At 39.1% G+C, this 222,377-nt stretch overlaps 2 protein-coding genes, 2 long non-coding RNA genes and 2 other non-coding genes across 6 annotated transcripts; 1 reads left to right on the top strand and 5 right to left on the bottom strand.

Moving 5' to 3' along the window:
* Positions 1-2,708: 2,708 nt before the first annotated feature.
* On the top strand, positions 2,709-179,967 carry LOC127456454 (ventricular zone-expressed PH domain-containing protein). The gene is made up of 13 exons (XM_051724969.1): positions 2,709-2,867; positions 10,136-10,351; positions 14,250-14,424; positions 60,883-61,046; positions 83,617-83,826; positions 112,560-112,777; positions 117,206-117,427; positions 118,117-118,466; positions 127,131-127,270; positions 127,397-127,531; positions 151,080-151,197; positions 163,718-163,854; positions 179,329-179,967. Exons 1-13 carry the CDS (start codon positions 2,730-2,732, stop codon positions 179,563-179,565), a joined length of 2,460 nt encoding a protein of 819 aa, XP_051580929.1. The 5' UTR covers positions 2,709-2,729; the 3' UTR covers positions 179,566-179,967.
* On the bottom strand, positions 10,305-20,790 carry LOC127456470 (uncharacterized). Its single transcript, XR_007899844.1, has 3 exons — positions 20,739-20,790; positions 12,090-12,165; positions 10,305-10,345 (listed from the first exon to the last, which is right to left on the bottom strand). It is a non-coding gene; the product is annotated as an uncharacterized LOC127456470 (long non-coding RNA).
* On the bottom strand, positions 37,041-43,303 carry LOC127456457 (pentraxin-related protein PTX3-like). Its single transcript, XM_051724973.1, has 3 exons — positions 43,014-43,303; positions 40,343-40,921; positions 37,041-38,389 (listed from the first exon to the last, which is right to left on the bottom strand). The coding sequence occupies exons 1-3, from the start codon at positions 43,162-43,164 to the stop codon at positions 37,758-37,760; spliced, it is 1,362 nt and encodes a 453-aa protein (XP_051580933.1). The 5' UTR covers positions 43,165-43,303; the 3' UTR covers positions 37,041-37,757.
* Positions 62,586-78,290, bottom strand: LOC127456469 (uncharacterized). The gene is made up of 4 exons (XR_007899843.1): positions 78,133-78,290; positions 64,151-64,246; positions 63,167-63,275; positions 62,586-62,892 (listed from the first exon to the last, which is right to left on the bottom strand). It is a non-coding gene; the product is annotated as an uncharacterized LOC127456469 (long non-coding RNA).
* On the bottom strand, positions 132,434-132,506 carry trnaq-uug (transfer RNA glutamine (anticodon UUG)). Its single transcript has one exon. It is a non-coding gene; the product is annotated as a tRNA-Gln (tRNA).
* On the bottom strand, positions 135,010-135,082 carry trnar-ucg (transfer RNA arginine (anticodon UCG)). Its single transcript has one exon. It is a non-coding gene; the product is annotated as a tRNA-Arg (tRNA).
* Positions 179,968-222,377: the final 42,410 nt, after the last annotated feature.

Below are 222,377 nucleotides of genomic sequence, written 5' to 3'. Positions count from 1 at the left end.
GACAATACCCCATAGATTCTCTATGGGGTTCAGGTCTGGTGAGTTTGCTGGCCAGTCAAGCACACCAACACCATGGTCATTTAACCAACTTTTGGTGCTTTTGGCAGTGTGGGCAGGTGCCAAATCCTGCTGGAAAATGAAATCAGCATCTTTAAAAAGCTGGTCAGCAGAAGGAAGCATGAAGTGCTCCAAAATTTCTTGGTAAACGGGTGCAGTGACTTTGGTTTTCAAAAAACACAATGGACCAACACCAGCAGATGACATTGCACCCCAAATCATCACAGACTGTGGAAACTTAACACTGGACTTCAAGCAACTTGGGCTATGAGCTTCTCCACCCTTCCTCCAGACTCTAGGACCTTGGTTTCCAAATGAAATACAAAACTTGCTCTCATCTGAAAAGAGGACTTTGGACCACTGGGCAACAGTCCAGTTCTTCTTCTCCTTAGCCCAGGTAAGATGCCTCTGACGTTGTCTGTGGTTCATGAGTGGCTTAACAAGAGGAATACGACAACTGTAGCCAAATTCCTTGACATGTCTGTGTGTGGTGGCTCTTGATGCCTTGACCCCAGCCTCAGTCCATTCCGTGTGAAGTTCACCCAAATTCTTGAATCGATTTTGCTTGACAATCATAAGGCTGCGGTTCTCTCGGTTGGTTGTGCATCTTTTTCTTCCACACTTTTTCGTTCCACTCAACTTTCTGTTAACATGCTTGGATACAGCACTCTGTGAACAGCCAGCTTCTTTGGCAATGAATGTTTGTGGCTTACCCTCCTTGTGAAGGGTGTCAATGATTGTCTTCTGGACAACTGTCAGATCAGCAGTCTTCCCCATGATTGTGTAGCCTAGTGAACCAAACTGAGAGACCATTTTGAAAGCTCAGGAAACCTTTGCAGGTGTTTTGAGTTGATTAGCTGATTGGCATGTCACCATATTCTAATTTGTTGAGATAGTGAATTGGTGGGTTTTTGTTAAATGTGAGCCAAAATCATCACAATTAAAAGAACCAAAGACTTAAACTACTTCAGTCTGTGTGCATTGAATTTATTTAATACACGAGTTTCACAATTTGAGTTGAATTACTGAAATAAATGAACTTTTCCATGACATTCTAATTTATTGAGATGCACCTGTGTGTGTATATATATATATATATATATATATATATATATATATATTATGAATCTTTTCTTTGGCCATATCGCACAGCCCTAGCCCCCAGTGTCTGAAGTGGGAACGTAAGGGTGCGTGTGAGCTCAAGTTTGCTGCTGAAATGCCCACAGAGAGGTGCCAAAAGCGAGTTGTAAATCGAGATGCTTTTAGCTATAAAGATTTAGCCAAGTAGCCATAGTAATTGGCCTCTGCTTATAATCTAAAAAAGTGGCCAATATGTCAGTCTATCACTACCACCAATGCCAATGTCATACTTGTTTTTGTTGCATGCGTATTACAGTAATGAAGCATGAACAGGTGGGATATAAGCAGTTTTCATGCCTATACTTGGTAGTATTCAGGAGATAGCTGTATAATCTGTATTATGATGTATTTTCTCTCCCTGGTTTTCTTGAGTGGAAAGCTTTAAACTGAGACTGACAGAGAGCCTGTTGTGCTTGCCCAGATTAAGTCATTAGGATTTTTCTCTATGGGCCAGTCGTTCGGTAAGACTTAGAAGGGCCTTTGGTATCCCAGCGATGCTCAGTTCTGGAATGTGAGGCCAGGGTTTGAAGTGCAGCTGTGCTGTTTGCCTCTTTAACAACCGTGACAATGCCATTGGCTGTCTGTCCTATGGTGCCTTCTGATTGGCAGGCTTTATGATCCATTTTGATCACTGACTGATGGTAAAACAAACAAGAGGCCTGAGACAAGGATGTTTAGCTTCTCTTTGGAAAGTTTGATTTCCATGCCAGATCGTTATTGCTCTACCTTCAGTATGCTCCTTGTGAAGCTTGAAAGCTTTTTTTTTTACGTGATGAGGACACTGAACTGTTCCACTGCTGTCCATGAAATACATTTGTTACATTTCAGATGAGCTTTGTCAGTATTCAGTGCAATCACAAAAACATAATCTTTGGCAACAGAATTATCTTAATGACATTCTCTGCAGGATATTTTTGTTACTGGGGACAAGTGAAGGAAAATACCTCTCTTTGTCTGACCCAAGAATGGATGTTATTTGACATGTCAGGTGAAGATGCTGCAGCCCATGTGAAATGGATTATTTAACCCTTCCTCGTGCATCTGCTCTCAAGCCAATCCATGTTTGTATGTCTGAAAGTTAGTGACTGAAAGTGACATTCTGCACTCTTTAATAGATGACGGATTCCTGTGGCTGTGGATTTAACTCATCACAGATTAACAGAGGTTTAGCATGAATTCTGAGGGGAACACTGGCAGGATTGTTTTCTGAAAAGTGTTCACTAACGTGAAGGAAGTGTGAGAGCCTGGAATGTTCATTTTGGAGCCATAAGCTGTTTTATGTTAAAATCAGTAGGGGTGGGCGGTATGACCAAAATCATATATCACGGTATGAGTAATTTTATGCAGTTTGATGGAAATGGTATATTATATATCACATATACTGTATCCCTTTTTCTTTACCCCATCTCCTGTCTCTCTCTTTGCTCTCTTTCTCAGTTTCTAGATGTTCTGCCACTTTCAAGAGCATGTCAAGTCGACCTGGTAACACAGGGCAGCAGGGGCAGCCTGCTTAAGCTTGAGCCTGTCCCAGAATGCACCAGCTCTTCCGCCTAGTGCTGGGTCAGAGAGACTTGTCCCGTGCAGGAGACCTCTTCTCTCTGGATGACAGCGAGATTGAAGACTGTCTGTCCCAAGCCCTGGAGGAAATCAAAATCATATCCTGCTCTCCAGTGAGTATACACAACACTTACCTGAAAGTAGCAAAAGCATGACGCAACCTTCTTAAATGAGTTTAAAGTGGTCATATCATAATTTTTTTTCGTCACCATTAACTCGTAGAATGTTTTTCAAGGTTTCTTGAAACAGAAAGAGTTATTTTATTCTGACATGACCATGACAAGGAGGCCTGTCACGATGATTACGTTATCGACTTATCGTACAATATATGGACATTACCTCGATAATTTTTGCTGACCTTGATATTGCCCATTGTGTTTACATGCATGTTTGTTTACATAAGAATGAATGTCACCAACATTTCGGCCAGTCGCACTGCGTCTGTGCTCTCGTCCGCTCTGTGTCGGAGGCAGGGCTCAGGCAGCTCCACACACACACACACAGACAGCAGACAACGACAGGTGAAAATTATATGTTTCTTGAGGCTAATAGGTGTTTTAATAGGTGTTTTTCCTGATGACTGCATAATTCCAGCCAGAAAGTTTGGAAGAATAAGTACAAACGGACTTGGTTTCAAAGCCGCATTCCAGAGCTCCAGTGTGGGAACATTTTGGCTTTAAACCGAATGAGAGAGGAGAGCCCATTGACGTGAACAAATCAACGTGAACAGTGGCAATGAAAAGTGGCAATACAACTAACTAGGGCTGGGCAACACATCGAATACCCACGATATCATCGTGATGATTTTGCTGAAGATATAAAATTCAACAATATCGTGTATATCGCAATGATTTTAATGAGACTTTTATTTGGCCATTACGTTTCATAGAGTGCATCAGTAGACTAATTTCACAATCCTTCAGGGCTGTATAATTTATATATTTATTTAAAAATATATATTTTTACCAATTTGGAATGCCTAATTCCCACTACTTAGTAGGTCCTCATGGTGGTGCGGTTACTCACCTCAATCTGGGTGGCGGAGGACAAGTCTCAGTTGCCTCGGCTTCTGAGACCGTCAATCCACGCCTCTTATCATGTGGCTCGTTGTGCATGACACTGCGGTCCTGACCTTAATGGGGTTAAGGTCAGGAGTCTGTGGTGGCCAATTCATGTGTGAAAATGATTCCTCATTCTCCCTGAACAATTCTTTCACAATTTGAGCCTGATGAATCTTGGCATTGTTGTCCTAGAATATGCCCATGCTGTCAGGGAAGAAAAAATCCTTTGATGGGATAACCTGGTTGATTCAGTACATTCAGGTAGTCAGCTGACTTCATTTTATTGCCACATAACGTTGCTGAGCCTAGACCTGACCAATTGAAGCAACCCCAGATCATAACACTGCCTCCAGAGGCTTGTACAGTGGGCACTATATATGACGGGTGCATCGATTCATGCGCTTACCTTCTTCCCCAGATGTGCCCATCGCTTTGGAATAGGGTAAATCTGGACTCATCAGACCACATGACCTTTTTCCATTGCTCCACAGTCCAATCTTTATGCTCCCTAGTAAATTGAAGTCGTTTTTTATTGATTAGCCTTACTAACAATTATCTTTCTTGTGCACACACAGCTGTTTAGTCCCAATCCTGTAAGTTCTCATCGCATTGTGCTTGTGGAAATGCTCTTATTTTCATTATTAAACATAGCTGCTCTACTGTCGATTTTTTACGTTGTGACTTCCCCAAGCATTTAGTGATCTCCGATCACAATCATTCAAGATTTTTTCCCGACCACATTTCTTCTGTGAAGCTGACGGTTCACCACCATTCTTCCAGGTTTTAATAATGCATTGGACAGAGGGCCTGGGTAGCTCAGCAAGTAAAGACGCTGACTACCACACCTGGAGTTGCGAGTTCGAATCCGAATTGTGCTGAGTGACTCAAGCCAGGTCTCCTAAGCAACTAAATTGGCCCGGTTGCTAGGGAGGGTAGAGTCACGTGGGGTAACCTCCTCGTGGTCGCCATAATGTGGTTCTCGCTCTCGGTGGTGCGTGTTGTGAGTTGTGCGTGGATGCCGCGGAGAATAGCGTGAAGCCTCCACACATGCTACGTCTCCGCGGTAACGCGCTCAACAAGCCACGTGATAAGATGCGCGGATTGATGGTCTCAGACACGGAGGCAACTGAGATTCGTCCTTCGACACCCGGATTGAGGTGAGTCACTACGCCACCCCGAGGACTTAGAGCGCATTGGGGATTGGGCATTTCAGATTGGGGAGAAAAGAGGAGAAACAAAATGTATGTGTTGGACAGTTCTTAACCCAATTGCAGTGATTTCAGCAATCTCCTTAGTTGTGTTCTGTGCTTGATGCAGGCCAATAATTTGCCCCTTCTGAAACACAGTAACATCTTTTCCACGACCACGGGATACGTCTTCCGACATGGTTGTTTAAGAAATGAGAAGCTACACACTGCATTAGTTAGGGTTAAAAGAATTGTTGCCAGCTGAAACATATTAATCACTGCAATAATTGTCCAATCATAGGCTCTTAAGTATCTGCTTATTTAAATCCAAACACTTTTTTTTTTTGGCCAGGCAGTGTATGAAGTAAATCAATCGCATGTGCAAATCTCAAGCTATTCGACTAAAATGTCTATGATTAGCCACTGACTAGTGTAGGGCTTTACTGGTTGTTTAGATCAGTGTTACTATCAGAAATAATTAATAATTATTTCTGTAGTTATTAATCAGTATTTAAATTAATTAATTGTATCTAACTCATTAAAACCTCATATGGGACTCCAGTAAATGTAGTGTGCTACGTTTAGGAGCAAGTTTGGTTATTAGCAACAATTAATAATTATCAAAGATAATTATTAATTATTAAAATCAATAGAACATTGATGAGAATCAATGTTAGCTTTTTTTAATCCTTTAAATCAACAGTTATCAAAGATAATCGTTAATTGTTAACGTCGATGAAACATTAAGTAAAATTAACACTAGCTTATTGATCATTCAAATTCAATCAAAGATAATTATCAATTATCAAAAATCAATAGAATATTAATAAGGATTAACATTGACGGGGCACCACCCTGAAATCAGGGACTAATAACCGAATATTAAAACAGTCTCAATATTAGATTGTTTTCTTAGGAAAATCGACATCCGAAGAATATCGATTTTCGGGAAAAAAAACAATGAATGAAGGTTTGAATCCGAGCACTGACATCCCGTCAGCATGACACAGGCGTATGCAAAACAAACCAAAACACTTCTCTTTGTAATATAAACAAAGTTTATTTATGCAGTAATATCAATTAATAATTAATACAATGCAGTCAATAAACTTCCGACTTACAACTACAAACTAAACAGTGATATGATTAGATATGGAAATAAAAATAATTCTATAACACAAGGTGTGTGTGTGTGACAGTGTGTGTGTGTGTGTCAGTGTGGTTAGTGAGAGAGAGAGAGATGATTAAGTGTCAGCCCGAAAGCTGATTTCGCGATAGCTGGAGATAAAGCAGCCGTGTTCATCACTCAGAGACGCGGTTTTACGAGCGGGGCTCGTAAAAGTCCCTTGTTATTTGACTTTTTAATGGATGAACTCAGTTTCTGTCTCACCCGCGATGGCGAAAATGCACAACAGTCCAATTTGGTTGGACCACAATACAGCAAAACAAATGGCGGTCCGTAAACTGTACAAGCAAAATCCTTGAAACACAAGAATAACACACTATAATATTCTATCTCTGCCCAGACGTAAACCTCTTACTTGAATCGCATGAGGACACAGGTAGAATGTGTTTTCCTCCGTCCTTTAACTCTGACCCGGTTTCTTGAGGCTCGTGTGATGACGAGAGGCCGTTTCCACGAGCTGTCGGCAGGCGGTACGGCTGTTGATTCTCAGAGGGCGGTACGGCTGTTGATTCTCGACGGGCTGGCGGAGAACTCAGAAATGTCGACTTGATTGAAGATGGAAGAGAAATCTTTAATCTCTTCACTTCTGTAGGCCAACGGATGAAGATGCGAATTGCTCGGCGGTCTCCTTCGGATCTGTTAGAGTGTTCGGTTGAACACAGAGTAATCTCAGCTCATCCAGCGAGATGGAGATTGTATGGCTACAGTTTCAAGTCGGACATTACTTCCTTATGCCACGAGGCTGCACCGGAGAGCAGCAAAAAGCTACGTCCGTATTCGGTGAACTAAGTCGCTGGAAGCAACTCTGGAAGCATTTCAGAATTATTTGAAGTCCTGATGATGTCATGTTTGAGGGACGTTCTGTGGTGTGCCTCATCCAATAGGAGTTGAGAGCTCGATCCTTTAGAGGGCAAGGCTTCATGGATCTGTAGTCTGTTTTGGACTCCCTTTGTTTGATTTTGGCGCGATTTTTATCAGTAAAATTTACGACTTAGAAGGAGGGGGCTTAAGGAATGTTTTTATGACTGTTAGGCCTGCCTTTGTCTTCTATCTGAATACATGAGGCCCAACACTAGTAAATGTTCAGATTTCATTCATCAGTGATTGAGTAGTATAGTGGAGAAGTTATTAGCACAGCGGTTCTTTCACTGCATGTTGAAAATAAAAGTTTGGTTTAGCTCGTTCTGTTTCCAAAGGCGAAATTCACGGATCCATATGTCTTTGAATTTGTCTCTTTTAATACCCTTTCTGTTTTTTTAAAATCAGTAGTTGATAAAAAACAAACAACACTTTTAATTTTAATCACACATGTATGTAATAAAGAAACCACGCACGTTTTCCCTCGTTATATACGCTAACTGGCTGATGCCGCTAATCTTAAAGAGACAGTACCTATTAAGCGCGTGTTCTACATATCAATGTAAATACTTGTAAATATTACAAATTATGCAAGTAAACATAAACAATTTAACAAACATATATATGCAACATAATTTATGCAAATCAAGACATTAACTGATGGAATAGACTGAATTTAAACATTTTTCAAAAGCTAAAATGTGACCAATTTGATGAAAAACTAGTGAGAAAATATTATTTGAAAATTAATATTTTCGAATTGTACCTAGAAGGCTTGCCTATAAGGTTCCTTTATAATTAAGAGCATTAGCTGAGAGATAATTATTTTAATATGTAAGAAAAATGGACATTGTAACAGAAATGTACCCAAATGAATCAATATAGAAATTGAATCGAGATCAGAATTGAATCAAGAGCTTGTGAACCGAATTCCAATCGTGAAATCTGTATCAATACTCAGCACTAATGATGTATACAAATAATTCTGCTTGTACAATTTAAATAATGTACCATCATAGTTTCAATAAATAGTCTTTTTGGACCGGAGAAGAAGTTTTGAGTTCTGAAAATTAGAATATGCTTTCATAGATCATCAAAACCATTTATTTAAAATTATTTGACAAATTTGATTTCTTAAGATGATATGCTGTTAAATGAAGTTAGCAGGTGGCATGTTATGGTAGAATATTAGCCCAGTCAGCAATGGTAATCTAAATAAGGTGACCCCACATTTATATACTCAGTGTATTAAAAATATTAATAAGTGAACTTATAAAGAAACCTTGGTGTCATTCAGCATGCTAAAGCCAGTTCCTCTTGCCTCGTTGGGCTTATGTTTTTGTGGCTTTCGTAAACAGATTTTGGCACATCCAGCTTCTCTGGGGTTGCCATCTTTCTTCCTCTCCTTCTCTCTTGTCTTTCACTTCTTTCTCCAGGGCCTACAGTGTCCTCCTTTTCACAGTCACTTGCATTCTATTATCATTCCAAACATGCTTCATAACCAGGCCTGCAATCGACAGACATTTTTGCATTTTCTTTGCTGATTTTGAACTAGTGGAATGGATTTGGTCCACAATGAAAAAAAATGTTTTAAAGGGGTCATATGATAAGGAATACAATTTTGTTTGATCTTTTAAGATAAAAGGACTTGATGTTATTTCAGAAATCATGACATCCTCCCCTGTCCAAAAATAAAATTTATTTAAGCTAAGTTGCCAAAACAGTTTGTTATGAACTGACTTTACAGAGATAGGGCCTATGATTTTCACAATGCGGAAAACCTGGATGGAATCGCGGAATCCAGTCATAAAAACGAAATTAACTATAAAATGTGGAATGTCATGGAATTTGACAAATTAAGGATAAAATGAATGTATGAATGCACAAATAATCAAATTAAAATGGTATCATGTTTAACGTGAAACTCAAAGCATCAAATAACCCAAAATAATTAAAAAAACAAACAAACAAGGGGCAGTGGATGTGTAGAACTTTGTGAATGATGGGCATGTGAATTTTGCAGAAATCTGTGGAGCTTATTGTGGAGATTCCATGTGGGCCTATCACAAAGATGAATAGAATTACAACCACAATTTCTAACATTATTATTGTTCATGTTTTCAGAAATCCAAATGGTTTGCCTGTAAAGATGGCATTTTTTGAGGAAACAAAATTTGTTTAATAATCAATGCATGGTTCTTTAATAAGTTGTTTATAACCATATGTAATAGAAGCTCCACCTAAAATAGTTTCTGACTTATCCTACCTTAGCAATTGTTGCCGTTTGCAATTTCTCTGACAAGTGTCTGCTTTTTTCCAATGAGAGTCTATGGAAGTAATGTGTGTTTGAGCTGTTCTATGTTAATTTTATAGAAATTTATAGACCCCAAAAAATATAAAAAGCGTTGCTGGGTCACTTGTAATAATGACATGAGGAACCAAGAGAGGATACATGCATGTTTTTTTCTTTCTTTTTAAATAATCTTTAAATATATCTTGAGAAGAGCATGCTATGGATTGAACTGTGTCAGCCATCATTCCCAAATGATGTATAACATCAGCAAGGACACCTACATTTGCTACAAAGAGAATTAAAGCTAATAACTTAATGTTAATTCATTCATGTATTGATTCAGGTCTTAAAAAGGCGATAGTAAATAAAGAGTTCACAGCATTATAGTGAGTGTGTTATGAGACGTAATAAGCAGTTCTGTTCACTTACGCTAATGTTATCAGGTGTGTAACTGCCTTCAAATGACGTTTTCCTCTTTTCAAGTGACTGTGATAATCGTTTACCTCAATTCTGATTCACAGTCTCCACAGTTTTTAATCAAATTATTGTGTAATTTAACAATTTCTTTCACAAAAAACATCAGATAAAATATGCTTTACAATGTCACTCTTCTTTCCAGCCAACGTAAGTATTTTATCAATTCCATTTATTAGAATGTTTAACCAAAATCTCCCATTCATTCCTGTGGGAAGTTCTGCAGAGCTCGTCAGAGCGAGCAGCAGTAACCAAGAGGTGTGGAGCTTAGCAAAGGGTCAATTACTTATGACCTCACTGATATGTGATTGGTTGTCTGCAGGACTACCTGACCAATGATAATGACCAGGCGGTGGTGGAGATCTGCATCACGCGCATCACTACCGCAATCAGAGAGACGGGCTCGATCGAGAGACATGGAGCAGCTCTTGTGTCATTGTGGGAATCGTGTCTCGAGCACAACCTTCAGCCGCAGGGTAAAGATGAGGACACGCCGCATGCCAAGATCGCCTCTGACATCACCAGCTGCATCCTGCAGGTGAGAGCAGATGTCACACATCTGAATCAGTGTACTGATGGCACTTCAGGGTGAATGCAGATAAATTCCTCTGATTTTCTGTACATTTATAAATGGAAGAGAGTTTTTGGGTCAGCTGACAGAACTGTCACTTGTCACTACCTGGGTAGCTCAGCGAGCAAAGACGCTGACTACCACTCCTGGAGTCGCCAGGTCTCCTAAGCAACCAAATTGGCCCGGTTGCTAAGGAGGGTAGAGTCACATGGGGTAACTTCCTCGTGGTTGCTATAATGTGGTTCTCGCTCTTGGTGGGGCGCATGGTGAGTTGTGCATGGATGCCGCAGAGAATAGCATGAAGCCTCCACGCGCGCTACGTCTCTGCGGTAACGCGCTCAACAAGCCATGTGATAAGATGCGTGGATTAACGGTCTCAGATGGCAACTGAGATTCGTCCTCCACCACCCAGATTGAGGCAAGTCACTACGCCACCACGAGGACTTAGAGGCATTGGGAATTGGGCATTCCAGATTGGGAGAAAAAGGGGAGAAAAAAAAACAATGCTATCAACGTGGATATCAGGCACAACAACACCGCTACAACATGGGCCGCCATCTTGATTGTTTTTTGGTTGAATGGATCACATGACTGCGTCATATGACAACAAATACACCTGTACACCTACTTGTTATGCGATTATCTACTCAGCCAATCATGTGGCAGCAGTGCAATGCATAAAGTCATGCAGATACGGGTTAGGAGCTTCAGTTAATGTTCACATCGACCATCAGAATGGGGAAAAAAGTGATTTAGACCATGGCACGATTGTTGGTGCCAGATGGGCTGGTTTGAGTATTTCTGTAACTGCTAATCTCCTGGGATTTTCACGCACAACAGTCTCTAGAGTTTACTCAGAATGGTGCCAAAAACAAAAAACATCCAGTGAGTGGCAGTTCTGCGGATGGAAACACCTTGTTGATGAGAGAGGTCAACAGAGAATGGCCAGACTGGTTCGAGCTGACAGAAAGTCTATGGTAACTCAGATAACCACTCTGTACAATTGTAGTGAGCAAAATAGCATCTCAGAATGCACAACATGTTGAACCTTGAGGCTGATCTACAACAGCAGGTTACAACAGCAGAAGACCACGTCATCGTTTTCAGATATCTCTGTTTTCCCAATCCACACTACAACACTAAGTCAGCATTTTCAATTTATCTACTTGGGAGAGTGATTTCGAAAAGCTCAGTTTTGGCTGTCAAAAACTGTAGGCCAAAACGTACAAAAAAGATGCGTTTTCAAACAAAAAGCATTAGTGTGGACGTGGCCTTGAAAATGTATAAATGTCATTATATTAGATTACATAACATCAAACGATGTGCCATTTATTTTCAAGAAAGATAGCACAGAAGCGCCACAGAGACACAGTGTTTACACCTTTTGGGGAAATCAGCCTAATGGTTTACTTTAGTTGTCTCTGCTTATTAAGATGGGATATGAGAAGGTATTTTAACATCGAAAAAATTACAGAAAGTATTAGAAAGTATTTGGACACTTTCTGGTTGTCAGATGTTAGTGGAACATGTCCATAGTTAATGTGATGAACTACACGTGTGGTTACTTTGCTAGGACACCTGTGAAATTTAGGGGAGCTGACTTCATACATCAACTAAAAATAACCTTTGATATGTTGTTATCTCATGCAATGACATTCATACATTTTTAAATGTATTTGTAATACTCTTTGGGCCCACTGTATACCTGCCACCTCCATGAGAGTAGAATGAAGCTCCCAGTCAGTGGTTCAAGCTGGTTGTGGTCACAACATTTAAGCCAGCTGTGGAAAAAATTAAGCAATAATTACAGACATTCACAGGGAGTCAAGTGTGCAAGACTCAAAGTGGAACTGACACTTCTGACAACAGCTATTAGCTGTAATCACTTCCCTTACTAAATCTTTCTCTTTTAAGAGCTTTTTTCGCAGGCATGTACATAATTAATTTCTCCTTCTCCTCTTGTTTTTCCCCACATACATCCACTTAACGAATTCTCTCTCTCCCTAAACACTTTCGCTCTCTGTCTTTCTCACACACATATTCATTGACTTATATAATGAGCCTCATATGAATCTTAGAGCAGGGCTTAGAGAGGCTGAGCTACAGTGATGCATTCTGGGTAGTGTGGAGATCAGTATTCATTAGAGAACGGCTGTTTGAGCGCTCTTATGCCTGAGTTCTTCAGAACTATTGGTCGAAAGACTCTTTGATCTGAGCAGCAGTCACATATTGCAATGGGTGTCTTTATAATTAGCTTGAGTCCTTTGTCAGTCATTTGCCCTACGTCACGCCTTTTAAAGTTTTAGCTCGGATGTTTGAGGACTTTCCTCCTTCAGGCGAGAGAATGAATGGCTGCTCTTTTTTAGAGAAAAGAAGTCTTTGTTAATTTGCTGCTTAAATTCCAATTCATACACAGAGATGATTGTTTTTCTTGTGGATGTTAAAGTGAGTGTGTCTGTTGTATATAGTAATTAGGTTTTTGTATTGTATAACAAAAGTGCAAAAGGTTGCTTTCCTGTGAACGCTCGTCATCACGATGCTAGGCATTGCTATGTGGTTGCTAAGGTGTTCTGAAAGGTTTAGTAGGTGTTGCTACTTGGTTGCTTACTGGCCCAAGTCATAAGAGCCAGCCCCCAAGCCTTTATGATAGTCTGTCTGGTCTCAAAGAAAGTGAGTAGCTTAGGGTCATCACATGTTTTTGTTGTCATCGGAGGTTCTTTCACGAATTGAACATTTCAAGAGGTCAATAAAAATGGTTTGACATGAAGCTTGAGAGTAAAAAATGTCCAGTTCACTGCAGCAGGAGGAGGTCCACCACCATTAACTTTATTTGGCTCAGTTGAGCGCATTGCCAGCATCATTGGTGAAACTTAACAGGTAAATCTTGGTGGGAACAGTGATATACATCCCTTACAAATGGAAGAATCTTCAGAGAAATTAATAGAATGCCTGGAAAAGGTACTGTACACTGTGATTGAATAAAGATTTCAAAGCTACAACAGTGTGCAAGGCTTTTTCTTTTCCCCCCATTGTATTGTGTACACAACTGCTTACGAAAAATTGACAATCGCCTGCTTTATCATCTGGCAAGCAAAGAATATAAGTCCAAATGCTTAGAAAAGTAATAGCCCCTTTCCTCAATAAGCCACATGATTTGAGGCATTATTCATGCAGCACAACGGGCAAATTGCAGGGCAAATTGTGAAGTTTAATACTGAGGGCTAGGGGTTTGTACAAATCCCTAACCATAGTAATGCCTTGCCAAAAATCAGTGAGATTTACTGTTAACAATGTAAACATTTATTTAGACCTATATAATAAAAAAGCTTCCCATTTCTTATTAATTTCCTATAGATCTTTGGCTATATTTGATAGCTCAATACAATCCACTGACTGTTTTCATCTGCTCCGATTTAACATCTGCACATAATGTACCCTAGGGGGCAGCAGAACATTTAACATCCTTCCTACATGCGTCAGACTTCAGTTAGGTCTTTTAAAATGTTTACTGCTGCTTTCCATGCCTTTTATAGTAATTATTCTTTATTAAATTAATTAAGCAGACACCAAAGCCAGCTCACTCTTACGTGATCACTCTCTGGATGTAATAACTTATAAAAAAGGCCTTTTTTTTTTTTTTTTTAACTAATCTTGGCGTATGACATTTAACATTAGCACATGCTGATCCAATGATTGTGGCTTATTTAAATTAAACTTCCAATTGAACTTTTCAGTTCAGCCTGGAGTGTGGAAATTTCCTCATTTAAAAGTTTTACCGGTTGTATCTAGCAAACAGTAAACAGTTGGCCAGAAGAATCTGTGACCTCTAAAGTTGGGTTGATATTCATATCTGTCTTTTTTACAGAATTACAACAGGCCTCCAGTGATGGCGTTAGCGGTCCCAGTGGCAGTGCGGTTCTTGCAGCAAGGAAACCAAGAGTTAAGTAGGAACATGTCCAGCTACTTGTCCCTGGCTGCCATCGCTAAAGCTGAACTCCTGGCCCAACACACAGAGGCCATCACCTGCAGCGTGCTGGGAGGTAGGAGTTTAAGATGGGGTTAAAGGGAGGGGTCATGGTAGGTCAGAGGCGTTTGCATTAAGACTGCATACGCTTCCCTTAAAATTTAATAAGAAATGCAGCGTATATATATGTATATTCGTATATTCATAAGAGTTTATAAATGTACATATAATCAAAATAATTTACTAATTATATTCTGCAGTTTAATATTTTAGTGAATGACAGGGTAAAATATCACACATCACTATTGTGTTTTTTTGTTAAAGTAACAAAATCTGCATTTTTCAACATGAATATGATAATAGAACAAAGTGGACGCATGGCCCATAGAGCACTATTGAAGACATGCTTCAGTGGGAGCCTATGGCAGATACTGGTACCATTCAAATTATGATGCAAAAGATTGAAGTTGATTGGACAGGTGGCTCTAAACACATAATTGTGATTCCTGTCCATACGCTTTGATATCTATTATAAATCCATGTAAATGTCAGTCTTATGTGAACTGCCTTTTGCTTGGCCAATTACGTGCTGGACTACAGATTAAATCACAGATTTTGAAAGTGCTTCAAAATCCACTTATTTCCTTCTTAGGAAAGAAAACTAAACAATATGTAGGCTTAACAATAATGCTTTATTAACATTTTCCAAACAAAGCCTTCCACATTATAAAGATAGAAATGCACTAAAATATCACTAATTCAAGTAACATTAAACATTTCCCAAAGTCTTAGTGGGAAGAACTAGTCCCCCCATAGGTTGCATATTCATTGCAATGTGCATTAAATCTCTTTAACTCTCTTCCTTCACAATATTAATCTGCCGGTAGACTGTGGCTATCCGCTTTGCTACAGCAATCGTGAAGCTGTGTTCACTATTTGCGTCAGGGCGTCAACGCCTACCCCAATCGCCGCTTTGAACTCCACATGAAAAGCGTTTGCAATCAACATCACTTTCTGTATTTTCTTGATAGTTAAGACTTGATGTGCTTCTGAGGGAGTTAAATTGCACCTTACAGAGGTTTTTTTTATGCTTTTTTTTTTTTTATTGATTCATAAATTAACACAAAAAAAACCAGCAACATATGTATATATATATATATATATATATATATATATATATATATTGAATCATCACTCATGACCCTTCCCAAAAGCAGCAATCACCACTCCCAGAGTATCTGCCACTCTAGGGGGGTGCGTGCTACTCCCACACTGCACGTGGCGCAGCTGTAAATACTTATAAAATTGAAATCTGGGAATCCCAAAATGTTGAATCAAATTTTCAAAAGATCTCAATACTCCACTCTCATATAGGTCACCAAGTGTATTAACCCCCCTCACAATCCAATCTGACCAACAGAAAGGGGACTTATTAATACATAGTTTAGGGTTCAGCCATATGCTCGAGGCTACGTTTAAATAAATATCTGATTTAAACACTCTGGACACCTTTGTCCATATCGAGTGTAAATGTGAGATAACGGGGTGTGACTTAACTTCTCCAAATAGTTTGATAGAAGGGTTTTGCAGTGACGAGATAGGGTCAAGAACTTCCTTTTCAATACAAAACCAGGGAGGGGCTCTCTTGGGTGGAAGTGACCAATGAGCCAAATGTCTGAGACCGAATGCATAATAATAAAACAAAATCTTAGGTAGACCTAGCCCACCTTTGTCAATTGGCCTATGTAACTTGTTGAAATGTAACTTGGGATGCTTTCCATTCCAAATGAAGGACTTCACTATGCTATCAAATTGCTTGAAATAAGAGAGGTGGACATCTACAGGGAGAGATTGTAGTAGGTTGTTGAATTTTGGAATACAATTAATTTTAATAACATCAACCTTCGATGGATAAATGTAATGAAGCCCACCTACCCACATCGCTCAAAATTATTTTTATTAAAGGATCAAAATTAACTCTAACTAAATCACAAAAATTTGCTGGGAATCAAATACCCAAATACTTAATGCCCTGTTTGGGCCATTGAAAGGCGCCCGGTTGAAAAGCCGTTACTGGGCAGTACGCAGTCAGAGCTAAAGCTTCGGATTTAGACCAATTAACTCTGTATCCCGAAAATTTTGAAAAGGAATTGATAATTCTGTGGAGGCTAGGCATAGATCTAGTGGGGTCGGAAACAAATAACAAAATATAATCTGCGTAAAGCAGAAGCTTATGCGCCACACCTCCCGCCATCACCCCTGGAAAATCATCCTCCTATCTTATCTCGGCTGCTAAAGGTTGCAGGGCAAGGCAGAACAATAATGGGGAAAGAGGGCAACCCTGCCGAGTGCCCCTATTCAGAGTAAAATAATCTGAAATTAATCCATTTGTTTGTACTGCCGCTACAGGGTGTCTATAAAGTAACTTAATCCATCCAATAAAAGTATTTCCGAACCCATATATTTCCAAAATCTTAAAAAGATAATCCCATTCTACCATATCAAACGCCTTTTCACGTCAAGTGAGATGGCAGCGACCGGAGTCTGATCATTTGCCACTGAACACATGATATTAATGAAATGCCTAATGTTGTCAGAAGAGCTACAGCCCCTAATAAACCCCACCTGATCTATATGTATAAGAGATGTCATAACTTTACTTAATCGATTAGCCCGAATTTTTGCCAACATTTTTACATCTAGCTGGATCAGGGAAATTGGACGGTAACTTTTAAACTCGCTTGGATCTTTCTCCTTTTTAAGAATCAGACTGATCCGGGCTTGCGTCATGGTTGGCAGAAGCTTTCCATTCTTTAATGATTCCGTATAAACTTCTAATAAAAGTGGAGCCAGTTCTGTAGCATAAGATCTAAAAAATTCAGCGGCAAAGCCATCTGGCCCCGGAGCCTTGCTTGTAGGCAGGAACTTAATTACCTCGTCAAGCTCCTCCAAAGTTATCTCAGAATCAAGAGAGTTTTTTTTTGCTCAGTCATCAATTTAGGGAGTTCTAATGGTTCCACAAAATTTCTAATATCTTCATCAGTAGATATTGGAATAGACGTGGAACTATAAAGATCAAGATAGAATTCTTTAAAAGCATTATTAATATCAATGGCCTGGGTAAATATTTCACCACCAGCAGATTTCACTGAGGGAGTGTTAGAAAAAGAGCTTCAGCTCTGCCTCTGCACTTTTAATATTCCCTTCCAACTCCACAAGTTCTCGTGCTTTGGATGAGGCATAGTGTATGGTCTGACCCCTAAGAACTGCCTTAATTGCCTCCCAAGCCACGCCCACAGAGGATACTGAGGACCAGTTGATCTCCGTATAAACACTGATTTCAGTCTTTAACATTTGTTGGAAATCAGGATTTTGCAAAAGGGATACATTAAGGCACCAACTATATGATTTATTTTTCTCCGTGTGTGGCAACATCTCTAAACTCACCAGGGCATGATCTGAGACCAAGATATTTCCAATTGAGCAATCAACAACAGATGAAATGAGGGACTTAGATATAAAAAAAATCTATTCTAGAATAAATCTTATGGACTGATGAAAAAATGTATAGTCCCTACCAGATGGGTTCAAAAGTCTCCAAATTTCTTGCAAGACCAAGATTTTAACACATCATGTGAAGCGTCAGTGTTGCTCTAGGGGGCTTACACACTTTTGCTTCACTATGATCAAGGACTGAGTCCATCAAAAGATTAAAGTCTCCTCCCAATATTATATCATGAGGGGTGCCAGCGGCTTGCAACATCCCTTCAAGATCTATAAAAAAGCCTTGATCATCAGCGTAGGTGTGTAAATATTAGCCAAAATCAACCTTTGCCCCTGAATTTTTCCTAAAACAATCATGATTCTTCCTAATTTATCTTTAATCTGTTTGAGACATTTGAATTGTAGATGCTTACTTATCAGTGTAATGACTCCCCTGCTCTTACTTGAGCCAGCACTAAAGAAAACATGTCCACCCCATATCTTCCCAAATATTTCTGCTTCCTGCGGGGAAAGATGTGTTTCTTGAAGAAACACTATATCATATTTTTTACGTTTAAGAAAAGAAATAACCTTCCTTCTTTTTATGGGGTGCCCCAACCCATTCACATTCCATGTGGAGAGAGATAATCCACTCATATTAACAACTGACATATTGATATAATAGAAAAAATAAATTGTGTGTCAAAAACAAGATTATAAAGACCACATTCCCCATTAGAGCAACAATAAAACCCTGAACTTCCCCCCGAACAAAACAAACAGAAAAAAAAAAACATGCGCATTAACCCCACGCATGACAGCGCCAACCATCGTCAATCCCTCTAAACTCAAAGAGTCCATGTACGCATGCGAGAACCCCCGCGACAACTTTGCCATCGGATTGCTCAAGTCCGGTGCTTCTGCACAAATTTTGTGAGGCAAAATTACATAACAGAAAATACTTTGTAAAACAGACCCCAGCCAACAGGCAGAATAAACACAAAGAACTGTAGATTCATTCACAAAACTGTCTTGAAGGTGTGTTCCTCCACAAAACAACTTCCAACTGATATAAAGCCGTTGTCCTCGGACAGACAAACAATTGTTCAGTGATCCGGCTGTTATGAGTGCAGCAGATGACGTAATCATTCTAATGTCCCTTAAAAATACTCCACAAAAACAAACTCCAGCCGCTAGGCAGAACCAGCACGAAAAGAAACAAAACAGGCATCCCAGTTCCTCGGATGATCAAGAGCCAAACTCACTCGGAGGCCACATAAAAAAAGTACATCATGACTTACTCAGCCCGTCAACTTTATAAAAGACATCCATTATGTGAGCATGTAGATATTTTGTGGTTATCCATATTCTCAATCTGGCCGGGAACTTCAGTGTAAAAGCGATCTTCCGTCAATGCAAACGTTTCTTGAAGGAGTCATGCCACAAAACAAACTCCAGCCGCTAGACGGAGCCAACGCAAAAATAAATAAAAAATGCCACCCAGCTTCCTCAAACAGTCGAGTCACTGAACAGCAAGTCAGTCCACTAATATAAGAAACATAAAATGGCTTACTCACTCCAATGTATTTATAAAGGAGAGTGCCTGTTTGGGACATGTAAATACTTTGCTGCCATCCCTGGTGTCTATTCTCAGTTTGGCCAGAAACATCAGTGCAAAAGCGATCTTCCGTTGATGTAAGAGATTCTTAGATTCCTTGAACTGATCGTGTTTCTCTCTTGTCGAACTCGCAAAATCCGGGAACAAGAAAATATTGTGACTCTTCCAAGAAAGCTTTCCTTTGCTCCTCGCCTTGCTCAACACGAGATCTTTATCAGATAATCTCCGAAATTTGGCCAGAATTGAACGGGGCCTGTCTCCCTCAGCAGATCTCCAAGCCGGGACTCTGTGAGCTAGCTCAATTTCCAGTTTATGGCCTGTTATGTCGAGCAGACTCGGGAAGAGCTCGTCTAGGAATTTCACCATATCTCTGCCCTCTTCATGCTCAGGAATTCCAACAATTCATATGTTATTCCTTTGGCTCATATTTTTGAAATATTCAGGTTTTTCCAAAATGTGTTCCAAGTCTGTTTTGAATTTTGTTTCCATCGCTGTAATTGAACGACGTATTACATCGAGATCCTCCAAGTCAGCAACATCCTTTGTCAGCATCACTGAGATGTTGGACAGTTGACACTGAATATCTTCTCCCGACGCGCCATCCAAATCGAGTCCCCGGCTCGCAGGGCCATCTGAGTTTTCAGCTTGAAGACGTAAGTGTCTTTTAATGTCTCCAGAGTCTGAGGATTTTTACTTCTTTGCCATGTTTACCTCAAAGAGCAAATATGTAACTTGGTGTATTGAATCTCACCAGATTATAACATGAAAATAATAAAAAAACTAGCAAAGTGCGCAGAGCTAGTCGCTCACACGTCTGCTTCTTGCATGGCGTCACGTGTCCCCCATGAAATGCTTTTTTTTTTTTTTAATAGTTTTATTTTCTTCCCTGAGGTCCACTGATAATGTTATTAATGTTTTTTTTTTTGCACCAAAACAGTCATACTTTAATAATATATGATACTTTTCCACCCTGTCTCTTGCCCTCTGACTGAAACACTCGGTTTTGGCCCTAACCTCCTTAAAACTTCAATGTAAACACCCGCTGTTATGATTGCTAACATCATGCAGCCCCTCAAATACTGCCATATTTGAAACTCAATCGGAAGAGAATAACAAGCTCCACAATATTATAAAACTACATTTCAGGGTTTACACATAACACACATCCAACACATTGCATCTGATTATATTAAACTGCTCATCTCAAGCACAGTTGTTAACATTCAGCACCATAAACTATCAAACAGTCATGACATATGAAATATTCATTACTGAAACGGTTTACTTACTGTTTTGCATCGTCCAAGTGTTTTTCTTTTTCTTCCCCATCCTTAATAACAGTTGCTTTGCAAAACTTGAATCGTATTATGACTGGTTCACAAGCAATCCACTCTGATGAGCCAAAAAAAAAAAAAAAATTACAATCCATGATGAAATATGATGAAGACACTTCCACATGACACACACACACAAAGTCCAAAGCATGGTGTGAACTAGATGCACACACATAGAGCAAAACATCGCCGGAAACACATCTTAACGGTCAAAGACTTCTATCTAGAGCATGTTTCATAAAGGGCTGCAACTAACGATTATTTTGATAATTGATTAATCTAACAATTATTAGAACGATTATTCGGCTATTCTGCGATTATTGCAACAGCTTGTGCCCCAGCTTAAACGGTTGTATTAAACGTGCTTACTAACAATAAAGAGGACAAAATCATCGTATAAAAATACCTCTAAATGACATTCACTGAATTAAAGGGAAAAAAAAGTTTTATTAAATTTAATTCACTGCAAAGAATCCTATTGTTATCAAGTGTTTTTGTCTTGTTTTCCATTTAAAATTGTATAAAAATCCTTAAAACAAGATACATTTACTTGAGAAGCAACATATAAGATATTTAGACTTGCTTTAAGAGAATGTATCTTAAATATAAGTATATTTTATATATAAGTGTATTTTTTCACTTGGTTATACTTCTGCAAGTGCAGTAAAGACAAAATGTACTTATATTCAAGATCTATTCTCTAAAAGCAAGTGTAAATATCTTATATGCTGCTTTTCAGGTGAATGCATCTTTTTTTAAAAGATTTTTAGATATTTTATATATTTATATATATATATTTTTTTATATTATATTCAACATTCTCAGATAATATTTTTTTCTTCTGCAGTATAGCTGCTAAAGTAAATGTACATTGATTTAAAGGAGTTTTAGATATTTATATTGGAAAATAAGCCAAAACAAAAACAAATCAAAAACTTATTTTGTTGCAGTGTATAATTGGGCAAAGACTACCCTCTCTCACCTTTTTGTTCACTTCAATCCATCTTTAACTCACAATAAAACAAACTCTCTCTTATTAATAAAGTTGTGTATTGCCAATTTTCTTCACAATAAGAAATGCACATGCATTATGATTCATTTACATTTACATTTACATTTCTTCATTTGGCAGACACTTTTATCCAAAGCGACTTACAAAAGAGGAAAACATAAGTGAATCATCTTAAGGAGACAGTGGTATGAAAAGTGCTGCATTACAAAGTTTCACTAGCATCAGAATAGCATTCAGAACAGATTAAAGTGCAACAAGAAATTATTATTATTTTTTTTTTTATTATTGTTTTTTTAGTGACTGGTTAAGTGCTCATGGAAAAGATGTTTTTAACCATTTTTTGAAGACAGAAAGTGAGTCAGCTTCACAGATGGAGTTGAGAAGGTCATTCCACCAACGTGGTACGATGAAGCCAAAAGTCCGGGAAAGTGCTTTGGTGCCTCTTTGTGTTGGTACAACAAGGCACTGCTCATTAGTCGACCGCAGGCTAATGGTGGGAACGTAGCTCTGTATAAATGATTTTAGTTATACTGGAGCAGACCCAGTGACTGTTCTGTATGCCAGCATCAGAGCCTTGAATTTGATACGTGCATCAACCGGCAGCAAGTGAAGAGAGACAAGGAGTGGTGTAACATGCGCTCTCTTTGGTTCATTAAAGACCAGACGTGCTGGATCATTTGCAGGGGTCTAATTGCACATGCTGGGAGGCCTGCAATGAGAGCGTTACAGTAGTCCAGTCTAGTTATGACTAGTGACTGAACAAGAAGTTGTGTGGCATGTTCAGAGAGGAAGGGTCTTATCTTCCTGATATTGTAGAGTGTAAATCTACATGATCTTGCGGTCTGACTGCAAAGAGAAATGCCAGTTTCAAAGTTTGTAGTTATTTACATGACCTGCTTCTGTATTATTTGAACTTTAATAAAGCTATAACTGCATTTAAGATGTAATGCTGGGGTGTTTCCATTAAAGAGCTCCGGCTCCGCTTATTCCACAACGAGAGTGCTTCTGTATTTACTTATTTTGTATTTTTGCATTATAATTCTCTTATACTTTGCAATCTACATCACCTGAAGCTGTTTAGAAAGTTTAGAGTGCATCTGGACTGTGAGCTGTGTAATTCTTCCTCTCCTCAGTCAGGCGTGAACTGTAGTGCTGGTCTCGTGCGTCATCATTAGAGTTTAATGTGATCTCATGTCACGTTAAATGAGCTCAAACGACTATTCGAAAACTAAAATTTTTGTCAAAATGTTTTATTGTCAGCATTGTCGATAACATCGACTAATCGTTTCAGCCCTAGTTTCATACACCAACAATTAAAAATAGCACAGATGGGCGAAAGGACGCATCCTTGATGTTTTTGTGCTCAAAACAACAAGAGGTAGAGCAGCTAAATGAAACCGAATGGAGTCTCCTCTTCAGAGTTATAACTTAACACAGCGTCTTTTAAAAGTGGTGCGAGATATGTATCAATTGGTCAAAGATAACTGTCTAGTGCATGAATACATACAAAAATAATCCAAAATAGTCCAGATGTGTCCCCTTTGGTGTTCAGAATAGTGAGGCCACAGTAGTCCTATGTCCTACTGTCTCTCTCTCTGAGTACGAACTGAGCACCAGTGGGCAGGGCCAAGGGTGCAATGATTTTATGTAGGCGTTGATGTTTTTGAGCTGTAGAGGCGGTCATGAATTAATGTACCCCTAGTGACGTAGGGTAGTCGCGGAAGTAGAGAACGAGGCATTTTTGCAGCTTGGTTTCAATAAATTCTTTTATTGCATTGGGGATTAAGATCTGAAATTTACAGTATGTTTTTATAGTAGAAAGACCTCTTATATGTCAAAATATCAAGGAAAATTTGATTCTTCATGACATGACCCTTTTAATAACGGTAAATGCGTTAATCGATGAATAAGAAAAAATAACACATTAAACTTTTCAAATTAATCGCATGCTTAAACACGTTAACTTTGACAGCTCTAGTTTACATTCATTTCTTACTGTGTAAGCGACAAAATTACTGCAATGTTTTCCAAACTTTTCTTCTGTCTATATGAAAAGTCTGACCAAATCAAGGAGAACACAGTTATGTAACTAGTGTCATGCAGTAGTAGTAATATTATTATTTGCATTGGGCATGGGGGGCCTCTCAATTCTTAATCCGTCCTTGAGTAGTTGTGGGAGTAGAGGGACGGCGATGTCAATTCCAAAGTAAGTTTTATTCTTTTCACACTCAAAGTAAATCTTCACACTCAAACACAATCTTCACAAACATCAGTGATCAAGTCAGCTCTCTCTTCCTGTCTGCTGCTGACGCCGCACCTTTATCCCCGCCACTGCTCACTGCAATGCAAATCAACTGTTAGTCAATTCCCGCACAGGTGTAAATCCTTTCCACTCACCTCTCCTGGCCTCGCTCGCCAGAGATCAGTGCTCGACCACGCCCCCACTCCTACAGTAGTTTAATCAGCTTTTGGGAGCCACTTTTTAGACACCAAAAACAAGTCTTTGCTTCCCCACTTTTAAAAAAGCACTGGCCACTACTGCGGTAGGCCAGGAACAGACAGGAAAACCTGGAAATATCAGAGAATCTGTAAATGTTTTTCAGGCCTGGAAAAGTCATGAAAATAATAAAAATCTCAAAAGTCATTAAAAAGTCATGGAAATTTCTATAGAGAATACTGTATTTTTCTAGATTTTCTCTGTTCCAAAATATATCCTGAGCTAGATATTGCTCTTGTTTAGAGTAAGAGTATTTTATTGATTTTGTGGTTTCCATTTCTGCGGCATTGCGTGGGGTAGCCCCGCCCATCGTGAAATCGAATTTGTCCAAAAACCCACTCCTCATAACTGTACATTGAACATCAAGTATCTTCTGATTGGCTGTGATTGTGCCACGTCATGTGGCAGTTTCACGTTCAGTGTGGATAGAACAACTGCTTGTTACAATTTGTGCAATTCCCATGCTGGTCTAGGCTGGTTTATGCTGGTGATGGTTAGTGCTGGTTTGGTGCTGGTCTAGCTGGTTGACCAGCAGAGCCATGCTTTTCACCAGCTAAACTTTGCTAGCTTGTTGAACAGCATGGTCTTTCTGATGAAGCTGGTTAAGCTAGTTTAAAAGCCTGGTGGGGACACCAGCACACCAGCATCCCATGCTAGGGGACCAGCACCCAAAACACAACATAAGCTGGTGACCACAATGCTGGTCTATTTAGCAGGGAAGAGCACAGTGAACAACACTCTTTCCATAATTCTCCTCAGATTTTAGAGATAGTTAATGGTTAGGGTTGGGTTTAGAGATGTGTTTGTTTGACAGGAGTGTTGTTACAGGACTGACAAAAGTTGTTGATCCAGGAACACGTCCACCTTGGCAAAGTCACGATCACCCTGTGCTGTATTTTATGAGGTCATAGAGTAGAATGGTGAGTCATGGAAGGTATAAAACAATCATATTCCCCATGATTCAGTGCTTTCCAGGCCCTGCACCTCACTGCCTTAATGGTAATGGGAGAAGCAGTCCCTCTGTGCCTTTACAAGAATATTCAAACACACAGACCAGTAACTGCTTTGTTTCCATCCCACTAGTGTGCCACCCACATCATTGACATATAGAGTGTAAAAGTTGTGCAGTCTTCCTGGCCCACTGTGTGTGGTTCTGGTTTCTGGTCCCAAACCACACAGTTAAATGGGTCATTTGATACATCCACGCAATGAAGAAATTGTATTACGTCCATTGTTCTTCTACTTCAATTGAAATGGTTTTTAAATAAAACGTTTGTATTTTTCTAACTGTTGGTCCATTAAATGAGGAGTGGATGGTATATTTGACCTGGTGTGCATGCCAAAATACACTCTCATCTCAGCTGTTTAAACACTCCACTTACACAAATTGTTGCCCTTCACAGATAAAGACCAGATTGCTGTGGGTCTACTTTTTGTGTTGAAACAGTCTCTTCATTAAGGAAATGTCAGTGTGAGAGATTGCTGGCCAGGGTCATCAGAGGCAAAGAACAAATGTGGCTTCATTGGGGAATAGGATGGTGAAATTAACATTGACCTCAACTAATTGTCTTATTATGGTTTGGGTCAGCCAAAGGACAACAATATTGAGAAGACCTAATTGAGCCACAGAATAAAAGGTACTTACACATGAAAAGTTGTATATTTTTTTTATATAATCTAATCATGTTAAAGATGAGGATATACATTGGATACCTCTGTATTTTGCAGCATTTGCATATTTTCCCCCCATTTTTACTGTTACACCGCTACAGTGGACATCCCCCTGAAGAGGTCACCTGAGAAACCTCATTATAGGGCCTAATTTTTGGTCATGTGTGACGCTCATAAGTGTGCTATGCCACACGACATGTAGACCATCTGATCTGGAAGTGTTCCACTAGGGCTGAGGCGATAAATCAAATATTCCTGATATTATAGTAATGAAATTTAATTGTGATTTAACTGCTTGTTGTGAGTGGGTTTTCAGCAGTCTCAGAGCAGTTTACGTGCATTGTGAAAGCAAAGTACTGCAGGTTCTTACATTTATGCAGTTCAAAATTAAGCTAATATACAAATGCAACACAGTGTCAGAAAAGGAGGAGATGACAGTGTTTCACTAGAATTGTAATGAGGAAAGTTATGAACTGTCAATTGCACTTTCAGTTTTCCAGATGAAAGTAAATACAAAAGATTTACATTACTCTTGTGCTAAACAAATATAATACTCAAAATTATAAATATAATTCTGTAGTATAGCAATATTCAACTGGGTTCCAAAAAATAAGTTAGTGTAGTAGTTTTTGCAAACCCTGTTAATTCATAAAAAATGGTTTAGTAAAGATATATATACAGTAGGAAAATAGTGCTTTTTTATTTCTGTATTTGTGCATATAAAATACAAATAATTATTAACATTGTTCCTTTTGCTCATGTAGTGAAAAACTTGAAAAGATGCCTTCATTATTTATAACTACATTTTAGTTTGAATCTACTTTGCTACAATGACTGGTTGAAATGATGTTTCCTCTGATTAAAAAAAAATAACTTTCTTCCTATTTCAGAGCTAACACATAATTATCGAGAGATATATCCAATATTTTCAATAGGCTCAACATTTCAACAAATTAAGTGAATCTGGGCCGGAAAAATTGGCTACGCATGGGCCACATTCACACAGCAACAGAAGTGCTTACTTATATATATATATTTTTATTATTTGTTTGGAAAAGCCAAGTCAAATAGCAACATATAAATAAAAATCTTAAATTTCATCATTGCATTTCCATGAATTTTTTCTCAAACAGACAAAAAAAACAAAGCTTACGAGTTCTTACGTTCACACACAGGTCAGTTATTCATGAGAGTGACAACAGCATTCTATTTTATATATATATATATATATATATATATATATATATATATATATATATATATATATATCATTTTTTTTAATTGTTTTTTTATTTTATTTTATTTTATCCCTTTTTCTCCCGATTTGGAATGCCCAATTCCCACTACTTAGTAGGTCACTAGGTGACACGGTTACTCACCTCAATCCGGGTGGTGGAGGACAAGTCTCAGTTGCCTCCGCTTCTGAGACTGTCAATCCGTGCATCTTATCACGTGGCTTGTTGTGCATGACACCGCGGAGACTTGCAGCACGGGAGGCTCATGCTGTTTTCCGCAATCGACGCATAACTTACCACACACCCCATTGAGAGCGAGAACCCCTAATCATGACCACGAGGAGGTTACCCCATGTGACTCTACCCTCCCTAGCAGCCGGACCAGTTTGGCTGCTTAGGAGACCTGGCTGGAGTCACTCAGCACACCCTGGATTCGAACTCACGACTCCAGGGGTGGTAGTCAGCATCAATACTCACTGAGCTGCCCAGGCCCGACAACAGCATTCTATAACCGAACTGACACCCGCAAATTTTCATGACTCACAACTGCATTTTCGGCAAACCCACGCTGTGTTAAAGGAACCGCACTGGACAACTAGATGTCTGTCATGGCATATAATGTGAGAGCCACGTTGCACTGTACACGCGGGTGTCTAGTGTGTCTCTTGTGTTTCATAAACTCACAGAGATGGAGATATGAGCTGCGTGTCATCTGAAGATCCAGCCACTGTTTTCCCCCGGAGCTTCTCGTGAGCACGAGCCACACAACACAAATGTCGCACTCTGCGCTTGGTTAAAAAGCATTCAAAGCCGCTGTCAGTTAATTATGATCTGATGGATGAACTCGCACATTGATTGGACTCGTTTATTTAATAACACAGCATCAATTGTGACAAGACATGGCGTTGTTATGGACGTCGCCATCTTTGATATTTACTTTAGTCACTTTCACTATGGTTACAGCTGCTAGAATACAGGCTTGACTTCAGTTGTTCATTCATACAGACAGTATTCAAGCCGCTACTGTAAACTGTTGTATTAACAGGACATTTCAAGACACCTGTAAGTAAATGTGGTTGTCAATCCCAGATACTGACTGTGTGAATGTAGCCTAGGTGATCTTGAAACAGGAACCACTAATGTCAGAGGCACTTTAATTTCCCTGTCTGAAATAGACAAATATCATGTGCGAATTGATTGATATGAATATTATTTGTTATAATTTTTGAAAAACAAGCAGGTTGTAAAATCATAAAGACACCGAATTAATGTAAACTAACAAGATACGGAAACAAAGACTGTGATATGATATGTTTTTTTTTTTTGGCAGGTTATTTAGTAGTGTAATGAGTTACACTACCGGTCAAAAGTTTTGAAACACTTACTCATTCTTTATTATATTTTTTTTCTTCACATTTTAGAATAATAGTAAAGTCATCAAAACTATGGAATAACGTAAACGGAACTATGGGAATTATGTTGTGACTAAACAAAATCCAAAATAAATCAAAACGGTGTTATATTTTAGCATCTTCAAAGTAGTCACCCTTTGCCTAGAATTTTCAGAAATGTACTCTTGACATTTTCTCAACCAACTTCTTGAGGTATTTATTGGCTGCTTTTCTTTATTATTTGGCCCAAGTCATCAATTTCAAAAACGTTTTTTTTATTTTTTTTTTTATTAAATTTTAGTTTTATAATGAAATAAATTAATATAGTGGCACAATTATATTTTTGTCTACAAAACTAATTTCAAACATTTAAGCATACGCCTTCAGATCAAAAGATTTTTAAGATCATGAGAAACATTTCAGTCAAGTGTTTCAAAACTTTTGACCGTTAGTGTATGTCATAGTTCTTTTCTCAGTTTAGTTAAAAAGTTCCTCAGCTAAGCACCAGCTCAGGTGTTGTGCCAAAATTTGACTCCCTGCCAGATTCTGACTCCCTGCTACCTGATTGGTCCTTATCCCTAAAGCCCACCCCTGCACCCACCGCTAACCCTAACCATCATTGGTACCTACCTCTAAAGCCCTTCCTTACAACTACTCCTAAACATAAGGATATAGGGAGTCAAAATTCAGCAAGAAGCCAGCACAAAAACAAACAGCATTTTTTTGGTGGAAAAGTGTTAAAATCGCGGATGCAAACTCCTCACCTTTCTGTGAAATTTGCAATTTTGAAACTTTTGAAAATTGGTCACTTTTGGGATTTGTGCAGATCCGAAGAGTTTTTTTTTTTTTTTTTTAGAGGGGGGGTCAGACTCTCAACGCATGGTGATTGATTACAGCTGGGACAAATCTCGTGCTTGGCTTCCGGAGTCCTACCGAGGCAGATTGCTTGATTGATTACAGCTAGATCAATCGCGTGTTAGCTACAGCAGCATGTGCACAGTGATTTAGTAACTGAGCGTGAAGGGTTCTGACAGAGTGGCACTCGTGAAACTTCTCATTCGTTAACAAACTGAATGACCTGGTGCATGTAATGACCGACTGAATGAGAGGTGCATGTTGTTCGTTCACTTTGGCATTGGCATATGAATCTACCTTGTGAAGAGCTATTAATGCATAAATGTGACTGATGTTTATACACATTAAGGGAGTTTCACATGACTTGTGTCAGTGCTGCCAGTACATTGAAGTCTATGGACGGTCGTGTCAGCACAACCCCAGCTCAAACTTTCCACCAAAGAGTTTTTCACACGTTTTTGCTTCACAAATGATGTCTTTGAGAGTACAAATCAACAAGAAATATTTAAAAACTCTCCAAATGTATGAACAGATATTGAATGTCTCACAATTTATTTCAATTATATATATTAGCATTTCCAAGCATCCAGAGGCCCCAGTTATTGAACTAATTAAAATTCACCAAGAAAATGCTAAGACCTTAAAGTAAACAAGTCCTCTTATTACTTTATGCAATCAAAGCATTTGCCAGTTTTTTTTCTCTTCCAAATACATGTTTTCAATGTCTAATGTGCACTTCTCCCGTTTTCTTGCATGGCAAACTTGTAAAATCGCCCCTCCGTGACGCTTTTTGTAACGCTTGTCATGTGGAGGGCAAAGCAACTTGATGCTGGTGTTGTGTGCAGTGTTGACACCCCGACGCAACGCAAGTCATGTGGAAGCCACTTTACAATGACGAAAGGACATTATTGAAACTCATTATTATTATTAGGGTATTGTTGTCATCTTTTCTGCTAAAAGTCATGCTTGGCAGTTTAAATACTGTAGAAAAAATGATATTCTTTGTTTTTCTACTGAAGTATATAGATTTGTTGACATGCAAATTTTAATAAAGGAGAATGTAAGGACATAATTGAAACTCATTATTATAAGAATATTATCGTTGTCTTTTTGGATGAAAGGTTGTGCTCAGCAGTTCACAAACTGAAGGAAAATTATAGGTCTGCTTTATTCTTAAAATTGTCAGAGAGCAAGAGCGAGACAAAGAGACCCAAGAGCACAGGAACAGTTCAAAGGATTTATTAACAATAAATATTCACTTCAACTGTGCTGGTGAAGACTGAAGATCCCGGCACCGGCTGCAGTAGTGGGGAGAAGTTTGTGGATGCGTACGCTCCATGGCCGCCAATGGGCAAATCCGTGAATAGTGTGTTCGTAGGCAAGTGTGTGCGTTGTGGAAGTCAGGAGCAGATTCGTAGGAATCCTCCATTGAATCATAGTGAGGTGTAGAGAACAGCACCCAGCAGACTGGAAGGCAATCACTCTCCCGACACGCGGGCAGAGATGAGGAATCCTCTGTTGAAGACTCTTGAGCACAGAGTACAAGCGTACAGCAAACTAGAAGGTAACCACACTCCCGACAAACAGGCAGAGACAGGCAACCAAACAGATACAGATCAAATAGGCAGAGAAAGTTAGGTAAATACTTAACATCAAACAACAATCTAGCAAAGATACTGAGAACACGAAGGGCTGAAGTAGGGAGTGAATCAGTGGAGAACCAGGTGCTGCTAGTATGCTAATTAGTGGTATGATCAGCGTTCCTCTGGGAACAATCAATATTCCCATGGAAACACTGATCATGCATGCTGGCAGCACTTGCGAGACATGAGGGAGAGAGAATAACAAAACACACAGAGCAAACCGACAAACTCACCGGAGCCGTGACAATAATGCTTAAACAACACTATAAAGTTTCTTGGTAGATTTCCGTCGTAAACGACTCAAAATAATTCAATGACTCACTAATAGCACATAAAATATTCATCTCCAGAAGTTGTCACTGAACTAAGGTTGCTTTTACACTTGGTTCGATTGCTTGGACCGAACCCGAGTTTGTTTCCTCCCCCTCCTGCTACGCCTGCTTGTCTCTTGTTCACATCATATTGTTTGGGTCAGAACCATGGTTTGAATATGTCATCAACGTAACAAGTAACATGGTAACAACTCGAGATGATGTCACTGTAAAGTGAATTATTAAGTAGGGATAGGCATGAGTATTCGAGTACTCGGGTACTCGGACGTGGCAGCAATGATCGATCATGAAAACGATGATCGATGGTGATCATGCATGATGTGAATTTTCACTTAATTCAAAATTCAATGACAATTACCTGACAACTAAACAGCAACGTGTCAAATAGGGAGCTTATTTTTATTTGTGAGATTGATTACGTTGTGATTTTGAGGGGTACATTGATTGTCAGAGACGTCTCATAGCAACCATACTGATATACGATGCTGCAATGCTATCATTATGATAATCAAAAGAGAGTGTAATTAACTGTGTTTTGAACACCTGTCTCTGCAAAACACTTGCATAACATGTTTTATCATTTAATGTAAGAACTTTGACTCATTAATGGATATTATTTAATAAAAGTGAATATTTGTCACTGAATCTAAACCTCCCTGCCCTGGGTGCCAAAATGTTTGCATGACTTAACACATACCTGCATCTCGACAAAATGGGAGTTGAAGATTTCCGCACGAGTTTCCAAGTTAGAAATCCAACATAAAGTGTCATTCCGTTGCACTTTCCCCAGTTGCAAGGTGGAAATTCAGACTCTCCGAGTGGAATGGAACGCTTCATGAATCATCACAGCTACAACAATACGGAGCATCGCGGCTTTCCCCACAAGAGCGAACACTTGGGGAGACACACACACACACACCAGGCCTGTGGCAGTGGACTCAACGTGCTGAAGCAGCGCATATACAGCAGGCGAGTGTTTCAAACAGCTAGACAGAGCATAGCTGAATGGTACAGAACGCAGTGTCTTCAAAACTTAACTTCAATTTAACGTGCATGTTAAAAATGCAATGGTTATGGCGTCTCCTGTAAAAATGTTTTAAAATGGATGGACCAGACAGTCACTAATAAAACTGGTGCGTACTTACTAAGATTACTACGGTACCTGAAGGAAGAACAGACAGACATGTGTTGTGCACATTCTTTCATTGAGTTGGGCAGCGAATCTTCACATAATGACAAAATATGATGCATTATATTTTGATTATGCAATCTTTTGTACATTTTGTAACAGATTATTTTATAACAGCCTATAATAATGAATAGACGATACACTGGAACAACAACATGCAGTTCAGCAGCCGAAGACGTTTGTCAGACATGTTATTATATATACAGTTATGAACATGTCTTTGCCCTTCGAGTATTCGACAAGTACTCGAGTAGACAAAATTATCAAAATGCCCATCCCTAGTATTAAGGTTTTTCTCTTTGGATTTACCACGAAAACTTGCCATGCACAGAACAACACTTGTGTTTGTCTGCTGCGTATGCAGTGAATGTGCAATGATGTGATAAATGTTAGCGTTTGTCTGCCGGGTCCCCGTGGATGCATTGCAAGAGATGTGAAGAATGTGAGCTATTTGGAGACAAACCGGTATGTGAAATGCATTACACTATAATAATTGCAATCGAGAGCCTGCAAAGACACAAATTAAACGTCATCACAAGCGGTTCACTTCCGTGATTTGGTATGATTGGGTTCATACCAGCAGCGAACTGTACTCGAGTTCACATGAACCGCCTTTTCAATTGCTACGCACCGAGTTCGGAAAACAGCGTTCACATTATCCAAACAAACCGAACTTTGATGTCATTCAACCCCGGGTGCGCACCAAAAGTGCTAGTGTGAAAGGACCCTAAATTGAACAAAATTAATTTGTGAAACAGAAGCAAGCCACAACAAAATACCTTTTATTTTTGCAGCTAATTCTGTACAATTGTGCATTTAATTTGCTATACTTGAATGATTAATATTGCTGGAATTGGTGTTTTTAGCGAATTCTTTGAAGAATATCCCCAGAAAACATGTTTGTGGACCAGTGATTGACACCTTTTTCATGCCTCATAAATTTGCATCCCAGTAAGATACTAATCTCAAGTAAATAGCTGCCTTCTCAACCCTTTTCCTCACTTCCTGTTTTTATCTCTTCACCCTACATTATGAAAACAGCCACCACAGTCCTCAGACATTTGTTTGTTCAGCAAATGAACCTTTATCCATCCAGTGGATATTCATCCAGTCATGCCACAGTGGTTTGGAAATGTTTTTTAAACATAAGTGTTTTTGCAGAGTTTTGATGCAGCTCCTCAACAGAGGAAAGTGCCTCTTGGGCTTTGAGTTGTATTATCCAACAGTCGATGGGGATTCGAGATCTAAATAAAGTGTATTGTCTTAAAACTGGGCTTGCTGCTTGATCACCATGTCCGTCCAAGAACTGGTTATGTAACTCTCAATTGTGAAACTGTCATGACAACTTCCACTCAACAGTTGCCCAGATTTTTGAACCGAGGTACAGTCAACAATTGGCTGGCCTCTACAGTGAAAAAGCTTGCATTCATATGTTTACATTTCCATGCCTTGTATATTCTCTCAGACTTCCATTAATTATGTCTTGAATCATCGTACCACTCTTTAGAGGATTGAGTGGGAAGAGAATGTCAATACGTGAGTAAGCAGAACTTCTGGCCTGAATCCAAGCTGCACTAGAGATAGAAAACAGAGGCACGCCATTGTTTCAGACCATAACAGCACTTGTCCAACTCTCCCTCTTTCAAAAACATGCATGACACAAAACAGGAAAAAAAGACAGCACTAGAATCATTAGCTCTGGTGCATTTAGAGGCCTACTGTTAAAAAATTTACCCTAACCCCTAACCTACCTGATATAAGTAATGTAAGCATAAGCATAGTTCTAGCATGAACATCTATCAGGCATCTCATCCAATCACAATACAGCCTCCGTTTTAAAAGCCTGCAAGCTGTCTTTCATTGTTCGCATACTTCTGGGTTTTTTACCCCCATTCCACCCCATCTCCACCAGTTTAGGTCCTGTCCTGGGCAGGGGTAAGCTCCGCTCCCCTGCCGGGATCTGACGGTTCAAGCAGCATCTGAGCTCTGAACCATAAGACGGGGCTTACGCCAAATGATGTAAGTATCTTTTCATTTGTATTAATTCCAACAATCTCGAGTCTTTCTGATAGAAAGACATTTCCTTTCCAAAATTTGACATGACTTAGTGACACATTACGGTACTTCATTTAACTTACAGTAATAGTCAGCGGTGGGTCTTCATTTCCAGTATAAGCATTTTAGATTTTGTGGTTACCGCATATGTCATGCATTATAGCAGAACAACTACAGAGGCCCAGCTAATAAGATTATTAGATCTTAATATTTCAGCCTCGTCCTACCTTTTCCTCAGGCTTTATGTTGGGTCTGTCTTCTAATCAGTCTTCTTTCCCCTCTGTCTTCCCCTACCCTTATTAACACCACACTGGCCCAGCTTCCCTCGGGTCTGCAGAGAACCAATAACGTGTGACCTCTTCATACTCTATGGAGCAGGAACTGGGGTGAGGTAATGGGGTTCCGGTTAGGTCATGTGGGGTACCATTATGGGTGTTGTAAGCTGAAACATTGCAATAAGAAGGGTAGAGAAATTATTCATACAAATGACTAGTTCATTGGTATGACATGCGACTTGTAAATCAAACATTTACAAAGGTAAGTAAGAAAATTGATGGTAGGTACAGAAAATAAAAACAATGACCAACTTGGTCAACTTCTTTTTCTGAATTTCCATGCTGCTTTGGTGCTGGTCTAGCTGGTGGTGAAGCTGGTCGACCAAGGTAATCTTGGTAGTTAAGCAGCCCAGTAAGGACACCAGAATCCCATGCTGATGAGCAGCATCCAAAACACAACATATGCAGATCTTTTCAGCAGGGCAGGCTACTAGTTTGTAAAAGTAGTTGAGTCTCTTCTAAATGTTTTGAGATTCAAATGTCATGTCATAAGCTCACATGTTTCCGAAGTATATACGTGCCTCCAGCTGACTTGACACAGGGGTCTCATGTTAAAGTCATGTCGGAGGAACTATGTGAATGTTTGTAGTGGTCTGGAGTGTGTTAGAGACACAGCCCTCCTGGTACGTACACTCTTAACAGGAGCGGGAAAGGTAGAGGTGGTAAAGAGTGTCTTTGAAACATTAAAGCCCTTAACTGGCTCCCAAAGTCCCTCTAGCTATGCTCATTATAAGTAATATCCTTCAAGAATACAGTCTCCCTACCGCCATCTGGATCCACTAATCAGTCTGAGGCCTGAGCACTTTTGCGAAACCAAAAATTTTTACTTTTTGTACACTGACCCACGTATGAGGTGTGTCATCCAGATCTGGATATGCTGCGTGTTATACATGTAAAATGTCTCGCATAACAGACACTACATAGTGTGGCCCATGTTGTTTTGTCTTGTTCTCAATAAGTTTAGTTCTTAAGTCTGATACATTCATAAAAGTTTTGCAGTCCTTACACCCTGTGTTCACCAGATGCAAGCGGCATGTTGTGTTGCATCAAAAGCAAATTGCTCCAATTTGTGACAGTGACCCTACAATTTCCCCACTGGACACACATTTGACACTGTAGAACTACCCACTCCTCCCACTCAGTATACCAATGAATTTCCCTGGAAAATAAAGTAGGTTACAGGTTGTTCACCAATTTAACCATTGCTCAAGTCTAGCCTCACAGCTGATTGTTTTAGCTGTATGCCATTTAGAATGTTCTCTTCAATGCATTCAGTGTTGACAGCCTCAAGCCATTGTGGCACATTGCTTCACATAATTCGTCATGTCGTGACCACTGATAAATGAAACAGAACTGGATTGCTGATGCAATGGTAAACTGCCAGCAGGAGGTAAAGCCACCTGAAGTGTTCGAGTGGCCATATTTGAATGCCCCAACTGCCATAGGGCCTCAATGACTGACAGGCTATACTGCTGCCATTTCATTGTCTCTGACCTCCGGATACGACAGTCACATGGTGTTGCAGTGGCTTCAATGTCATCAGCAATTCAGTTCTATATTAAAGATCAGAGGTCATGATGCTTCATCGGTCGCATCCGGAGTAGACAAGGTGTGATGTTAAAAGCCAAAAAAACTTTCAATCAAAATGAACCCTATTCAGTGCACATTATCCAAAGAAAAAGTGTGTGTTATCTTTTATCAAAATGTAGTAACTTGCAACATCGGTGCTGGCAGTGGAGTACTCCTCCACAGATCACTGTAAACTCTGGTACAGAATGCCCACTTTTCTTGATGAAGTCAATTCCTGATGGGCAAAATCAAGTACCTCCATGCATTTTTTTTCTTGTTGAATGTTCAGTTTCACTTTGAAATAAATAGGTTATAAATTTCTTTTCATGTTCACTAATAGTGCCTTTTGCCTAATGAACTTTCATTATTAATCTCTTTAAATACTTTATATACTACTTTTTATATAATATATATACAGTACTGTATGTATTATGTTTCATGCATGTGGCTCATTCATAGGTTTGGGAGCTGGATAACTTTTGAAAATGAATTTTATTTGTTGTTTTAGTTTTAAATTTTATTAAGTTTTGTTTCTCATGTCCTTCAGTGAAAAACTGCTATGTACATTATACATTCATCTTAGCCTCTTGAATTTTTTTATACATTATAATACATTTAATCACATCAGCGAAAAACAAAAAGTCATAAATGATCTTGTAAACATTTTCCACAGTCCCATCATCAAAACAACGCCTTTGTTAAAATGAACCAAAGACAAAAAAAGTTATTCATTAGCAGTATTCATGTAGCAAAATATTTTAAAAATAGCACAATTGTTAAAAAAAATGCAGAAGAAAATGCATTGAAGTGCATTGAAAGATTACATTACAAATAGATTACAAATTAGGTCAAATCTGAATGTAAACATCAAACATGATAAATACTTTGACGATACACGTGTTTAGAAAATTCCATCCACTCTGAATTAAATGAAAATGAAAACAGAACATTGTAATTAAAAAGTTAAGAATGAGTGATATGATGTCCCTCAGATGGCAGCATTTTATTTTTAACTTGCTTGATGACAGGCAATCCACCCTAAATCACATTTTCCCTATAAGGGATTATTTTCCACACATCTTAAATGAAGGAGATTAATGTTGAGTGCAGATGTAGCATAGCGGATTCTTAATATGTGCTTGTAGAAGCTTAGTTGATACAGGGCTCAGGTGGTTAAGACATTAGGGAAATTAGTAGATTAACTTGACACTCCCTTTTGGATCAATGTCAGACACACCCCATGCCACCACATTACCACGAATACCACAACCACTCCCATCCACTCGTGCCTGCTGAGATATCTCTTTTGAATCCAATACCCGGTCCCACATGTTCACTCCAGTCATCTTGCCTGTGAAAGCCAGCTCCGCGTCAAATGTGTCTTGTACGCTGAGATGCCTGAAGTAGCGTCCGTACTCTTGCCCCAGTAGTATGCTTCCTTTGCTTTGTAGCTCATGACCCTCAGCCACTCCAGGAGAGTTTGCAGCTTGTTGACCGTTCACCCACAGAGAGGTAAGGCCCTGTTGTGAGCTCCAGACTGCACAAAGGTGCACCCACTGACCCTCTTGCACTGCCCCTGAGGCCTCCACCAAATGGGTTTCACCATCCACTGTAAATAGGACACTGTGGTCATTCAGCACCAGCTGTAGTTCGTATGGGTTGCCAGTCGTGCTGTAAGAGAAGAGGACGGTCTTGTTGATCACCTGAGTAGGTTTCACCCACAGGCAGATGGTAACAGCATTGGTCTGGAAGGGCCTCTTGGGTGAAACTTCAACATGATTTCTAGAAGAACGCATGGGGAAGATCAGCCCAGTGTCACAGCCTGGAGAGGAAGAAGATTTTATTTGGGAAAAGGTTAATTTCCCCAGTTAGAAGGAGCAGAATTAATATGTTGTGATGTCTGTTCCTGTATATGTCAGGGGGGAAACCACTGCACCACTCCACCCAACAATTGCATTTTAGATGGTTTATAATTTTCTATGGATAACCTTCACACTTTCAAAATCTTTCAAGGAGGGTTCACCACTTTGGGATTATTATATTTTATTTAATTTATATAACATTATGAAGCACCAAGATCAAAAAGTGAAAAGAATTCATTTATAAAAAAAATCAAAGGTCTTATGTAATCATTAATGCATCCTTTTTATTGTATGAGTAGTTTTCAGAGTAATGACTTTTGTTGTAAACATTTAGTCATTGTGTATTTCGTCCAGGTTTTGCACCTGCTGAGCCTTCTAAAAGAGCAACAGAGATTGAAGGACATGTTTTTCTGACTATAGGTATTTCTTTATAGCTGAACTTGTTCAGAATGGAACTGGTAGAACCCAACCCCTCTTCCCTGCACAGTTGTGTTTTTGTGAGTTCATGATTGCCTATCCTGCTGAAAAGAAAATTATTGCTGGACACCAGCTAATGTCATGTTTTGGGTGCTCGTCATCCTGCAAGGAATGCTGGTGTGATGGTTACCCTACCAGGCTTTTAAACTAGCTGAACCATCTTAATTCGAAAGACCATGCCGGTCATCCAGCTTAACCAGCTAGATTTTTCTGGTAAAAATCATGGCTATGCTGGTCCACCAGCTAGACCGGCACCAAATCAGCACTAATGAGCATAAACCAGCCTAGACCAGCATGGAAATAGCATGCTGGTTAAGAGGGTCTTTTTTCTCATTTTTTTCTAATCTACGCAACTAACACTGAGTTTTGTATCCAAGTATGTGAGAATAAGAAATAAACTTCAACCAGAAGGAATCGGGATTACAGTGGAAGGCTTGTACCACAGTCGGAGAGAGATTGAAGGGGGTTGGGTTAATGTGATTGCTTAGTTATGACAAGCCACGACTCTCCTTTCCTACCGTGGCTTACAATATTTTCATTACATTTGTCTTAGGTTTACTGCTCCTGGAGGCTAGAGGGAGGCTAACTCATTCTCTAAACAATCTCATCTGGTTCTGTTTTCCCCCCGGACGCTTTGGTGTGGTCACCCTGTGTAGCTGTTAATGATTATACCTCCCTCTGCCTTTCATTTACTCTACCTCTACAAAGCCATTTAACGCAAAATGCATGGGGCAGTTGGTGATTAAATCATTTTTAGCTTAGTTGACTGGAAACTGTATCCGGCTGACTGACAAGGTGAAGGCTCTCTTCATGCAGACAGAGCTTGTTTCTCAGCTCAGTAGTAGCTTTGGGAAAGTCTCTGGGACTTAAACATTATTTATCAGATTTTGGGGGGAATCCGTCTCCTAACTAGGGGTGATGGTGGTCTGTGCGGGGCTCCTGAGAGTTAACGTACTTTGATGTATTTGTGTTAGTCAGCTAAGTTGGCTAATGGTTTGATCATGACATTTGGATTTCATAAATCACAGATTTCCAGCTCAAAATGTACAGCACCAATGCAGAATCGTCACCTTGGCTGTCTTTTTTAGCTCAAAAGATTAACTCGCACAAAACAACACACTTTGAAAGGGTGTTGTAAATGAACTGTCATGTTTGTTGTTTAAAACCTATGACATAATCTACATGTGTATTTTACCCTTCCCATCCAAAACATTGCCTGTTTTTAGAGCCATGGCATAGTAGTTAGTACAAATGAAGCGGTTCGATACATTAAAGCATTTAGCCGACACATGGATGTTTCTGGCTTGTGACAACTCACGATCACATTCCCCCTCTTTTTACCCATCTATTCTAGTCCTTACTCTGCTCCTTTCTCAATAAAATGCCCAAAAAAAATCATGGACTACTTTTACTTGTTACAAGGTGGGTACTCTTACCTGATGGAAGCATGTTTGCAAAGGTTGATCTTGTGTAGAGGGTCAGCTGTTCCTGGATGGCTTGCAGGTCACTCGAAATGGTTGCCAGAGTCTTCTCAAACCTGCCTCTGTTTTCTGTCTCAGTCACTTCCTGCATGAGATGTCGGGCCTGGAAGCTTTTGGCTTCGGAGACCAGACCTCCTCCCCCCCATTTCAGACAGCTGTTCTCCAGTCGCTCCAGCTGTGCAGCCTGGTTTCCACTGGCTGCCAGTAGCTGCTGAAGGGCTGTATCATGCTGTGTGTACTGCTCAGCTGAAGCCTTTTGCAAACTCTCCAGTGCATTCTGTAGTCTCATCTCTGTTTGAGCCCCGGCCCTTCGAGCCATGCTCTCAACTGCAGATGCGCAAAAGCCACCGTACTGTGCCAAGAACTGTAGCATCTCACCTCTTAAAGTCTGCAGCTCTACCTTGATGATGTCATTGGCATACTGCAGCAGCATGTTCTCTTTCATTTGGGAATTTTCCAGCATGGTAAAGAGCTTATCCCAGTTTGTGAAGGCTGGAGCTTTGCATGGTTCTGGGGAAGCTGTGGGGGTCTCTCCTGAGAGATAAGCAGAGAGTAAAAGAAAGGAACACGGAGAGAAAAAGAGTGAGGTTAAATAACATTGTTTGTATATGTATGTAAGGTGACACCATGTGTTGATTTTGAAGGAATGCCAGTGCATACCATATGCATACTTCCCTACTATATTGTAAATCAAAAGCAGTATGGAAATGGAGAGGCGAGAAATACCCAGATGACCTACAACATTCAGTGAGTTTCTAGAGTGCGCATCCACTGGACACTGTACTATCCTATTATGCCACCGGAGCTGCAGAATTGTCTGATTCAAAACACTGCATTTAAAAAAATTGCGGAGAACCGTAAGTCTGGCTTCCAGTTCTTTTTAACTAAAAGTGCTATGTATTCGAAGAAGCTTGTTCATTGTGGTTAAATTGTACTTGTTTAATGAAACCAGAGTAGAATATTTTCGTAGTTGTTGTTACTATGTCATATATTTGGGAAACAGGACCACGTTCCTGAATGAAATATGTTCTGGAATGTATTCATTTTACTCACCTGCATACCAGTAGTCTAGCGCAGTGGTTCCCAAACTTTTTTACACCATGCACCCCTTTATAGTGTGTTTTTTTGTTTCCCGCGGCACCCCAAACACGGAAAAATTAAACACGGAAATGTTTTTTTCCTGTTTGCTTACACTCATGTAATACATTAACGGCTGTCAAGACGGCACCGATTTTTGTCCAGTCTGCTTACACTTTTATATTACATTAATGGCTGTGTTCACATTAATATCACATCAAGAGGGGCAATTTTATCAAGAAGTGCATTTGACTGTTCACATGTGCTCTATACAGCACGTGCAGAAATACAGTATGCATGAAAGTGTTTGAAAGCAGCCGGCTGCGGTCAAACAGAGTATTGCCAATACTTTTAACATTGGTGGCTATTAAAATATTGAACTAAGCAGAGATTCCCAGTCTTGGAACCACTGGTATAGCGCATACACCATATGCACACTTATTTTTCGAAGGATTTTGTGTATGCTCACCTAAAATAAGTAATGTTAGGTATCAAAAGCTGGCTTTTGACCCATAACCTTTCAAACTACATAGTCGATGCTGCAGCACCTTTGAGTGAATTGTGGATTTTTTTATTTCAAAAAGTGACCCACGGATCAATGCCTTTTTTTTTTTTTTTTTTGCAATGTTTCAGTTTTAGTTTTCTTACTTTTGAGCACATTCTTAACTATGAACATTGTAAATGAGTTAAAGTAACGAACAACTCTAGAAGTGAATCAGTCTTTTTTTATTTAAAATGAGTTATGACCATCAATAATACATTCAAATTTGATTACTTTTTTATCTTGCATCAATCTAATAATTGAAAACAAATAGGACAGCTTGTGGCTTTTTTCTCTCTTTCTCTCTCTATCTCTACATTGTCTCTCCATCACTTTCTTGAGAGAGAGAGAGAGAGCTAACACACCTTGTGTGGTTTGTTTGTGTGTGTGCTTAAGAGAGACAACAATAAATAAATCAATACACAATCACAGGATAACCTCTGCCGCTAGCCATACATTCCTCTATTTCAGCTTTCTTGTCATTACAGAGTTGAGTGCACAACTCACACACAACTATAAATATTCCCTCATTCACAAATTCCTACATTGTTAAAAGTAGAAATGTGCAGTTAAGGAGCTACCTTAAGGAGCTATATCTACTTGCTCTAACCCTTAAAAATAACTTCTGTTGGTGTAACCTAATATTGTCATGTTGATTCAGTCATAATAATATTTAATTATTAAATAATATTTTTGACCTGAATAAAACCAGTTAATTTGAATGTTACCACATAAAGCACATTTTAGGTTACCTGACAAAGCATTTTTTACAGTGTAATCTCATGATCCAGGTGGGTCACTCTCTATTTCTGTCTCCATATCTCTGGTTAAAGAGCTCCTTTCTCAAAGACGTGCAAACACACACACACACACACACACACACACACACTGATGGCGGAACTCTTCTAAACGTGTTTTTCTTGTCAGTTACATGTTTCCTTCACTCAGTAATCAAATTAAACAAACACAATCATACTGTTATCATTCTATAATGTCCATGTTACTCACCTTCCATCTGGTCCTCCTCCGTTATCTCATTAAAATAATTGTCTCCAAAGCCCACCTCGATATCATCCTCATAACTCTCAGGTACTGCAGTGGACAATGAACCCACCAGACACATGGCCTGGAGGAATGTCCACATAGATATGCTAGGCATGTTTGAATATGATCAGTCAGTGTGTGTGTAATTGTCTATTTTTCTCTTCTTGTAGGTCCTCCTTGTTAGATGCTGAACAGTCTGTTGGCAGCACTCCTGCTTGTGTGGTGAACTGTAGCTGAAAGGCAGCTGAACTGGATAGAGGAGCTCTATGGTTTATATAAACATTGCGCTTAGAGAGAGAGAGAGAAAATGAGAGTTAGTTCCAGTGAGCAATTCTTCGTTGGAGGTAGTATGGGTGGTGTTGTCAAATAGTTGTACTGCTTCTGCAATAGGCTGAGACATAGGCAGAGAGAGAGAGGGGGTGCCTTGTCTGAGAAGCTTGGGAAAGAGGTAAAAGAGAGAGAAGGAGCTAAGAAATGAAGCAAGGAAAAACTTAAAGGGTTTTCACTCTTCTGTTTGTGACTAGTGGTGCTTGAGATATGGTTAGGTTTAGAACAGAGGTTTATTATTCTTTTCTCTCTTTTTTTATATGTACCATTACATGACCCCTTGCACCCCATTCAGCTGCTGTTTCTGTTTTCTGTTCTGTCTTCCTTTTGCATTTTTCATTACTTCATTAAGGTCTATTATACATCTGAACATCAGGACATATCCCTGAATCAACATTGTTTGCTGTTACCAGAACTTCCCAGAACATTTAATGAAATTCGTACACCAAAGCCTACCACTAACTATAACCCTAACCAAAAGATCTTATGGGCCAAAAGCCCTATTCACACCAAATCTGAGACAAATTTGTGAGACTAAAATTATAATATATTTAGTTAAAAAATCATTGATTCTAATTTTTTTTTAGCAATTCCTTGCCATAATAAGACCACCTTCTCCGCTTTTTGTAGCCATTGTGGTATTTATCAAATTAATTCCTTCTGTGCTCAGATACCAATGAAAACCAACCATCAACCATCTTCAGTGTCGGTTCCTGGTTGTTCTTCTTTAAGTGTTTAATGTTAGTTTGCTAAGTAAATTTTGGTGCCACCAACATGCTGGATTTTGAAGCTGAAGTGGCTTGGGACACATGACTAAAATCACCTCATTGTTCAGTCAGTTTTCTTCCCAGTAAAAAAAATAAATTGGACTGCTTTCCGTAAAAACAACAACAACTTTGGATTGTCAGCTGACGATTCATCGGACCCGGTTTGAATAGCACCAAAGGAATCCACTTTTTATATTTGAAAGCTCGTTCACAATGAACATTTGCACCTAAAATTCTGGTGTGAATCTATGAATCTGTTATCTAGGAAAAAATTCCAAGATAAACTTCTCAAATTAACATTTCCACAGAGGAAAAAATCATTAGAAGATGTCACAACAGTGGTTTTCTTTATTAGATGGTCTATATGTCATATGATTTGCTTTCGTCTCTTACAAGCAAATATCAGACTATCATTCTTTCAATGTGAATTATACCATGTATTAAGTCTCAGTCTCATTTACTTTCGCATGTTGAAATTCCATGGATACATACAGTCATCTTAATGGGAATCTGCACAATTAGGAATTCGCTTGATTGACATCCCATGTCATAGTCAATTTTGTGTGGGGTTCAAGATTGGTGTACTTTGATGTGACAGAGCCTTACAGTTGCAGTCTGTAATAAAGTTACCAACCAAATGGTGAGTACTCAGTAACTCCGGTATTCTGGCATGCTTTGGTTTAACAACCACTGGCCTAAATTAACTATAACATACTAGCAACAAATTAATATGCCTCCCAGTCTAAAAATTTAACCTTGGCTCCCAGTTTTAACCTGTTTTTGTCCTCAACCCCAACCCCAGTCCTGACCCCAACCCCTAATCTCCATCCCTAAAGCCTAACTCCGACCTCCATTTTCAACCCTACTGTAATACTTACTCCAACCCACTGATTTACCATTCCCTCTCCTACTTGAGCAGCCATATCACCCTGCAGCTCTTTCCTGGTTGCTCACTGTAGCTAAGCAGGTTTGAGCCTGAACAGTACCTGGATGGGAGACCTCCTGGGGAAACTAAGGTTGCTGCTGGAAGAGGTATTAGGGAGGCCAACAGGGTGTGCTCACTCTGTGGTCTTTGTGGTCCTAATGCCCCAGTATAGTGACGGGACACTATGCTGTTACAAGGTGCCGTCTTTCAGATGAGATGTTAAACCGAGGTCTTAATTCGCTGTGGTCATTAAAAATCCCAGGAAACTTCTCGTAAAGAATAGGGGTGTAACCCTGGTGTCCCCCCATTGGCCCTTCTCAATTATGGCCTCCTAATAATCCCCATCCATTAATTGGCTCTATAACTCTACTCTCTCCTCTCCACCAATAGCTGGTGTGTGGTGAGTGTACTGGTGCACTATGGCTGCTGTCGCATCATCCAGGTGGATGCTGCACACTGGTGGTGGTTGAGGTGATTACCCCTATACTAGGTTAAGTGCTTTGAGTGCTTAGAAAAGTGCTGTATAAATGTAAGGAATTATTATTACTTTCTTTCCCTACCCTTTTTCTAGTCCAAACTCCCAATCCCCAATCCAGATCCTGATTTTTTATAGAGGGCCACACATGCTGACAGTGCTGGTCCTAATCTGTTGCATGTATATACCAATATATTCCATTTTGTACTGGGTGTTGTGATTGTTTTCAGGGGGATTCTAGGATTTGGGTCATGGAAATTTGCTGTAATTTTGGTGATGATTACAGACGGCAGTTGTCACGGTCAAAAACGTATCCACTCCACACATAACTGCACATAATTTGGTGCCCTCTAACCCTTTTTGTCTAACTGTATGAGGCTGGTGGAGGAGTGATATATATTTATCATTTGCAGGACACAAAATTGTATTTGGAAACTGAGGGTCACAGCCATGACATGTATCCTTTGGGAGGTTGACATTAATATGTCTGCAACATTACAGTAAATACCTTTAACCACAACAGATGGGGTTTTCTGCCTATGTCAGCTAGGTTTGGTCATCATCAGTCCATTAACAGTCAGAATTTAGCTTATCAACACATTCTCTGTTCAGACCCTGGTTAACAATAAATAGCTGCATGAACTTGCACTGGTTAAGCTCATGCCCAACATGTGTACCACTTCCCACATTAATGTGGCTCCTGTATAGTTCTCCTTGCCCGGTGCAAAAAGAACAGAGGCGTTTTTGAATGTGAAATCAGGCAGGGTTACAAGACAGCACAAATGTGGATGACTGGCCTCGTTGTCTCTGAAGGGAAAGCAATGGAAGGTCAGCTGTGGCTAAAGCTGTGAATCTGCCATCTTGGAATGAAAAGTGCTGGTGATATGAAATTCCAGCAGCACCTACATCATAATTGATGGCAAATCTCAGACAATGAGGTCCTCTAATCTGAATTTAAAGTGATGCAGAATATTCACATCACTCGTTTGCTAACACGTGTAGTGTGTTCGTGTTATGGTTACACTTTCTAAACAATGTGATTCACAGTGATGCCAGATTGCCTGCTAATAGGTCTGGGAGATAAAGTAAATCCAAACCCTTCTCATGACAAGTCGTTATAAAAGTATATGGTGAAAAACGTACAAATTTTAATCCCATAGAGAAAAATTAACAAACTAATGAACAATGTTATAATGATTTTTCCTAAGTTTAACCCCAAACCTTAAACCTAACTGAATTTAACAGGAAAATCACTGTTATGTACCACGGAAAAAAGAGAAACATTTTTAGGATTTTTCCTAAGTGTAACCCCTAACCCAAACCCCAAACCTAAACCCCTAAACCCCTGGGCATTCAAATTTCTCCAATTTTTAGTACTCTGTCTTGGGCAAAATCATTTCCGATCTTTCTCAACATCAACTCAGCTAGCTGCTCTTACACGTCTGTACTGTTCTTACACGTAATTTTTGAACACCATGATCACAAGTGGGGTGATAAACAGTGAAGCATCCTAGTGCTGATATGACTGCTTTATTTATATGACTACTTTGCAGCAATGGCTGTTTGATCAAAATGATAGTTTCTGTGATTGAAAAAAAAAAAAAACTTAGCTTAAAGCTGAAGTGTGTAACTTTTGCGTGTTGAAATAGTTTCTCGTACACACTCCTAATTACACACTTCTGCTCTACATTGTATTTTCCTGAAATACTCAAAGGGTCAGAGTTTTCGGATACTGAATTGAGTCGGTACTCTGTATTAACAATACTGTAGAAAGACTGATACAATTGACATTCCTATTCCCAACACTACTAATAAATACTCCACTTCCATTTACACATTATGCACGTGTGTTTTTCTCACTGGGGACGTGAAAGATCTACATCAGTCCTCTGTAATAACATGCTGTCTGAGATGAACTGTACTCTAGAGAAACAGATAGTATTTCTGCACAGCCTCGGATGTTATCACTACAAGAACAATGGTCACATGTGTGGAAAAACTCTATGGAAAAAGCCAATTCTTAGTTACTTGCCTTTTAGTTCTCATCAGAGACTGAAAAAGGCGCTATTGAAACTTTGACAGTTCTTAGTGAATCAGGTGTCCTGAAATATCACACCTGTTGCTGTAAATAGCCCTAGTAAACAGCAAACAAAAAGTTGAGATTCTCTTTTTAGTCAGAAGATTTTTAATCATAAGCTGCTTATTTCCTTTCAATCATTTTGCATGTTCACAGTGCAGCTCATGCATGGGATGTTGTAAGCTGAGAGCATGGTAGTTGCAGATCATTCAATCAAGTTAAAATACCTGCGTTTTTGCAAAATAGTTTTAAATGGCTCGTTGTACGTATCACAGCGGTTTCCTGATGAAATGAACACTAAAGGCACTACAACAAAAATAACTTTTCACACAAATCACAAGTAAAACTGTAAAACACAAGTCAAAAATGCAGATGTTAAATCTCAATACTATCGGCTAGGTTTCGGTGTAAGGTTAGGGTAGGTAGGTAGATTTAGTTGATTTTGTAGTAGGTTTTGTTAAAGAACACGATTGTGTGTAGTTTTGGGTGGAAAGACGCAGCCTGTGTGGCCTCTTGAGTGCAACGTGATGTGAGTGGTGTTGAAAGTTAAACTCATTGCTCTTTTTTTTTTTATTGTATCTGGACAATGCATTCAGATCTCTTTTTTGTTCAGTTTAGTTTTAATAGTTTTAATAAGTCCACTTTTAATACACAATTATTTTTTAGAACCCAGTCAAATCGTTTTGTAATTTGTAAACTAAAAATAATAATAAAAATAATAATAATAATAATTATTATTATTATTATTATTTACTATTATTTATTTACTTGTATAATTTTATCATAGTAATATACATTCAGTCGTGCTTTCTTAATTTTAAAACCCTCTGGCTTTTATTTTGGCGAAACACTCCAGGAAGTTATTTGAGTGTGTGTAAATAGCCTAATAAGATTCTTATTTAAAGTCTGATGAAATACTTCTCTGGTGCCGTTCCCAGTGCATGTTACAGTGTAAGCAAACCAAACTATCGAGCATCTACATCTAAGATGTTGTTTGTGTAATGTGCTTACATATTGTGCGCGACTATGAGATCACGAGCTGTGGCGTGTTTTGAGTGTGTGTCAACAGAGCAGCGCTCATTCACTGAAACGCGCTGCACATGCATACTATATATTTACATATTAAACACAGCCTTTTGTGATTCACAAAGCTATTGTTTGTCTTCAAGAGACTTTGAATAAAATGTCATATGGACTACTTTAAAGGTGCTTTTATTGTTCTTTTATTTCATTTTTGGAGCTTAACGGTTACGACCATGACTAACACACACAGTATCAGATTTGAACCGAGCTTGTCGGACCAATATCCGATCAAGCCATAAGAAAGGTTTATTTAGCCAAAGCAAAGATGTCAGATATGGTCTTTGAAAGTGAATGAAAGATTCCCAGCTGTACAATTACTGTTTCTGTGTAACACTAATCATTCATTAACATAACCCGCTTTGTTTGGAAACAGGTGGGCAGATCTTTCAGCTTGGCTGAATGTCCACACTGAGCCAGGAAAAACATCTTGCGTACAGAATTATGAATGCTAATTGTCAGCTGTGACTTAGATGACTTGCCAGAGCAGAGATTAGATATGTTGTTGATTTTGGGGAGTTGTAGTGTTTCAACCTTATTTAATTTTAGATTTTTTTTTTTTCAGCAGATAAGTAGATGATTGTTCTTGATAATAAATCAAAGTGTTAGTTACAGCAAGGTCAAAGAAATTGTTAGACCATTCCATCAATGTCGGTTCTCTCAAAGGCTCATTATATAACATATGCTGTCAGACAGGTTATTAGGGGTCCATAGTTTGCTTAAAGGGGCCATAATGTTCTCTTATATAGCAAAAGCTCATTACGTGTGACACATTTTTTTCTTTGAAGTTATTTTTTTATGCTAGTCACGGTTTCATGCACATAAACAGTTGTAATTTAGTTTTACGTGAACATTTTCCAAACTTTACAATTAAACAGGCTGTTTGAGCCACTGTACCTTTATGACATCAATTGGTGTTTCTTCAGCCTTGGTCCCAAGGGTTTGAACGAACAGATTAAAGTTTGTTATGTAATATGAAAGTCTCATTAAAACAGAATTGGAAACTTTTTACCGGGCCTTCATCGTTTATTCTTGGTCATTTTCAAATGCCTTTTATGTATAGATTTTTGTTTTGTTTTAGCCTTGTCCCAGACCCAGACTTTCAATATTAAATAATTACAATTCTAATTATTACATGTTCAAAACTACAATAATCTAAACACAAATCATTTAAATATTTCTTGTGCAAAAATTATTTCAACCACACCAAACAATTTTGCTCATATACCTGTATATATATATATATATATATATATATATATATACACACACACACACACACTTGAAGTCAGTTTACATACACCTTAGCCAAATACATTTAAACTTATACAATTCCTGACATTTAATCATAGAAAACATTCCCTGTCTTGGGTCAGTTAGTATCACTACTTTATTTTAAGAATGTGAAATGTCAGAATAGTAGTAGAGAGAATTATTTATTTCAGCTTTTATTTCTTTCATCACATTCCCAGTGTGTCAGAAGTTTACATACACTTTGTTAGTATTTGGTGTCATTGCCTTTAAATGGTTTAACTTGGGTCAAACATTTTGGGTAGCCTTCCACAAGCTTTTCACAATAAGTTGCTGGAATTTTGGCCAGTTCCTCCAGACAGAACTGGTGTAACTGAGTCAGGTTTGTAGGCCTCCTTGCTCGCACATGCTTTTTCAGTTCTGCCCACAAATTTTCTATTGGATTGAGGTCAGGGCTTTGTGATGGCCACTCCAATACCTTGACTTTTTGTCCTTAAGCCATTCTGCCACAACTTTGGAGGTATGCTTGGGGTCATTGTCCATTTGGAAGACCCATTTGCGACCAAGCTTTAACTTCCTGGCTGATGTCTTGAGATGTTGCTTCAATATATCCACATAATTTTCCTTCCTCATGATGCCATCTATTTTGTGAAGTGCACCAGTCCCTCCTGCAGCAAAGCACCCCCACAACATGATGCTGTAAACCCATACTTCATGGTTGGGATGGTGTACTTCGGCTTGCAAGCCTCACCCTTTTTCCTCCAAACATAACAATGGTCATTATGGCCAAACAGTTCCATTTTTGTTTCATCAGACCAGAGGACATTTCTCCAAAAAGTAAGATCTTTGTCTCCATGTGCACTTGCAAACTGTAGTCTGGCTTTTTAATGGCTGTTTTGAAGCAGTGGCTCCTTCCTTGCTGAGCAGCTTTTCAGGTTATGTAGATATAGGACTCATTTTACTGTGGATATAGATACTTGTCTACCTGTTTCCTCCAGCATCTTCACAAGGTCCTTTGCTGTTGTTCTGGGATTGATTTGCACTTTTCACACCTAAATACGTTCATCTCTTGGAGACAGAATGCGTCTCTTTCCTGAGCGGTATGATGGCTGCATGGTCCCATGGTGTTTATACTTGCGTACTATTATTTGTACTGATGAACATGGTACCTTCAGGCATTTTGAAATTGCTCCCAAGGATGAACCAGACTTGTGGAGGTCCACAGTTTTTTTTCTGAGGTCTAGGCTGATTTCTTTTGATTTTCCTATGATGTCAAGCAAAGAAGCACTGAGTTTGAAGGTAGGCCTTGAAATACATCCAGAGGTACACCTCCAATTAGCCAATTAACCTATCAGAAGCTAATTGGCTAATTGCCTAAGGGTTTGACATCATTTTATGGAATTTTCCAAGCTGCTTAAAGGCAAAGTAAACTTAGTGTATGTAAACTTCTGACCCACTGGAATTGTGATATAGTCAATTAAAAGTGAAACAGTCTGTCTGTAAACAACTGTTGGAAAAATTCCTCATCTCATGCACAAAGTAGATGTCCTAAACGACTTGCCAAAAATATTGTTTGCTAATATGAAATCTGTGGAGTGGTTAAAAAAAAGAATTTTAATGACTTCAACCTAATTGTATGTAAACTTCTGTGATGTTTGAAGAAAACAAAAGACATTTGACATCTTTACAATCAAGCTGTAATTTTACCTAATTATGCAAAAAGGGTGGAAATATTAATTATCTCATCAGGTATGTTTTGTACCGGTCATTTTGATCCAGGCGACTTTTTTTTTCTTATGATAAAAAAAATAATAAAAAAAATATATATATATATATATATATATATATATATATATATATATATATATATATAATTTCTATTGGAATAAAACTCCTTGACTTGGTTCACATATGGTATCTAAAAAAAATGGCTTTATTTCACTTTGTTACACTTGTGTTCCTGGTCAAAAATTACCGGCCATTGGAAATTAATGGATTAGACTACAAAAAAACAGAAATATTAAGTGTTCAGGAGGATCCCAGTCCTTTAGATGAGTACATATGTGGATGTGTGTTTGCATACACAAAGTTCTTTGACATGTGAACACACACAACACACACACAACACACTGCACACACTCACACATACACACACAAACAATGTGTGTTGAGCACCCTTTTTTACATCATCTTTCCATAGACACTCTTTGAGGAATATTTCAAGATCTACTTATCATATTATGTTGTGTTTAGCTTGTTTGAATCGGGATAGTCTGCCGTAATTTACGATAAGTGTTTGTCTATGTTATATGTATGTTTCAGGAAGTAATAAGGAAAAACATGACAAAAAATATATATATTTATGTGTGTCTTTGGGAATTTCATATACTAAAAATCACTGCAGTTTGGCCTCTAAGTAAATATTTTTTTGCAAATTTGAGACCTTTCCAACGATATACGTATAACACATGGCTATCTCATCTTTTTTATGGTTTTACCAACTCTGAATATAATTGTTGTGATAACAAATTTGCAAATGATGAGAATGAAAGATACATCATTTTTAATCGGGAACACAAAACGAACACAGCAAAAGGGTTAATTGTCTGTATTAAGGATACATACAATGTTTGCTATGAAATTAACCTGAGCTAGACAAAGGAGTTGGCCATTTAAATTCAAAAACATTAAAATTTCATTTCATACATACATTGTTGGACATTGATATTAGACAAATAAAAAAATGGTGAAAGTGTTAAAAGTGTTGTAACAAGACTTTAATTTCTAGAACAGGGGTCGGGAACCTTTTTTCACTAAGGAGCCAATTTTTGAATTTTTGGTTGATGCATTTTTTTTCGAAAGAGCCATACCACAAATGAATAATTTACTATTTTCAAAAACAACATTTTTCAATAAAATAAAATGTTTTATATTGCCCATAGACTACTCAAAAACAAACAAATATGCAACAATTAATAGGTAACATGTTGCAGTATGGAATTGAGTACACGCGTTTGTGCGGGTCTCCATAAAATTACTTAATTTTACAATTGTTCATGGCAAATTTTACTTCCCTTTTGGGCTGGGCGGTATGTAAAACATATTTGAATGATAATCGCATTTAAAATATCACAATATCCGATTAATATCCCCAAAGGTCGGTGAATATTTTTGCTTTATTGATTTTGCTTTAAAAATTAAATTAATTTATTGAAACACGAAAAACATAAAAAATTTCTACATTCAAATTGCACTTTAAATGAAACAATAAAAACAGTTAAAATAACGAAGTGATTAAAAGATCTTGTATATAACCACCTCACCAAATCCAAACATTTACTGTCTCCAATGGCCCCATTTGCCAAAAATTACTAGCATACAAATTAAGAACTAAAGACAATTATAAATGTAAAGATAATTATAATAATCATCATAATAAATAAGCCTAATAAATTCCCTTGTGTTCCCAAAAAATGCTGCCAAATGTGTGTTCCTATTGGATATGTTTGTATTGCGTTTTGGTAATACAGTTTATGCTGCCAAAAGAAAAGAAAATAGAACTCAGTTTTAGGTTCAAGGTGAACGTGTCTTGTATTCATTTATGATTTAATCACTTTTGTCTTTGTTTCTTTAATACAAAGATACCCGTATATATTACTGAACCTGCAGAGTTGCGTTCACAATGTGTAGAGCAAACTGCTCTGTGGAAATAAAGCGAAACTCACAGTACCTCACGAGATGATCGGAGATCATTTGCTGCATTCTCATAGACTACATTATTCTTCCAAACAGTTTTCAGTTGAATGAAACAGAGAAAAAGGAGTGATAACTCTTTACATGCGGTTGCACACCTCTGAACAAACAGCGAATCAGACATGAGCATTGACGGCTTTTATTTTGTCTATTCTTAAATATATAATCAAGTGTGTTTCTTCAAGCATGTCTTTTTGACTAACAGCATTTCTTGTCATGTGTCACTCCGAGACGTCTTACAGGTCACCCGCATGTTTTGGGTAGATGAGCAAAATTACTCGCGCTTGAAATACCTGCATTTGGACGAGGAGCTCGCGAGCTGGATTGAGTCTCGTCGCATTTTGCGGGTGGCTGGTGCTATATCATACCCTGGGTGCACATAAAAAATAACGAATGTTCATAAAATCACTCGTAGAAAATGCTCTTAACAGCTAAGATCAATAGTTATTGGGAAACGAGGCCCAGAACTCTATGCATGTGCGTGTCTAGAAGAAGCGCTTTCATTGCACTCATGAACAGCAGAGCTCACTGCACACATATCAAATCAGACATGCATTGGCGGCTTTTCTTTCATCTGTTATAATCACGTTTCGTCAAATGCGCGTCTTTGTGTCTAATTTCTTGTAATATATCACCCTGAGAAGTCTTACTGGTCGCCTTCCACAGTGGCTGGTACATCAGCAAAATACTCTGCATGAAAAATCAGCATTTGGCGGGTGTTCATTTCAAACCTTGTTCACCAGGAGTAGGGTGTACGACAAATTTGGAAGGAAATCAAAACAGTGTCATTGACTTCAAGCTTTGCAATCGCACCCACACTTTCTGTTGGAAAATTATCTCTGGAAAGTTTTAAACAATCATGTGATGGTGAATGGTGAGACACCCAGTGAGCCACTTGATTTTTAACAAAGAGCAACTTGTGGCTTGCGAGCCATAGGTTCCCGACCCCTGATCTAGAAGTTCACAGTACTAAAAGAAGTTGATCAAACACCCCTATATGTATGCAAATGGATTTAGTTATGATTAGCTAAATTTTAACACGTTAAGTTCACATCACATGGCATAGTTCACTGTCTTCAGTATGGGCCAAGATACTACATACTGAATATATGTTTATAGTTAAAGCTGCACTATGTCATATTTTTTTGGTTAAAAATGAACAAATTGCCGTTATTGATTATGTACATAAACAATCAGTGTTCAAAACAATGTCCTTACCCCGATTCATTTCGGTAAGTCTATAAAAATAATTTGTATTTTGAGCTGTCGGGTCGGATTTGGCACGAAATTGCCGGCTTATGTCGTTCCTCTTTGCGTCATGAGTTCATGTCCGTAAACACAGGAAAGAAGTGCCGGCTGTCACATGTTCCAGCTGAGGACGATGTTCAGTTCAGTCAGTCACAATCTCACAATTCAGGATTGCATCACAGCAGTCTGGATGGATGTTGATCTGTTATCTGTTGGCGAAATTGTTTATCTGCTATAATGCTTGGAATTGGATACAGTATGATGTCTGTTAGAGGTAGTGCTTTTATGAATGTGTTTACCGATCGTGATCCATTGTCAGGGGAATTACTGTGCAAGTTTACTAATACGTATGACTTCTGAAATTGACTTCTTGTACATATTATTTTCATGTTTAATAAAGAATATTTTATCCCCATTATTGCTCGTTTTATGTTTTTAGTTTACAGTTTTATTAGGCCTACAGTTTCACTTGCTTTATCAACTGCTGTGTTCATTTTTTCATTTTAGTCAGTTTTAGTCTTTTGACAAAAATTTCCTTTAAAAATAGTCAATATTTTGTTATGTTATATTCATTCATTTTAGTCAGTTTTACAAAAATGACATACAATTTTAGTCAACGAAAATATCTTTTACATGATGACGTGCAAAATGAACAAAAAAAGTGTCAAACTGTAACAGACCAGACTTTAATCAAATATTTAGAAAAAACATTTATAAACATTTTGTCATTTAAACATGTATCAAACATACAGTATAAATGTACAAAGTCCTGCTGTTCTCATTGTGAAAAACCTGAGCTCTGATATAATAATGTATATAGACGAAGTATTCGCTACTTTTAAAAGTTAGCCTACTGTACTCTGAAATCTTCATGCTTCAGAGGTGTATTCATTTTCTGTGAAAGGATTATTTTTATTGTCATATTTTCATCAACAGTATGCTTTATTAAAATAATTTAATAATCTTCTTGAAGCGCCTTTTTCATCTTGTCTTCGTTATCGTTGACGATATCAAAAAACTGTTCGTCAACAAACGTTTTCATCATTGATTACGTTGACAAGATTAATAATGTAAAAATAATTAAGTCTTACGTTAAACTCGAATCGGCAGTATCACAAGTGTTTACCTCTTAAATTTATACTACAATACAAACATTAATATTCAATAAAACACTTGAATAATCTTATTAAAATATACTTGTAACTGGTGATTATTCAGGAGATCCTCTGTTCTCTATGTAAAAGCACTTTGAGTGTAGTGTCAGAAAAGTGTACAAAACATTCATTCAAAATATATAAATAAGAGTGTTGTTTATCTTCATCAAAGCAAGAAATATTTCATATTTAAATGTTTAATCGTATAACATAATAAAATCAACATGAAAATAGCACGTTATGACTCCGGCTCTGAACATCTTCCAGTCATGATCACACACAGGCGATGTCCAGGTGACCTCAAATCATGAGATTCATCCGCCAGAGCAGTAGTGTCGAAACACGACTGACGTAAAGTGTTCATCCAAATTGCTTGCAATTTAAATTTCAACCACAGATGTCGCTAGAGAGCACAAAGTTAGAAGTGCAGCTTTAAATGTGGACTGTTGTATGTTAATTCAATCACGATTGTGATGTCACATGCAATAAAATCCCTAAACGAGCTGTTTTCATTTATTCACTGATAAGTAGTGTGGAAAACATGACTTGATTTTGAAAACTAGGTTTTTACTGCATTTTTCTTGCATGTGCATTAAATATTTTGAATGTAATTGGTTACAGTGGTTTGTCTGAAGTGATGATTCTTCTGACTGATAATAAATCTCCCTTTTAAGCCATTTCAGAACAGACCATACAGTAAATAGTGAGATATAGATCAAGCATCATAGAAAAAAAAAATATATATATTTCTTTTAGCTATTTCACCCAACCCTAAAATGTCTACAGAAATCCTGTTTTTCCATAATATAATCCCTGTATATGAATAATATGAAGACACAGAGGAATATACACATGGAAACATCATAATTGTCACACCTGAGAGGTTACTGATTGGAGCTGAAACTCTCTGCTCTCTGTTTTTTTAATGGTCCTGGTCCCATCCATTCGTTCTTCCACAAATGAATTGACATCTGCAGCTAAAGGTCTCCTTCCACTTCCTGTTCTCACGCATGCTTATTATTTCATGGAGCGCCAGTGTAACTTTGTTTTATTTCAGACTACAAACAGAGATCTTTCTTGTGTTTTTCACAGTCACCTTTAGGAAGTTCTTGATTACTTCCAGATGAAGAGTGACTATTAGCTGACATGAGTGACTGTCTACAATGTTTCAGTTTAGTCCTTCATTTCTTCTTTTTTTCTAAATTACTTTAATTTCTTAAATTGTTTTGTGAAGAAATTAATACATAGGCACAATTTATATTTGCCTACAAAAGTAATTGCAAGTATTTAAGCATACACCTTTAGATCACAATTTTTAAGATCATGAGAGAGATATATATATATTTTTTTTTTTATTCTTTATTATGTTAATTGTCTCTCTTCATGTTTTATTTCTATTTTCTCTGTGAGATCATTTTTGCCATATGCGTCTCAGCTGAAAAGCTGCTGCCTGACATTTCCGACAAATAAATGAGCAAACAAAGGACAATAAAATGTAAACAACAACAAAAACAAAACACTGCATTTATTATCCAGGAAAGGGCTGTTGTTTTGTTATGAAGTCTTCATACAATGTGTGTGCCATTTCCTTTCTGTTGTTGCAGGGAAATAGCACAAACATTTTCACCAGAGTCTAAATCATCCGCTGTGCTGGAGGTTCAATTCATCATTTAAGGTGTTTCTTTTTTAAAAGGGTTGATCATAACCTATACTAATCAAAGGACTGCTAATAACAAGTGGAATACCATAACAAAAGTCATGGACACAAGAATAATTCCATTTTTGGAAACTATTATTGGTTTTACAGTGATGATTGTTGTGAGTGCTCATTCATTTCAGCCTTGAAATAAAAAAGACCCTGTTGAATGAAAAGTAAATAAGTTGATAGCAATAAGATAATATGTGTCAGTCAAATCCCTTAAAAATTCACAGTTTTAAATACAGTTTCTGGCAAAATACTATAGTTAGGCCTACAACAGGCCTACAACTGTTGCTACAGTAAAACAATGCCTACAAATAAATAATTATACAAAATAACAATGTTTCAGAAACCTTTTTACACTATTGGAAGGAGATCATGTTAATTTATTATAGTTTACATAATAAATTAGTTATGAATTATTATCATTATTATCATTTATTACTATAATAAATAATAGTTCAGGGTTCCCACGCGTCTTGGGAAACCTGGAATTTTGCAATGCAGTTTTCCAGTCATGGAAAAGTCATGGAAAATGAGAGAAATACCTAAATGTCCCTGAAAATAATTATTTGTCCTGGAAAATATTTTAGTGTAATAAAACTGCTTGACTGTGTCACTAAAAATGTTGTTACATGTACAAAAACATGGTAACGATTGTGATTCGGGATAGGTGTCTAACACACAAATATGTATCATTTTGTCACTGTCAGTGGCTGCGCATTGTGAAACAACATCATTGGTTTACTGTCATAAACAAAGCCCTGTCATGTACACTCTCTGCTCATCTGCTGTCATCTATGCTTTGCTCTGACAAAATAGTTTTAAGTATCGATACAGTGCAAAATATGATTTGTTTTTTTATTTGATGGCTGTAGTGTTAACTACAAAAACATTTGAGTTGTACCTTTTAAATATTGACAATGTTGGAACTAGGGATGCACCAGTCCGATACCTGGATCGGTATCGGCTCTGATACTGAAGCTTTTAGACGTATCGGGTATTGGTCTGACGAGCCCGATCCAAATCTGCTCCAAAAATGACATAAAAGAACCATTAAAACACAATTAAACTAGTTCATATGACTCAGCATTTTATTCCAAGCCACTTGAAGACGTGCGACAGCTCTGTGAATCACAAAAGGCTGTGTTTAATAAGTAAATATATAATATGCATGTGCAGCGCCAGCGCATTATTGAATGATGTTGCTCTGTTGACACAAACTCACACACAGGCTGGTGATGCACTTGCGGCTATTTTTAGCCTTCACAGCGGTGCGCAATATTTGAGCGCTACTCAAGAACAACATCTCAGATGTAAATGCTAAAAAGTTCGATTCACGTATAATATGCATTTTGAACGGCACCGGAGGAGCATTTTATCAGAATTTGAATAAGAAGCGAATTAAACTACTGTGAACTTCCCTACAGACAGACACATACAGGACTTCCTGGAGAGTTCAGAATGTCAAAATAAAAGCATGAGGGTTTAAAAAGTGCACAATTTAAATATATTACTGTTGTATTTAAAAGTCAATAATAATAATATTAATAACAATTTATATTATTATTGTCATCATTAGTATTTGTTTACAATATATAACAATATTTAAGTTGAAAGTTTGGGTTCCAAAAAATAACTGTGTGAATGAAAAGTGGACTGATGTCTTACAACTAAATTGAACAAAAAAGAGATCTGAATCCTTTAAAGTCCAGATGCAAGTTGAAACATTTTTGGCAAAAATAAAACACTGGATTCTTTTCTACTGAAGACTTGAAGACTGGAATTACTGTTAATTTTGCTGCTATATTATCCAGTATACTAGTTAATAATAAAGATTTTCTTAATAAGCTATACATTTATATTGAAATAATGTGTAGTTAGAAGTTTGTGTTTCTTTACATATTAAAGAGTACTCCCAATTAGTTCCGCACAATAATGTAAAAATATTCTAAACTGATTATGCAAAAAAACAACAATGGTATCGGCTTGGGATCGGAATCGGCCGATACTGAGATTTCCGATATCGGAATCGGATCGGAATAGAAAAAGTGGTATCGGTGCATTCCTAGTTGGAACGCAGCTAAATAACCTCATCACAGTCTATGAAAAGAGTCCATTAAACCAAGAAAGGCTACAATTTAATTAAATATATATATATATATATATATATATATATATATATATATATATATATATATATATATATATAATCTGTGTGTGCTACACACTTAAAAATGAATGTGTGAAGCCGGTCGCTCACACACTGAAAACACTGCAACGTGATCATCACGTTGGCTCTATGTGTGTAGTAGATGACAGAGAGCAGAGCGCTCTGAAGCATGTAGCACATACAGACTATATTTATTTAATTAAATCTCAACTTTTGGGGTTTAATAATCACACTGTGCCTTGTAGCGAACTGCTTATCTGGAGGCGAGAAACTACCATCAAAAACAAACAGAAAATCCAAAATAAAAGCTTGATTTAAATGGACCGCAAAATATTTAACTACTGTATAGTAATGTAATGTTTACTGTATTTAAATAATATTAATAATAACAGTGTATTAAAGAAATATCTCACATCTGTGATGTTCTGTTGTGCAGCACTTCATTTGACAAAAATATCTCCAATGCTGTTTACAATCTTGTTGTGAGTATTATGTAAAAGCACTTTATAAAAATAATGCAATGCTATGTTAAAAATACATTTAAATAATTCTGTTTTATTTCAGTAAAGTTTTTATGAATTAATTTGATTACACATGATTTTGATTTTAAAATGTAATTAAGCTGACAAAAACAGAAATTCAGAAAAGATAACCATCCAATAACCACAATACACATCAATGCCTCTTGTGTGTTGTTGCTTAACCCGTTGGGCACATAAAATGTCCTGGAAATGTCCTGGAAAACTGTGCCTTGAAAAGAGTGGGAACACTGTAGTTATTTACTATAATTAATTTCTTTTTTTATCTAAAGGAAATACCAGAGCATCTAAGGCAGTTCAGTACAAGAATAGTGATTGGTTGTTGGTTAGATCATGTACAATAGATTGATTATTGGTTTTGATAGGTAATGCCATGCTGTTGAGAGTGCTGCCATCCGTATATCCACGACAACCAGAGCCCATTCACCAGCACATCCGTGAACTGATGGCGATGATGACACAGCTGGACCAGGCCGGCAGACAGCACCTGCTCAGATTGCTGCAGATGATCTCTGAACTTCATCCACTGGTGAGTGAGAGTAGATGAGTGAGTGAAAGAATGAAGTACAATATGATTCTCTATACTGTTTAAGAGTGCTAAAAATGGTCCTGTTCACTATGGTTGGAAACTGAGAAAAATATAGGTTCTATTTAAAAAACAAAAAAAACAAATACCGGAACCGAATGATTTTCATGACTTTCGGTTCCATTAACGGTTCTCAAACGTGCTTTCTTCCGCCGATGCGGACACAAAAACTGTCCCAAAATACTGTCAGTGTTTCCTGCACTACCATTCAGTGGTACTACACCACCACTAGTGAATCAGCAGTGCAAAACTTTCAGTGCGACCAGTGTAGTCTGACTGCCGAACGATTAATGAACTGGTTCTTTTAAATCTACTGTGCAAAACATGCAGCCCAACCAGTGTATACCGATTCCTGAATAAATGACTAATGAGCCGGTTCTTTTGAGTATAGAGTGTGAAACATACAGCACTACCAGTGGAGTCTGATTCCTCAACGAATTACTCTTTCAGCCAGTCTTTTTATTGAACCAAAAACTTACAGTACTAGTGATTCATTTCGTCATGTCCAACTCTAAATGAACCAAGAATTGTTACTGTGTTACGTGTACTTAAGGCTTGTGAGACTTTAAATAAGAGGAATAACTGGAAGGTTGTTGATATGACAATGTGTAGTTAACAGTGATGGGCAGTAGCTTCCCTATTGTTTAGCTCTACTATCGTACATTTCTCAGTAGCGAGGTAGTTTCTTGGCTAGTGTTTTAAATCAAGTAGCTTTTGAGTAGCGAAGCAATTTTATTGATAGGTTGAGAGGTAGTGTCACTGATCTATATATATAACTGGATTGCTCATAGAATTCTAAACTGCCAGCAGTAGTAAGATGCTCTGGCGGCCATCTTACTATTCCCTACCAACAGAGGGCATCGACCGCCAACGGATGAAACTCTCAAGATGACCCGATGTGCTACGTTTAACTGCGAAACAACATTCACTAAAGGATGTGGCAAAAGTGCCCACAGGTTGTAATTTATACAGACTATGTACATATTAAGCACAAATGAGTCATTATCCCCATGTAGAGTGGGCATAATGATCATAATCTTTAATCAACAGTAAAAATACAACATCAAAGTGTATAAATTACCCCTATTTTAAAGCAAAAGGATACATAGTGACATCTGCAGATTGTTACAGGATGCAACGTTTCTCTGCCTTCGAGTTTAAAAAAAGTTATAATCACTGAGATCAGTGATTGTTAATAAAAACGACTAGCTTTGTGTTGCTATTGTAACTAGACAGTACCTTTTTAGAATAAATCCAGAAGAACCAAATATAAAAATGTAGTATATTATATATACACACAAGTTCATATGCAGTATGTAGTATATACATGAATTTACCTTTTCTTAATGGAATTATCCCATGCATTTGCATTCATTTCTGGAATATGTACATACCAGCTTGTGAGCATTTAATAATTGGCCAATCAATAAATCAGTATTTCAACAATCCCCATATCTGTTCATTCATAATCAGAAAGAGGTTTATTGACATTTATGCACACTCAAGAAAATCATACATATATATTTGTTCAATAACAGAAGCTTCCATGTATACACAAAAATTGACTATTAAACTGAACAATACAATAACAATTTGAAGATTTATGGGGACAGATCTGCTAATGGATTTAACAACAATCCCACAGCAAGGCAATTTAAGTCAGCTTTCAAAAGAATGGTAGCAAGACATGCCATCAGAGCTAGTGGCAACTGTTCTCCACTGGTTAACACAGTGGTACTGGAGGCAACACCTTCTGATATGCTGGCATTTCGGCAAAGTGACGTTCAGCCTGAAACAGAAGACACAGAGAAAAACATCACTGTAAGTCTTCCCAGCTTGTCCATGTTCAAAGAGGCAGTGGTGGGGTACATAGCAGGCTTTGTAGTTAAAACAACTTTGAAGAAGACCTGTTTATCAGCACTCAGTGTCGAGAGCTCTTCCCAAGATGAACTTGGACACACACTGATCGACATGAAGTCCCGAGGTGGACTTATCAGACTGTCAGACAGCGTCCTGAAAGTCTGCAAGACAGCTGAGAGATTTATTCAACAAAGCACACTCACAAGGCCCATCTCTGAATTTGACACCAAATTTAAATCCAGGGTCTCCACAAAGGTTCTGGAACTCCATGGTGGTTCTGCATTCAAGGAACTTGAGGCACACATGTTCAACCTAGAACCATACAACAATCACATCTTCATACTCATAAAGTGCATTGCAGGAAGCTACACTAACATCAGGCTCCACTTCATTGCCAAGAAAACATGTGCTGCATCACACTCCAAACAGCTTAGTAAAACTCTGGGCAAGCTTGTACTGCAAAAAAATCAGTAAGATATAAAGATCAGTTCCTACTGCCAGCAACCCTCTCTGCAAGAGCCAAGCCCATCCCTAGAGATTAAATTTAGAAAATAATCATCTTTTTTTATAACAATATGTAACAAAAATAACAAAAAAGAGATGAGAAGTTTATAATACATACATTAAAAGGATAGTTCATCTAAAATGTAAAGTCTGTCATTATTTACTCAACCTCATGTCCTTCCAGTAAACCTTTATTACTTTTTCTGTGGAACACAAGATGATATTTTAAAGAATGTTTTTGTCCATATAATGTAAGTCAATGGTGACCAAAACAAGCTGTTTTGCACACCATTTACTTTCGTTATATGGAATACAAAATATCTTCTTTTGTGTTCTGCAAAAGAAAGTCACATGGATTTGGAAGGACATAATGTTAAGTAACTGATGACAGAAATTACATTTTGGGTCAACTGTTCTATTAACATTAAAAGTTATAACTATCAGAAACACAGTAATTTTATAAGACTATTGTTATACTGCATGTTGCAAAAGTATCTACATTGCAAATAAAAACAGATAATATAATCTTTTTTACTCTATTATTTTACCTGTTAAAACAGCTCTTCAGTGAAGCCAGGCTGACAATTGTCTCCTCATACAGCGTTTTCCTCCTGTTGCAAACCAATTCCGGTTTTATCTAACATTCAATGGGATGATTATTGAAATCCAAACTGCAAACCTACCTTGTTTAACTTCTACAATGTCCATGTGCTCCTCGTCAATTCCAATTGACTACTTTAGAAATTATGCCCGCCAGTTGGGCCGTATTCAGGCCTGCACTGCAAAAAGTACAAATCAAACACGGAGAATTAATGCAAGCCCACATTATATTCATCAGTTTTATCACTGGTGTTGATCTGCAAGTAGATATCCAACTTGACCAAAAAAGCTAACTTGGTGAGCTACTGTTATTCACTGTGGTTCTTTTCCTAAGCTAACGTTAGCGACATAGCTAATATTAATTTATTCAAAAAAAATAACCACAATGAATGTTTAACGTAAACAAAAGTTACAAAGCATAATTAAGTATTCAGAATAAACACTTTAAAGCCTGCAAAACATAAGTTTGAAAATGTCTACTGATATCTTACCTCAGTTTCTAAAACTTGTTTCTATTGAGGTAAAACATGCACCGCTGAAAGTAATGCTGCTGCAATAAACACGCTTACACTTAGAATAAGCAGGGAGAAAAAAAATGAGAGTCCAAATAAATCCGACACCGCGGAGATCACACCCTGCCCGAAGGGGAGGCAATTGTGTGGAAATACATCACATGGTCTTACTGAGTCTTGTCAGCAGTGTCTCATGTGGAGAAGTCCCCGTGGTAGGTCCTACCCAGAGGGGACATAGCTCTACAAACACGGCGACCGGTGGCAGAGGGGACCCTACCCAAGGAAGACGCGGATTTACCAACGGGGAAACCGTATGGCGGAAGATACATCACACGGGGTTACTCACAGGCAACCAGCGCATGTGGAGCAATTACCCCAGTACAGGGCCTACTAGCACACATACTGGGCCGGCATCGAATTTCTCTGTGAATTTGCCTGCCACAGGGCTAAGGAGGAAGGACATCCAGGGTCCACGGCCTCGTGAACTCAGCTGGGGGGTAAAAAGTGCACGTCTCCCCCTCCAGGAGGGGAAAAGCGCTGTACACAAGCGGTACACCCGGCCAGTTGTCCTGCATACTTACCTGTTCATACCTGACAACACACGGGACGAAACCGGCTCAACCCGGAGATTGTAGAATCTCACAAAGGTATTGGGTGTTGCCCAGCCCACTGCTGTACCGATGTCTGCTAAAGAGGCGCCACTGGTCGGGGCCCAGGTGGCTGCCACATTCCTGGTGGAGTGTGCTCGAAGCCCCAAGGGGGGGTGGCACGTCCTGGGCGTGGTATGCCAAAGTGATGGTGTCAACAACCCAGTGGGCGATCCTCTGTTTGGAGACAGCGCTCCCTTTCTGCTGTCCTCTGAAGCAGAGAAAGAGCTGCTCAGAGCGTCTAAGGCTCTGTGTGCGATCCAAGTAGATGCGCAAAGCACGCACCGGACACAGCAATGACAAGGCTGGGTCTGCCCCCTCCTGGGGCAGCTTTGCTTGCAGGTTCACCACCTGATCCCTAAACGGGGTTGTGGGAACCTTGGACACATAGCCCGGTTGGGGTCTCAGGATCATGTGAGAGTACGCCGGACTGAACTTCAGGCAGGTGTCGCTGACAGAGAATGCCTGCAGGTCCCCAACCCTCTTGATGGACATGAGCGCAGTCAGGAGGGCAGTCTCCAATGGGAGCGCCTTTAGCACAACTGACTCTAGGGGCTCAAATGGGGCCCTCCGCAGGCCCCGCAGGACCACGGAGAGATCCCATGAGAGGATGAGGTGCGGTCTGGGAGGATTCAGCCTCCTCGCGCCTCTAAGGAACCTGATGATCAGGTCATGCTTCCCGAGAGACTTACTGTCAACTGCGTCGTGGTGCGCCGCTATAGCGGCCACGCACACCTTCAAGGTGGAGGGGGACAGCCGCCCCTGTGCCAAGGGGAGACTCGGTCAGGGCATACCAGAGCGGGCAGTGGGAGGATTCCCGGGAAGCGAACAGGTCTACCTGCGCTTGACCGAATCGACTCCAAATCAGCTGGACCACCTGGGGGTGGAGTCTCCACTCTCCCCTGAGCATAACCTGCCGTGACAGTGCATCTGCTATGCTGTTGAGGTCTCCCGGGATGTGAGTGGCTCGCAACAACTTGAGTCGCTGCTGAATCCAGAGGAGGAGACGGTGGGCGAGTTGTGACATGCGACACGAGCGTAAACCGCCTTGGTGGTTGATGTACACTACCATCGCTATGTTGTCCAGCCGAAGCCTCCGCAAGGCGAGGAGTACCGCCAGCAACTTGAGGCAGTTGATATGCCGAGGCAGTTGATATGCCAACGCAGTCGCAGCCCTGTCCAGCAGCCCGCGGCTGTTTTCCCGTTGCACACAGCGTCCCAGCCACGCTTGGAGGCGTCTGTCATAACCACAACACGACTGGACACTTGCACTAAGGGAACCCCTGCCTGCAGAAATGCAAGGTCCATCCAAGGGCTGAACAAGCGGCGGCAGATCGGCGTGATGACCACGCGATGTGTGCTGTGGCGCCATGCCCATCTCGGGACTCGAGTCTCAAGTCAGTGCTGGAGCGGTCTCATATGCATCAACCTGAGCAGCGTGACCGCTGGTGAGGACGCCATATGCCCCAGGAGCCTCTGAAATTGCTTCAGCGGGACCGCCGTTCTCCACCTGAACGACTTCAGGCAGTTCAGCACCGACTGCATGCGCTTCATAGAGACTGAGTCTAATGGCACTTTTCCACTGCACATTACGGTTCGACTCGACTCTGCTCGCTTTACTTTTCTGAGCTTGCTTTTCCACTGCAGTATAGTGCCGCCTCAACGTGGGTGGAATTATAGGCTGATCGTCTTAGTTGCGCCGCCTCTACTGCCGTGACATCATCTTAAATGCAACACAAACATTACTGACCATAAACAATAACACGACCGCTAGCTGTTAGCTACTAGCTCATTGTGCTGCATAAAGCAGTTGTTGCATGGTGATTTTACACAAGTGTAACAGTTAAATTGGCCTGGTTGTTTTAGAAGCAAGCATTCCAGTAGCTGGTCAACTAAATAAAGTGAAGCTTTCAAGCAGAATATAGAGTTAACCTAACAAAACGTACCATCCTCCATCGTGGACTCCAACAACGCAGGGTCTAGGGCACTCTCCCTCCCAATGCTCGCCGGTCTATTGCCATAGATAGCGTCCATTTGGTCGAACAACTTCCACTTTCTTCTGTTTGAACCACTCCAGCTGTTGTGGTCCTTGATGGTTCTGTAGTCACTTTTAAGTTTTTTTAACTTTTCCCTACACTGTTGGCAGGTCCGGTGATAGCCATGTGCGGCCAACAGCTGAGACACTTCCTGAAATACTTTTTCATTTCGCGTCGTTTCGTTCGTCGCTAACAAGAGGAATGTCTGCACCTCGTTTATTGACCACGGTGGGACCATTTCTTTTTACAATTCGAAAGTCACGTGAACAAATTATATTGCTGTCACTGTTGCTGACTTTAAAACTAGCGGGTTGATGTCCTGTGTCGCAAATCTAGTGACGCTGGTAGTGACAATTCTCTCTGACCAATCAGTGATCTTCAGGGTTTTGACGTCACATTTAGTATCGGCTCGGCTCGCTTGGAACCTCAACCGAGGTGGTACTAAAAAAAGTATCAGGTACCAGGTACTATCCACAGTGGAAAACCCCCAAAAAGCGAGCAGAGTCGAGTCGAGTTGAGTTGTACTGTGCAGTGGAAAAGCCCCATAACTCCATCCCGAGAAAAGAGATGCTCTGAACCGGGGAGAGCTTGCTCTTTTCCCAGTTGACCCGAAGCCCCAACCGGCTGGGGTGCCTGAGCTCCAGGTCCCTGTACGCACACAAGTCTCGAGAGTGAGTTAGAATCAGCCATTCGTCAAGATAATTGAGGATGTGGATGCCCACTTCCCTTAACGGGGCAAGGGCTGCTTCTGCAACTTTCGTGAAGACACGAGGCTACAGGGACAGACTGAAGGGGAGGACCTTGTACTGGTATGCCTGGCCCTCGAAGGTGAACCACAGAAAGGGCCTCTGCCGAGGTAAAACCGAGATGTGGAAGCATTCGTCCTTCAGGTCTACCGCCGCGAACCAATCTTGATTCTGGACGCTTGCCAAAATGCATTCCTGCGATCTCTGCATGCAGGGTGCGGCATTCTCACCCTTCACTGAGGCGAAACGGACGCAGCTGAACCCGGGCGGGTGCCTTGCGAACTGAATCGCATAGCTGAGTCGGATGGTCCTGGCCAGCCATTGCGGCAGGTTGGAGAGCACTAGCCACACCTCCAACCTCTGGATGAGGGGCCCAAGGGGACAATCGTGTCTGACGTACCTGCGGGTGGGGCCACATGGTGGTGCGGAGCAGGAGGCACAGGTGCACCACAACCACCTTGCCCACCTGGGGAATCGCCGAGTACCCCCTGGCAGCCCCACCATCGAGGGTAGTGAGAATGGAGGAGCTCAGAGATCGGGTTTGGGCAGTGAAAGGTGCCTGCCACGATTTTGTGAGCTCCTCATGCACCTCCGGGAAGAATGGGACCGGGGCGGGCAGCGGTGCGGCTGTAGCCCAGTAACCAATTGTCAAGCCACGAGGGTTCAGGGCAGGGTGGAGGGTCCCACTCCAGCCCGATGCTCGCAGCCACCCGGGCAAGCATGGCCGCCAGCTCCGCGTCGGCCTCAGACTGGGCAACCGTCCATTAAGACCCATAGGCAGTACAGAATGTTAGGGAATACAAAGATGGCGGCTCAGTAGCTTCACTGTTGTGATGTCTTGAGCAATCCAGTTATACTCTAACCCTGCTTAAGCATGCACTGAATCATTTTGAGCAGTTTCTCACTCACCAACATGCCAGCAGAACACTGAGAACAAAGATAACGTTGGTTGCAGTGGATCTACAATCAATGGAAACCAAACCTGGTCTTTATTAAGTTCAACACGTGCAGCTTGTGAACCACTACTGCAGACTGCAAAACACTTAGTACCCTACATGAAAACACATAAAAAAATACCATTGCATTACCATGTTTTTTGGACATGTACCACTACATGGGAGCACCATGTAAATACAGTGGTATATGAACTTTATAATCATACATTGATACTATACCATACCATACTATACTATCCTATACTGTACTGTACCATGGCTTTTATAAACGTAATGTAAATAAGTCTTTTAGATTCTTTGTGACAGTACAGTATGCTCTGGGCATCTTGTAGCTTAAAGGATTAGTTCACCCAAAAATGAAAATTCAGTCATTGTTTACCCACTCCTGTGTTGTTATAACCCCATATGACTTTCTTTCTTTTTCTTTTTTTTTCTTTAGTTGTTTTTTTGGGGGATTTTCTCCCCAATTTGGAATGCCCAATTCCCAATGTGCTCTAGGTCCTTGTGGTGGTGTAGTGACTTGCCTCAATCCAGGTGGTGGAGGATGAATCTCAGTTGCCTCTGAGTCTGAGACAGTCAATCCGCACATCTTATCACGTGGCTTGTTGAGTGTGTTACCGCGGAGACCTAGAGCGTGTGGAGGCTCACGCTATTCTCCACGGCATCCACGCACAACTCCACATTATGGTGACCACGAGGAGGTTAACCCAACGTGACTCTACCTACCCTAGCAACCGGGCCAATTGGTTGCTAAGGGAGCCTGACTGGAGTCACTCAGCATGCCCTGGATTTGAACTTGTGACTCCAGGTGTGGTAGTCAACGTCTTTACTTGCTGAGCTACCCAGGTCCCCCTTTCTTTCTTTTTCTTATCACAAAGGAGAAATTGTGAATTTTTGCTTAGTGATGTCATACTATGGCAGTTTATGGTGACCACCTCTGCAAGCTTCAAAAGAATGAAAAAGTATAATTCAGAATTTTTCCATGAGACTATTGATTGTTATGAAAGCATATGATACGTTTTGGTGAGAAACAAATCGAAATCTAATGTATTATTTAGTGAAAATCTTGACCGACTGTTGATCTCTTGTGTGAGTTCATGAGTCGGCACGCGAGCTTTAGAGCTCCTTGCATGAGAGCAACAGTAGATGTGCTGCCGCTCGCAAGTTGGGGCGTTCAAACAAAAACTCATTTTGTTTCACTTCAACAGGACCACCAGTGATATTAGCAACAGACCACACAACATAGCTGCATGCAAAAGAGAGAACAGAACTTACTAAACATGTCTGAAGAGTTTGTAGTCCAAGAATTTATGCATTTTTATGCCCAGCCTTAGAATCATTAAAACAGTGAGAGGGAGTATGTGGGAATGTCTGTCACCTCTTCTCCATTCTGAACCTGTGAGTATTTGTGACAGACCTGAAGAGAGTGAGACCACCGGCAAAAATATTTGGTAGGTGTTACATTCTCAGCCAAAATAAAGTCATTTTTAACCGGCTCATGAGATGCTGGCTTTAATAAACTGTTATGAGAAATTTTTTGGACCAGTGCCAGTTCACAGTTCCCCGTGCAATGCCAAAAAATAGAAAACAAGTGATTGATAGAATGTACTGTTGCTTGTCACGGCTGGTTAGGACAAAAACTCTGATTAACATAGAAAATATACCCTTTACCATGTGTCGTTTTCTGTCAGGTTAGGACAATGTGTGACTGTGGCTGCCTGTGTCCTACTCTGTTTCTGTTTGATTTCTGCATAAATGCATAAATTCTTCGACTACAAACTCTTCAGACATGTTAAGTGTCATGTGTATTTTGTTGATTCATGTCTTTTATTTTGAAAAGTTTAGTTCCTGTTCCCTTGTCATGTGATTTCATGTTTTCCCTCCATGTTCATGTGTCATGTTTTCATTGGTTTGTTGTTTAATTATCTTGTTAGAGTTCTGTTTGTTCATTGGTTTATGTTCTCCCATGTCTTGTATTTAAGCCCTAATGTTTTCCATTGTCCTTGGTCAAGTATTGAATGTATGTGGATGTGTTTTGTTCTAGCCAAGTCAAGTTATGTTTGTCAAGTCAAGTTTTAAGTCTAGTTAAGTTCATGTTTCACATTTATAGTTAGGATTTTGGTTTCACTTTTGTAAATAAACTGCGCTTGGGTACTCTCATCTTCACATCATCGTCTTCGTCTTCGTCTTCATCATTGCCAGTGCCAGCATTGTTACATTAAGTTCTGTTCTCTGTTTTGTGTGCAGCTGTGTTGTGTTCTGTTGTCATTATTGCTGTTGCGGACCTGTTTTTTAGATAAAAAACAAACAAGTTTTTGCTTGAACGCCCCAGTGTCGCGAGGGGGCTGCGTGAACTGTTGCTCTCGTATCCTGTGATGAACACGCACAGAAGTTCAAAGGTCAGTGAAGATTTTCACTGAATAATAAATTAGATTTAGGTTTTTTTCTCACCAAACCTTATCATATGCTTTCATAACAATCATGAGTCTCATGAAATAATATATTAGACTTCTGAATTATACTTTTGCGTTCTTTTGAAGCTTGAAGAGGTAGTCGCCATAAACTGCCATTTGTATGATATCACTGAGCACAATTTTTTTTCACAATTTCTCCCTTTGTGTAAAGAAAAAGAAAGTCATATGGGGTTATAACAACACAGGGGTGAGTAAACAATGACTGAATTTTCATTTTTGGGTGAACTATCCCTTTAAATGTAGCAAGCTACTTTTGGCATATAGCTTGTAGTGTAATTTGCTACTTTCTCTAAAGTGTAGCTTTCAGCTTAGCTTAACTTAATTTTTTTAGTAGGGCTGCACAATATGGAGAAGTTGTTGGAAGTTGCGATATGTGATACGATAATCCTATGGTGACACCATCAGAGCACTTGGAACATCAGTACCCCCACCGCCCAAATAAACTGAAGTTTATTGGAATAAAAAAACTATTTTTACCAAACATAGTTGTATATTTTTCAAAATTGAATATAGACTGCATATAATATGTAGCCTACAGTTTTACCATTAAATCAAATCAAATCAAATCAAATCACTTTTATTGTCACACAGCCATATACACAAGTGCAATGGTGTGTGAAATTCTTGGGTGCAGTTCCGATCAACATAGTAGTCATGACAGTGATGAGACATATATATTTACAATAACATCAAATTAACACAACACAATTTAAACATCTAATATACACATAATTACACTCAACAATATACAAATAATAACATACACTGTACAGTATACAATACGCACAATATAGATTATATATAATTTATGATCAATATATCATTATTCAATAAAAAAAAGTATATATAGAATGTACAGTAGGTTGTATTGTACTGTATTGACATTCAGGCTGTCGGTTGATAGTCAGTTGTTAAGAGAGAATATAATATAATAATAATATAATTTATGACAGTCCGGTGTGAGATATAAGAGTAAGAGTAATAAAGTGCAGTGCTGATGTATTTTGATCGTGGGAGATCAAGAGTTCAAAAGACTGATTGCTTGGGGGAAGAAGCTGTCATGGCTGGTGCGGGTCCTGATGCTGCGATACCGTCTGCCTGATGGTAGCAGTGAGAACAGCCCATGGCTCGGGTGGCTGGAGTCTCTGATGATCCTCCGAGCTTTTTTCACACACTGCCTGGTATATATGTCCTGGAGGGAGGGAAGCTCACCTCCGATGATGTGGCTGGCAGTTCGCACCACCCTTTGCAGGGCTTTGCGGTTGTGGGCTGTGCTATTGCCGTACCAGGCGGAGATGCAGCCAGTCAGGATGCTCTCTACAGTGCAGGTGTAGAACCGTGTGAGGATGTGGCAGTTCATTCCAAACTTCCTCAGCCATCTCAGGAAGAAGAGGCACTGATGAGCCTTCTTCACAACGACTTCAGTGTGGATGGACTATGTGAGTTCCTCAGTGATGTGGACACCCAGGAACTTGAAGCTGCTGACTCTCTCCACTGGTGCTCCATTGATGGTGATGGGACTGTGTTCTCTGTCTTTTCTTCTGAAGTCCACCACAAGCTACTTTGTCTTACTGACATTGAGGGAGAGGTTGTGCTCCTGACACCAGCATGTCAGATTGTGCACCTCCTCTCTGTAAGCTGTTTCATCATTGTCAGTGATCAGACCTACCACCGTCGTGTCATCAGCAAACTTAATGATGGCATTGGAGCTATGTGTTGCCACACAGTCATATGTGTACAAGGAATACAAGAGTGGGCTGAGAACACAGCCCTGCGGGGCTCCAGTGTTGAGGGTCAGTGATGAGATGTTGCTGCCTATTCTAACCACCTGGCGTCTTCTTGACAGGAAGTCCAGGATCCAGCTGCACAGCGAGCTGTTTAAGCCCAGAAAACAGAGCTGTTTTACCTCCAAGCTTTCTCATCTAGCTTGGAGGGCACTATGGTGTTGAATGCTGAGCTGTAGTCTACAAACAGCATTCTCACATAAGTGTTCTTTTTTTTCCAGGTGGGAGAGAGCAGTGTGTATTGTAGATGCAATGGCATCATCAGTGGAGTGGTTGTTGCGGTAAGCAAACTGCAGTAGGTCTAGAGAGAGAGGCAGCACAGAGCAGATGTAATCTCTGATTAGTCTCTCAAAGCATTTGCTGATGATGGGGGTCAGAGTAACAGGACACCAGTCATTTAAGCAAGTGATTTTTGATTGCTTTGGAACAGGCACAATGGTTGATGTTTTAAAGCATGTGGGGACTACAGACAAAGAGAGGGAAAGGTTGAAAATGTCCGTAAAAACACCAGCCAGCTGGTTCGCGCACGCTCTGATGACGCGGCCCGAAATGCTGTCTGGGCCCGCAGCTTTGCGGATATTCACCCGTCGGAAGGATCGGGTTACATCCGCTACAGAGACGGAGAGTGAACTAACCTCTGTAGCTTCGGCCGCGAGAGCTCTCTCCGCGAGGGTGGTGTTATTTCCCTCAAAACGAGCATAAAAAGTATTTAGCTCATCCGGGTGAGAGGCAGCGGTGTTCATGGCGGAGTTTTTATTCCCTTTAAAGTCCGTGATGATGTTAATTCCCTGCCACATGCTTCTAGAGTTGGTGGTGTTAAACTGTCCTTCAATCTTGTTCCTGTACTGGCGTTTTGCTGTTCTGATAGTTTTGTGGAGTGGATAACTGGCTTGTTTATGCTCCTCCGTGTTCCCGGAATTGAAAGCGGAGGTCCGCACATTAAGTGCCGCGCGAACATCGTTATTTATCCATGGCTTCTGGTTCGGATAGATCCGTGTTGTTCTGGTCGGAACGACGTCCTCCATGCACTTTTTGATGAAACACATTACGCTATCAGCGTAAACCTCGATGTCATCATCAGAGGCAGACCGGAACATCTCCCAGTCCGTGTGATCAAAACAGTCTTGTAGCATAGAGTCTGATTGGTCCGACCAGCACTGGATCGTTCTGAGAGTGGGTGCTTCCTGTTTCAGTTTCTGCCTGTAAGTGGGCAGAAGCAGAATGGAAGAGTGGTCCGATTTGCCAAATGGTGGGCGGGGGAGGGATTTGTAGCAATGGTCCAAAACCCGGTCCCCTCGTGTGTTGAAACTAATGTGCTGGTGGTATTTTGGTGCGACTGATTTGAAACTGGCTTTATTAAAGTCCCCGGTCACAATGAACGCGGCCTCAGGGTGCGCGGTTTCCTGCTCACTTATAATCCCATACAGTTCCTTGAGTGCCCGGTCTGTGTCGGCTTGTGGTGGGATGTACACAGCAGTGATAATGACCGCTGTGAATTCCCTTGGTAGCCAGAATGGTCGACACAGAAGCATGAGAAATTCCAGATCAGGAGAGCAGAAAGACTTGATAGAATGTACGTTCCTCTGATCACACCAGGATTTGTTGATCATAAAACATACACCACCACCTCTGCTTTTACCTGAGAGGTCTTTCGCTCTGTCCGCTCGGTGCACGGAGAACTCCGCGGGTTCAATGGCTGAGTCTGGAATCTCTGCAGACATCCAAGTTTCTGTTTGGCAGATAATGCAGCAGTCCCTCGTCTCTCGTTGGAAAGAGATCCGCGCTTTCAGCTCGCAGAGCTTGTTATCCAGAGACTGAACTTTTGCCAGTAGAATACTGGGTAGTGGGGGTCGATTTGCGTGGCGTCTTACTCTGATGAGAACGCCGGCTCTGTTTCCCCTTTTCCTCCTGCGTTTCCGCAGCCGTGCAGCCCAGACAAAGGGCTCCGCTTGCGTGTTTGTAAACAGCGGGTCGGCATTGAGGAATTTGAAGTGCGGTTTACGGTGTGACATTGCTGAACCAATGTCCAAAAGTGTTTGTCTGTCATAGACAATAAGGCAGACAACATCCAAGACAAAAAACATAAGAATTGTAAACAAAACAAACAAAACACTGCCATGTTGTGTTGGAGCTCGCAACGCAGCAGCCATACTCAGCGCCATCTTGAGTCACAAAACTTAGCATTAGCTATGTAGCAGATATTAAAATTAATTTATTTGTATTTATTTGTAAAAAGCATATGAAAATAAAGTTAATTTCACCATATTGTAGGATATCCTTAAATTATATGTGTTGTAAAATATATTATTTTTACACTTTCATGTTCGTATTTATTTCAAAATTAGTTAATTCAGTGTGGTACATTTATTTTGAATTTTTTTTATTTTTTTTTTATACTGCCTCATCTCATTATCTACTATATACACACACACACACACAGAATGCAAGCACAGGTTAGCGCCAGTTACAGCTACACATGCACACATTTTGACGCACTCCATAATTTGAGTTAGACGTCGTTTTTTTGGAGAAACACGATTTTAATCTCTGCTTTTAAATGATGTCATAATTAAAACAATAAATGTTGTTTTCATGCTCTTTAATGGTGCTTGTGACAGATTGCGGTAGTTGCCCATTCAAACAGAGGGACACAATGCTCTTGCTCTCCAACTTAAAGCACAAAAAAAGAAACCATGAATGAACATCTGAGTATGTTGAAAGATACAGTGAAATGTGTCTTCTTTCTTGTAAATGCCCAGTCCATTAATGTTGAAATGACAATGGAGAAAATGAATGGGGAATATCTTGAGCCCCGGCGCCTATGTATACTGAATGCACACACACCAAGTGAAAACCGTATGCCCCCTCTATTCTTTGCTATCTGCGTCATCTGCATCAGTTATTGTATTAAAATCATGGCATATCACAATATGTACATTTGCGACATTTTGATAAATTTGTTATATCGAGCAGCCCTAGTTGGTAGCTTTGCAAGATATGTGACGAGGAGGAGGGTGGGGCCGGGCAGTGAGTGCGCACACCCGGCCCCCAATTGGGCTAATCAGCCGAGGAGAGGGATAAAGACGAGCCGGATTGGACAGTCCGGGAGAGAGAGAGCCGTTCCCGTCCGGTTCCCGCCTCCTCCTTGCCCGACCTTTAACTGTTACATTGCCTCCCTGGGCAGACAGCAGTGAGTCCTCTGACCCCTGGTGGATGGAACACCCCTCCGTGTTTTGGCGGCCGGTAGCGGCTCCACCGCCCCTCAGTGGACGGCAGCGGCTGCTCCGTTGGGTGGACGGAGGAGTCACTGCCAGCCGCTTGGACGCAGAGGAACGGCCACCCTCCGCGAGGGAAGGAGGGGCTCGCTGCCGGCCGCCCTCCTCCTCGTCACAGTAAAAAAAAGTTTGTGTGGCTTGCCCAACACTGGTAGTTAAAGAGGTGATATTTTCTAAAAACTAATGAGTGAATAAAATATCTTAAAAAGACAGTGGTCCAAGGAGGGACAAACCACAAATCGGCAACAGGGTGTGGGGCGCCCAAGGAACTGCACCTTGGAGCAGTGGAAGAAGGTTGCCTGGTCCGATGAGTCCAGTTTTCATCAGGTGGACAGCTTTCTATGTGTGCGCCATTTACCTGGGGAAGTGATGGCACCAGGATGCACTGTGGGAAGACGACAAGCCGGTGGAGGGAGTGGCAATGTTCTGCTGGGAAACCCTGGTTCCGGCCATTCACGTGGACGTCAGTTTGACACATGCCACCTACCTAAACATCGTTGCAGACCAGGTACACCCCCTTCATGGCAATGGTATTCCCTTAAGGCAGTAGCCTCCATCAGCAAGATAATGCACCCTGCCACATTGCACACATTGTTAAGGAATAGTATGAGGAACTTGAGGAAGAGTTCAGGGTGTTGCTCTGGCCTCCAAATTCCCCAGATCTCAATCTGATTGAGCATCTGTGGGATGTGCTGGACCAACAAGTCCGATCCACGGCGGCTCCACCTCGCAACTTACAGAACTTGAAGGATCTGCTGCTAATGTCTTGGTGCCAGATACCACAGGACACCTTCAGGGGTCTTGTGGAGTCCATGCCTCAGCGGGTGTGCACTGTTTTGGCGGCACGTGGAGGACCAACAGCATATTTGGCAGGTGGTCATAATGTTTTGGCTCATCCGTGTATATAATATAAAAGCTTCAGACGTAATTTTAAAACACTGACTGCGTGAATGTAGCCAAGGTGAGTTATTCTGGGAAACAGAAAAATAATTTGAAGGTCACCATGGGAGTGGAGTGTTGGATACATAAATGAGCTAGAATGAGTGATTTAGCATTTGTTGTAATAAAAGCAGACATCTGCAGGACAAGGTCAAACATGGTCAGACAATTTGATGATTGACACCTTTGGCAATATCACAGCTGTACATCTGAGGAACGGATGGGGAATTATTACAAAACACATCCTAACCCATTGCAGTGAAGGGAAAGAAAATGGGAAACCACACTTCTAACAGGAACAGAAGCAGTCATCCGGGTTTTAAAATTGTATTTCTTCTGGGATGGTGGGAGGCAGTCTGCCAGACATACAGATGCAGAAGTAAAGAATGCAAACATCATCATAAGGAACTCCTTTGATTGCACTGAGTAACAAGTGCATGCACATCTCTCATTGAAAATACCAGCATTCATTGGTGGTTTTCTAAGATTAAAGGACAGGATATGAGACATGAGCTTATGAGTCATTCTGTTGATGACACAGAAAGGGGAATTCAGAAAGAGGGAAAGTGTGATAGAATTTGTGAGAGCGATAAAGGCTGATAATGAAGTATAGAAGGAAGAAAATAAAGTGTATGTGGGAGAAGTGTTTTAAAGGAATAGTTCACCCAAAAATTAAAATTCTCATAATTTACTTACTCTCATGCCATCCCAGATGTGTATGACTTTCTTTCTTCTGCTGTCAGCATAAGTCAGCATAAAAGAAATCCATAAGACGCCAGTGGTTTAATCAATGTCTTCTGAAGTGATCCAGTGAGAATAGACTAGAATGTAGCTCCTTTTTCACTGTACATATTGCTATTGCAGTCTCTAGACACGACTATGACTTCAAGCTTGATTACGCTTGACACATGCGAAGAGTGCAAGATGGTGCTACAGGAAGTGTAATCAAGCTTGAAATCATGATCCCCAAGAAGATTGCTGTCAAGAAGTACCGTGAAAAAGAAGTTACATTTTGGTCTGTTTTCATCCAAAACCAACTGAACTGCTTCAGAAGACAGATTAAACCACTGGAGTCTGATGGATTATGTTATGTTTATCTTCTTTTTGGAGCTTCGAGGGCCTGATCACCATTTACTTGTATTGTGTGGACCTACAGAACTGAGATATTCTTCTAAAGATTATCGTTTGTGTTTAGAAAAGGATGGTCATACACAGATGGCATGATGAGAGCGTTTTCATTTTTGGGTGAACTGTCCCTTTAAATATGAAAAGCTCAAACCATTATTTTAAATGGAGAAATGTCAATGCATAATGAAAAGCAATGGACAGATAAATTTAAAAAAGCATCTTAGAAAAAAAAAGCATTATTTTATTATATTTTAATTTTAAAACCAATTTCAAATATAGTTTATTATTATTATTAATAACCCATTAAAATGTAATGGTGATGAATGGAGACATACAGATTGGCTATTTCTTTGCAAAAAAAAAAACATTTAAAAATAAAGTTTGGTTTATTTCACTACTTATTTAAGAAAGAATGCATTTGATTATTGCCTCAGCTCGCTTATCTGTAAAGCTACGAGCTGTAGATTTTTTTTTTTTTTTTTTAAATGAGTGATTCAGAATACAGTCACGATACACTGCTATTCATTGTAAAAAAAAAAAAAAAAAGAGCTTGTTACTGGAAAAGCTCCCCAACACTGATGGATGGATGGACAGCCATTTATGTCTAAAGAGAATGTAAACAGCAGGACAAAAATCAGATTGGCTGGATAACTTAAGTAGCTTTGAAAAAGTATTAATGTATTATAACTAGAGCTGTCAGAATTTACATGTTAACGTATGCGATTAATTAAAGTTTAACGTGTTTGTTTTTCTTAATCGTGATTAACGCATTTACCGTTAATACAGCATTAACACAGGTGTGAAGGGCAGAACCTTTGTAATGTGTCAGCCTGGAGTCATAACACTGACACACACACCACAAACACACACAGGGTGTTTTCCAAATGGCATTTTTGCGCCCTAGAAGCACACTTCGGGAGGGGGACGCCACTCGAAGGGTTGTTTCAAACAATAGTAAAAAAGTATTTTTTTTTTTTTTTTCACAAATTGCCCTTTCACAAGACTTTTAGTGAAGGTTACATTCAAACTGTAATACCATGCTCCCTTCACAGTGCCCATATCAAGAGCTCTGTCCTTCGTAGTGAGAAGGGCATAGGGATGATCACGTTCAACTGGAATTCGCCCACACACACAACAGCGCCGGAGCCCTTCTACCAAGAGGAGCCTACAAGCTTAGCATAAAATAGTATAACGCTGCGGTCCCATTGACATTCTGTGGGTGGTACTGTCGTAACTTGCTAGTTGACCGTTATGCTGTCTCCTATGATAGAGCTAGGGAGGTTGTTATCACAGTAAATAAGATAACAGCGCTTCCCTGTCAGTGAAAAATTATGGAGAAAGGAGCTCTTAGTGCTATTTAATGTACAAAATAAGCCCAGATGGGACTTGTGATAGAAATCAAGTGTTTTTCAAGGCGTATTGTAATGACCACAGAAGCACACCAAATCTTCACCAAAACGCAGAATGAGACGTTTTTGTCTGCAAGTGCTTTTCAAGGTGAGTTCAAAGCGGCGCTCGACGCTGGCATTGACACTCTGACATGAATCATGAATGCAGCTTCACGATTGCTGTAACAAAGCGGAGAGCCACAATCTACTGGCAGATTAATATTGTGGAGGATGAGAGTTTAAGGGATTAATACCCATTGCAATGAATATGCAACCAATGGGGAAACTAGTTCTTTCAATTAGTCAAACTCCCAATTAGACTTTGGGAAACGTTTAATTTTACTTGAATTGGTGCTATTTTAGTACATTTCTATCTTTATATTGTGGAAGGCTTTGTCTGGAAAATGTTAATAAAGCATTGTATTACCACATATTGTTTTGCTTTTTTTTTTCTAAGATGGAAATAAATGTGTGTGGATGCATAGATGCATGCACACACTACCAGTCAAAAGTTTTGAAACACTTGACTGAAATGTTTCTCATGATCTTAAAAATCTTTTGATCTGAAGGCGTATTTTTAAATGTTTGAAATTAGTTTTGTAGACAAAAATATAATTGTGCCACCATATTAATTTATTATAAAACTAAAATTTAATAAAAAAATTAAAAAAAATGTTTTTGAAATTGATGACTTGGACCAAATAATAAAGAAAAGCAGCCAATAAGTGCCCAGCATATATGGGAACTCCTTCAATACTGTTTAAAAAGCATCCCAGGGTGACACCTCAAGAAGTTGGTTAAGAAAATGTCAAGAGTACATGTCTGCAAATTCTAGGCAAAGGGTGACTACTCTGAAGATACTAAAATACAACACAGTTTTGATTTATTTTTGATTTTGTTTAGTCACAATATAATTCCCATAGTTCCATTTATGTTATTCCATAGTTTTAATTACTTTATTCTAAAATGTGAAGGAAAAAAAAAAATTATAGAATGAGTAAATGTCTCAAAACTTTTGACCGGTTGTGTGTGTGTGTGTGTGTGTGTGTGTGTGTGTGTGTGTGTGTGTGTGTGTGTAATTATTTATTTATATATATATATATATATATATATATATATTAGTGTCAATATGCGATTAATCGCGATAAACTACAACACATTATGCGATTAATCACGATTAAAAAAATATATTGACTGACAGCACTAATTATAACCATAGAGTGAAGTAATTTTTTGTTAAATTTCATGACTTTTTTCCATTACAGAAAATGTACTTGAATACTTGATACTACTGTTAAAAACCTAAATCACAATTTTCTTAATTTGTATCTGTTCTATTGTTTTTATTTGTTCTTTTCTTGTAATTTGTTTCTTTGTTCTTACTTTATTACTGACTGTTTATTTGTCTTGAATAACTATTTGATAACTTAAAACACTGTAGACTCAAATTAGTTACATTATACAAATTGATATTGAAAATGGTATTGAGAATCAACAAATTGTTTTGATATGTAAGCGAAATGGACATTATAACTGAAATCAGAAATCTAATCAAATTTAATCAAAATCTGAATTGAATTGAATCGAGAGCTTGTGAATTGAATCGAATCTGGAAATCTGTATCGATATCCAGCCCTAATGGATGCATGGATGGATGGATTAAGGGATGGATGGTTTGATCAATTTCACAGACGACTGCTATGTCTTGAGCGCAGTGCGATGTGATACATCTTACCCACAACGTCAGTGGGCATGGCCATGAAGTTTTGGTATTTTCGTGCAAGCATGTGCTAAGTCTTAGGCGTTAAAGGGTTTGCAAAATAGGGCACAAAGCGGTTTGGTCAAGGGCAATTTAATTCTGAGTTTCTTCTCCGGTTATTGCACCATCTGCATCCTAATAAATATTCCATTCCCTGTGGAGCGACATCGATATAAATGAAGACAGCCCATTCATAAGAATTTCGAGTGTAAATGGGCTGTATGCAATGAATTAGAAAAATAGAAATACGGACCATTTGTGTCTTACAGTCTTTTACGCATTAACAATGTACTTGAAGCATTTGAAACATATTTCTATGACAGTGACATGCTCCTTATATACACATGGAAAATGTGGTGCTCGTCAGTACTAATTGGATATATTCCATGTTAAATTAGAAATAATGTAAGTATAATTAATCATATTGATCTACTGGCATACAAATCATGGTTAGTATTAAAAATGATCGATAACTCTTCGATATCATCTGCTGGTGGAATCCCCAAACTGCAAATGCAGGAACTGATTTAAGACTTTGCGCCAAGAATAGACGTGGTTCTCAAACGTCTTAGAGCAATGACCTAATTTTCTGGAAAATAGCAAATTGCGCTTTGTGCCATCCACAGACAGCGCAAACACTTCATTAAAAAATTGTGCTTAGAATTAGCGCTCGTAAAAATTGGATAAAACGCAGTGCACGGTCGTTGCACCTAGCGTGGTCACGAATATAGAGCCCTCTCTGTCTCTGCTCCAGTGCTGCTGGTTTATACAGTGATTGGGAAGCAAATGGGATTAATTGAGATTAGCTGGTGATTTTCACATCCTCCTGCAAAAGAGAGGCTGGGAATTGTCTACTGCTCTCCCAGTGCACGTCCCATCCCCACTGCCAGTTCAAAGGTTTTCAAAAGAAAAATGATAGGTTTATAGGATCCCCCTAAATGGGTGTTGTTAGATTCATTTTGTGCTGGAGAAAAACACTGAAGTGACTCATTTGTTTCTAGCTGTGCCATTTCATTGAAGTCACTACATTTTGTCAGGCCTGAATGTCAAGCAAGGCACAGATTTCACTGATCTACTTTTTTTTTTTTTTTGGAGTCATTGTTATATGAGGTCTTTTTTAAGGTCGTCACTGTTTTCTTGTAACAGATTTATAAATCTAACTAAACTGATTTTCCTTGTGTTCTCTCTCTCTCCCTTTCTCTGTTACTATCTCCCATAATTTTTCTGTGCAGGCCTTTAAAGGAACGAGAGAGAGAGAGATATTAGTCATTTTTATTAGATCCCCTCTGTGAAGAGTCCATATACCCGGTTACTGTGCTTCTGAGAACAGCAAGGAACAAATCAGTATTGCTTAAAGGGATAGTTAACCCAAAAATGAAAATTGTGATCACTATGTACACCGATTTACAAAAGGATTTGAAGAATATCCTGGACACTATTTTTCATATAATGAAATTGAATGGCATATCATTTTAGTCGACAAAAATGAAATTTTAGTTGATGATAATGTGCAAAATGACAAAAACAAAAGATAATATGCAAGATAAAACAACATGAGTCAGTAATTTGATTAATGAGATTAACACCGCCCTAGTCATATGGACTACATTTAAGATACTTTTAGAGTACTTTGTTTTGTCATTTTTGTCAGCCCAGTCATTGCACTACATTGTCCATTCACTTTCATTGTATGGATAAGAGCAGCCAGGATATTCTTCAAAAATTCACCTTTTTTATCGCACAGAAAAAAAGGTGGATTTGGAAGACATTAAGGTGAATAAATAATGCCAGAATTATCATTTTTGGGTAACTATTCTTTTAAACTTCAATGTGTTCTTCTCTCCTCTTTCTCATGCTTTAGCCCATGCCTTTCATTTTCTGAATAATGTTTTCTCTTTTCTTCAGGTGTTGCCTTCTTTGGTGCCATCCCTGATTGGCTATCTCAGTGACTGTGATTTGAGTGACACTGCACTGGGCGTGCTGGTGAATGTTGCTCAGGCTAGCCCTGCCTCTCTCACTCCCTACCTGTCCATGCTAAGGAATGTGGGTCAGAAGAACCCTGTGTTGCTGGGACACATCGCTAAGATCCATGGGGCAGTAGGTCTGACTAGTGAGGTGGGCATTTAGTAGCATAATTATGTGTATCATATATGTTCAATTACACATGACCCGCAGGACCACATGTAAGAAATTGTCAGGAAGAAATCTGCTTGTCTGCCATGTGCCATGTAGAGTTTCATTACTGAAATTAGAATAATTTAGATATGCGTAAATAAAGAAAACACAGTTTGCCAATAGGGTAAGAAAATAGTCTTAATTCAAGATATATTCTCTGACACAGCTTGTTTTATCTTACACAATTTTGCTTTTGAAGTAATTGTATCTTTTTAAGGATATTCAAATATTTTTGCTGGGGGGGAAAAAAATAATTGTTTTACTGTGTGTGTGTGCATGTTTGGGTCTCTTTGTGTTCATATTGGCAACCTGGACTGTTTTTTCCAGTGTTTTGCATCATCATCAGAGTGATTCCATCATTCTAGTGAAATCAGTAGAGCGTAAAATGAATTTAGCTCTTTTTGGACTTGTTTAGTAGACACTTGTTTTACACTTTATCTGTCTCTGTTTATCTGTTCCTGTCTGTCCGTCTAATGTCTTTTAATTTGCACAAGCCTCATATTCCCTCAGAGCGGCTGGCAACAACCGCTTGCTTTCACATTTGTTTAGAAAATGCCTCATTTATCACTCTTGTTCTCGCTCTCCCTTTCTTATTTCTCATGTTTAATCTTTTCCACTTTCCTTGTTTTCCTTCATTGTCTATTACTTTTTTTTTTAACCTTAATATTCTGCATTTTTTATTGTCAGTGTTGTTTGCCAAGACCAGTATCCCTATTACTTATTCATCATACATAGAGTTAGGTAGAGATTGACTGATATATCGGTTTTACCTGTTAATCGGTGCAGATAGTTGCTTTTTTGATTTATCGGTTAACGGGAAAAATGAACACATAGTTGCTGATAGTTATTTTTTTTATTCCACTGTGTTCCTCTGTGGCCGGCACTGGAGGATTTTGCAGTTCGAACAGCTTGGTTCTACAGTCTTACAGCGGCCTCTAGAGGTGAAATAAAAAACATTTCTGACACTTCATGGGGATTTGCTGTATCTCCAATCATCATTCAGCTGCAAACAGGTTTGCAGGGGCACACAATTTTTTTTCCCATTTTGTTCTGTTTGCAGCTATTGCTTGTAACTCGTCAGTCGTCGACGGTGTCTCGTAATTTATCATCTGCCCGATGTACTTGCCATATGACAGACCTCTTCTGCCAGGTATTCTCTTGCTGTGGCTTTGCGCTAGAGCACGTAGAGCAGGTACTGATGGATGAGTTCGGTTGATGGCTTCCTGATACAGTGACCGACATACCTCAATTGGCGCTGCTGTACGGTGTTTATTAAGGGCTTGATTTTCAATTTGGTGTAGATCTCAGCTTATTCCAAGCATAATTCTGTAGCAGCTGATGGTGTAGCTGTTCAGACTTGCTCCAAGCCATTTGGTGATGATCTAGCATTTGCAGCCATATAGCAGAATTTAGAGACAAGCTGCCTGGAATATGTCACGTTTCAAGTAGATTGAGATGAGATTGAAAAACATCCTTCATTTTCAAGAAGGTGGCCGATGCTTAGTCCTTTTGTACTTGGATTTGCTCGAACGACAACTAATCCTAGATACTTGATGTTGTTGACACAGACGATTTGTTTTCCATCTAGGTCACGATACTCATGCTGGTCTAACAGTTTGTTCAGGCTAACATGTTCATGGTTGGTGTAGGCTTCAGTCTTCTTGATGTTGATTATGAGCTGCCTGGGCTCTTTCAAGAATGCCTTATAAAAGAGCAATGTCATCGGCAAAATCAAGGTCGAAAATGACATGGCTTGATTCCTGGACGATTGTCTGCGCTTTGTGATAAAGCCGGAGCTGCCTTTCATCGTGTGCTGTTCTTCAGCTCTTTTGAGAATGTAGTCCATCACGATGATAAATAGGAAGGGAACAAGTGTGTCACCTTGTTGAACGCAATGTGTTACATCAAATTCCTCTGATTTCTTACCTTCAACTAAGACGGCACTCCTTGAGTTGTTGTTGAGGGTTTGTATTGCTCGTACGATCTTGCTAGGAATTCCATAATGTCTTAGTATGCCAAACAAGAGCAGACCTCTTGATTGTTTCAAATGTTTTCTTGTGAATACTGCGTATAGAGGGAGGTTCGATTAGGCGTCTTAATAAATGGACTTGGTTGATGCAACTGTGTCCTCTTCGGAAACTAGCTTGGTTCGCTCTTAGAACCTTGTTGATAGGTTGCCTAATTCTACTTAAGAGGACTTTTTGTACACTTTGGCTGAGATTGATACCCCGGTAGTTAGTCATTTGGGATAAGTCGCCTTTCTTTGGTAGCGGGACAATCAAGGCTCTTGTGAATTCTCGGGGCCATTTCCACACCGAAAACGAAATTACAAATCTCGGAAAGTCTTTAGATCACTGCTACTCCTCCGTCCTTGAGAGCTTCCGATGTTACTGCGTCGTCACATCCTGGTGATTTCCCATTTTTGAGTCGTTCCACTTGTTTGACTTCATCAATTGTGAAAGGACTGGTGTTGATACCGAGATCCTTTCCAGCGGGTTCAATTGTTTTGTCTAGTTCCTCGGATGGTTCTTCAATACCAATAACTAAAGTGGTGGAAAAGGCAGGTAACCTATTAATCTTAGTATAAAATATACACATATAACATATATGAAGCATAGACATTATTAAATGTTTATTTAAATAAACTTTATTGATTACTGAGTTCATGTAAATTTTGACTGACAGTGTCCTGAGAGAAAAGAAAACATGTCTATTTTTATATACTACCGGAATACTGGACAATTCTAATAAGTGATCACTGATGACAATATGACAATGTTTACTTTATAGTGTTACTATTGTAATACACTGTAGATGATTGTAGAGTGCACTTTTTGTTTCTCTTACGTGTTTGTATGAATTGGAAGAACAGACATTTTAAATAAGTCCCTGATGTATTTTGGGCATTTATAGTTAAAAGTCCTATATTTCTGGTTATTATTGTACATTTTAGTTGCACAGGAAACTGCATGTGTGTGTCCATCACAGCATGGAAAGACTAAGATTTGTTTTTAAAAATATTCAATACATTAATTTTAAAAATTATCGGCGGATTAATCGGTTATCTGCCTTTTTCCACCACCTTAGTTATCTGTATCAGCAAAATCCACTTTGGCTTTGATCGAACCATTTAATTTTGCCATGTAACTTGCACGTTTGTGCTATAGACATTAATAATACATAAGACTATGCATTGGACAAATTTTGCCTAGATTATAGAACAAGCTGAAAAATTCAATAGACTTACCTAGGGTATAATGGAGACTTCGTGGTGGGTTCTTTTGTTTTGGGTGAGTGGGCACTTTTGGACCAGTAAGCAACCACAGAGGAGTGCCCTGGCAAAAATAGGTCAGTTTTTACATATACCCCTTTTATAAGGTTTCAAAGCATGTCCCTACTTTTTGTCTTGGCCTTTTGGTCAATGTCGGCAGATATTTATTAAAACTAGTGCTGACTGTTGATTACAATTTTTATTCACGATTAAAGGCGTAATTGTTCTCTGCTTAATCGTGATTATTCGCAGGTTTTAGAAGTGTTGAAATTTGACACTATATATACTTATTTTCTTGTCAAAATGCATTTATTTCCATCTTAGGAAAGAAAACAAAACAATATGTAACAATATAATGCTTTATTAACATTTTCCAAACAAAGCCGTCCACAAGAAATGCACTAAAACAGCACCAATTCGAGCAACATTAAACTTTCCCAAAGTCTAAGTGGGAGTTTGACTAATTGAAAGAACTAGTTTACCCATAGGTTGCATATTCATTGCAATGGGCATTAAATCTCTTAAACTCTCATCCTCCATAATATTAATCTGCTGGTAGACTGTGACTTTCCGCTTTGTTACAGCTATCATGATTCACGTCAGAGCGTCAACGCCAGCATCAAGCTTTGAACTCCCCATGAAAAGCACTTCAAGACAAAACCTGTCATTCTGCGTTTTGGTGATTGTTAAGACTTGACTTGCCTCTGTGGTAATAAAAATGTGCCATCTGGTCTTGTTTTGTACATCAAATAGCGCTAAGAGCTCCTTTCTCCATAATTTTATCACTGACAGGGAAGTGCTGTCAGAGATTTTATTTATCGAGATAACAACCTCTGCAGCTCTATCATAGGAGAGTATTATGACAGTACTGCCCATAGAATGTCAATGGGACCGCCGCATTATGTTATTTTATGCTAAGCTTGTAGGCTTTTCTTGGTAGAAGGTCTCTGGCGCTGTTGTGTGTCTGTTTGTGAAGTGTGCGTCAGTGTAATGACTCCAGGCGACACATTACAAAGGTTCCACACTTCACACAAGTGTTATGCCGTATTAACGGTAAATGTGTTAATTGAGATTAAGAAAAATTAACGTGTTAAATATTTAATTCATTAATTTGCGTTATTTAACGCATTAATTCTGACAGCTCCAAGTAAAACATAAAAAACAAAAAATAATATTAAAGTCAGGCATTATTATTATTAATATGTTTTAGATAATTTTGTTTGACTGTGTTGACAGTTCAATAGATGAAGCTGACAGTCAGTTAGACCATACTGTATTCTAAATTCATACGTTCATTGAAGTGAATGCTAGATTTGTCAATATTTATAATAATTATTTGACACATTGTTTTTGTTTCTGATGGTGTTGACACATATTGAATGATAGGCAATGATAGGCAGACACATGTTGTGAGAAAATGGAAAAAGCAGTAGGTGAATTTCTCTGAACATGTTTAACTGATGAATCCAAAAAAACTCTGACTTTTTTTCCCCAGTACTTAAAAATGTGTGCACTAATGTTACTTTTCACTTTGTTTCGTATGTCCTCCTCTCCCTCAGTCTTTTCTTTCATGTTAATTAAGTAGCGCAAATGTGTTTACACAGTTCACAACTGTTTGCATTACTAAGCATTGCTCATCTCTGAAATTAAATTCCAAAAAACCAAGTTTGGCTGGGAAGAGGGATGACGAATCATGTTTTAACACTGTTGCAAGTCCAGAGAGAGTCCTCTCCTTTTCTCTGTCTGTTTGGTAAACTGATACCGACTGCATTCTTGGCTGTTTCTCAATGTTTCTTAATGTGTTTGCATTGGAGATGGCCCACACACTGACCAGCTGTGGTCAGGGACATGTGGAAATGAAATGGCACAAGCTGGATGAGGTTTGGTCCAGTTACTTTCTGAATGGACCTACTCAAAGCTCCCACAAGCCTAAGAAACAAAACAGTCAAGAAATTTGGCACAGCCTTAAGAACAAAAGAAGCATCCAGCACCAATAACAAACATATAGTCTCTAGGATCAGTTCTTAGACATGATAAACATGTATATAAGCACTTGAAGTTTTCTAGGTTCAATCTGCTCACTTGATGGCCAACATTTTACTGAAATTACTTCTAGTCCTGCGTTCAGAGATCTTTGCGAGACCATTTTGGCTTGTTAACAGTCATGGAGATGTTTGCCAAATTGCTGAATGCAGAAAATGTTTTGTTTTTTCCTTTCAAAATTTGTGGGCAGGCAATTAGGGGAGATGGAATGAAAACAATAAGCAGAAAAATAAAACAGTTTAAACGGTTTAACAATGCCTCACTGAGACATAAGACGTTGAACATTTCCACCAGTGTTGGGGAGTAAGTAACTAAAAGCAGCAACTTCCACATCCACACTAATACGTTTTATTTTATTTTTTTTACGTTATTTCCGCTACATTTACGCCTCTCATCCACACTAGAATGCCGTTTTCCTTCACTGAAAACAGAGCGTTTTGAAAAAGCTCTCCATTGCTGCATACTTTGGAAAAAGATGACATTAGGAAACTGAAAACAGAGTTCCTTATCTGTCACTCACTGGACGTTGTGTCGATGTAGTGACACTAGGGGTCGCCCTTGGGAGCCCCAAACACCTCTGATCTTTGAAAAAAGGCCAATGGGAATTGGCGAGTGGAATTTGCATGCCACTCCCCCAGACATACGGGTATAAAAGGAGCTGGCTTCGGAGCCGAAAGGTTGTGATCAGCGAGCTGAATCCTCTGCCGTTGCATTCACCTCTAAAAAACTTTTGGATTTATGGCGCATTACAGCGGCTTCTCCCCCTCGCGCACCGGTGGAGTGCAGAGAACGCCCCTGGGTGCTACGACAGTCTAAAAGAGTATATATTCTTGCGATAAAAGAGTGTATTTTCCCTACCAAAAGAGTGGCACTGATGGAGAGCATCTTTTTAAAGATGTCTTTCCGTCTGTGTTTATTTCCTGGTTGCGGTTTTTTACCTCTCCGCTTCCGATGGCCAAGATCGCTGTCTTACGTGCTTGGGCGCTGCCCACGCAGAGACAGTGTTCGTGGACGGGTCATGTTCTCGCAGTGAGAACATGACCATGGCAACGTTGCGGTCGCGGCTTTCCTTTGTTAGAGAGAAAGCCACCCAGCGGCTTCCCGCCTCGGTCCTTCTACCTACGGGTTTGAGGCTGTGTCGGTTAGCACTGGGGACGATTTGGGGACCCCAATGGGAGCCGCTCCGCCGGGTAACTCCCCACGGACCTCCCATTCCCCAGTATGATCGTTTGCCCTGGTCGATTTCTGGGATTAGGCCGCCGGCTCGTCTCAGGGCGAGTTCACAATCTCATTCGGCGCTAGCGAAGTGGATGAGCTCTCGATTGCAGCATTGGAGAGCGGGCAGGTCCATTCTGATGCTGAGGACTCGACTGGGCTCCCACCTTCGGGTGCGGTCGCCCAGTCGCAGGCCGACGCGGAGCTGGCGGCCATGCTTGCCCGGGCGGGGCTGTGAGCGTCGGGCTGGAGTGGAACCCTCCACTCCCCCCTGAACTCCCACTGCTTGACGATTGGTTCCTGGGCTCGGAGCGCCGCTCACGGCCGCGCCCCGCCCCAGTCCCTTTCTTCCCGGAGGTGCATGAGGAGCTCACCTCTCATTGCCCGGACCCGGTCTCTGAGCTTCTCCGCTCTCACTACCCTCGACGTTGGGGCTGCCAGGGGGTACCCGGCGATTCCCTATGTGGATAAGTTGGTTGTGGTGCACCTTTGCCCGCAAAACGCCTCCACCTGGCGGAACCGCCCGGGACTCCCGTCCAGCGCCTTTACGTTTACGTCGTCTCTGGTGACTAAGGCCTGCGGTGTCGCTGGACAGGTCGCCTCCACCCTGCACACCATGGCTCTCCTGCAGGTGCACCAAGCCAAGGCGCTAAGAGAACTGCATGAGGGTAGTTCTGGCCTGGGATTGATGCAGGAGCTGTGCTCGGCGACCGATCTCACCCTCCGGGCGACGAAGGTCACGGCGCGGACTCTCGGGCAGGCGAAGTCCACCCTGGTGGTCCAGGAGTGCCACCTATGGCTCAACTTGGTCAAGATGAGGGAGGCTGACAAGGTACGGTTCCTTGACACCCCCATCTCCCAGGTCGGCCTATTCGGCGACCCCTTCGGGCAGGATGTGTCCGCGGTGTGTCTTCCCCTTGGGAATAGACACCCCACAACACGGACGTTTATGGCCCCCAGCTGAACGATTTCCATTCTTTTTTCGGGGAGAAAAAAAAAGAGAAGAGGCCACGGCTGGGGCGGCCTGTCCCCATTTTGGGCAGTCGACTTGTCCCCGAGGTGCGGGGGACCGTACGGCGCTCATAGGAGCATTGGGGGAGGTTACGTGAAGGCCAGGTGCGCTGGCTACGAGGCACGCAATAGTTTGCCTGTCTCGCACTGTCAGTCCACGTTACACAGTTCAGCTAGTTGTGGCATTTCGTATAGGCACCCCTAGTGTTACTACATCGACACAACGTCGAGTGAGTGACAGATAGGGAACGTCCTGGTTACTTTCGTAACCTCCGTTCCCTGATGGAGAGAACGAGACGTTGTGTCCCTCCTGCCACAACTCTGAACTACCTGCCGAAATGGCCAGGACCCTGTCTCGGCTCCTCAGCACAAAACCTGAATGAGTGGTTGCGAGCCAGCTCCTTTTATACCCGTATGTCTGGGGGAGTGGCATACAAATTCCACTCCCCAGTTCCCATTGGCCTTTTCTCAATGATCAGAGGTGTTTGGGGCTCCCAAGGCGACCCCTAGTGTCACTACATCGACACAACGTCTCGTTCCCTCCATCAGGGAATGGAGGTTACGAAAGTAACCAGGATGTTTTCAAATGAAAATGGGTTAGTGTGAATGTGGCCTAACTCAACTGCAATTTTTCAGTAGTGTGACAGTAGCTCAACTGTTTTCAAAATAGAGTAACTTTTCAAAATAGAGTAACAAGTAGCGCAAAAGTGACATAGCGTTGCTGTCAATGTCACATTGTAATGCACAAACAGCTTTACAGCTGACAGTAAACTGTCCTATATATATATATATATATATATATATATATATATATATATATATATATATATATATATATATATAAAACTGATTAATTTAAGTGAATTGTTCCATTCAAATGGCTCATGTGATTCTTAAAAAAAAAAAATAAAAAAAATAATTCAGTCATTTAAGTCCCTGTGACTCGCGCAGCATTTTAGGTCTTCTTTTTTTTAGCGAAATAATTTGTCAAATGCTGCTGCTTATTAATATGTTTTCAACCATTAAATAGATTTTAAATATAATTTTTTTTAAATAAAGTGTTTCCTATTAATTTTAGATAACCCTAATAACCCCCTTTAAACCCTCATAGTTTTTGTGACAGAAAATTAAATTAAATAACCCCCTTTAAACCCTTGTTGCTTTTGTGCCAGAAAACTCCTTAAAATAAATTAATTCTATGTTTTTATGTAGTAAGCTACTTTTTGTTTGCTTGTAGTGTAGTTTACTACTTTTTTAAAACACTAGCTTGAGTGTAGTTTAACTACTTTAAATTATGAGTAGCTTGTGACTTGGCATGCTACAGTTTCAAAGTAGTTTCCCCAGCATTGATTTCCACACACACACACACACACACACACACACCAACACACATGTACAAACACCACAGAAGATAATCAGAATATTGTTGGATGGTAAATCTCGGAAGATTGGTTTAGACTGGCCAAACTTCTGTTTTTTCCCGTGTTTTGCAACATGCTGTGAAACTGCATTCCTCAGAGTGTTCTGCCCCTTTTTGGAAAAAGCTATAATAGTTAAAGAGAAAATGCACAATTTAATTGATTTATTGTGTGTAAGTGGTTGGATTTTTTTCGACACAAAGATTTGAATGACCAATTCCTTGAAATGACACAGCCAAAAACTCCTGCATCGTTTACAGACAAAAACGAAGATAAAGCGCTTGTGTAAGCGGTAATTTTCTCTCGAAGGATGCATCATAGCATGCCATTATAAACCACAGAGCCATTAATCAATCACACTGACATTTTGAGCCATATTTCATAATTATTTGAGTTTAGACAGAGAACTTTGTAAATATGGTAAACTACTGTTTTTTTTTTTTTTCTTGTTTTATGTCCATTACAAATTACAATGGTATGACTGATGCTGAATCCTGTGCTAGTCTTAAAATTCTCTCACATTCTCCACAAAAAAAATAAATAAAAAATACCATGGAACTACCATGTTTGTTTGTTTTTTGTTCCATGGAAATAAAGTTCTGTACCATGGGAATACCATGATTTTTTTACATGTACCATGGTACACTGTAAACAATGCTTTGTCAGATAACCTAAAATGTGCTTCATATGATATAAAACCTAAAAAAAAAACTTTAAACAAATACAGTACTAATCTTATAAATACTTACCATTGTACTTTACATATTCAAATGTAAAGGAATATATCACTCTTTTTTGCATTACAGTAATGACAATTTGGTGGAGAACACAAACATGTTGGCGTCTTTAACACAAAAGGTGATGTTAAGCAGAATGTCAGCCTCAGTCACCATTCACTTGCTGTTTCACATGCTTCCAATTAGCCTTGAAAAAAGAATCACTTTCTTTTTTTACGAGTGATTAATTTATTCAGATCTGTTCCAGGCCTTGACTCTCATTTCCTCTTGCAGATGTGTGAGGCTTAACTGAATTCAGTTGCATGCAGAGCTGAAACTATTCTATTAAATCCACATGAACAACATACTATCATGTAAGGATTGGTCCTGAGGCTGCATAGGACCACTACTCTACAAAATACTGTATATGTTTTGTTTTTTGATGCAACACATCATAATGAACACCAAAATAAACCTCAGTGACAGGCTTTTCTCCCTTCTGCTTGTTTATTTGCAGATGTCCTATTAAGCAGTGTTGGTAGGGGATTACATTGATTTTAGATCCTTTTTGATTTCAAGAGGAAAACGTGATTGATTCCTCTTTGTTTTCTGGATTGTGATTGGGTTACTTTGGAAAGACTTCATTCATTGCTTTAGAGGGATAGTTTGGCTATCAGTGTAGCAAACCGAACAGTTTAACTTTCAGAGTCAAACACTGATGTTGATTAAAGTTGTAAAGAACTACAGTAGACCTCTACAGTGTTAATATATGCAGAGGAGATCGGAAAACAATCAGAATATATTTAGAGGATTGTACGCGCTGGAGGTTAGGGAGACCGACTGTAATTTCATGAATGGGATGTAAATAAACCGGCAAATTCTGAGGAATGCGTGGGGAAAAACTGGTAACTTTGCTAAAATGCTGAACTTGTCTGTGTGTGTGCATGTTTCGTTCCCTTGGTATACAGTCCAACGTGCAGTCTTGGCTCTTGTTCACTCTCTCTGGCATTTCTTAGAACTGTGTGATGTTTACCCCAGTCTGAATTATGAAATTGGGCAGCTTGTGTGTGTGTGTGTGTGTGTGTGTGTGTGATGAAACAGCAGTAAGGGGCATCAGATGGACAGATCTGAACAGTGCCTGTTTTTACCATGACCAGTAAATGGCTTAATTGTCGACTTGATTTGTTTGTACAAGTATGCCTATCTGTGGTATTTGTAACATATCTCCTAAATGACTTAAGATCAAGTAGATTATTTGTAGTGATCGACCGATATTGTTTTTTTTAATGGCCGATGCCGATATCCAGAGATTAGGGTGGTCGATAGGCAGATACAATGCGATATATCACACAATTTAATATAGTAAATAACATAAACATAAAATTGCTCAAATATATTAGGAAGAAGGAAATTACAGTACACACAGTAGTCCAGCAACCATGGATGGCATGTCCACGTTAGAAATCGCATTTTCTCAAAAAATACCGAATCAAACCAATTGCACATGCAATACATAGTGAATAAGACATTTACTTATAGCACACGTGAAGTGCTTTTACTTTGAAGTTGCACTCATGTGCTCGTGGGGATCCAGTGCGAGCAGCAATCTGACATTTTAAACAGCCTGGATCGCCTGTTTGTATTGCCACGAACTGACCATCATGATTTGTGAATCAGAGGAACTTTTGATCCTGATCCTGAAGTTTTGATTCTGGCTGATGGAATACACGCTTCAGAGGAAGATATTAGATAAGTGCTCGATGGGAAGAAAACGCTGGATTTTTGTGAGGTTCGTGAATTACATCTTTTTAAACAAGATATCTGCATATTTGCAGATGGTATAATAGAAGTTTTATTGATATTTGACTTATTAGAAAAGAAAGTTAAAAGTTGCAAGGAACTGTTGAGGAGAGGCTGATAGAATACATGCTTTAGAGGTAAATAAATGAGCACTCCACTGGATGCTAGATCTGCTCAAGTAGTGTGAGGTTTGTTTATTACATCTGTTTAAATGAGATATGGGCATATTTGCAGATGGTATATAATATTAGTTTTATTGATATTTGCCTTTTTTATCATTAGACAAGACAGTTAAAAGTACAGGGAACTGTTGAGGAGAGAGAGGGAGAATGAAACAGGTGAGTACTTTAACATTATGAGCTCAAACGAATCTGCAGCGGCTCCGATATGCAGACCATTTTAATGATACTGTGTTGCACACCGGTCTATTAATGTAGTAACACGATGGCACGTAACAACAAAATGAACCGTGACTGGTTGTTTACGTGTCTCAGTCGCTTCACATGCAAACAGGTGATTCTCAGCACCCTCAAGAAACAAACTGGCCAAAGGGGAAAATGTATCGGTCGATGCAATAATTAAAATATTCAGAATATCGGCCGATTTATCGGCCTCGGCTATATATCGGTCAACCACTAGTTATAATGATACAGAACATCTTTTAAAGAAATTGTTCACTCAAAAATTACAATTTTCTCAAATGTACTCTCATATTGTTCCAACTTTGTTGTTTCACTGTTGTTTTCCAAATCCATGTTTTTTTACTTTCTTTCTTAGGCAGAATATTAGTCTCCATTAACTTTCATTGTTCGGAAAAAACTTGCAAAAGGTTTGTGCCGACCACAGTTTGATTTGTGCCTGTGCAAAGCATTATATAAAACTTACTCTGGGGGACATTCAGGGGAATGAAAACCCTACTTGTGATAAAGTAGTTTAAGCCTTATTTTCCCTAGATATAATAAAATAAAATAAAAAATCATTAAGGGTCAAGAGTCACCTTCACACAGTTTTGTAGAGTTTTTTTTTCTTCCATAAACATAGTTTCCTTTAGTGACAGCCTACCTTTAGTTCATCCATAGAGTTCACAAATCTAAAACATCAAGAGTTACAGTACACTAAATAAGCTAGAGCGAGACATTAGAAAGAAAGAGAAATTGTGTTTTGTTAGACATGTGAAAAAAAAATCTATAGAAGTTGCGAAAGTGTGGCCAAGAATTAGCCAAACATTTATTTTCTGACAGCACTAGCTGAAAGACTCTAGAAATCTAAACATTTAGAAAATGGCCGAAAAGCACCCAGCTGTGCTAAGTGTTATGGTTACCTGTAATCTCAGCCAGCTTTTCATGAAATATATACCCAACTAAGAATCCAAACTGCAGTTTGCATTTAAACAAGCAAAAGCTGTAATCGCTCTTAAATAGGTTAACTCAAATAAACAACTTAAATGGTTGTACTGCAGTCTCCAAATGTCCGTAAAACATGTCAAATGGCAGTCTGCTTTAAGAGATGCTTAATTTTTGTCCAGAAATTTGCAAGAGGTCAGCAAAGTTTCCTGAAATATTTAATTTAGGAGCTTAATTGCCACCTAGCAACTTCTAGTAACGGTTCAGTTCATTTGCTAATTAATCACAAACCTCGCTTGCCGGCAATGTTTATCAGGAAGTGAGAAGACGTGTTACCTCACATGTGCAGAGCTGCTAATTGGAGTTTTTTTTTTTTTTTTTGTATGTTGGAGGAAAAGATGAATGCTGTTCCTTCTATAGGGATTTCATATAATCCTTCATAAGAGAGTTCAAGGTTAAAAGGACAGGACTGTGTATTTAACGTCTTTAATGAGGGCATGAACTACATTCCCATGAAGCATTGTGAATGACGTAATAAAATTAAAAACGATGTAAAAACATGAAACTATTGAGTAAATTTGTTTCTTGTATGAACAGAAACAATATAATTAGTGTTGTCAGTTGATTAAAATATTTAACTGCGATTAATCACGTAATTATTCGTAGTTAAACAAGATTTAATGCTGATTTTAAAAGTGCTGAAATTTGACTATATATATTTATTTTCCTGTCAAAATGCATGTAGTTCCTTCTTAGAAAAGAAAAGATATGTAACAATGTTTTATTTACATTTTACAAACAATGCCTTCCACAGTATAAAGAAATGATCTAATATAGCATCAGTTCAAATAACATTAAACATTTCCCATAGTCTAAGTGGGAGGTAATAGAATATAAATAATTAGTCCCCATAGTTTATGTTTTTATTGCAGCGGACATTAAATCTCTTAAACCCTCATCCTCCACAGTATTGATAGTGGCTATCCACTTTGCTACAGCAGTCGTGAAGCCACATTAATATGATTTTCCGCTTTAAACTTCACATGAAAAGCGCTTGCAGAGAAGGTAATGATACCTTATCCGAATTGTCTGGAACACGAAGTTGGGGAAATACTGATGCTTTACTCCAGCAGGTCTTGTGATTGCGGCTTATCACAGGTCCCATCTGGGTTTGTTTTGCACAAAAATTACAGTTAATAGGTCCTTTCTCCATCACTTGATCATTGACACAGAATCACCGTTGTGTGTGTCTGAGGTGTGTGCATCATGCAATGACCCCAGACAAAGCACTAAGGTTCTGCCCTATTCCAACCAGTGTTCAGCACTCACACGGAGCTGAATAAAATGTCAGAATCGAATGTAAAAATTGTTAAATGCGTTAATCGCGATTAAGAAAAATGAATGCTTTAAATGTAAATTAATCGCATGCGTTAATGCGTTAATTTCAACAACTATAATTTGAATTTTATTGCAAAATGTTCAGATATTTGCAAATACAGTTGAAGTCAGAAGTTTACATACACCAAAGCCAAATACATTTAAACTCAGTTTTTCACAATTCCTGACATTTAATCATAGAAAACATTCCCCGTCTTGGGTCAGTTAGGATCACTACTTTATTTTAAGAATGTGAAATGTCAGATTAATAGTAGAGAGAATGATTTATTTCAGCTTTTATTTCTTTCATCACATTCCCAGTGGGTCAGAAGTTTACATACACTTTGTTAGTTTTTGGTAGCATTGCCTTTAAATTGTTTAACTTGGGTCAAACCCAAGCCTTCCACAAGCTTCTCACAATAAGTTGCTGGAATGTTGGCCCATTCCTCCAGACAGAACTGGTGTAACTGAGTCAGGTTTGGAGGCCTCCTTGCTCGCAAACACTTTTTCAGTTCTGCCCACAGAATTTCTATTGGATTGAGGTCAGGGCTTTGTGATGGCCACTGCAATGTCTTGACTTTGTTGTCCTTAAGCCATTTTGCCATGACTTTGGAGGTATGCTTGGGGTCATTGTCCATTTGGAAGACCCATTTGCGACTGAGCATTAACTTTCTGGCTGATGTCTTGAGATGTTGCTTCAATATATCCACATAATTTTCCTTCCTCATGATGCCATCTGTTTTGTGAAGTGCACCAGTCCCTCCTGCAGCTGCCACCCCCATGCTTCATAGTTGGGATGATGTTCAGCAGCTTGCAAGCCTCACCATTTTTCCTCCAAACATAACGATGGTCATTATGGCCAAACAGTTCAATTTTTGTTTCATTAGACCAGAGGATATTTCTCGAAAAAGTAAGATCTTTGTCCCCATGTGCACTTGCAAACTGTAGTCTGGCTTTTTGATGGTGGTTTTGGAGCAATGGCTTCTTCCTTGTTGAGCACCCTTTCAGGTTATGTCGATATAGGACTCGTTTTACTGTGGATATAGATACTTGTCTACCTGTTTCCTCCAGCATCTTCACAAGGTCCTTTGCTGTTGTTCTGGGATTGATTTGCACTTTTCGCACCAAACTACGCTCATCTGTAGAAGACAGAATGCATCTCCTTCCTGAGCGGTATGATGTCTGCGTGGTCCCGTGGTGTTTATACTTGCGTACTATTGTTTGTACAGATGAACGTGGTATCTTCAGGCATTTGGAAATTGCTCCCAAGGATGAACCAGACTTGTGGAGGTCCACAATTTTTTTTTTTTCTGAGGTCTTGACTGATTTCTTTTGATTTTCCAAAGATGTCAAGCAAAGAGGCACTGAGTTTGAAGGTAGGCCTTAAAATACATCCACAGGTACACCTCCAATTCAGTACACCTCCTATCAGAAGCTAATTGACTAATTGTCTGAAGGCTTGTCATAATTTTCTGGAATTTTCTAAGCTGCTTAAAGGCACATTTAACTTAGTGTATGTAAACTTCTGACCCACTGGAATTGTGATGGAGTCAATTAAAAGTGAAACAATCTGTCTGTAAACAATTGTTGGGAAAATTACTCGTGTCATGCACAAAGTAGATGTCTAAACGACTTGCCAAAACTATAGTTTGCTAATATTAAATCTGTTGAGTGGTTAAAAAATGAGTTTTAATGACTTAAACTGAATACAAGTAGTTTGAGAGGTAAGGGAGACTGACTCGATTGCATCATTCACAGTGCGTCATGGAAGTGGGTGATCGCTGCAAGGCTTGTTGGTTGCATTGGTCAATGACTTAAAACTCTTTATGAAGGATTTTATGAAAACCCTATTGAAGAAATGAATGGGAAACATACTTCTGGAACCAAAGCAGCTGAAAAAGTGGGAGGGAACTGTTGGACTCTATACTGAATGTAAATATCCAAAATAATGTCACCTTATTTGTCCCAGCTTCCTATTGTAATAACTATTACAACAAAACAAAACTTTGCAAGCTAGTTACGGATTTAAATAAAACATACTTGGAAAAGCACATACATGTACCTATATGCACAAGGTTTCATCACATGTGGTCAGCTGAGACAAATGAGACATGTTGATAAAGCAAAAAAAAAAAAATAAAAAAAAAACGTACACTAAAAGTCTGCATACTTGTTAAGGCTGAAATATGCTTCTGCATTGAACCTACAGTGTAGGCTCCACGTAGTGGCCAATGAGTTGGTTTGCATTTATGGTCCTGCGTTGGTGTCTGTGTCGTTCTGCAAGTACACAGCAATGCTAATTATACATAAATAAACAAAAGCAATGTAATTTGTGGATTCAAAAGTATTTATTAAATTATTGTAACATTTAAAACAAGTTCAAAGAATATGAACATGTTGAAATGTAGGTACATATTATTTATTATACATGTTTCCTGTATTGCAGGGAGCAAATAAATGAGAAAAATACTGTATGCTTGCTCTTGAGTCACTTAAATAATAATAAATACATATTTTGATGTTCCATGCTGAAAAAGATATCAAAGTAATTAATAACTATTTGCTTGGCAAACTCTAAATGGGTGTCATTTTAAAGACTTTTCAGTGCCTATAGGCAATATAACCAATTCTTATCAGGTGCTTTTTAATTTGCTGACAAATTAGAAGTGTTTGATTTCCATAACTTATGAAATATTATTATTTACACAATACTGTCAAAAATACAGACAAATCATCATGCAGATCGGAAAGTTCGCGAGTAGAATACAACACATATTATTTCACTCACATTTCAAATTTATATCAAAGAAAAACCCTGAATTATTTTTTTTTAGAGTTTATAAACTGTAAACAGATATCTTTTGACATGTTTTGCTTGTAACTAAAACAGCAGATGCTCCCAATTTAGACAATTGCTTTAATGGTCCCAAGTCCAAATACAGTGTGATATGATACATAGATATTAAAATAATTTAGGTAAAATATGACGCTACCTCAGATATTGTTGTTATCATCCTGGGGGCCGGTCTCTGGTACAAAGTGCACCAATCACAACTGTTGTGGTCTGTGTCGACGTAACACGCAGTTACATTTTGAAGAGGTGCAAGTCAGGCTACGGCATAGGCTAAGCCATAACCGCCGTAGCTACGCGTAGCCTACGGTGTAGGTTCAATGCAGAAGTATAAATCGGCCTTAACTCCCAAATATACAATAGAAATGTTAATTGTTTTAATTGAACTTCAGAAGTGCATGCTTCACATGATCTACAGTACATTTATTTATTTAGCAGATGCTTTTATCCAAAGCAAATTATCTGTTACTGCATGTAGATGCCCTGTGATTTTTTTTAATCGGATGGTCATTGTCTTAGGAGTTTAAAAAACTTGGTGGTGTGTAAAAAGGGTTTAAGATGCATGATGAAGTGTAAATGTCTGTCTGTCTATCTATCTATCTACAGTTGTGCTCAAAAGTTTGCATACCCTTGGAGAATTGGTAATATATGTACCATTTTTAAAGAAAACATGAGTGAGCAGGCCAAACACATTTCTTTTATTTCTTATGGGATTCATATTCAACTGTAGGTTATAACAGAGTGACACAATCATAAAACAAAACATGGCAACAAAGAAAAAAATGAAATGACCCCTGGTCAAAATTCTGCATACCCTTTGTTCTTAATACTGTGTATTGCCTTACATACCCTTTAGCATCAATGACAGCGTGCAGTCTTTTGTAATAGTTGTCTATGAGGCCCCAAATTCTTGCAGGTGGTATAGCTGCCCATTCGTCTTGGCAAAATGCCTCCAGGTCATGCAAAGTCTTTGGTCATCTTGCATGAACCACACGTTTGAGATCTCCCCAGAGTGGCTCGATGATATTAAGGTCAGGAGACTGTGATGGCCACTCCAGAACCTTCACCTTTTTCTGCTGTAACCACTGGATGGTCAACTTGGCCTTGTGCTTAGGGTCATTGTCGTGCTGGAAAGTCCAAGAGTGTCCCATGCGCAGCATTCATGCAGAAGAATGCAAATTGTCTGTCAGTGTTTTCTGATAACATGCTGCATTCATCTTGCCATCTATTTTCACAAGATTAACCGTGCCTTTAGAGCTCACACACCCCCAAAACATCAGTGAGGCACCACCATGCTTCACAGTGGGGATGGTATTCTCTTCACTATAGGCCTTGTTGACCCCTCTCCAAACATAATGCTTATGGTTGTGACCATAATGCTCTATTTTGGTCTCGTCACTCCAAATTACAGTGTGCCAGAAGCTGTGAGGCGTGTCAAGGTGTTGTCGGGCATATTGTTACCGGGCTTTTTTGTGGCATTGGCACAGTAAAGGCAGCTAATCTTTGAAGAAGTATCGTCATATTGTGCTCTTTTAAACAACCACACCGTCTTTTTCCAGAGCAGCCTGTATTTCTCCTGAGGTTACCTGTGGGTTTTTCTTTGTATCCCGAACAATTCTTCTGCCAGTAGTGGCTGAAATCTTTCTTGGTCTACCTGACCTTGGCTTGGTATCAAGAGATCCCTGAATTTTCCACTTCTTAATAAGTGATTGAACAGTACTGACTGGCATTTTCAAGGCTTTGAATATCTTTTTATATCCTTTTCCATCTTTATAAAGTTCCATTAGCTTGTTACGCAGGTCTTTTGACAGTTCTTTTCTGATCCCCATGGCTCAGTATCTAGCCTGCTCAGTGCATCCACGTGAGAGCTAACAAACTCATTGACTATTTATACACAGACACTAATTGCAATTTAAAAAGCCACAGGTGTAGGAAATTAACCTTTAATCGCCATATAAACCTCTGTGTGTCACCTTGTGTGTCTGTAACAAGGCCAAACATTCAAGGGTATGTAAACTTTTGATCAGGGCCATTTGGGTGATTTTTGTTATCATTATGATTTAAAAAGGAGCCAAACAACTATGTGATAATAAATGGCTACATATTATCACTATATGATCACGTGTCTGAGACCATCAACCTGTGCATCTGAACATGTGGCTTGTTGAGTGCGTTGCCACAGAGACATAGTGCGCCATCCACTGTGGCAACCACGCTCAACTCACCACGCGCCCCACTGAGAATGAAGCATATTATAGTGATCACGAGGAGGTTACCCCATGTGACTCTACCCTCCCTAGCAACAGGGCCAGTTTGGTTGCTTAGGAGACCTGGCTGGAGTCACTCAGCACACCCTGGGATTCGAACTAGCGAGCTAGCGAACTCCAGGGGTGGTAGCAAGCGTATTTTACCACTGAGCTACCCAGGCCCCTAGACATATAGTTCTGAGAATGTAAATTTTTTTTTTGTTCACAGAATTATAGGGAAAGGTTAATTAAAAGTAGTGCAATAATAGAAAATAATAGGCAATAATTAGGCAATAATACATAGGCCTAATTATTTTCATTTAATACATCTTCTGCATGGAGGGTTGTGATATGCCACAGAATGAGTGTAATATCTTATATAATGAGAGCTGAAATGGCTGCTGCATTCGCCGCCAGCCCTCATATATTTGGGAGCATCCACGTTTATAACTGTTCTGGTGAATTGTGAGGACCCACTTTATCTACCAGCTGTGGGTTAAACACTTCCGAAGGTCAAGGGCTATGTTCGAAGAATTGCTTTGTTGTCAAAAAGAGCGGAAACACATGCACACCCTTACAAAAAATCTAGAGTTCTGGCAAACTTGGCACAGAATGGTCACTCATTATTTTCACATGCAAATGAGCTTGTGATTCACTGCAAAAGTTTGCCAGAAGTTTGCAGCTCTTCACCGGTAGTGATGAACCTGCAGCAAACCTTTGGCAACAATGGACATTTGCATGTGAAAATAATCAGTGGCAAATTTGCAGCAAGTTTGCCATGAATTCTCAATTTTTGAAAGGGCAAATGGTCAAAATGCCATTGTTTTGCGAATAAACTTACCATCACCTTAATGTGCATTTTGACTAACTTGAAACTCAAGAAAATCCACCTTGGCCTAGCCCATAAACTTTTATGTTTATGCACACATCAATCATTTCCATTCAGGTTTTCTTAAGGCAAATTTACAATTCACATTCAAATTGTTGTATGTAAACCCAGCAATAGGTAGCAACTCTGTTTGTAATATAAATGGCGCTGCAAGCAAAGTGCATGGGAGACTCCACTTTAAATTGATTTCAGTAGAGTTTGGTGTTAGCATGTTGCTAAGCTAACAATACAGTCCTCAAATAAGCATAATTATACATTATGTATAATTACCTCACAATTATTAGGTAAGATAGTTCATTTTTAATTAGACGTAACTATTTTTAGCAATACTCCTTGGTTTTTAATTAATTATATTTATAAACAACATTTATCTCACTTTGGTATCATCCACCAACTTGAATGGATTTTTTTTTCACTGAGTGTGTTGCGGTGCATTATGGGATTGCATTCTCCATAAAGGACACAAGTTCTAAATGGCGAATACAATGTCATCCTTGTGGAACAGCCTTCATGATGGGATCACACCTGTGATGGCAAAAATCGCTGCCTAAGTTTTGGAACAGAGCCATTTTGTCCATTATCTCTTGAGTTTTTTTCAAATTTCAGTACTGTTAAAACTAAAAAGTGTAAGGGATTGTTGCATGGGATTTGGCTGATATATTTAGTGTAATAATTTTGATGAAAATGATCTCATTAGGCCAAAGTGATAGTGTTTAGATTTGTGGTGGTGGTAAGCAGAGATTATAGTAAGATGAAGTGTATTGGTTTATTGAGCCAGAGCTCAGACTTGCGTCTACGGAATGGAGTTGGCTGGCCAAGGCTTTTCTTGGCACTCTTGACTTGCAGTGCAGTTCTCTGGGCCAAATCTTGTATCTGATTTAAACACAACCAGATGTTTACATATTCACTCAACCTGTAAAATTCACATGTATATGCCAAAACTCGGAATCCCTTGTACTCTCATTCAGTTTGAATAGAATCTACACCTCAGTCTTTGCCTCTTTTTATTTTTATTTCTTTACAACAACAACTGAAATACATTTTAACATATTATTTAACATAATAATTAAAAAAACATATATGTGGTTTCTCCTAGCAATTTACGCAAATGTATAGAATTATAGACTCGTAATAATTAATTGTCTTCACTAACATACATTCTACATTTCCCCAGTAACTTTGAAATAAATCATTTTAAGCCTTGAATTATTTGTCAATTTCTCCATACAGTAAATTTCTTTGACAACTTCTGTCCATTGTCCCTGTAAAGGGGGTTCCAGCTTGTACCAATTTCTGGTAATGGACTTTTTCAAGCAATAAGTAATATCTTAACACATCCTCTTTCAGCACATTATTTGAAATAACCCCAAAGTACAGTATTGAATATTCCCTCGGGATCTTCTATCCCAAAATCCTGTTAATATCTAATTAAATAGTATCCCAGAAAACTTTTATTTTTTGGCAACTCCAAAAAATATGAAAATGGTCAACATCTACATAACACATCCTCCAGAATGGCTGTCACATAGATAATTGCTTACTCTTTATTTTGGGTTTAATTAAAAAGCGATTTATTTTTTAACCCAAACTCTTGCCATCTTCGTGAGGAAGTAGATATGTGCTGCGTTTTGCACACTGCAAACCATACATCCTCTGATATTTCATCTTTCAGCTCCCATTTCTGTTTTATATAAAGTGATGTTTTCTCTACTCTCCATAACTACTTCTATTCTAGAACTAAATACTAAGGGTAGAGTTGACTATCTCTCAATTAGTGGTCGACCGATAGTGGATTTTGCAGATACGATAAATAAAGTGGTGGAAAAGGCTGCTAACCGATTAATCAGTTTTTAAGTCAATTTTATAGAAGTTTTAAAAATCTGTAGTCTTTCCTTACTATTACTGTCACAAAGCCAAGAGTTCAAAATTAATAAAATCCAATATGCAGTTTATTGTTAAACCATAATCCCATTAATAACCAGGAAATAAAAATGAAGATTTGGTGCATAACATGGGACTTTTAACTATAAACAAGCCCAAAACTCACCAGGGACTCTCTCGAATATTTTCAGTAGTATGTAATGTTTTTCTAATATCATCCTGGGTTTGTAGATTTTAAATGAAGCCAGTCTGATCCTTGTCAATTAAGTCAGATCAGAAAGTTTCTAATCTTTACACATAATTAAGGGAAATAACTTCTTATCTACGTACATTAAGAACTGAAACTGGCATATATGAATCACAGCATTCTTTATTTTTACCTTCTTCAGGAATTATTGTTATGATGGCCTCCTTCCTTGATGGAGAGATTTTCCCCTCTTCAAGGATCCACTTAAAAGATCTTAACAATACAGGGTATAATTTTTCTCTGAACTTCTTAAGCCATTCAGCTAAGAAGTCATCACTACATGGGGATTTGTGGCACTCTCCGACTCTTCCATATTGATAGACAGTGGTGGAAGTGGCCGAGATTCACTGGAGGGACCCTAATGGGGTGGAGGGGGTGAAAGGTCACTGAACAACATTCATGAATTATATGTGCATAAAACACCTTTCATTCAACAGAATTTGTGCTTGGAGAGAATTACCTGTGTAATTCCGTCCAAATTAAAGATACAGTGTGCAGGAACCTACACATGGGGGGTGTAGTCACACAAACCTTTTAAATACATGTGCTAAAGGTTAAAGGAGTTTTAAAGAGAACTGCAGGATGTTTTAGACCTCTCAGTTCAGTGCATTGTTATACGCATGTAAAGTTGTAGGGAAGAGGGAGGATGCAGTTGACACTGACTAAAGAAAGAGGAGACGTGCTGTATTGACAGTAGCACAAATCATATGAAAGTGCATTGCAAGGAGCACTAGAGATTGCAAACAACACAAGATGAAAATGATGCAACCATGCATTTTCTTTATGGCTATGGAGAGCATTAGAACAAACACTTGACCCTAAAAAGAAACTGTTGGGAAGAACTGACTGAGGAAACTACCCAATATAAACATAACAATTTAAGTGTGTCAAAATTAATGTCCAGTGGGTAATAATACCAAATAATAAATAATGTAGTCAACAGTCCTAGTCCACTTTCTTCTAGGTAGGCTGTCATCACAGGCTAAAGCAACCAGGCTTTAAACACCAGTTGTCTGAGGAATAGTTTGTATTGTGTATTTTGTATTGTGACTCGTGAGTGAAGTATGTTTGTACATTTTCTGGTTTGTGGATTTGTCAATTGAGCATGTGAGGATTTGTTGCGTGCATTTTTTAAATCTGTAACGTGCTTGTGGATCCCCATGCTAATTATGAACCTGTTGAGTGCATATGTGGGAGGTTATGAGGTCTTGTTTTCACTCAGTATGTGTCTCATCAACTGTAAACGCGAGCTCTTCGGCAAGACACCTGGATCATTTCACGTATGATCACGCAGCTTTATCGACGGAACCACAGACACAATATATCCCACTACTTTTATGTGCTTAACTCACATAGCTTTCGTAGGCTATTCAGTGGATAAAAGAAAGAAAATAAATATCCTCTTCGTTCACTTAAAATGTAATCAGTTTGAACCGGAACGCCGTCCCCTCCTTCGAAATTCACTCCCCGGATGCAGTCCCCCTGCGTCCCCCCCCAAATTTCCAGCCCTGGTGATAGGTGAAGTAAGAATTGTATTCTTTAATGTGCCAATTGAAGGTAGATCTAAGGTGTTTAGAAAAGTTCTCATTGTTTCTTTATCAGCTACTTGGGGTTGTGTATATAGAGATTAATAATATTTAGAGAGAAAAAATAAATTCTGGTTCATATTCTAGTCATTTCGTTTTAGGATGTAGGATCTTATGGCCTGTATTCATAGCCTGTTGGTTATTCAGACGTCTTGCTAACATATTTGTGGCTTTAGGGCCAGATTCATTAAAAATCTGCTGCACATATGTCAACTTTTTCTCCAGTTAACTTTTTAAAATATTGTCTACCTTTCCCCTTATTTCTTTTACTTGTAGTTACTTGTACTTGTATGTTGTTGCACTGAATCGCTTAAATCTTTTTATGAAACTATCATATATTGCCAGTTAAGCTTTTTAAGGAAAGCAGTCTTAGAGATTAACTTCCCACATGTGACTGTCTTAGCAGCATCCCATAAAATTGTGCAGTCCACACCCCTTTTATCATTCTCTTCCATACATGTCTTTAAATCCATTTTAATTGTCTAACAGTTTCTTTATTATTTCATGTTCCTACTTTTAGCCTCCACAGTGTGCTCCTTTTTTGGGTATTTATATCCATTTTCAAATGTACTGCATTATGATCTGAAAGGTCCGCACTATGATTTTACATTCACTCTATATCTATCTCTTACGTTCATTAAAATATAATCAGTTCCTGAGAATACACTGAATAATGAGTGTAATCTTGCTCTAAAGGATGAAGATCCCACTTAACCTAATTCTTCCAATTAGTTCCTAATGAACTTTGATATTTGTCTTTTGCCACGACATCAAAAAAGGTTTTAAAAAAAGTTCTTGCCACTTTCAGGGGAGCATACACATTCACCATAGTAACCCATTTGTTCTCGATTTTACACCTGACAATAATATATCTTCCTTCATTGTCACTTTTTTCATTTACAGCTTTGAAAACAGACCGAGTTTAGGATAAGGATTGAATTTTACCTCATTTTACTAGGTTGCACAGTCCATGTATATTCTCTGAGTCAACCTTCATTTAATTTTAAAACATAAACAAAATAACCTAAGAAAGCTGTATTCCACTACCTTCAATGAACAATTTCCTGAACATGTAAAGAGAAACACTATAACCAAAGACAAAAATAAAACGGCTTTGTCATACCTCACCCTGCGGATCCCGTTGGAAGATCAAATGATTTGCCTCAAAGCAAAGAAGGTGCCCGCACAAGAAATGTGCAGTAGTGTGTTATCAATGTGCTACTCACCACCAGCTCTAGTCAAATGTCCAACGAAAATCAAAACACTTACATGGTTTTCCCTACTAGTCGCAATTACCTTTTGAAGCCTGAATCATTTTAAAGGGAACAGTTATGATCCAGTCTTTGTAATCATAATCGCATGTTGATTTCAGAGATAAGAACAATTATTTGTTAATCTCAGATACTTGGGAGACTTACACTGAAATTTCTGAAGCCTTTCTCTCGCTCGTTGAGTTCTCTCTGAGTCTTTGCTTCCGACGCGTTGCCAGGCCATACACAGTTGTAGGTGGTTTTCCATAGGTCGGCTCCTGAATCCTCTGCATCTCCATCTTCATTGTCCGATGTAGGTCTATTCCTGAGAATCCCACAATCATTCATCTCGCGTTCAGCTTGATGGGGTATTGTATGTCTCTATGCGTATTTTCAAGAATGGTGTCTGAAACCGAATATTCTTTTTTATCCCAAAGTAGGCTTTACATTTTTGGATCATTTCCAATGATTCCATAGTCATGATCAAATGACAGTACGGTGCCTTGTACTTATACTGTATCTGCTTTTGCCAGGCCTGTTTCCAAACCATCTCTTTCACCAAGTTCACAATCACTGATCTTTGTGACGAGTTTGGATTTCGTTTCTAGACTAAGGCTTTGTGTATACATTGAATTTGAAGATCAGTGTCAAGTCCGAGCTCAGTTTTGAGAAGCAACTTGTGACGAACTGCACAACGGAGTTGGTCTTGGTACCCCATAGATACTGATGTTGTTTCTTCTCAGATTTCTACTGATGTTGTATCTTGATAAGATTAAAATCTTTTATTTTTTCCTGAGTCATTTCAACAGAGCAGTGTTCACTAAAGCATCTCAGGTTTCCAGCTGTTCGATGCGTCATTAATAATCTCACCTACAATTGGGAACTAAAATTTATGCCGGCATCTACTACGGGACCTAAACTGAAAGCCTCAGTCTTTTCTCTTTTTTAGTCATAAGATATACGTACATCGTCAGACTGCTCTATCTTGTTATCCTCACTTTTGTATAACCTTTTTTTATTTAAATTCTTTTCAGGAAGATTTTGTCATTTGCACTTCTTTGGTACCCATTCATCTTTGTCAGTTTAGGAAATTGAATGCTGATGTGTGTCATTTTGTGTATCAATTTTTTTTTGTATACAAGCTTAATATGCAGTCAACTTTAAGAATGCCATTTGTAGGTTGATTTCACCTAAAAGTGTAACAGTGAAGCTCTGTGGTGCTATCAAAACATTAGCCTGTTTGTTTGAGCAACCCATACAGCCTGGTACAGTAACCTTGACTCAACCAATGGTTTAAGTTTGGGATGGAACTATCAGTTTGTACAACCAATGGGGACAGGAGGAGTTTTCTTGAATCTGTTTGAAAACCACAATTCTTTTTTGTTGAGCTAGTGACGCAGAAATTACACAGTTAAGTTTTAACTTTATCGAATTCAACATTTGAGCAACATTTGTTGCAAAGTTGCTTTTCTAGTAAGAGTGATCCAAAACGTTCTTGCAAGGTTCTTTTCAGGTAAGTATACTGCCTAAGTAAGTCACTGCCTATTTAGGCAGTAGAAAAGGGCAGTTTACTAGGTTTTGATTTGTCCAGAACTGTCTTGCTCAGGAGCACAATTGTGATCGAAAAATGTATGGATCGACTCGGTTTAAATCTTCAATTCCGCCCACATTTAACTATGGGCCTCCTTTCTCAGGTCTCCCGTGGTCTCTGTTCGCATTGTACAGTATTTATATGGACCTCTTATAAAGATAATTATACTCTAGGGGCTGTTTCTTCAGATCCTAAGTTCTGGCATTATGAGATGGAGAGAGATAAGTCAAAATACTTATATATATATATATATATATTTTATTTTATTTATTTTTTATTTTTTTTTTGTCTGTTTTTGAACTTTCATGTCAAGACTAGATCAGACACATTGGTAGTACATCAGCTTATACAAATCTTATGTTTTCAAAGGGGAATACAGTTGCTCATGCCAATATGATAATTTATTATCTACCCTTTTCAGTGTGATTTAGAGTTTCCTTTGAGTCACCACTCTGATTTGAGCAAAAACATGTTTTGAAACAGATCCACGTGTTGGGTTAAAATAGGAATGAAATATAGTGTTTAGATATGTAATCTATAGCTACAGCCAGACACACACCCATTGTGCAACATGTTACGTAGTCCCTCTTCAGCCCTCTACATTGTGAGTAAATCAATAAACAAAAAGTGCATTAGCTTATGATCTAATATGACAGCTGTTTGGTTAAGAATGTTAACCTAACAGTTACGATGGCTAGGATTGAAAAAGTATTATGTATAAATCTTATGCATTTTTCTAAACATGACGTGCACACAGAAGGGTTTAACCAGTTAAGCAGTTGGCACACCGTTGAAAATAGCCACCTTGATCAGCAAGGTAAAAAATTTTTTGCATACCTAGCCTAAAATATTCATTTTCTAGGCTACTTACTTAAAAGCATACATATTTGATGAATACAATTAACATTTTAACACGGTCTGGTTAAAGACTTGACCTGATTCACCTGAGGCGATTATCTTGTGCTTTAAAAAGCCAGCTCAGCGGGAAAATAACTTGCAAGCATGCAAAGTTTCAAAGACTCAAATGTGAAAACATCCATAGCGACTTGCAAGCCAATGTTTTGAAAATCCGCTTTTTGCACCACCACCAAAGTAATTTCTATAGCTACTTTGTTGGTCTTGCAAGAGGACATTTTTCTGCACTCGCCACAAGTGAGAGAGGGAAGAAACAGGCGTAACCTAAGGTGAAATGAAACTTAGTATACATCTGCTCCAGATATCCTCCTCTTTTATATTATTTGTATTATTAATTGTATTTAAAATGTGTAACATTAACATGACAGTAATTTAAGTGTAGTCTTTGGAATAATTTAAAGCCAGACGTAAATGTGTAAAAATGCAGAACAGTGAAATAATGGGGAAAAATGTTGACCAACTAGTAAAACCATTTAGTCGACTAGTCTCGCACATCCCTAGTTATAATAAGTTTCATAACTTTCAGTAAGTCATTAACATTATTGGTAACATTTTGTAACGATTAAGAGATCATTAGTTTTATGCATTCAAATAGTTATATAAATAAATCTAAATTATACTTGTATGAAACTTAGAGTCAAATATTTTCAAATACTTTCCTATTTGAAAAATACACAAACTATTGATCTGTTAAGCATTAAATAATGTTGACTAATCGAAAAATAAGCCAAGATGCGTTTCAGTGATTTTGCTGCAATTAAGGGAGTTCTCCACTTCATGTCATGCCGTGGAACTATAATGCGTAATAATAACAGTAGTAATGTGATAATAAACACCAATGTTTAGTGAATAGTAAAATGTATTTACTGTATAATAATAATAATAATAATAATCAGAATAAACAATTCTGAGAATTTATCAGCATTTAACAACAGCTTTGAACACCACTTGGAACTATCCATTTTATAATGATTATATTATGACTTTATAATGACACAATAGCTGTGTTTTTGTTGTGTGCAGGTCCAGGCTCGTGGGGCTCTGCAGTACCTGGTGTCTCTGTTAGCGAGTATGGAGCACAGCGTCCATCACACACTACTGCTGGAGATCCGCTGCCTGACCGATCACTACACATCCATCCTGGGCGGAGGAGGAAAAGAAATTTACCGCATGAGTAACAGTTTCACCGCCATCGCTCGGCTGCTGGGACGCAAGCTGAAAGCTGACAGTGCCATGGGCAGGTACACACACATACACTTTCCAAATTATATTACTTTCTTCGATTTTCTGAATAGCCTTGACATGTTCCAAAATTTGCTTTTGAAAACACATTGGTTTTATATCAGTAATTGAAATTTTATTATGATGGAAGTACTTTTATAAAAATCTTAATCTGCAGGCTTTTGTCTGCATTTCAACACTGATCATTGCAAATCAGTGTTTTGCAGTTTCTAGGCAGAACAGAGTTGCGAAAAATAGCTTTACTTCAGACAAATATTTTGTTCTTTTCTCTGTTTCTAAGGCTTAATTTTTGCTCTTTAGAGAAAAACTGTGGTAGGAAGGATGACAGAGAAAGGAAAAACTAGAAAAGGAATTAGATGTGGATTAGAGGATTTTTTTTTTTTTTTTTTTTTTATATAAAGGGATCATATTTTGAGAAATCAAAATCTCCTTGATCTTTTGAGATAAAAAGCTTGATGTGCTATGTAAACATGTTACTTTCAAAACTCAAAATGTCCCACCAAGTCCGAAAAGACTGTTCTGTGACTTTGTGACTTCACATCACAGATGAATACATCAGCACATGACGTCCAATCCTATTGGGTGTTCAGAACTTTGGCCCACCCAGTCACAATTAGATATTACCTTTAAGGAATAGTTCACCCAAAAATGAAAATCCTCTCATGATTTACTCACCTTTAAGCAATCCCAGATGTGTATGACTTTTCTTCTTCAGCAGAACTGAAATGAAGATTTTTATAAGCACATTTCAGCTCTGTTTGTCCGTACAATGAAAGTAAACCGATAGGTTTGTGTAAAAAATAAATTAATAATTGAAACTTTATTAACTTTTAAAAAACGCTTCCTGCTACCAGTCAACCCATCACGGAACTGTCGCGTGACGTAAACGTGATGCCGCGTTCACACGAGAAGACGGAAGCGCACACTTTACAACAGAGGAACAAATGTCAAGTGAGAGTTAGGTCATTTCAAAAAGGAAAACAGCACTGGAAGTAGTAGGAAGTAACAATTAAAAGTTAAAAACTTTTAATAATCGATTTGTTTCTTACACAAACTTATCAGTTTGCTTCAGTAGACATTAACTGATCGATTGGAGTCATGTGGATTACATTTATGCTTCCTAAATATGACTTTTGGACCATCAAACAGCCAGCAGCCTCACTGCACCCATTCACTTTAATTGTATGGACATTCAGAGCTGAAATGTGCTTATAAAAATCTTCATTTCAGTTCTGTTGAAGAAGGAAAGTCATACACATCTGGGAAGGCTTAAAATAAATCATGAGAGAATTTTCATTTTTGGGTGAACTAATCCTATAAGGAGCTAATTCTTCCTGATCTGTATAAATGTATTTATATATTTGTTGGCATAACTTGACAGGATAGAGAACAGTGTTTCACCACTTTTGCTTTTCTTTTCTTCACTTTTCACATACCTGCTCTTCATTAAACATGTGACACATTCTTGCACAGTGCCATATTTAAAAATTACATTATGTGTTCCATAACGAATCAATACGGGATGGGATTTGTCCCGTATCAAAGCCGACAGGATGGAGAAATCTTTCAAGGGGGACTGTTGCAGTTAATTTACTGTAAGTTCAGTTTGTTGGATATTCACCTATGATGTGTAAGGAACTGTCCGAAAAGTCCACACATTGTGCTAAAATGTCGCTGGGGTCCAAGCGTTCATTTAATTGACTTGCATTTCTATCATGCAAATACTGTCATTCAAATATACACCGACCACTTTATTAGGTACACCTGAACATCTACTTATTCATGCGACTATCTAATCAGCCAATCGTGTGGCAGCAGTGCAATGCATAAAATCATGCAGATAGGGATCAGGAGCTTCAGTTAATGCTTCAGAACATTACATCTTAATCACTTCATTACCTTGGGTGAATTCAAATCTTTGATAAAAAAAATTTTTTGACTTAAGAGTGCAATTGCTATGCATAAGCTGGATTCTATAATTGTAGATTCCAGTTTTTGTTGTTTTGATCATATACTTTTGTACCTTGTATGGTGTGCTTTCTTGGCCAGGTCTCCCTCGAAAAAGAGATTTAATCTTAAGGGACTTCTTGGTTAAATAAAGGTTAATAATAATAATAATAATGTTCACATCAACCATCAGAATGGAGAAGAAATGTGATCTCAGTGATTTCGACTGTGGCATGATTGTTGGTGCCAGATGGGCTGGTTTGAGTATTTCTGTAACTGCTGATCTCCTGGGATTTACATGCACAACAGTCTCTAGAATTTACTTAGAATGGGGCCAAAAACAAAAAACATCCAGTGAGCGGCAGTTCTGTGGATGGAAACATCTTGTTGATGAGAGAGTTCATCGGACAATGGCCAGACTGGTTTGAGCTGACATAAAGGCTATGGTAATTCAGATAACCACTCTGTACAATTGTAGTGAGCAGAATAACATCTCGGAATGCATAACATGTCGAACCTTGAGTCGAATGGGCTACAACATCAGAAGACCGCGTTGGGTTCCACTTCTGTTAGCCAAGATCAGAAAGCTGAGGCTGCAGTGGGCCTATGTACCTCAGCAGAAATCCAGATTCATCAGAACAGTTGATGTTTTTCCAGGCTTTAAGTGTCCAGTTTTGGTGAGCCTGTGCCCACTGCAGCCTCCACTTTCTTTTCTTGGCTGACAGAAGTGGAACCCGAGGTGGTCTTCTGCTGTTGTAGCCTATTCGCCTCACGGTTTGACTACTACACATTTTCCCGGAATATCCAATTACATGGATACAGTATTCAATTATTTAAATTCAGTGAATTTTTTAATAAAATAGTTGAATTCTGTATTTGTATAATTAGACATACTGGGGAAAATTGCTCACCTGTAGTAATTCATCCCACTGGGAGCCTAGTACCTTCAGAATGTGAAAATATATACTATATATTTACTTTTTTTATATAAATAACTTCTATATAATAGGCCTATAATCTATTATATGGATTAGATATTTTTCAACTTTGAAGGTGGCAAACATAAGTCAGAGACACAAATTCACTGTGAGCTCTGCTAATCACACTGAGCTCAAGTGTGCCACTGTTTGAACACAACACATATACACTAATTTGGACCTTCGTTAAACAGTAATCATGATTCCATTAACTAAATGATATGGTCGGATATGGTCGTCCTTGTGTAATTTTATTAACACTAGGAAAAGTATACTGACATTTTCCTGATTTCTATTTTTTTTTTACTTGTCAATTGAATAGTATTCTTCATATTTTCTGTATATTAATTTATTTCAATATGTATGGAGTTTTTATTGTTTGTTTGTTTTGAGGGGGAAGACTTAATTGTATTATAAGTTTTGTTTGTATTTAAAATATCAATAATGGAAAACTGTAATCCATTAACTGCCTGTGCTTGTGTATTATGTGTTCATGAGTTGTAAATGTACTGTTGGATATTTGTTCATATTTGTGGATTCGATTTATTTGTGAATATTAATAGGCTACCCCTGTACAAGAGTGTTTATATTGTTTATGGCTATGTTCGGGGTACTGGTACGTACCGGTCAGCCCACTTCAATCGAGCACTAGTGAGAACTAACACTTAAATATTTAGCAATATTTCAATATAGAAAAAAAATAAAACATTGAAATACAAACTAGTTTGTACATCAGTTGTTTGTAGGCTATTTGTTGTAAGAGAAATAAGTTAATATTACATTAATGCATGTCATCAATGGGTATTGTATGTATTCTCTATTCTCAAAGTGTCTGTTTTGCCCAAATGATGCACAGCGCGACTCAGATTATTACCTGCCTTTCATTTGTATTAATTTGCTGTGGCAGTTTCCGCTTCTGAAATGATTTCCGGCATGATAAATAACTTTGCGGGTGCAGTTTAATCAATTTAGAGGCACACCTCTAAATTAAATATGTTTATTTTGGGGAAATACGCAAAAATTGCCAAGATGTGTTATTTGCACATGTGAAAGTTGCAATCCTCAGAAAACGACGTTAGTAGAGCTCCAACCTTTTTAGCGCATCCTATCAAGTTTGCATGTGTTTTTATACGTGCAAACCTTATGTAAATCAGGGCCAAGGTGCATGGGCCACATTTCACCTGCATGCATTAAAAGAAGAATATCAGAACTCAAACACAAGTTTTGTGTTGTTTAAGAGATACATCTAAAGGGTTGAGGCACATTGAAGCTGATTCTACACAGTTTACTACTATACATATTTTTGCAGTATGTATACTGTATGTAGCATTGTAGCCCACTACTGTTGAAGATGTTTTTGTTGTATTGTACATACCCTTTCACATTCTATTTTTTTTTTAAAGTAGTATACAGTATATACATACTGTGCAGGTTGCAGTAAACAGTACACTCGTTTTTTGTTTTTTTTTATCCAAACAACCTATATCTCTGTATGTATGGCAGAGGTGAAGAGAATCTGGTTTTTTTGCGGCCGTGTGAAGCCGAGTCTAGTTCTGCCGTGTTTGCTGAGAGTCAGCATCTGCAGTTAAAGATCCAGGCCTTTGAGCAGAAGATTGGTGAGGAGGGGGCAGAGTCTGAGACACAGGGTGGGTCTCCAGGACCTCAGAGACGCCATAGCCTGAGCCAGGCAGCACGAGACGAGCGCAGAGAGATGAGATTCAACAGGTGGGCTTGATCTGTAGTCTTTCAATTTTACCTACTCAGCAAATGTAATGTCTTTAATATTAAAATATGTCACCATGCAGTAGTGAAAATTTAAATGTATATATAACTAAATGTGATTTAAAGGTTACGTGTAATGGAAAACTGTATTTTTCTTGTGTTTGAAATAAAGAGTTTGATGTACACAACACGAAGCATCCTCCACCATACACGGAGACCATTTATTGAAACGAAGCAGCAAAACAGCTTGTTCAGAAATAGCCATGATTACGGCAGTCATTAGCACATTCAAACTTCTGGGGAGTAGGTGGACAACACCTTCTAATTAATGATTTTGGCTACTCCATTAATTCCAGTGAAGACAAGTCATATTGATACACCATATAATGGCATTCTAGGGCATTGTGTGCTTCCAACTTTGTGGCAACAGTTTGGTCACATTACAGATATGCAGTGGGTTGCGAATAGCTCTTAATTCTAAGGGTTAGATAGAGGGTAGAAAATAGCTATGAAAAATTAAATTATGACCTTGATTGGGATTGTAAGTGGATAAAAAAAAATACAATGGTAAAAAAAATATTCTACGTATTCTAGAAGAATATTGCCCTTTTAAAGTAACTTGAAACAAATTGACTCTTGAGTGCTTTGGTATTTTGACTTTTTTTTTTTGGCCGTTCTTCTCTTACATTCAGGTCAAAGAGTCTGGCTCTTCATGCTGTACTCACACGTTCCATTAACTCTGACAGCAGTCCAGAGGGAGAGGGGGTGGAGCTGAGTCCAGAGCCCGATACCTGTGAGGCCATTCCCAGCCCTGAGACCGGCCCTGTCCCCTCCACCCTGGAGGAAAACCAAACACAAGCCACAGACAGTAAACTTCCCCAGGACACATCTCCAAACAGTGAGGGGCAAAAGGTGGAGGTGGGAGACCCTCGGGAGGGCGATCAACTCTGGACCCACCTGAGAGAAAACATGGAAGAAATCAAAACCTTCTGTGCAGAAATGATGAAACAGATCCCCATACCTGATCAATGTGTCATTGAAGGTAACATTACAAATAAATTTAAATAGCAATGTCTCTTGATATATTCCACCCCCCAACTCACACCATTGGTTGAGTAACTTTGTTGGGAGGGTCTTAACGGGGTACTCAAAACAAACACAGAAAATTGTATGGTGCCACAGAGACACAGTGTTTATAGTTTTTGTGGATTTATAGTTGTCTCAGCATATTGGACCTGAGAACCTGATGGGGTTTCGGAGCGGGTTCGGGTCAGTTTTTCAAATAGGACTTAGGGCTTGGTTCGGGTTTGTAATTAACGTAAAAATAAACAGGTCTAATGAACTTGTTTCGTGCAAGCGCTCTCACTCACAGACACTTGCGAACTGATGAGTTAGGGGCCGTTTACACCGAACGTGTTTTTGTGCGCGTCTGTTCTGTTTTTCCATTGTTTTCCTATGTAAACATGCTGGACGAATGTCTTTGATTGTTGCATCACGTCTCCCTGTTTCTTCAGCGTCACGCACAGGACTGGCACATTTTAAACATTGTGTCAAGATAAAGAGAACTTCAAATTTTCAAAAGCGCATGTCGAGACACCTTTGTTCTGTTTCATTCTTTGCATCTATATTGTTTTTAGCACAAGGTTCGGGCTTAAAATCTGACGGTATCGGTTTTCATTTTAAGGCCCATGCAGACCTTTAATATTAAGCTGGGATAGAAGCAAGTATTTTAACTCTGAAATCATCAGTGTACATTTTTACAAAGAATTTGTTTTTTCTATTTAACCTTTTATCAAAATGTAATAGTTGTGAAAATTGGCTGTTCCATATTAGAACGGAGCCAGACCTGAATGCAAGGTTTTTTTTATTTTATTTTTTATTTGATTGTGGAGGACTACTACTACCCCCCCCCCCCCAAACACCGCTGTAGGAGTCCTCTACAATTAACTGCAAACTCACGATGAGGTCTTGCTTTGTTCTGGTATGGAACGCCCACTTTTCGTGATCCAATCAATTCCCGATAGATAAAATCAACTCGTCCCATCCTACATTTTGTTTTTTTATGGTTGAATATCCTATTTCATTTTCAAAATACATCACATTACAGAAGTAAAATGGGTTGTAAATGCTGTTTCGTGTTGACTTTGTGTTGGAGTCCAGGTCTTATTGAATAAATTTCACCCGCTAAGTGATTTATCATGCCAGAAAGTCATTTCTGAATGGTGACAGCAAATTATTATGAATGAAAGGCAGGTATTAATCTGATTCGGGCTGCGCGTCATGCTGTCATTTCGGTAAAGCTTTAAGAATGAATAATAAAGTTGAAGTCAGAAGTTTACATACACTAAGGTTGAAGTCATTAAAACTCTTTTTTTTACCACTCCACAGATTTAATATTAGCAAGCTATAGTTTTGGCAAGTCGTTTAGGACATCTACTTTGTGCATGACATGAGTAATTTTTCCAACAATTGTTTACAGACAGATTGTTTCACTTTTAATTGACTATATCACAATTCCAGTGGGTCAGAAGTTTACATACACTAAGATAACTGTGCCTTTAAGCAGCTTGGAAAATTCCAGAAAATGATGTCAAGCCTTCAGACAATTAGTCAATTAGCTTCTGATAGGAGGTGTACTGAATTGGAAGTCTACCTGTGGATATATTTTAAGGCCTACCTTCAAACACAGTGCCTCTTTGCTTGACATCATGGGAAAATCAAAAGAAATCAGCCAAGACCTCAGAAAAAAATTTGTGGACCTCCACAAGTCTGGTTTCATCCTTGGGAGCAATTTCCAAACGCCTGAAGGTACCACGTTCATCTGTACAAACAATAGTACGCAAGTATAAACATCATGGGACCACGCAGCCATCATACCACTCAAGAAGGAGACGCATTCTGTCTCCTAGAGATGAACGTAGTTTGGTGCGAAAAGTGCAAATCAATCCCAGAACAACAGCAAAGGACCTTGTGAAGATGCTGGAGGAAACAGGTAGACAAGTATCTATATCCACAGTAAAACGAGTCCTATATAGACATAACCTGCAAGGCTGCTCAGCAAAGAAGAAGCCACTGCTCTAAAACCACCATCAAAATGCCAGACTACAGTTTGCAAGTGCACATGGGGACAAAGATCTTACTTTTTGGAGAAATGTCCTCTGGTCTGATGAAACAAAAATGGAACTATTTGGCCATAATGACCATTGTTATGTTTGGAGGAAAAAGGGTGAGGCTAGCAAGCCGAAGAACACCATCCCAACCATGAAGCATGGGGGTAGAAGCATCATATTGTGGGGGTGCTGTGCTGCAGGAGGGGCTGGTGCACTTCTCAAAATAGATGGCATCATGAGGAAGGAAAATTATGTGGATATATTGAAGCAACATCTCAAGACATCAGCCAGGACGTTAATGCTCAGTCGCAAATGGGTCTTCCAAATGGACAATGACCCCAAGCATACCTCCAAAGCTGTGGCAAAATGGCTTAAGGCCCTTAAGGAGTTGCTATCACAAAGCCCTGACCTCAATCCGATAGAAAATTTGTGGGCAGAACTGAAAAAGCGTGTGTGAGCAAGGAGGCCTACAAACCTGACTCCGTTACACCAGTTCTGTCTGGAGGAATGGGCCAAAATTCCAGCAGATTATTGTGAGAAGTTTGTAGAAGGCTACCCAAAACATTTGACCTAAGTTAAACCATTTAAAGGCAATGCTACCAAATACTAACAAAGTGTATGTAAACTTCTGACCCACTGGGAATGTGATGAAATAAATAATTCTTTCTACTATTATTCTGACATTTCACGTTCTTAAAATAAAGTAGTGATCCTAACTGACCTAAGACAGGGAATGTTTTCTATGATTAAATGTCAGGAATTGTGAAAAACTGAGTTTAAATGTATTTGGCTAAGGTGTATGTAAACTTCTGACTTCAACTGTACATATAATACCCATTGATGACATATGAAAATGAATGTGTTATGAGTATGTTATAACTTCTCTTGACCTTATATAAGCTTTTAAACATTTAGAACTGCCATTAATTATGGGTTTTATTAAGGGAATAATTCTGTCATTGTTTACTCTACTCTAATGTCGCTCCAAACCCGTATGACTTTCTTTCCTCTATGAAACACAAAAGGTATATTAAAAAAAGAATCTTCACATGGTTTATGCCATATAATGACAGGGAACTGAGACTTTGGTATGTCAAACTCGAGACAGGCACACACAAAAAAACACACCATAAAACCACAATAAAAGTAATCAGTATGACTTTTGCAATATATTCCAAGTATTCTGAAGACATATCACTTTGTGTGATGAACAAAAATTAAATTTGTTATTCATATTTTTATTTTTTTTTTATTTTACGCTGTGAAAGTCTTTTTAAAGTTTTCTGTTTCAGTGGTGTACCTAAAATTAAAGGCTTATTACTCGACAAAAAACAAACAAAAAACAAGGAGGGTGAAATGTTTGGTATCATTGTTAAGAAAATGTTTAACAATTTTTAATTATATAGATTATGATACATTATGAGACTCAGCCTAAGAAACTGCTGAAAAATCACAAATTAAATTGAGCCAAAAATGTACTTTTTTCTTATTTTTCTGATTTGATATTATATATGTAATATAAGGTGACTCCGAAAAACGTATTTTGTTTTGTTCCCAATCATGTCAACTGAATCTGAATTATTTATTTTTTTGATACGACAAAGCAATCAAAAGCTTAAAGGGTTAAGCGCTGAAATCAAATATGCCGGCTATGTCGATAACCTAATTGGTTCGTCATGACCAAACGTCATGAAAGAACCTTTTAGGTTTGACAGACTACTTTATTTATTGGATTTCTAAATGAAAGTTCGGGTGGAGCACGTATCTTGTTAATGAAAACACAATGGTATTTTAATTGTTACTTTCATCACTATCTTTACACCCCTTCACCTACAAATAACCTTAAATTCTATTCTTTTCTATTATGTATTCAACATTATATAAACTTGTGATAGTTTACCCAAAAACTATCATGACTCAAAACTCATGATTTTCTAAACCTGTATGGCTGTCATTCTTCAAGATGGTTGCTTCCTGGCCCAAGTCAAAAGAGATATTCTGGTCCCTACAAATGACTCAAGTCCCCCCTTCAATGCAAATTAAGGGGATTTATTCTGTTCTATCACCCTTAAGCCTCAAAAGTCCAATTTACTTTGAATGTAATAGTACACCTCTCCTAAACAAATCACATTTCAGAAACTAGTTACACACTAAAGTTTAATACTTAGGGTCAGGGGATTTAGAACAAACCCTAACCATAGAAAGAGCAATAGTAATAATGATTCCTTAGCAAGCAACGATAATTAACATTTATTAGTATCAGACAAAATGTCTATTAGTCCGTATGTAGTATAAAGAAGCATTTTGAGTTTGGTACACTACAGTTTTAGCTATGTGTGGCAGACTGGGGGTGCCTGTCTCTGGTCTCCAGATGCACAGCTATTTTAACAGCAGCTCTCCTGCACTGGCCCGGCACTTTGCCTCCCCTTCACATTATTCAATAACTTTCCCACAGACAGACAGCAAGCCAATCGATCAGTCTGAATCCTGCTGTGCTGGCTGGATGTGTGAGTGTGTTTGTGTGCGTGTCAGCATGAGTGATTCAGTGCCATCATGCCAGATCGTGTAAATCATCAGCCCAATGTGGTGAAACTGTCAGGATCTGATTTTGTGAAAGATAGGTTGAACAGTGGCAGCCTGTCAGGAACATGACTAAAGAAATCAAAGTCTCAATTCATAATTCACAAGGAAAACAAATGTACTATTATGCACGTTAAGTCATCACACCACTGATGTACATTATACTAAAACGAAATCTGAATTTCAGACCACAATTATTTTGATCATAGAGGCTGAAATGGAGAGAATAAGTGTTCCTTGCTCGTTCTGCATAATGATCGAGCACTGGAGAGAAATGTAACTTAAAATATTTCGCCAGTTTAAAGCAAATTTTAAAACACTGAAATATGACATAATTTGTTAGTAGGCTATTTTTATCTGAGTTGTATGATCATCAGTTATGATTTCGAGTTCTAAAATAAGGGAATCAAATCGTTTTTTTCATGAGAAATAAGTTCATTTTAAATTAATGCATGTTTTCAATGGGTATTCTGTGTATTCTCCATTCTTAAAGTCTTTATTTTGCCATAATGACAGCATGATGCACAGTAGGAATCAAATTGCACAAAAATTGCCAAGACGTGTTTTTTTTTGCTTTTGAAAGACACAATCCTCAGAAGACTACATTAGTAGTTAAGCTCTGACCTTTTTTTGCGCATGCTATCAAGTTTGCACGTGTTTTTATACACTCAAACCTTTAGTAAATCATGGACTACGCATGTCACCAACATGCATTAAAAGGAGAATATTAAAACTAAAACACAAGTTCTGTTTTGTTTAAGAGACACATCTGGGGGGTCAAAGGATCACTGAAGCTGATGCTACTCAGGGGCCACCAGCAGGACCACCACATTTACAAACCCAAATACATAAAAGCAACATTAAACCAACTGTACTCTTCTTTAGCCTTCCTCACACTGTCAGTGAAGACCAAAGAGAATGGATGATGTTTATAGATGTTTATAGAGAAGTAGATGTTGCATGGTTTGTATAATCAGTAGGCAGAAATCACAGACAGTTATGAGTAGTGGTTTACCGAAATAGGCTTTCCAATGGCTGATACAGATTAGGGATGGGTGCAAGTACCCGAGTTTTGGGAAGTGACATCAATGGTCTTTCATGAAAACACAATAATTGTGTTCAAAATAGGGCTGGACGATATATCGTACATTAGCGATATAATCCCATTGATTTTAAGGTGTTTTTTATTTGCCCATTAAGTTTCATAAAGAGCATCAGTAGACTAATTTCCCGATCCTTCAGGGCTGCACAATTAATGAAAAAAAAAAAACAACATAAAAATGGTGAGTTGGTCATATGTGATTATTAAACTACAAAAGGCTGCAATTAAAGACAGATAAACATGAGCTTATGAGCTTGTGTTTTTAGCACTTTTAGAGCAGTTCACATGCATTGTGAAAGAAAATTACTGCAGGTTCATGCATTTGCACTATTCCCAACATTAGTAACGCTAAAAGTTAAACAAATCTACAAGCGTGGCACAGTATAAAAGGAAAGGAGGAGATGACAGTGTTTCAACAGATGCAGAACATTGTAAACTGTCAAATACACACAGCACTTTCAGTGTCAAAATATAATCCCTACGTCACTAGGGTGCCCCTTAATGCATTACCGCCTCTACAGCGAAAAAACTTCAATGCCTACTTTACATCATCGCACCCTTGGCCCCGCCCACTGGTGCTTCAGTTCGTAAACTGAGAAAGAAGGACAAACAAGGCCTAGTGTGGCCTAACTATTCCTGAACACCAAAGTGGATCCATCTAGAGTATTTTGAATTATTTTTGTATATAAACATGCACTAGATGGACGTCTTTGACCACTTTGTTGCGTTTCTGGCGCTGTGTGCTTCAGTGCAGGATGTTACTGTACAGGATGTGCGTACATCTTGTTCGGTATGGTTTGGACTTTGTATGTTCTGGCTTTTTGGCTCATGTCAGCGTGGACTGCTTGTGAACCAGTCAATACAATTCAAGCTTTGCAAAGGAACTATTATTAAAGACGGCGCAGTTAAAAACACTTGGACCAGATCAAAAATTTAATTAAACAGTTTCATTCATGAATATTTCATATGTCATGACTGTTTGATAGTTTATGGTGCTGAACAGTTGTGCTTGAGATGAGCAGTTCAGTATATTCAGATGCAATGTGTTGGATGTGCGTTATATGTAAACCCTAAAAATTTAGTTTTATGATGTTGTGGCGCTTGTTCATTCTCCTCCGATTGAGTTTCAAATGTGACTGTATTTGAAGGGCTAAACGATGTTTGCCAATCATAACAGTGGGCATTTACATTTAAGTTTTAAGGAGTCGCTTAGGCCAAAACTGAGCTTTTCAGACAAAGGGCCAGAGACAGGGTGGAAAAGTATCATATATTACTAAATTATGTTTTGGTACAAAAAAAACTTTTGAGCCATTTCAGAGCTAATACATAATTATCGAGATATATATTGAATATCGTCAATAGGCTGAAAAATATCAAGATATAATTGATGTTGCCTTATCGCTCAGCTCTAGTTCAAAACATTTCACACTGTATGCGCAAATGTACCGAACAAAACTTTAATTTTGTGATTGGTTACGGCATTATTTTTGGTGAGACCTTGTGGTCTGTTTGGAGAGTATTAGAGGGCGTATACAGAGGTTGCAATTTTGCATGACTAAATGAATGGAATTCATTCCTGAGAAGAATTTAATTTTTTTTTTACTTAAAGCATGTCACAAGCAAAGATTTTTAGAAGAATATGTCAGCTCTGTAGGTCCATACAAAGCAAGTAAATAGTGGCCAGAAATCTGAAGGTTAAAAAAACACAAAGGCAGCATAAAAGTAATCCATATGACTCCAGTGGCTTAATTAATATCTTAAGTGATCCAGGTGGTTTTAGGTGAGAACACCTCAAATTTACCATACACAGGGTTGGGGAGTAACGGAATACATGTAACCGGATTATGTATTTAAAATACAAAATATAAGTAACTGTATTCCACTACAGTTACATTCAAAAAGTATTTGATTACTGAAGAGATTACTTTCCATTTTATTGTCATTTGTTTCATTTAATATTTAGTCCTTTCAGATGGAAACATTTATCCATATAAATGATGCAATCCAAAGTGCATTTGAACAGCGGTGAAACACTTTCTTATGATGTGTTACATTCATACGAGCAGACAGAGAAGTAAGTTTGAAGTAAGTTTGGAGCAGAAGAAATAGAAATAAACCTTGTGTAAATTGTCACTTTACGCTAAGCTAAAATGCTATTTCTAGCCATTTTACATGCACGTTACCAGGCACGATCATATTTTTTTATCAAGAAAATTCATGTTGGATCATAATTTCTTTTTTTCTATTAAGACCTTTGATATTAGGGCCAAAATCGTATTCTTGATAATAATTTTTGTATTGTTTTCCTGTATAAATATCTAAAAATCCTTAAAACAAGATCAATTTGATTTATCTTGTTTTAGAAACAACACTGCATAAGATATTTAGGTTTTTCAGAGAATGTATTTTTAACATGTGTATTTTGTCTTACTGTACTGGCAGAGTTTTTATAGTCAACACAAGTGAAAAAATCTACCAGTGCTGAAGAAGTAATCCAAAGTATTTAGAATACGTTACTGACCTTGAGTAATCTAACGGAATACATTACAAATTACATTTTACAGCATGTATTCTGTAATCTGTAGTGGAATACATTTCAAAAGTAACCCTCCCAACCCTGACCATACATCTTGTCATTGCAGTCTCTAGGCACAATCATGATTTCAAGCTCGATTACTTCCTAGCGCTAGATGCATGCGCAGAGCACTAGATGGCGCTATAGGAAGTATAATCGAGCTTGATCACCAAGGAGACTGCTGTCAAGGTGTGCAGTGTATATTACTACTACCATAAGATGAAGCAGTTTAGCTGGGTACTTCTTTAAGGATTTTTTATGTTTAGAAAGGAGATTATGTTTTTGGTTAAGACATTCATAAGCAATTGATGCTCCTGTGTCTATGTTTGTATGTTCCAGATTCACACCATGGCTGTGTAGTCAAGCTGTCCTTCTCTTGTCCACTGAAAGGACATTACTGTCTCTATGGGAAGTCCTTCTTCTCTCTGTGCAGCCGTCAGCCACAACTCTGGATCCAAATCATGCTTCTGGCACTGCAGGTAACACTCAATCATGTTGTATGTGTATGTACATTACGCTTACACACTTAAAAGTGTGTAACTAAAAGTGGCAACAGTTTTACAGTAACTTTGTGTGTGTGTGTGTGTGTGTGTGTGTGTTCACAGAGTAAAATGAGTGAGGCTCTGTGCAGTCAAGATGAGTGTGTACAACAGTTGAGGAAACTCTGGGAGAAAACACAGCTGACAGGAGCACACAGCTTTGAGCTAGCCATGACTCAGACAATTGTTCCTCACAAGAAGGTAAAGTCCTCTCTGTCTCTCTATTGCTCTACCTCTTTCATGCTCTCTCTCCTACTTTCTCTCTCTCTCTCTCTGTCTGTCAAACACACACGCACACACTAAAACTGACATGCATTCACTCAGCAGCTTTCTCCACTTCAGAAATTACATTGCATTTGACCTCACACTTCAGCCCATCTGCGGCCCACTTACTTGATCTTTTACGTTTAAGCCAGTAATGATGATTAAAAGAATAGTTCAGCCGAAAATAAAAGTTCTGTTATCACTTACTCATCCTCATGTCATTTCAAACCCATATGATTTTGACAAAAGGAGAAGGTTCAGTAGAATGCTCTTTTTTTCATACAGTGAATGTAAATAAGGACCGTGTTTAGCTCCAAGAAGGACGAAAGCAACATAAAAGTATCATTAAAGATATATATTCCAAAGGTCTCAAATCGAATTTGCGATTGCATTCAAATATGTCTCTCCAGGTTTTATATCAATGAGGCCGAATGCCATTGGTAAACGCTTTTGCTTTATGGCATTATATACTCGAGCTGGTATGGACTTCTGATGAACCATGTTATCCTAGCATGATTTGAGATCCTTCCAAAGAGCAACTTATGCTACAGTGGAAACAAGGAAATTGACTACAAGTCATTATAGTGACTGTCAAAATGTTCTTATTTTTGTTTGTCTTTGTTTTTGAAACAAATGTTTATTTAACATTTTGAATCCCAAATTTTCAATGAGCTTTCAGACTTTTAGACACCACTGATCTCAACATACACACCCTGTTACAGTTACATCCATAGTGTAAATGGCCACAATATAGGATTTCCAGATAATGCATACAGTTAGCGGTCAAAGGTCATGATAGCCTCTGAGACGGTAATGTTTACCCTTTATGTAATTTCCTCATGATAGTGGCAAGTAAATCCAACTGCTGGTTTGACTAGTATTGTAAATGTCAAGTTAGTGACAATTATAAAATACAGCTGGTGTCTTTGGTGCCTTCTTACTGTCTTCCTTTTTCCCTCTGTTCCTAAATCTGGGGTCATTTATCATTCGAAGAAGAACTTTGTATACACATAGCGCACATGGAATGTGTTTGTGTTGGGCACGCATGCACAAGCAAACTGCGAGGCAGGACATTAGCAGACCATTCTTGAACACACCCGTAAACATCTCCCAACTGATGGCCTAACCCCAGATATGCCCTTTGATTTATTCTCTTCCATACTCTTAAAAAGCGAGTTTTGTCAGCATTAAAAGGGACATATAATGAAAAGCAGTGTTTTTTCTTGCTCTTTTGAGATGAAAGACTTTGTACTATATTGACATACTAAAACATTCACAGCACAAAGCTTTTTCCTCAGAAATGAAGCTACAAAAGCAGTTCATGGTTGAATGAGCAAGTGATGACATTATTTTCATTTTTGAACCTGAAATTTAAGTTAGTTAATTAGGTAGTTAGTAAGATTTCTGAAGTGAGAAATGTATATGCTCATGAGCGCTGTAAAAGAAGCTTGTTCACAATGGCTCACATGTTCACAGGGTGACTTGCATTGTTTAGTGCTAAAAACAACGCTAGCCACTGTGAACAAGCTTCTTATCCTCGTGCAACCCCGCGTGCACATGCGGGAACATTGTATTTTGGCATCGCTATATGCAACCCATAATTTACATTTATTTAAACTGACTGATCTCAGTTCAGAGGACTTTGGGCTGTCAATAAAGCATTACAATTTTGACGTACCAAGTCATGTGACAAAATGACATGGCGCTGATCACAGCGGAGATTGTCTTTGGCAGAAACGGCAACAAAACTACATCTCATTTTTACAGGAGTGATTTATCACAAAACACCACGCTGCTAAACACAATGTACACTAATGTGTACATTAGCACTTTTTTTCCCGTAGTAATCCTATATTCACTGTGCATTATCACATTGAGAATCAATAGGTTCATCCATAAGCTGAGAAATGGTGCTTTCAGAGGCTTTATATGGAGTTAGAATGAAAATAAGTTGCATTTCACACTGTTCTGAGACCAGTGCAGACAGACTGCACATTGGAGGTTAAGTCATTCACTAAATAGGGAGCAAGGGAGCATCCTATAGCTTTCCTATGCAGCTAAGTGCATTCAGTCCTAAAATCCAACAGTTCAGTTTCAGGCTGCAGATGATGTTTGGACCACTCAACATGTTTGGCAGACATGGGACAAAACGACTGGTGCCAAGTCTTCTGAAGCCATATGATAATTTTGTATAAGGAACAGACTAAATTAAATGTTATTCACTAATCATCCCATCCTTAAAGTAGTACTTCTTCCTATGCACAATTTTCTGAAAGCAATTTAGCTCAAGCAGTTTTAATGTACAACAATTCAAACTAAGAAATTCTTAAATTTTACTTTATCTATTTTATCCTTTGTATACTTATTTTAAGATAAGATTAAAATGTGAAAATCTCTCATTACAGCGACAGCATCATCATAATATTTGACCAGTACTGAAGTGGACTGGTCTATTTATTTATTATCCATTATTTTTGCACATTACTATCAATAGCCTGTTTTTCTCTTTCCATAATTCAGATATCCATAATTGGGTTTATAACTTTTCTAACACAATTCTTTTGCTGTTTTTTGTTTTATATTTATTTTGTTTTATTTATTTTTTACATTAGACATTTTTTAAAAAGCATTGAAAATGTTATGCTTCGTGAAAGCACTATTTACACTAAACCATAAACTGCAGAGATTGTAAGATACACAGAAAAATGTAGTAGACAGAAAAATAAAGTTGCAGGAGGTCTAAGTGAAATTTGCACCCTACAACATCTTGAAAGCATTATAGGCATGTCATGGTGCTAATGATAGATCACAGTGAAATAATAGTGAATAATGTGTTTAAATACACTGTCTGGAGAGTACCCCCTTTGTCTCCATATCACCGTATGTTTTACTGATTGGTGTATTTAGATTCTTTTACCAACCCTTGTATGTGCGTGCGTGCGTGCGTGCTTGATACAACAAGGGAGGCTGAAGCACTATAAAAGGACACTGGGAACAGTGTTGCAATAGGATCAGTTACAAACAAAAGGACCCCAACTAGTTTTGTGGTCTCCACAGTAGAGGTGGGAGAAAAACAATAGTTCAAAGTATTGCAATGTTCACTTCACAATATTGTAAATAGATATTTTAGTTTGATTTATCACATTAAAAAAAAAAAAATGTTTAAACTTTTAAAAAATTTCACAATAGAGTAGTTGATATTTTACATCTGTCAAAGTTAAAACTTTAACTGATAACATTTAAGAATATGTTACATTTTTGTTATATTTTTCAGAGCCGTCTCTTTTATCACTATCTTTTCTATCTGTGCCATTCTTATGTTTAATAATGGTGGGTTGTAAAGGTATACAATGTTATGTACTGTGTATTAAAAACTTAAACTGATACAAAATTTATAACAAATTAGTTTTCCTATATGGTGACAACAGGAGGAAATTTCCTCTGTCCACAAACTGCATACCAGGACACTTTTAAAGAGTTTTGTGGCATTTTCAGAGCAAAAATTTCCAGTTACGGGTAGTGGATTGCCAGACTCTTAGTACTAAACATCGCCTTAATTACTGTGATGTAATGAATTGGCTATAGATGCTTAAATGCTATGCTCTACACTACATTAAATCTAAAAAATAACACCCTGCTTGTAAACCTTCTATAGGTGATTCAAAAACACACTCAACCTTTTCTATTAAGTGTTTTAAAGTGTGTCATGCCTTTTTTTAAAGTGAGAGCATTCAATGACTATCGGTTGAATGCCAGATTATTGCAAACTACCCAGATGGGACTCCAACCCACAATCCTCAGCTCTGAAAGGCTGATGCCTTATCTACTGGGCCACTGGGCCCACTTGCAGAGTGTGTGCATATTGGCCTACACATCACCTTAAGTACTGAGATGCAATTAAATGGCTATAGATTCTGAAATGGTGTGCTCTGAACTGATTTAAATTGAGTTATGAGATCCTGCTTGTAAAGTTTTCTGAAGGTGATATAAGATCACTGTAAAACATTGCCAGTCCACTTTTAAAGCATGTTATGTCTTTTTAATAGCAAAAACATCCTATTATTGTCAGGGCATAGTCAGCCTCCTACAAACAAGGGAACTTGTACCCACAATTCTCAGCTCCAAAGGTTGATGCCTTATCCATTAGGCTATTAAGCCTGCTTGCAATGGGAGCTTGTGTCATCCTAAACATCACTTTAAGTACTATTATGCAATGAAATGGCTAATGATTCTTAAATGGTGTGCTCTGCACTGATATGAGACCCTACTTGTAAAGCTTTCTGAAAGTGATTCAGAAACACACACAACAATTTAAAGTCTGTCGTGGCTTTTTTAAAGCAGAAATGTCCAGTGATTGTCGGTTGATAGACAGCTTCTTGCAAATGACCCAGATGGAACTCTGCTTGAGACCCTGATTGTAAAGTTTTCTGAAGGTGATTCAAAAATTCTTACAACATTTTTGATTACACAATTTAAAGTGTATAGTGGCTTTTTTTAAAGCAAGAACGCCCAAAGACTTTCTGTTTGGCTGAAAGCTTTGTGCAAATGACTCAGATGGGACTTGAACCCACAATCCTCATCCATTAGGCCCACTTACAAAACATGCCAGTGTCTTTAACAACATCAGAAGTAGTTCAATGCATTGAAATTGCTGTAGATTCTCAGATGGTGTGCTCTGCACTGATTGAAATTGAGCTTTGAGACCCTGCTTGTAAAGCTTTCTGAAGGTGATCCAGAAATTCTTGCAACATTTTCAATTACACAATTTAAAGTGTATAGTGGTGTTTCTAAAGCAAGAATGCCCAAAGACTTTCCATTTGACTGAAAACTTTGTGCAAATGACCCAGATGGGACTTGAACCCACAATCCTCAGTTCCAAAGGCTGATGCCTTATCCATTAGGCCACTGGGCCTACTTACAAAACATGCCTGTGTCTTTAACAACATCAGAAGTAGTTTGATGCATTGAAATTGCTGTAGATTCTCAGATGGTGTGCTCTGCACTGATTGAAACTGAGCTTTGAGACTGCTTGTAAAGCTTTCTGGGCCTACTTACAGAACATGCCTGTGTCTTTACCAACATCTTAAGTAGTTTAATGCATTGAAATTCCTGTAGATTCTCAGATGGTGTGCTCTGCACTGATTGAAATTTAGCTTTGAGACACTGATTGTAAAGCTTTCTGAAGGTGATTGAAAATTCTCACAACATATTAGATTACACAATTTAAAGTGTATAGTGGCTTTTTCAAAGCAAGAATGTCCAATGACTGTCTGTTTGATAGAAAGATTCTTGTAAACAAAACAGATGGGACTTGAGCCCACAGTCCTTAGCTCTGAAGGCTGATGCCTTATCCATTAGGCCACTGGGCCCAATAACAAAGAGGGCCAGTGTCATCTTTAACAACATCTTAAGTAGTTTGATGCATTGAAATTGCTGTAGATTTTCAGGATTGAAATTGAGCTTTGGGACACTGCTTGTAAAGCTTTCTGAAGGTGATTCAAAAATTCTCACAACATTTTCGATTACAAAAATGTTAAGTTACTTTATAGACACCCGGTAGTGGCGGTACAAACAAATGGATTAATTTCAGATTATTTTACTCTGGATAGGGGCACCTGGCAAGGTTGCCCTCTTTCCCCATTATTGTTCTGTCTTGCCCTGGAACCATTAGCAGCCGCGATAAGAAAGGAAGATGATTTTCCAGGAGTGGTGGTGGGAGGGATGGCATATAAGCTTTTGCTTTACGCTGATGATATTTTGTTATTCGTCTCCGACCCCGTTAGATCTATGCCTTTCCTCCACAGAATTATTAATTCCTTTTCTAACTTTTCAGGATACAGAGACAATTGGTCTAAATCCAAAGCTTTGGCTCTGACAGAGTACTGCCCAGTAACGGCTTTTCAGCCGGGCGTCTTCCAATGGCCCAAACAGGGCATTAAGTATTTGGGCATTTTATTCCCAGCAAGCAAATTTGTCTGATTTAGAGTTAATTTTGATCCCTTAATAAAAAGGTTTGAGCAATGTGAGCAGGTGGGCTTCATGACATTTATCTATGATTGGGAAGGTTGTATTCCAAAATTCAACTATCTGCTACATTCTCTCCCTGTAGATGTCCCCCTCTCTTATTTCAAGCAATTTGATAGCATAGCGAAGTCCTTCATTTGGAATGGTAAATGTCCCAGGTTACATTTCAATAAATTACATAGGCCGATTGACAAAGTTGGGCTAGGCCTACCCAAGATTTTATTGTATTAATATGCATTCGGTCTCAGATATTTGGCTCATTGGTCACTTCCACCTGAGAGAGCCCCTCCCTGGTTTTGTATTGAACAGGGTTTCGCCATTGCAAAGCCTTTCTATCAAACTAATCGGAGAAGTTAGTTTACACCCCTTTATCTCACATTTGCACTTGGTATGGACAAATGTGTCCAGAGTGTTTAATTCAGAAATGTATTTAAATGTTGCCTCGAGCATATGGCAGAACCCAAAATTATGTATTAATAAGTCCCCTTTGTGCTTGTCAGAGTAGATTGTGAGGGGTTACTACACTCGGTGACCTATATGAGAGTGGAGCTTTGAGACACTGATTGTAAAGCTTTCTGAAGGTGATTGAAAATTCTCACAACATTTTCTATTGCACAATTTAAAGTGTACAGTGGCTTATGCAAAGCAAGAATGCCCAATGACTGTCCATTTGATAGAAAGCTCCTCACAAATGACCCAGATGGGACTTGAACCCACAATCCTCAGTGCTGAAGGCTGATGCCTTATCCTTTAGGCCACTGGGCCCACTTACAGAGCATGCCAGTGTTGTGTTTAACAACATCTTAAGTAGTTTGATGCATTGAAATTGGTTGTGCTCTGCACTGATTGAAATTGAGCTTTGAGACACTGCTTGTAAAGCTTTCTGAAGGTGATTCAAAAATTCTCACATTTTCAGTTTAAAGTGTATAGTGGCTTTTCTAAAGCAAGAATGCCCTACAACTGTCCATTTGATGGAAAGCTTTGTGCAAATGACCCAGATGTAACTTGAACCCACAATCCTTAGTTCTGAAGGCTGATGCCTTATCCATTAGGCCACTAGGCTTCCTTACAGTGTGTGCCATTGTCTTGACTCAAACCCACAATCCTCAGTTCTGAAGCCTTATCCATTAAGCCACAGGGCCCACTTACCAGAACATGCCTGTGTCTTTAACAACATCTTAAGTAGTTTAATGCATTGAAATTCCTGTAGATTCTCAGATGGTGTGCTCTGCACTGATTGAAATTGAGCTTTGAGACACTGATTGTAAAGCTTTCTGAAGGTGATTGAAAATTCTCACAACATTTTCTGTTACACAATTTAAAGTGTACAGTGGCTTTTGCAAAGCAAGAATGCCCAGTGACTGTCCATTTGATAGAAAGCTCCTCACAAATGACCCAGATGGGACTTGAACCCACAATCCTCAGCTCCGAAGGCTGATGCCTTATCCTTTAGGCCACTGGGCCCACTTACAGAGCATGCCAGTGTCGTGTTTAACAACATCTTAAGTAGTTTGATGCATTGAAATTGGTTGGTGTGTTCTGCACTGATTGAAATTGAGCTTTGAGACCCCGCTTGTAAAGCTTTCTGAAGGTGATCCAGAAATTCTTGCAACATTTTCAATTACACAATTTAAAGTGTAAAGTGGTGTTTCTAAAGCAAGAATGCCCAAAGACTTTCCATTTGACTGAAAGCTTTGTGCAAATGACCCAGATGGGTCAGTTCCGATGGCTGATGCCTTATCCATTAGGCCACTGGGCCTTCTTACAGTGTATGCCATTGTCTTGACTCAAACCCACAATCCTCAGCTCTGAAGCCTTATCCATTAAGCCACTGGGCCCACTTACAGAACATGCCAGTGTCTTTAACAACATCTTAAGTAGTTTGATGCATTGAAATTGGTTGGTGTGCTCTGCACTGATTGAAATTGAGCTTTGAGACACTGCTTGTAAAGCTTTCTGAAGGTGATTGAAATTTCTCACAACATTTTCTGTTACACAATTTAAAGTGTACAGTGGCTTTTTTAAAGCAAGAATGTCAAATGACTGCAGGTTGAGAGATGGATTCTTGCAAACGACCCAGATGGGACTTGAACCCACAATCCTCAACTCCCAGGAAGTTCTCCGTCGCTACGACGGATTTCCGTCAATAGAGGGTAAGCGCAGTGACTTCTGCCTTCTGTGACGTCATGTGTATACCCTCTATTGCAAGGGTCTTCACCAGGGGGTCCACAGTGGTACCGCAGGGGGTCCGCAAATTATTGTTTGATCCACCTTGGTGGCATTTGTAATAACTACTCGCTCCCACGCGAGTGACAGTGAGAGACAGGAGTATGAATTATCGACATGTTGAAGTCCTTTGCAGCTGCATGCCAAATCAGCGGTAGTCAGCAGAAGCATGCAGCCCAGACAAACCCTTCACGTGCCCACCGCTCATCAAGAGCTGCTCAGTGCACGACAGACATCAGGATCAGCAGCGCTGCAGTGGAGGGTCGCATGAGTAAACGTGTCTGCTTTGCGTTGGTCGTGCTGTGCGGTTGAGCAGATGACAGCCTGCTTTCAGAACAATAGCTTACTTGACTGGCGTAAATAAATAGTTACCGCTGAGATTAAAAAGCTTGCATACAGGGTCCGTGTATACACAAGACGGTAACTCTCAAATCAACATAATTAAAGGTGCACTCATTGTTTTCCTCATTACAAATGTTTACTCAAGGAAATCAACAGTAGTTTTATTAAGTATATGTATAAAATCAATCACTCTCATAAGATGAAGACTCCATTTTAGTAACCTTATAAAAGTTGTTTTATTCTGTCTGTTTTCTGTCTGTCTGTTTGGAGGAGGTTTGACACAGGGATTTACAGGGGAATTTAAAATGTCACTTCATGTCAAAAATGTTGCAGACTCCTGCTGTACATCCCTGCTGAAAAGACCAGCTAAAACCAGCTTAAACTGGTTGGCTGGTTTTAGCTGGTCACCCAGCCTAGACTGGCTGGTCAGTTAGCAGGTTTCAGAGGGGTTTGAACACTTCTTAGCTGGTCAGGTTGGGAGACCAGCTAAGACCATCCTGACCAGCCTGATCAGCATGACAAGCTAAAACCAGCCAACCAGCTTTTAGTTTTTTTTTTTCTGTTAAAGAGCACCTATTATGGTTTTTCAAATATTAACTTTCACGTAGTGTGTTATATAGCTGTTTGTGAATGCAGACTTTTTTTTACAAAGTTTCAAAAATCAAAGTGCACGAAATATGGAGTTATTGACATCCAAAAGAAAGAACCGATTCTGAACACCTGAAACGAGTCGTTAGTAATTCCAGACTTACTTCCTGTACTAACCTACGTAATTTGGTAATAAAAAACCCGCCTCTGGTCTGTTTACATGTACAGACAGTGCAGGCTGTTAGCCTGTCAGGTGTTAGCCTCTGCTAACCGGCTAACTCACGTTATTGTCAAATTACATATAAACTTACCACAGAGAAACGTCCTGTTCTCGTCGTGCTTGCGATGTTGGTTCGGGTTGATCTCCCGATATATCACTATCGGACTCGGGCTCAAATTGGTAAGGTAAAACAGACATTTTTTCAGACGGAGCCGAAACTCGGATATGGTAGTGGGCGTTTCCTTTCCGACACGCGCTGTAAGCGGTAGACCAATCACAACAGACTGGGACATCTGACCAATCAGAGCAGAGTAGGCTCTCTGAAAGGAAGACTTTAGAATGAATCCTTTAGAACGGATCATTGAAGGAGTCGTTTTTGACACTGGGAAAAAAAAAGGTAATGCTGCAATTTAAATTATGAGCAAATTAAAGTGTTTTTTGACCTTGGATGCATGTAAATCTATTGTATGAGACCTTTAAAACTAAATTAGGCATGTTTAAAAATCATAATAGGTGCTCTTTAAGTATTAAGATGTTCACTTAAAACAAAACATTGTTTGGTGTTATAAGATAAATACAAACATATGCACTGAAAAGTTATGTAGATGGTTGATTATTTGTTTGCCTAAAAAGTGTGTCAAGCATTGCAAAAAGTATCAGTTTTATTTCATAGATTGAAAACTGCTTTGAAATTATGCAAACTGGCAATAGAAAAGCTGTAACATCTTCACTTAAAACACTATTGGTCTCGAGTATTTAAATAAAGTGTCATTTAAAGGAATAGGACTTAGCCTGAAAATATATTTTCAGTCAGAAACTTTTTTATTTTTTTATTCATGAGCGCTAAAGGCTGATGCCTTATCCATTAGGCTACTGCGCCCACTTGCAGAGTGTGTCCGTGTCATCTTTAACAATATCGTTAGTTTGGTGCATTGAAATTGCTGTAGATTCTCAGATGGTGTGCTCTGCACTGACTGAAATTGAGCTTTGAGACCCTGCTTGTAAAGTTTTCTGAAGGTGATTCAAAAATTCTCACAACATTTTTGATTAAATAATTTAAAATCTTTTGTGGCTTTTTTAAATCAAGAATTTCCAAAGATTGAAAGACAGATCCTTGCAAATGAACCAGATGGGAATTGAACCTACAATCAACAGCACTGAAGGTTGATGGCCTTTAGACTGGGCCCACTTACAGAGTAGATGCTTAAATGGTGTTTTTTGCTCTGATTGAAATTGAGCTTTGAGACAATGCTTGTAAAGCTTTCTGAAGGTGATTAAATAATTCTCACAACATTTTCGATTAAAGAATTTGAAGTGTGTAAGGGCTTTTTTAAAGCACGCATGTCAAATAAATGGGGGTTGATAGAGAGATTCTTGCAAACAACCCAGACAGGACTCAAACCCACAATCCTCAGCTCCATAGGCTAATGCTTTATCAATTAGGCCACTGGGCCAACTTGCTGAGTGTGCCATTGTTTTCTTTAAAAACACCTTAAGTAGTGTGATGCAGTGCAATTGCTGTGGATTCTCAGATGGTGTGCTCTGCACTGAATGAAATTGTGCTTTGAGACCCTGCTTGTAAAGCTTTCTGAAGGGGATTCAAAAATTCTCACAACATATTAGATTACACAATTTAAAGTGTATAGTGGCTTTTTCAAAGCAAGAATGTCCAATGACTGTCTGTTTGATAGAAAGATTCTTGTAAACAAAACAGATGGGACTTGAGCCCACAGTCCTTAGCTCTGAAGGCTGATGCCTTATCCATTAGGCCACTGGGCCCAATAACAAAGAGGGCCAGTGTCATCTTTAACAACATCTTAAGTAGTTTGATGCATTGAAATTGCTGTAGATTTTCAGATTGAAATTGAGCTTTGGGACACTGCTTGTAAAGCTTTCTGAAGGTGATTCAAAAATTCTCACAACATTTTCGATTACAAAAATGTTAAGTTACTTTATAGACACCCGGTAGTGGCGGTACAAACAAATGGATTAATTTCAGATTATTTTACTCTGGATAGGGGCACCTGGCAAGGTTGCCCTCTTTCCCCATTATTGTTCTGTCTTGCCCTGGAACCATTAGCAGCCGCGATAAGAAAGGAAGATGATTTTCCAGGAGTGGTGGTGGGAGGGATGGCATATAAGCTTTTGCTTTACGCTGATGATATTTTGTTATTCGTCTCCGACCCCGTTAGATCTATGCCTTTCCTCCACAGAATTATTAATTCCTTTTCTAACTTTTCAGGATACAGAGACAATTGGTCTAAATCCAAAGCTTTGGCTCTGACAGAGTACTGCCCAGTAACGGCTTTTCAGCCGGGCGTCTTCCAATGGCCCAAACAGGGCATTAAGTATTTGGGCATTTTATTCCCAGCAAATTTGTCTGATTTAGAGTTAATTTTGATCCCTTAATAAAAAGGTTTGAGCAATGTGAGCAGGTGGGCTTCATGACATTTATCTATGATTGGGAAGGTTGTATTCCAAAATTCAACTATCTGCTACATTCTCTCCCTGTAGATGTCCCCCTCTCTTATTTCAAGCAATTTGATAGCATAGCGAAGTCCTTCATTTGGAATGGTAAATGTCCCAGGTTACATTTCAATAAATTACATAGGCCGATTGACAAAGTTGGGCTAGGCCTACCCAAGATTTTATTGTATTAATATGCATTCGGTCTCAGATATTTGGCTCATTGGTCACTTCCACCTGAGAGAGCCCCTCCCTGGTTTTGTATTGAACAGGGTTTCGCCATTGCAAAGCCTTTCTATCAAACTAATCGGAGAAGTTAGTTTACACCCCTTTATCTCACATTTGCACTTGGTATGGACAAATGTGTCCAGAGTGTTTAATTCAGAAATGTATTTAAATGTTGCCTCGAGCATATGGCAGAACCCAAAATTATGTATTAATAAGTCCCCTTTGTGCTTGTCAGAGTAGATTGTGAGGGGTTACTACACTCGGTGACCTATATGAGAGTGGAATGTTGAGATCTTTTGAAAATTTGGTTCAACATTTTGGGATTCCCAAATCTCAGTTTTAAAGGTATTTACAGCTGCACCACCTGCTCTGTACTATTTTTGGGAGTAGCATTCACCCCCCTGAAGCGGCAAATACTCTTGGAATGGTGATTACTACTTTTGGAAAAGGTCATGAGGAATCAGTGTATTACTCCCTGCTAATTCAGAGTCTGGGGGACGGAGCTTTAACTTCTATCAAGAGATTATGTGAGAAAGATTTAAACCTGGTATTGGAGGAGGTAGTGTGGGCTAGGTTTCTAAAAAAACATTAAGTCTGCATCTAGAGATGCAAGGGTGCGCCTTATGCAATTCAAGATTTTACATCGATTTTATTGGACCCCCTCTAGATTGTATAGGCTTGGTCTTAAAGACACACCCACCTGTTGGCTGTGCCAATCAGAGGATGGAGACACGGCCCATGTTTTTTGGTGGTGTGTTGAGATCCAGGATTTTTGGTTGAAGGTTCATAGTTTTGTGTGTGACGTGTTGGGCACTCGGGTTTCATTTTGCCTCAGACTCTGTGTTCTGTGATGGAGAGAGAGGTGGAGGTATAAATGTGTGAGATATATATATATTTGTTTGTGTGCTTTTTTGTTTTGTTTTGTGTATATACTCATGTGTGACCACAGGGATGTTTGTTGGGGGTCAGGGCGGGGTTGTGGGGTTTAAATGTTGATTCTATGTATATATGTTTTGCTTTTCTTTATTTACTGTAGGAATCAATAAAAATGTTAATTACAAAAACAACACCTTAAGTAGTAGATTCTCGGATGGTGTGCTCTGCACTGATTGAAATTGAGCATTGAGACCCTGCTTGTAAAGCTTTCTGAAGGTTATTCAAAAATACTCAATTTTCGATTAACCGTTTTAAAGTCTGATGTGGTGTTTTTTAAAGCAAAAATGCCCAGTGACAGTCAGTTGATAGCAAGCTTCTCACATGAGAACAGATGCAAATTAAAAGTTTGATGTTAATGGATTTATGAAAGGCAGTTTCTTTCAATGATGGTATATGTAGATGAAACACTTATTTGGTGTGGTGAAAAGGTTAATTTGTGATTTTATGTTTTGTACTTATGAAAATATGCTGAAGTGTATGAAAAAAAATGCATTTTTAATTATCTGTTATGATATTACTGCAAAGAAAAACAATAAAAATTTGAACGAAACTGCTCTGATTTGCCGTGGCTTTTTCAAAGCAAGACTATCAGATGATAGCCAGACTCTTGTTACCGACCCAGATGGGAGTCAGATTTTTTTTATGAGAATACAAAAACCCTTACTTCTGTCATAAAATTAATTTTTGTTACAGTCATTGTGATGTCACCTTTTCAGGATTGAGAAACACAGGCTTAGACTAAATTATTTGGGCCAAATCATCTTCCTCTCAGTTTTCTTAGGCATAACTGTTAGTAAAGAACTTGAACCACTGCACAAATATCCCCAACTGGACTCCACTTTTTCAGATGTGTATGCATCTTTATCACACACATGGCTCTTGTTTAGCTCTACTGTATGTACTTGACTTAGTTGTTAATAATAGATCAGATACAATTTATACCATTTGTTCTTTGCGAGGGAAGCTGTCTGCAGGGTTTCCATGATTATCTGCATCAATCTAAAAGCAAGCATGAAGAAAAATGTAAGCATAAATTATTTGATAGATGGCCTTTCATCCCCTTTAACTTAAAAAAAAAAAAAAAAAAAAGTGTCCAGACTATGACTATGTTCACACAGTCAGTATTTGGGATTGACAACCGGATTTGCTAACAGATGTGACTATGGAATTGTCTTACAGGAGCAGATCAAATAATGTCTGTTTAAAAGAGTAACTTGAGTCAAGCTCGTTTTCTATTCTCGAGATAGCATGAATAACACCTGTATCCATAGTGATAGGGACTAAGGATGGAGACTTCCATAACACTGGAAAGTCTTATCATATTTAACACAACATTAATTAATTAACATGTCCTATTGATGTGTGAGTTTGTAACACTTGCGAACACTGAAGCCAGTGAACATAAGAAATAAGGGAGGTATACCATCCAAGTTTCAATGAGTCATTTGTATAGTTATTAACAAAATCAAACAAACTAGTATCATACAAAAGTAGGCCAATACAATCCACATAAACCCCAAAGTCTTAACCCACAAGTCTTTTGGGATTAGGCCTGTCTCCTAAACCCAAGAGCACTTACTCGGTCTTTTGCAGAAAAATAAATAAATAAACAAAAGAAAAATACTCCAGCAACAATCCAAGCAGTATTTCAAGCAGTATTCCAAGCAGAATTCCAAACTTTGCTTAAAGGTCCATGCGATCTATCGATCCAGGCCATTAGATTAAACACAATGTGTCCAACAGACAAAAACCCTCTGTGCATAAACATAAAAAACAAACAACCAAACAATGCCCATGTGCTAATACTCTAAATCCATGTAACACTCTCTTTAAAGAAAACAAAGAAAATACAGATGTACTTACATTCAGCTTTAGAACAAACATGTTCCTCAAAATAGGGTCAATGAAAGGAAATGCAGATGAGTAGGAAAGTGTCACATGATAACAACAAGAATGAACAGTGAAAGAGGCAATAGATGCATACTGAACAGTGAAACTGTTACACATCCCCATTCAGAGATAGGCTAGTCAGAGCCGAAAAGCTTTTTAGCTTTTCTATATGATAAACATCAACTTGTTCAGGGATATTTAACATTACAACTCCGTAATTCACCCTGTTTAACTGCTTGATTATTTTAGCTGGACCTTGCCATTTAGGGGATAGTTTGGCCATAAATGCATCACCAGCCCAAGACAGAGGATGAGTGAGCACCCACACCAGATCTCCTTTTTGGAACGACTCTGGTCTTCATCGTAGGTTGTAGTACGTCCCTTGTCAGTCTTGTGCTTTGCACACCTTTCAATCAGGGCTTTCTGCTGTTCTGTTGTGCTGTATGCCACTTGGTCTGGGTCTGGATGTTCAAGTGGGCCCTTTAATTTGCATCCAAGGACAATTTCAGCTGGACTGTGTTCAGTGCTCTCTTGCCAAGCTGAGTTTATGGCATATCTCAATTTTGGGATCCACCTGTCCCAATGGTGATGGTTCTCACAGAAAAAGAGGCAATCATGGTTTTCAAAGTTCGATTTATCCTCTCGGTCAAGTTTGTCTAAGGGATGGTAGGCAGCGGTGAGCTTCTGTACAACTCCCCATTGCTTACAGGTGGCATCTGAGACAAGGTATGCTAGTGTTCCCCAACGTGTAAAGATCTCTCTGGTTAGAATGTTAACTATGAGCTGTGTTTTTGCTGACCAAATTGAAAAGAGCTCCACCCACTTACTGCAGTACTCCACTATAACCAGAAGGAACTCCTTCAAGCGGGAGCTCTTTGATAATGAACCCATCATGTCAACACCAAGCATGAACCCTGGCTCTACTACCAGTGTGGATTGCAGATACCCAGATAGTTTAGAGATTCTCTGCTTATATTGCTGACAGGTTTGGCACCATCTACAAAAGTTCCACACATCTTTTTGAATCTCTGGCCAATATACTACATTTAGTAGTCACCGCAATGTCTTCATTCGACCCATATGACTACTCAAAGGGTTGGCATGTGCAAACTGTAGGAACTGCTCTCTGAGATGACATGGTATAACTGCCTGTAGTGTTTGACCTCCCTTGCTGTCTGGGACACATCTAAAAAGGTAGTCATTCTGAACAACATAGCAAATGTGGGTGGGATCTGTGGGTGGTAGCTTAGCAGCATCCCGAAAAAGGTTGAAGAGATTGGTCTTCTTTTGCCCTCTGCTAATTTCCTCACAATAGACAGGCAGGTCTGAAATGGTTTCTTTTGCTTGACATACTGCAATGTGGCCTTGGACTTCTTCCACTGCTACTCCACGTGACAATGAGTCTGGCACAACATTACATTGCACTTTACAGTACCTCAGTGTAAAGTTGAAACTCTGCAGACAGATGGCCCACCTGGTCAAAAGAGATGTTGGTCAAGGATGGTTGAACACCCAGGTAAGGGCAGCATGCTCCATCAGTACCTCAAAGCGTCAACCCTCTAATTACTGTCGACACTTCTCGACTGCCCACACCATGGCCAGGCAATCTTTCTATGCCGTGGAGTATGACTTCTCAGCGCCATGAAGGAGTCTAGAGGCGTAAGCGATAACATGTTCCCCCTTGTCTGAGTCTTAGGTAAAAACAGCCCCTAATCCAACATTACTGGCATCAGTTTGAACTTTAAAAGTTTTGCTGAAATCAGGTGGCATCAGAACTGGTGTCTTTTGAGTCTTCAAAGGCTTTCTGACATTCCCTTGACCACTGCCAGGCATTATCTTTCTTCTTCAGAGCATGTAATGGGGCTGCTCGTTCTGAGAAGTGGGGAATAAGTCTGTGATACCAACCGGCAAGACCCGGAAAGCTTTGCACATCCTTAACTGACTTGGGTACCGGAAAATTCTGTACTGCTTCTACTTTGGCAGCTTCTGTTCGGACTCCTTCCTCAGATATAATGTGGCCCAAGAAAGAGAGGGATCTTTGAAGCAGGTTGCATTTCTTGAGATTGAGGGTCAACCCCACAGCCTCTAACTTGGAGAACAGCTGCTTTAGATGACTATAATGCTCCTGAATGTTCTTGGAGTATCACAATGTCATCAATGTAAACAAAGCAGAACTTGCCAATGAAGTCTTGTAACACTGTGTTCATCAGTTGCTGGAATGTGGCAGTGGCATTTTTCAAACCAAAGGGTAGATGACTGAATTCATATTTTTTGTGACAAAGGCAGTCTTTGGATGCTGTCTTCATCCATGCAGACCTGCCAATAACCACATCTGAGATCTAGTGTGCTGAAAACTGAAGCTTCATATAGTGATACAAGGATATCTTGGATCTGAGGCACTGGAAAACCATCAAAGGGAGTTTTTGCATTCAGAGCCCTGTAATCTATGCAAATCGGGTGCTCCCATCCTTTTTTGGAACAAGGACTTCTGGTGCAGCCCATGGAGAGGTAGATGGTCATATAATGCCCTTGTTTAGCATGCTTGCTACCTCTTCATAAATGAACCGGGTATGCTCTCTTATGTACTGGTATTTTATCTGGTGATGATCCGATGCTGGATGACGGCTCTCTGTCCTAATGCATCTATGCACACAGTTGGCCAATCTAGCAGTAGGCTCTCAAGCTGATGTTTCTGGGTTTGTGATGCATTGTTCAAACTCACCAGATCTTTAATAGTTGCAACAGTAATGGTGGGAACTTAAACCAGAGGCAACGCAAGATTTAAACTAACAGATGCTGGAGGAGAAGAGAAAGGTCAATACAACTGATCTTCTTCAGGCAATGTGTATGTGGATGTTTTGAAGTCTAACTTCATCCCAGTAGTCACCAGGAACTCAAGGCCCAAAATGATTGGAAAGGTCTCATAATGAAAGCTCTCAAAGAGTAGATGTATCCATGCAATGTACATTCCCATGTTATTTTACCTAATGCAGACTGGATGTATCCATTGGCTAGCACAAAAGTCTGCCCTCTGCTGGAATGCCAGGTTTCTCCACAGGTCTTCAACTTGTCCCACAAGGACTCTCAGATTAAAGAGTAAGTACTGCCAATATCCACTATGGCCTCACACTGTTGGTTTTTAATGAGCACAGGTAAAGCCAAGGGTGTCAATGGTTTCTCACTATTTCAGAGAAGACAGCAATGTTGTGGCTTGGAGGATGTCCTCGTCCTGATTTATTTGATCCCAGAGCATGTGAGCAAAGTGGAGCGGAGAGGTGTGACACTCCGCTCAATAACCTGCTCCATGCTCGTGCGCTCCGCTCAGCCGCTCATGGCCCAAGCGGACGCTCCACTCAAGTACCGCTCACGCTCACCGGTAAAAAAGCGTTTGCTCAAATCCCTCTCCAACATGAAATTTCTCTGTAGTATACTTGGTTCCAAACACGCGCACAGTGGCCCAAGCAACTGCCCCTTTGCCCACATGATTAGTAATGTACACATCTGAAATTATGTGATTGTATTGTTGTGTTTCTGTATATAAAATCTCGCTGTTTATTTTGGACTGGTTTACAACTGTTGTTAGATAATCGGGTCAACCAGACCTTCCTTATCATTTGTAATCAGTCAAATATTTCTCTGTTAGCACATATGTAATTGAACATCTTCAAATAATGGCGTAAAACATTTCAGTTCTAAATTACCTTTATTTACTTTAAACAAGTCATCAAACACACCTCTACAAGTGATAAAATATATGTGCGTTGGCACAGAAATGCGCTTTTCAGTTTAAACTGGACCCGAGTGATACAACCGACCCAGAAAACTACAATCTTTTCAACTTTTAAGTTTGTTCGAGTCCTTTATGGCAATAATGAAAACATGAACTGATACCAGGAAAAATATTGCAAGTAAAAGTGAAATTCATAATTGTTCTTCAGTTGTCTCCGTGGAATGATTATACTGTAGATTTGATACATTAATAGGTTTCTGATTTAATGCTATCAGACTTTGGGTCTGTAAATTAGCAATTTCTCATGCTAATTTTGTGTTCAGATGTAAAGGGCGTATTAAGTTATCCAGAAAACAGCAGTGAATGCTTTTCTCTTTTTCAGTGTTGTTGCTTTATTAATATTCCCTACAATTTTATATGTACGAATCATATGCAATCTAAAGGACTGTGGTTATTTATATAATAATTGTTATATTAGTAGATACCATGTGCCCCCTTTGTTTTTCCTTGATATTTTTAAAGCATTATAAAGTGAACCTGGATTTTATATGCATCAAAAATCATGTCTTGTGTCTCTTTATATGTACAGCAAGGTTTAACCATGGATTTAACAAATAAAATATATACATATATTAGATATATATATTAGATGAAATCATGTTTAATGATCCTAAAACAAATACAAATTATTTAATTCACAAATTACACTGCCGTTTAAGATTGTACAATTACTTATAGCTTTGTTTCTCTGCGTATAAATGCAGCAAGCGATGTCAAAGATGTTATCTGCAACCACTAATCTAGAATCTTTTTTTACGTTTCACTTCTCGTTAAGGTGTGGATTTGGCTTTGGGAAACTGACCAGCAGTTATGTGCCACTTTATCCCGAAGCAGAAATCGAAAGCTGGTCGATTAAGTGAGATCATTCTGCAATGAAATTCTCTATGCGAGAGCGGAAATCTTTACCAATCAAATGATCAATTGTACAATAGAGGCATGAAAGCAGAATGCTCCGTCTGCAAATTAGGACACACTGATCTGCAAGATCATTCATGTTTATTGGTTTTGTGTGTGTAAGCCAGGATTCAAGGCAAAATGCTTTGCCAATTTACAGTATTATTAAGCTTACATATTCAATTGAGAGTGCTATAACGTTCGCAACCCTGCAGAACCGGGCCTGCATCTAGCTGGCAGCCGCACTAACATGATGGCAAAACAACAAGATACATTACTTATCTATTAATTTATTATCTAATAGTAGTGTAGCCTACTAGCTTACCTTTTGCTGCACTACATCGCGTAGCACATCCTTGTGCTCTCTGGCAATGTGACATGTAGGACTCCAAAAGGAATATTTGCTAATTCTCACGGTCTCTCCACACTCCCTTTCGATTTCCTCGTTCTTAGCTTTGATTAATACTTTGCATTTATTGAGGTTATAAGGTTTGCGACTTCACTAAAACAACGTTAGAGCTCCATAACCTCAGACCTATTGCTTATTTAGCAGATTCCCAAACCAGCATATCACAAAGCGCATTCTGGGTTGAGCGTGCGAGCAGAGCGGAATCTTCAAAAAGGCGATCTCCGCTCAGGTGAAATTATCAACGTTCCGCTCAATACTCCGTGCTCGCTCTGCTCACATGCTCTGTTTGATCCACTAGGTTTTGGAGCTTGCTCTGCCTACCACTGTCGCCAGAAGGCTCTTTCCTCACTGATGTAATTTTCCACAATTTTAACCCCAACTCATCCACAGTTGTCAATGTCCCTCGTAATATACTTAATATCCGTGGGTTACAATTTCTTAGTGTGGCCTGAAGAATAACTTGTTCTGACATGCATGGTTTCAGTCACAAACAGAATCTCTCATTCTGACATGGGTGGTTTCTGTGTCAAACAGAGCTCTGTACTGTTATGCAAAGGTGCAAATTCTCTCATGTACTCCTTGCTTGCGTTCTCAAATTCTCCTCTCTGCCTCCCCTTCATGATCATCTGGCAGGAAAGACTGTAAAAAGACTGTTTTGAATTGAGTCCAGGTTTTCACACATTTCTTTTCAGTAATCCACCAATCTTTAGCAGTGTGTGTTAATACAGATGGTAGCCAAGGGTCAACCCAAGGGTTGAACAGCAAGATATTCCTCACATTTCTCCAGGTATGTAATATGATCTTCTCCGTCTATGCTACCAAATTTAGGGAATTTCAACTTGATTGGTGCTTTGAAATGTACTGGATAAGAGCAACTATCTGTAGCTGGGGTGTGATCAAACGTAGGAGTAGGTGTGGCACTGGATGAGGACTGGATCAAGGACTTTAATTGATCATCCCTTCGTTTCAAGAAGTCCATTATTGCTTGCACCAAATTCTTGCAGACTCTTCTCTAAAGCTTCTCTCACCTGCTGACATTCTTTTTTAACCTTGGGGAGTAGAGTATCTTCTAATTGTTGTTGGTGTCATTCTTGGCCCTGCTGCTGTTTTAACAGCTCTCACACCTGATTTTCCATAGCAGACATCTTTCTACTCTGTTTCTTTAACACATGCTGCACATGGTCTTCCATGTCTTTAAGACAAACATCACATGTATTCGCTAGTTCATCAACTTTACTTTCGATTTTATTTACTCTTGGCCGTAATCATCAGACTTTCATCTTCTTCCTCTGGAGGTGGAGGAGGTGGTAATAATGACTCATCTAGCAAATCCTCTTGTCCCTCTACTTCCACATCTGATTCCAGTGATAAGTGACTAAGAGACTGAATCAGGTCTTCATGACAAGTCACTAGGGTTTCAAAAAATGTTTAACCTACAGTCTCCTTTTCTGTGAGTCATTAGTATCCCCACATGAAAAAATGCAAAAATAAAATGTGACAAGCAGTGTGTGTGCAGTGTGTATGACAAGACAGACGGCTAGTTGTCCAGTGCGGTTACATTCACACAGCACAGGTTTACCCAACTCCCTCAAAACTTAAAACCAAAAATGAAAATTCTGTCATAATTTACTCAACCTGTATGACTTTCTTATGTGGAATACAAAAGGAGATGTTTTCATGAATATCGCTCGTGTCTGAACAGCTTGTATCATGTAGTTCAACCAGAAAGACTCAGAATAAATGAGAATAATCATGATATGGGGATGGTAAGCCCTGTCCTACAGTTCAGCACTTAGATACTCGCTTGAACTGCAAGATCCTGCTGGAAGACGATGACAGCAGGAGAGAGGAACTTACCCCTACAGCAGGATGGTACCTAAACTGGTGGTGAAGGGGTGAATGGGGGGTGAAATCAATGCACATAATGAAAGACAGCTGCAGAGCTTATAAAGCAGATGCTGGATTTTGATTGGATGAGATGCCTGAATTGAATTGTGTAATGCTACTATGAATCTTCCTGACAGAACTACCACTACACTTCCATTTCTAATGCAAGTTTTGGGGGGCATTAGTGTATTTACAGAAATGACCATTCAGCTGAAATTTGAAATAGATGCCTTAATGCAATTTCATCTCTTTACAGTCAAAGAAAAATTGGGTGTTTTTTATTGTCTGGGAAAGGCAGCTTTACAGTGTTGTCTGCTTTTAATGCTCTGTCAGATGGTAAAAACCATTAGCATTCACTTTTCTGAGCCTAAGTACTGAGAAGGTTGGAATGACTGATGACTTGGCTTTATTTGCTTGAGGTGAAACTACATGTAATGTAGCAAACAGAATCAGGCCTCTTGAGGGTGGGGGCAATGGATGAGCCAGTGATTGTTATTTCTTGGAAAGACACTCAAAAGAATCCATGCTTTTCTCCCAAGTCTTCAGTGTGATGTTTGTGATCATCCTTTTCCAAAACAGCTCAACCGAGAATAATAGTCACTCCATTGGCTTTGATATATATTAAAACAGATCATTTCCAAATATCATGGCTCTTCTTCATCTTGGCAAATTGCACTCACAATAGGCCACACACCTTCACATCCATTTAAAGTTCTAGCCTATTAGCACATTTAAATGTCAACTCTCATTTTTAATTGGTGTCTAGCTGTGTTGCTGACTCTCTAATATGTATAGAATTATTGTCAGTGTGCAGTTGTTTCAGCCTTTACACAAAGTTTGTTTCGGGTTTACACAAATACTTCAGGCAAAGAGTTTAAGTATGGATAGCTGGATGGATCTGAAGATTCTTCAAGAGGCTGTCCTTGTTTAAGATTATAGAGACTCTTTGATTTCCTCCATTTATCTTAAGAACCAGTAGTTTTGAAAAGCTTTTGAACTAATGACAAGCCTCCTACCGATCTCTCAAAACTAGCATGTTGTTTACTGCTCCCCTGGCATCAAGACTTTCAGCTTCACTGTACCTCGATGGTGGAATGACCATCCCAACACAATACAGACTCCCTCTCTAATCTATAATCACAAAATACAAAGCACACATAACTATTAGGTGAAATAGTATTATATACTATAGTAAGAGGATATTTATAATTTATAAAAAAATATCAAGATCAACTGTCTTGAATTATTTTTTTATCATTATTTTTACTGAACATGTTGCAGTGTATTTTGTTATTGCATTCTCTATGAAGGATAAATGCCATGCTGGCTGATTTGGCTAAAACCAGGTATCGTACATGTTATCATACTTTTGCCTACTGTTTGGAACAGCTTTCAGATTGGGAGTATACCTATGATGATTTAAAAGGCAGTCTACTTACGCAGTGTACTAGGGTTTGGAACAGAGCTGTGTGGCAATAGCCAGAACTGGTTGTTAAGAACTCTTTCTTATTTGTGTAATCTCCAGTGTTGTTAAATAGCTTCATCTGTTGGCTTGATTGCTCTCTCTCTCTGTTTGTGCTCACAGGATGTAGACACTTTGCAGGTCCATCTGGAGGAGGTTCGTTTTTTTGATCTGTTCAGCTACAGTGAAGAGGAGGGAAGATGGCTCTGTTTCATGTGCAGTAACCCGGAGAAGGCCACAGGTAAATGAGCATTGCTACTTTATTGCCACATGCACACTGCAAAGTTTTGGGAATGAAAACCGCATTAAAAGTCCCCATAACATCCCCTGAATGAGCGCAGATCTGTCTCCTTTGTTGGCATGTTCTGTGTGCATTCAGAATACAGGAGTCACTCTCGTTGCCATGTATGACAAAGTGATAACCATTGCAAGTTTTGGCATCTCACAGCTGTTAACAAGAAACATGGATGGCAACAGTTTAACCTGTTTGATATTAGTAATTTCTTTTGTACCAAAATAATATTCTGGAGGAGTATTGTTAGAACTTACTTATTGGCTTCAATGGTCTCTACAATCAACTTAAGCTTGCGATGCTTTTGGGAAATGCAGCCCAGTCTGGTTCTGTACACACTACGTGGATGTAAAGTAAATTCGGTTGAATTCTGTAAATTCTGATTGAATGTTTTTTGTTAGAATGTGTTTGGCTCCCCTGTAAATAACTATTTTTTGTACGGAACAGTATAAAATACTCTGAGGATGAGTGACAACTCTATTTTACTGCAGTGTGTACATGGTCATTTCTTGTTCTCTTTTAGGTTTTAACAAGTTGCACAGTCATAGGATGTTCAATTAGTGTGTTACTTTTTGTATTGGTTCATGTATTAGGGAACAATCCTTGTTTGTTTAGGAGACTCAAAATAAATTCATAAAGAGAGAGAGGCCTTTATATTTGATCCTTCACTAAAGCTAATGACTTGAAGTTACATGATTTTGACGAAGCACATCAGGACTCCAGATGTCCTGTACATCTTGAGCCCTCTGAACTCATTACTACAAAACAGTACACCAAATGAATGAAATCTGCTTCTCATAAGGTGGAGAAAGAAACAAGAACTAAAGGAAGAGGTAGTTCCTTTCACTGCTGTAGATAATTTACGTCAGTCCAGAATTAGGATGTTTCTCGCTCAGTCAATGAGCCCCTGGTTTCCTGTTCGATTCAGTTTTCTGATCCCATTCAAGTGCATCTGTAATTGCTGTTATTTGGTTTTGCATCTTCTCCAGGCATACACGTGCTTTTTGGTTGGGTGTTTCCACAAGAAGCAATTAGATACTATTGAGAAGTTTCTTGCCTCTGGCTTGAATATTCAACCAACAACAATGAGGCATATTGTAAATTAGTGCACATGGAACTTGTCTGTTTCATCTGAGATCATTTATAGATCATTGAAACACTTTCAAAATAAAAAAAAAGTCCTTTTAATATTTTTTTCTATGGTACGCTTCAGCATAGATTTTTTAAAACATGCCATAATTTCCATGTGCTTAACAGAGCTTTTTCATTGCTGTAGGGGCAGTTTGCACAGTGGGGTTTAAAAAATGTCTTCTAAGTGGATAATCATTTATGTGTAATGCCAATTGTGTTACTTGAAACCAGTGGAGGTTTACCAAACCATAGACATATGTTAGTAGAAATCAAACCACTCACATTACTGTAAGAGTGCAGATATTCCCTATAAGGATTTGCCATTGCTTATCGGTAACATTTGCTATCAGACTGATATATGACCTTAAAACCATGCATGGAAATATGGAACAGGGATATCAGGGAATTTTGCCGAATAAAAATATTTACTTTCCATTTTAAAACGTCAAAGGAATAAATGGGGATAAAATGGAGATAAAGTGTTGTTGTTGTAAAACAAATATTTTTTATTGGATATATTCTGATAAACAATAAACACAGTAAAACCTGCACCTGTGACTGCATATTCTTCATCAATGCACCAAGCTAATATGTTGGCAACAATTAACAGCCTACAGTTAGGCTAATTAACTATATTACTTGGCGTTAGAATTGTTTATTCTGATTATTGTTAATAAGTATAACTATTTATTGAATATTGGTGTATTTTATAGCGCTGTTACCACCATTTATTATAGAAACAAGACACTTGAGACTGTGTTACTGTGATTTTACCACAGTAAAGTCTCACGCTTCACTGTAACATTGTCTCCTACTGCTTGGCTCTTACTGCCTACTCAGGGACGGCGCTGGCCAAATTGATGCACCACGTAGAGCTCTGTGACCGTCGGACGGGTGGGTTGGGGTTGTGCGAGAAGTGGTGTAAGCGCAAGGTGATCGTTTGTGTTCCGCGACTGGTATCTTGTCCTTGAATAATGTATAACGTGTGAGTATGGCCAGCCGGTGGAGTTTCTGGTGTCTCCCTAGGGTAATATGGTGCCCCACTAGGGAGTTGTTAACCGCAGTTAATAGCAGTGGTACTGTATCTTCTGCTTTGAAACAACTATATATATATATACATACACTACCGGTCAAAATTTTTGAAACACTTGACTGAAATGTTTCTTATGACTTTAAAAATCTTTTGATCTGAAGGCATATGCTTAAATGTTTGAAATTAGTTTTGTAGACAAAAATATAATTGTGCCACCATATTAATTTAGTTCATTATAAAACTAAAATGTAATAAAAAAAAAAAAAAAAGTTTTTGAAATTGATGACAGACCAAATAATAAAGTGTCAAATTTCAGTACTTAAAAAAATCTGATTAATCACAATTAATTACAAAACATTATGCGATTAATAGCGATTACACATTTTTATCGACTGACAGCACTAATATATCCAAAATGTATATACTGTATATGATATAGACAGAACTGTGCTGTGTAACTGTGCAAAGCCTGTAAGGCTTTGGGGCTTTCTTTTACTAGAAACAAAAAGCATAAATATTGAGGAGCTGTTAATCTTCATGTTTTTCTACTTTTAAATCCAGCTCTGCTATTTTTACTCACGCAGAGTTGGATTTAAAAATAGTTCACTGCTTCTTTTGGTGGTGAGCATTGGATTGATATGGTACATTAAATATTGATGGCAACCTTTGAATGAAATCATGTTTAGGCAATGAAGAGACACTTTAATGAGACCAGAAATGTTTGTACATTGTACCAACCAGCAACCGAGGTTAAAATAAAAGAGTCATTGAAACCTTAATAAAGAGTGCTGCTCATTAAACAAGCATTAGTAGCACGTATTCTGCCCCGGTCTCCATTTTTGGTGTGTGGCACAGTTTCCATTAGCAGAGAGTTGTAATGAATTTTAATAGAGCGTGGTGAATGATTTCAGAAATAAAGATTTTTGAAGGGATAATCAAAGCTTGGACAGGTATAACCTGCTTTGGCAGTGTTGTGGTGTGACAGAAGTCTTATGTGAAGTACATATGATACACAGTTTGAGAGTGATCTACCTCGTTGTTTTTGGCTCAGAAATGAATGACAGATTTGAACAAGGGGACACGTAATGGCACGCCTTTACTTCAGTAACGACCAGTATGAAGCAGTCTTCCTTTTAACAGTCATCAAGTTAGCTGACTGCAGTATATGTCAAAGACTGGGTCCACCCAGAATGTGATTTTCTCATAAATTATTATAACTATACATTCAGTGCATTCAGAAAGAATTCAGACCCCTTCATTGTTTTCACATTTTGTTATGTTGTAGCCTTGTGCTAAAATGCTTTAAATTATTTTATTTTTTTCACATCAATCTACACTCCATACCCCATAATGACAAAGCAAAAAAAAAAAAGATTTTTGTTAACTTTGCAATTTTATTTCAAATACAAAAATGAAATATCACATTGACATACGTATTCAGACCCTTAACTCAGTACTTAGTTGAAGCACCTTTGGCAGCGATTATAGCCTCAAGTCTTTTTGGGTATGTTGCAACAAGCTTTGCACACCTGGATTTGGGGATTTTCTGCCTTTCTTCTCTGCTTCAAAAATCTGGTTTATAATAAAATATAATATATAAATAATAATAAAAAAAAAAAAAATAGGGTTCCCTATCTGTCACTCACTCAACGTTGTGTCGATGTAGTGACACTAGGGGTCACTCTTGGGAGCCCGAAACACCTCTGGTCTTTGATAAAAGGCCAATGAAAATTGGCAAGTGGTATTTGCATGCCACTCCCCCGGACATACGTGTATGACATATCAGCTGTGGCACACGTCCGCCCGCAATGTGACAGGCCTCTTCCTCCCCCATCCCAGGCTGTTCCGGGGGTGGTCACAAGGAGCCAGGTAAGTACTTCGATGTCCCTAGACTCAGCACGGCCACGACATGGCGTGGCATCTCGAGCTCCGCCCCACTGCGAGACCCACCTGCTGGTACGTCCGACGACGTTGTCCCTTTGGTCCCCCTTGCGTGGAACTTGGATGCGTGGCTTGCGCTTTCCAATCCATCGCGATGGCTGGTCCGGACCGTCCGACTCGGCTACACGATTCAGTTCGCCAGGCGTCTGCCCAGGTTCAGTGCTATCCACTTCACCTTGGTGAAGGACGAAAACGCTGCTACCTTGCGCGCGGAGATCGCTACCCTCCTACGGAAGGGTGCGATAGAACCTGTCCCTCCGGCCGAGATGAAGAAGGGGTTTTACAGCCCCTACTTCATCGTACCGAAAAAAGGCAGTGGGTTGCGGCCAATCTTGGACCTGCGAGTACTGAACCGGGATTTACACAGACTCCCGTTCAAGATGCTGACGCAAAAATGCATTCCGGCAAGCGTCCGGCATCAAGATTGGTTTGCGGCAGTAGATCTGAAGGACGCGTACTTTCACGTCTAGATTCTACCTCGACACAGACCCTTCCTGTGGTTTGCATTTGAGGGTCAGGCATATCAGTACAAGGTCCTCCCTTTCGGCCTGTCCTTGTCCCCTTGCATCTTCACAAAGGTCGCAGAGGCAGCCCTTGCCCTGTTAAGGGAAGTGGGCATTCACATTCTCAACTATCTCGACGATTGGCTAATCCTAGCTCACTCTCGGGACATGTTGTGTGCACATAGGGACTTGGTGCTCTCGCTCCTCACTGGTTAGGGCTTCGGGTCAGCTGGGAAAAGAGCAAGCTCCTCCCGGTTCAGAGCATCTCTTTCCTCGGTTTGGAGTTGGACTCAGTCTCTTTGACAGCGCGCCTCACGAACGAGCGTGCACAGTCGGTAAACAGCGGTTCCACTGAAACTCTTTCAGAGGCTCCTGGGGCATCTGGCATCCTCAGCGGTGGCCACCCCGCTCGGGTTGATGCATATGAGACTGCTTCAGCACTGGCTTCAGACTCGAGTCCCGAGATGGGCATGGCGCCGCGGGACACATCGCGTGGTCATCACGCCAGTCTGTCGCAGTCTTTTCAGCCCTTGGACCGACCTCTCGTTTCTATGGGCAGGTGCTCCCCTAGAGCAGGTCTCCAGGTGCATCGTGGTCATGACAGACGCCTCCAAAACGGACTGGGGTGCTGTTTGCAAGGGGCATGCAGCCGCCGGTTTATGGACGGGCCCGCAACTGCATTGGCACATCAACTGCCTCGAGTTGTTGGCAACTCGCCCTGCGGAAGTTCCGGCCATTGATCCAGGACAAGCACGTGTTAGTTCGGACAGACAACACGGCAACGGTAACATGTCAACCGCCAAGGCGGTCTGCACTCTCGTTGTATGTCACAACTCGCCCGCCGTCTCCTCTGGAGTCAGCAGCACCTCAAGTCGCTGCGAACCACTCACATCCCGGGCAACCTCAACACTACAGTGGACGCGTTGTCACGGCAGGTTACCCTCAGGGGAGAGTGGAGACTCCACCCTCAGGTGGTCAAGCTGATTTGGAGTCGATTCGGACAGGCACAGGTAGACCTGTTCACTTCCCAAGAATCCTCCCACTTCCCGCTCTGGTACACCCTGACCGAGGCACCCCTCGGCACAGACGCGCTGGCACACAGCTGGCCTCCTGGCCTACGCAAATATGTGTTTCCCCCAGTGAGCCTACTTGCACAGACTCTGTGCAAGTTCAGGGAGGATGGGGAGCAGGTCGTCACGGTAGCACCCTACTGGCCCACCCAGATGTGGTTCTCAGACCTCACGCTCCTCGTGACAGGACCCCCCCCCCCCGGCAAATTCCCCTGAAGAAAGACCTTCTTTCTCAGGGACAGGGCACCATCTGGCACCTGTGACCAGACCTCTGGAATCTCCATGTCTGGCCCCTGGATGGAACGTGGAAGACCTAAGCGGTCTACCACCCGCAGTGGTAGACACAATCACTCAGGCTAGGGCCCCCTCTACGAGGTGCCTGTATGCCTTTAAGTGGCGTCTGTTCGCTAAGTGGTGCTCTTCCCAACAGGAAGACCCCCAGAGATGCGCAGTCAGATCGGTGCTTTCCTTCTTGCAGGAGAGGTTGGAAGGGCAGGTGTCCCCTTCCACCTTATGTGTGCTATAGCAGCACACCACGACACAGTGGACGGTAAGTCCTTAGGGAAGCACGACCTGATCATCAGGTTCCTGAGAGGCGCCAGGAGGCTGAATCCCTCCAGACCGCGCCTCGTTCCCTCATGGGACCTCTCTGTAGTTCTTCAGGGTTTACATAGAGCCCCCTTTGAGCCTTTGCAGTCAGCTGAGCTTAAGGCACTCTCCTTGAAGACTGTCCTCCTGACTGCGCTCACTTCCATCAAGAGGGTAGGAGACCTGCAACCGTTCTCTGTCAGCGAAACGTGCCTGGAGTTCGGTCCGGGCTACTCTCATGTGATCCTGAGACCCCGACCGGGCTATGTGCCCAAGGTTCCCACGACCCCTTTTAGGGACCAGGTGGTGAACCTGCGAGCGCTGCCCCAGGAGGAGGCAGACCCAGCCCTGTCGTTACTGTGTCCGGTGCGTGCTTTACGCATCCATTTGGATCGCACGCAGAGCTTTAGGATCTCTGAGCAGCTCTTTGTCTGCTTTGGTGCACAGCGGAAAGGAAGCGCTGTCTCCAAGCAGAGGATCGCCCACTGGCTCATTGACGCCATAGCTATGGTATATCATGCCCAGGAAGTGCCGCCCCCGGTAGGGCTACGAGCCTATTCTACCAGGGGTGTAGCGGCCTCCTGGGCCCTGGCCAGTGGTGCCTCTCTAACAGACATTTGCAAAGCAGCAGGCTGGGCAAGACCCAACACCTTTGCAAGGTTCTACAACCTCCGGGTGGAACCGGTTTCATCCCAGGTAGTGGCACGCAATAAAAGCAGATAATCCCGGGATAGCCGGCCGGGTGTATCGCTTGCACATAGCGCCTTTCACCACCTCTGAGCTGAAGACGTGCGCCATTAATTCCCAGTAGTGTTCACAAACTATGTTCCCTGGTTGACTTCCTCCGAGCCCTGTGGTAGTCGAGTTTTCGGAGAGACTCACTGCCAGCCCAGTACACGTGCTAAGAGCCCTGTTCTGGGGTAGGTGCTCCGCATGTGGCGGTTCCCTGTAAGGTAACCCCATGCGATGTATATCTTCCGCTAATTCGTTTCCCTGTTGGCAAACTGCGTCTTCCTTGGGCAGAGCCCCCTCTGCCACAGTCTCCATGTTTGTAGCAACTCCTCCCCTGTTGGGTAGGATCTACCATGAGACTCTCCACATGGTCGGCAAGGGAGTGGAAAAAAAGAAGGGGAAAAGAGGCCACGACTGGGTTAGCCTGTCTCTATCTTTTGGGTAGTCGACTTGTCCCCAAAGGGCCGTTCGACACTTATAACTATGTTGGGGGAGGTTACGTGTCGGCCTGGTGTGCTGGCTACGAGGCAAACAGTGGTCTGCCCGTCACACACCGCCAGTTCATGTAACACAGTTCAGCCAGTTGAGGCATTTTGTATAGGGACCCCTAGTTTCACTACATCGACACAACGTCGAGTGAGTGACAGATAGGGAACGTCCTGGTTACTTGCGTTACCTCCATTCCCTGATGGAGGGAACGAGATGTTGTGTCCCTCCTGCCGCAATGCTGAACTACCCGCTGAAATGGCCGGGACCTTGTCTCGGCTCCTTAGCACAAAACCTGAATGAGTGGTTTCATACCAGCTCCTTTTATACCCATATGTCCAGGGGAGTGGCATGCAAATACCACTCGCCAATTTTCATTGGCCTTTTATCAAAGACCAGAGGTGTTTCGGGCTCCCAAGAGTGACCCCTAGTGTCACTACATTGACACAACGTCTCGTTCCCTACATCAGGGAACGGAGGTTACGCAAGTAACCAGGACGTTTTTAAAGTTTTATTCTGGCCCTGTATGTATTAATATATTTATTATTTATTTTACCTGTTATAATATTTAAAAATGTCTAAAAGTAAGATGCAGGCATACACATTTAGATTGTTTCTAATTGTCACTGAATTGTTTGAATGGACCACAGTCATCTTATAGTTTCTTTTTTAAATTGCTGAGCCTACTAAGCTGAGAAGTATTTGCCTATTATTAGTAGAAATTCTCTTTAAATATAAATAACATCTAGTTTTACTCGGCGCTTTATTAATTTTTTTATCATTCTCCGCACCAGGGTACATGCTCTGGCCTTTCACTTTGACATCTGCTGGCTTAACTTTGTGGAGAAAAAAAAAAAAAAAAAAAAAACAATTATGCATTGTGTCATTGTGCACTTGTTGTGTGTCACTTATTGCTTGGAAACTGTGACTTCAGAGACCAGAGACTTTATTAGCTCATGGAAAATATAATAAATAATAAATAAAATTATTTTGATCTCATCTCATTTAAAACCTTTTTAAATATTTAGTTTTGCTAAAGCATATCTAGTGACGTTTCTACTTCTTTAAGCCCCAAATACTCTCCTGAACGAATCCTGCATTCTCCTTTCAACATGGAGTTGGATGTATTCCATCTTTGCTGAAACTTTTGAGACCCTATCCAGTAAAGTCTGTTGAAGAAGTTAATCCAGTAAAGTACATTCTCAGCAGGGGTTGTTGGAAACTATTGAACTGTTGGAGCTTCTTCCTTTAGTTACTCTAAATCAACAGTAAAGCAGAACGCTGGCTAGTGCCCAGAGAATAATCTATAACATGCATTATCTGTCGGAAAAATAAATACTGACCTTCCCCACGGTGACTAGAAATGTGCAGCCCTAGGTTTGATTCCCAGGAAGTGTACGTTCAGATAAAATGTATCGCTTGAATGCACTGTAAGTTCCTTTGTATAAAAGTGTCTGCCAAATGCATAAATGTAAATAATGGAGTTGGTAACATTCTCTGTCAAGTTTATGCTCATTACCTTTTTTTCTATTTGCATGGGAATATTGAATCTTGACACCACAAACCTTTTAGTCATGTACTGGGTGCATTCCCTTGTAAGTTTAAGCATCAAACCAAATTCATTACCTTAAAAAAAATCATTATAACTAAAGTTTTGTTTTCAGATTTAGGGGTTGCTGTAGCTTAACTGGTAGACCAGGGCACTAGCAAAGTCAAGATCATGGGTTTGATTCCCAGAGAACACAAACTGATCAAATGTATTGCATGAATGCACTGTAAGTCACTTTGGTTAAAAGCATCTGCCAAATGTGTAAATGTTAATAGCTTTGGCTTGTTCATCTGAAAAAGTTGAAAACAAAACATCAACTCCTCTTCCATTGTGCAATGGGTTATGTGCTGTATAAGAAATTAACTCTCATATCATTGGGCAATATTTGTCCCTGACAAAATTTTTAGGGGCATTTTTTACCTTTATGGGGGCATTTTTTTCTAACCATTTATAACTAATGGTGTCTCATCCATTTATGTAAAATACTTAAGTTTAATAATTTATTGATACAAATTCTCAAGAATGAGAATTTATTACATCTTACCCTAAAAAATGTACTCCACAAACTCATGTTTAATGCAAAAATGCATACAGTATAACTATGACTGTAATATAAAATTAAGAACTAAATCAGATGTTACAATTAAAAAAGTGTCATTTTTGCCCCGAGCCCCCCTTAATTTCTGACCCTGGTTGTGGGAAACATTTAAAGAATAAGCATGCATGTATACACACAATATAAACAGTTTAACATCCAGGAACCTTTGGCATACTATTTTAGACATATTATGATTTCAGAGGCAATAATTCTAATAACATACTATTTATGATGGATAATATGGAAATTGGTGCAATTTCTAATTTCAGAAAGACTAAAATTCCCAAAGACCAAACTTTATCGGTTTTGGCTCTGCTTTTAGCACTACCTGCAGCTGTATTGTTGCCATAGTCGCCTTCAGCTTGCTCACAGGGGTTCTAAATACAATTATTATTTAATTTTTATACACAATTTAAAATCATATTTAATCAAGCTACGCAATGATCACTCTAAGATATTATAGATATTACAGTTTCATTTTTTTGTTAATGCATGATTTCCTGTAAAGCTGCTTTGAAATTATGTGTGTTGTGAAAAGCGCTATACAAATAAAAATGACTTGACTTAATTCCATGACCACAAACAGCCAAAATAATTATCAAGTACGGTATTGTATGGACAATAATATAAATAGAGTACAGAAATTATTTATAGGGAAAACGTCATGCAGCACAGATGCTTTTAATTATGTGGAATTCAGAGAACATACACTCTCAACACAACATACATCATATTTGTTTTGCCCTTCTCCCCCTTTAACACACACACAATTTATATAAGTTCTTTGGTTTTATCAGACCGAGAAAGGCAGAGAGAATGAAGGAGGTAGAGAACATAAAAATGAAAAAAGAAGAGGTTTGGATTTCATAATAGAGAATTATTATGTTGCTTGTGGGATAAACACACACTAATTCAATTATCTGCCATTGCCAACACTGTTTCTTAGACATGTGCATAAATGTTTGGGTTGAAACAACCAGTATGTTCCATCCCTTCTTTATCTCCTCCAAAGCTCTTTCTTTAATATTTGTTTGTTTGTTTGTTTACTCATTTGATAATTTGACAAAATGTTTGGTTGTCCATAGTTACCAAACTGGTCTGCTTGTGTACAGGTGTTTGATTTTGTAGAATTAAATGATTATACTAACTTCATTTAACCCAATAAACAAATGATGTTGCTCATGCCCTTTCCCTTTTCCAGGAAATCGAGGCCAGGTCAAGACCAGTCATTTTTGCCCCAGTGTTAATCAGTGCTCCATTGTTTTGTAATGGACCCTGGGGCAACATCTGCCAGTTGGAGATCAAGACTTAAGTGGGCTATCAAAGCCTTATAGATTCTCATCTGCTTTTCTTGCTGAAAAAAAGAAAATTCAAACAATAGGCTGCTTTGTACCATCCTGGAAGGGCTATAACCCTGCTTCCTGTTTAACAGAAATAGCCCCATGAGAGAGATCAGTAAAATGCTTTGTGTAGTTCACACAGAGCTAGTAAACACAGGCAGGAGACACAGTATTCAGAACATCTGAACAGACGTAGTGATAAACACTGATCAGTGCTCTTTTGTTTATCTAACGAGAGAACGTAAGTTGTAATTCCGTCTGTCCAGGTAGCTCAGGAAGGTGTTGGTCAGGAAGAGGTGGCCTCTTTGAGTCAAAATCACTCTATTTTTTTTGGGTAGTGTTAAGGGATAGTTCACCCAAAAATAATATTCTGTCATCATTTATTGACCCTCATGTCATTCCAAAGCTGTATGATGTTTCAGGAGTTGTTTCAAAGAATGTTCACACAGCTCTTTTCAATGCATTGAAAGCAAATGGTGACCATGGGCTGTCAAGCTCTGAAGAAGATGAAAAAGCATCATGAAAGTAGTCAATATGACCTTTGTGCTATATTCTAAGGCTTCTGATGCCATATGATATCCATGTTTAAGGCACAGACCAAAATGTAATTTTTTCACTTTAAAATCTTCCCCTCTGCAATTGCTCTCAAACGCCTTTCTCGTGTCACAATAATTTTGAAATCAAACATCAAGATCATTTTGACTTTCACATCTCGTGACCAAATTGTGATGCAGTGCATTTGACGTGGTTGTTTAGAAATGCAAATACAATTGAGATTAGAGAGCTATGGCTAAACTATTTAAGTGGACCGCATGTCTGACCCTAGGGTTCATTTACTCTTTTATTTCTTTGTTTTCAATTAAAAGTAATTCCAAAAGATGTCCATACCCATACATATATTCTTGAATTTGTATATTGTATCATATATCATACTGTGGCATCAAAGTATTTGGACACTTAAGCCACACTTAATGTATGAACATCTGTGCATTCAATGACAAATATCAAACCAAGTGGCATCTGCAAACAAATTCTGAGGTTTTCTCAGAACTAACATCAGTCTTCTTAGACATTTTTAACTTATTAATTACTTTTAACTAGCTAGGGTCAAAGTGATTTTTGAAGTGGATGTATGAAGTGAGTTCCCCTCAAGTTCAGGCAGGTGTCCTAGCAGAGTAACTGCAGGTGGAGTTCAGCGCATTAAATATAAACATGTTCCAAAAACACCCGACAACTAGAAAGTGTCCAAAAACTTTTCATCTTCATTTTGAACAGTATATCTATTGTTTTTTGTTTTTCATTTAAAACCGAATAAACTTCTTGTGAGATGTTTCTTTAAAATAATTGGCACTTGCTTTAATATTCTGTTATTTATTGCAATGACATTTATTCATTTTTAAGTGTGTCTTAAGTGTCAAAATATTCAAGGTTCTGATGTTGCAAGGGAGACTCTAATTTAACTCTTAATAACCATCTCCATTTGACTCTTTCCTCTCAGTTGTTAATCAGGATGGTCAGCCACTCATTGAGGGGAAGCTGAAGGAGAAGCAGGTGCGCTGGAAGTTCATCAAACGGTGGAAAACACGTTACTTCACCCTAGCCGGCAATCAGCTTCTCTTCCGAAGAGGAAAATCAGTAGGTGTCACATTCACAGGATATCAAACATGTATCATTTACTGTATATACAGCTGAACATACTCCTCCAAAAGCATCTCTTAAAAGAAGAGTTCAACCAAAAATGAAAATGTTGTTTTCATTAACTCACTATGTTGTTCCAATGCCATATTGTTTTCTTTTTACTGTGAAACACAAAATGAGGCAGAATGTCCATTTTGCTCTTCTCCATATAACAAAAGTGTACGGTAATCAGGATTGGGGAGTAACGAAATACATGTAATGGGAATACGTATTTAAAATACAAAATATAAGTAACTGTATTCCACTACAGTTACAGTTTAAATCATTGGTAATTAGAATACAGTTACATTCAAAAAGTATTTTGATTACTGAACAGATTACTTTGCATTTTATTGTCATTTGTTTCATTTAATATTTAATCCTTTCAGATGGAAACATTTATACATATAAATGATGTGATCCAAAGTGCATTTGAACAGCGGTGATACACTTTCTTATGATGTGTTACATTCATACGAGCAGACAGAGAAGTAAGTTTGAAGTAAGTTTGGAGCAGAAGAAATAGAAATAAACCTTGTGTAAATTGTCAGCTTTACGCTAAGCTAAAATGCTATTTCTAGCCATTTTACATGCACGTTACCAGGCACGATCATATTTTATTTATTTTTTATCAAAAATCGTATTCTTGATGATAATTTTTGTATTGTTTTCCTGTAAAAATATCTAAAAATCCATAAAACAAGATCAATTTGATTGATCTTGTTTTAGAAACAACACTGCATAAGATATTTAGGTTTTTCAGAGAATGTATTTTTAACATGTGTATTTTGTCTTACTGTACTGGCAGAGTTTTTATAGTCAAAACAAGTGAAAAAATCTACCAGTGCTGAAGAAGTAATCCAAATTATTCAGAATATGTTACTGACCTTGAGTAATCTAATGGAATACATTACAAATTACATTTTACAGCATGTATTCTGTAATCTGTAGTGGAATACATTTCAAAAGTAACCCTCCCAACTCTGACAGTAATTAATACTGGCCTAGCTCCAGATGAGATTTAAGAGCTACGTTAGAGGAGAAGATCATCACTGAACAAAGACATAAACTTTGGTTTGTTTGATTCTGATTGGTTGACGAACATTCTAATGTGTGCAATTATTTTTCAGTATACCAACGGCTATGAAGTAGTTCCAGGTCTTGACCACATAACGGTTCCATATCACTTCACCAAATTATTTAAGTTATTTAAAAGAGCTGTACAGTCTACCACAACAAAATAACAAAATAAAACAAAGACACTGGTTAAGTACATCAGATAAGAATGACAAACAATGTCTATAATATCCTAAATTTATTTCAGTTTCAGTTGAACAGCACCCTCACGCTCTCGTCTCATAGTGACACACACACGCTGACGCACATGACATAACAACTGTGATCATTTAAAAGTATTCATTTTGCAGGCATTTTCACATTCCCACACACATATATACACACATATACAGCTATGCATTTAACAGCTTTTGGCACAAATTACATCTTATAGATTCTTTATAGCCTGTGGTTGCCTAAAACGCCTTCCTGATGGTAATAAATGAAAGTGACAGTGTAGAGGATGGGAAAGGTCCTCTATAATGACCAAAGCTTTTTTTTTTTTTTACTTTTGATGTGTGTGTGTGCATATATATATATATATATATATATATATATATATATATATATATACAGGGTTGGGAGGTTTACTTTTGAAACGTATTCCACTACAGATTACAGTGCATCCGGAAAGTATTCATTGTTCCACATTTTGTTCTACAAATTCTACAAACAATACCCCATAATGACAACGTGAAAGAAGTTTGTTTGAAATCTTTGCAAATTTATAAAAAATAAAAAAAAAACACATACATAAGTATTCACAGCCTTTGCTCAATACTTTGTTGAAGCACCTTTGGCACCAGTTACAGCCTCAAGTCTTTTTGAGTATGATGCTACAAGCTTGGCACACCTTTTTTTGGGCAGTTTCTCCCAGTCTTCTTTGCAGGACCTCTCAAGCTCCATCAGGTTGGATGGGGAGTGTCGGTGCACAGCCATTTTCAGATCTCTCCAGAGATGTTCAATCTGGTTCAAGTCTGAGATCTGGCTGGGCCACTCAAGGACATTCACAGAGTTGTCCCATAGCCACTCCTTTGTTATCTTGGCTGTGTGCTTAGGGTCATTGTCCTGTTGGAAGATGAACCTTCGCCCCAGTCTGAGGTCCAGCGCGCTCTGGAGTAGGTTTTCATCAAGGATGTCTCTGTACATTGCTGCATTCATCTTTCCCTCGATCCTGACTAGTCTCCCAGTTCCTGCCGCTGAAAAACATCCCCACAGCATGATGCTGCCACCACCATGCTTCACTGTAGGGATGGTATTGGCCAGGTGATGAGCGGTGCCTGGTTTCCTCCAGACATGACGCTTGCCATTCAGGCCAAAGAGTTCAATCTTTGTTTCTCATGGTCTGAGAGTCCTTCAGGTGCCTTTTGGCAAACTCCAGGTGGGCTGTCATGTGCCTTTTACTGAGGAGTGGCTTCCGTCTGGCCACTCTACCATACAGGCCTGATTGGTGGAGTGCTGCAGAGACGGTTATTCTTCTAGAAGGTTCTCCTCTCTCCACAGAGAAATGCTGGAGCTCTGTCAGAGTGACCATCGGGTTCTTGGTCACCTCCCTGACTAAGGCCCTTCTCCCCCGATCGCTCAGTTTGGCCGGGCGGCCAGCTCTAGGAAGAGTCCTGGTGGTTCCAAGCTTCTTCCATTTACGGATGATGGAGGCCACTGTGCTCATTGGGACCTTCAATTCTGCAGAAATTTTTCTGTACCCTTCCCCAGATCTGTGCCTCGATACAATCCTGTCTCGGAGGTCTACAGACAATTCCTTGGACTTCATGGCTTGGTTTGTGCTCTGACATGCACTGTTAACTGCAGGACCTTATATAGACAGATGTGTGCCTTTCCAAATCATGTCCAATCAACTGAATTTACCACAGGTGGACTCCAATCAAGTTGTAGAAACATCTCAAGGATGATCAGTGGAAACAGGATGCACCTGAGCTCAATTTTGAGTGTCATGGCAAAGGCTGTGAATACTTATGTACATGTGATTTTTTTTCGTTTTTTATTTTTAATAAATTTGCAAAGATTTCAAACAAACTTCTTTCACGTTGTCATTATGGGGTATTGTTTGTAGAATTTTGAGGAAAATAATGAATTTAATCCATTTTGGAATAAGGCTGTAACATAACAAAATGTGGAAAAAGTGAAGCGCTGTGAATACTTTCCGGATGCACTGTACATGCTGTAAAATGTCATTTGTAATGTATTCCATTAGATTACTCAAGGTCAGTAACGTATTCTAAATACTTTGGATTACTTCTTCAGCACTGGTAGATTTGTTCACTTGTTTTGACTATAAAAACTCTGCCAGTACAGTAAGACAAAATACACATGTTAAAAATACATTCTCTGAAAAACCTAAATATCTTATGCAGTGTTGTTTCTAAAACAAGATAAATCAAATTGATCTTGTTTTAAGGATTTTTAGATATTTTTACAGGAAAACAATAAAAAAATTATTATCAGGAATATGATTTTTGTCCTAATATCAAAGATCTTACTAGAAAAAAAGAAATTATGATCCAACGTGAATTTTCTTGATAAAAAAAATATGATCATGTCTGGTAACGTGCATGTAAAACGGCTAGAAATAGCATTTTAGCTTAGCGTAAAGCTGACAATTTACACAAGATTTATTTCTATTTCTTCTGCTCCAAACTTACTTCAAACGTAATTCTCTGTCTGCTCGTATGAATGCAACACATCATAAGAAAGTGTATCACCGCTGTTCAAATGCAGTTTGGATCACATCATTTATATTTATAAATGTTTTCCATCTGAAAGGGCTAAATATTAAATGAAACAAATGACAATAAAATGGAATGTAATCTCTTCAGTAATCAAAATACTATTTGAATGTAACTGTATTCTAATTACCAATGATTTACATTGTAACTGTAGTGGAATACAGTTACTTATATTTTGTATTTTAAATACGTAATCCTGTTACATGTATTCCTTTACTCCCCAACCCTGTGTGTATGTGTGTGTACACATATTTATATATATGTATATATATCGTTTAGTTGCCTCTGTGCCTCTTTTCCAATTGTTCCAATGCTCCTGATGTAATTGTTAATAAAACAACAGGAAACCGCATGTTGAGGTAAACCAGAGCTTTCCCTTAAAGGAATCACATAAACTGGATAAAATTAAAAGTTACATGTTTTGAAGCCCTCTGTTATGTTTAAACAAAGAAAAGACCATAAAACTATATAACTTGCATCTGTATTCAAGGTTGTGCAAAAGAGAATTCAAAATCAAAACTGTGATATACAAACACTGACTACAAAGCTGAAATCAGTTAGTCACCACAGTATTCTGACAGGAAGCCAGCGAAAGCTCATTTGTAAAAATTAATTAATTAATTAAAGTTTTAAGCACATTAGATCTTGATTCATTGTAATTCTTAAAGCTGCACTATGTAAGATTTTTTGGTTAAAAATGAACAAATTGCCATTATTAAGTACATAAACAATCAATGTTCAAAACAATGTCCTTACCTTACCCCGATTCATTTCGGTAAGTCTATAAAAATAATTTGTATTTTGAGCTGTCGGGTTCGATTTGGTGCAAAATTGTTGGCTTATGATGTTCATATTTGCATCATTACGTCATGTCCGTAAACACAGGAAAAAAGTACCGGCTGTCTCATGTTCCGGCTGTAGAAACTAACTACGCTGTTCAGTTCAGTAACACTCACACAGTTCAGGACAGCATTGTTGCATTCTGGATGGATGTTTATCTGTTATCCGGCTATAATGCTGGGATATGTTTTCTGGTAGGGATGTTGAAGCTTATATTGCTTGTCATGATTGTATGAATTGAACATTACTCATGTGTTAACCGATCGCAATGTATCTACTGAACGTTGTCTGGTGAAGTTACTGTGACATGTTTAATATGGATGACTTCTGAAATGGACTTCTTGTAATTGTTATATTGCATATTGAAGCATATCATTTTTACATTTAAGAAATGATATTTTATCCACATCATTATTGAATCCTCGTTTTATATTTTTAGGTTATGGTGTTATTGTGTGCATTGCTTAGACATTCTTTTGTAGTAACTGAGGCTGGACATAGTATAAAAATATATTATAGTATAAACGTATCAGCCATGTCACGAGTTTAACCTCTTAAATTGAAAATTGTAGTATAATTCAAACATTAATAGTTGATAAAAACACTTGAATAATCATATTAAGATATACTGGTGGTGGCTGAGGAGAGTCCCCTCTTCTCTATTTAAAAGTGCTTTGAGTGTAGTGTCAGAAAAGCAATTAAGTGTAAAATTCATTTAAATATGTAAATAAGAGTGTTGTTTATCTTCCTTAAAGCAAGTAATATTTCAGTTTCAAATGTTTAATCATATAACATAATATCAACATGAAAATAGCACGTTATGACTCCGGTTCCAGTCATGATCACACACAGGCGATGTCAAGGTAAGCTCAAATTGGGAGATTCATCTGCCAGAAGAGCAGTGCCGACACACGACTGACGTAATAATAATTAATTCCTTACATTTATATAGCACTTTTCTAGGCACTCAAAGCACTTTACATAGTATAGGGGGAATCTCCTCAACCACCACCAATGTGCAGCATCCACCTTGATGATTCGACAGCAGCCATAGTGCACCAGAACGTCCACCACACACTAGCTATTGGTGGAGAGGAGAGTAGAGTGATGTAGCCAATTCAGAGATGGAGATTATTAGGAGGCCATGATAGATAGGGGCCAGTGGGGGGAATTTGGCCAGGGCACCAGGGTTATACCACTACTCTTTATGAGAAGTGCCCTGGGATTTTTAATGACCACAGAGAGTCAGGACCTCAGTTTAACATCTCATCCGAAAGACAATGCTTTTTTACAGTATAGTGTCCCTGTCACTATACTGGGGCATTAGGACCCACACAGACCGCAAGGTGAGCACCCCCTGCTGGCCTCCCTAATACCACTTGTATGTACAATGTATTCTTCCGCAAATTGCTTGCAATTTTAAGTTTCAAGCACAGATGTCGCTTGAGAGCACAAATGTTATGTAGTGCAGCTTTAAATAGGAAAAGTGATGCATTACATTCATTTCATTTTAAAAAGTCTTGACAGAGCCTTTATATTATCAAGAATTACACAGACTCTTCTGTATGATTTTGAGAACAGTTTGGCCTCTTGTCACAGTTCCTGGTTTAAATTTTTTTTTTTCTATTTTTCTCATCTCATAAATCAGTGTATTGTGAAAATGAATTTGCACATTGGCACAGGTGTCGATACAGTAAACATAAGGGGTTGCATGACTACTAATTTTTAAAAGTTGACTTGTCGAGGCCATTAGTTGAGTCGAAATCGACTCTTCCTGACGTCATTCCACCCCCGACATTGCTGTATTCATGCATCTTCATTGCAGCTGATAAAAAGTACAGTACCATTATAAAAATGTTTATTATAAAAAGACTAAATGTACATACAAAACATTCACACGTTAAACAAATATAATAAAGCAAGATATATAATGCTTACAATATAAATATTAGTATTTGAGTACAAAATCGCAGAATGTGCATATGAATAAAAATACAAAGTAAAATAGGGATCTTTTTATCTTCTTTTAACAACTGTAGTTTGTGTAAAAATTTGCAGTATTGTTTCCCTTTCATACACATTAGGGTGAAAGATAATTATGTTGGCTCGACAAAGCCAACATACTGATCTACTATGTAGACTTCTTCTGAGACTTAAATTTCGAACTCTAACTCCTCCTAGAGCTTTAGAGCTACAACCACCAATCATATAGAAGACATGGATTAAACCACTTGAGTCAGATGGATTACATTTATGGTGCCTTTATGTCCTTTTTAGAGTTTAAAAGTGTAGGAACCCACTGACTTGCATTGTATGGATATATTCACATCATATCTTCGATTGTGTTCCACAGAAGAAAAAAGTCATACAAGATGGCAAATGCTGAGAGAATTTTTCATTCTATCCTTTAAGAGAGCCTACCCTGAAGACTCTATAACTAAGTTTCCATCCAAGGTTTTTTTTTTTTTTTTTGTGACAAAAGGTGTAGCGCATCAAAAAGTTTACCAATATAGCTGATGGAAACACAAATTATCGCAAAAATTTCACAAGTGTTGACATAATATTTTTCCTTTTAATTCTAGCGCATAAACTCTATGTCGATACTTCAAATGACTCACAAAAACTGGTTTGGAATCACTTTTTGTCGAGAAAAATGGCATTAATGTAAAAATGTAGTGTCACATGACAGAATTTACCCAAATTGTTAGCCTGTGTTAATCATGACGAAAGCCAATTTATTGTACATGAAGCATTACTTGCACTGTAATGGATTGATCTTAACGGCATACCTGCACAGATCCGATGCTACAAACACATTTGCGTCAAGAGTGCCAACACAAATATCTCGTATCATGCACCTGTCATCGACAAGTGCAAGGAGAACAAATGAATGGCCACTGTTTGTGATTAAGTTAATCGCAGTTGCCATCTGTTTATTTATTAAAGTTGCTTTTCCACACCATTCAAAATAATAGATGGCAGTCATGGAATTAGCCAACAATACAAAAAACATATCATTTCTGTGCACAAAGAAATAATTAAAAAATGTTTATAACATTCATAATAAATACACAATACTAAGAGAAAAGCTTCAGTGTGCTTTCTTGGAACACTAACATATAGCCCAATTCTATAAAATTATTGTTTAGCCTACTTTTGAAAAAATGCCGGCAAAATTCCCGGTATTAAATAAATTACCAAACGAATAAACATTAAATAAAATAAATAAATACATTTAAAAAATTTACCGAAGGAAAAAATAACATTATTTGGCCTATATAATTGCTTTTCTTTACACAAACTTAAATTAGCCTTACCCTGTTCTGTAGACGGCTGAATGACATTCTCAGAATGTTCTACATTTTTTTCAAGACTATAAACTATCAGAACTATTTGCCCAATGCGGAGTTCACTTTCAGAAAACGAGCTTTTGAACATTTAAAAACTTTTAAATATTTTAAATCTAACCCTCTTTACCTCGGATCGCATTTGCTGAGCTTCTTCAGAAAATGTAAATTGCATTATGATGCTAAAATTAATTTGAGATGACAATCAAATTCAGTTGGTCGTTAAAAGTTGCTGGACAAATATGTGGGATATAATGTAGTTATTATGGCAATGATTTAGATTAGATGATTGTTCAAAATAGCCTATTGAATACAGGAATGTATCATATATGTAAACCCTGATATTACACAGCATCCAATTTTCTTTAATTGCTGTGCCCACAGCATATACACATCGATGGATGGTCCTTATACTAAGACTGAAAGTTTCCCCCACTACTTGGTGCAGGTTGCCAGCTTGAACAGGGCCATGGCGATTCGCATTCGGGTCGGAACCGGTGGCAACCTGCGATAGGCGCAACATCAGGACCAATATTACAGTCCTATCAGAAGTGCAACTGCTCCATTTTGATTGCAATTCCTCATCTTCTGATTGCATTTATTTGTGAAATTAAAATGACAGTAAGCTGGGTAATTTCAATGAAGTGTCTCAATAATCTCCCCATTTTGCAAAGACTTTGGGAAAAAAAAAAAATTAGGGACATCTGCGAGGCGAAAGGTACACAATTAGTGATATACACACATTTTCTGTTTTGTCAGGCGACAAAGTGTTTTTTTAAGCATCATCATGCACACCATTTTTATCGATAAAAGGCCATTTGAATGGAAACAGGCAGAAGACGGCAAATTTCGCAAACATCGTTTTACGCATTTTCACTCTGACGATAACAAAACAGTGCGAAAAGTGGATGGAAACTAGGTGTATGGTATATACCATAGATATCATCAGGTCCCTCAGTAATCATAAATCTATGGGATTCTCACCTCAACAAGGCCTTCACACTGTTCTGAATTAGTGTGTTATATCTTTTCTAACTGATCGGCCTTCTGGTATTCGCACAGCAGAAAAGTCCCAAAGACTTACATTGACAGAATGTTTAAATAAGCCGAGAACAGGTGGGGTGACGCCATGCGAGAAGCAGACGTGTGAATCACGAGCTCTGTGCACTTTGCTAGTTTTTTAATTATTTTTGTTATAACCGGTGAGATTCAATACACCCAGTTACATATTTGCTCTTTGAGGCAAACATGGCAAAGAAGTCAAAATCCTCATACTCTGGAGATATTAAAAGACACTTACGTGTTCAAGCTGAGGCCTCTGACGGGCCTGCGAGCCGGGGGCTCGATTTGGAAAGCACGTCGGGAGAAGAAATCCAGCGTCAACTGTCCAACATCTCGGTGATGCTGACGAAGGTTGTCGCTGACTTGGAGGATCTTGCTGTAATACGTCGATCGATTACGGCGACTGAAGCAAAGTTCTCTGAGTTGGTCACAAGAGTGACAGATGTTGAGAAAAGGATCAATTATCTGGAGTCATCGGAAAGGGGATTATCCGCTAATCCGCCCACGTCCAAAACAGACTTGGAACACATTTTGGAAAAACTGGAATATCTTGAAAATGTGAGCCAAAGGAACAATATACGGATTGTTGGAATTCCTGAGCATGAAGAGGGCAGAGATATGGTGAAATTCCTGGACGAGCTCTTCCCGAGTCTGCTCGACATAACAGGCCATAAGCTGGAAATCGAGCGAGCTCACAGAGTACTGGCTCGGAGATCTGCTGAGGGAGACAGGCCACGATCAATTCTGGTCAAATTTCTGAGATCATCCGAAAAAGATCTCGTGTTGCGCCAGGCGAGGAGCAAAGGAAAACTTTCTTGGAAGAATCACAATATTTTCTTGTTCCCAGATTTTGCGAATTCGACCATAGAGAAATGCGATCGGTTCAAGGAATGTAAGAAACTCTTACGTCAACGGAAGATCGCTTTTGCTCTGATGTTTCCGGCCAAACTGAGAATAGACACCAAGGACGGCAGCAAAGTATTTTAATGCCCCAAAAAGGCTCTGGCCTTCATACAAACTATGGGTGAGTAAACCATCGGGCGTTTCTTATGTGAGTGGTCTGACTTGCTGTTCAGTGACTCGACTGTCTAAGGAAGCTGGGCACCAAATTTTTTTTTTTTTGCCGTTGGCTCCACCTAGCGGCTGGAGTTTGTTTTGTGGCATGACATTCCAAGAAACTTCTGCATTGACGGAAGATCGTTTTTACACTGAAGTTCCCGGCCAGATTGAGAATGGACACTATGGATGACCGCAAAATATCTACATGCTCACATAAAGGACGTCTTTTATAAAGTTGACAGACTGAGTAAGTCATGGTGTATTTTTTTTATGTGGCCTCCAAGTGAATTTGACTCGCTCAGTACACACTTGATCATCCGAGGAACCGGGATGCCTGTTTTGTTTCTTTTCGTGCTGGTTCCGCCTAGCGGCTGGAGTTTGTTTTGTGGAATAACACTGCTTCGGGACAGTGTTGTGGATGAATCTGTTCGTTCTTTGTGCTTATGCCTCCTGTTGGCTGGAGTTTGTTTTTGTGGAGTATTTTTAAGGGACATTAGAATGATTATGTCATCTGCTGCACTCATAACAGCTGGCTCACTGAACAATTGTTTGTCTATTAATCTAAAACAGTGTCTCAAAGTGATTGGTTTTAATTTCTGCTCTAACGTGACGTCACGTTAGAGCAGGCCTCGCCCACGACTGGTGACGGACTCCACCCTATTATCATAGATCCTCCCCTGAGTGATCTACACACAGTCCGTCATTTTTTCCCGCACTGGAGCAGCTACGGTGAGCAGAATAATGTCTCAGCTTCGTAAGCGTTATAAGTGTTCTGTTGTTGGCTGTAAAAGTGAACATAAGAGTCTTCATGTACTCCCGGCATCAGAGCCACTGAAGACGCAGTGGACAAGTTTTGTTTTTGAAGCAAATGTGCCCCTGAACATACCAAAATTCGTGTATGTTTGTGCAAATCATTTTACACCGGACTGCTTTGTGAATGAGGGTCAATATAAAGCAGGATTTTCAAAAAAATGTATTCTCAAGCATGGATCAGTACCAACTGTTCGTGTTCCAGCTTTATATCCTGAAGATGTAAGTATCGCACTTTATATTTTGTGAATGTTTGCAAATCGCCTTTCCGAATGTGCTTGTTAGCTGATTCCACGGCTAATGCAGCTGAAGTTACCATTGTCTCTGATTGTATTCACAGAGACCAGAGCTATGTCGTTATTTTTACGCTTACTGTCTGTATAATTCATAACTGCACCTTTATTATGCACAATACAGTAAGGCGATTGTCTTTTTGAAAACTATGTATGTTTTCTGTGAACATAAGAGAGTTGTACTAAAAGTGGAATGTTTACATATATGGCTGAACTCCGGTATTTACGGTGTCAGTCATATTGGTTCTGATTTGTTGTTGCTGTAGTATCCGAAGCACGAGCTGTAAAGGCACAGCCCTCTTCTGGAAAGGGGGTGGGGAGCAGCAGCTCATTTGCATTTAAAGAGACACACAAAAACAGCGTGTTTTTGATTCCACCCAAAAAGAGGCATTTACAACATGGTATTATAAATGATCTGTGGGATATTTTGAGCTGAAACTTCACAGACACATTCTGGGGACACCACACTTATATTACATCTTGTAAAAAAGGCAATAATAGGTCTCCTTTAATTGGTCTAAATCCGAAGCTTTAGCTCTGACTGCTTACTGCCCAGTAACGGCTTTTCAAACAGGGCATTAAGTATTTGGGCATTTTATTCCCAGCAAATTAATGTGATTTAGTCAAGAGTTCATTTTGTACCTTTAATAAAAAGGTTTTCAAGTGATGTGGGCAGGTGGGCTTCATTACATTTATGGATGATTGGGAAGGTTAATGTTATTAAAATGAACTGCATTCCAAAATGTAACTACCTGCTGCAGTCTCTTCCTGTAGATGTTCCCCTCTCTTATTTCAAACAATTTGATTGCATAGTGAAGTCCTTCATTTGGAATGGTAAGCATCCCAGGTTACATTTCAATAAGTTACATAGGCCGATTGACAAAGGTGGGCCAGACCTACCCAAGATTTTGTTTTAATATTATGCATTCGGTCTCAGACGTTTGGCCCATTGGTCGCTCCCACCTGAGAGAGCCCCTCCCTGGTTCTATATTGAACAGGAATTTCTTGCCCCTATTTCGCCATTGCAAAGCCTTTCGATCAAACTAATCGGAGAAGTTAAGTCACACCCCGTTATCTCGCATCTGCACCTGGTTTGGACGAAAGTGTCCAGAGTGTTTAATTTGGACATTTATTTAAGTGTTGCCTCAAGCATATGGCTGAACCCTAAATTACACATTAATAAGTCCCCTTTCTGTTGGTCAGAGTGGATTGGGAGGGGGGTTACTACACTCGGTGACCTATAAAAGAGTGAAGTACTGAGATCTTTTGATAATTTGGTTCAACATTTTAAGATTCCTAGATCCCAGTTCTTTAGGTATTTACAGCTGCGCCACTTGCCGTGTACTATTTTTGGGAGTAGTGTAAACCCCCCTAAAGCAGCAGATACTCTGGAAATGGTGATTACTGCTTTTGGGAAAGGTCATGAAGCATCAGTGGATTACTCCATGTTGATTCAGAGTCTGGGGGATGGAGCTTCATCTTCTCTCAAGAGATTATGAGAGAAGGATATAAATCTGGTATTGGAGGAGGAAGTGTGGGCCAGGATCCTAATAAGCATCAAGTCTGCATCTAGAGATGCAAGGGTCCGTCTGATTCAATTTAAGATTTTGCATCGGTTCTACTGGACAGCCTCTAGATTGTATAGGTTGGGTCTTAAAGACACACCCACCTGCTGGCGGTGCCAATCAGAAGACGGGGACACAATACATGTATTTTGGGGATGTGTAAAGATCCAAAAATTTTGGTTGAGGGTTCAGAATTTTATGAGTGAGGTGTTGAACACTGAACTTTCATTTAGCCCCAGACTCTGTATCCTGGGTGATGGGATGACTCTGGACATTGGGGACATTTATTTAAAAAGTTGGGTCCTACTACCACCCCTGGAGTTCGCTAGTTCGAATCCCAGGGCGTGCTGAGTGACTCCAGCCAGGTCTCCTAAGCAACCAAATTGGCCCGGTTGCTAGGGAGGGTAAAGTCAAATGGGGTAACCTCCTCGTGATTGCTATAATGTGGTTCGTTCTCGGTGGGGCACCTGGTAAGTTGAGCATGGTTGCCGCGGTGGATGGCATGAAGTTGCAGAGGCAACTGGGATTCGTCCTCCGCTACCCGGACTGAGGCGAATCACTACGTGACCACGAGGACTTAAAAGCACATTGGGAATTGGGCATTCCAAATTGGGAGAAAAAGGGGAAAAATCCAAAAGAAAAAAAAAAAGTTGTGTCCTAGCCGGAGTCATCATTGGTAAAACAAAATCATCATCGGGATGGAAGTCAGCTGGGGCACCCTCATTTAGGGAATGGTGCGGGGAGATGGGCGAGGTGGTGGCATTTGATGAGATGTGTTTTAGAAGGCTGGGGAAATGGGATTTGTTCGTCAGGAAGTGGGGGGGTTATTTGGATTTTTTGGATGGTTCTCAGAGAATGGATGTGGAGAGGGATTTGTAATTTAGTTGGGTATGTGTTTTATTGATTTTGTTTGAATGTATATCTTGTTTTTTGTTTTTTTTTTAATGTAATTTTTTTAATTTATTTTATTTTGATGATCTAATTGTTGGTGACCACAGTACTGCATGTTTGTGGTGTGTGTGGGGGGGGGGGGGGGTGGTGATAATGTGAATAATTGATTCCATTTTTTATGTTGTGTTTGTATGTTTTATTTTTGGAATAAATAAAAATTGTTAATAACAAAAAAATAAGCAGAGAATATTCCAACTCTAACTGTCAAACATTCAAATGTAAATAAACCCTTACAAGGCCTTTAATCTATCTATCTATCTATCTATCATTTCTGATAAGTGAATATGGTGAGCAGCTGATGCTCACTGGTTTTTACAGTGCATTCGCTGCTTGGGAATTTACAAGCAGCAAACATTGCAGTGCACTGGAAAGATTTTGAGAATGGCACAGCCCTAGAAGTGACTACCTGGGCAGTGCACTAACTAAACTAGGGAGCGGATTGTACAATCCCCCATAAATGTTTGGGCAAACCAGATAATCCCATGTGTGGTGCCTCTAAAAAAAATTAAAAAAAGAGCTATGGTGAGACAGGAAGAAAATAACAGCAAGAAAATTGAAACCATCAAGAGAGGAAACAACCCTGTGGTCCCAAAACCTCATAACCTAAACCCTTTTCTTCAAACCCATGCACATTCCCATGTGTATCCAAACCTGTATGTAATAATGCAGAGCAGATCTTCAGAGATGACTGTCAGTGAGGTGAGGATTTGGGCCTTTCTTCAGAGATGAGCGATTAGGGCCAGACTCAAACCCACTGAACCAGCAGATATGGATGCGGTCCATGCAAAACTCCCTGAATGTTAGCGTATAAAAAACTAACTCTGATTGATGATTCCTCTTCTGTTGGGAACAATATTAGATTCGAGGCTCAAATACTTACGATTTAATTTCCCTCCTCTTTGAAATGACATTGAACAAACCTCTAACCCTTATTATCAGTCGTCTCGCATAGTTTATGCTATGCATTAATGATATTTCAAATTGTGCAGCTTGTTGAGGAGAGATGTGTTGTTATATATTGGCATAAATATCCATTAGACTTATGATTACTGAGGGACCTGACAATATCTATGGTATATACCATAGAGACTTCAGGGTAGGCTCTCTAAAAAGGAATAGTTTACCCTAAAATGAAAAATTCTCTCATCATTTACTCACCCTTTTGCTGTCTCAATCTCGTAGTACTTTCTTTCTTCTGCAGAACACAATCGAAGATATTTTGATTGAGATATGATGTGAATATATCCATACAATGCAAGTCAGTGGGGTCCTATACTTTTAAACTTGAAAAAGAACATAAATGTATCATAAAGGTAATCCATATGACTCAAGTGGTTTAATCCATGTCTTTTGAAGCGATATGATCGGTTTTGGATGAGAACAGACTCCTTTTTAAAAATCTTGTCATCTGCAGTCTCCTAGAAGCGATCATGAATTGCATTGCACTTGACACATGCACAGAGCCGCTGTAAACAGGAAGTGGAATCAATCTGAATTTAAATTATTTAAAAAAAATCCTTATTCAGTAATCACAAACAACTGGAAAGGCCATGGAAAAGTCATGGAAATTAATTGATCAAAAAGTGTGGAAACGCTGCATTAAGCTTCCTTTCCTCTGACCTATTTTCTCCTCTTGTACTCACAGAAGGATGAACTGGACAACAGCACTATTGAACTGAGCAAAGTGCAAAGCGTTAAGGTGGTTCCAAAGAAGAGGCGTGACCGCGGGCTGCCCAGAGCTTTTGAGATCTTCACTGACAGCAAGACCTACGTGCTGAAGGCTCAAGACGAGAAGCATGCTGAAGAATGGCTGCAGTGCATCAATGTAGCTGTAGCCCAGGCCAAAGGACGTGAGAATCGCGAGGCCACCACATACCTGTGACATCATACAGATTGCCATATCAGGCAGCAAGGGTACGTCTTACTGCTAAGTTATCTCATTATGACAATTCATTAAACATCTGAGACAAAGACACTGTCCCAAATGTCAGTTCTTGTGGTCCTTTTCCGAGACCACACTTGTGACGTAACACTCCATGGACTGTAGGGTAGTTGTTCACTGTGAAGTCTGCACCAGTGCGGGCTTGGCAAAAGGGCACACCGTTGACACATAGCAGCCAAAAAGAGGGTGTTTGCGAGCACTGTTCTGATTCATAAAATAAATGGGACATCCTACAGTCTTGTGAACTACATGGACATGTGTGAACCCATATCAAGTGCACCATATGGATCAGGGCCAAAGAGAAGACTGACATACAAAGAACATTTTGTAGGTCATTTTATATGTCAAGGGTTGGGAAAAAATTCTGAATTTAAGAGTTGAAATTTGAATTGAATTGACCCCACTCCTGAATGACAGGAAGCAGAATTCACACAAGTTACACAACAGAGGAATTTCATTAGTCCACAACTTTTGAGACAACAAATAAATTATGACATCATTAATTAGACTAATTATGCCTATTTATTCCATTATATGTAGAATGTATTTTTCCTCAACTGATGAAATATATAAATATACAGTTTAGTCGATTTAACATGTTAATTTAGTGCGATTAATAATATAGAAAATAATGCATTAAAAAAATTCATGCAATTAATCATGCCCCATAACCTGTACATAAATTCTTCAATAAAAGTAGTATTTTCCTACCATAGGAGCAATTCAAGCTTGAAGTACATGAACTGTTTTTACGAGCAGTGTCAGCAGTGGGCAATCAGCGCACCTCAACAAACCTCACAAGCAGCGCAGCCACAGAATGAGAGACGGTCACAAATGACATGTTCTTGACAGCTGGGCAAACTACAACAGAATGCATCTTGAGACTCGATTTTCATTGTACCACTTTTAAAGGTGCACCCAGTAATTTTTTCCTCATTAAAAAAGACTTGCTCTTAAAGAAATTAATAGTTATTTTGAACATACAGTGCATTCAGAAAGTATTCAGTCCCCTTTTTTTTCACATCTTATGTTGCAGCCTTATGCTAAAATGCTTTAAATTATGATTATCAATCTACACTACATACCCCATAATGACAAAGCAAAAACCAGATTTTTGAAATTTATTAAAAAAGTAAAACTGAAAAATCACATTGACATAAGTATTCTGACCCTTTGCTGTGACACTTGAAATTTAGCTCAGGTGCATCCCATTTCTCTGGATCATCTTTGTGATGTTTCTACACTTTGATTGGAGTCCACCTGTGGCAAATTCAACTGATTGGGCATTATTTGTAAAGGCACATACCTATAAGGTCTCACAGCTAGAAATCAGAGCAAAATTAAAGCCATGAGGTCAAAGGAACTGCCTGCAGAGCTCAGAGACAGGATTGTGTCGAGGTACAGATCTGGGGAAGGCAAAAAATTGTTTTTGGCTGCATTGAAGGTTCCCAAGGGCACAGTGGCCTCCATAATTCTTAAATGGAAGAAGTTTGGAACAACCAGGACACTTCCTAGAGCTGTCCGCCTGGCCAAACTGAGCAATCACGGGAGAAGGGCCTTGGTAAGAGAGGTGACCAAGAACCCGATGGTCACTCTGGTTGAGCTCCAGAGATCATGTGTGGAGATGGGAGAATCTTGGCAGAAAGACAACCATCAGTGCAACACTCCATGGATCTGGGCTTTATGGCATAGTGGCTAGATGGAAGCCTCTCCTCAGTGCAAGACACATAAAATGCACCTAAAGGACTTTCAGACTGAACAAGATTCTCTGGTCAGATGAAATAAAGCTTGAACTGTTTGGCCTCAATTCCAAGCATCATGTCTGGAGGAAACCAAGTACCGCTAATCACCTGCACAATACCATCCCAACGGTGAAGCATGGTGGTGGTAGCATCATGCTGTGGGGGTGTTTTTCAGCGACAGGGACTGGGGGACTGGTCAGGGTTGAAGGAAAGCTGAACGCAGCAAAATACAGAGATATCCTTAATGAAAACCTGGAACCCGAGCACTCAGGACCTCAGACTGGGCCGAAGGTTCACCTTCCAACAGGACAATGACCCTAAGCACACAGCCAAGACAATGCAAGAGTGGCTTAGGAACAACTCTGTGAATGTCCTCGAGTGGCCCAGCCAGAGCCCGGACTTGAACCCAATCGAATATCTCTGGAGAGACCTGAAAATGGCTGTCCACCGACAGTCCCATCCAACCTGACAGAGCTTGAGAGGATCTGCAGAGAAGAAAGGTAGAATATCCCCAAATCCAGGTGTGCAAACTTGTCGTATCATACCCAAAAAGACTTGAAGCTATAATCGCTGCCAAAGGTACTTCAACTAAGTACTGAGTTAAGAGTCTGAATACTTATGTCAATGTAATATTTCAGTTTTTTCTTTTTAATAAATTTGCAAAGTTATCAAAAATCTGGTTTTTGGTTTGTCAGTATGGGGTATAGAGTGTAGATTGATGTGAAAAAAAATAATTCAAAGCATTTTAGCATACGGCAGCAACATAACATAATGTGAAAAAAATGAAGGGGTCTGAATACTTTCTGAATGCACTGTATGTATAAAATCATGACCACTCACATGAGATGAGGATTCTAGTCATATCATTAACCTTATAAAAGCTGTTTTATTCTACATGGAGAGCGTCTGCACATGGGGGCTGCCATGTTAGAATCACATGACAAGACAAATTGCTTGCTTGCTTAATATCAGTAACCGCCCTGTTATTGGAGATTTTCTCATGTATTTAATTATGGCTGACAGTGAAAAGTGAATTTCTACAATGGCATCGCTAACTGATTTTAACCGTGGCATGATTGTTGGTGCCAGACGGAATGGTTTGAGTATTTCTGTAACTGCTGATCTCCTAGAATTTGCATGCACAACAGTTTCTTGAGTTTATTCAGAATGGTGCCAGCCATTAGCAGCTTTAGCTTTCTGTTCCTGGCTGACAGAAGTGGAACCCGACGTGGTCTTCTGCTGTTGTAGCCTGTAACAGTCTCCAAAAAAACTTCTAAGGAGGCAAACTACACGGGGGAGGGACCCACTGACCAGATTTGCAATTAACCCTAGTGCTATACCTCAAACATATAAACTTCACAACACATATAAGCCAAAAAATATAGTTTTTAAAGTTTATATGAAGAGACACACAAAAATATTTGCATTGACAAAACCCAAAGTCATACAAATGCACTTCTGTCACTGTTGTTTAGAAATGAGGGAAAGAGGGAAACCCTTATCTGACCATTGTCCTATTGTCCATAGAGTAATCCGAATGTCTTGTAGATTAATATCCGTTGAGCTAGTTGCATAGATGAGGAGAAATTTAAGAAATGTCCGTGGAATGATGCAGTGTGATGAAACAACAATCCAAATGAAATCCAAACAACATGTGCTGAAATTTTAGACCTAGCATCCACTGTCCTCAGTCTGCTCTTTTTTTGGTAGGTTGAAAAGCCTTGTGTCTTTAGAACTCTCAAACTCCAGGCAAATGATTTAAGACAGCAGCATAATATAAAGCCGTTCAATAAAGAAAGGTAGTACATAAAGAGTCCCTTTGACTGAGCTTGAAACCAAAGTTTCTCAATCAGGACTCTGAGCACTTGGGTAAGCACAAGAGAAGACCATGCTTCCCTTTCACCAAACTAACTTCTTCTCTCCTCTTTCCTGGCTATATACAAGAGGAGGAATGCAACAGAGCCCCCTAGTGTATGGTAGTGGCATTACACTTAAAAACCACAGTAACCAAGTTCTGGGCAGTTACAAGCCTATTCGCCTCAAGGTACGACGTGTTGTGCTTTCTGAGATGCTATTCTGCTCACTACAATTGTACAGAGGGGTTATCAGAGGAGTTACCGTAGCCTTTCTGTCAGCTCCAACCAGTCTGGCCACTCTCCGTTGACCTCTCTTATCAACAAGGCGTTTTCATCAACAGAACTGCCGCTCGCTGGTTGTTTTTTTTTTTTTTTTTTGGCACCATTCTAGTAAATTCTAGAGACTGTTTTGCGTGAAAATCCCAAGAGATCAGCAGTTACAGAAATACTCAAACCAGCCCATCTGGCACCAACAATCATGCCACAGTCGAAATCACTGAGATCAAATTTTTTCTCCATTCTGATGGTTGATGTGAACTTAACTGAAGCTCCTGACCCATATATGCATGATTTTATGCATTTCACTGCTGCCACACGATTGGCTGATTAGATAATCACACAAATAAGTAGGTGTTCAGGTGTACCTAATAAAGTGCTCAGTGAGTGTATATGCAATACAAATATATCAATACAAATTCCTATAGTTGGAAAACAAACCATCTTTACCAATGTTTTTGGAATTACCCATAAATTGTGTAAGTTATGTGTATGTTTATGGGTAATTCATCATGACAAATGAAAAGAATTATTAACAACCATGCATAAAGTAATTATATGAATTTCTTTCATTTATTCCGTTTTAATTCTACTTCCTTAAATAAAAGTAAACAACTCAGAAAGAGGTTTTTAAAAGCCTGAATTGTACTGCCAGCATCCTTGCCAGGGCAAGTGTAATCTTGACAGCAATAATAATACTATCATATATTTAGCACTTAGTTGTCAAACCATGTGGACTGTTACAACATACAACAATAACAAAATTAAGATGGATTTGAAAATTATAGGACCACAAACATCAGCAAGTGCCTTTAATAATCAGCACATGAAATCCTTCGCCGCAGTGAATCATGCTTCAGTACAATGGATGGATGAAGGGGCGATACAGATCTTGGTTAACATTGTTCTTTGGCCACAAGAACTTGCATGTCAGTTTAGTTGATCAATGTCTTCTCTAATAACACAGAGAACCTGTAGGTCTGTTTTCTGGCAAAGCTTCTCGCTTGTTTTCTACAATTTTTATGACTTATACTGCAACAATGGCTCAAATACAAGCCTGTTTCTTTTTATTTATAGTAATAACTACTGTGATTTAATACACTGTTCTCACACATCTGGAATCTCTTATGATAAAAAAGCCAGTATCCTATGGATAGTTCAAGCTGTTCTGTTTGTTACCCCTCATTGTTGTCTTCACTCATCAGAACAGTTAACTTCTAATATTACAGACTTCACAGACATTTAACTGTAGATTTAAATTATTCACAGGGGTCCGCTTGAGATAATATCTTTTTAAATAACAATATACAGTAAATCAAACTAAGAAATGCTTTTTGACTTAAAGCAATGATAAGTTGGTCAACAATCATTTAGACCTCTCACACTTGGAATAGTTAAACCTGTGTAATTTTGATCTTGGATTATCTTGTTCCATATTTAACATGGTTAATTTCACATTGTGCACACATACTTGATCCATGGTTAGTAATATTTCCTGGGTTGTCAGATTTTGAGATTTCACACAGTACATTTGTATACCCTTGGTTCTGATATGCTTTTAAAATTGCAATTGTGCAATGTTTTTTAACCCAGGGTTAAAAGTGACCATAATTTGTGGGTTAAGCATAGTGTGAGAAGCTCTACTGTGGTTGACATTTTCAGCATCCCAAAAACAAACAGATGTTAGAACCACAGATGTTTCTTGATGTAGGGTTATTCTGTTTATTTTCTTTAGTTGACATCATAATCTAGTAGGGCTACATATTAGTATCATGTAACATTTATTTAAATCTCACACCCCTAATAAACCACACAAACAGATGAGCTTTTAGGGTATGTGCCTAAATTTTAATTTATTAATTTGTTACTATTTCTATGTTTTACATCATTTGCCATAATTTATCTCCTGGTCGTCATTTCATCCAAATCTAACCATGTCTTCCACGTTTGGGGTCTCGTGGGAAGTCTTTCGGCCAAAATCATATTTGTTTTGAGTATTTTTTCTTCTAGTATTTTTTTTATTTCAAATGCACTTCCAGGCAGCTGTATAAATATCTGTCCAATTACATGCTACGTGAAGGTGTACATATGTGCATGTCACGTTTGTGACCTCAGCATGGCTTATGTTTGTGTATTTTCTCTTGAGGGAAGAATGTTTATTTTCACTGCGGGGTTTGTTCCTCTTTGAAATGTGTTACTCAAGGTTGTGCTCTCTTTTTAAATTAAAATTTACACTGAAGAAACTGCAGAATGTTTGAAAGAGTGCAGATGTCAAATGAAACATTCAACATTCAATAACATTTTATTTTATTTTTTTTTAATGGATTTGATTTAAAGGGATAGTTCACCCAATATGCGATTCTGTCATAATTTATTCGCCCTCACGTTGCTCTAAACCCGTGACTGTGTAACTCTGTGGAACACAAATGAAGATGTTTTGCTGAATATTCATGCTGCTCTTTTCCGTACAACAAAAGCATGTAATGACTAAGGGTTGTGAAGGTCCAAAAAACCAACATAAAAGAAGTCCATATGACACATTGTTTATATTCCAAGTTTTCAGAAGTCATACTTCAGAAGTAAAAGAAAACCTTATGTGAGGAAGAGATTAAAATTTAAGTTGTTATTCATAGATAATCTTCTTTTTTTGGCATAGCTCTCAAATCATATTTGTACTTGCACATATCCATACTTGGCTTTTTAAGTTTGATTACGAGACGTGCAAGAACCAAATGGTGTTTGGTGTCATTGATGGCAAAATTGCCGCATGCACAAACAAAAAATAGCTTACATTTTAGTCTGTCCCTCACAGAAAGCTACCGTATACGGATTTGGACGACATGAGGGTGACTAAATAATAACAGAATTTTATTTGGGGTAAACCATTCCTTTAAATGTTTATGGTATATATATAAATGTATGAAGATGTTTTTGAACATGAAGTGCATATTAGGTAAAATTAAACTACTGTATTTAGTGTTTGTAGTTAGTGTTGATTTTTATTTCTGTTGCACTGTTTGACCGTATTTATTTCAAGTGTCTTATAGCATTTAAATGCTAAAATAAGTAGAATGTTTCAGATTAATTTTAATGTGTATCCAAAGCTAAGTTAGTTTTCTTTTAATATAGAAATAAGCAATAAAAAAAAATCACATTACAATTTTTGTGCACATTGTATGGTGACATGCAAAATTATAATTTGCTTGTCCCCATGAATAATTATCAGATTATTATGGCTGCATTTACTGTACTCATCACCTTACATCACACCTCACTTGTCAAAGGTGTTTGTGGAGGTATTACATTAAATTACTCACATATGTAAATAAAAATGTCTGTGATTTGCCACTGGCTGGTAATTTTTTAGTTTTCACTCACCAGTGTTTGTGTAGTATATTGGCAAAGAAGTTCAGCAACATGATCTTTTCACTGCATGCTGAGAGTAAAAGTTTTAATGGTTCCATGTAATGTGTGTCCAAAGACAAGATCTACACAATCCATTTGTCATTTAATAATGTCTTTTAATACCTTTCTGTTCTTTCCATTCAACCATAACAAACACTTCTGCCATAAAGAGTCAGTACCGTTTTAGCACTTGTTCTGTATCAGTGTAAATACTTGTAATTAGTACAAATAAGGCATGTACTGTAAACAACAAACATGTAAACATGGATAGATAGATAGATAGTATATAGAGTATATATATATATATATATATATATATATATATATATATATATATATATATATATATATATATAATATACATTGAAGAACCCTAGAGTGACCGCTAAAGACTCAAAGGACTCATTGGAACTGGTTAACATCTCTGTTCATGAGTCTACTATATGGAAAACATTAAACAGGCAAGAAGCAAGCTTCTGCTTTCCAACAAAAACAGTGATGAGTGCCTGAAGTTTGCCAAAGACCACCTTGACACTCCACAACACTTCTGGGAAAATGTTTTGTGTACTGATGAAACTAAGGTTGAATTGTTTGGGAAGAACACACAGCACTATGTATGGTGTAAAAAGGGCACAGCATTCTAAAATGAAAACAACCTCCAAACAGTGAAGTATGATAGATGATTTGGGGTTGTTTTGCTGCTTTGGGGCCTGGACCGCTTTCCATCACCTAAGGAAAAATTAATTCTCAAGTTTATCAAAATATCCTACAGGATAATGTCAGGGTGGCTGCGCACCTGCTGAAGCTCAGTAGAAGTTGGGTGATGCAGCAGGACAATGACCCAAAACATCAAAGTAAATCCACTACAGATTGGCTTCAAAATAATAAAATCCACATTTTGGAGTGGCCCAGTCAGAGCCCAGACATTAACCCAATAGAGATGCTGTAGAATGACCACAAGAGACCTGTTCACACCAGACATCCTAAGAATATGGCTGAACTGAAGCAGTTCTGTAAGGAAGAATGATCCAAAATTCCTTCTGAACGTTGTGCAGGTCTAATCAGCAGCTACTGTAAACGCTTGGTTGAGGTTAATGCTGCCAAAGGAGGATCGACCAGTTATTACATAAAGGGTTCACATATTTTTTATTTTCACTGTGTGTATATATATATATATATACATTAAAATATATGAAATTTCAAGACACCATATTTATTGATGTAATACATGAATTTGTATATTTTTAAAAAGCTAAAATGTGACCAAAACGATGAAAAATTAATAATAAATAAAAAAATTATTTCTGTAATAGAATAAGTTATAAGGTCCCCTGTATAATTAATAACAGCATTAGCTGAAATAATTTATTTAATAGTGAATGTAAGCAAAATGGACATAATAGTTGAAATATACCCATGTTGAAATTGAAAGCTTGTAAGACTTCCCAGCTGAGCACCAGCTAAGATGGTTGAAGATTTATTTTTACAGCAATTTGTTGGGAAGATCAATGATCACAGGCTGTCTGGGCCTTGTGGATTTACATGTTGAAGGGTTAAGGTTACAATCTTCTCTCAAAATATCACCTTTAGGCCAAAGAAAGCTTGAGCAAAGGTCATCTTTTAGTATAAATCAATAAACTTCCAAAAAAAAAAAAAAAAAATGACAGCAGAAGGTTGAGAAGGATCTCTTATATACTAAAAGATTAGCATCTCTTTTTGTTGGATGAGGCATTTAGGAAGTCTTTGCTGTCATATGACAGCTCAGCCAATCACAAAGTATCATTACAAACCTTCTGTATGGCCTCTTTTTGCCAGCATGTAGATATCATATTTGAATTGACAATAATTGACAAAGTCACGAGTCCCCAGACCCCATGAATTTTAAATACTGCACAAAAAAAAAAAAAAAAAAATGGTTAAGTGGTGTGTTTAAATTCAGGTTACATTTCTCACTGACCTGCCACTACTAGTTGTCTTTGGCCGGGCTGGTCCACTTGCGCTGTACTTTCCACTTGGCTGCATTTTGTTTTTTGCCTGGAACAGTAAACTAATAAATCTTCTTCTTCAACATGCCAGACACTCCTTGTTATCACTGTTAGTTCAAGTACACTCCCACTGTGAAATGTTGCGACACAAAGCAGCATTAAGCAGGATCAGTATTCTCTGCTGACCTTTTGAATGATTTCTCAATTTTATCTTCCACGCTTCTTAATCATTTATCGGAATATGTTGCTGTAACACATTTTAATGACTGTTAGTCAGTGATTTTTAAGGACTATATTATTTTTATTATATAGAATGATGAATGAAGGCCTGAAACTTCCAAATGTGTCAGAATGTAATTCCTAACTCAACTCAAGTACTTAGATTAGAATAAACTGTCTTTTACAGTTAGTTTTCTCTTTCAGGTCAACTACTGCCATCATGGATGAACAATTTGATGAGAATATTGCTGAGCAAGTTACTGTAGTTAAACTGTCAACATGTTTACAGCTACCTGAATAATACAATTACAGGTTTATAACCAGTGCAAACATTTGAACATTACACCTTTAAGTACTGAGGTACTAAAAAAACAAAAACAAAAACAAAAAAAAACACATTTAGTTAAAAGGAAATCAAAATATAACATATTTACTTACCAAATACACATTCTTGGTCTAACTGTGCATGATTCATCAGTGCATGTTATTGCAAAGAAAACAAATTTGTCTTTGTAATCTTTAAAGCAAAATGGAATAACTTGCTCAGGCTCTAAAATGGCTTTCATTTTCTGCTGACTTTACCAATCCCTCTTATTTTTCAAGCCCTCATTTCAAAACACATGTCATATACAGATACATTTTTTTTTTTAAATAAATGGTAATAATAATAATGGGTTGAGAATGTTGTTTCATGTTGCCTTTCATTATGTACAATGAGACTGTAATGCAGTTGCCAAACATTCACGTCTGTGCAGAGTATGTTTTTGGCATAAGATATAACCTCATGCGAACCCACTACACATGCATGGATGTTGTATTTTGGCTTCGCTATATGCAATGCATAATTTAAATAAAATAAACTGACTGACCTCAGTTCAGGAGAATCTGTGTGGTCAGTAAAGCATTAAACTTTCATTTAGTCATGTGACAAAACAACATGGTGCTGACCACAGCGGAGTTTGTATTTGGGAGAAACACCAACAAAACTACATCTGGTAGGAAACCTAATAAAGTTTTTACATTGAACCCTGTTTGAGTCAAATGAGAAGAGTCTCTAGTTTCATCCAATATACCATTTTTAAAATGTTAGTGATTTATTGCAAAACACCATGCTGCTAAACACATTGTACACTGATGTGTACTTTAGCAAATTTTTTCCTTAGAAATCCTATATTCACTGTGCATTCTCACATTGAGTATAAATGAGTTTCCTTACGACTCAGTACACTTGATATTGCGTAGTTACGCATATGGGGAGTGCCTTCATACATGACCTATTTGAAACCTCTCTACAATAATGCCAATATTCTAATATTGGCTATGGTGTTTGAGCCCCACCTGTTTTGGCGCGAAACTGACCGTTATAAAAACAGGTGCACAAACACCATTTCCTCAGAATTTCTTCCTTCAAGACAGCAATCATCTCTTGTCTCGAAGCCCTCTACCTTTCGCCGTCGATACACACACGTCGATACACACTGCCCTGCAGTGCTCCGGCAAACATCTCTCCGCCTTGCCGCTTGACGCTTCGCTGGTGAACGGACCTCAGCAGCGCGTCGGCAGGTGTAGAGTATCCTTTTAAAATACAATGTAATTTGTGTGATATAAATATATATATATATATATATATATATATATATATATATATATATTCGCGTCTTTTTCAAGATGTCATTTCGTAAGTGTTCATTGTGCGAGAGACATATCCCGCCATCAGACAAGCATGAGAGCTGCGTTTTCTGTCTGGGCCGCACCCACGCAGTCAGCTCTCATAGAGACAGACCGTCCTCACTGTGAGGACATGAGTCTCAAGTCACTTTGCTCACGAATCGCCCTCGTTCTGAGGAACGATTCAGCCTCTCGTGCACTCCCACCTGCCTCTTCTGTGATACCCGAGGATTCACATGAGGAGGCACGGTGGGGCCGCGAGTTCGAGCAGGATGAATTTGAGGTGGATTTCATGCCGGCACACACCCCACGAGCCCCTCAATCTCCACGAAGCACATGTTTCCCAATACGCTATGTGTGAGACGAGCTCCGGCTCTCTGAAGGAGTGTGCGGCCTCTTCTCGTTTGGTGGCTCTGATGCTGGGGATGATGACAATGTCATGTCTCTCGCTGCATGAGTGGTCAGTGGATGATGCTACCACCCCTCCCCCCAGCGAGGGCGAGGACCGTGTATGCACCACTAACAGGGAGATGCTTCATATCCTTGCAAGGGCGGTCGAAGAACTCAACCTTGAGTAGTCTCCCCCAGAGGAACCTGGGCAGTCTCGCCTTGATGAGCGGTTCTTGCATTCCGGACGGCGTCAAGTGGCCACGTCCCACAGATCTGCCCCGTTTTTCCCCGAAGTGCATAGGGAACTATCTAAGTCCTGGCACACGCCCTTATCAGCAAGCACACGCAGTGACGCCATTCTCACGAACGTGGACCACGGGGAAAAGAACGGCTATGCCCAACTACCCCCTGTGGAGGAGGCGGTAGCGGCACATCTCTGCCCTACGAGTAACAGGGCGTGGAAATCACGCCCCATACATCCTTCTAAGCCGTGTAGATGGACGTCCACACTGGCGGGAAAAGCCTACTCGGCGGCAGGACAAGCTGGATCAACACTCCACACAATGGCAGTGCTCCAGGTATTCCAAGCTAAGCTCCTCAGACAAATAGACGAGCAAGGCTTTGATCCGGAGACTTTCAAAGAGCTACGGGCCACTACAGACTTAGCGCTGAGCGTCACGAAAGTCACGGCGCAGGCCATCGGCAAGTCCATGGGCAACCTGGTCATTCTGGAGCGGCATATATGGCTGACCTCACAGAGATGAGTGACAGAGAGAAAGCATCTCTGTTGAATGCACCAGTGTCTCCAGCCGGCATCTTTGGCGGCACAGTGAGTAAGTTTGCTGAGCATTACATCGCGACTCAGCAGCAGTCACAAGCTATAAAACATTTTATGCCCAAACGGAGCATAGCGCAGACAGCTTGCCCCCGCTCTTGTCTCAAGCCAGCGCCCAGCTAAAAGACCCATGCCCACTAACTCAGTGCCAGGACCTGCCCTTGCCCCTGCTGAGCCACCGGTGAGGCCACGCAAGCCGTGGCCCAGACAGAAGCAGCCGTACCAGCACCCACCTCGCGCTGACAGGAGAAACCCCCTCGCGCAGCGGAAAATGCTCCTGACGGGCGCAATGCTTTGAAGCGGAAAACAGTGCCCGTGGTTCCCTCTGGTGCTCCAAAGAAGGCTCGATTAGAGACACAGAACACTGTTCCCCACCTCCCCACTGCTTTTCGTCGGGAGAGGAATATTGTTGTTCACAATGTTGTTTCTGTGTCCTATACAATAAAGAATGCTATACAAAATACAATAAAGAATACAGCACTTGTTGCAAATGCACGAGATGCTCATACATTCTCAAAAAAGAGCCCTTTTCCTCTTCAGAGCACACACATTATGCGCAACCGCTTCTCTATGGTGAGCGACGCATTATATCATACGGTGAACAAACCAAATTGCCCTCTGTCCCATTACGCGGACGCGTGGCGAGCCCTAACAGGCATTTCAGAATGGGTGCAAAAAACGATTGAACATGGTTATATGATCCAATTTGCATGCCGGCCACCCTGTTTCAATGGCGTTCTATCTTCCACAGTTTCGTCCGAAGACGCACCCGTGTTACGAGACGAAATACACAATCTCATCGTGAAAAACGCTATAGAGATTGTGCCAAATTGTCAAGCGCAAAAAGGGTTTTACAGCTGTTATTTTCTTGACATTTAAATTGCGCACTTATAAAGCGCCCATTCAAAATGATTACTCAGAAACTGATCTTATCGCATGTATGCCCACACGATTGGTTTGTGTCGATAGATCTGAAGGATGCGTACTTTCATATCCAAATTGTACGACATCACAGGATGTTTTTGAGATTCGCGTTCGAGGGAACAGCATATCAATTCAAGGTCCTGCCCTTCGGACTGTCTCTGGCTACATTCACGAAGTGCATCGATGCGGTTCTCACCTCTCTGAGACTGAGCGGCGTACGCATCTTGAACTACCTCGACGATTGGCTATTACTGGCGCAATCAGAGGCTCTGTTATGCCAGCACAGAGACTTACTGCTTCAGCATCTCAAAGCTTGGGCCTCAATGTAAACTGGGCGAAGAGCACGCTCTCCCCCAGCCAAAAATCTCCTTTTTGGGAGTTAGGATGAATATAAGGTGCATTTCAAGCTGTTCTGAGACCAGTGCAGACAGACAGCACACTGGTGGTTAAGTCATTCTCTAAATAGGGAGCAAGGGAGCATCCTATAGCTCTCTATGCAGCTAAGTGCATTCGCTCCTAAAATCTGACCAAAAGTTCAGTTCCAGGCTGCAGATGATGTTTGGACCACTCAACATGTTTGGTAGGCATGGGACAATGGTAATCAATACATAGATTCAGGAATTATAATGTATGAGTTTATTTTAATATGGTTGGCAGTGATTAGATGATGTTGGCCATTACATTGAATCAGAATTGTTTATGCTAATTCCTGATGTAATTTATGTAACATCTCAAAAATATGAAGAACCAACACTGGTAACATAATAAACAATTTCTTCTGTCTTTCTATAGCTTGGTATTATTTAAAATTTCACAACTTAGTCTCGCTGTCCATATATGTGGACATTCATGTTTATTGGGTGCTGCTAGATACGAATCAAAAGGGAAATGGAAAATGGTCACAGCAGTCACGCTCGGGTCTCAGGAGGTTACTGGACCTTGTTCATGCCATATTCATGAAAAGGCTTAATGCATGGGTGAGTTCCAAATCTTTGCTTTAAATGCAGACTGCTCTTGAGCCATCTAAGAAGAATATAACATTGGTCCTATTTTATTTTATTCTAAATTTTGTTTTACTTTTTTAGAGGTTTTGTCTCTTCAGAGCACCAGCAGAATGTATTAATAAGCAAAATGTGCAATTGAATTCCAGATATTTTCTCTCATTTAGAGACACTCTGAGGAGATGCTTTTGGTCATCTGTGGTGCCAAAACACATCCTGGACTCATCAGGCTTTGAAAATCACAATGCACAGGGACCGTTCTCATGCAGAAATCTTCTCTCTAGAGATGATACATCTTTGTTTGTTTAAGTATAGTCACCTCCTAATAGAATTACAAAATCAACTATTGTTTGGAGATTCCCGGAGACGAAGGGGAACAATAAAGAAATGCAACACTTAGGGGAGAGCAGGGATAATTGTAACTAACAAGAAATTTAACATTGGTAATAACTTAATGCCCAAAGCACTCACCATGGCCATATCAGGTATGTGCACGCACAATTCAATCCAATAAACCTCCTAAAATAATGGGTAGCTTCACTTTTTGTTACAAAAAAAAAAAGTAAATGTTTTCCTTATCTAAATTTGGGTTTAAAGTTTATATAAAGAGTTTATTAAATAACTTTGAGTAAATGAGCAAAAACTTAAGTGTTACAAACTATCCTTGCTCTCTCCTATAAAAGTGGTAACACTTTACATTAACGTTCATTTTGTAAAAGGCTTATAAAGAGGTTCATTGATCACTAATAATTAATTTATAAGCACATTATAAATCACTGAAATGCAGTAGTAACATATAAAAGGGTGACTTATATTCCAATACCTGCTGTAAAGTGAGCAATTTTTTAAAAACGCATGCCATATATGCTTAACACACTTAAAATGTACCTTAATGTAAAGAGGACACCCATGAAGCATTTATCAATGAATTACCAACATTAAAAACCTATGCACATAAAGTTTAGTATGGTTTAATGGTCATCAAGCTTTATTAACTAAAGTATGTTCATTTTTGCAAATGATACATGATAATACATGTAATCATGCAAGCACTTATACTCTAAAAAAAGTAATTATTTATTATTAGAAAATAATTAACCTGATAAAAATAAATTACATATATTTCATTTATGAAATTACTGGTCCGCATTGAATGAAAAATATTGGTTACATTCCACTAATAAAATTTAGAGAGAAGTCTACCTCATTGTTTTGATTAAATTTGTGCAATTTTGATGTTTGATGTAGAGACATCAGTTCAACTAATAGAATCAAGAGAGAGGTCTACCTAATTGTTTTGGGGAAAATTTTGCAATTTTGTGGTTTGATTGAGGCACCAATTCATTTCAAACTACAACAGTTGATTTGATGACATGTGCAATACCACTTATTTCCTTTGATCTGATACAATGTATTATCAAGGCCAATATTACCAATACCGATACCTCTATTAAATGATTAAACTGCAATTTTTTTCTGCAAAATCTGCAAATGCAGCATGAACCATTTACCCATGTTTCCATTGATCATGGTATAAATAAAGGGGGGTTGTACTTGCTTGTTTTGATTATTAAGGGAAGTTACCTCCTCCCTGTCCCCCCAGAATTTACACCACTGTTGGTCATTGTGCATGTGTCTTGGTGTCATTTTGGAGTCAGACCTTAGTTTCGGTAGTCACATCAAAGCAATAACTAAATCAGCCTACTATCATCTAAAAAATATAGCCAGAATTAGATGTTTTGTATCCATTCAAGACTTAAAGAAACTTGTTTATGCATTCATCACCAGTAGACACCTGCAGCTCATTCAGAATGCCTCTGCCAGGATTCTAACCCGAACCAAAAAATCTGAGCATATTACTCCAGTCCTCAGGTCTTTTGTTAGTTATTCTTGTTCATCTTTTTGTAAATAAAACTCATGTTATTACAACTGTGTGTTCCTTGTGTTGATGATACTGAAGAGCTCTAAAGGGTTAGGCCAAACTCATGAATCATTCTGATTAATCAGATGACCAGCTCCCTCCAGTTTACATATTTCTGATTCATTGAATGGTCCATTTGGATCATTCTTTTACTGTTAAGGTGAAACTTCCTAGCTGGTCCCCCGAGAATGGAGGGAGGGACCGTCTGATATTAATAATCACACACACATATACCTTAAATGAAGTGTGATCAAAAATCACCACATATTTTGGTGTCTTGTGTGAGGCCCAGTTCATTTCAGTTGGTGCCAGGTTGATTCTCACTACACCTCTGTTTTGTCTGAACTGAGTAGAAGGAAATTTCTAGTCATCAAGTCTTTGATATCACTGAAACACTCTGCTAACTTGGAGAACTGGTCAATTTCTTCAAGTCTCGAGAAAATATAAAGCTCAGTATCATCATCATAACAATGAAAATGTCTTGGTTACATGGAACGTAACCCTGGTTCCCTGAGTGGGAACGAGACGCTGCGTAATCGCTATGGGACACCATCTAAGTGTCACAAGGTCTGAAACCCTTATACAATCACGCCAATTTATTGGCTGATGACGCTTAAGCGATGCTTTCGTGCCATTGAGTCCAATCTTCTGCAGGAAGGCGCAAGCCTATGCAGCTGCTAGAGAGTATGGCCAGCTATGCAGCATCTCGTTCCCACTCAGGGAACCAGGGTTATGTTCCACGTATCCGAGACGTTCCCTTTCATAGGAACTCGAGCTGCGTAATTGCTATGGGAACAATATACATTCACGCCATGCAAACAGTAGCTGCCAACTGTCTAAGCCCATGTGGCAAGCATACAGTAGCACGCAAGTGAGCTAAAACGTCTGAATAAAAAGAAGGAATTACAGCTTTTCTCCTGTTCCAACAGATAGAACTTGGGAAGCAGGAGTCAAACCCTCATCCAGATTATAAAATCTAACAAATATATGCAGAGAGGACCACCATACAAATCTCCTCAAAGGACGCACCTCTAGTCAAAGCCCATGAGGATGCCATGCTTCTCTTAGAATGGGCTCGAATACCCGAAGGTGAAGGTAAACCGTGCGCTTCGTAGGCACTTGAAATTGCATCATTAAGCCAATGAGACAAAGAGTCTTTGCTTGGGCACCGATACACCTCTGTTGCAGCCACCAAAGCACACAAACAACTCTGACTTACAGCATTGGCTAGAACAGTCAACATAAATTCGTAGCGCCCGAACTGGGCAAAGCATATGTAACCTTTCATTCTCCCCGACTCAAATGGGGGAAGATAGAAAGCCTGAAAATGAATGGTCTGTGAGCGAAATGACGTCAAAATGACCTTGGGCAAGTATCCCAAATGAGGTCTTAACATGACCCTTGAACACCCTGGTGCAAAATCCATACATAAGGGATTGATCGACAGGGCATGCAATCACTGACTCTCTTAAATGATGCTAATGCCACTAGCAGCATCGTTTTAAGAGTCAAAAACGTATCAGTGACTGTTGTCAAGGGCTCGAACGGAGCACCCAAGAGCACCTCTAAAACAACAGATAAATCCCATAAAGGAACGTGACGGGACGAAAAGGTCTAAGCCTGCGTACCCCAAACATAAAACGAGAGACAAGAGAATGTCTACCGACAGAGACTCCATCGATAAGCGCATGCTCAGCCACTATAGCGGCAACATAGACTTTAAGCATTGCCGGGGCAACCCCGGCCCTGAAATGCTCCTGCAAAAATTCCAGCACTGTACCGACAGGGCAGTGAACTGTATTTTTATCTCACACTGTACACCAAGAAGCAAAAATACGACACTTGATGGTATAAAGCTTCCTATTTGATGGAGCTTTAGCATTTAGAATGATATCAACCATCATTCAAAAGAGTGCCCCGTTGAGAGGCTATACCCATAACTTCCAGCCGGGGGTGCCAAATGCTGCCCCGAGCCTGAGACAACATGTCTGTTCTGACTGGAATCTCCCAAGGCACTTTATCCAGGAGAGAGACCATATTTGAGATGGCCAAAATGGTGCCACTAACAGAAGCTGAACTCAATCCTCCCAAACTCTCTGCTGAACTGCATGCAGCAGACTGATAGGTGGAAACACATAAAGACGCGCTGTCGGCCACTGATGCACAAACGTATCGATGCCCAGCAGTGCCAGGGGTGAGAGGGAAAACCAGAGTGGACAGTGCGATGTCTCACTCAAAGCTAACAGGTCCACTTCCACTCTGCCGAACCTTCTCCAGATTAGTTCCATAATCTGAGGATGTAATGTCCACTCTCCAGGCATCAATCCCTGTCTGGACAGGAGATTCGCCCCCAAATTCAACCGCCCTGGAACATGTATGGCTCTTAGAGACAGCACATTGTCCCGTGCCCACAGAAGTATGCAATGTGCCAGCCTCAGGATGGCATGAGAGCGCACTCCTCCCTGGCGATTGATGTATGACACCACCATCCAGTTGTCCGACTGGACGAGGACATGGCTGTCCTGAACCTGAATTTGAATGGGGAAAAGCATATGTACATTGGGGGGAATGTTTATTTGAGAAAACTGGTTTGCCACAACGGCCCCAGTATTCTTTATGGGGGGACAATGTGTGTCTTATGTACACTTGTGCTTGATGAACATAAAATGCTGTTATGCATGTCTCGAGACCTTTGGTCATGGTGACAGAGGCTAAATTCGGGATGCGTTTTTTTTAATGTTTACTCCCCAGTGCAAAGTGCAGGGGGAAACTGACCCATATTCTTGCTGTTGGGTGTTTGAGGCGTGTACAACGACAGACTCAACCAAATACTGTCTGAATGGCAAATAGGAATGACATGGATACGTTTGTACGGTCCGGTTTCATTCACTGAATGGGGGCTCGCCCTTCATTTAACTGCAAGTCCATCAGGCTCACTTCTGGTGTCTTGCCGGACGTTTAAAAGGGGCCGGGCCAACATCCAAATACCTACGCGGATGTGCCCATGATGGCGGGAATGAACGAGGATCCCAGTCCTTCTGAAGGGGTGCAAAACTCATGTCCAGCACCTTATGCAAATCTCTGGTGGGAAATTGATACTGAACGTGAACCTATCGGAGCTGCAGCGGGCTTTTCTCTCTCTCTGCGTGGAAGCATCTGCTGGAATGCGGCAGTCTGCTGTTTCACAGCATGGAATTTTTCCACCACCGACTGGACTGCATCGCCGAACAGTCCGGATTGTGACACAGGGGCGTTCATCAGAAAGGCCTTGTCCTTGTAATGAATATCCGTGAGCGTAAGCCACAGATGGCGTTCCGCCACCACGAGGCCCACTATATTCCCGACCAACAGAATGAGCAATGTGTTTGGAGGCTCTAAGTGCCAAATCAGAAGCTCGGTGTAGTTCCATGATGGCCTCAGCATCCAGCCCAGCTCCCTCATCTAAATCCCTCATAAAATGCAAAACCGCCAGTGTGTGCAAAGCCAAAACCGCCTGATCCGAAGCCTGGTAGGCCTTGCTCAAAAAGAATGACGTCACCCTGCAAGGCTTCGAGGGAAGAGTAGGCCTTGATTTCCATGTGGTCGCCGAAGGAGAGAGATGGGCAGCCAGCATCTCTTCCATTGCCAGGACTGAAGTCTATCCATGGTCAGAAGCTTGACACACATTAGAAAATTCCGAGGCCGATTGATTTGTAATCCTGGCCAAGTAAGGTTGATCCCAAGACTACGAAATGTCATGATGGAGGTCTGGGGAAAAAGGGAGCACCTACGAGGTGTAGCTGCACGTTGGCCCACTAAAAAAACAGTCGTCCAAGATTGCTTTACGATCCTCTGACTGCATTTCATCCAGCCAGTCCAGGTGCAATTTCTCCATTGCATGTGTAATAACCTCCAGCAACTCTGTATAAGTTACCGAAGGTCTGGAAATCCGACAGCTAGGAGGCAAGGCTTCAGCCAGACCACCAGCGGAATCTTCATAATCCTCCCCGAAGGAAACCGCTGTGCAGGTCTCAGGGCTAGGACGCAAGTGTCCATGTGTAAATTCCACATGAGAACGTCGACATTCATTAAATCACACTACGGGCAATCCGAACCCTCCAACACGGCCTCCGTGTGATGAAACCCCAGACAGGCAATGCACATGTCATGGGAATCTTCACCGGTGATAAACCACATGCACGGAGGTAAGCACTTCTTAAATTCCATCCTGTGTTGCCACTCAAAAGGGAGAATAATAATGATCCTCGCTTCGACGTGAGTCGCTAGTACAACACGGGCCAGACGAGATCGTGCACTGAAGAACAGTGAAGACTCGATGGTGCGAAAGTGAGAGCCTTTATGGAGCCTATAACGTAGCTCCCTAGGGTCATCGCTTAAGCGCCATCAGCCAATAAATTACCGTGATTGTATAGGGGCTTCAGACCACGTGACACTCAGACGGTGTCCCATAGTGATTATGCAGCTCGAGTTCCTACGAAAGGGAACTAATTTCTTGCGGAACTCCATACTTAACTTGTGCTTGATCTGACAATTTGTAGTTTACACAGTAAAAACAAACACAAAATGGTAGCGGTCGGATAAATAGGACCTAAACCAAGCTAATGCCTGTCCACAAATGCCAACATAATTCTCAAGCCTATTCAAGACAGTGTCATGATCTATGGTGTCGAAGGCAGCACTGAGATCTCAAAGCACTAGAAAAGAGATGCAGCCACGGTCAGATGATAAAAGCAAGTCATTTGTAACTGCAAGTGCAGTCTAAGTGCAGTCTCTGTACTATGCTAAGGCCTAACTCCTGACTGAAATTTTTCAAAGATACCATTTAACCATATAAATTAGTATAGTTGGGAGGACACTAGCTTTTCTAGTATTTTATACATAAATGGGAGATTATAATTAGATGGGAAGTCTATTATTAGCCAACTCTCCAGGATTAAGCTGTGGTTTCTTGATAAGTGGTTTGATAACTGCTAGCTTAAAATTTCTTGGTACATGTCCTTAAAATAGCGAGAGGTTAATAATATTAAGAAGAGGTTCTGTGATTACAAGAAACACCTCTTTCAGTAGCTTAGTGGGTATAGGGTATAGCATGCATGCTGTTGCTTTTGATGCTTTGATAATTTTTGTTAGCTCTTCCTGACCTAAGTTTCTCATAGGGAATACTGTGAGACACTGTCTTATGATGTGCTGTGGCAGAGAGTTGCATAGCTTAAATTTTCTTTCTGGTGGTTTAAATTGTATCAGTAAAGAAATTCAAAAATTATTACTACTATGCTGTGAAGGAATATCTGGTTCAGTCAAACTTTTTCTTCATCTATCTGGCCACTGTGCTGAATAAATACTTTGGATTGTGATCAATAGCTCTTGTGAGATGTCTTCTTTAGGTGTAAATCACACAAATAGAGGTTTGTATCTTCCACTGTAGTTTCTCTCATCAGCCCTGTGGTCTCTGGGCAACCGGTACATTATAGTCCAGTGAGAGCCTGCACGCTGTTTAACAACAGCCACTTAGACGTGCATAAACAAAACACTGTGATTCTGTCTATGGCAATGAACTAGGGGAACTATTTTGAACTTATTCATTTGTAAGATTACTTATTATTAGTAGTAGAATGAACACCCTTTAATTTAAGCTGATCATGTGTCAGACTTAACTAATTTGGGTCAGCATAATTTTATTTCATTTTAAATGAATAAAATCAGTTTTCATCATTTTATTTCATTAAAAAAAAAATATTTTAAAATATTTTGTATAACATTGTTACCATGCTTTTAGTAGATATCATATATAGTACTTTTAACAGTGTAGTCACTCATATGAATGGGCTGCAGGTCTGGAAACATTTCGTAATTGTCCACTTTATATTAATTGTCCACTTTACATTTAGGTACACTTTCATAGTTAAAAATGCTCACAATTTGGCAAGCATTGCATGTTGTTGTAACTGCATATCAGTGATTTACAATGCATTTGTAAATCAATTATTAGTCAGTAATGAATCCCTTTAGAAACACTTAACAAAAGGAACATTAATCTAATCCGTAAAGTGATATTCAAAAAAGTGGGACTGAAATAAAGGAATGAACTTTGAGCCGGCATACCATTTAGCACTAAGAGGCAGAATGTGTTTTCAATTGGGCCTCTGGCTGTGATTTGCTTGAGGCCCTGTGGGGTCATGCATGTGTCTTAATTACAGCAAATTCTGCTTTAATAAGGCTTTCTGTATAGCTCTGCCTCTACCTGATTGGACTGCTGGTTCCAGAGAGAGAGATTTGCGACTCTGACGTTTACATCATCAACACTGGAATGTACAAATTTAAATATACTAAACACAAAGCAGACACATAGTTCTTTAACTCTCTAAAGTGCATTCAGAAATTTAATATATGCCAATAAAGCTCTGACAATGTGAGAACTATCACATTGCTGAAATGATTGTGAAAAGAATTGTGTATTTTATTTAACAGGTAGTTGAAGGGGAGGGGTTAAAAAAATAGTCATTATTACAAGTTACTAGATTTTGATAAAGATTACAATGTCAAATATGTATTCTTAAGAATAACGTTCACAAATAAATTGTTCACAATAAAACCATGGAAGCTCTTTAATAAAGGATACATTTTTTATTTCATGTTGACTTACCCCTAACTTTGCTAGGGGTGCCAAAGACTATTTGGGTTGTGGCACAATGTGAACCTCAACAAATTGTGCTCTGAAAAATGTCCTATAGATTTTCATTAAAAAAAAAAAAAAATTAAAAAAAAACCTTAGCATCATAAACAGCGTCATCACAGCACATTTTTCTTTTGATTTATGAAAGCCACATGTTTTTCTTCTCTAAACATGCATATATACATGTCCGTTCAGTAACCTGAGCCCTCTGTACTTTTGGAATACAATGTTTGAATTATTGTCCAGCCGTTGACTCAGTCCATCTGTTATGCCTCTTAACGGAAAGTGCTGTGTCAGCTGAGTGGTTGAATAACCTGAACTTGAAGTCAAATGTATGAGACTCTTTGAGAACTCTAGCAGATCTTAGTTGCAGAACCTCTTCATACCAACAAGCTGAAGGATTACAGGGATGTTTTATGAACTGTTCTGACATGGATTATTGTATCTCCTAGAAGATTTTCAGTAAATAATGGCTTAAATTTTGGTCTTTTCCAAAAAATATATTGCATGCTTAATATAGTCACAAGTCATATGGACTGCTTTTATGGTACTTTTTTGTCTTATGGAGCTTGACAGATCTTCGATTTCTTTGCATACAAAAAAGCAGCTTGAACATTCTTCAAAATATCTACTTTTCAGATTCAACTGAAGAAACACATGAGGGTGAGTAAATAATGACAGAATTTACATTTTCTGGTGAATTTATTATTTTAAAAAATGAAGTAAAAGAAGGAGTACAGACTATAACACACAAACAAGGACAACATTATGTCACACTGTCTGAGGTCTTCTATCAGTGATGCCCTCTCCTCTTTTTTTAATTTTTATTATTTTATGATTTTTATGCTCAAAACTTTACAATAGAACATAGCCAGGGGTACAACAAAAATAACAACAATAAATAATCATTATCATTAACACACAAGGCCATATAACACAAAAATCTTAGAAGTACTTCACACTTTCTTGTTAGTACTGATCTTAATGGAATCTATATCATTTCAGATGTTTTCAACCACAATGGAGAAAGAGGCTTCTGATTGGAAAATGTACTAATGTGCTTTAACTTTACATCTATGTATATGAAATGTAACAAATATAATGATAAGGTTAATTATGTATGCCTCATTTTCAATACTCTAATCATTATTTAAAAAATAAATAAATTACATTTTCATAACACAAATTAAAGCCACTAATCAGATTGTCAATAATAAATCTAGAAACATTCTGCCACAACCTCATACTATAAAGACACTGCCAGAAAGGCACACAGACAAAAGAACAGTTCACCCTGCTACAGGTGTGACTGCTGGACTACCAATGAGTAAAACAGTACCCTCTAGTGGTTAGTAGTGGGGGGGTTAGACATTGTGGTTGTGCTGTTGCAGTGTTTCCCCTTTGAGGGACATAAAAAACAACCCCAGAGAAGCATATTCCTCAACTCATCTATACCAATGCCTCCAAAACGATTCCTCATGCTCCCTGAACCACTCTTTCACAATTTGAGCCCGATGAATCTTGGCATTGTCATCCTGGAATATGCCCATGCTGTCAGGGAAGAAAAAATGCATTAATGGGATAACCTGGTCATTCAGTACATTCAGGTAGTCAGCTGACTTCATTTTATTGCCACATAACGTTGCTGAGCCTAGACCTGACCAGCTGAAGCAACCTCAGATCATAACACTGCATCCAGAGGCTTGTACAGTGGGCACTATGCATGATGGGTACATCGCTTCATGTGCTTCCCTTCTTACTCTGACATGCCCATTGCTTTGGAATAGGGTTAATCTGGATTCATCAGACCACATGACCTTTTTCCATTGCTCCACAGTCCAATCTTTATGCTCCCTAGCAAATTGAAGTCATTTTTTCCAATTAGCCTCACTAACAAGTGGCTTTCTTGTAGCCACACAGCTGTTTAGTCCCAATCCTTTGTGCATGTGGAAATGCTCTTACTTTCACTATTAAACATAGCCGTTCTACTGTCGATTTTTTACGATCTCCGATCACAATCATTCATGATTTTTTCCGACCACATTTCTTCTGTGAAGCTGATGGTTCACCAATATCCTTCCAGGTTTTCATAATGCGTTGGACAGTTCTTAACCCAATTCCAGTGATTTCAGAAATCTCCTTAGTTGTGTTCTTTGCTTGATGCAGGTCAATAATTTGCCTTCTGAAACACAGTAACATCTTTTTCATGACCATGGGATACATCTTCCAACATGGTTGTTTAAGAAATGAGAAGCTACACACTACATCAGTTAGGGTTAATAGAATTGTACCTTAGAGGTTTATTTATATGGTCACTGACTTACTTCTGAAGTCCACTGAACAGCAGGAAGTCTAGATAAAAAGCTCAACACTGGGGTAAAGTAAAGACGCTGACTACCACACCTAGAGTTGTGAGTTCAAATCCAGGGCATGCTGAGTGACTCCAGCCAGGTCTCCTAACCAACCAAATTGGCCCAGTTGTTAGGGAGGGTAGAGTCACATGGGGTAACCTCCTCATGGTCACCACAATGTGGTTCTCACTCGCAGTAGGGCGCGTGGTGAGTTGTGTGTGGATGCTGTGGAGAATTAGTGTGAAGCTTCCACACCTGCTATGTCTCCGTGGTAACATGCTCAACAAGCCACATGATAAGATGGGTGGATTGATGTCTCAGATGTGGAGGCAACTGAGACTTGTCCTCCACCACCCAGATTTAGGTGAATCACTACACCACCACAAGGACCTAGAGCACGTTGGGAATTCGGGAGAAAAAAACTCAACGTTAACCTCTGAAAACCATAACTCTTCAAATGTATGTAAATGCCCTGTTTATTTTATTTTTATTGCTGCATTTAACAATTGTTATCCGCTCTGTTAATGTATATGTTTAATACATTTCAACTATTATATTTAAAATATATTAAAAACATTTTTTTACGGCTGAACTGTTTAATAAACAAAACGTCGTTCCCCTGTCACTGCCTGTGCTCAAAGCCACAAAGGCTGTTCCCCCGTCACTGCCAGTGCCCATGACCATGGAGGTCGTTCCACTGTCACTGCCTGTGCTCACAGCCACTGAGACTGTTCTCTTGTCACTGCCAGTGCTCACAACCAAGGAGACCGTTCCCCAGTCTTTGCTGGTGTTCACGGCCACGGAGGCCGTTCCCCAGTCTCTGCCAGATCTCATGGCCATGGAGGCCGTTCCCCTGCCATGGCCAGTGCCCGAGCCTTCCACGGCTCTGCCTCCTGAGCCTTCCACAGCTAGGCTCCCTGAGCCGCTCCCTCCTGAACCCTGTCCAGCAGCTTCTATCCAGTTCACTTCCCCCTGTCTAGCGGCTGCCGCCCAGTCCTCTGACCCCTGTCTAGCGGCCGCTGCCCAGTACTCTGACCACTGTCCAGTGGGCGCTCCCCAGTACTCTGTCCCCTCTGCCCTGAGGCCGCCTCCAGGCCACCAGACCCTGCCATTGCCCTGAGGCCTCCTCCCAGGCTGCCAGACCCTGCCTTTGCCCTGAGGCCTCCTCCCAGGCCGCCAGACCCTGCCTTTGCACAGGCCTCCTCCCAGGCTGCCTGTACTTTTTATATTAGTGCTCGTTTTGTATGTATTGTGTATTGTTTGATGTTTCCGTTTTGGGACGACATGTTCCATGTCTTGTCCTGTATTGGTGTGAGTGCATTGCTCTTGTCATCTTGGTAGCATGCACTCGAGTCAATAATCTTTGTTTGTCTCTCCCGACCACGGATGCGCGTTGGGCTTGTTTTGCGCTGTCTTCACATCATGCTTCGGTCACTTCGGTCTGAAGTTGTGGGTTTGTGTATAGCCGAACTCTCGCACAGGTGTCCTGTCTTGTTTTTGTTGCCTGTTGCGTGCATCGCATGGGCTTTGCCTCGCAATGTATGCTCAGGAATCGTTTAATGTGAGAATGCGTGGCATCGTTTTGTTTACGCATTCTCTCATCTTGTTTGTCAGTTGGCATGGGCATATATTGCTTTATTGTCTTGGCGATGTGCACTCATGCCATTCGGGTGTTTTGTTGTCTTGTGAGGGCACATGGCTTTGTTTTGTTTCATCGTGTGAGCTATCACATGCAAAATGATTCATTCAGTTATCAAAATCTGTCAGACATATTTGTATATTCCATAAATATCTATGACATGTAATGTTTGTGATGTCTGCTAAATCTCTAAATCTCAGACCAGCAAGAGCAACAGAATGTCCACCAAGAAGATGGGAACATGTAGTGTTACGTACTGTGAGGCGGTACAATTTATTGTTTTTGTACAGAACTACCACAGGTTTTTTTCATTGTTGCAGGGTTTGTTTTTTTTTTTGTTTTTTTTTACACGGATGCCTTACCGCTTTCTCTCCGGACGGATGCTCGACCACACCCCCGCTGCCACAATGTCATTTTGTGGCAATTTTCTGTTCACTATATATTACTTTACATGTAAGAAATGTGTAAAAATGTAAATGTAAATGTGAATTTTCTGTTTACATGTAACATTGCTACAAAAATAAATTTACTGTATACATACAAATATGCATATCCTTTTTCTGTGTACTACAGTATTGACTTTTCCCAGTAAACTTTTACCAACTGTTGAAATAGGTATCTAAAAAGTTCAGTGTGATACACAATAGCATTCAGCTAGCCAAACTGGCATTCTTGTATAGTACAGTAAGCAGTCAGTGTCAACAAAAATGTAGAACAAAAATGACATTTGTATATTACAAGCATTTCCAGGGTTGACTGCCATGGTGAAAAAACATCTAAACATTTTGACCAGTATGGCTCACACAATGACAAAAAACGTTTCATTTTGGTGTCATTGGCCGATTTACTGACACAATAACTAGGTTTTGAAGCATGAATTAATTGTTTTGGGTGAGTTACTACATTTAGCAGACATACAATAGAGTTGTGATGTCCCATAAAACAGTTGTGACAATTGCACTTATAGTTTAGAATGTTAAGACTGTTTCAAAAAATGAGCCAAAGCGATTGAGAAAAACTGAAATATATTGCAGCAGAATTCATCCTTTTTTTCTTTTTGTGCTTACATTTTTTTTTTCAAAAGTAAATGTAACATTTTAAACAAAGATTCTATGTTTTTAATACACTTTAACCCACCCAGCCCACCGCTGTCCCCTCCCCAGAGACTGCCATTGGAGAAAAACAAAAAACAAACAAAAAAAACTTTTTGCAGTGCACTACTCCAGATTTCATCTGAAAGTTCTGACATTTTTTTTTTTATCTTTCTGTTCCAACAGTGTTTATGGGAATAAATATTAAATATATGCGTGATATAAAACCTTGCAGGTGAGGGTCAACTTTTAAGAGGGCTTCCGCTGGGGACCTTGTAGAAATATTAGGAAATTTTTTGCATAGCGAAACAAATATGTCTAAGTTTATATTTAGAGCGTAAATCAATAAATCTGGAAAATATGCCTTCAGAATGGAGATCAACAAATTGAACAATACATATCTTCTGCCAATGCAAGAAGGTGGAATCTAATTTAGCTGGCAGGAAGGTACATACTGGGCTTTGAAATCTGAGTGTTTCTCGTAGGTGGAAGTGCTGATGTAACTGGGTTCAAATTTTAAGAGTGGAGTAAACAACAGTGTTACATATATACTGTGCAGTTTTAATAGGTAAGCAGGATGTAACTAAGGAAGTAGACTCTACTTCACACCAGTCAATACCTGGCGAATGCATCCAATAAGCTGTCTTTTGTACCTGCGCCATCTAATAATAATACATAAGATTAGGGAGAGCCAGACCTCCATCGACCCCCTGCCTTTGAAGGTACTCTTTTTCGAATCCATCCCATAAAAACCTTTAAAATAAATTTTCTACAGAACGAAAAAAGGACCTTGGAATAAATATAAGAATCCAGGTAGGACATTCATTTTAACACATTTCACCCTGCCAGCTAAGGTCATATATAGAATCCTCCATTTTTTAAATGTTTAAGTTTTAAGAAATCACCTTTAAATTTTATTTAGAGTGGAGCAAAATTATTTTCATAAAGACCCTTAAAATTACGTCTGATGTTAATACCCACATATTTAAACCATGATTCATGAGACGGGGGAGTGTGAAGGACATTAAGAAGTTGGCAGACATTAGAAAATAAGTGCAGCCCTTTAATAAAACCAGTTTGATCAGCTGAAATTATATTGACCAAGGGTCACTCCAAACGAATAGCCAGTAACTTTTCTAAAATTTTACATTGGTATTTAACAGAGAAATTGACCGTTATGAACTACACTTAGTTGCCTCCTTGTTGGGTTTCAATAAAAGTGTAATTAATGCTTCAGTAAGAGATGTCGGCAAAGTTCCTTGAGATAAAGAATGTTCAAACAGAAGAGTCACATGACCAAGGTGGATTTGGAGCATGTCTGGGAGAAGTTGGAGGATTTGGAGAATCGTAACCGGCGGAATAACGTCAGCATTGTTGGAATTCCTGAGGACGAAGAAGGTCGGGATATGGTGAAATTCCTGGACGGGTTCTTTCCGAGTCTGCTCGACATAACTGTTGTTCCCGGCCAAACTGAGAACAGATACTAAGGATGGCCGTAGAGAATTTACATGCCCACAAGAAATGTCCTACATAAAGTCAATGGACTGAGTAAGTTATTTTGTGTTTCTCATGTTGCAGCCAAATGAACCGACTCACTGAATATCCACTTGATCGTCCGAGGACGCTGAGCACCTTTTTTGTTTCTTTTTGTGCTGGTTGTGCCTAGCGGCTGGAGTTTGTTTTGTGTAGCAGCACTCCTTCGGGACAGTGTTATGGATGAATCTGCACGTTCTTTGTGCTTATGCCTCCTATTGGTTGGAGTTTGTTTTGTGGAGTATTTCTTGCAGGGCATTGGAGTGATTGGGTCATTTGTTGCACTCATGTAGCAGTTGAATGGGCTGGCTCACTGAACATTCATTTGACTGTCCAAGGAAACTGCCTTTTAATTAATTAATTAATTAATTTATTTATTTGGTGTGCTGGTTCCGCTAGCGGCTGGAGTTTGTTTTGTGGAGGAACACACCTTCTTGACAGTTATGTGGATGAACCTACACGTTCTGTGTGTTTATTCCTCCTATTGGCTGGAGATTGTTTTATAGATTATCTTCTGTTGTGTAATTCTGTCTCACAAAATCTGTATAGAAACACCAGATTTGAGCAATCCGATGGCAAAATTGTCACTGGGGCTCTCATAGGCATACATGGACTGTTTGAGTTTAGAAGGATGGACGCCGGTTGGCGCTATCGTGCACAGGGTTAATGCGCACATTTTTCTTTTTTCTGTTGTTTGGTTCTGGGGGAAATTTGGGGTTTGATTGTTGCACTAATGTGGAATGTGGTCTTTTATTTTTGACACATGTAGCATGTGTAGCACATAGTATGGGTAGCACGTGTGATGGCACCCAGGGCGGCAAAGAGTTGGGCCAATCAGAAGATAGCTAGGGTATGTGAAGGAGGCAAAAGGTACTCATACACACACAACAACTGACTTTAGTGAAATAATTGATTTGTATTGATTAACTTGAATAACAAACGTCACAGATAAAACAATAAACAATACAACAAATAAATCTTAAATAAAATACAATAAACACAGAGATTTAAATTCACCAACAAATTAGTTCTGTTTCCTTTTCACGAATTTATCTTCCTTTTAGTTATTTCAGTTCAATGTTCTTTCTCTTCAGTTCCGTTAATCTAATCGAATTACGCCTAGTTAGTTTAGTGGAAGCTAATAAAACATTTTATCGATTTTAGTTCCTATCTATTATCAAATTTAACTCTTTGTAACTCTTTTTTTCCAAATAAACCCAATAAAATGTAATTGAAACCAAACAAATAAAATTACAGTTACCTATTAATTACCTATACAATTCAAATAAACAATTATACAACTAAACAAACAATAATCAATCAATTGAATTACCAAATGTACTAAATTTAGAGTTCAAGAATTAACATTTAATAAATGTCCAGATTCACAAATACCTCGACCTTTTCATTGTCGAATGAATTCAAAGAAGAGATGAATTGAAGATTATTAGGAAATCCACGAACAGTAGATATTCACAGTTCAGGTATGACTCTTGGACTTTGGCTCGCCATCAAACTTTCCAGAAGATTCTCGCAGAAACATCCACGACGAAAAGTCCACTATCCTTGTTGAAAAACATGGTCCAACTCAAACAAAAAATATACAATATACAAAAACTGGCCTGCACAGATCAGTAAAACATTCTCAGAAACATTTTCCTAACATTTCAGACAATTATTTTAACATTCTTATCTTACAATACATGCATTAGCTTTAGCTCTAAATGCTATACCTCGTGGTAGCATTTACACATCACAGTTTCTCAACTAAGTTTACTCAATAAACAAGTTTACGTTTCTGATTCTCATTTATATTTAGAATAAAAGATTAAACTTACAGATTTCCTCAATAATTAACTAAACTTGTTCTTTTCTTCCAGGTTTTATCCGGATGAACGGTGAAATAAATGACTTCATCACTCAGCTCTATCTCGGTGAACATCAAGATTCACTCTCAGGTAAGTATTTTTCTCTTTTTTCTAGAGCTGTAGTTTAAGATTAAACCAATCTTTTCTATTTTTCAGACTTTTGCTGCTATAAATTCCTAACAGTGCTGTTGATCAGCATCTCGTTGCTCTTCGCTTCGTCTGTTCTGTGTCTGTCTGCGTTAACTCTATGGTAGAGTCAGCGGCTACAGCAAGATTGGCTGATTGGATAAATCACATCTGCAGTGCTGATCCCGACTCTTGTTGGTCAAGTTTATCTGCAATATGTTTTTTTTTTTTTTTTTACATATATTTGCAAGTATTGATAATAAATATTAAATTTTGCATATTTTTCTGACTCTTTGGATTTCATTCTGTTTCTAGTTACTTGTCTTTAGTTTCTTCACATATTTTAGTTAAATATGCACTTTTTTAGTTAGTTTTAAGCTTATAACTTAGAATACAATTTACTCTGATTTTACATCTGGGTTACACACACAGTCTATTTTTATTTTTTCTAATATGTCAAAATGTCAAATGTTAATATGAGCGGATTGTCTCTCTCCATGTGAACGTGAATGGGTTCCCCATAAAAAGAAGGAAAGTTATTTCTCTTCTTAAATGTAAGAAATATGATATAGTGTTTCTTCAAGAAATGCATCTTTCAGGGGAGTCACGTGACACCATGCGAGGAGCGGACATGTGAACGGCGAGCTCTGCGCACTTAGCTAGTTTTTGTTTTTGTTTTTTGTTATTAAAATTTTTTTATTGATTCCAACAAAACAAAAATAAATTTAACCACAAGATTATGCACAAAAGCACAAAGAAAAAGCTGATTCATCCACAGCTGTCCTGAAGGTATGTTCCTCCACAAAACAAACTCCAGCCGCTAGGCGGAACCAGCACAAAAAGAAACAAAACAGGCATCCTGATTCTCGGATGATCAAGTATATATTTAACGAGTCGAGTTGACTCAGAGGCCACATAAGAAACACACCATGATTTCCTCAATCCGTCAACTCTATAAAAGACATCGCTTGTTGTAGGCATGTAGATATTTTGTGGTCATCCTTATCACTGTCTGGGAACTTCAGTGTAAAAGCGATCTTCCGTCAATGCAAAAGTTTCTTGAAGGAATGTCACTCCACAAAACAAACTCCAGCCGCTAGGCAGAACCAACACAAAAAGAAACAAAAATGGCGCCCAGCTTCCTCAGACAGCCAAGAGTAAGTACAGCGAGTCAATCCACTCATATGAGAAACACCAAATGGCTTACTCACTCCAATGTTTTTATGAAGGACAATGCTTGCTTGAGGCATAAAAATACTTTGCGGCCATCCTTCGTATTTATATTCAGTTTGGCAGGGAACATCAGTGTAAAAGCGATCTTCCGTTGATGTAAAAGTTTCTTGCATTCCTTGAATCTATCACGTTTCTCTCTTGTAGAATTAGCAAAGTCTGGGAACAAGAAAATTTTGTGATTCTTCCAAGAAAGCTTTCCTTTGCTCCTTGCCTCGTGTAACACAAAATCTTTATCGGATGATCTCAGGAATTTGGCCAGAATTGATTGTGGCCTGTCACCCTCAGCCGATCTACGAGCCGGAACCCTGTGAGCTCGCTAGATTTCCAGCTTATGGCCTGTTATGTCGAGCAAACTCAGGAAGAGCTCATCTAGGAATTTCACCATATCTCTGCCCTCCTCATGCTCAGAAATTCCAACAATTCGGATGTTATTCCTGCGGTTCCTATTCTCAAGATCTTCAAGTTTTTCAAGAACGTGTTCCAAATCAACTTTGGTCGCCAGCGGATTATCAGATAATTCCCTCTCCGATGACTCCAGATAATCAATCTGTTTCTCAACATCTGCCACTCTTGTAACCAACTCAGAGAATTTTGTTTCCAATGCCGTAATCGATCGACGTATTACAGCGAGATCTTCTAAGTCAGAAACAACTTTCGTCAGCATCACAAACATGTTGGACAGTTGACGCTGGATTTCTCCCGCTGCACCATTCAATCCGAGTCCCCGGTCCAAAAGCCTGTCAGAGGTTTCAGCTTGAGCACGTAAGTGTCTTTTAATATCTCCAGAGCCTGAGGATTTTGAATTTCTTGACATACTGAATTCAAAGAGCAAATATGTAGCAGGGTGTACCAAATCTCACCGGATTATAACACAAAAATAACTAAAAACTAGCAAAGTGCGCAGAGCTCGTCGCCTACACGTCCGCTCCTCGCATGGTGTCACGTGACTCGCACTTTGCTAGTTTTAATACTATTTGTGTCATAAAGTGGTAAGATTCAATACACTCTGATTCTTAACTGTTCTAGGAAGCCAATATGTCAAAAAATTTGGAGACATTAAAAAAACACTTGCGTCCTCAAGCTGATTCCCCTGAGAAACAGGCCGGAAGCCCCGGACTCAATTCGGACGGTGAACTGAAAGAAATCCGGCATGAATTGATGAATGTGTTGGCAATGCTGACGAAGGTTGTTGCAGACGTGGAGGATCTTGCTGTGATACGTCAATCGATCACTTCCATGGAGACGAAATTCTCTGAGTTGGTTACAATATTGTTGGACGTCAAGAAACGGATCGATTATCTGGAGTCATCGGAGGGGGAATTAGCTGCTAATCCGCTAGTGACCAAGGGAGATTTGCAGTGCATTTGGGAAAAACTGGTGGATTTGGAGAATCGTAATCGATGAAACAACATCCGAATTGTTGGAATTCCTGAGCATGAGGAAGGCCGAGATATGGTGAAATTCCTAGACGAGCTCTTCCCGAGTCTGCTTGACATAACAGGCCATAAGCTGGAAATCCAGCGAGCTCACAGAGTCCCGGCTCGCAGATCCACGGAGGAGACAGGCCCCCGATTAATTCTGGCCAAATTTCTGAGATCATCCGATAAAGATCTCTTGTTACGCGAGGCGAGGAGTAAAGGAAAGTGTGGCAGTGGGGGCGTGGTCAAGCATCTCTCCAGAGAGAGAAAGCGGTAAGGGCGCTTACACCTGAGTTAAATGATGTCTAACACCTGTCTCTAATTTCAGTGAGCACGGGGAGAGCGGCATAAATAGAGCCACACAGCAGTTAGAGGGGAGAGAGAGCCTGGGCACGGACTATGAAGCCAGAAGTTTTGATGATTGTAAATTTGAAAGTTTATTTTGTAAGCTAGTTTGTGGATGTTTTTAGACTGTGTTTGCCAACAACGTAAAGCCCTGAGAGTGTGTTGTGCTGCACTGAGGAAAATAAAAAACGCTTACCTGAACCAGGAAATCTGCTTCTCGCCTCCTCCTTCCACTGAGAAGTGTTACAGAAAGCTTTATTGGAAGAACCACAGCATTTTCTTGTTCCCAGAATTTGCAAACGTGACAAGAGAGAAACGTGATCGATTCAAGGAATGCAAGAAAATCTTACATCAATGGAAGATCGCTTTTGCTCTGATGTTTCTGGCCAAACTGAGAATAGATACTAAGGATGGCCGTAGAGAATTTCCATGCCCACAGCAAGCATTTTCCTACATAAAGACAATCGAGTGAGTAAGCCATTTGGTGATTTCCATGATGCCGCCTAATGAACCGACTCACTGAGCATTCACTTGACTGTCCGAGGAAACAGGGCACTTTTTTCGTTTCATTTTATGTTGGTTCTGCCTATCAGCTGGAGTTTGTTTTGTGTAGAATCATTTCTTAGGGACAGCTTGTGGATGAATCTGCTCATTTGGGGTGCTTATGCCTCCAGTTGGCTGGAGTTGGTTTTGTGGAATATTTCTTGCAGGACAATGGAGTGAGTTTGACTGCCCAAAGAACTGAACGGCCCATTTTTTAAATTTTTCTTTTTTTTTTTTTTTTTTTTTGTGCTGGTTCTTCTAGTGGCTGGAGCTTTCTTTGTGGAGGTACACACCTTCGAGACAGTTAAGTGGATGAATCTACATGTTTTTTTGTGTGTGTGTGTTTATTGCGCTTATTGGCTGGAGTTTGTTTTATTGATTATCTTCAGTTGTGTATTTCTGTCTTACAAATTTTTGTATAGAAACACTGGACGGCAAAGTTGTTGCGGGGGCTCTCGTAGGTGTACGTGGACTGTTTGAGTTTAGAGGGATGGACGGCGGTTGGCGCTGTCGTGCGCGGGGTTAATACGCACGTTTTTCTTTTTTTAGTTTTTTCTGTTCTGGGGAAAGTTCAGGGGTTGATTGTTGCACTAATGTTGGAATGTGGTCTTTATAATTTTAATTTTGACACACAATCAATTTTTTCTAATATGTCAAATGTCAAATGTTAATATGAGCGGATTGTCTCTCTCCACATGGAATGTGAATGGGTTGGGGCACCCCATAAAAAGGTTATTTATTTTTTTAAACGTAAGAAATATGATATAGTGTTTCTTCAAGAAACGTATCTTTCCCCGCAGGAAGCTGAAAAATTTGAAGAAAATAAGTTTTCTTTAGTGCTGGCTCAAGTAAGAGCAGGGAAGAATGTTTCAGATTAAAGATAAATTAGGAAGAGTCATTATTGTTTTAGCAGAAATTCAGGGGCAAAGGTTGATTTTGGCTAATATTTACGCACCTAACGTTGATGATCAGGGCTTTTTTATAGATCTTGAAGAGATGTTGCAAGCCACTGGCACCCCTCATGATATAATATTGGGAGGAGACTTTAATCTTTTGATGGACTCAGTCCTTGATCATAGTGAAGCAAAAGTGTGTGAGCCCCCTAGCGCAAAAGTGACGCTTCACAGAATGTATAAAAATCTTGATCTTACAAATATTTGGAGACTTTTGAACCCATCTGGTAGGGACTATAAATTTTTTTCATCAGTCCATAAGATTTATTCTAGAATAGATTTTTTTTATATATATATCTAAGTCCCTCATTTCAACTTTTGTTGATTGCTCAGTTGGAAATATCTTAGTCTCAGATCATGCCCTGGTGAGTTTAGAGGTGTTGCCACATACTGAGAAAAAGAAATCATATAGTTGGCACTTTAATGTGTCCCTTTTGCAAAATCCTGAATTTCAACAAATGTTAAAGGCTGAAATCAATGTTTATATGGAGACCAACTGGTCCTCAGTATCCTCTGTGGGCGTGGAACCATTAGCAGCCGCGATAAGAAAGGAGGATGATTTTCCAGGGGTAATGGCGGGAGGGGTGGCGTGTAAGCTTTTGCTTTATGCAGATGATATTTTGTTATTTGTCTCCGACCCCACTAGATCTATGCCTTGCCTCCACAGAATTATTAATTCCTTCTCTAAATTCTCAGGATACAGAGTCAATTGGTCTCAGTCCGAAGCTTTGGCTCTGAGAGTGTACTGCCCAGTAACGGCTTTTCAACCCTTCCAGTGGCCCAAACAGGGCATTAAGTATTTGGGCATTTTATTCCCAGCAAATTTGTCTGATTTAGTATAGTTCATTTTGACACTTTAATAAAAAGGTTTTCGAGTGATGTGGGCAGGTGAGCTTCATTACATTTATCAATGATTGGGAAGGTTAATGTTATTAAAATGAATTGTATTACAAAATTCAACTACCTGCTACATTCTCTCCCTGTAGATGTCCCCCTCTCTTATTTCAAGCAATTTGATAGCATAGCGAAGACCTTTATTTGAAGTGGTAAACGTCCCATATTGCATTTCAAAAAATGACATAGGCTGATTGACAAAGGTGGGCTAGGCCTACCCAAGATTTTGTTTTATTATTATGCATTCGGTCTCAGACATTTGGCTCATTGGTCGCTTCCACCAGAGAGAGCCCCTCCCTGGTTTTGATTTGAACAGGAAGTTCTTGCCCCTATTTCGCCATTGCAAAGCCTCTCCATCAAATAAACCGGAGAAGTTAAGTTAACCCCGTTATCTCGCATTTGTACTCAGTATGGACAAAAGTGTCCAGAATGTTTGATTCAGACATTTATTTGTATGCTGCCTCGAGCATATGGCTGAACCCAGAATTATGTATTGATAAGTTTCCCTTCTGCTGGTCAGAGTGGATTGTAAGGGGGGTTTCTACACTCGGTGACCTATATGAGAGTGGAATGTTGAGATCCTTTGATAATTTGGTTCAACATTTTGGGATTCCCAGATCTCTGTTTTTTAGGTATTTACAGTTGTGCCACCTGCTTTGTACTATTTTTGAGAGTAGCATACACCCCCCTAAAATGGCAGACACTCTGGGAGTGGTGATTACTGCTTTCGGAAAAGGTCATGAGGCATCAGTGTATTACTCCCTGCTAGTTCAGAGTCTGGGGGATGGAGCTTTAACTTCTATCAAGAGATTATGGGAGAAAGATTTTAATTTGGTATTGGAGGAGGGAGTGTGGGCTGGGATTCTAAAAAATGTCAAGTCTGTATCTAGAGATGCAAGGGTGCAACTTATGCAATTAAAATTTTTACACAGATTCTATTGGACCCCCTCTAAATTGAAGTGTATAAGCCCCATAGAGCAACACTGTGTACAGTGATTCTCTTTAAACGCGCACAGAGCTATGGGAGCACAACTGATGGCACGGACAAGACAGACAGTCCGACTTTTAAAGACGTGATTGGATATTTGCTAACCAATAATATATTCAGTTTCCGTGAGGGGCGGGACATTTTAAGCATCTAATGCACACGCATCCCTAGAGTAACCAGAATTTGCATTGTAAATGTATTTCCCTGCTAAACGTAAATATATGTATATACATTTAAATGTAACTTATGCAATTAAACTTTGTGAAAATACTGCATGTTATTGCACAAGCGCTCATTTTTGATGCTCTTTTATTTGTTTGTTTGTTTTTGGCTTTTACTGCTGTCTGCGGTGTCTTTTTCTAGTGATATCAAATAATTTCAATTTATATTTCTAAGTAGGAAACCGATTTCACTATAAACAGAAAAGCAAATTAATTAATTTAATTAATTAATTGTTGTGTAGGCTATATATGGTAATAAAAGATTATGTGTTAACGTGAATATTACACTCATAATAGCTATAATGCTTAACAGTTTATTGCGTATTATGTATTTGTTTATTAATTTGAGTAATTATAAAGTATTAACAAATTTTATAGTAGCCTAATAATAGGAACATTAATGACACCTGTTAATTTAAATACATATTTAACATCAAGTTACCATACCATGATTCTTAGTGTTGAACTGTACACCATGCCAGCAAGAAACTTACCCTAATATACATTTTGTTGATGTGGGACAATAATTACAATGATCAATTTCTTACACTTTACTGTATATAAATGTAAATTAATTTTAGAGATCGGGTGCATATGTTTTTTTGTTTTTTTTTTATGGGGAGGTCTTTCATAAATTCACAGTATGCCCACCTCTTCTGACAATACTACACCACTGCTTTTGGAGTAAATTCATGCTAAAATAACAACATATCTAAAGGTGACATTTCTTATTTCTTATAATTGTGTGTAACTGTTGTTAATAAGTAAAAAAAAAAAAAAAATGGTTAAACATGGTTTTACTACAGTAATATTGTTGTAGTAACCATGGTTAATTGTGTGGTAACTATGTTTTAACTTAAACTATAGTTACTGTGGTGAAACCATGGTTCATTTTTGTAAGGGTAAACAAGACTTGAATTATGACTAAAAATTATATTTTAAATTACCCATTTTATCCCAAGAAATCGTAAAAAAAAATCTATTTAATAGGAGGATCGGTATTGGTATCGGTATCAACAATATTGGCTGTGTCTCATTTGGAAGGCTTCATGCTAGGTAGAACGCGTCCTTTGAAGGCTGCAGTATACCGAGTGTCCTCCTTAAAACAAGTCTCATTTAAATGAGACGGCCTTCGTAGGACAAACGGAGATGGAACGTAACGTGGTTGCTATGACAGCACGCCACTCTTTTACAAGCATGAGCGCTTTGAGTGAGAAGGGAACAAATTCCCTTTAGAAGGAAATGTTTGAGGTGAGTTATAATGATGTAGACAGAAAAGAAAATAGATTTTACAGTTGTTTTAGTCTATAATACTTTATTTTAATTATATATTACTATAATTATAGATATTATATACTCTGCACCCATCTACTCTACTTCATCTTGGGAATTAACATTACTTGCGTTTGGACATCATATTTACATCATTGTTTTTTAGTCATTTCCATTGAAGCAAAGTATTGTGGGTTGTGAGTGCCCACGAAGGATACACCTCATGCATCCTCCGAATTCCCTTGAAAGAAGGTCGCATTCGAAGGCTGCATTCGGAGTGTCCTACTCGCTTTTCTGGAACGAGACAGCCTCGATAACATATGCGACCGACAAATGCGAGGACACAGCCTTCGAAAAGAGACACAGTCATTGGATTTGAAATGATTGGTATCGGATCGAAAAGAAAATAAGTGGTATCGCCAATCCCTAATAAATGCCCTCAGAAATGCAATCCGATCTCTCAAACCACTGCAGGAGGTGGTCTGAGATGCATTCCAGACAAAACTGGTCAAGTGTAAATGAATCTGGCAGTTCAAGTCACATATGTAAACTCTACCCCGCCCAAACAGCATTACGTCAGCATAGAAAAAAATGCTAAACATAACAGCTGTCAATGAATATTTGCATTGAGCTTGCATTGCGCAGTAAATAAAAAACAAAGAAAGAGATTAATTCATGTTGTAGGAGAGACAGAACTTTTTTCCTCATTTATTTGATGCAGATCGCTGATGAAACTGAAACTAAACACTGACATAAGTGCAGTTGATGCGCATGACGTGTCATACCTACGGGATGCCCCGAGGGGAAAAACAGACAGCGCGCCTATACATTGACACACAGGAGCTGGGCAAATTCACTTTGAATCAAATAATAAAGCAGACCTTTTAAATTCACTGCCCTGAATTGGCATAATCACAGAAGTGAAATCTGTTTTATTTGCAAATAGTGCAGGAATTGAAGATCAGATTTATATCCATTTGGCGGAGACCTGGGTCGTAGCAATGTAATCTGGGCCCCCTGAATGTTCATTGCTCTGGGCCCATTTCCTATTGAAACATACAGTTTAGAATTTGTTGTTGGGCCCCCTGGACCTTTGGGCCCCTAGAATCATTACCACCTTTCACCCCACTAGCTACGGCCCTGGCGGAGACACATTGATGTGGCCAAATATAAATGGAATGAGCTTTTTCAATCGGATAGCAATCCGATCAATAAAAACACATGAAGTGGCCAAGTGTATAGGTCCAAAGAGATGCCCCCATATGATAATATAACGGCCTTGGGGGTCAGCATTAATGTTAGAAAATGAAAATTGAATTCTTTTGTGTACTAGTATTGCCGTTCTCCTTGATTTTGCATTAAACTTGGAATGAAAAATATGAAGTATCCATGATTTGTTGATTCGGTGATCTGAATTAAGCAAGCGTGTTTCCTGAAGAAAAGCCACAGTATATCTGTTTTAAAACGTTTAAGGTGTGAGAAAATTTTTGTCCATTTTATTGGTCCATTAAAGCCCTTTATATTCCAGGATGTAAATCTGATGACTGATATCCCCGCTCTCTCTTTATTTCCCGTTGCATTACATATTGTAACAAAGACATGTGTAATGCTTATGACTCATCCCAACAGGTAACAGAATGAATTCAACAATATCCTTGTGACCCATCAAGAACCATATCAAAACAATAAAAGATCACACTTTATATTAGGTGGCCTAATGTACTAACATTTAAAACATACAAGATTATGTATTTACTGTGTAACTACATGTTGTTCTGCAAAATTCCCACATTGGCTGCTACTGATGTTGAGGTACGGGTAGGTTTAGGTGTAAGGGTAGGGTTAGGGGTTAGAGTTAGGTTTTGGGGTAAGGGTTGGGTTAGGGGTAAAGTTAACAGTGTAACTACAAATGTAATGAAATGCAAGTACTTTAAATGTAATTACAATTCAAAAACATGTATGTACATAATAAATACATTATATCAAATGGTTAAGTACATAGTAGTTAAGGCCACATAATATAAAGTGGGTCCCAATAAAAATACACCCTAAAGGAAACAAAGACCAAAATCTAATAAAAAAGGAAGTTACCCATCTCAAATACCTTAGAACCTCTTTTCCTGTGTTTGCCTCCCCAACTGAGGCAAGCTGCAGGACTCCAACACTATAACACTTCCAGTAAACCATTACCTTATTAACTCCACTACAGAGCTCCCAACAATATGAAAGTTATACTTTTCAACTAGGCATGTAACGATACACAGATTTCATGATACAATACGATGCGTAGCCTCACGATACGATCACCCACAAATGTTTCGCTCAAACTTATTCAAGGATTCTACATAAATGTCTTTTAAATCATAAATGCCATACAAGTGTTTGATATTGTCAATAAAAAAGCAGAGCTCTAAGTAACTTAGACTTTTTTGTTTGATTGTTGAGAAAAACTAATATGAACTCACAATTTTTGTTTTTCTTGAGAAAATAAGTTTGTCATTTATATTTGTACATCAATTTTCACAATACACATAGTTTCAAAGCAGCTTTATAGAAAATCATGCCTTGTTGTCTGAAAGCCCCCTGTGAACAAGCTGAAGTGACTGTAGCAAGAAAATAACTCCTTTCAATGTTTAGTGGTGAAAAAAAAATAAAAAAATACTTGAGAGGAACCTGACCTCTGGTTTTACAATATATGTACATAATCCAATATTATTTAGCGGCTTGAGCAAAAACAACTGACACACATAATTTTTGTTTGCTCTCTTCCCTGTTTCACTTTGCATGTAGACTTTAACAGCGTTATTACCGGCTTATAACAAGGGTTTTTCTCAAAGCTGTTTACATTTCAAAGTCAAAAGTAAATAATTATAAGTCTCATGTAATCGTGGGTTTCTTACGTTGTTGTTTTTTTGAATAAGCTGTTTATTATAGTTATGACTCATAACTTATGAGCATCTTGCTGTGCATGTCACGTTCAGTGTCGGCTGGGAGAGGCGGCTGTTGAGGAAAGGTTGATACTGGGGCTAAGTATTACAAAGTAATGAACATCACTTACTACGGTGTCCCAGCCAAGAATCGTCGCCGGTTTGAGATCAGCCAGTTCTTTGTCCCAGCTGCAAATTTCATCCAACAGGCCCTCAGTAATCAACAAAGTAAGAACTGAAACACACTTTATTTATCATTTTTCATATATCGAGTGCTGTACACTGACAAACGGTTTGCTGAGTGAGTTTGTGTTGAATATCTTTGTGTTTTATTTCCACAGACAAGCTGCTCATCCACTGCAAAAGGGGCATCGGTCGTATCTGATGATCCACCGGAACATGAAGAGGAAGCAAGCCATTCACCACGTCAGAAAGTGCTGACCTGTCAGACCCTA

The sequence above is a fragment of the Myxocyprinus asiaticus genome, chromosome 18 (genome assembly GCF_019703515.2).
Source record: "Myxocyprinus asiaticus isolate MX2 ecotype Aquarium Trade chromosome 18, UBuf_Myxa_2, whole genome shotgun sequence".
NCBI classification, from domain to species: domain Eukaryota; kingdom Metazoa; phylum Chordata; class Actinopteri; order Cypriniformes; family Catostomidae; genus Myxocyprinus; species Myxocyprinus asiaticus.
This window is presented reverse-complemented; position numbering and strand designations above follow the sequence as displayed.

Coding starts and splice junctions, on each gene's coding strand:
- LOC127456457 (XM_051724973.1), bottom strand. CDS start 43,164: ATGCCTAGCATATCTATGTGGACATTCCTCCAGGCCATGTGTCTGGTG. Junction 40,922..43,013: donor GGAGGAGGACCAGATGGAAG/GTGAGTAACATG, acceptor CTTATCTCTCAG/GAGAGACCCCCACAGCTTCC. Junction 38,390..40,342: donor TGCAAACATGCTTCCATCAG/GTAAGAGTACCC, acceptor CTTCCTCTCCAG/GCTGTGACACTGGGCTGATC.
- LOC127456454 (XM_051724969.1), top strand. CDS start 2,730: ATGCACCAGCTCTTCCGCCTAGTGCTGGGTCAGAGAGACTTGTCCCGT. Junction 117,428..118,116: donor AGAGAGATGAGATTCAACAG/GTGGGCTTGATC, acceptor TCTTACATTCAG/GTCAAAGAGTCTGGCTCTTC. Junction 127,271..127,396: donor TCATGCTTCTGGCACTGCAG/GTAACACTCAAT, acceptor GTGTGTTCACAG/AGTAAAATGAGTGAGGCTCT.